Source organism: Typopeltis vanoorti, chromosome 4 (assembly GCF_054136105.1).
Source record: "Typopeltis vanoorti isolate ZY-2024b chromosome 4, IOZ_Tvanoo_1.0, whole genome shotgun sequence".
Lineage (NCBI taxonomy): Eukaryota > Metazoa > Arthropoda > Arachnida > Uropygi > Thelyphonidae > Typopeltis > Typopeltis vanoorti.
The window spans coordinates 133,460,145-133,748,502 of record NC_143552.1 but is presented as its reverse complement, the minus strand read 5'-3'; the positions used below and the strand labels follow the sequence as shown (position 1 = coordinate 133,748,502).

The window sequence follows — 288,358 nt, the reverse complement described above, 5'->3', positions numbered from 1 at the left end:
CTCAAAATATAATTCTTAATTTTAAATAAAATTACTGGAATTAATTTTAATAATGCTTTATATTTTAAATAAAATAAGTAATATTAATAATTTTAAACAACATGTTAGAAAATCATAATTTTTTTGACAAAAGAGGGAATACATCTTATGTTTAAAAAACGTAAGCTATCATAGCGCCCTCACAATGATACTCGACCGATTTTATATACAACTGCAGTATGATTAACGCACGTCTTATTACAGACAAAAGAATTTTATAAGTCATGTGAAATGTGAATACTATCTAAGCCAATATAATAGAATAAGAGTTTCTCTCGGTTCTGAATAAAATCGCCAACAGTGTATATCATGATCATAGAAAAGTCAACTGAATAAGCATTTTTGCTAAGTACATAAGAAGCGACAGGTCAAATTCACCTTTCTACTCTTCACCACCGGAAGTAGTAAAGTGATCGTCCATGCAACTTCCGGTTATAGATCAAGCGACTTCCGGAACAAAAGCGGGGAGTTAATTTCACTTCCGTCAGCCAACTGTTATGTCATTGTGTGGAAAATACACAACTGGAAGGTAGCGGTAAGGTCGAAATACGAGCTAGCATGTACGATTATTGCAGGAAAGAAGGGAAATAATTAATACTGGCATGTCTAATTCGTTGGTCATCTACCATATTAATATTTTTTCCTGATTCGATTTTATCATTTGCACTCTTTCTCTCTCTCTCTCTCTCTCTCTCTCTCTCTCTTTTATTCGATAATGACATTTTTAGACGTTACGGAGATACTATCGCAATTTTTCGCGAAACGAGTTCCCTACCTTTGATGACCTTTCACCTTTCCGCCTTTCCTTCTCCAAGATTCTTTAGCGATATCGGACTGTGTGAAGTCCTATCACAATACCAATTATCCTCTTGGACTGATCACAGCTTATCTTAACCGTATTCCTCAAACGATGTAATAATTGCCGGTTGCTTAAAGAGTTCTTCTATTTTCTCTCACTCCAAGTCGATGCTCGAACTCATGTCGGTCCTGCCGAGAGTGTTGAATATCCTCCTATAATTACTTCACTCACTAATGATTTATTTCTAATCGACGGAGTTAAATTTGACACTTAAATGAACCCTTTGGGATTCCGGGATGTTGATGAGTCGCTTTTGATTTTCTATAGCAGCTATAATATATTTACAAAGTTTTACCGCGCAGAAGGATTCTCGTGGCTTCCCCCTAGATGGCACTGCAAGAGAAAAATCAAAACTGTTAAAACAAAAATGTTTAAGTGATGAAAGTTTTCAACAGAAACTCGAGAGGGCACTTTAATCGCGAACAAAAGATAAAAATTGTTCGTTTTTATGTGGGTACTTGGTATTTTTACTTATGATGATGTTGTTCTTGGTAAACTTGTGGTAATCAACGGGATTAACATTAGTGACCTACTCAATAATGTACGCATCAAGGGGGGTTAATGGGTTAATTAGGTTTTGTGATTAGAAATAGTCTACACAGAGATAATAGCTGTTTCCATCTTACCGCAGCACCTAACTTCCTCTTAGGTGCTGCGGTAAGTGAGGGGAAGGATGATCTTCTCTTCCCCCACTTCTTAACAAAATATGTGCTCCAGCTAACGTGCTGTACTTCCAGCTTAATTCACTAATAATGACTGATTTTTTTAGCTTATTACCGAATGTGCTTTCACTTTGACTGTACAGTCAAAACACACGATATTATTGTATGTTGTATTATAGCAGCTATAATATTTTATAATATTATAGCTGCTATGTTGAAATATGGATGTTTAATTTATTAAATAAAAATAGTCATTTTATTTTATTTTTATTTAATAAAAAATATTTATTTGACGATATACTGCGCAGTTCAATTTTGTTTTCAATCGGAGCCCTTTTTATTGGCAAAAATGATTCTAACTATCATTAATAACACTGAAATTATTTTAGAATTAATTTCACTAGCATAATAAAATTTGGTATATCAGTTTCATTTTCAATCGACTATATATAACGGCAAAAATGATTAAATTATGTCGCAAGTACGCCGACCCAAAATGGGTCATAAATGTTCTATGACTTTTAATAATTTAGAAATTTACATTATTCAAACAACAATATTAGTTGAATTATTTAAATTTGTCCCAGATCTTGCGATAATTCAACTGTAAACAGCTTCAAGCATGATAATTATGAGAGGCAGATGAACCAAATGTTTGTTTGTTTGGATAAATGCTTGCGATGCAATCCATCATTCTCGATGTTAGTCGACTTTCAGATCAATGAATTCTTAATAAAATATTTGTTTTCTACTTCTAATTCTGTTAGATGAACTATTTGAAACGATAATAATAATAATTCCATCCTACTCAATGGAACTTACTAATCTGGTATTTAGGATTATTATTGTTGTTCTTTCAAATGGATCATTTTAATGGGAAACTATGCAAAAATATAATTTTCATACACAATGGTGTATGACACCATTCATCAAAGAGTACATATATAATATATACTCTTACGATGGGAGAGATGAAGTTAATACAAGTTAAGTTAAATATACACTCAAATTTTAATTGCATCCAATTTTTCCTATATTCTTAATTTATATTCTCGTCTCATAAGTTGCTCTCAAAAAATTGCGAATTCATTATTATGTTATATTATATTTTTAAGTTTCCGGATTTATTTCTGAATTTATTTTTAATTCCGTAACTGTATGCGACAGTCTTTCATCAATGTTTACAAAAATGTTTAGAATGAATAACGAAATATTCAGAGAAAAAGGCAGAAAATAGATTATATTCCCTATAGAGTATTATCTGTATAAACCAATGTTTATTAACGGAGATGAAAATTGTTTTTTGATGTGAAAAAAATATTAGTAATCACGCTAGCCAGCAATATAATGCTTACAAACGAAATACGATGAACATAGATACCAAATGAGGAAATATGCCTTAATCTTTAAATCGTGAATAAATAATAATCTCCCTTTGAGGCGTGCTGTGAAAAGACCACGATAATATACTATTATCGTGGTATTTTCAACCGAATAACAATAAAATGATACAATGAACATAATGATAAAAAAAAGATGAACATTGAGAACAACATACTTATGTCTCACCTACTAGTCATATCTAAACTTCTTGATAGAGTAATACACACTAAACTAAAACTATTTATAGAAATTCATCATCCCCCAAGAAGCGTATGGTTTCCAGTGGGGAAAAAACCCGTACTAACGCTGTTATGAAAGCCCCTGATAAAAACGCATTCTCTCGATCCTATATTGCCCGATTTCACAGTTTCACCAACTTGACCATGAAATACTGCCGAACACATGAAATCGTACTCGATTGGAATGAGAGAAACATTACATATTTAGTTAAGCAATGATCTCTCACACAGAAAATAAGTAAGAAAATAAGCACAGATCATAGCCATGATAAACGATATACTCAAATTGGACATACGAAGTCAGATGCATCAATACTCAGATCATACAACAGTATTAACAATCAACATATTTACACCGACCCCTTCAAAGCATAGTTGGACAACTCATTTGTTCATCCCGCAAAACAAGAAAATTCACCTGAAGAATACACGTAATGTACGGACATAAAGAATCAACCGTGATTCCAAACCACCATGATCAAACGATAGGGTTGATCATTCAGAACTAGAATATTCCATCACTTTCTGCTTATGGTCCTGAATCTTCGGAAGAAGATTCAGGATCATAAGCAGAATTCCGAAGATTCAGGTCTAGTCCTGAATCTTCTTCCGAAGATTCAGGACTAGACCGTGACAACAATGGGGACTACCGAACAAATTACATTATACTCTATATGAAATAAATATAAGGAAACACTATTCAAAAAATGATAGCAATAGAAAAAATGAGTGACGAGGAAGAAATATTCGTTCTGAACGTTTAGAGTTGAACTTTGAAGGGAATGCTGCACATGTTTTAACAAATTTAGAGGCAAGAGTAGGATTACCGATGCCAATTGCAACAACCACTGCCCACGGAAATATATGTAGAAAATGTCCACTCTTGTGGACCTAAACAAGAGCAACATTCTCTTTCGAAGAGAACAGATATTTTTCGTATATACTTTTATATGTTTTTGTTTGTAAAAACTGAGCTTCTTCTCCAGGTTAGTGTTTTTGTTTACGTGGAGTTTCAGATAGGAAAATTACCGCCTTCCTACAAGACTGGGTAACTCACCCTTCAATTGAAATTTCCCTATAAAAGTTCTTAGCATCCTAGACTGAATTTTTAACTTAAGTCGAAGGTTTTTCAAGCCAAATGGTATCGCCGATGCCCATTGCGTTACTGTAATTTCGATTAATTAATTGATGTTGGTAGTATTACATTGAGAGTATTGGCACGTCACAACATCTTTACAAAAAACGTGCTTATGATTACTCACATTTAGTTTTCACGTTGCTAAATGCTCACGTGTATTAACATTGTTAATGCGTTTATATGATGTACCGAGATCTGTTGTGAACAATACTGCACTCATAATATAAATACTGGTGTAGAATTAATCGCATGTTACAGTTACAAACAACCGAGCTACAGTACCACCATGTTGGTAATCTCTTGCGCATGCCCAGATCGACGCAATTCTAAATTTGCACTTTATTGGAGCATTTAAATACCAAGATACATCGCTCTAAATCCAGCAGAATATTTTGCATCTGGTATATATCAGCACGTAGATCGATTGCAGAGGCATCTCGGCAATGGATTGTATAGAAAGGCTCTACATTACAATGGGGGATACAAAGATACCTAGTTATTATTCATTCCTAAAGATTTCATGTTTAATTTTGAACAATTTTGTACAGTAATCATTCTTCTTTGAAGGTTCATTGTATTCAAAGTTAACTGAAGATGGAAAAAAATTCACTATAGGAATATACTTTTTTTATGTTTATGCCAACCTGTGCAGTGGTGTTAAAACAGAATTACGTTGGGATGAGTTCGTTGACAACCAAGGTAAGAAGATCAGTATATTATGTCAATAGGGTATATTCTTGGTCCGGTTTATTTTAATAACATGAAACCTTACAAATTCTCTGACACTGGTTAGCTCACCTTCAAATTTAAAGCCCTGACAAAAAAAAAAATTATCCAGGGAATTCTAAGTACATTACGGTAGCCACAATGTGGAAAGTCTCAATAGAAACTATTCATAGTTTACATTGAGGCCATCCTCTTCATATGTACGAGGTTCTAGATAGGCTTTTAGCTTATAAAGGTAAAATTAATCCGGGCATTTATTTTGTGCAGTCTGTTAGCAACTTTGCATTATACCTACCGGCTTAATGTACAGTTACAATAAAAACGTAATTCTCTGCCTCTAAGATAACCTAAAATAGAAAATATTATTTTTGAGTGGATACGACTGTTTAGTGAAGCCCAAAAGCAACGTAATACGTATTATTACTTACTTAAGCCCTTTGTACATGGTCCGTGAAAATTATTTCAACTTAAATATCACAATAAGAGTAATAACCAGTGATTATTTTTAAGCCAAAAAACTTTCAAATGAACACAGATACTATCATTATTTTGCATATTAAGAAAACTGCATAAGCCACCTCAGCCATTATTTAAAACAAACTAACATTTCTTATGTTTATATGCAATTATTTTGGATTTTTAAAATGATACCATGACGATTCGGTGTCCATGAATAAATGTATCTCTTATTTCGTTCTTTGAATAGCCGGAAAAGAAAAAAGAAAAAAAATAGTACTCATTTAGTAAACTGCCTCCCAAAGAAATCATAAAAGAAACATTTCTTGATGCTGGAGTATTTCTCGTGGATTAACTGACACAGTATGTTTTACAAACATTAAACAACCTACACACCATTGCTATTCACATGCTTCGTAGCTTTCTGCATTGCGTTTAAATGTCTCTTGGGTTGTTTTACGTGAATTAATAATACAACAAGTATCTCATTTAGAGTGGTGAAGCTCTTTTAATATTTCTGTTTCCCATTAAACATTCACCACACTAGTACCTGGGAACTTTGTTTCGTTTATTTCTAAATAAAATTACAGGCACATATCCGGGTGTTTATAGAGTGCTCTATCCAATAGCTTAATATGTGTTCCTCGCATTCTTTTTCTTACATATTACACGCTTTGTTTGCTGTATAACTGTGAATTTCTTTGTGAACAGGTCCTTGGAGGGATGTTTTAGTTTATACGTTGTAAAATTTTTCCACTGCATGTTTGTTTTTATCTGCAAACGTAGCGGGGTTTTGTACATATGACGGCAGAAGTTTAAAAGTGAAGAGTTTTTTGTTTTTTTTTTTGTTTTGAAATTGTTGTAGGGTAGTAGGCAAAAAAATAAACTTACACAGTGATATTTTTAAAAAACGTTGCAAAGAAATGTGTAGACGGAAGGAAACTGAAGAATAAAAATACATTATACCATTGGTTTTTACAAAGAAAGCATCTTCTGATAATTTGGAACAATGCCATTGGAGAACTCTACCTGTATCAACCGATTTCACATCGTTGGCTATTTATCAATAATGCCAGTATATTAACTTGCCACTAGATGGCGCAACAGTCACCTACTATTAGTGAAATTCCAGAAGCGTACCATTATGACCTGTACGACAGTAAATGGTGTTCCAGACGCTGCCTGCTATTATTTTATAGCAGTTCCCAACTCCACTCGTTAAATGTCACTAGCATTTATTGGAGAAAGTTTAATATGACCTATTATGACAGCAATGAATTTATTTTTACCGATTCCACCTTTCGTTTTTGTTTTTTTGGGAACAACGAATATAAAGCTAATAATCGATTACTAGTTATCATCTGTTATAATAAAGAAACATTATAAAATGAATATTATATTTTGGGAAGAATAATTATATATAAAAATTTATGAGATTTTATTGCTTTTATTAATTTTAACATTTTAAAAATGTTAAGAATTTAAAACACCATTTAGATTTTTGTTTAGATTTTTATGGCATACACCTTTCAAAATTTTTTGTTAACTTGAGGCATGTCAGGATTCGAAAAAAAAAGTCCTTTTCAGGATTTCCAAGGGTAACAAATGGCAATGCTGTAGCTAATGAAGTTTTAACTGAGGCTCAGCTATTGACGTTACCCAGCCATGACTAGAGCTTTTTAGCTCAATAACACTCCATCCACACAGATTTTCTTCATTCAGATGACGGGATAAAGAGTCAAGGACTCAGTCCATCGCCCAGTTCTTTTAAGAACTTTAAGAACTTTTGTTAACTTGGTTTTATTGGTTAAATTGTAATTTGTTTAAATTGTTTTAAAAAATATGTAGTGATATAAATTGTAATTTGTTTAAATTGTTTTAAAAAATATGTAGTGATATAAATTGTAATTTGTTTAAATTGTTTTAAAAAATATGTAGTGATATAAATTGTAATTTGTTTAAATTGTTTTAAAAAATATGTAGTGATATGATATGATATTTTAAAAAACATTGCAAAGAAATTTGTAGACGGAAAGAAACTGAAGAATAAAAATACGTTATACCATTGGTTTTTTACAAAGAAAGCATCTTCTGATAATTTGGAACAATGCCATTGGAGAACGCTACCTGTATCAACCAAATCATTCAATAATTATCGATTGATTTGTAATATAAATTCGTTTTTATTTTAAAATAACCTCCATAACTGTGAGATGGGGGGATTCACACACAAAAGTGGGTTGTCTTAAAATATACGTTTAAGACCTTGCTTGTAATTATTACTTAAATGAAAGAAAAGAAAAGATTTATGGAAATTTTACTTCTATTTTATTAGTTGCCAAAAATATATTTTTTGTGTGCGTTTGTTCTTCAACATAACACTCGATGTTCACCGAACGTACTTGCGTGAGGTGGATAGTTATAAGTGTTATGACTACACTGTCACAGATACTTCCACTCATTTAGATTACTGTGTAGGTTGTAAAGTGCTCCAATAGAGGTCGTTTAATTTGTTTAATGGCTGAAGACGAATACATGCCTACATATGCCGGCAATGTTAAGCAAATATTGGTAAAGATTACAAATGAGATGTTGCGCATTATCAACAATGCTCTTCATTATTTAATATGCATCTTTTGACATTATCATTTGATGTAATAAATCATTGTAGTACTTTTATGTTAGTGCAAATAAACTAACAACGTTCATCTGTAGAAATTTGTTCAAAGACAAAGAGATTCTTATTAATCTAATTTTTTCTGTGTACTTACTTTCCAAAGTACTTTGGAAAGTATAGTTATACTTATCAGATTTATTTATTTTTTTTCGGTACTACTCATAATTGATTTTGAATTAATATTGCATTTTATTACCGTGTATGTGAGGGATTTTAGGGGTTGGACACTACCTTCCCTATCACTATCTGCTTTCTCAAGGTAGCTCGATCGAAATTGACGTTGCTCTTCGGCTGGATAGCTCTGGGTTCGAATTCGGTCTAAAAAGCGAAGCATCTTCTCTCATACGGGGAAGGCAGAGTTTCCGCTAGGGAAATTCTTAATTTCTATCCACAGAACCGGCAACCCGTCAATAGAATACCAATTAACCAACAAGGAACTGCAGTCGTAATTACTGGTAAGGACGGCCTACTTATGCCCCTCATTCTTTCTACACACGAACAGCAATGTCTCAGTAATATTTAAGGCAAACTCCTTAAATCATTCCTTAATGGAGAATGGTCTACTCGACTTCACATTGTCAAGAACAATTCTTGCTCATTTTAAGCTAGCAATGGAAAAGTTAAAATCCCATGGAAAAGAAATTCTGCCACTTAGTTCGTCAAACAGTAACAGATTTCATTTAAGATTATTATAAAATAATCTCAAGTTGGTTTTAGATTCACTACAACACACACACAGAGCCATTAAACTCATCTAGGGCTTGAAGACTCACAAACATCCATATCACAATGAAATCTAAATCCATAGTCTATTAGCTGAAGAACGACTACGTCGCCGTTCGGTCAGCCAAGCTGGGAAAGTGTAATTTAATTTTTTATCTTCTGTACGAAATTTCATATTCAGCTTACTTTGTTTCTGTGCCTGTCAAAATTTGTCAATCACTTTTGAACATTCAAGTAATTCGCTGAAACGTTAAAATTATTAGTTGTTTATCAGAAGTCACTGAAGTAGCATATTTTGCTCAAGTAATTAATCTGAAAAGCAAGATTAATGTAATCAAATGTAGCCGCTTATAAAGCAAAATAAATAAATAATGCGAACAGTGGGAATTTCTTTTCATACAAAGAAAAGCCATAAATTATGAACACAAGGATTTTCTTATAATGTAGATTTCAACAATAGTCTTTACAGTAATGTGTTTAGTTTCGTTGTTATCAAAAAGAATTGTTGTTTGTAGTTCTAAGTGATTGTTGCATTTTAATTGTTCATCAATTAATCAGAAATATCAGTTAATTTCAACTACGACAATGTGATCATTATTAAAATAATGATTCTATGTTCAAACGTTTAGCATTCTTTAAGAAATAAACGTATCGCGTGGCTGAATGAGAAACATTCTGGACGCATATCCGGTCATTTATAAAAATCATTTATAAACATCACCGACATTTTCTCGATGCCATCGGAGTATCACTGAACAAAATATTTACTTAAAAAAGAAAACAAAAGTTCTTAAATAAGTCGCTCTTTACGGAACATACCTGTGTCACAGCTGATGTGGAAAATATTTTCGTAGTCAACTAGAAGCAATTCTCTACACAACTCCTGTTTCAACAGTGTCGGTTGAATTTCCAAATCGATTTCACTCTCATGCTATTACCATTCAGAATTCACAAATTAGTCTTGCCACTCTATATACCTCGATGGTGACATTATAATAATAAATGACCAGTTAAATGCAGTGTCATCTAACGAGACGCAGGATAAGTGCTCTAATAGAACAATCTCTCATGCGTTTATATTGAATATGAGGTGGGAAAGATTTCCACTTTTCCCACTAACATTAAGATTTATGAATTAATAGAACGAAGGTGCGATTTCTTGTGTTGCTACCAAATAGCATATTATTATTATTATTATTATTATTATTAGGTATCGCAATATAAGCTTCCTAAGGTCTTCCATTTACCAATGTGAAAGATTTTCCAGGCTCTCATTCAGAAAATCGATGTCCTTAATCTGTTTAAGTGGAGTCTGAGAGCCAAGGATGCTTCTCTTACTAAATGCTCGGCCAAGTGATCTGCAGAAGTGCAGCTCATAGGGCTGCGAACTGACACCCGCAAATAGGAAAAGGAGAAACACCTAATTACAGTCACGAATAACACACGCATATATATATATATATATATATATATATATATATATATATATATATATATATATATATATATATATATATATATATATATATATATATATATATATATATATATATATATATATATATATATATAGAGAGAGAGAGAGAGAGAGAGAGAGAGAGAGAGAGAGAGAGAGAGAGAGAGTATTTTACCTTGGGTATAATAAATGTTAAAGATACCAAGCTATTTTAAAACTGGTTTTACTCCATTTCCCAAGTAAACAAACAGACAAACAAGTTAAGTTTGCGCCTGCAAGTGTTGCACGTCTTCTAGATTTTTATTTAATAAGATTAAAACACCTTATGGTAACTTGTTCTGGTTAAATACTTATAAGCTCTGTATTACTAAAATCTTGGTATTTCTTGCCTGGTTCTCACCGATGAGACCTCAATAAAGGTCGAAACCGGTCTGGATAGTGGCCGCTTGCCTTTAATACAAAGCATCATACATCTCCTCCAGGAGATGGGCTTTGCATTAAGGGTAAATATTAAGATTAGTGATCAGAGCTTTTTCTACTTTTACCATGAGTTGCCTTGGTCTTGCACTTCGTGCAGGGTCAGCTAGACTCGCAACACTTGCAGGCGCAAACTTGACTCGTTTGTCTGTTTGCTTACCTGGGAAATGGAGTAAAACCAGGTTTAAAATAGCTTGGTATCTTTAACACACACACACACAAACACACACACATATATATATATATATATATATATATATATATATATATATATATGGAGAGAGAGAGTTTCAAAATAAATATTCTGATGAACAATTAATTTCTTTTAAAATTAACATTACGTTAATGAGAATAAACATGTAACCAACGCGTGTACTTTTTGTCATTTTTATTTATAAATTTAATAAAAAAACTGCACGTTTCGTGGAGGTTATAATAGTCTTTCATACCAAACCAGTTGGTAGAAGGCAGTATTATTAATTGCTCATACCAAGTGTAGTGCTATTTTTTTTTCTTCTCACACAAACGTATTTTAGAATGCAAGAATTTGGACTCAATATGTATTTTAACCGTGACAATCCCTGCTAGAAGATATTTAATAAACTGAAGTAACAGAGAATTAGGAACCAAAGGAGATTCATAGCTGCTGGACTGGGGAAGTGGGTAGAAGGGGTTATTGTCTGTAGGAATTTACTGATGGCCCTTTTTTTTTTACATAAATGTTTTGCAGGACTAAAATTTGAATTACCTGTAAAGTGATAATTTGGATAAGAAAATACGAATTATGTAAGTCCTCTTTCCCTTCGTTTGAATATTAATCTAGTAAACTAATTGATAAAATATTGTTTTGATTAATCTGCATTATTTAGTATCGATACTGTTGTACCACGAACCTGAGATCTTTGCGAAAACAATCGATGCACGTCCTTCTTATGCTATCACATATGCATAGAACAATAAAGAAAGTAGTTGCAATCAACTGTTTACGAAGTAGAATTAATATCAATATTGTTCCAGTAGATAAGTTCAATAAAAATATAAATAAAATGCATCTTCGTTCTTTATGGGCGATGACAGTCTGCAAAAGTTAATTGATCGGCTGCAAATATATAATTGGAAGAGTTTGTAATGGCGTAATTGTAATCATAGCTGCTTGTCAACGTTGTTAAGAGAATAAAACTTGCATTGTCATTTAACTCTCTTAATCGCTGTTTTTTTTTTTAATCTTTTCTTTATGAAGTGTCTCAAGTAATTCCACTCAATATTTATCACACTTTAAAGATCAATGCGGATGTCGTATTTAAGTGCATACTGATTTACAGCAACACTAAGATTAACATTCTAAACTTCGTCCTTTTTTTCTTATATGATGAATGCCTTCGTACATCTGAAGTTTTTAACGTCCAGATGTAGGCTGCAACAAAACCTTTGCAAATCCGACTTCCCCCCTCCCCAACAGATCTAAGAGTGTGAGGTGTGGCGAATGCACACTTTTGAACATTGAAAATAAAACCTTCTTCGCTGAAAAAAATTAAATTCTAATTTATAGATTATTATTTAGTAACATATTTATAAGATTACAAAGATTAACATAGAATTTTATTATTAATGTTGAAGTTCAACAGCATTAGTATCTTAATAAGAGAAATAAGGTAACAAAAACTTCCATCATATTCACGTGATTGAAATGGTTTGTAATTATAGTCCAAGAAACTAAGACCAGAGTATTATGTCTGCTAATTGCGTGCGTGTTCCTTGTGACTGTTTACCTGTCATTAGACTAGCTAACTCATTTCAACTGAAAAGCCCTGATAGAGGTGTGATTGAAGAGAGTCCTTGTTTGCAATAGGGACCAAGCGAGAACAAATTCAAAATAAAATTGTTTCTTTTCAGAGGATGACCGTCAAAATGTAACTCTTCTAATGTTTATTGTAAATATTCAGAATCGATTAAATAAAGTAATATTAAGTATTTATATTTTATATAATGGTATACTAATTATGATTAATTTCTAAGATTTTTAAAATATTTTTATTAGAAGTGCTACATCCATATACTCTTTGTCATCACTTTTCCCTCACTGTACTTCGTTATTTTTGCGTTACGATACTCACTTTGAGGTGTAATCTCATCCACATCTTTAAAGGCCTTCATGTTGTCTGGATCATTATCTATATCCTCTAAATTAAAGTAGGCGTGAGGCGTAACTGGTTCTTTAGTAAATATCGCTTAAGATTCTCTTATATATCAGCACTTGTTTAACCAAATATAGATAAATCTGCTAAGTGAGAAAAGTATGAGTGAGCCAGGCGATAAACTGATTCGTTTCATTGCTAGTGTTTGTATTTAGAATTCCATCTAAGATGCAGAAGGTCTCTTTCTAAGCCTATAGCGCGAGGTTTAAAGACGAATCCCTCAAGTCTCTGTCATGCTGGAGTTTGCAATTTGCATTTCTTTCGTCACGGAAAAAAGTTTTTGATTTGTCAATAGTTGACTTGTCCTTGAATACGTTCTCTATGAACATCAGGGAAAATTAAATTTTTCCCATAAATTTTTACTTTGAGCTATATATATATATATATATATATATATATATATATATATGACAGAATGATCATTAACTCGGTTAACATACATGGTTTTATGAAGAATCGAATGACTAGAACCGAGATTTAAGTAAAAAGGTTTTAATATAAAAACACTACTAGTTTCGGCCTGTAACAGCCTTCTTCAGGTGACATTATAAAAGAAAAAAAAACACTAAACATTGAAGGTTAAAAGACTATGAACAACATAGACAGTCTCTATACATAATTAGCATGAAAACGTTGTATTTGTATTTGAAGCTGTTCTTTCGTTTGTTGCATTATTGGGAGAGTGCGTGCTTGCTGCATCACGTGAACGCCAGTACATGATTACAGCTGAGTGACTATCTGGGAGGTTGTAGCTTAAGTTGTTATTTAGATGAACAGGATTGAAGATGATTTCTCTAGATTCCACGATTTTTCTCTCTAGTTCGTCACTGCAACGGAAGACTTTAGTAGATTTTTCCCAGCAGACTTTGAGACTTTGGTTTTCATCATTAGGATTAGCCGAGAAAAGGATATGACTTGATAATGCACTCGCTCGCTATCTCTTGTTTCTACACACACAAAATACTTTCTACATATATATATTATGTATGTAGAAAGTATTTTACCTTGGGTATAATAAAATAGCTTGGTATCTTTAACATATAAGGACTTCGCCCCTTTAAGGACTGGCTTAAAGGGGCGAAGCAAGAATTCTTTTTATCTTCCCCGTTATCTGTAGAGGACAGTGTAGGAAAATGGTGTTATTGCGCTATTAAAGCTCTGATCATGGCAGGAAGGTAAAGGTAACAGCAATAGCCGAGCCTAAGTTAAAACTTCCTTGGATACAGAATTGCCATATTGTCATCCATTACCCTCCCAGGGTACCCATTTAGGTCGCCTCGTACGACATGCATGAGCTACACTGGGGCTATTCTTATCCCGGCTACCACACGGGATGTCTTTTTCTTTTCTTTTCTTTTTTTTTACTTTGACATTTTCCCATACCTCATTAGTAATATAGTGATATAAAATAAATATCGGTGTCTTTAATTTTTAGACTTTAAAAAAAAGTAATTATTTTAATAATTTTAATTATATGTAGGCTGTTCAATAAGTAATAAGACTACATTTATGCAGAAAACGGAATACTTTTAATCGTCATCGTTTACATGGTTTTTTTTCGAAGTAACTACCGTGAGACGCGATGCGTTTGTCCCAACGTTGTGTCCACTTCTTAAACACATGTGAAAGTCCGTTTTTTGAGAGTTCTTTCAAAACCGCCTCCGCAGCTTTTACACATGCTTTGTTGCTTTCGAAATGGCGGCCTCTTAGTGGTTTCTTGAGCTGAGGAAACAGCCAGAAATTACACGGTGCGAGATCAGGACTGTATGGAGGGTGTGGTAGGATATCTGTATTGTTCTTCAAAACGTTCACTACACAACCAGCAATATGTGGCCTTGCATTATCGTGGTGCAATAAGAAGCCATTCTTCAGCAATGGACGCTTCCTTTTGACGTGCTTGATGATAATCGCTGCTGTGTTGATTATTGTCTCTGTGATGGAGGTGAAGGTCTTCCCTCATGTTCAAGATCTTCCACATTTTGCCTTCCTTCCTTAAAAGTTTTATGCCAGCGAAAAACACTTGCCCTCGACATTGCTTCATCGTGGAAAGCTTCGCGTATCATGTTAAAAGTGTCCGATACCGATTTTTGCAAACGCACACAAAATTTAATCGCATAACGCTGTTCCAAGGACGCTTCCATTTCGAAGACTGGTCACGCCTCCCAGGCGCGCCGAAACGAGCTTGCGTTTAGTCACGTGACACTCTGGCACATCAGCCCGTATATGCCATCTATCAACCTCTTTTGTTACTACAGACAGCAACATTTCTTTATTCCACAGAAATTAATATTGTGATGAGTGGTTTCGCCACACTAAAATTAGTCTTATTACTTATTGAACAGCCCACGTATAATAAAATATTTGTTATTATTATTTAAGTTTCTAACTAAAATAAAAAAATGATATTGATAAACACGTCAAACCTCATACGAGTACTGAAATTATTAAACAATTTTATAGAGAAGGATATCAATTGATTTAAAAATTGGGATGAAAATTAAATACGTTTGCAATTTTTGCAAATATGCATTTTAAATGAATAATCATTGTTGCCATCGCCTATTCTATGCAACAGAAATGAAGTGGGGGGGATAAATAAACAGAATCCTATATAACAACATATGTTCATAATAACTTTTCCCTTTAAATTGTATGAATTTTAAAACTTTCTAGAAAAAATAAAAATAAATAAAAATAAGCAAAAAAGGAAAGGATATTTTTTCCTCTAAAACCACCGAGGACTATCTGTTATTCTCTTTGAGGACAAAACTCGTGTCTCACTGGCAGGCTGTAACGCAATCTATTTTAGTACTTCTTTAAGATAAACAATTGCAAAAGCAGAAAAAAAAAGATGCAGCCACCTGGGAAATGCGTATAAAGTTTTGAAACTTCTCCAGTTGAGAGAGGTTCAAATAAAAAAAAAAAGAGAGAAGGAAATTAAAAGGGTGTCGCAGCTGGTATTTACTTGAATAGCATTTTTTTTTCAAAAATTAGTAAGATAAATAGTTTTCAGAATTTATATATTTATTTTGACGTATTTCTTTATAATTAATTTTTACTTTTCACCGTTAATTAATAATAACATACGAAGTTTATTTCCGAAATTGTGATATACATTAAGTTATATCTTAGTAAAAAGTTGTCATGCGTGAACTGTTATAGCGGTAATCACCATTAGGATTTTCATTACAGCAATAATACAGTGTCCATTTAAACTATATTGGCAAAATTAATAAATTCCTTCGAATTTTTTAATGCTACTCACAAATTACGTATAAATTAGATCCAACTTTATAAAATTAGAAAAAGTCATTACGAATTTGTTGATTGGAATTGTAATTTAATATTAATAATGCTAATTTTCTTTCTCGTTGTTGAGAATTATTCAGCGAATTTGTCAACAATCAATAATTTGGAGTGATCATTTTCGAATGCAATATTAATAATTATGTCTTTTAATTAGGTGTATTTCTCGAAATGCCTAAAGGAGTTGTTTGTCCATCCGTACCCAATTTTTTTTTTATTTTAATCTCGTTCATTTTTTATCAGTCATTCCAGTTTTTGTTTCAATCTTTTGCTATTTAAAGTGACACAATTGTGAATCTGCATCGAAATTATACACTGCAATAATGTGGTTCTAGCTGAATAGATTCAAAAATGATATTTTAGATTTAGGATGTCCAACATTCAATTTACGTCTCCCTCGGTAAAATTTAACTAAATTGTTTTCATTGGTAAAACGAATCGAAATAATAATAATAATAATACATAATTATCATTCGGTATTAATTAAGATAATTCTACAATTACAAGGAACTGGAGCGATATCCAGTTCATAAGCTGTATGATTTTGCATAATTTAACAATCCTATTTTATCCAGTAATTATCATAATTTCTTTATCTCTTGTTACAGTCGTATATGTGAGCTTTATTTCTGCGATATCTGTAAATTATCTCTAAAATGTTTGTTACTTTTCAGTAGTAGAGGCAAAGAAAGAAAATATGTTCTTTATGCTTTTTATGTTTATTGTACTTGGATGTATTTACGAGGGTTGTTTGAAAAGTTCGGTAAATTTCCAATAGACGGCGACACAATTCGTTCATTCAAACCAGTTTCGGCACGTATCATCTTTATCATGACCACTACACACCTGCGTCCAAGCAGCAGTCAAAACAGTGGACAATTCCTGGTGAAAGAGCACCAAAAAAAAAGCGAAGACTTTTTTTTCGGTGCTCTGTTTAGTCATCTGGGAAGATGATGGCCACTGTTATTTTGGGATTCCCAAGGAATTATCATGATAGACTATTTGGAAAAGGGTACGACAATAACAGGAGTCTATTATGAGTCATTGCTGGACCGTTTAAAAGAAGAACTGAATTAAAAACGGTGCACAAAAAAGTGCTCTTTCATCAAGACAACACCGTCCCACATATATCGGCTGTCGCAATGGCAAAATTGCACGAATTGAAGTTCGAATTGGTTCCACATTCTCTAGACTTGGCCCCGTGTGACTTCTTCTTGTTCCCAAACTTAAAAATTTGGTTCGGTGGAAAAAAGTTTTCTTTAAACGAGGATGTCATCAAGGCTGTCAATGACTATTTTGCACAATATGACAAATTTTACTTTTTAGATGGGATGAAAACATTGGAAGCACGCTGGACCAAATGTGTGACCTCGATGGAGACTACGTTTAGAAACAAAGGTGATTTTTTCCAAAAAAAAAAAAATGTGTTTAGCTTATTTTTTATCAAACGTTTCAAACAACCCTCGTATTTCTTTTGATTTATTGCTTATTATAAATATATATAATATATTGGCTCGAAAGACCCGGGTTCGAATTGAAAAGACTCGCCAGTCTTTTCAATCAAATGAGAGTTAGATGGTCAGTCAAAACAGGCAAATTGGCCCCATTCAAATTTCTAATTCATTATATGTATATTAAAACCCTGATGAAAATTAGTGGTGATGAGGGTGGGGGGAGGAGATTCGTGAAAAATTCCTATTCCTTAATAATTTCACAGGTTAGTATAGATTTCTTTTGATGCCTGTTTCTTTTGGTGCAAAATATGCTATGGGCATTTTAAACTTCTCAAAAGTGCCTGCCATTGATTCTACGAACATTCTATCAAAACAAAATTTTACATGACATTACTATTTGAATGGAAATAATTTTCGCAAATGTCTAGACCAATGAAATTATATGGATTTTTGCATAAATCTTGTTACGACGTTAGCACTTATAATGGATTTCATAAATGCAACATTTTTCACGAAGAACTCATAGTATTGATCTTTAAGAACATATAGTTTACCTTTGTCAGATGGTGCGTGAAATCTGAAGACATTTTTGGTTGAATGATGGGTGGTTCTATTGACGACAGTCAATAGCCATTTCAGATAATCTCTATTCATTAAATAAAACGCAATAACGTGGATATTTTATGTGTTTTTAATGTTTTATTACATAACAGCCATCTCAGAACTATTCAAAAGGATGTAAACAAGAATATTGATTTATTTCTTTAGTGTGTGAAATATATATCGCTGAAAAGGAGTTGTTATGATATGAATTAATAAAGTGATGACCAAATAGATGCTCGTATGAATAAAAATGAAAATAATCGCTAATTCATTTGTACCAGACTGCCAGCAAAAGAAACTAATTTATTAATTTGTCGCTTCGTGATAGTCAATAAAGGTGTCAAAAAATTAATTCATTATCTAAAAATACTTCTTTCACACCTTGCAAAACTTCATTTTTTTGGGTTTCAGTCAGTCAGCAACAATAAACTTCATTTACTGTCTGTTGGCATCCAAAGATAAATGAGGCTGTCAGTGTTATTAATAACTATTTTGCTAAACGTCTAGGAAGAAGTAAAAATTCAATTTTAACCATACAATTTACGATTTAAAAAAAATCTACAAAACCATTATTCTTAATATGCCTGACTATTTAAACCGATTAATGAACTACTTTGCAGATTGATTTTATCAATGGATTTTTCATAAAAATTCGAATCATTAGTGAGAAAATTCAATTATAATATTATTTTATTTAAACTGAAAAACATACAACAAATATATATATATATATATTTTGCTTTGGAGCCTCGAAACTCCAATGATTTTTCTTGCTAACCACAGTTGACCCTTGAAGAATGGGGGGTTTGAACTGCGCGGTTTCACTTATACCCATTTTTTTTTTAAATAAATATATTGAAAACATTTTGAAGATTTGCGACAATTAAAAAAAAAAATCGCAGACGAACCGCATAGTCTAAAAATATCGAAAAAAAATAAGACAAAGTTAGGCATGTTATGAATGCATTAAATATATGTCGATACGAGTCTATTTTATCATTTAACACCATAAAATATACACAAATCTATTTATAAAAAGTTAAAATTTATTAAAACTTACGCACACAAACACTAACAGACCATGAACGGCCATTTGCAATCAAGAGAAATGTGAACAAATATAAGGATGAAGTATTAAATCATAACTGCACAAAATTAACTGTTATTAATTAGTTAAATTAATTAATTTGCATAACATAAACTTTTTATAAGGATTCATTCATTAGTGTATAGGCTAGGCTACAATAACGCAGTCGTATCAATTGTACTACCATTAAAGCAATCATATTGCTGCTGCTTCGCTATCAATACATGAATCGTTATACTTGTAAATAAATATGAATTTCTTTTTCATATTATCTTTTCATTTTTGATGTCTAGTGTTTAGTAATAGTCTATTGTTAGCATAACCTCTACAGGGTTTCGTATCATTTAAGAAATATTGATGTAGCTACTGACAGACATGTGATTCATCTTGTAAACAGACGACGTAAACTTACTGTATCGATAAATACAGCACAATACTGTACATGTGTTTTCATTTCCTTATGATTTTCTTTAATAACATTTTCTTTTCTCTAGCTATACCATACAAAATATGTGTTAATCGATTGTTTATGTCATCGGTAAGGATTCCGGTCAACAGTAGGCTATCAGTAGTTAAGTTTTTGGGGAGTCAAAAGTTATACGCGGATTTTCGAACAACGCGGGGAGTCGGCGCCCCTAACCCCCTCGTTGTTCAAGGGTTAACTGTATTTTCATTTCGAAATAGGCTGAACCGCCAACAATTTCAGGTAATTTCTACAAAAAGAAATATTAAGTAGTTCTTTTAAGTGCTCACATCTGATCTGAAAATTTTGTATTAATAGGGGATATCCCATTAAAAGGGGATTTTTCACGTGACTGCCATCAATGTACCACTTTACCGAAACATAATTTACGCACAAGTCTTGAGTTCACTGATTTCACTCATGAAACTACGAGGAAGCCAATACTTTAAGAAAATTATCTGCAAATGCAGTGAAGCCAGTACAGCAATCATTGACTATTCAGCTGCTTTTAATAGAAAATGGAACAGCAGCAGCACCAGGAGCCTTAGGTGAATAAAATTCAGCGGAAAGCAATTAGTCAACCGCAGTGTCAGAGCCTGCTGACGTCATTAATCCACTTTTCGTTTTAAATGAGTTCAAATCAAGCTCCCATTTACCAAATACTATTTTAATCCTCGCATATTGAAGATGTTTCGTCTTCGTAGTAATCACGGCAGGTTTGTTTCCAGAGCAAATAGGACTCTTTTCGAGTGCTCATTGAATATTCATAATGGCTCTATACTGTAATGTATGTTTAGTCCGGGTTAATATCGTTAAACGTATGTACAATTAGGCACTAATGTAAGAGATTGTTCTTATTAGCCATATCATTTAGAAATGTATGTGTGTATGCACGTGTGTATGTGTGCTTTTCTTGGGATTAAGGTACACAAGTCAACAAATTCATCAGAAGGGAATTACTCGTATGATTAATAATCGCTTTTCTTCCGTCAGTGAGTCTCAATTTAGAACATCGATATATACAGTACTCGCAATAAATTTCGTAAAATGTCTAGAGGGATTCAAAGATCAGATATTATTTCCTCTAAATAATACAAATTTATTGATAAATAAAAATAAATTATATTATTATATAGAATGAAATATAATTTTATAAAAAGAAGTTTAAGTTCAATTTTTATATTCGAAATAATTTGTTATATTTGGAAAAATATAAAAACACCTATTAAGAAAATGTATCCAAAGAAATATATTATTATTTGGGTAGATCCTTCAAACAGCATTTTAACTTTTTTTAATTTGCTTTTAAAATGCTGCTAGAAGGGACTATATAGCCAAATACAGAGAGAAAGTTAAAAAAAAAAGAAAAAAAAGATATCCAGAATTTACAAGAGAAATTATCAGAATATAACCTTCGACTTTGAAAGTTTCCGCTTGTTTTGCATGACTTAATAGGTTAAAAGTAGATAACGTCACTGTTCGTGAAACACCTTTTGCCTACTATAAAGGGACTGTATAGCCAATACAGAAAGAAAGTTAAAAAAAAAAAGATATCCAAAATTTACAAGAGAAATTATGAAAATATAACCTTCGATTTTGAAGTTTCCGCTTGTTTTGCATTACTTAATAGGTTTTACAATATATAGGGAGGATGAAGAAGAGTCCTTTTTAGGACTTCCAGGGTAACGAATGGCAATGCTAAAGTGTATTCTCTTCTCAGATAGAATAACTATTTTGGTTTAATAACTTGCTATTAAGTAACTGAGGCTCGGCTATTGCCGTTACCCAGCCATGACTAGAGCTTTTAGCTCAATAACACCCCATCCACACAGATTTTCTTCATTCAGATGAAGAGTCAAGAGTAGTATTGTAGTCACTTCTGACAAGATCAAGATCAAGATACGATAAGGAATCCTGACGTGGGTGTGTCTTCTTATGAGATGTAGATAAGTGACATAATTTGTTAGTTGTCAATAAGTGACGTTATTGTTTTGAATGGAAAGGAAGATATATTAGTGGATAAGGAATCGTTTCATGATTGGTGGGACACTTCTGACCAGATCAAGATCAAGTTAAGATAAGGAATCGTGATGTGGGTGTGTGTTGTTATCAGATGAAGATACATGACATCATTTGTTAGTTGTAAATAAGTGACGTAATTGTTAGTAGTAAATAAGTGACGTAATTGTTAGTAGTAAATAAGTGACATTATTGTTTTGAATAGAAAAGAGAGATATATTAGTGGATACGCATTCGTGTCGTGATTGGTGGGACACCATGAACCAAATAGTGGTAGGGTGAAAGGGGGAAGCAACATCAGTGTCTTGGATGTGTGTTGTTATGAGTTGGTTGTAGATAAGTAAATCGTTTGCGTATGGCATTATGGGTAATGGATAGTGATAAGATAAATTTTGGAATATTTGGAATTTCACTGGGGCCCCCCCTTCTGTCAGTGACATTACGTGGTGTGTTGGGTTCGCGTATAGCATAGTGGGTGATATTTAGAGATAAGCAATCGTGACGTTATGTGTTTGGAAATTTCTGGGAAACATATGTCTCTCTGTGTTATCACATGGTGTTTTTGTTTGCCTATAGAATTGTGGGCATTGCTTTTGAGATAAAACTTGATGACACACATCCATCACAGTCGTCACATTTTGTTTTTAGTTGTCTATAGATGACTGTACTAATTTTCCAATACATTTTGGGGTATTTCTTTCCTGTTACAGAGTGGGAATTCTTAGAGTAGAGTGGTGATGATGGCAGTGTTTAGGCTTTTCTGAATAATTTAATTATATGCTGGTGTCCCTGAAACATACATTATTTTGCTCCGAAGTTATCACTATCAGTTGGAGGTGACATCACTAAAAGATTATTGGCAAATGACAACCTGTTTTCGAATTAACGTTATCTTGTTTACTAATGTTTGGATAATGGCGTTTTTTAGTTTACATGAAAAGAAAAACCAAATGGCATTTTAAAAAAATAAATTAAAAATAAACGGAGACTTAAAAGCTTACAATAACTTTTTTGTATGTAGTCTAGAAATTCTAATGATGATTTAAATTTGCTTACAGTCTTTCCAGAATGATTCTTCTTAATGCAAATAGATATTCCAAAATAGTTGAATTTTTATCCACACCACAACACACAAAAACACAATCTTGAAAGAACGGAATTTCTGTAATAACTTGAAAAGCTATTTGACTTTTGTTCCTTAGATTTTCTATTCGTTTGGCACACTGCTAATTCCTTCGCATTGGGTCATACTATGTTTTTATTCCCAAGGTGGTGAGTGTAACCTCAAATTGTCTTTTACTGATTAATATATTCACCACTGATTGGTAATTTTCCATCTCTGAATGTGGATTTTTTATATGGTTCTTTTTTTTCGATTGATTGGTTATTTTCTATTTTACTTTTCAAATTCGGTTAACTACATATTATAACCAGAATAACTGAGTAAAATAAATAAATATACTGTGTGTGAATTATTTTCCCACACTGTTCATTTTCATTAAACTTGTTTGTAGATAACTGAGTGATTCATATCCGGTCAGATCTCGGTCAGAGCTTGGGAACGTTAGTTAGACATCTAATAAATAATCGCTTTCATAGTGATTATTTCATAGACGTATCGCGGTTTCTTCAAAGGTAAACATTTCCCAGGATTGTGCATTACTCATGATTTCTGATATGACTAGATTTTTACACTGGTGTTGGATAGCAAAGATTTGCAATTTGACCTCATGTGATGATGAGAACTAAGTTATTCGAATCACTTCCTTTCATAGACGTATCCTGGTTTCTTCAAAGTTAAAAATTTTTTCCCAGGGTTGTACATTACTCATGATTTCTGATGTGACTAATTGTTTTCGAGGTGATACCGGAATTGATTACACTACTGTTGGGTAGCAAACGTTTGCATTTTGACCTCGTGTGAACGATGAGAACTAAGTTATTCGATGTCACATGTTATCGTTATTGGTTTTCCATTGGTTCTGATTTTTTATAAATAGACTAATGGGCTTAGTGCTTCCCTTTGTCTTTCTAGTGTTTGGAATATCTGTATGCATTCAGAAGTTCGTAGTTCCAAAATGAGTTTTTCTGGAGAAAACTTAAGTTAATTTTATGTCATTTTTATGACAATATCATTTGAAAATTTTAACATTAATTGAATTTGTTTAGTGACTACATTAGCGAATTTTGTCTATAAAGTTATAAGGTGGTTTTTGCGATGCAAAATTAAAAATCATGTTCATGATTTTCAAATGTGTTAAGTGAAATCCCATAAGTCATTATATATATATATATATATATATATATATATATATATATATATATATATATATATATATATATAATTTCAACACTAAGCATCGCATAGTGTTGAAATTGCAAAAACACTTTATGATGAGGAACATTTATCTGAAATCTAGAAAGTAATTTTTTTTTAATGTCTGAGTTTTTAATATAAGTTTATAAGGTGGTTTTGCAATGGAATTAACAACATGTTCATGAAAATACTTTAAACTGTTTCATGTTTAGTGAAATTTGCATAAGTCTTTTTTTTTTGCTGTTAGGGTTTTGAGGGCTGATGTTTAGTAAAATTGTGTTAGTGAAAGGATCATGTAGTGTTGCAATTGGAAAATCACATTATGATGAGTAACATTTATCTGAAATCTAGAAAGTATTTTTTAATGTCTGATTTTGAGGGCTGATGTTTAGTAAATTGTGTTAGTGAAACCATCACATAGTGTCGAAATTGCAAAAACACTTTATGATGAGGAACATTTATCTAAAATCTAGAAAGTAATTTTTTTTAATGTCTAAGTTTTTAATATAAGTTTATAAGGTGGTTTTGCAATGGAATTGTTCATTTTCATGAACAACGTCCATGAAAATGCTTCCAAGTGGTTTTGTGTTAAGTGAAATGTCCATAAGTCATTATAATTTTTATTTTATTGTTTTATTTGTTAGGGTTTTTTGGAAAGATTTTGAGGGGTGATGCTTAATAAAATTGTGTTAGTGAAAGGATTGTGTAGTGTCGCAATTGCAAAATCACTTTTTGATGATTAACATTTATTTATAAAAGAGATTTCTGAATCTAGAAAGTAATTTTTTTAAAACATTTTTATAGTGATCATCAGTCATTCGGTTTGTTAGTTAGTTAGTGCAATGTGTTTAATCATGCACCAGTTATTGTTGAAGTTGATTTAACAGATTCATCTGTAAGTGAAAATGAACAACAACACACAGGTTATGTTAATCCACGTGTTTCTCTTGTTGGTGTGGCTGGAAGCAGCCGTGACCCCCTTATTACATTCTGAATGTGAAACTAAAAGCTCTTTTACCACTACTGACCCCTCACTCGACAGGGATTTTTATACTGTTTTGGTAGGCTGATCACGTAATTCTATCAAATATCAAACTCGTCAATTGGAGTATCAAATCCGATTTCAGGATCTTGAACTCCTCTCACCAGAGTGTTTTTTTGAAATGTTTCGAGATACGCTTAATGAGATCATTCAGCGTTTATCGAGTTCAGGAACTTTTTCTCACGTTCAGTTGGGCGTTAGTGGATCCAGTTTAGAAAGCAATATTAACTTATCATTCATGTTGCTTTTCTGAATTAACTATCCAAAGGATAGTTGATGCATTTTATGCTGTCGCCCAATTGAAATGCGAGTTTCTTTTGGCAAATGATCTTGTTATCGATGTTGTACTTATCAATATAAGTAACAATGGTGGTGGAAGAACCAATGCATAAAGAAGAATGCTGCTTAGCCTGGATGAATTTATGAAAACAAAAAACCTATTGTAAAAATGACCAACAAAGACAATCTTTGCATGGCCTGAGCACTTGTTCTGGGTGTTTCTGCACACATTGATCATGCCCAAACATACAGACAAATGTGGTTAGATTGTAAAAAGTTATAAACAAAGAGGGCTTTAACTATCCACAAAATTGCAGGGGTTCCACTCATTTCTTGCGGTATTCCAGAAGTGGGCCTCTTTCAAAAGCATTTGACTCTGGAATACCAAATCGTAATTTTTTCGGCAGATGCTGATTTTTCTGTGGTGTTTCAGGGGCCAAATACAAGTAAACATATTTGTCTTTTATATCACAAACAGTATTATGATTTAGTGAATAGTGTGCCAGCTAGGTGTGGAGGGGTATCTATTATTACCCCACTTGCTTTCGAACATTCCCAGAGTCTATAGCAAAATAATATTTGTTCAAAACTCCATTGTTGCGGATAGTGTTTGGCTACTTTCTCTACAGATAAAAGCCACGTCTGTCAACCTGAAAATTTCTGCTATCACTGCAAGTTTGTTCACCCAAAACAGATGTGTTTTGTGCAAAAATCGGAGGTCTCAAATAAGCAGGTTCCTGTGATTTTTTTGACACAGAAACTATTGCTAAAAATCATCGTCATGTTCCTGTCTTATGTACAGCTGATTTCGGTAGTCACGAACGTGAGTTCTGGGGTGAAAACTGTGTGGGTCAGTTCCTAGACGAGTTGTTTTCTGTCAAAAATATCATGAAAAGGGGACAAGATGGCAGGATCCTTCAGACTGTCAAACCAAAATACAAAACTATCCGTGTGATTGCACACAATTTTTCATGGTTTTGATGGGTATTTTATTTTGGAATATCTTTTTTCAAAAACTTTCCAACCCCTTGTGGTGTTTGACAGATCGAAGATACTTACTATCTATTATGACCCTTTAAACATCATATTTCTTGATAGTTTTTCCTACATTAGTGTCCCTCTAAGAAAATTACCAGCCATGTTCTATCTCCCAGAAGTTCGTAAGGGTTTCTTTCCTCATACATTTCACACATCCGATTCTCTGGATTATCGTGGAGTCATGCGTGAAAAATCATATTTCCAGCTGGAATTTATGAACAAAGAAACTCGTACAGAGTTCGAGACTTGGTACGAAAATTGGCTAGACAGTGAATACTCTTTGAAAATGGAACGTTTGGGTTATACGAAGGATGACATGCATGTTTTGCATGATATCTGCAACACTTTCTGAAAATTTCTGAAAACACAGCCTTGATAAACTTTATTGCTGTTCATATTATTCCAGATGCTATTTTACCTCATAGTGCTCAGCATGGTGGCAGAACCGACTGCTACAAAATGTATCACAAAATTCAGTCAGAAGGGGAAGTTATTCGCTATTTGGACTTCAATAGCCTTTATCCATGGGGAATGAAATACCACGTATTTCCTACGGGGCATCCCGAAGTTATTCTCGACAATTTCGACTATTCTCCTGGGTATACTTTGGTATTTGCCATGCAAAAGTGGAAGCACCTACCGATCTCTTTCTACCGGTTTTGCCCATCACAGTGAACAAAAAAATTAATCTTCGCCCTGTGTGGAAAGTGTGCTTCCGAAATTGCCCCATTGTGCTCTCATATGGACTGATCTTTTACAGGTTTTCGGTGCACATCAGAATTAGATTTAGCACATGCCCGTGGTTATAAAGTTTTAGAATTTTATGAGGTGTGCATTTTTCTCAAAAATTTGAAGGTGAAGAAAACTTCTTTTGCTCACTACATTGATACCTTTCTGAATCTGAAACTGGAAGCATCTGGATGGCCTGAAAGCCAAAACTGACAGTCTTATCTGGATGAGTTTTTTCTATGGTAACGTGTTATGTTAAATAGTGAACACATTAGTAAAAATCTTGGTAAACGTTCACTTGCTAAGCTTTGTTTGAATTCCCTATGGAGAAAGCTTGGTATGAGAATGTTAAGAACTCAGACCCAGGTGATTTCCTCTTATGAAGACCTTGTAGAACTAATTTTAGATAACAGTAAAATTATCCAAGACGCCAGGCTAGTTTCAGAAGAGCAGATGATGGTTGCCTACTCTCCTATTGAAGACACTGAGCCTGAAATTAGGAAAGGGAATGATGCCATCTCCTCATTTGTAGCTGCCTACGGTAGGATAAAGTTATATGAGGTTATGGAACCTTTGTAAAGACGGCTTTTATACACAGATACCGATTCTGTCATTTTCAGTGAAAAACCGGGCGATTACTCACCGTCCACTGGTGAGCTAGGTGACAAACTCAACAGTGACTTTATAGTTGAGTTTGTTACCATAGGCCCCAAATCTTATTCCTACAGAATGCAGTTGCGGGGGGGGGGAAGATTGTGACCAAATGCAAAGGTATTACTTTAAATTCTCGTGCAGTCACTGATATTAATCTGGAATCTATGATAGCAGCAGTAAGGGTGAGCCACAAAACATCCAAATTCCTGTACCATTTTCTGTCCATAGAGACAAATGGAGCTGTCAACTCAAAACAACCTCCATAACAAAAAGATTTGGATACCCTTTTGCGAAGCGCATAATGTCAACAGACACATGCACTTTTCCCTATGGGTATTTTAAAGGATAATTCCTTACACTCACATACCCCATAAGCAAAAGATGCCATCTATGGGACAGAAAACAACATTCTACCTGGTAGGTAAAAATCCATGATTGTTTCCCAACACTACTATAATTTGCAGTGTCGTCCTTTTCTTGGACAGTTTTCACATCACTGTTATTGTTACTATTATTCCACAATAGCTTTTTTTTCTTAGAATTTAAAAAGAAAAAATTCGTCTTGGCATGATTACATGGCGAATGTGATAAAAAAAAAATCTTGATGGGGAGATTTTTTTGATATTAAAAACAAGGATCTATTTGTTTTTACATGATCTCTGATTACGTAAAAATAATCACAGTCTAATTATGTTATCAATTTCGATATGTTCATACATCCATTTACATGCATTATTTCGGGAGCTACTCAGTCAGGAAAAACAACATTCTTGTTGTCTCTCATAGAACATTGTAATCAAACTACCACCGGAGCGAATCGTTTACTGTTACAGTGAAAATCTGGATAAATTTAAAAAAATTACCAACATAGAATTCGTGAATGGTTTGAAGTTACCTGAATTTGATTCTAATCTGAGAAATTTACTCATAATCGATGATTTGGTTCACCAGGCTAAGGACAGCACGGAAATAGCTGATGCTTTCATAAAAGGTTCACATCACCATAACCTCAGTGTCATTCTACTGACACGAAATTTATTATGTAAAGGTACACATTTTTGGACAATTTCTCTCAATAGCCATTATGTTATTGCTTTTAAAAATCCCCGAGACTCTTTACAGTTTTCTCATTTAGCTTCTCGAGTATTTCCAGGACAAACGAACGTATTAGTTCTGATTTATAAAGATACAACACGGGAACCCCACTCATATTTAATTTTAGACTTTAGACAGGAAACACCTGATATTTTACGCTTAAGGTCACGGATTTTGCCAGGAGAAGAACCCAATACAGTGTTTATCCCTGAATGGCTGATAGACTCAAAGGCTATGAATATCTCATCAAGTACTTATCTCATTCCTCTCCCAAACAAGCAAATTATGCTTTAAAACACTGCATTTCAGGCCAAATCACCACACTCTGTGAAATCTGCAAAAATGTTTTATCTGGAAATATTAACACTAAAACATAACCAGAAGTCACGCCTACGAAGGAAAAAAAAATTATAAGAGCACTAAGTAACAAATCGCTTCCCTTCATTACGTTTGTTATTATTTGGAAGCGAATTGTAATTCCAGATTTGTTATTATTCTTATGTCTTGTTCGTCTAGCCTTATTTGTTGAAGGACTTCTATTAAGTTAGTGTGTCTGACTTTGTCGAATGCTTTTTCAAAATCTATGAAACACATAAAGACAGATTTCTGTTTTTCTATACATTTTTGTATCAATATTTGGGTACAGAAAAGGGTCTCTCTAGTACCAAAACCATTCCGAAAGCCGAATTGTGTTTCACTTAGAGTTTCTTCACTTTTTCTATAAATGCGATTCTGAATTACTTTCAAAAATATTTTTAATGTTTGGTTCATTAGACTAATAAGTCGGAAGTCACCACAGGAATTCGCTTTGGGTTTCTTTGGGACAGTGATAAATGTAGATTTGAGCCAATCTGATAGAAATTCATCACTTTCATATATTTTATTACATAGTTTTTCAAGAAGTTTGATGTTATCTGGTTCTATTAATTTTAAAAATTCTGTTTGCACACCATCTGGTCCACTGTCTTTTCCTGTTTTACTTGTTCGTATAGCATTCTCTATTTCGCATTTCATGATTGCTGGTCCTTGAATGTTATCTTTTATATTTATAGGCTTCTGTCTAGTATCATTGAAAGGTTCTGTTACATATTTTATCCAAATCTGTGCTTTATTCTCTTCTTCTAGAACTATTTTTTCATTTTCATCTCTTGGAGACACTATTTGCTTTTTCCTCAGTTTTCCAGAAATTTCGTTAATTTTCTTATACAGATTGAAATTATCATGTTTCTTCTGAAACAGTTCAATTTCAGTACATAAATTTTTCATCCAATTTTCCTTGGCTTCTTTTATTTTTTTCTTGATGATGTTATGTGTTTCTGTATACCTGGCAAGGAGGTCTTTGTTTTTGTACATTCTTCTTGTATCTATAAGAGAAAGAAGCTTATCTGTCATCCATTCCTGTTGTTTTATATTATTCACATAACCTACTTCTTCAATACTTGTTGTTACGATGGCATTCTTTAAGCTATTCCAAAGAGATTCCACACTTTTATTTTCTTCTATGTTAATCTGTTGTAATCGCAGGTTAAGCTGTGTCTTGGCACTTTTATTTATGTTCGGGTCTTGCAGTTTTTCTACATCAATTTTCTTTTTCTTCTTTTGTGATTTTTTAGCTGATTTTAATCTAAGACGTACTTCTGCAACTATGAGATTGTGGTCTGATGAGATATCTGCTCCAGGATAAGTCTTTGTACTCTTTATACTACTGTGTAATCTTTTATTTATCAGTATATAATCAATTTGATTTCTGACAATGTTATGTTGGTTATCTTGAGGCGATTTCCAAGTGTACAGTCTTCTGGGTGAAAGTTTAAACCAGGTATTTGCTATTGTTAGATCTTCTTCCTGACAGAACTGGACTAGGCGATCTCCTCTGTCGTTTCTGGTGCCTAAGCCATGTTCGCCAACAATTTCTCCATCACGCCCTCTTCCCACTTTTGCATTGAAGTCACCCATCACTATGTTTATATCATGTTTCTTTGTTAGGTTTTTAATCTCTTTTAGGTGTTCATAAAACTCTTCAACATCTTCTTCACTTTTGTCAGCTGTGGGTGCATAAGATTGGATGATATTTATGTTAATGGGGTCTCTCCCTTAAGTTGTAACAGCATTATCCTTTCAGAAAATGGAATCCAATTTATTACTGATTTATTGATTTCTTCATCTACTATTACAGCTGCACCATGTCGATGTTTGTTCTCATCATTCCCAGAGTGTTACATTGTCGTATTATCTTGTTGACACTTTCCAGATCCTGGCCATCTTGTCTCGCAAATTCCCAAAATCAGGATGCCCAGCCTCTTCATTTCTCTTGTGGTATTTCTTAATTTGCCAGCTTCATACAGAGTTCTGACATTCCAAGTTGCAATTTTAAAAGTGGACACCATTTTGAGCCCGGAGATTCTTCGCATCCCTGTCCCATTTAAGGGACGCCGGGAACTTGGGGCCAATTGTAAAGGTTTGCTCGCCATGGTGGTTGTTCTGGAGATAAGGTAGAGCAGTAGTTTCTCCGTTTGCTTTCTGCTCTGCAGTATTACAGACGTACACAATATAATCATATTGCCATCTGCAAATCTCTGATCACAAGCTTTTCCGTCATCATTTGTCTTCAACCTTGTGTCAGTACTGACAATGCTGCTTCCCAATGTCAGGGGCAGTGATCCCAGCAGGTGCTTATTTAATGGCGGCACTACTCGCTATGTCACCGAGTTGTCATTGGGCTTTGTAAGGTTTTAAGTGAAACAGAGTTGCCACTTCTGCTCCCCCCACGCCCTGATAGTTCAGTCGCTGTTGGTCCACGGCTGCTTATTCGCCAGATTGCTCTGCTTATATCGCAGCTAGCCTCCATATCTGAAGGCTGTTCCCCGATCCGCCACCTGGCGACGCACCCGGTAGTAGTCAGCTCTGCCCCGGGTTCCCATTATTAGGCAGTATAATTGTTCCTTTATTGAGTTCACTTATTAGAAAATGAATATGTTTAAAAAATTTACGCTACTCCAATCATCAGAGGAGCGTGAACAACTGTACACATTAGATGATGAAATGAGTGCCATTTTAAAAATAAGAAATAAACATGCAGATGAAAATTAAAAGCATATAGGTTTGAAAAACCAATTGGCTCACACAGAAGGAGAGCAACAGGAACATAGACTGCCACATCCAGAACCTACACTAAACAAACCGAATACCCAGAACCATTCTCCTCAACCATCAACGTAGCCAGTCCCAGTGAGGAAAATGCTTCCAGTCCACGCCCTGCCCGCAGGAGAGCTCGAAGAACCAATACCAAGTTCGTCTTTTTATCTCCCCGAAAGCTGCGTGGGAATAAGAAACTTGCATAAGAAACAATTTTTTTAATTATTTTTTATTTTCAGTAAATGATCTGTAACAGCATAAGTTACTACAATATCATTTAACCACAAATCCTTAGAATAACATTTGCTAATAATATTTTGCATAGAAAGACCACGATATCTCAATATTAAAAAATATACACAGTGCAAACCACACGCGGCAGATTCCTTAGCTTGTACAGCTACAGTATTATAATGCCATTTATTAGTGTTGATATTCAGAAAGTTAACAATATCGCTTTCGGGTGGACGACCAAAGCTATCGAAAAAATCACCGGGTTTGTCTTTAATATAGATAGCTTGCCAATGTTGTTCTGGCAACCAGGTCGGATCTGTGTTCACGACGAACATCGACTGTCGTTGTCTGATCTGATGTTGTGACACTTCATCACGAGCACAAACTCCTAAACCCACTTTTCTCGTGGTGGGTTCTAACTCTAGTATGCTTACTAATTGTTCAGTGTTCATAGTCCAGTAACACAGAACGATCCTTTGTTACGGATAACGTACACTCAAATTCTGCATAAAGAACCACTGTGATGTTTTCAGGAAGAGGTTGAGCAAATTTTACTTCGAGTCGCACACTTCCTCTTCTTAACAGGCTGACATGGGGGGCAACGGCATTTTGATCTGGCGATAAGTCAAATCCATAGAGAACGTTTCCCTTTACGCATTCTTCATAAGAAATGTCATTACCACAGTCTCTGTTCCATTTGCCTAGTGATGTGAAAAGCGACATGTAACATCTGCTGTAATGCCTTTCTTTGAAGTTCAGAGTCAAAGGTTGTGAGGGATACTGAATACCGTCAGTTGTCACCACAAAAAAATTCAGATTGAAATGATGAAAATTAAATGGATTTCTGTTGAAAGTGCCATTAAATCCATCACTACCAATAATTAATCTAGATGGTATTTCACCTTGATACAGATTGTCTGGTCTGGCATCTGACATGCCTTTGGGAATCGAAAAATCAGACACTTGCACACGATTGATGGGATATACCATGTTTGACTTCTCTAACTCAGACAGGTGAGCCAGTTGAATATTTGGGTTTATTTTAACTTTGCGGACAAAAAGTGTAGCCTCTTCAATTTGCACTTTAGCCTTAGCATCAGCATTTGCAGTCAGTAAACAAAATTCGGGAGAACTGCGAACCATACGAACACGAACAGAAACGTTGTTGATCAAGTACCGGTATTGATGCATGATGTCGGCGTGTATTCGCCCAAGCATCTCGACACTTTTCGATTGGTTAATTCGATCTTGTCGCCTACGCATCCCACATTCACTTTTGGTAAACATATCACTAACACTAGCCACAACATCTTTAACAAATAGTTCATTTGTCAGTTGACTGTTTTTAGCATCTCTGTCATAATTTAGTAGGTTTTCAATATAAGCTCTATAAGAATACGTGTCTGATGCCATATTCACTAGTTTATCTTGGAGAAAAAAGTCAATTTGACTGAAGAGGGAATGGAAAAAAAATTATTCACATCACGAACTGAAGAATCTTCGATAGGTTTACCATCATTGTCAGTGATGTGCACACGATCGCGTACGTATGATTTTCCCAAATCCAAGTATTCTTCAGATGTACCTGTTATGCAAAACTCCACAGGACCTCCACTGTCAGTACTGGATATTGGTTGGTAGGTGACATAAGAACTTCTTTCCGCGCACATGTTGACACGAGGGTGGGAAAAAAGATCTAACTCTGACATCATATCGTCAGCAAAAGATGTCATCTCGCTTGCACTTTTTAGTATTCGTTTTTTTCTTCTTGCTTCCTTGACCTCTCTGAAGTAATCAGCTCTGAGCCTTTTCAGCAATGGTTTTTCCCAGCTTCTGATGCTCTGTTTATAAAGGCTCGATGTAGATGTACCCCTTACAATACATCTCTTATCATATGCTGACCGGCTTTTAAGGCTTGACGACCGACAAATTGAGCTGCAGGTTTTAAAAGTGGACTTTGAAAGGAGAAGGCACTGCTGAAAATGCTACCTAATCCGTACCCACGCTGTATTGGGTGCCCGTAAACATTTGTGATCCACCTGCCTGCATTGTGTAAATATCTGAGATAATCAGTCATCCTTCACTTGTCGGAATTATAATTTAACCATTGTCTTGCCGCCACAAAAGTGAAATAACTCGCCACTGTCAGAACGAATTTTAATGCTAATTGACTGAAATGTTTGTTTTCGTAACGGATAATAATCAGGGTGAACAAAAACGAAGGAACACTTGGTGCTGCACTGAACAACTCGTAACAATGGTGCACATGTATCACCAACTATCTGTTCTTGGATTAAATCAGAATAAACAAAATATGCGGCTACACCCCTCTTTATATCAACTGGATATTTCCCAGTGATTGTACCTTTCAGTTAAACACCAATCTGATTAAAACCCCAGTAGAAGGCCGAAACCCGAGGCTTCTTTGGGAAACAACAGGTTGTAATATTTTGGGACTTTCAGAGAAATGGTGTTGTTTGGGTTCTTTTTTCCAGTAATCACAGAACTCACATCAAACACTGCTTTAAAAAAACACACCAATCACAACACGAATCCTTATCTCTACCATCACCCATAATTGCATACGCGAACCAAAACACAAGAACTGAACCCATTGACAAATATGCCCCAGGGAAATTCCAAACATTCCAAGCTCATGACGTCATACACAATGACGTCATCTTCTTATCAACCAATGACGTCACGATTCCTTATCTTATCTTGATCTTGATCTTGTCAGAAGTGACTACAATACTACTGTCAAGGACACAGTCCATCTCCTGGTTCTTTTAAGAACTTTAAGAATTATATATATATAGATGAGTCCTTTTTAGGACTTCCAGGGTAACGAATGGCAATGCTATAGCCAATGAAGCTTTAACGGAGGCTCGGCTATTGTCGTTATCCAGCCATGACTAGAGCTTTTAGCTCGATAACACTCCATCCACACAGATTTTCTTCATTTATATATACAGGGTGTTCGGGATAAATTTGACATATTTATAATTAATTATATTTTTCCGTAAGTTACATGTATTAACACACACTTCTCTTCATTTAAAAGTTTGGACCCTTCTTCATTCATATACAAGATGTCAGAAAGGATGGATAGCTGGAACCCACCTGAATCATGGAAGAGAATAACTTGTATCATGATGATTCGTGCCCGCCATCAAAATAAGGATATTACGACTGCTGCCCAATGCTCCCTGAATACAGTAAAAACAATCAGGCATGAACTAGAGACTTGCAATGGTGACTACGAGGATGTAGCAAGAAGAAAGATCCCTAGCAGACGATCTGATTGCGTTCGTACAGCAGAATTCCTCGCAAATCTGCAGGAGCAGGTGTTGAAGAACCCTGGCATTGGAATTCGGGCTTTGTTCGTGGAGTTGCTAACTGTAGTCAAGCTCTGGATAACAAGGGTAGCCAATGGTAGGCCGTATGTATGGCAGCAGGATTCGGCCCCTTGCCACACCTCTGGGAAAAGTCAAAAATGGTTGTCTGAAAATTTCTACGACTTCACCAGTCCAAATGTTTGGCCTCCAAACTCCCCAGACCTTAACCCCATGGATTATTTTGTATGGGGCGCAGTTGAAAAAGACACCAATCGCACTTCCAGTAATACAAAAGCCCAGTTAATGGATAAAATTAAAACAGTTTTTGCGGCCCTTCCCAGGGAGACTGTAGCATCAGCTTGTTCGAGGTTCCGAAGCAGAATTGAAGCTGTGATCGATGCTAATGGTGGTTATTTTGAGTAAATCTTGTTGATAGTATTGTAATTAACTCTGCCTGTAATGTTTTTTTGTCAATTCATTAAATTTAATAGATACAAAGAAGATTTTCTTTTTCCTTACGAAACTGTCAAATTTATCCCGAACACCCTGTATATATATATATATATATATATATATATATATAAATGAAGAAATGAAGAAATATAAATGAAGTATATATATATATATATATATATATATATATATATATATATATATATATATATATATATATATATATATATATATATATATATATATATATATATATATATATATATATATATATATATATATATATATATACTTCATTTCTGCGGAAATTTGCGCATTTCTGTTCCCAGATGGCGTTGCTTTCGGGTGTAGTTTCATTTCCTTCATCACTGTGACTTGCACGCTTGCATCAGTGATGTAGTGATGAGCGATATCGTGAATTTTCAATCACAGTACGAATTGATACCGTGAAGTTTTTTGATACCATATCAGTAATTTTAACCTGTCAGTAGCTCGTGGCACACGTAATGTGTTGTGATGTGATTTCACATTCACAGTGAAATCATGAACAAGGATTATACACAAATTGTGAAATCACATTCACACTTCTACCAAGTAACAGTTGATACTCGTGAATATTAGATATCAGTGAATAAACCACAGTTCGTGAAATATCGCTTCACTGGCTTGCAGTGTTGGTGTTCCTAGTCGCAATTCAGAAGCACGTGGTATATTGCAGAATTTCTGCTACGTAATTTAGCGTGTGATAGTTGCTTTCAAGTTACGGTGGTGGATGATCTATGTTAGTAACATGGAGAAAAAAGACAGAAAATCTATTTTGGTAGAAGAAAGGATGGCAATTCTGTGACTTGTAGATTGTCATGGCACGTGTGCAATTAGCAAAAGATCTTGGACTCTCTGTGTCCACTTTTAACACGATAGTAAAAAACAGGTCAAGCATACCGTGAATTTTCAATCACAGTACGAACTGATACCGTGAAGTTTTCATATCAGTAATTTTTGGTTTAAATGGAAAGCAGCATTTTAAAAGCAAGTTATATTAATACATTGTGCTAAGGTTAAAAGTAGATAACGTCTCAATCTGCGCTATTTCAAAAAATCGAAAATATATCCAGACATCCACATTGGATAAACTTGTGGCGGAGTGGTTTGTTTCTACGAGAGCGTCGGGTATTCCAGTCCATGGTACTATACTTATAGCGAAATATAATCGAAATATAGTCATGGTACTATAGCGAAAGTCCTTGAATTTGCTGCGAGGTTGGAGATTAATGATTTTACTGCATCAAATGGATGGATTGATCGTTTCAAGATTCATCACAATATTGTGAATAATAAAGTATGTGGAGAAAGTAATAGTGTTGCAGGGGAAACTCTAAACCAGTGGAAACAAGAACTAAAGACTATTATTCAGGACTACGAACCCAAAAATATTTTCGATGTTGAAGAAACTGAGCTCTTTTATAACATTCTGCCAAGTAAAACATCGTGTTTTAAAGGAGAGAAGTGTCACGGTGGAAAACTCAGCAAGCAGAGGGTAACTGTTTTGCTCATGGTCAATGCTGATGGATCAGAAAAATTCCTTCCAAGGGTAATTGGTAAATTAAAAAAGCCAAGGAGTTTTAAGAACGTGAAAAATCTGCCCTAAGTATGATGCCAACAGCACAGCATGGATGAACAGCAGTATCTTCGCATCCACCATGCATGCTCTGGATGCTAAAATGGGGGCAAATCACCGCAAAATACTACTACTGCTAGACAAACGTCCTGCACACCATGAAGATCTGCAGCTCAGAAACATTAGATTAGTGTTCTTTCCCCCTAATTGTACAAGTGAGCTTTAGCCATTAGATCTGGGCATCATCCATGCATTTAAATGGAAATATAGAAAAATACTTGTTGGAAAAGTTGTGTTTATGCATGATAATGTTATGGACCCAAAACAAATGACCATATCAATACTTGATGCCATGCCTTATGTGGCCAAAGCATGGTTGCATGTTCTTTTTGAACCATATCCAAACTCTTTCCGGAAGGCAGGAGTTACATTTGTGGAAGTGAAGGAACAACTACAGGAGGAAGAAGAAGATATGTCAGAGCCCCCTTTTTTTAAGACCATGTTGATGTTGATGTGATCACATCAATGGTACCAAGTGTAGAAGACAACCTTTCCAACCACCTTGGTGAAGAAGAAGAGGAAGCAGTGGTTGAAGAAGACTGCAATCAAGAACCTACCGTCCCTACTAGTGAAGAAGCAATGGAAGCTAACTCTGTTTTGAGGTAGTATATTGCAAGTGCATCAGGAGACGACGGGGCATTTAATGCCTTATACACTCTGGAAAGGCAGGTGGAACTTATAAAAGTGCAGAAAAAGCAAAAACAATCAACAATTAAATAGTTTTTTAAATAGATAAATGTAAGTAATTGTAAATTCGTTTATTTTCAGTTAATAAATTTTGTAATCTAGTATGTAGAGTCACATAGTAGAAGTAAGTAATCGTTTAGCCTTTTTTTAATGTTTTTTACATTTCCTGCTATTAAACTTTTTTCCGTCAGTCCCCTGAAAAGGGCAAAAAAAGAGGTATATACTGTATATATATATATATATATATATACAGGGTGTTCGGGATAAATTTGACATATTTATAATTAATTATATTTTTCCGTAAGTTACATGTATTAACACACACTTCTCTTCATTTAAAAGTTTGGACCCTTCTTCATTCATATACAAGATGTCAGAAAGGATGGATAGCTGGAACCCACCTGAATCATGGAAGAGAATAACTTGTATCATGATGATTCGTGCCCGCCATCAAAATAAGGATATTACGACTGCTGCCCAATGCTCCCTGAATACAGTAAAAACAATCAGGCATGAACTAGAGACTTGCAATGGTGACTACGAGGATGTAGCAAGAAGAAAGATCCCTAGCAGACGATCTGATTGCGTTCGTACAGCAGAATTCCTCGCAAATCTGCAGGAACAGGTGTTGAAGAACCCTGGCATTGGAATTCGGGCTTTGTTCGTGGAGTTGCTAACTGTAGTCAAGCTCTGGATAACAAGGGTAGCCAATGGTAGGCCGTATGTATGGCAGCAGGATTCGGCCCCTTGCCACACCTCTGGGAAAAGTCAAAAATGGTTGTCTGAAAATTTCTACGACTTCACCAGTCCAAATGTTTGGCCTCCAAACTCCCCAGACCTTAACCCCATGGATTATTTTGTATGGGGCGCAGTTGAAAAAGACACCAATCGCACTTCCAGTAATACAAAAGCCCAGTTAATGGATAAAATTAAAACAGTTTTTGCGGCCCTTCCCAGGGAGACTGTAGCATCAGCTTGTTCGAGGTTCCGAAGCAGAATTGAAGCTGTGATCGATGCTAATGGTGGTTATTTTGAGTAAATCTTGTTGATAGTATTGTAATTAACTCTGCCTGTAATGTTTTTTTGTCAATTCATTAAATTTAATAGATACAAAGAAGATTTTCTTTTTCCTTACGAAACTGTCAAATTTATCCCGAACACCCTGTATATATATACCTCTTTTTTTCTTCTATCATCTTCTTTTTTTTCTATTCACTTCTATCATCAAATATTATATATAGATATATATATATGTAGAAAGTATTTTACCTTGGGTGTAATAAATGTTAATAATACCAAGCAATTTTAAACCTGGTTTTTACTCCATTTCCCAAGTAAGCAAACAGACAAATAAGTGAAGTCTGCGCCTGCAAGTGATTTTATAATATTTATATTTCTTAATATTTACCCTTAATGTTTTGGCATTAAGGGTAAATATTGATTAGGGATCAGAGCTCATGCCACCTTTACCACGAGTTGCCCTGGTCCTGCACTACCTGTAGGATCAGCTAGACTTGCATCACTTGCAGGCGCAAACTTGACTTATTTGTCTGTTTGCTTACTTGGGAAATGGAGTAAAACCAGGTTTAAAAATTGCTTGGTATTATTAACATATATATATATATATATATATATATATATATATATATATATATATATATATATATATATATATATATATATATATATATATATATATATATATATATATATATATATATATATATATATATATATATATATATATATACCTCTTTTTTCTTCTATCATCTTCTTTTTCTTCTATTCACTTCTTTTTGATGATAGAAGTGAATGCATAGGAGAAAATAAAGATCCAAAATCCTAACATGGTATTCAGAGAGGAGAAAATAAAAAAAAAAATCAGTGAAAAAAGTAGAACTCGACAACAGAAAAACAGAAATCACACTCGACTAAAAACTTCAGTGAAAAATTATTTAAATGCAGAGGAACGGCATTGAAATAAATGAAAAAAAAACAGTCATGAAAATACTTTTATGCAAATCTGTGTTTTGAAGAATTTTTGACAACAAAGAAAACAGAAATAAATACATATAAAAAGTTGATTATCATACCAGCAGTAATTGAAAATTACTGGAAATAATAATGGAATAGTTAACCATGAAGGTTATACTGATGTTTTGTATCTTTTATGCTGTTGAAGTATAGATATCGTTTCTACAGTATATTGTATATAGCGTCACCTATGCTATATAGAAACGCACGGATCAGTATCAACATGATAAAAGGAATTTTAGCTTGAAGGAATGTCGTGACATGATTTCAGGAAATAGCACTGTATAGCACAAAGCTGTGATTTGAATTTCTCTATAGAGCATATTTTGGTAAAAAAAAAAAAAAAAAAAGGCGTCCTGTTTGCCAAGTGATTAATATACGCGCTTTCCAACCAGCTGTCTGATTCACTGTTTCGAATCTTGACATGGGTAAGAATGTTCATGAATGTTTTTAGGAGTAAATATGAATTTTATCGCCTGGAGTGAGATCACTGCCATTTTATTGGAGACTTGAAGTTGAAAAGGCAAGTTGAATGTAAGTCAACAGATCCAACTTCACTGCAGAAATTAGCTACCAGGCTCCAGCCTGATAGATAATTTCTGAAGAATAGATCAAAATATTTCTATTAAAGAGTAGAATTTCTGCTAAATGTGGGTACGTTTAGCAGAACGTTCGTGCAAAAGACCTGCGTTAATAATTCTGTAAACTCTTAACTCGTAGGATATGATAATAAGTTATTCATTCGTAATATTCTTAAACTGATTGTGGCATTATAACAAATCACTCAACTCTCCTATGCGAACTCGAGAAAATGTATTCGCCTTATAGTCCTTATAAGGACTGGCTTAAAGGGGCGAAGCAAGAATGCTTTTCATCTCTTCTCCATTATCTGTAGAGGACAGTGTATGGATAAAGTGTTATTGAGCAATTAAAACTCTGATCATGGCAGTAGGGTAACAGCAATAGCCTAGCCTCAGTTAGAACTTCATTGGCTACAGCATTGCCATCCATTACCTCCAAGCGTATTGGATTGAATGAATCAATCCGGTAATCTTAACCAAAATGTATTCAGTTCTTATAGTTCTTATAAGAACTGGGCGATGGACTGAGTCCTTGACTCTTTATCCCGTCATCTGAATGAAGTAAATCTGTGTGGACGGAGTGTTATTGAGGTAAAAAGCTCTAGTAATGGCTGGGTAACAGCAATAGCCGAGCCTCAGTTAAAACTTCATTGGCTACAGCATTGCCATTCGTTACGCTGGATTTTTAAGTAAAGGGTAAAATCTCAAAAAAAATCAGACGATCTCTAGGCCACTCATTCGTGGGCGAAAGACCGTCTAAATCTCCAAGTTGGTTCCACTCAGTGAAACTCGACCACCGAGTAGAACCACTCATTCCGAAGAAACTAATTCACCGACAAAGCCCCTCAGTGGGCCTTGCCAGAGAACACCGTCCCCGGAGATTCAAAGTGCTCCCTTAGGGCAAAAACCTTATGAGACCGAACTCAAAAACTCATCACCCAGGATAACAGCAACAGCCAAACATCACTTAAGTTCCTTAGTTCAGCATTGCTAATTGTTACCCTGATTAGTAAGTAAAGGGTAAAATCTCAAAAATCGGACGATCTCTAGGCTACTCCATAGTGGGCGAAAGACCGTCCATATCTCAGCGTTGGTCCTACTCAGTGACGGGCTCCTCGACTGAGCAGAACCGCTCACATTCCGTGGAAAATAATTCACCGACAAGAACCCCGCAGCTGGCCGTGCCGGAGAACACCTTCCCCGGAGACTCAAATTGCTCAATTAAGGCAAAAACCTTAAGAGAGCGAACTCAAAAACTCATCACACAGGATAACAGTAACAGCCTAACCTCAGTTAACTTCCTTGGTTCAGCATTGCTAATTGTTACCCTGATTAATAAGTAAAGGGTAAAATCTCAAAAAATCGGACGATCTCTAGGCTACTCCATAGTGGGCGAAAGACCGTCCATATCTCAGCGTTGGTTCCACTCAGTGACGGGCTCCCCGACCACTGAGCAGAACCGCTCAAATTCCGAGGAAAATAATTCACCCGCAAGAACCACTCAGCAGGCCGTGCGGAGAACACCTTCCCCGGAGACTCAAAGTGCTCCCTTAAGGCCAAAACCCTAAGGGAGCGAACTCAAAAACTCACACCCAGGATAACAGCAACAGCCGAACCTCAGTTTACTTCCTCGTTTCAGCATTGCTATTTGTTACCCTGGATGTCCTAAAAAGGACTTTTTTACGTTCCAAAATGTATTCAGTAATTCGCCGTTATCAATTTTAGAGCAATTCATATAAGACTAAAAATGTTGTTTGAATTAAAAGTAATTAATTTTTAATTTTTTAAATAAAACGATTTAAAAATTATAAAATTCTGTAAAGTTTTAAATTTTTAGTAATTATTATAGTGTTAGTTTAGAAAAAAAACGCAATTTTTCTAAAACTGAATATTAAATTCAATATCTCTTTCAAATACAATCAAATAACAATGAAGAAATTATGGAATGGATAGTAATGATATAGTAATATATCAATATAGTAGGCAATGATTATAGATGTGATTATGAGACAAATAAAGGAATAATGTTTTATTTTATTTTAACAAATAAATAATAATAACAAAGTGCTTAGTATCAAGTTTTATATGTTTCGAAAGAATGTTATCTGTTTTCTTTCTCTATTTAATCGTTTTAAAAATACTTAATTAAATTCTAACTTGAAAGAAAGCTAACAATCGTTTACAAGCTCTAAATTACTAATTAATTTAAAAAATGGATAATTTTATAGTAAAGGTTATCAATTTTTTTTTTTTTTGGAAAAAATGTTTAAATATTATGGAATGGTAAGATACTTATCGATTCTGTTTCAGGTTTTATTATCGTAATTGTTCAATGATCACAAGGTATGTGAAACATTCATCAATCGATACAAGTTATCAACTAAAATTTTATTCGAAATTAAAAAAAAAAAAGGAGTTAGATATCGGCGATTCTTTCTTTCATTACTCTAATAAGACCATTTAAGAAAGTTATCAAACTTTAAAGTTAATGAAGTGAGGTTTAATATATTTATTACCTAAATAACCTGGCGCCATCTATTGGTAATCGTACTGTATCTGCTGCTTGGTTACCGTGTATTCGGTAATTAATATGAGAAGTAATTTTCCAAGGGATGGTAATTTTGTATGGAAGATATTGATTTCCATTGGTATGTGCTGCCACCTATAGAAAAAGTATTTTTTGAAAAATAATATCCAGAAATATGAGTTTATTCTTAGCTTAGTCGTTGAAAAATATGTTTTAGAATGTTTGTTTAAGTGAATTATCTGTGAAATTTTTTTCTCTTTTATAAAACGATGGTGTAAAATTCTAAAAACATTGTGGACAACAAAGAAACTTACTTTTATAATACTACAGGTTATTAAAATATTTCGATGAGATTAGTTTGATCAAGAAAAATAACTAAAAAAAAATTTATTCGATTCCCATTAAAATCTTTCACGCCTTAAATAAATACATTCATGGGATATATGAATATTAATACACTAAGCCTAAGCAATTAAATTAGAAAAATTATTTTTAACAACGTTTTAACTAATGTAACTTTTTTTCTACCAATGCTTAAAAGAGTGAAGTGTAAACTAAGAATAAGAAAAAGGAATTTATTATAAAAGCTCTGTTACATTATAATTAACCTCGTTAAGGCTATGCTGGACTAATTAGCAGGGAAGAACACAAAATGAGTGAGCTTCCAGATTCTCATCTGCGGTAAATAATGCTACATAGCTTCAAGTATTTTATTTCTAAGTTTCCGAATTCCAAATTAATGGTGGCAATTTCCTATTTAATGACAAACAATTAATTTTCTTAAAACCCAAACAAATTTCTGCAACTTAAACCCATGCGTTCAAATTGCAATTAAATTCTTAATTCTCGGAGTTTTCGGGCTCTGTTAATTTTTTTTTTTTCTATTTCTTCTTTTTCATCTTCAAAGTAGAAAGCGACTTAAAGTTTATTTTCAATCTAGAAAACTAACTGGTGTAGCCTTATGGAGCGCTGCTGCTGTCGCAAAGTTGATGGTAGTACAGTTTCTTTGTTGATAAAGGATTCAGTCTGTTATCGTCCTATGTCAGTTTCATTATGTGAAAAGCGAAGCTTTTAAAATTGTATGATACCAGCACGCGAGGCCTTAACAACGAGACGGTTTGGCTGTCAGAAATATCGAGAAAGGATCTAGAAACACGTGATAACCGTGAAATACTGATTAACATCAAAGGCACACTTGGCTTCATCGCGCGTGCACGTGTGTGTGTGTGTGTGTGTGTGTGTGTGTGTGTGTGTGTGTGTGTGTGTGTGTGTGTGTGTGTGTGTGTGTGTGTGTGTGTGTGTGTGTGTGTGTGTGTGTGTGTGTGTGTGTGTGTGTGTGTGTGTGTGTGTGTCAGTTCGTAATGTTAAATACATGCTAAACGTCTGATTATAAATATGGTTGCCAACCGAGTGATGCTTATTTTTAATCCCTGCACTTGTCTAAAATGAGCTAGGAATAAGAATGTTATGGAGAGGCGTACTTATTAAATACAGTCATGCTTGTTGGTCAGAAAGGCATACATTTGTACACACACACACACACATACACACACAAGTTTCTGCTTTGTAATTACATAGATAGGAAAACATTGGGCTACGGTGAACTTTACGTTAATAGGAACTCTATTATCGAAAATATTAGAAAATACTCCTACATTTCATGTAGGACTAGGTAAAATAAATAAAGAAAATAAAAAAGAAATTTAAAAAAAAGAAAGAAATACATAAAAAAATCCTCACTCCGCCCATGGTATGAATATACTATAGCAAGATTTCCCAAACTTTTTTATCCGTGGCCCGGTTATTTTAATACTTCATCTTCGTACCCACTAAAATTGTTGTGGCCAATAGGCAAAATAAAACAGATTTGAATGTTCATAGAGTTTTCATTTATTATTATTATAACACAGCATTTACTCTTAGAAAAATATAAAGAAATTAAACTAAAGCCAAGTACTTTATTAATGAGAAGTGTGATTCTGTTGTTTGTTAACTAGAAACTTCAGTTTTGAAGGAAAAGATGATAACTTTATTCTTAAATCCAGTTCGACTTCCAATCGGTTTCTATATTTATTTTTTAGAAAAACCAGTGTGGAAAAGCCTGTTTCACACTTATAGCTTGTGACAAAAGGCATTACATACAAAAAAAAAAAAAAAACGCTCTCTCTCGATACTTAACTCAAACTGCACAAGCAGAATGAGTACGCGGCGGGCGAGTAAAACAAACGTCAGACCGCCAAACGATTCGGCTGGTGGCGCGGTTGCCACCGCGCAGCTTCGCCATTAGTTGAGCAACTTTACCGCGAACAAAGAGACTGTGAAATGGCAACGCGGACGGAGCACATTTTTCGTCTCAATTAATTAAATTATGTATTCATTAGTCCCAATTAAACGCTATTTACTTGTAGTTTAGAATTTCGTGAAAAAAAGAAAATCCAAAAAAGGTGAAATTCGAAACTGTGGCCTATTGGTTGGATTCGAATCCCCCCCTCCGTATCATGAATGAAGAACTATTTAGAATCGTGGCAGAAGCAACTAAGGATATGAGGCTAGTGTATTATATATATTTATTGCGTGTTCCACTATTCGGTTTGATGTTTTTTGGGGTGAAAAACAAAACGGAGTTTCCTTGAGTAAAAAAAGTCCTTCCAACAGCTAACTCAGCTTCAGCTGAAAAGTCCTTATAAAGTTTCTTCGCGTCCTAGACGGAATTGAAACTCAGGTATATTTCCAATCAAAGGAGCTCGCATCAATACCTACTTAGCTACAGAAGCTCCTTGGCATGGAGGATTGAAAAAGTCTTTAGGTAAGATTAGAATTTCACTGCCCTCCTATCAGAGGTTTGAAGTGACTTCAAAAAGTGCCATGTTTTGTCTCTAGAACAGGATTTGCGGATTATTCAATCCTTAGTTCACACACGGTGTAATAATAATGTGAGAAAGGTTTTCAGTCTTGAGTGGTAAGATCCGAATGAAGCAAAGCTTCGACTCTGGATATTTTCCCATCAGTTTTGGAGCAGTTTTAGAGGAGGAGGAAAATCAAATTGTCGATGAAGAGAGTAGACCGTTAAATGTCAAGCAAACAGGAATTACAAGATTCAGTTATCAAACCCTCCCAAAATTTAATAACTTAATGTGAAGTAATTCAACTAAACAGCTCGATAGAAGCCATGTTTAAGATCTTCTTGGTCAATGTCTCTCAAGACTTGAGTGTCTTTTCTGATGGAAGAAGGTCATGTAGGGTTCGAAAGTTCAATATGCGGGAGACCAAATGTCACGGAGGTTCGATCTGTAGATATACATTTGTATATCTACAGATCGAAGTATACGGAATTGTATAAGCATATCTACCTGAATTATCATGAGATAATTTGACTTTAACTGGGGGAATCTTTGTTTATATGCGTTTCAGAAACGAAATTTAATCGTTAATTATATTCATTTACTACTACCATGCCCGGCCCACCTCCACTCACGTGCTTTACAATGCTTCATAAATATCCTCTGTTCTAATCATCTCTCTACTTGCATTGTTTCTAATTCCAGCGGTTTTTTTTTGTTTGTTTGTTTTTGTTTCATGTGGAGAATTCTTCTCTCCAAGGCTCTTTGAGTCACACGCGCCCTCTCTTCCAGATTGTTGAAGCAGTTGTTCATGTCTCACTTTCATAGGTAAGCACTGGAATAACGTACATAATAAATAGGTTTATTTTTCAGCATACTTGCAAATCAGTTGATAGAATATCGCATACAGCCAAAATACTTTGTTTCCTTGATTGATTCTTCTTTTTATTTCTTTATCTTGTTTTTCCTTAAAACTAATGGACGGAAGTATAGTCTTCCATAATGTTAATAAGATTATTTATTAATTTTTAGTTCGATCTGATCTGAACTTGTGATCATTTATGTTATGTTAACCTTTAACCCTGCGGAGGTCGCGGCTGATCTGACAGATACAAACAAAATGTTTAATATAAATATTCTTACACATATCCAGTGTATAGCTTGGGGGTCATGAGTAGCTGCGCATGATATTCCACTGTTTATGCGGTCAGTTTTGGTTTAACACGTGTTATGCAGAGGTGTGTGATACTTCATAGTAAATTGTATCTGAGAGATACCCGGACCTCCGATGTCAGTATAGTATTGGTTTAGTTTTTTTTTTTTTTTTATTTACCGTTGAAAATGGCTGGAAAAATATATCAATTGGATAATACATTAGATGTTGAAGAGATTCAGCGATTTTTTTACTCGAGTTCGATGATGAGAATGGCAGAGTCCAATGCGAAAGTGAATGTGATATTTGATAGTAAATTGTATCTGAGAGATACTGCAAACTCCGATGTCAGTATAGTATTGGTTTAGTTGTTGTTTTTTCTTTGTTCAATAATTTCTCGATTGTAACTGTAAATAAATAAAGCATCATGTATTATATTTGCAGTTTTTTTTTGTTTTAAGTTTATCGCATTTTAGCACATACTAGTAATGAATGTATCTCTCAGATATCTCTCAGATACGCGCCACCTCCGCAGAGTTAAAGATTTTTCATTTTTACTAAAAGGACAATACGTGATTGCGTTTTTCTTTTCTTTTCCACGATATGCAATAAACAAAACCACAAAACAGCATTCACCGTGAAATTTCAATTTTCATATGAAAAAAAGAGAATGGTGTGGAACGATATTTTCATAAAATATACAAGTTTCTATAGGAAAGCTTACTTATTATAATTGAAAAAAAAATTTTGGATATAAAAATTGCTTGAAAACAATGTTATTTAAATCCAATTCAGTTGTACTTTTTTTATCGCTGAAATGTGAAAAGTTATCTGTCATTTCTAATTCCACTCCTGTTCAAAAGTAGCAGACATGTCATTGTACCGTGTCAATTGCTCTTACGTATATACCAACTTCTGTGCAGGACTATGAATAAGTAATGGATTTTAGTTATTATTTTTTTATGTAGAATACTTTTTCTTTCTTTTCCTGACTGCGTGACGCACGGAACTTCGAGGTCATAATGCGGAAAGCGAATAAGTCGTATCTTTAGTACTTACGGGACATTTACCTGTGGAGCGGCCCAAGGCGAATACGCTACCGATAACGTTTGAGAATGGATATCGCATTTGATTTTCGAGTAGCCTTCCACTTCCGCCAGGAGGCACGAGGCAGAAAATCATTTTGTTCATGCTCCAGAAAAGCGTCAAATGGTCGACCGTTTCAGTAAAGTCACATTATGTCAAATTGTGTCTACAGTTACACATAGCGAACGATGGCTCAGTACGGTATTTCTGCTCGTTTCTTTTTTCTTTTTTTTTCGTTCGGTTTTGTATAAAAAAGGTTATTTAATATCCTAACAACAAAATAATGCTAAAAAATTCGTTTGAGTTAGACATTACGAGATACGAAAAGACTATCAGCGCACTCTGAAATTCTTAAAAGATAATTTTGTGCAAATTAGATTACTATTTTTACATGGAAAATACTACCAGCGCCCTCTGAAATTCTTTTATGATAATTTTCTGCAAATTAGATTACTATTCATACATAAAAAATACTACGAGCGCCCTCTGAAATTCTTTTAAGATAATTCCATATAAATTAGATTACTATTTATACATAAAAATACCACTAGCGCCCTCTAACAGTCTTTTTCATGTATAAATAATATTATTTTAAAATATGTTTCATATATTCTATAGCTTAATTTTTTAAAATAATACATGAAAACACACTATCAGTTCCTGTCGATATTTAAATTTTTTTTATTATATTCCAGATTATACTGAGATATTAAAAAGTATTATTAGTGTCTGAATTGTTTTGAATGATATCGTTATAGAAACACTTACAAATTATTATTTATACATAAGTACAAAAATCAGTACGAGCGAGTGCCTTTAAAAAATATACATGCATTTTTTAAATGTTTTTTTTTTGCTTGACTTGATGGTTTTTGATTGAAAAATAAAGAATGAATAAACAAGATTCAATAAAAAAAATTTCCTATCAGCCGACTAAATGTTACTAAATTTCCCGGAGCTCACCTCATACGTTATTTCCATTAAGTTTAAGGGTTTTTAAGGCAAATTAATTGAAAGAAAAGACAGAACGAGATTGGTAATGCCACTTAAAGAACGAAAGAGTAATTTAAATTATGCCAAAGTCGCTTAAGTGAGCATTTTCATTGTGCGAACAGCCTTTGTCCTCGAGTAGCGAACACAAAAAGATAAATGATTACTTAGACTTTCCAATTACACCATTAAGTATAAACAAGCTTTAAGAACCATTTTTGTTTCCCTTCATTTCCGTAGTGGTATTCGTTTTTCTATATCTTGTCTGTTAATTATGTTAATTATGTTTTAGTTAATAAGCTAATGAACGGGTGTAATGACCTGATATTGTAACATTAATTACGTGTACTATGGCCAGCGACTGCTCGCCATATTTTATTAAGCCTTAGATAATGACTTTGGTATAAAACGAGTCTTTTCTTCGTGTTCTGGAGCACGTTGAAACTTAGAGAAAATAGCTTAAGTAGCTGAGAAACTTAGGCTGTCCTTATGGGATGCGAAATTACTACTTCCTTCTTAATGAGACTTATGCCGCTAGTGTCAAAGCATATGTGAGAGAATTCGTTGCTGGATTTACACAAACTGGCATTTTATCTTGAAGCATTAATTGAGAACATTGACAGGTCACAGTAAATGCAATTGTTTTTATGTCGTGTTAAACTAATAAAACGTCAACGCTACAACTTAAAAGTTGTTGTTGGATAATAACAATTTATGCCAATCAATACGAAACTGTCAAAAGTAGCTCACACACAAGTACTATGGATTCAAAAAAGCAGATGTTGTTGTTGTTGTCTTGTCTTTTGAAGAGTCTTAGATGTTTCCGTGTGTTCCTTGTACTGCTTTGGCTAGGTCGATGATTTTGTTTGTATAGAGCGCTGTTGTTCAGGATTAGGATCTATTTCTTGCAAGGCTGCTGTAATTGCTTGAGAGGTAAAGATGTGAGTGGGTGTCAGTTCAGTATTGGGGCAGTTGTTGCAGTTTCTGTATGTTCTCGTATCATCTGTATTGATCTTCATTCCTCTATAATGTCTCCTGTTCGTAGTCTTGCTATCGTGGGAGGTCTTTCTTTCTGATTTCGGGAATTTGATGTTGTATCACTGAATTCAGTGGAATGAGTTTAGCTTTTGCATTGGCATCAGCAAGAGTTATCATGTGAGTTGCTTGGTTGAGTTCTCTGGCCTCTTTTGCTAATTTATCAGCTGCTTCATTTTAAGCAATGCCTACATGAGCAGGAATCCATTGTAAAATGCAACTTTTTCTTAAACACTTTAGTTATTATTATTATTATTATTATTATTATTCCTGATACCTCCAAGGAGTCCGAAGACTCATCGCGGGAGGACATCTTCAACTATCTCTACACCTTACCTCTACTACGAATCAACGCCATCTTAAATCATAGTTGATTTAAGAGTTTATGGATGTCTTGTGTGAGTTTGGTATTGCCATTTTTGATTGCCTCCATAGCTGATCTTGAGTCACTGTAAATTATAATTCCTTCAGATTGTTGAGATGATGACAGTTTTAAGTAGGCTTCTAGTGCTTTATTTATTGCATAGAGTTCGCTGGTAAAATTGGTAGCGATTCTCCCAGATTCAACTTTTATTGAACATTTTTCACCTTTCGGGAGTAGAAGGAGAACACCAGCGCCTCCATTAATCATATTAGTTTCTGACGATCCATCGGTATAACAAATAACCTGTTTGGAGGATGAAAGAAGGTTGATAGTAGTATTTAGGCCCTTTTTTTGAGCATTTGTGTGTTTTTTTGTATAGAGTTTGGTAAGGTTTAGATTTATGGAGGTATTTGAAGGTAAAGGACTGGAAAATAGAGGTTCTTTGTTTATGTGGGCATTTAGCTGATCAAGACCTATTTCTTTCCTGATAGTGTCATCATATTGTAAAGTTGATGATCTGTGAAGTCTGCAATTTTAGTTCCAATGTTCATAAGTTTTTAGGGAGGTATGATCGCTTTGGTAGCTTCCGATATTATTTATGAATTTTATGGTGGCAAATTTTCGTCTGTCCTCCAGCAGGTCAAGACCAGATTCCTGTTGGGCTCTAATGCTGTTAGTGGATGTGACTGCACCAAGGATAATCTTGGATGCTCTTGCTTGTATTTTGTCTAATTTTTTCTTTACCGATGAAGTCGAAGCTGACCAGATAGGTGCTGCATATTCCATTATTGACCTTATTAGTGTAGTCTAAGTAGTTTTGAGGATTTTTGGCTTTGCGCCCCAATTTTTTCCACAAATCCTTTTCGGTATATTTAATTTTTTAGAGCTCTGTTGAAAGTGTTAGAGATGTGTTGTACAAAACGTAATTCCTGATCAAGCGTAATACCAAGGTATTTTGGATTTGTGACTTTTTCAATTAGCTTGTTGTTGATTAACAAACTTTGGGATTGTAGGAATGTCTATTTTTCCTGTCTGTACTAAAGGTGCTTAGTTTGTTTTGCCTGGAATAATTTTGAGTTTAAGTTCATCTGACCATTTTTCTAATCCACTCATGGATTTGTTAAGAATCTCCTCTGATTCTTTGATTTTAGCACTAGTGTGCCAGATGGCTATATCATCTGCATAGCAAGTTACTTTTGTGTCTTCTGTAAGGTAGGGATGAATGTTATTGACATATAGAAGGAATAGTAAGGGACTGAGTACTGAGTCCTGGGGAACATCAGCCCAGGTTCTCTGCTCTTTTGATATTGTTGCATTGATTCTGACTTTGATCTTTCTTCTTCTAATGAAATCAGTAATCCAGATTAAAGCGTTTCCTGTAATTCCAATGTCATGTGCTCTACTGTTTGTATTAATTTTTTGATTCAAACACAATCGAAAGCAGCAGTCATATCAAGGAATATGGTAGTTGTCTTTTTTGTTGGTTTTTCCTGAAATGAGTCTATTATTGTTTGGCAGAAGTGGAATAATTGATCTGTTGTCGAATGACGGATTCTATAGGCAGTTTGGTAGTAGTTGATTTTCTTATTTTTTGTCATCCAGTGCATGAGTCTGGAGTGTATGATTCTTTCAGTAATTTTACAAAGTATGCTAGTTAATGCGATAGGTCTATAACTTTGACATTCTGCAGCATTTCCGTCAGGTTTCAGGATGGGCACAATAATCGTCCATTCTTTTGGAAGAGTATTGTTTTTTATGTTTTATGATTTTTTCCATTCTTTTGGAAGTGTGCCTGTTCGCCAAGAGGTATTGGGAATGTCCAGAAGTTGTTCTTTGGCATTTTTGCCAAGGTGTTTGACCATATGACCAAAGATAAGATCATCACCAGGAGATTTATTAGGTGCAGTTTTCTAGATTGATGAATTTAGTTCATTTAGTATAAATTCTTCGGAGAAGATGTCATTAGTTTGATATGTTCTTGCTTGTTTTAATATGTTACTTGTGAGTTTATTGAGGGTCTTGTTCTCTCTGTTATACTGAAGTTTGGAGTTGTTTGGATAAGTTTTTGCTAGTGTGTTTGCAATTTCTCGATCTGTACTAGCTTGTTTCCCAGCATTTATGATGAAGTTTGTTTTCTGTTGGTTCTCTTTTTTGATATCGTTGTCCAGGATTCTAATAATGTTCCAGTGTTGGCTGTCTTTTCTTGGATCCAGGTTACTGCAAAGTTCCGCCAATTTCCCTTGTTTGCACTACCAAATGTCCTGCTCTATTTTGTGTGTTATGTGCATTAATTTCTTTCTGTATTCATCCGTTTTATTAATTCTGAATTGTTCGTTGATATTGTCTCTTTCTGTAATCATTGAATCAATATTGTGATCTTTCCAGTATGGTATCCAGGTATTTTTCCGCTTGCCTCTTGGTATTGTTGCTTTGGCAGCTTTACTGATGTGTGAAGTAAGGATTTGTAATTTTCTGTCGAGGTTTCCAGAGACAAGTTCATCTTGACTGAGGCTCTCCAAGGTTTGAGTAAACCTTGTCCAGTCGGCTCTTTTGAAGTTCCATGTCCTTTTGATTTGCTGTTCTTGATCAATCTTGAAGTTTAGTGTTGTTATTATGGGTCTGTGGTCACTGATGGCATTTCCCAAAATTTTCCATTGTGCACTTGATGCCATAATTAAGTGCACAATGCAAAGTGCACAATGCAACTGATTCTGCTATTGGCGTCACAAAGCTGTGACGCCAATAGCAGAATCAGTACCTGTAGTTTTAGAGAAATAGGTTCTCTGTCCATTGTTAAGTGTTGTGAGTTCCAAATCTGAAAAGAGGTCTTCCAACTGTTGACCTTTATGGTCTAAATCGGGAGAGCCCCACGTTGGGCTTTTTGCATTTAGGTCACCAAGCATAATGGTCGCATCAGTTGGAGATTTGCTTAGCTTTTCAATGATGCCTGTATCAATATTTGTATTATCAGGATGGTAGATGTTTGTGATTGAAATATAATGGTTTGGTAGAAGTATTTCAACAGCTTGAGCTTCCGTCGAACTGTTATTATTTAAATACTGATTTAGGGTGATTTCTTTGAATTTGATTTCTGTAGTCTTCAAAAGGATAACAAGCCCGCCACCTGCTCTTTCCTCTCTATCCATCCTAAGAACTGTGTATCCTTTGATGCTGAAGTTCAGATTTTTGTTTAGTTTTGTTTCTTGTGGACAAGCTATATGGATATTGTTTTTGTAAAGCATGTATTTTTGTAAAACATTTAAAAAAGCAATGTCTATTAAATATTAACCATAATTACTAAAAAAAAAAAAATCTGGCTTAAAGGGGCGAAGCAAGAATGCTTTTCATCTTCCCCGTTATCTGTAGAGGACAGTGTAGAGATAAGGTGTTATTGAGCTATCAAAGCTCTGATCATTGCAAGAGGGTAACATCAATCCGAGCCTCAGTTAGAACTTCATTGGCTACAGCATTGCCATCCATTACCCTCCAAGGGTATTCATTCGCATCTAACGGTCGATTCTCATCATCAACCCAGTCAATCAACCGTAATTACTAAACGAAATCATTTTTTAATATAATACTTATTTTATTTTTGAATAGGTGGATTATATTTATCGTATTATAAATTAAATGTTCTTAGTTTTTTATATACTTTATTTAATTTGTCATTTTTGTTTATTATATTATATAAATAATATTGTTTTTTTAAATAGTCTTTTGACCAAAATTTCTGCGTAGTAAATAATGAACTATATTTAAATATGAATAAGCTACTCATCTTACAAGAGATTTGAAAATTAACTTAAATATGTAGGAAACAGTAAGTTACATACGAGGTAAAAAGTTGAAACATCCAAACCACAGATGTAAGTTACATATTAACTAAATTACTTCTATTAGGGAACCAGACAATGTAGATAAAAAGTACAGAAGATATCAAGAGGTATAAGAAACCATAATATGATGTAATTTCCATGTGATAATATGCCAGTACAACTGAGCTGGCCTATTATGATATGAAAAAAAAAAAAAACTTTCTAACTCCGTTTTAAGACAAACTGCGTAAATTTTGTGTAAAAAAGACCCAAAAACTTTCTATTGCAACGGAGATTTAAATCTAATCGCTTTTCCGAAGAAAGTCACTCATGATAAACTTTACAAATGTAAGTCGTAGTGTGTGTAATTTGTCTGAAATCTGATGCAATAGAGACATCAGATTTCCCACGATTATCTAAAACATTATTCATCTCTACGACACATCTAGAAGAGACTTAACTAAGAACTTATTTCCAATTTTTTTAGTTTAGTTCCATTTGAATTACGACATAGACAAGGACATGAATTCAGTTTATTTTATTTCTTAACTGTATGTTCTTTGGCTCTTTTGTGAAGAGAAAAATCTTCTACTCCTTTATGAGACCGACTAAATCACTTTCCATTGAAACAAACCTTATAGAGACACCCCATGTATTAAAAGACTCGAACCATCTGAAGGATACATGCTGCTTCGTCCTAAATTCTGCACTACTGAACAGTACGAGCTTTGATAAACTGAAGAACTCCCCCCCCTTTTCAAATGAACTGTTATGCAAAGTTTCATCTAAACGTTGATTAAACTAATTTGCATTTAGCGATGCCTACCGGAAATGAGTGACCCAATGCGACCAGCTAAGCTACAAATGAAAATCACTTTTATTGCTTAATAACAAGCAGATCACGTGTACATTTGACACATCCTCATAAATATACACTTAATTTATAAAATTGTGCGTTGCAAGGCACAAAGAGGAGTTAGTTTAACGTGGAGAGAAATAAGCGCAAACATGCATATACAAATAGAGTAGTTAGAGAGATGAAAACAGGATGCTGTCCAATATTATGCGACCTCCCACGTCCTCATTCTTTCATATATAATTATAGGGTAGGTGTATTAGGGGATGGATAAAACATCTGTGTCACAGGTCGGTAGACTGAAGGTCAATATCATCAAGACTGAATAATTGGTTTTTAGGCTTGATGTGATGACGTATTTTAATGAGATTATATTTCATCTGTGACGCTTTCTTTCTCTCTTTGTGGTTCACTTAAATTATAACGGCTGATAAAATGCTTGTCCACACAAAAGATCAAAAGTCATGACTTTATATCTGTAATTACCCTCGTGGGTGCTTTATATAAGGTCGCTGACTAAGACAGTTGGCTGTTTACCAGAAATTAAAAAAAAAAAAGGAAAAAAAAAACTCAGGCACTGAACTACACTAGCTATACAACTGCATCTGAAGGAACAATTTCTTCCCTATCGTCTTTTAATAGCTTTAATTATCAAGAGTATGAAATGGGTTTTTTGTTTTCAAAAAGTTTGCAGTGAAAATAGACGACCTTAATTTATATTTAATTTCTTGTGCATGGCAAGAACGAAATAAAAAATAAATTAAAAGAATGTAATGTAGAAAAACAAGTAATGTAAAGATACTGTCTGTAGAGTTTGTTTCTTGACACCCAAAGCAGCTGTGCAGAATAAAATGTAAATAAAACTCATAAGGAATATTATGAATTTGGAATCATTTAATTTAATAATTTAATTTCTTATCCTTATAAGGACTGGCTTAAAGGGGCGAAGCAAGAATGCTTTTCATCTTCCCTGTTATCTGTAGAGGACAGTGTAGGGATAAAGTGTTATTGAGCTATTAAAGCTCTGATCATGGCAGGAGGGTAACAGCAATAGTCGAGCCTCAGTTAGAACTTCACTGGCTACAGCATTGCTATATTATTAAAGGTAAAGCCGTCTCTAAAAATTCGGACGAGCCCTAGGCCACTCAATCGTGGGCGAAAGACCGTCCATCTCAGCGTTGGCTCCACTCAGTGATGGCCTTCCACCCACACGCCACCACCGAGCAGAACCGCTCATATTCCGAATAAAAGCATTCACCGACAAAGACCATCAGCGGGCCGTGCCGGAGTACACTTTCCCCGGAGACTCAAATTGCTCCCTTAAGGCAAAAACCCTAAGAGAGCTTACTCATAACTCTCGAATCTCAGCTCCCAAGTGTGTAACAGCAACAGCCGAACCTCAGTTAAACTTCATTGGTACAGGAATGCCATCCATTACCCTCCAAGGGTATTAATCACCGCATCTCACGGTAGTGGATTAATACTCAGCATATATTTTCTATACTGCAGTAGTTCGTTTTATAGTGGTGTGGGACGTCTTCTTCAGGTATTTTAAGATAATATTGAATAATTCCCTTCCAACAAATCAAGCTGTGTTTTTGATATACAATATTTGAATATCTAATAATATACTGTATTGCAAATCGTTAATAAAAATTCAATTTACATATTTCATTAATATATCTACATCAGAGCTTTTCATTAATAAAAAAAAACTTTCATCAGAGTTCGTTTTCTCTGGCTACGTGTTGTATATAATTATCACTTCTACTTTTATCAGTTTTATCTATTTTTCTCATTAACTCATATTTCTCTTTCTGATGCAGTTTGAAAGAATCACAAATGACAAATGCCATTTGGTCGGAAAGACTTGAGATCCAATTCGGTATAGGTCACAGAATTGGTTTAATATAGGAAACCCGATGAGGAATAGATAAACTAATCGATGAGCATGCGCAATTGACAAACGATGCCTTTCTTGTGATCTTGGTGACTTCATATTAACTACACAGATAACCCAAACCTCACGCACTTTAATGTAATCTATACCAGAAGAGTGAAACACAAATGTTCTCTGTTATGACTAACAATCCGAAAAGGCTTTGAAGTTTGCAAAGAATGGTTCAGATCAGTAGGAGTCTACTAGGTAATGGATGCTTGAAAATATTGTCTTCTTTTTTTTTCTTTTGGGTGTGTGTGTGGTGGGGGGAATGAACCGTAACCACAGTTTTATACTGATTATAAGGACTAACTTACAAGCGAAGAACTTGATTTACAAAGATTAATAATAATTATTATTATCCGGAATATCATTTTTCATTGGAAACGCAGTAACTGTCTGCAGTAGTAATCACGTGGGATAGTTGACAACATCTTTTGACGTCATTCACCTACTGGAAAATTAATAAATTCGTTCACTGTTAAGTTGAATCTTGTGAAATTGATGTCTAGAAGGAGCAAACGTCGTTGGATTCTGTAAAAACTTAGGAAATATTACAACAGACCTTTCCAGACAAAACACTGAGTCATTCAAAATATAAAAGCTGCTTAAGTCTAGTTAAATATTAAAGTAATTCGAATCGCCTTATATGAAGTGGAAGGTCTGGTGCATTGGAAAATTTATTCCTAAGGCCAAACTATGAATCATTGTCTACAGAAATAGTTTCCAACGTCTTCAAGATGTATTTCATCGGAAATGGTCATTCTTTGAAGGACATGACTCAACGTTGCTTTACTGAAATTATCTTTAAAAATTTCTGACTGGGATATTTTTCACAACCCTCATAATGGGAGGGCATATCTGAGGTATGTTTTCATACAGGGGTTATACCCCCCCCCCTTCATTGGGATCAAGTCTTTAGTAGTTTTCTTTCTTCGTGGTTAGGTACATGCAGAACTTAGGACACATGAAAAAAATATGACAATAAATTTAGCAATCATCATTCAGAAAACATAAATCATAATCAGATTTCATTAATCAACTTCGTAATAGAGATGTTGAAGTATCGATGAATGCAAATTATTGTGTTAAGCTTGAGAAATTTTGCTAAATAGTAATACAAAAAGAGGATACGAAAGCGTAAACAGTTTGCCTTGAAGATGGCCTACGAATAGTTTGGTCTTTCATTATCTCTACACAGAGCAAGGAATGCACCGATTTTGACAAGATCATATCTGCTTTCATATTGAAAACCCTAACCGCGGAATAATAAAGTTCAAGATATAAAATTGTCGTGATTTGGTTAAAATCATCCACGAGGAAAATTTACTTGAAATTATTTGCCCAAGAACTTCCATTCTTCCGAAAAATAGTCTAAGAATAAAATGAACGATTTTTTCCAATGTCTAAGGTCGTAGAGGCAGTTACGACTGATGACGAAATCATTCCAAAGGCTAAAAGCTGTAGTAGCTAGCATCAATTCGAGATTCCTTCCTTTTAACTATGTTTAAAATTAGTCATGCATAAGGACTAATTTGCATATCCAAGAAGTCTGTGAACTTTTTGTTTTGTTTTGCATGATCCCTTAGTGGCACATGGTAGCAACAATGTCATTTGATTTGTCAGACATGGTTAGGATCCCACCGAAGAATGACTGAAACAATTATAAGCGGTTTTTGAAGTGAAAGTACGTTTTACAGTCTTATACGGAGGTGGCAGTGAATTTATTGCCAGAAACTCTGGTTTTTCATTCTACAAAGCGGACAACACATGCATAATTCAACTGCCTCATAGGCTTAATTGCTTTGGCATAATCTAAACAATCAACCAATAATCAACAACCTGTTGATTATTGGTTAGTTTCTTCCACCTGGGAGTTGGAAGAAAAACCTAAATTTCCTGAAGATCAAAGAATTCCAGTTTTTCTATATAATAACAAAGCTTGGCGTAAACGAAAAAGAAAAAAAAATGGGCTTAATTACATTTCTTCCTAGCCCAAAGACGAGATTCAATGATCTCTCTCTCTCTCTCTCTCTCTCTCTCTCTCTCTCTCTCTCTCTCTCTCTCTCTCTCGCAGGGAGAATGACGTCAGACGAAATCAACCAATCAACGTAGATACCTCTTACGTTTGGCACTTTATGCAATCTCTATTTAACGTTATATAGTTGAGTGATAATCGATTTCCAAATAGCTGTTAGTTCTCTTTGGTTATACATTTCTACATTTACTGAATTAATTACGATCGCTCTTTTATATGACAAAAAAAAAAAATATATATATATATATATATATATATATATACCAACACCCATTGTTTACAAAAAATACGGAAAAGAATAAGAAATTCTTTAAGGAGGGAAGGAAAGAGGGGGGGAGGTGGAAAGAAACCTCAAATAGCTTCGCACACGATTTGTGATTTTTCTTGTGAAATGCAACTCACTGCTTGTTCGTTTTCTTGACGGGTGACCGACATATGCAGTTACGCCTGTCGATGGAGAGACCTGAATGATTACTATACCACCTCAAACCAATGAACAGCTAGGACAACTCGCAGTTTTCGCTACTTGTCAATACTTTCTCACTTTAGAGGTTGAAGAAAGTGTTTTCATTTTGAGTCTCTTTTTTTTTTTTTTCTTTATCATTATTTATTTTTTTCGAAATGTTTGTTGGTCTGCTATAGTAGAGGGCGCTGCACATAAAATATGCTTATCAATTGTGTTCAGATATTATTACGGACGAAGATAGCGCAATAAACAGAATTTTTTTGGGGGGGGATAATCTCGTAGAGTGTAGTTGTATTATCGCATCGCCGTCAATTTCTGCACCGTCAAGATGCCTAAAGTGACGTCAAGAGAGAGAACGCAATAGAGCACATGACAATCCTTTTATAGTAATTTCGGATTTGTCACTGACTAGTGGAAAATATGGAAAATTTCAACTATTGTCAATTCTGTTTATTTGCCAGCGTTTTATATTAACAATTACTCAATTTAGTAAACAAACCAAAAAATTCAATCATTTCCTACCTTCAAGACAGTAAAAACGTCTCTTCTGCACACGTATGAACCGTAAGATTATCGCCTAATTGCAAACTGTTCCATTTGGATAGAGAGCGTGCTGTTCTCTGATGAAGCCAATCCACACTTCCAGCTCAAATTATTCCATAATTCCCTAGATGGCGCTTTGGAGAGAATGATGCTGCACAAAAGGAAAGGTTTCGAAAATCATGAGAATGAACACAAAGGGTTCATTAGGCTGGCAGTCTTTGATGAGATGCTGTGGTACCTGAGAGGTATCGTTAAGAAGTAGAAAAATATATCCAGTCACAGAACTTGAGTTTTTAAACACACACACACACACACACACACACACACACACACACACACACACACACACACACACACACACACACACACACACACACACACACACACACACACACACACACACACACACACAATAGAGAGAGAGAGAGAGTTATTAAAAATATACATATATTTTAAATGTCATCTATTTTGTTTTTAGAATGTAGGTTATTAAAAAATAAAAGCTGATCGATGTTTATAAAATTACAAATGAATAACTAGATTAAAAGTGAACAAATACTGCTTCTCATGTGAAGAACAAATGGGTTTTCTGATATATATTATATACCACTAATATATATGTTTCTGCGACAGTTTACAGTATATGCTAAAGGTATACAAACTAGTCCTTAAGGGAACCTATAACGAAGCAAGATTAGAAATTGGTCGGTTTGTTCCACAGATTAATATGCTATATATGTTTATGACAACTATATTATTTCCATTCACACACACACACACACACACACACACACACACACACACACACACACACACACACACACACACACTTGCTTCCTGTTTCTGTCTGTCTTAATAAGTGTGATACGTGACTATCATAGAGTAGGACCGATCCTAGAGACTTATTCGGACACTGTTCTAATACTGTGGAAGATTATTTCTATTTACTATTGTATGGACTTACATTTGACTGTAACAGTGAATCTTCTGTCCATGGATGACTTCATCCTATGATCATTTACGGGATAAGATAGTCATCCTCATCCCTCACAAAAGGTTTAAACTCATAGTATACGATTCGAGTTTGGTAAAGGTTAGATCGTCTGCGATTGATATTCTAAACACCAAACAGGATATTTTCGAGCCACATTAGGCCTTGCTTAATGACGACAATCATTTAGCACCATCCATGCCACGGTAGAATTCAAACCTACAGCAGCATGTTAGTTACTTAGTGGAGACGTTATCCACTCGAACATACACGAAGTCTGGCTAAAACCGTGATCACCTCACGGTTTTAGCCAGAACTGCAAGGAGATGCTCAGACGTTTGTCACCCTAAATGAGATGAGATGCTGTGGTACCTGAGAGGTATCGTTAAGAAGTAGAAAATTATCCAGTCATAGAACTTGATTTTAAATTCGTGTACTAAGGTCCATGAGTTTAATCGAGGTCATAGTATTCAAATCCATGTGCGGAATAGGGACCAATCTCAGGATTCTGAGAAGAAAGTCATTTGCATTTCAAAATTAAAATTTTAGTTCATATGGCTTACATTAATGCTAATAATACTAATTAACTTGTAAATAGCTTAATGCTTATATTATTATACAGTCATTTGGCATGTTATAAACCTAATTTTAACAGTTCGGTAAGAATATTGCAATTAATCCTGGTTCAATCTCTCTGGTTTTTGAAGGGGGAGGGGGAATCGAGATCCTGAAGGACCATCTTGTATGTCATCGGCAAATCATTTTTTAAAGTGATGTTCCTTGCATCCCAAACAGAATCCGATCTAGGTTTTCAGCTAAACATTCCCTTAATCATTTTATTTTTTATTATTTTTACGGCTATTATAGCCTGTTTTTGTTTAGGAGTGTCCCTTATTTTAAATACATTGGCTTTTTTCCTCAAGAAATTTTTAGGGCATTATAAGTGTATTAATGGAAAAATATAGCAGAATAATTTAGGAAGAAAATTTTGTACATACCTTGTTTAGATGCTAGGATGACCTCATTCTCCATACTGTTGTTAGGTTGTTAAAAAAGAGGGGGGGGAACGTGGGGGGTGTTTGACGCAAGGCGGGAAGAATAATTTTTTTTGAAAACCCGGGTAGTTTTTAAATAATATATATACAAATATGTATATATATTATTGTACTTAAGGGCGCTTTTTTGGGGAAGGGTTTTATGGGAAAACTGAGTTCGGGTAAAGCGTTAACGGGTGCGAACCGTTTCGGTCGTGTGACCATCATCGGAACATTTTCGGAATGGGTGTAGGGCTATGCCACGACCGCATGTTGTATCTGCCAAAAAAGGACATTTGTTGTCGCTTAATGGTTGGAGGCCTGACCTGATTTGTAAATTGTGGAGTTTCCAACATTCGGAAATTAAGTACGGACGGTGGACGTTGATTGAATTTTCGTCACATTTTATGGCTATTGTTTCGGATATTCTAAGCGTTCTTGTTTGTCTATTATTATGGCCTTGTTGATTTGCGAGATGTGTTTCAGTTCAAGGGCGTGAGCTGCTATTTCTGTCTTCCCTGTACTCTGTATTCTATTTTTCTTTTTGATGTTGCGTTGCTTTTTTTTTTTGTGTTTAAATGTTTCGGAATTGGGATGTTACAGTCGCGGAAGTGTTCTTGTAGTCTAGTCCATAAAGACCTAATGGTAGAGCCTGTGTAGGTGATGTCACAGTCTTTTTGGCAAGGAAATTTGTAGATTACGTTATGGTGTTCAAATATTTCTTTTTGTGTGAGCAATTTACTGGGTTTTAGGAGAGTTGCTAATTTTTGGTTCGTGGTGAATACTAGCTTATAGTCTGTGTGTTTGAAAATGTATTTGTAGGCTTTGTATGTGTTTTGAATGTATGGCAGTTTGATGACCAAACGTGCTGGGAAGTCAGTTTTGGTTGTGTTGTTGTTATGACAAGTTTTTGCCATTCTGTTTGCATAATCTATTAGTTGTATGGGATAGTTGCGATTTTTAAAAATCTGTGTTAAATTCTTTAGTTCCGTGTTTAAGATAGTTACGGTTAGTTGAGAATTTGTAAGCATTTATAATTTGTGATAGAATGACTGATTTTTTAACGGAATATCAGTTCATACCACCCATATTTCGTTAAAAAATCAGTGCGGTCGTGACATAGCCCTACATCCATTCCGAAAATGTTCCGATGATGGACACACGACCGAAACGACCCCCCAACCCAGTTTTCCCATACCCCCCCCCCAAAAAAAGCGCAGCGCCCTTAAGTACAATAATATATATATTATTTTAAAAACACCCGGGTTTTCAAAAAAGTTATTCTTCCCGCCTTGCGTCAAACACTCCCCCACGTTCCCCCCCCTTTTTTTTTAACAACCTAACAACAGAAGTATGGAGAATGAGTCATCCTAGTATCTAAACAAGGTATGTACAAAATTTTCTTCCTAAATCATTCTACTATATTTTTCCTTTAAAATACACTTATAATGCCCTAAAAATGTCTTGACGAAAAAGCCAATGTATTTAAAATAAGGGACACTCCTAAACAAAAACAGGCTATAATAGCTGTAAAAATAATATTTTTTTAAGAGGAGTAGCATGGGAATTTTTCCAGAAATAAATACCATTTTATTTTTTATTTGTGACAGAATACAGGCCCCTCATTGTAGAGAGTAGGTAATACTCTCTATCATAAGGTAGAGAGTATTACCTACTCTCTTTATTTTTATATTTTATTTTAATTATTTTTTAATTCCAGCGAAAAATGTATTCAACATTCAACAGTAAACAACATTAATGTCATTAAGTCCGGAGGGGGAAGCGCAATGTAAAAAAAACTCAATACTTTTATTCGGATAAGCTAACTATGAACGTATTGCGTTTTTTAAACTGTGATACTGGTAACCCTAAGAAAGTAAGTGGCGTCCCAACGTAACCATATTGTCACCCATGTAACCTGCACACACACACACACACACACACACACCGTACTGTCAAGAAATGACGAGAAAGCCAGTTTCAGTAAAATAATAACTGATCAACTAACAATTGATCAGATTATTATAATGATAATTTTTTGATCTGTATGTTTCTTCTACGTTTTGTTTTTATCTGTCCATTTCTACCTCATTATAGACGGATAAAGTAAATGTAAATAAATCTGTTTGTGTAGAATCCTCAACTTTATTTTAATTAAGTGAACACTACTTCGTGATTGTTTTATAGATTAGTTTAATGATTACTAAACACAAAAACGAGATTGTACATCATTGAACCATTTATGAAAGCATCGATTCTTTACAATCAACTTAATGGGAATCATATTTTAATCTCAGCCGAAATGACAAAAAAAAAAAAAAAAAAAAAAGAAAGAAAAAAGAAAAAACGATCTGTTATATCTTATCGACTGGTTGATGCATTAATCATTGTGAGACTTTTTTTTAACATTACGATCCAGAAAATAACTGATGTTTTCACAGGACAATAGAGAGAAAGAGAATATAAAAAAATCGACTCATTGCTAGACACGTTTCTTCAAGATAAAGATTAAAAAAAAAAAAAAAAACGTTAACTTTTCACCAGCTCCAGGCGACTGTCCTTATTCGCCTAAGCAGTTGTTTCTACTCATTGTTGTCTTCCCAAAGATCTAAATTAAAGATTTATTAAAGCTACCCAATCTATTGCATGATTACTTCAACTCTGTCACAATCTAATTACCAAATATATCCACTGGGAAAATGAAAATTAGCCCTCTGAAACTTTCGGGAAACAAGTGGTTTTAGGCAGGCAAGCGTTCACGACTTTTTATCGATTATAATCGCCAGGAACCTCCGCGAAATATTAAGAAAGCGTTACAGATTCTGTCACGCAGGTTACAAAACATTTCATAGATAATCATTGTATGTAGGAAGATGGAAAAACCATGCAAGTATTGATTACATACTGTGGACACTGGCTTTTCAACTAGCTGTTTCTTTTCTAGTATCCAGTGCCCTCTATCGGACATCACGCAAAGGTCGGGGACTGACATCTAGAAAACCAATATATATAGCTGTACGGTGTGTGAGAAGAGACTGAACGCAGCGCCTGTAAGCATCTTCTCTCGGCAGGGTTGTGACGATAAGGTATGGTCGCGGTCTGCCGTCTGTATGTGATCTATCTCCGGTGTTCACACGTGTTTGTATCGTAGCAGCGGACTAAGTTTTCACCATTGATTTCTTCTCCCTATCCCATTTCCCCCTTCTATCTCTCTCTGCCTCGCTTTATCCTATGTGACTGTTAGCAAATCTGGATCTTGAGTATTATTTTCTTGGTACAAGTGACAGCTGTAGAAGATTGGCAGTCATATGACTCCCAAGTTACTGATTCTGTTGTTATTCTATGGATTTCTTTGCCTTTATGTCATGCGAGCAGCTTGGGCTAAAGGTAAGGTGTTGTTTGTTGAGTTTACTATGCTTTTTTTTTCTTTGAAATACTCTTTCATAACGTCAGCTTAACAATTGTGATAGTTCTCTAAGTCGTGTTTTGTTGTGTAAGCAAACATCGAAAAAAAGTGAGTCACAAACCTCTCTGGGAACGAAGGCTATTCAAAAGTGTTCCACTTCAACTGGAAACTATTAGAAGATAATATTAGCCAAAATACAGGGAAAAAAACAAACAGAATTTGGATTTATTTCAATTAAATATTACTTGTAAATATGTGGGAGTATAATATTAGAAGATAATATTAGCCATAATACAGGAAAAAAACAAACAGAATTTGGATTTATTTCAATTAAATATTACTTGTAAATATGGGGGAGTATAATATGGAAACCGACAAAATAATTATCAGTAAAATCTACATAATAATAAAGGCGAAGTGCAAAATGTTGATCATATATACTAATTTTTATTATGCACTTAAAATTGCATTATAAAAAAAACTAAAGTTTATTTTCTAAATTTTAAAATAATAAATAAACATTAAATTATATTAGGAGTAAAATTATACTTTACATATTATTTAATATATATATCAATATTATTTAATATAGATAATGAAAAAATAGTGAGCTATTTGGTAATAGTTTCTTTCCAATGTCATCAGATTCCATTTTATTCCACCTTTCTATTCTAGCGACGTATTTAATGATTCATTACTCTGGCAAGTAAAGTTGCCATGTTCTTAGCTGTGTTACTGCATTTTTGCTTATTCAGACAATGTTATCGTTCTGCGAATCGACCTGCTTTATGTGCTTTAATTAAACCAATTGTAACCATTAATTTTTCAGAAGAATTTCTATTTTTACTGAAATCTACCTTATAAAAATGAGTTTGTTTGTTCTCTAGCTTTAGACACCATATTATTTCAAATATCAGATTTATAAATATACTAAAAATTTGCTTTTACTTGCAAGGAGTATGCAGTCCTTCTGATTTTTGTATATAATGTTTCGAAATCTCCGTTTAATAATTGTTTTAGGCTATTCCATAGATGGCTGGTTTCTGGCTTATTATATTCCATAGATAGCTGGTTTCTGGCATATTATATTATATATATATTATATTATATTATATTATTACAATAAATAAATATTATATTATATTATATTATATTATTACAATAAATAAATATTATATTATATTATATAATATTATTACAATAAATAAATATTTGTTAACAAACAAACCAAATTGATTGTTGATTTTCTATATCGATTATTGAACAACAAACAATTTCTGAGACTAATTTGTATACAAATAATCTAACATGTATAAGATTATTTCATAGAAAGTGATTTTTATTCGTAGATATTAATTGCTGAATTTGTAGTATTCACTTGAGTTCATACTATTGCATTTGTATATTTATATTTAGATTATAATTTTAGCAGACCAAACACTTCCTTTAATTTCAAGCAGAAAATAATTCCGTACAGTATTTCTATTTGATCTATTGCTTCATCTATTAGTTTCAATTTTCCATCTATCTTATTTAAGTTTTATAAAGGAATGAACTAACCTGTCACGCTCAAGTGTTGTAATGATCTGTCCTAAACGAGCCCCATGTTTTTTCCTTTACTTCTATGAAAGTTTTTTTGTGCCCTTTCGAATTATTCTTTCTAGACGTTGATGGACTATTTTCAACAAGAAGAAGAAGCATTTTCGTCCTATCTTATCCATTACTAAAGACAGGATTACGTCTATGTTTGGAACTTGAGTTGCTATAATCGCGATTACTCCCCCAGCGCTTGAACTATACAATAGCAGTTGTGTTGCGGGAGCCAACATGGGACAACCATTAGGGTGGGTTCCGTTGTGATGGGCTCATTCGTTCCTCCTGAATTCTGGGAGTACAGTTATACGTTCTTGTTAAGAGTAACAACGGAGAGAGAGAGAGAGAGAGAGAGAGAGAGAGAGAGAGAGAGAATAGACATCTCTCGCTTCCTTGCTTGCCAGGCTACGTTGTCTATCCTTCTCCTCGTATATTGGACTTGACAATAGCACAGTAGCCAAGTAATGATTTTAGTGGGAGTAGAATGTGTAGCCAGAATCTAGAAACTGTCTTCCACCCAAGTAATTTAGTAATGGAGCCCCTTTAATATCATACTCTTAAACCTTAATTCTGTTTATCTTTACTCTGAGAACACAAAACAACCTAATGGGACCAAAGAGTCAAGATTTTTACGGCCAATTTATTTTAAGAATAGTTCTCTAATACTTAGTAAATTCACAAGAAGTTGACTTCGATTATTTATTTTCGTTCTACGAATTCTGAACGTAATAATAGTTTAATGATAGTTTAGTTACATGAGTGTCGATATTTTGAAAAGAAACTGATTAATTAGATATATGCTAAAATGTTAGGATTATTTTTAAAAGTTGAAAAGATTGTAAGTTGTCTGCTTGTCAATTTCTAGTAATATAAATTAATTATTAGTCTTTTCATTCAACGATAGACTGTATGTCTATCGTTGAATGAAAATAATTGTTAGTTGCAAACAATGCTTAAAATGGAAAACAATACAATTCGAGGTAATTATTATAAATAGTGCATAGTCAATCGATAACAATACATAGGTGAAAAGCAAACGCAAAAGAAATTTAAAAAAAATCCAAAACAGAAATAAAACAATAAAAAAGAAGTAAAAACCCAAACTAGAAGAAACAAGATACAACTTAAATGATCCTAAAAAAGCAAAGCGAATTAGAATTTGAACAAATAATAATTCCTGTAGCAAAAACTCATTTATATTTAAATAAACAATCTCAAGCATCAATAATTCAAAGCTATCTAAATGATTGTAAACTAAAATGTAACAAACACGAAACTATGCAAACAAACATTTGTTCTGAGTACGAAGAAAATAATAAAAAAAAAAACTTTAAAAGCTACGTAAGTGGAATCGTAAACACCCTCTCAAGGGGATGTTTGAAAAGGAATTTTAAACAGGTTCCATTCGCTATACGTTGGTAAGCTGGATAGAAATATTGGACACTTAGATGGGGGGACTTTGTATACGCTTTAAATGCAGCTATCGATTGAGACAGCGAAAGAGAAATGACAACTTTTTGTATGTCTTATTTTGTGCATTGCTTCCGCCCCTTCTACATAAACCTATAAAGGGAGAAGCCTTTTGAATCCCTTTGTTGTTCCGACATTATTGGTGCACTAGAAAGTATAGGATGAGTGATTTCTTCCTCATTCCTAACACTCAGTACGAAAAGCAAGCTTTCTACACATGTGCTGACCCAAGATTCTAGGAATCGTAGGGGTTTTTATATAACACGAACTATGTCGGAAGGCTTCCTTCTGAAATAAGATTCCATTTTTTTAGATTTACATCTTGCACAGTTCCTGTCACATAGTGAGAGTATCTTTTATTCTTTATTTTTTCTCAGTTTTTAGTTTCTTTACTTATTTTCCCCTCACTCGGGAATGTGTCTGTTACATGATCTCGAAAGGAAAGAAGCGCCCTCTGTCATTTTTCTTTTTGACTACTTTAGTTAATTTTTATTAATGGATACCATATGGATACCCTAACGATAATTAAGCTTTGAACAACCTTATACTGACTTCTCTACGAAATGGTTCTTTGATTTCCTAAAGCTTAATGGTCTGCTGTTATTGGTATAAACTAGCTAAGTGTCATCGTCAATTTTGTCAATTTTATTAGGTCTTTTTTGTAGTTATTATTTTCTAGACTCACTAGATGGCGCCAGTAAACAATGGGATATTCGGTAATGTGAAAATAAAAATGCGTTATCAGCAGAAACGCATATTTCTCTTTCAAAGCCAAACAAAGAATATAAAAAAAGATGCTGAATAAGAATTACGGAAAAAAGGAAAAAAACAACAAGTAAAGCTCTCTTCTTAACAAATGACAGTGTGCAAATGTACAGTATTGATATTTGCTATCGTGCTGAACAACACATTTAAAATACATCAGTAGAAGAATTTCTCAATGAATTCCTCATAAACAAATAAAAATATATAAAAAAATATGAAAAGTATAAAAATAGTCAAAAGTGCACTAAAAATAAACAATATCTTTTGTTATTTTTATATATTTTGAATTAGCCACAAAGACACCTATATATTTTATAAATAATGGAGACTAAAATTTGAAAAAAAAAAGCATGCTTTGTGTCATTGTTTTTTTTTATATTTATATTTTGTTTTGTGATTTTCCTACCAGAAAAAAAAATTTTGTTTTGTGATTTTCCTACCAGAAAAAAAAAACTAATAATAAATAAATCTTCTCTTTTAGATGTTGATATCAAAGTACTAAATTAAATAAGCTATTTCAAAGCGTTTTCATTAGTATCGGTAATTTTATGCGATTTGCGCAAAATTAGTTTTGTTTGTGAATCTGAAAACTGAATGCATCCAGTCCTCACCCCCCCCCCTCTCTCTCTGCTTATTATCTGTTATCATAACGTATAAAATTATATTCATTTCTTGTCGTTCAAGTATTTTTGAACATTACATCAATTTCAACAAGGCTCATAACTAGAACTTAATAATGTCCAAGTAACCATGACAATCAATACGCAATTGCAAAACAACATAGAAATGAACTCGAATAATAGATTCAATAGCAATAGACTGTGTTGTTTCTTTTGTTCCAAGATTCGGCTACAGATTTCAACAATGTGAGATTAGTACGCAAGACTATAATTAAATAGAATTTCACTTTCTATTTCATAACGATAGACAATCATGTTTATATAAAGATGAAACATCGCATTGTTACAGTAATGTTCGACGGATTTCACTGGTTTAAATATGCTCTTATAGTAGAGTTATATAACGAAGTATAGTACATATTGAAATAGAAATATGCCTGCATTTATAATTACAGTCATAGATTTCCGTAATTGTATTTTATGCATCTTTTAGTGCAAGAACAACCAAATGTGAAAAATATTCTGTTTCACAGTATCCTATAGAATATAGAGAAAGTGCAAAACAACCGGATAAGATTTCTGAATATCTAAAGTGACAAATTTCGTTTTTAAAATATCACGTATAATCTCAGGAAATTCATAAATACGTTCTAGTCAATGTGATAAACAAGCGTGACGACGATTGTCTCCTGTGCATTGGACGCCTAAACTATCTTACAAAAGCAGCATGAACGATAGAGAAAGAAGTGTAGTAACAAACATGGAATATGCATATCATTCAAACTGAAACGCGTGTCAGTAAGAAATGTACAGTTTGAGACAATATTCCACTCTGATTGACGAACAGAATACTTTCAATACATAAACAGCTTTATATGGTTTTTATGAATCGATAGAATCGTTCAGCTTACTTAGTAATGGAAGTGTTTTAAGAAGTAAAATTCAATAGTTGAGTGTGCGGTTATGTGTATTCAGCTAGCGAACAAATGACATGTATCTTGTTTTAAAGATATGGAATGATCTGTTGTTTAAAACCTATTACAATTACAAACATACCAAATGAAAGTGTTTCTACTCTTATCTAGATTTATCTTAAATACAACAAAAATTCATATATAATTATGTGAACACTGTAATACATTATGAAAAAGATGAAATATTAATTTTATACTGAGTATTAATTCCTGAATTAATAAAGATAAACTAATACACCATTTTATATTTTATATAGATAATGATGAAGTAGTCTAGCCTTCATTTTAATTCATGCATGTTTACATATTTTTGATTTAATTGATATATTCCAGGGAGAATTAGAACGAATGAGGTTCTCACTTTTAACGAAAACCAATTTTCTTTTTTACAAGAAAAGATAACTCTCCTAATGGATAAGTTTATGTTAAATTTTATGTGTGTTTCCAATTGCTGTTTTTTTGGTACAATGTGTTATAGTGTAAACAAATGTAATAATTATGAATCATTCAGCCATACGATACAATAAAATTTATTTTAGTGCTCGTTTTAAGTTGATAATAAATTATAATCGCCATATTATATTCAAAATATATCATACACCATCGTTACCAAAACGTAATACATGGACCCGTATGGTTCTTTAAAAAAAACGTAACTATCCTCGGAATAAATAAATACATAATAAAAATTCGATTATGGCACGTGAACTCTGGATACAGCAAAACAATCTAAACATATATTTAAAAAAAATTAACTTAAAGGATAGAAATGTGAACTATTAACATGTACATACACACTTAGTCTAGACTATATCAAATACCTGTAAAAATATCAGATATTTGTGCGTTAAAATATGACAGTGTCTGTCCTTTACCACCCATTCCATAAACCGGGATTTACAATACCTTTTTAGGATCAGTTTTAGTCTCTTCAGGAAATGTCATATTAGGGTAGCACTTAATCTCTGGTTCAATATTCTGCTGCGTTTATGAGTATGGTATACTGCATTTGGTTTCCAGCTCTGTATCAAGTGTCACTGTGTTTTATTGTAACAATGATACTTATCGGGATCCCCAAAACACAATCCATTTACGAAATAAGCTTATCTTCCGTTACCCGATACTGCAGAAACTTAGATTTGTCATGAAATTTAATACGGGGTTAAATGCAGTACTATATATTGGCCACTACACCAGTAATTACTGAGGATATAAACAAGGTTGTCACCTGAAAAATGAGCTATCGGAACGCATAAATCATGACTGTAATGCTAGTTTTCATATTTTTCGCCATTAATTTTTCCACTTTTCACAAATTTCTCTACACGGAAGATAAACTAAAAAGTCTTCCTACTGTGGAGTAGAACGGTTTTTCCTCCTGTGCAAGAAAGTCGAAAATACGTCAATTTAAATTATTGATTTCATATAGCCATGATTCTCATTATAGAGTGGTAAGTGGAAAATGAAAGCTCAGACAATAAGATCTTAGAGCAAGAAAAATAGCCATTGCTATAGGAGAATTCGTCCTATGCAACAGTTAATTAACAATGACTATAAGTGAAAATAAAACTGACTTTGTATGCCCTCAGAGAAACTTTAGGATAGAGTGCGTTTTTGATTTAGTTTGCTTTTTTTCCAGATTTTTTGTTTTGCAGACTTTCGAAACCCGATCCGATCGAATAGTTAATCTTTATTCCCGTAACCTTCTATGTTTCTGTATTACAGGAAAGTTCCCCCGGTGTATTGCATGTATTCTTCTAGTCGGTATACGTGTTTTGCTTGATGAAATACCTCAGATTCCGGGAAAGAAAACCCCTTCCAGTTACATATAAGACCGGCTAACTTACCTTCAGATTAAAACAAGTCCTGATTAATGCTCTTTACGGGACGGGGTTCGAACCCAGGACAAACGACATTGATCAAATTGATTGAGACACAAAGGCTAAATTTTGCTCTTATAAATAATATTTTAAATAGCGGAAAATCTTTGGTTAAAATATTGTCTCGAAATTTGAGACAAATTTTAAGAATAATAAGAGTAAATTTGTATTTAATTTTTATTTTACTGAAACTCTCCTAAATTTGATTTTATAAAACAATAATAACGTTTCAATCTACAGTATACAGTTAAGTTGCTTGAACGCATTTATTCAGTGACGCATGCATGATCCAAAGTAGAAAAACGCTTCAATATTGCTTAACTAAACTTTTTTTTGTTTCCACTACTTATTTTATGAATTATCTAAAAAATTCAACTCACTGTTTTAAGTAAAAGCAACAACAATCGAAGATCAGGTGAAAATACGTATGGAACACTATTTCGTTGGCGTTTCCAGGGATAATATATTTTTTTTTCAGCCGGACGCTTCCCTGGAGAAGCAACCTGAATTCAAACCTCCATCTGCGATTGAATATTTAGGTCGTTCACAAACAAAACCGAGTAAATGTGTTAGTCGTAAGAGATAAATGCAAGGCCTCTGCCTCCTTTTCCCAAACAACTCCAAAAGAAATGGCTACAGTGAAATAAATAAATAAAAAGCTAACATAATCATTTTAATCAAAATTACGTTTCTGAAGATAATTACAATGGTTTCAACAGGTCTAATATAACACAAAGGATGATTATATATTTCGTTCGGAAATTACACTAAACACAATCCCTTTTTTTCCTTTGAAAAGCTGAAAAAAATAATATGGTGTACGCTCTATTAGTGGTATGACATTAGTATATTTCATACACATGTAAAATAAGAAAAGAAGTTGCAGACGACAATTATAGATACATTTCATGTACATGTAAAAAAAAACATGTTGCAGACGACAATTATAGATAGTTTTATTTGGAGGCAACAATGATTGCAGGCGATAATTGGCAACAACAATTAAAATGCACTTCATATATCTGTAGTAATCGTCTGCTATTAAATCAATTTCATTGTATAATTTAAAACGCACATAATTTCTGAGTATTCCTTTTAAAATGTTTAATTTTTTTTAATAATGAAAATAATAAAAATAAATTAATAAAATTTAATAAGTGTTGATTAAAGAGCTTCTAAGGAAGGGAATAAAACCAAACCATTGAAGAAAAACAACTCATTAAGCCGAATATCTAATAAGACAACTTATAAGTGCTTATTATTCCGTTTTCTTTATAAGATTGCTTTTCACCATTTCTGTCCTTTCGCCAGGTTTTAACGGAGTTTATCTTCAGCCACAAATTTTAATTAGCGAGTGGAGTTTTTATTTACATTACGGATCAGTCAACCTTATCGTCAGTTTAGCCTTCATTTGAGAACTCTGAAGCCACTGACAAGTTATGAAACTGGGTTTAATTTTTAATCAACTTGTTAATCACGAATCAGTGACAGTTTTATGGCCACGTTCTACTTTTTTTTATTGGCGATTAACTTCCCTCTACTCTTCAATCATTCCGGGTAGTTGGCATTGTGAAAATGATGTTTCGTTCGAGTCCATGACTGGAATTATCCGAGAAGTAGTAAAAGATTGATCGGTTCTAGCCAACTATGAGAATTGATCTTCGGGGTAATCTGAGAGATGGCGTAATCTTGATAATGTCTCTGGTAAGAAAGAGGATGCATTATAGAAAATAATCGTGTTATTCATGACCATTAGTAGAGCACTGGATAAAAATAAAAACCCCTCACTCGTAGATTAGTGTTAATGAGACTCTAAGGTTACAGGAGTGATTTTCGGGATAAAGAGAATGACCCTTTATTGCACCTCTCCCTTCTAAATAACCCCTCTGGGGAGTTGAACCCCAGGCACCCAGTGAGAGTATATGCACCGATATACATTAACACGATAATGGTTCAGATTCATTTCTAGCGCTCTTCGCTATTCCAAATGATTGTTCGCGTTTGCAAATCATTGTTTGGTTTGTCGAGTTTTAATTCAGTCTTTCTTTATTGTTGACTTAAATTTTACACACTGTCGTTTGGTTGTAGTATTGTTAATTTCCATGTACAGATATTTTTATTTTGGTTCTGTTTGTTAATTTAATCCTACCATAGCTCCCTCTAAACGTGCGCCTTTGTTAAAACAATTTTAAATGGATTTTTTTATTCTTTTTTCAATTGTGGAAAAAAATACTATTGTACAAATTGGTTTTTACTTCTTGTAAAAATCACCTGAATCGAAGCCTGCAGTTTATTTTTATTGCCCATTTCTTTAAGAAAACATTCACATTCAATAAAGTATTTTTTTCCCTACTCATTATTTGGGAAAAACTCATTTTATTCGAAAATATTATTTTTCATTACTTCCGTAGGTTCTCCGACAAAACCATTAGAAAATTAAAACACTGTTTCTTTAGTTCTGTTTTCATGTTTTAAGAAACGCATTTTGTTTGAATTGTTCCTTTCTTGAGGAAATTTCCGCCGCTCAAAGCTCTTTTACTGTTCGGTGATGTCACAATTAACAATACATTATTATTAATTTCGCTACCACAGAACAAAAAACTATTGTTGAATTTTGTAACAACCAACGACAGTTTATGAATCGAAAAATAGTTTTCGATTCAATACGAATCAAAGACTATTTTTCATTCTGTCGATTTCTGGATAAAAGTGTTCAGATTGAATAGACCATTTATTGTGTATATCCAACAGTTATTCATTTGCTCGTCATTTCATGCTGTTTTTTTTCTTTAATTACAATTAAAAGAATAAATTTTCAATTTTTGGACATTACAATTAAATCCTTTAATTGTAATGAATGTCCAAAAATTGTAATGTCCAGCGTAATGCTACGCGCGCAAGCTAGCGTCCTTCGCCCTCCCAAGTGCTACAAGATGGATTTTTATTATTTTTTATACAAAATAAGAGAATTGTATAGGATTGTTGGTGATAAAATTAAATATTACAAGCAAATATAAATAAATTAATAAATATATTTTTATGTCGAGAAAAATTGGGGGTGCTGCAGTTCCGCAGTGTCTATGTACGAGCCTCCCCTGTGTATAATTCAAGATAACTGCGTTTGTGCAATCCAAGCTTTCTACTATTGTACAATCCCAAAATCTTCATTCTATTAGTATATAATCCAAAAATTTCTTGATTCTTCTACTATTTTTTTAATCAGCCATTGGAGCTTTGGTAGCTCAGTCGGTATACATGAATCCCTTCGGTCGGAAAGACCTGGGTGCGATTCCCATCCATGACCTTTATCTTGTCTCTTTTGACGAAAAGCGAGTTAGCCAGTCTCATAAGAAGCTAGGATTTTTTTCACCAGGAAACTCGGGTTTTTCGTTCCCTAGAACAGGCAAAGCGGCCCTGTGAACAACACAAGAATTAAGTCACGAACATAAAAAAACCATCCCTCCCAGCCATAGGCCTGATTCGTCAGCTATGCCGGTCCCGAGCCCGCATAAAATAGGGGGGAATTGAGATGGTGCCGTACCTCACCGTAAAAGGGGATCACGGCGTTGTATCATCAACGCCGTGAGCCCCTTTTATACAACGTGAGCCGTTGTATAAAAATCAGCCATTCGTTTATTTGTTTTCATTAGGTTCTGATAATTATTGATACTGACAAAGCATAGCATTGCTGAACAGCTTATTTCTGGTAATATATTTAATTTTACAAGTAAATGTAAGCAGTAACGTGTCTATGTTTTTTAGTAAAACTTATCACACTTACCATCCACATGATTACTGTGGATGGTAAGTGTATTTCCTTCCGGAAATTTTTTTTTTCATTCTATAAGAGATAACACACAACTAACACATAATACGCTGGCCTCATAGCCTTAATCGATTAGGTCATAATTTTCAATCCCCCCTCTCTCTCTTTATTTTAATCTCATCAGAAGAATAAAAAAAACAGTAAAATATACTTCAGTCAAAGGATTTCAACTTACATAAACTGAATCCAGCTGCCTATATGCAGTTTAGCAAAGTTACGAACTTTACTTTTCATCAAAAGATTTTTTTTCATTTTTTGCTTTACATTTCTGTAAGTAAATTGGACAGTGTAGATAACGAGGACTTATCGTTGAAGCACCAATGGAACTATTTTTTTTTTATTGAAGTATTCTGTCCTTAATGAACCTGTGAAGGATATTCCCAATCACGCAAAACTGTCGTCACAGAATCCTCGCTGATGTTAGAGACAAATGAATCGTCAAAATCCATTTCGGTCTCTTAGAGAGCTCGCTGATGATTTCAAAAGAGAGCTTTGATTGCACACAAAGACTCGAACTGCGTATTAGTGGCGATGAGCAAACCATAATGATAGGCACACGATAATGATAAGCTAAGAGATTTTCTAGTGTTTCGTTGCGCGCGCGCACACACACATATGAGGATGCTTTTGTTTTTATTTTTCAAATATTTCTTCTTTCCTCCCCTTATTCTTTCAGGGAATTTTTTTATGTGTAAAGGTTCCCTTGCTTCATTGTATCGGAGGGAGGAACTTGACGTGTTGTTACTTTGCAGTTATAGAGAAATGACCTATCGCAGATATATTCGCCACCGACTGTACTTAAAAGGTGTGCTGAGACTTCGGGTTTGAGAAAGAATGTGTGAATAAGATTCGTCAAGCCAAGCTACGAATGCCATCTAACTTGGCACGCAGCTTTGTAGAGATGGAACGTGGGTGATGGGGGGGGGGGGTTAAAGGAAACGAACGGTTTCTTGACACGGAAGCTCAACCCTACACGCAACAATTTAACAGGAAGTGGAAGTTGAAAACATTAAGAAAGAGAGTGTGTGAGACAAACGGATGTACACTAAAAGAATAATTTCGAAAATTAGCCTGTCTCTTATTTCTGCATATATTTAATTTGCTCCCTGTCTTTTGTAAGAGCCATAATTTTCGTTGACTTTCTCTCTCTCTCCCTCTCCCTAACTCACATACATGTTGCATTTATTCTATACTCGAACAGGTACGTAATTTATCGATGAGTCACTTCTGGTATAAAGAGTTAAGCTAGTGCAACTATGAACACGCTTCTTCCTTTGCAAAACCCAATGGTTTTCAAGAGATTATAAATCAAGTTGCTCGCAAGAAATTTTTCGGCTATGCACCAATGTCTATTAAGAAAATTTAATTCCCTTATAGACCATGTAGGAGTATGCTCATAGACAAAACAATACACCATCTGCATATTTATATTAATTAACGAATCAAAAAAATGCTAATCACGTTTAATATAAAGAAGCAGCCTCCGTAGCTGAGTCAGTATAGACGAAGTCCTTTGGTCGAAAAGACCTGGGTTAGATTCCCGTCAGTGAGGTGGAACCTTTATCCGGCTAACTCACCTTTATTCTCTTTCGACTAAAGGTGAGTTAGCCGGTCTCATACGAAGGTAGGGTTTTTTTTCACCCGGAAACTCGGGTTTTTCGTTTCCCAGAACAGTCAGCATAAATGTGTGAGCATAAATTAGGATAGGATAAGAATACAGAGAACTTCTTACTGACATAATTCTCAAGAAAATTAAGAATAAATGTTATAAAACCATCCTTAGATTCGATGGGGTTTTTTTTATGCAGAAGATTAGCCCATCCCGTTATACATAGTTGAGAAACACATTACCCATGGTCTAAGCTTCCTCGACATTGCCATAAACAAATAAAAATAAAAAATAAAATTTTAAAAAAATCTCCCACGTGCGGAATCTAAACATACCGGCAAATCTCGAAATCTCGTGTGACGAATCCACTCAGCCACTGAGGCGCTATTCTTCTAATCTTCCATAAGGAAATCAACAAAATAAAAATTAAGTAGCTTCATTTAAAGAATTTAAATTTCAATATAAAATTAAATAAACGTTTCACGTTTCGTTTGCACAGTGGAAACAATAAATTTCAATATTTTTCGCCATCTTTACGATTTCTTCCGAAATGTGCAGCGTATAGAAATTTCTATGAACAAATCTTATATGAATAGTAACAGGTAATCTGTTTTACCACGCGATTCAATCTCATTCAGGTCATGGAAAATGACATTTAGATAGGAAAAACTTCTCTGTTCGAGCCACAGATTGATGTGCCTCACTAAATCTTTATTGCATTCGAAAAATCACAGAGCAGTAAAATATTACGACTGCAAGAGGCTGACAGAAGAGCAAATACAGAGACACAGTGAGAAAGACCCTACTCACGCCATGGTTGTCTTGGAAACAAGATATTCTTACGTCATCACCTATCAATAACACCTGTCATTTAATATTTCTTAGATGATTTCTCGCAAGACAACAGCTCCACTGCATGTCATGTTATGTCGTCCACTAGGTGAAAAACGAAAGATTTTAGGAAAGGTGAAACGTGGTTGGAATCAAAATTTCCCTTCGGTGAAAAATAATCTGTGCACACAACTGAGACGTTTGGTGGAATATCTTTATTGCAAGAGTTAAGGAAAGATTCTTTTAGTAACAGGAACTGAACATTTTCTATCCTTCATTAAGTCCAAACCACGGTATTCTATACTTTTGGAATGGTGCTATACGATCATAGAATTGTTGTTAATTATAACTCCATTGTTGATTGTTTTAGTTGCTATGGCAACCTTGGAATACGAGAAAAAAATATTCATTGTTACATGTTCACTGAAATCCCAAAGGGAAATTGCACAGCATCTAAAAATAAAAAAAAAAAAAAAAAAAAAAAACCAGCAATTCTTCTAAACATTAAATAAAACCTCACTAAATAATCTTTAACTTCGCTTTGATACACTTGAGAAATTCTTTTCTTTTGATAACGGAACAAGAAAGGCGTAGATGACGTGTTTTACAGCCATTAACTTTTATTTAATTTTAGTTTGGATGTGCTCATTTTATAAAGGCATAAGAGCTGGTGAACGCTCCATGATGAAAAATAGAGCTTTCAAATGTAACGTGCTAAAGGTCCACTAACGATATCGAATTTTTGTTCGCTTTCGCTTTATCGGTGAATAAAAGATTCACAAGATGCACTTTGAACGTCTGTAATATTCTCAACTACAATAGAAAACTGCTGGCATGTTCTCTATAGAAAACGATATAAATATTTTAGATTTTATGATCTATGTGTGTAGCTTTTCAATTTTTCACATTTTATAATAGATAATAGAATGTATCTCTGTCGAAATAATATATTGTGGAGGGAATTTCAATTGTTGTAATATTCATTAGGAAATGAACATTCTAGCAATTGTTATAATATTCGTTTTGAATGTAACATTATTTTAACTGAAGTATTTACATTGTTAGAACTTTTCATTGTTGCCATTTCATTCAGAAAAGTTTAATTGTTAAAAGAAGATTGTAATTATAGAAGAAATTGTATTTTATATTTATTGTTAGCAGTTAGTGGATTATTGTAATGCAGTAAAGTATTTATTGTATCGAAGACGAAATGAAAATTACGAAAAAAAAAATGAAACTGTCTAGAATATTTAGATTTGTTTATTTTTACGGATATATTGTACAGAACGTTTTTTTTTTTTTTAGGAAATACTCGGTTTCTTTTCCCTTCAACACCACAATCTTAGAAACACTCATTACAATACGGTATTACGGTATAGAAAATACCAAGACAAAAAGTTTAGAATTCTTTCTTATATTTGGCATTTTGAATGCATGACCACAATGTGTAACTGCGTATGGAAGATCCAATGGATGTCATATACAATAACAAATAGGAGGCAATGTCGTGACATGTTTCTTTCTATATAAAAGAAAGCTTGTTTTGGAACAGGAATAGTCAGTTATGATTCGTATTGCATTGGTTATTAGAAACGGCAAACACGTCTTACTCATAATAATGTGATATCAAAATGGTGACAGTAAGCTTTTGTTGAATATGTAGAGAATTATTGAAGCCTTATGACTTTATATATAGACACAGAAATGACATTTGTATGCAGAGTTTTGTATTGAAACCTATTTAAAAGACGAACGCATGAAAAAGTTCAGCAATTTTGTCATTCGACACTTAATTGCTATCTTAGGGATAGGGGTAGCCAAGGTTACGTGATATTTGTAATCTTGTATTCGTTATTTATGTTCTTCCACATTGACATGCAACACAAAATATTTCGATGGACAATTCCGTGCAAAGAAATGCCAATATAAACACCAGAGCAATTCAGAGTATATAAAAAAAATAAAAAAATAAAAAAGAATAAAAAAAAAAAAAAAAAAAAAAAGAAAAGAAAAACGTATTAATGGATAAAATGTACACAGAAGTAAAAGTCTTTTTAGCTTCTTATTGGAGCGTAGATTCCACTCGTAGGTCGTTTGAATTTTTAAAAAGATATCCAAGATTACTTTATTTTTTTCAGCACGATATAGTAAATAGTAATGATTGTATCATAATATATTAAATAATAATAAATAATAATAATAATAATTTAGAGAACTTTCTATTTGACTTTACTGTTCAGTTCTTTACATGATCTTTCATTTTACAACATAAAGTATACAAGTTCGACATTCGATTTTTAATATTCCATGACTTTCTCCTTGCTTACACTTACACAGCTGTGCTTAATGAAATCTTAACCTTTGTGTTTACATATGGGTGCGTTTTACCACAGTGGGTAAATAACCCTTAAGGGCATTTTGTCCGTTCGTCTGTCCTTGGATATTTAATAGGGTCAATCTAAATTGACTGATTTTGATGTAATTTGGTATTGGGATATTTTCTAAACTTTGGCGAGTTTAAATTGGATAATTTTAGTAAATAAAAGTATAAAAATATATTTTATCTAAATTTCGTTTGGATAATGTATATTTTACGTACATAAATCATATAGGGCACCAAAAAACCTTCACAATGATGAATAGCAGACGTCATTATTGATTAGGAAATGCTTTAAGATTGTATTATGATTGGGTTTTTTCCATGGTTTAGTCAAAATGAGAAAGACGCAGGTTCGAAACTCGTCTAGGACGCAAGCATGTTTATAAGATTTTAACTTATAATTAACTTATAATCCTGGCCCTCCCAATGAAATTGTTAACTGAATTTTAATTGATTTTCAATTAAAATTCAGTTAACAATTTCATTGGGAGGGCCAGGATTTTTCATCCTGCATGGAAATAAGAATTATGGAATAATTAGATTCGAAATATTCTCATTAGCTTCAGACATTAAGAGCCTGCTTCGTGTAGACGAATGATTTGATTTGGGAAATGTTTTGGTAAATTCAAACACTATGAATAGATGGAAGGTTGGTAAGAAAAAAAATACTTATTAAAATAAATTTTCAGTATATGGTGGTGGTAATTATAATTATTATATACTGAAATTACGATTTTTAAGATTTGGCAGTAAAACGACCAAATACTCATGGAAATATTATAGAAAATACGGGCAACAAAATGCTGAGCCAATGAGGATAAAGATTCGACGATTAGTCTACATTGATAAGAGTCTCATAGCAAACTCAGTTGCCAACACCCGATAATAAACCATGCAACAAAGATATATAAGTCATCGTATTAGAAGCAATGACTTCAGTTTTCTCCAAACTTTTCCATGGCATTTGTCCAAAAGTCCATGATGTAATCAAAAATCTCCCTTGTGGATCGAAAGTACTGAAATCCATATCGGTCAACATTCATTAGATGGGACATTTCGAGATAGAGATCAAGTTGACAACTGATGGATTTTTCCCATTATTTTAGAAAGGATTGGAGTAAGTGCCGAACGAGGATAATTGGACGGTGTCCCTTTTAGGAATGGGCAATTTTCCAAGCTTTATAATAAATGCCGATGGCATACGAAATAATAATATGCACGGCTACGTAACAAATTCACAATTAACTGTGGAGAAGCATGTGTGAAGAGTAATTGGAGAGATTTTTTGTCAGATGATTTCGTGGATTTTAGAGTATTTTAATCTCGTTCTGGCAAACAGCTTAAAATAACTTAAAACTGAGAGATTATTTTAGCATATTCGAGCAGTTTAAGCACATTATTTTTGTTTTGTCTTTGGGCAATACTACTGATGATTAGTTTGGCATGAAAAAGAGCCAGGAGCATTAGAAAGAGTCAATGGAGTCAGCAATGACCAAATTTTCAATGCTGGTTAAGATACTAGTTTTAGGCTTAGTTTATAATTTTTGTCTTATCAAAATCTGTTTTCAATTTTGAGTGTGGAAAGAATGGGAGTGGATTAAACCTACTTTTTTCTATATTGATAAAAAAACTAAATCGGCTGTCAAGTACAAAGAGGGGGGGGGTTGCGTTCAGAATAGTATTCTTAGTGAGAGCACAGTACTTAGAGTACGAAGCTGCTTTGTTTGTTTGGGTTCCTTCATCCTTACATCCTCGCGTACATAACTGACGAGGCTTTTACAAGTTTGTCAAAGCGTATAAAGAAGCGCACAGTAATCGAATTTTATATGCACAAAATGGCATCAGAATGAAAAATACAGTGCGTGGAATATCGCCACCCGATCTAGTTGTCAGTCAAAGAGTTAAAAATTATATCTTTCACGGGCCGGTTTTCTACTTTTGGATGCTTGTCTTAGCATTGGTTTCAAGTGGACTTGAAACGAAGGCTAAGGCAAATGATTTCAATTAATTCTTTCTTTAAGGACCCCCCCCCTCTAGAATAGATTGGAGGGGAAGGGAGTACAAAAACTGTGGGGTGATGCAATCCTTTTACATGACTCCTTACTGATGCAGTTACTAATTATAGCTGTAAAACAAATCACACTTTGGACCTGCGTATCGTCAGGTTTGATGTTTTATGTCAGATTGAAATAAATAACTGTTGTTATTCTTAATTACTGAAGTATATATTCTGTTCAATTTTTTAGAAATATTCTAATGAAAAAAAGCAACACTTTTTCTATACTATTTTAACTGCAAATGCCATTTTTACTACAGTAAGCGACAGTGAAATGTGCCAAAATTATTGTTAAGTTTCTGATTGAAATATATTCGAATCTTGAATAATAAATACACGTAATCGTGCTTTTTAAGATAATCAGTACAAATAACTCTAAATAAACACAAATAAAGTTCGTGTATAGCTTCTGAAAAGCAACACGTCCTACTTTTTAGTTGGGATATCTGGAAGCCATAAATAGATTATTGCCGAAAGTTATTGTTCCGGTTAAGTCGTTCATTGTTAAAAATTTTTGTTGAAATGAGGTCAAAAAAAAAAAGTTGTTTCTTTATTTCTACAGATAACCTAAATATATATCTCAAAGAAACAATTGTAACACCTGATGGCACCATGGATAAATTAGTACTATAGACCCTCTTTTTATATTGAGATGTAGAGTTATTATTAAATGAAATTATTCTTCCACTCACCCTTATGTTTCTCTAATATACCATGAAAAGAATATAACATAGCATGAAAAGAATAACAACCAGTGGTGAGCTATGGAAATTTTAACAAAGGGCTCGCATCGTCGAACAAAAAAAAAAAAAAAAAAAAAAAAAAAAAAAAAGGGTATTTCACACAAACTTAATACAGCTTGTGTACAAATGCCAATCAAAACGTATGAGGGGACAATCAACCTGTAAAGGCTATCATTTTTAAACAAATATTTCATGATCCAAACATGAAATAATTGCACACAATCGGTGTTAATTTATCTCACATAAGAAAAACATTTTTAACTATCAAAATATAATAAAAATAAAATCTTTTATAATCGCACATATGCAAAAGTCCGAATTTTCTATAAACAAAATAAATTTGTTTTGTTTGTGATAGAAGTTTTTATGACAAACAATCTATAAAAATTAATAAATCTTATCTAAATAATAATATTGAAGTACGTTATACTTCTCTTTTGTTTTTATACTTCAAATGATAATCAACAGTACAAATCAGGGAGTATTATTTTATAGTCCTATTTATTTATATGCGATTACCAAAGTGAGTGAGTTCTTATTTGTAAAATGGTAGTAACCGTAACTATAATCTTTTATTAATAAAATCACTTTGTTACTTAATATATTTCAAATAATTATGGAGGTTTTTTTGAAAAAATAGAAAGGTAAAGAAAAAAACAAATTAGGGTCATAACAAATTCGAATAAATAGATTGAGATCGCTCTTTCGTAGAAAACAAACAAAACAAAATAAGGTGTACTATGATTATTTCAATCAGTGCTTTATAAAAATTAAAACAATCATTTATTTTAGCAAATTAACATTTCATATTATTCTCTATAATAAATTATATTATTATAGTTTTAATTTTATTTAATTCTTTATAATCAAAAATTAAACGGGAATAAAGATGATACAAATACAACAATTTTTAAAAAATATGGCTATCGTAAACATCAGTACATTTTATTCCCGCTGTTAGTTAACATTACATAAAATGAGGTATTTATCGATCATCGATAATGTTTTGCTACTCATCTGTATTTTGGTAGATTTATTAGAAATGCAGTATCATTTGCAAATATTATCATCTGTGTAATTATCAGCAGTATAATAATTAAATGTTATGATGCAAATATTAAATTCCATAATATATGGCGATAAATTCCTGCTCTCTGATTACTTCGGCCAGCATTCATGTCTCAAGAAATTAAACCTCAAAAGCAATAAGTTTAATACTGAAAAATAAGACATATAATATACTATGATAATGTTGGATTTTTCATAGGCATTTGATAGAACACCACACCAAAAGGCTGTTGAATAAACTGGAGAATATGGGATTGGAATATAAACTCTTGACTATGATCAGGGGGGAGGGTTGACAGACAGATAGCAAAAGTGGTATACGGCTGGTGTGAATCTGCCAGATTTAAGATGACCAGTGGTGTACCTCACGGTTCGGTCCTTGGGCCATTATTGTCCAATCAGTACATTAATAACATTAGAAAGGGTTCAACAGGAGACGTGCAGTTGCTTGCCGATGATGCGAAGATAGGTAGGGCAATCAGGGATGCTACTGATATTCAGTAATTACAAAATGATTTGAATAGACTGGAAATTTGGGAAACGAAAACTGTCAGTTTAGTGTTAGTAAGTGTAAAGTTGTGCATTTTGGCGCAATGAGATTTCATAGGCATATTATATTAGCGGGGTTATGCTACAAGAAACTGAGGTGGCAAAGGATCTTGGCGTATTGGTGGATAAGAATTTAAAGTTCAAAGGTCACATAGCAAAAGTTGCAAATACAACTCAGAGGATAATTGCGATGTTGGAGCAAACCTTGACATGTAAGGAAGTCATTTGACCTCTTTATAAGGCTTTGATAAGAATAAACCTGGATTATCGTGCGCAGATTTGGTCTCCAGAATTCCAAGGAGATAAAGAAGCTGTGGAAAGGGTGCAAAGTAGAGTTACAAAGATTATATCCGGATTATGGGATTTAAATGATGAGAACAGTTTGTGAGTAGGTGGATTGCAGACTCTGGTTAACAGGAGAAAGAGGGGTGATGTGATAGAGGTCTATAAAGTTTTGAATGGGTGTTATAGGATATCGTGCGATGAAATGTTTTCTTATATGGAAGGTGGGAAGAGAACACGGGGATATCCATGGAAGTTAAGTTTGTTCGCAGTCAAGAAAGAGGTAAGAATTAGGTTTTTCTGCCAGAGAGCAGTGAGTGAGTGAGTGGAATAATTTGCCCTTAGGGGTAGCGCATCTAGTGTGAATGAATTTAAAGGAAGGTATGACAGATGGTTTGGGTGATTTATAGCCCCCATCGCTGAGTCCTTGACTCCCTTGTGTCTCAGATTATAATAATAAAAGATATAAAAAAAAGTGACATCACCAACGTTTGACGCCTAACAGCATAATGAATATAGAAATAACATATTTGTGTTTATATTGTCTTGATTACCACAAAACATAATGTGGGTGGGATGAAAAATTTATGTTTTATTAATATCAATATCATTTAATTTTATTTTTATTTTATATAATTTTTTTTTTAATTTTCTCTTTCACGGTAATATTCATTCCTTTAGAAATACAAAGGAAGCCGACCTTAGGCAGATATGATATCCTTTATTGTTCTTATAACCAGCTAAATCTGTGTTACAATGCATATACTAGATACTCAATTTGTGATGTTATGACACTAATTTGTTTACATAGACATCGTTTTTGGGCTTAATCACCTGGAGATTAATCTACGTAACTATAATTGTTACAAATGTAATATTTTATCACGGTTGAATTTTCCAAGTTCGGTGTATTTGGAAAAAGTAAAATGTTACTTTTAATGGTGCTAATTTCCATGCAGTTTTTATATCTAACATCTCGTGTACTTTTTTTGTCCTAAATTTATTACATGCATAATAAAAGCAAAAAAAAAATCTCTTGATCACTTAACCACTTCTGAAGTGTTGTTCGATGTTTGGGGGTTGAAAAAAAAACTGATTAGCTTAACGTTCCCCCCCCCCCAAAAAAAGAAAAAAGTCTGTATACTTTCTGATTGGCGTTTGCATTTAATTTCCAGCCGTTAAGAGTTAACATAGAATGCAATGAAAATGAAAATTGCATGTTCAGTTACTTGAATAGCATTTTGCTAAGTTTAAAAAAAATGTTACAAAAAAGCTCTTTTTCTCTGCTTGTTCTTGAAAATTGTAATGCTGCATCCTTTTGTAAACGGGATGTTCAATTAGCTTCGTGTGGTAAAGTATTTTGAGTATAATTTTAACCTCTCTGACTGTGAATAGACAAAAAAAGTAGACAACTTTAACTGCTTCCAACCATTTACTCTTAGGACACATTCGATCGACTTTGCTTAAACAGCACCACACCCCTTAAAAGTATCACGTGTCGTCTGCCAAGGGTAAATGTAATCAGTTTTTTTGTCTCCTCAAGAAACTAGCAAGATTAACTTGAGAAAGAGATAACTTGAAGTTCTGTACAATGAGATTTGCTAATTAATTTTTAAGCCGAACATGTTCGATGCACCAGGGCGTTCTTTGGAAATGTTCCAGATTTGAAATCTTACCGAGATATTAATTATCATGTGAACAAAACACACACCAAGCACGCGCATACACACACACACACTGCTTGGAGCCAGCACGGATTCTACAAATGAAAATTTGCTGCGTCTTCAATAATTGGAAATTTAGATATCAGAAACTAGTTTGGATTTAAAAAAAAAAAAAAAAAAAATTCTGATGACGTAATTCTTTGCTTTAAATTTTGCTAATGTATGTGACGGTTTAGTTCATTTGAAGTTTGGTTTAATGAAGTTTTTAGTTTTGTTTTGGTGTGGCCTGTTTAAACCACAGATGTGGATGATTTTGTATGAATCGTAATTCGCGTCGTTGAGGTCATCTTGTCAACAGCCGAAAATGATACGAAATGCTGAAAACAGATTCAATAAATTTGCCTTTTGTTTTAAGGAATTCTTGGAGAATTTTATCATCTTCCTGTAATAATACTTGTATACGATGTAGGATTTGTACAATCATTTTTACTATTATTGAATTATGAACCTTTTTTCGTTAATATTAAACAGCTTGCTTATCACACATGCTCAACACAAAAATGGAGAAGGGGGGGGATTCCATTTGACGGCACATGTGAGCCTCCGTAGCTCGATTGCTATTGACGAACATTTTGATCGGAAAGCAGGGGTTCGAATCCTGTCTATGACGTGAGGAACTTGCATCAGGCTATTTTCAATCAAATGGTGAGTTAGCCCGTCTCATATGGAGGTGGAAAACTAGTGGTTTTCGTCCCTCAAAACATGAAAATCGTCCCCGTGTATCTCCAGCCAAAATTATTGATCTTAAAGGATGCGCCAGTGAAGTGACATGCCGGCTATATTAATTCACTGTGGTCCCTAATCAGGATCTCTACCCGATCTAAGGGATGGATGGGTCGAAGAAGATATGGATACATTTCCAGTTCTATCATATTATCTATGACACTTAATATTTGTTTGATATAAATGCTATAATTTCCTGATTAGTGTAGGCTCCCTGCATTCCAAAAGGTTTTTCTCCTTTGGTAGTCTCATTTATCTAACTTTTCCTTGAATACAAAATCCTAAATAAATAAATAAAAATGTGCTTAGTATTATATGAAAAAATATTAAGCACTTTTTTTGTACGTAGTATAAGATTTTATTACTTTCTGGTCTTTCGCTATGTGTCAGGTTGTCACCATTTTTAAAAGAAAAATAGGGTATAACTTTCTAATTCCTAGAGAAGGAAAAATATAACACTTAAGGTAATGGAAGGGGGTGGTATGAACAATGACAACGCTTCTCTATTTCACTCTGATTCTAGTCGCCAGAAAGCTTTGATGTGAATTAATTGTTATAGCATGTTTCCGGCCAAACAGACAGCACAGCTGGTCAGCAACAGGCCCGTGGAGGTAACATACCGGTATGAGGATTGTTCGCATGGACATTACTGGGTTCTCTCATGCCCCATTGATTATTATACCGTACCGGGTATTATGAATCATAATATGATTCATACCGAGTATTGCCTTATCTGGTGACTCGATGGATCTGGACTCTTGAAGCAACAGAAACACGAGACTCGCTGTGAAAGTAAGGTTCGAAGAGCATATCCATGTGCTCCCCCCTAGCTGCCTAATTCTCTTGATACGAATCACATGGAACATTTGTGGGATCATGTAGAACTCAGCGTCCACTAGTTGAAGTCAATGTCTCGCTGGGTCGCTTACCTCCAGGACATTATTCTGTCTAGTTGTCTAAAATACCTCAGGACACCTTCCATGGTCTAGTGGAGTCTGCGAAGACGGGTGCAAGCGGTTATCTCGGCCGAAGGAGACCCAACATACATGCTATTAGATAGGTGGTTATAATGGTTCGGCTCATGAGTGTTCATCATGCATTGTGCTGTAAAATAATTTTAAAAAAGCTGATAAATTAAAATGAAATATTAAAACATATTCTACAGTGAGTTACGTTACCAAACACCTATTCAATAGTTCTGACTACTCGTAACCGGATCAAATCCCATATATAAGATAAATTCCTGCAGACGTATCGAAATTGTTGGCAGCTTGTCCCTGCTGTAGACATCTCCTTTTATCATCCCTGTCATGTTCATTGAGATTGAGTTCCGGTGACTAAACCCGATTCTTAGTAAAGTCCTTATGATCCTGTAGCTCTTCCTGGATGATGAGTGACATATGGCGTTATACTGTTAGAAATATCCAAAGTTAAATGATCAACATGGATGGATGGATGTATTTCGTAGGCAGCGCTGTTCAAGCAGGAAGCCTCAGACGCTTATAATATCGACAGATACAACGAGTGCTGAGGAGATAATACCTTTTACTCTCTACAGCCAAAATCTTATATTGTGCGTGTCCCTACAATGCATGAAATAACTAGAACTAAGATGGATCTGTTCAGCATGAACCTTTCCGTGATTTTTCTGGTGTTCAGTGCTGATATCGCTTCGTCGTTTTGTCCAAGATAGGTTGTTGTACAGACATGGAAACCTTAATACTTGCCTGTTATATCTCATTTTTGACTATGTCAGACGCATAGTCAAAATCAAATATCAATTTTCCTAATTGCAGTCAAGTAGGAAAATTGATATTTTCCTAATTGACTGCAATTCTAAACCAAGCAGCAGTCAATTAGGAAAATACCCAGCGCAGAAAGAGTCTGAAGACACCACAGTTCCATTTTTTCCCTAATCTGTAATTTCACTACAAACTGTACACAGACTTAATACATCCTGAGTCGTCGACAAAATGTTCCAACGTCCCTCAAGTTGTTTGTTTTCTTGTCTTTCTTTTCGCGACATGTAAATCTTTTCTGCCTTAATATCATTTATAAAAATTTCCAGTAAACTGTCTTTTCCCATTATTTTGCAGTAATTCTAAAATTTAATAAACATGTTTACATTTCCACAGAACTCAACGTGTACAATTACGACACCGTCAGACTGCATACGAAAAGGTAAAAAAACAAACATAGGATGATATCAAATGACCACGTAATATTTTCTTAAGTATATCCAAATAGCTAAATCGAAAGAAAGTCCTCTAACTTGTTCGTAGACTTTGATCTACCAAGAAAACCAGAAGCACAAAAGCTGAAGTTCGATGGGATAACAAATCGCTTCTTTTCTATTAGACGATGCTACACGACACCGGCTCTCAACTTAAAAACTTTAACTACGTTATTGTTGATGTTACGTAAAGTATCCGTAGCTAAACAGTGCATGACCTTTGATCTTTAACTTTCAAAGCGCTTAACAAGCAGGTTCGGAGTTCTTTATGCAATATACCTTACAGAGAGAGAGAGAGAGAGAGGATCGGCAGAGAGCACGTGTTTTAAAGGAATTCCTTGCGTGGAAGCAACTGCCAGAGATAGCAGGGAGGAATGTTTTCCAAACCTGTAGGGAAGAAAATCTAGCGCGAAACAGATATGAAAAGAACTCTTTGATTAAAGTGTCCTGACGATAATCTTGTAGAATATCTCAGAGTCTTGTTGCATCTCCGAGTTCTGTTGTTCTTGAACTGTCGTCTTGTAGATTCTGTTTCATGTTTGTTTCCTACTTTACTCTTTCTATTTATTTAGGTTTCTCTTTCAAGTCTTTTGGGAGATCACAGTAAGAAGTAACAAACAACACGGTACTCGGTATGTTTTATGAAGATGCCATCGGGATAGTGAAGTTCGAGTTTTCCCATTACCTCTTGATTTCTTTTTCAGTTTGTCACGTTTCGTCAAAGTTGTGAATCGTATGTGTGTCACAGTCCAGGTTCTCAACCGTTTCGAATATAATTAGGTTGTCTCTTGAAGAGATGCGTTATCTGTGTTTTTTAAGTTTTTAACGATTGTGATTACTGAAATAAATGGGCGAAACAGTGGAGAAATATAATGTCGAGTGACACCACTTGTTTGATAGCGAATTTGTGTTTTCATCGTACACATCTGAAGCACTTGAGATAAGAAAAGATGAAAAAGAAAATCCTCAAGTTTTCCGGAAACAGTGAAACTTTTATATTTTACGTTGTAAGAGTTTAATTAATAAAAATTCAAACAATTCCTTTAAGGATAGTGACTGCTAAATGAACAGCAAACAAATCATTAATACGTAAATACAAATACCATAAGTAACAAAAATAAAAACTTTCATCATCATTCAATTACTGGCCTATTCGTAAACCAGTTTCTCGTCATTTTCGTATTAACTAGACACCGATGTAACGTTTAGGTAACATTCTGAAGTTAAAAATATAATATAATGCCAATAAAAGGCATCTTGCCCTTTTACTGGCTGAATTCGGTCAGAAGAGTGATTGATCTGTTATTATAATTATAATAATAATAACTATTATTATTAAAGGGACAAGTTAAATACTCATCCACTTCACTGCGCACTCCACTTAAGTATTTTTCGCAAAATGAAAAAAAAAAAAAAAAAAATCACACCACAGACATTTGACATAAACAAGTTCACCGCTCCTGCTTGGAAACTTTAGCCATTAAAAGTCAATTAACGTTCATCTTCTGTGCATTTTTGAATATCCTGGCAGAAGAATAAAATACAAGACGATTTTTCATGTCTCTCTCTCGCTCTCTTTTTCTCTAGACCTTACATTCATTCGCCACACCCATATGAATCTACTCTTTGCAGTGAATTTGTAAATTGATTGCTGATAAAAGTAAGAAATATTAAAAAAAGGTACAAAAAGGTACCTCTAAAGAACAAAGGGAAGGTAGAATCAATAGAACATCCTTAACATTTTAATTCTTAGGTAGTAAGAAAAATTTATTGCATTCTACTTTCATCCCTTTTTACTTTTATAAACACCTCCCCAAACATATTCCAATTGTATTCTAATATTTAACATTTAGAAAAAAATAAAGAAATAAAAATTCGTGTCACGTAAATAATTCGCGTGTTGTAAGAATAAACAGCTGCTCATCTAACACAGTTCATTTATTGAAAATTGTTGAAATACTTGCCATTCAGGTCAGTATTTCAAACCAATACTGTGTCGGGATAATTCACTTTTAGTTTTCCTCATTACCTCTCCCCCCCCCCCCCCCATCAGTCTAAACTTTTACACGAAAGCCATGTATTTTAGAGCGGTTTTATTAATAAAATAGTAACGTTTATAGTTGAATGTATAGAAAACCAGTACCAAAAATATTTCATTAATAGATTTCTATTCTGTGTGTTCCAGGGCAACAATGAACGTTGTCATGGTTACCGACTCGCGGTCATTCATCAGTGGTTTATTTCCGATTTATGTCCGTTTCGTTCTCTATTCTTCGTCAGAAACAGCACGAACAAATATCGGTGGTTATTTAAATAGGGGTTACGTTTTATTTTAAAGGAAATCACTTTAGTCCGCCTCCTCGAATAGCTCACTTCATTTTGGTTGCCATTCTCCTGTCTGTCCCCCCCCCCCCGTCTTTTCGTTGATCTGAGTATTAGCGGGTGTACAGAAATTGGTTGACGTGGTGAAGGACCGTTGCCAAGCACGTGCCATTAGGTATATTTCCAAACGGGAAATGTAATTCAGCGTGTCCGACAAGCGACATTCTTTGCCACCTCTCCCTGGCGTATTGATCGTTTCACAAGCAAAAACCTCCACAGGTTTTTAAAAAGCTTGTGTGTGTGTGTGTAAGGGGGGGGGGGGGGAGGATCACAACATTTGCTCGTTACGGAAACTTCACCCCGGTGTCGATTCCGAGCATCGCGTGCGTCTCATGAATAGCAACTACCTCTCTGCGGCCTACCCTATTAACACAACAAGGAAGCTACTTCGTTATCATAGCCTCGGCCAGGTAATCTCTACGTCTACCTGTGGACATGCTACAATACACGGACAGCAATGGGGCTATCACTGCAACGTTATGCAAAATAAAATTTTCGCGTGTAGAAAGTATTTTAATAGAATAATCCGCTCTGTTTTTATCAGCTCATGAGTAGGATAAACTTACCCAATTTGGTCTTAAGTAAGGGAGATTTGTGACTCTTATCGTAGTTAAAAATGATAAAGAATTGTGTAGATAAAAAGTGATGAGTTTGGCACGTTTGGAAGTCACTGAGGGAACTTGAAAGTTACTGAGGATAAACGAAGTAGAAGAAAAATGACTGATTATTTTGAAAGTACTGGAAAGAGAATAAAGAATATGAATGCGACAAAAATGATCTCCATAGATGTAATTGGTTTAATTGAAATTACGCAACTACGGTATCAGACTATTGAATTATGTTTCAATTCTCGGTTTTTGTAGTTTTTTTTTTTTTTTTTATGAAAAATCAGAGCCAAGTTTCTGGAGAGCAAGAACCCATCCATTTCCTATTGCAGTCGGATGACTCACCTTTAGTTTTCAAAAAAAAAATAATAATAATAAAAAAATAAAATAAAGCATCTGGATCTTTTCATCCGACTGGTAACTATTGTGATTATGCTTCCAAGGAGGTATTTTATTTGTTTATTTATTTATTTTAAGATAATCCTGGCATAGAGATATCTAATAGACAAGTTTGTGGTCTCACAGCAGGCGAGGAAAATATTACACATTACGTAAATACCTTCATGAAGTGAGATTCAAATCCACACTCTGTTAGCTTGCCAAGCGGAGATGCTGTCCATTCGGCCAATAAACAGAATAAATGTGGAAGAAAAAAATAAATCTCTAGAATTATGCTACATGTTGATTAGCATAAGTGTAAATATAGCAAGAATAGTAGCTGTAAAATAGTTTTAAGATGATTTTTATTTCCCCATGTGAGACTACCATCACTTTCTTTATTGTGGGGAAACTGAAGTCTGAAACTAGTTCTAAGGCCGATTCCCAACTTCAGTTTTTTTTTTCATCCATTTCCTTTATTCTCTCTCTCTCTCTCTCTCTCTTGCTTCTTATTCTAGAATGATGAGTGAATGATAACCTTCTAGGATGTGATGAAATACCGCAGAAATTCAACGCCTTTCCTATTCTGCAGATCCACCGCCTCTCGAATATTATAATAATATAAACCGTAAAACATTAGGAAAGGCTTCTGAATCAGCAAGTGAATACTATTTGACTAGCTAGCTACTTTTGTCTGTTTTGATTAGTCAAGTAGAGACTGTGAGATTACAGAATCCTATCTGAGATGATCGAATCCTCCTAACATCCTCTAACCATTCATCTTCAAGTATTTCTTCTAGGCTCTTCCTAAAAGGTATTGAAGCACGAATTATTATTAATCACCGCGAATCCGGGATGTGATTCTAAACTAATAGGCGCTGAGTGTTAACTCGTTCATATCTGCTATTATTACGGTATCGAAAAGATACGCCATCAACATTTACGGAAAAATTATAGTCTGTAATTATTTTTAAGCAAATATCAACATTTTCTCTTACACAGTTCACTCAATTAGTGCAGATTTTGAACCTTTAGTGATCTGAACTTTTAGTTCACAGATATCTAGCATTTCTTTCTTTCTTCTCTGGAGCAAATGCTGGTTGTTTCATGGTGATAATACTGCTTCCGTTTGGGTTGATTTTATGAATCAAATTAAAGACAGTAAGATCTTTGAAATACATAATACAAGTTACAACTCTTAGTGTTCTTGAAATAGTAAGTTTGAGAATTTTCATTTTTTCACTTTACTAGTTTCCGTTTAATAATAACACTCGCTTAATAATAATAATATTTAATATAATAATAATAATATCCATTGCAGCTTTATGTGCAGTAGCAATGACATCTTGACCAGTATTTAGCTCAGTAAATGCTTTATTATCAATAGACTCACACTCACAAAAAGTTAATTTCATCAGATATAGCACTAAAGCATTGAAATACTATAATTTTCATCATAGTCAAAGCCCAAGAGAGATCTGTAAAATCATTCCTCGTATATTCCTCTTACATCGGCAGTTCCTACTGATTGTTAATAATTATTTTACCATAAACGATATGCACTGAATCAAGCATAACTAACAGTGAAACACATTTTCCTATTTGATTATTGATAGATAAGTTAACCCTAAAAATTAAGTTATCCAGTCAAAACACTCAGTATTTCTAGAATTTCCTAAAACGCTTTTTATTGTTTGGTTCGTTTTTATCTGTGGGTGAGGAAGTGTAGCACAGAAGTTCTTTGGGATAGCCAAAGAACTTCTGCACTGAACAGAAAACATTCAGCGCTAAAATCAGAATTGTAAAACTGACGCTGTTGTGCCAGCAAAGCAGCGATCAATCTCGACCGAAAATTGAGAAAATGTTATTAGTGAAGTTAAAAAAATAGAATTTCAAGTCACTGAAATATAGATTTCTTTGTATTATTTATTTAAGCATTACGTATACATACATTAAATTGTGCGATGCTTTGCCAAATACTCCAATGTCCTCTTGATTAATAAAAGTACTTGTTCTGAAATGGCATCTCATTAATGTTATACATTATATATGCATTAAATATTATGGGGTGTCTTTCATCAATATAAATGTATTGTTTTTATGAAGAAAAATAATATTCTTATATAAAAGTACACTTATTTCTTAAATGGAAATTATACTTGATAAGAAATTATATTCTTATTTTAATCGTTTATTCAAGGACAAATAAAGGGTTAAGCAGATGCTTTTAAATCAAATTGCCGTAGAGACCCATGATGCATATAAAGCTTCATTATATGAACAATTGAGTTCCTGTTGGAACTAATGATAAACGAATTCCCGATATAAAAGCATGTGTCGTTGAACTTTGCCCGTGAGGAGAAGTAACTAATAATCATCAATTATGCTTCCCTCCTTAAATGAAACTTTTGAAATAGAATTTTTTTTTTTTTTGCAATTTTGAAAATAACAGTCTGATTTTAGCATGCTACTTTGTGTAAATTTTATTATACTACTAATTGAACAAACGGATATCCTGATTAGTATTAATTTGTGAAAATTAATACAAAGTGTGAAAGAATAAAAAAATTGTCAATTTGAAAATACGTTTAATAGAAAACAAGAGGCTCGAAAATAAATACTGAAGCATGGAACCACATATTTTTACTTGGCTTTATGATATACGTTATCAGTAACAGAGTAGAGCCGCATGAAGCCCTATTAGTTAGCCATGCTCTATAGGGGGCGCTTATAAAAGTTCTACTGAAAGGATAAAACTTCCATTTAGCTTCAATTTCTTTATTGCATATGAAGAATAGAGTCAAAAATTTTTAAGTTGCCGCATAAACATCCCAATTCGGTAGAAATAGAAATATATATATATATATATATATATATATATATATATATATATATATATATATATATATATATATATATATATATATATATATATATATATATATTTCAATTTTTTTTTTTTTTTTTTTTTTTTTTTTGGCTAGATGAGTGAAGCACGAATGCTTTTCATATTCCCCGTCATGTGCAGAAGAAAATGTACGGATGGGGTAATATAGTGCTATAAGCTATGATCATGGAAGGAGAGTAACAGCAATAGCCGAGCCTCAGTTAAAACTTCATTGGCTACAGCATTGTCATCCATTATCCTCCCTGGGTACCCATTTTAGTCGCCTCGTACGACATGCATGGACTACAGTGGGGTTGGTATGTAAGTAAAGCCCTTTATAAAAATTAAAATGATCCCCCGGAGCACTCCCTATGAGCCGCCGAAAGATCTACAAACTCAGTGTTGGTTCTACTCAGTGAAGCGCTCATATTCCAAAGAAAAGCATCCACAGACAACGCCCATCACGGGCCACACTGGTGAACACCCTCTCCAGAGACTCAAAATGCTCTCCCAGGGCAAACCCCCCGAAATCTAAGTCCCCCCTCACCGGGAGCATAATTCCGGAAGAAAGCTGAGAGAGCGAAACTCTGCGTCTCATTTTAGTAGCCTGTTACGACATACATGGGCTGGTATTTAAGTAAATCCCTCACTAAAAATTAGAACGATCCCTAGACCACTCCATAGTGGTCGAAAGATCGTTGAACTCAGCGTTGGCTCCACTCAGTGACGACCCCCCTCCCACCACTGAGCACAACCGCTCATATTCCAGGGAAAAGCATCCACTGACAAGGCTCTTCACGGGCCACGCCAGAGAACGCCCCCCCCCCCCCCCAGAGACTCAAAATGCTCTCTCTCTCAGGACAAATCGCCCGAAATCTAAGCCCCCTCACAGGGAGCAAAATTTCGAAAGAAAACCTAAGAGAGCGAAAGTCTGCGTCCCATTTTAGTCCCCTCTTAAGTAAAGCCCTGTTTAAAAATTAGAACGATCCCTAGACCACTCCATAGTGGCCGAAAGATCGTCCAACTCAGCGTTGGCCCACTCAGTGACGGGCTCACCCTACCACCGAACACAGCCTCTCCTATTCCAGGGAAAGGCATCCACCCGACAGGACCTCGCCGGAAAACATCCTCCCCGGAGACTCAAAATGCTCTCTCAGATCACACCCTTCGAAATGTAAGCCCCCACCCCCTCACCGGAAGTAAAATTCCAGAAGAAACCTAAGAGAGAGAGAGAGAGAGAGAAACTCTGCGTCCATTTTAGTCGCCTCTTACGAATGCATGGGTTACAGTGGGATTTTTAAGCAGTGCCACCTCTAAAAATTAAGACGATCCCCCGGACCACTACCTACGAGTAGCCGAAAGACCGTCCAACTCAGCGTTTTCCCACTCAATGACAAGCTCACCCTACCACCGAGCAGAACCGCTCATATTGCGAAAAGCATCCACTGACAAGGCCCTTCACGAGTCATGCCGTAGAACACCCTCCCAAGAGACTCAAAATGGTCTCCCAGGGTAAACCCCCCCCTAAATCTACCCTCCCTTCACCGGGAGCAAAATTCCGGAAGAAACCTAAGAGAGCGAAACTCTGCGTCCCATTTTACTCGCTTCTTACAACATGCATGGGATTAATAAGTAAAGCCACCTCTAAAAATTAAGACGATCCCCCGGACCATCCCCCTACGAGTAGCCGAAAGACCGTCCAACTCAGCATCGGTTCCACTCAGTGACGGGCACCCCCAACACTGAGCAGAACCGCTCACATTCCTGGGAAAAGTATCCACCGACAAGTCCTCTCACGGGCCAGGCCGGAGAATACCCTCAGAGACTCAAAATGCTCTCTCAATACAAACTTCCCGAAATCTAACCCCCCCCCCCATCACCGGAAGCGAAATTCTCATTTTAGTCGCATCTTACGATATGCATGGGCTGCAATGAGGCTATTCTTGACCTGGTCATTACACGGGGTAAATATAAGCAGGTACGAAGCTTAATCATTTCATATTGATTATTTTAAATGGTGTCTGTATGTAAATGACAGAAATACAGTAAAACATTTCATAGAAATATTTACAAAATTAAATGATAGCGTTATTGGATTAATATGTCTTTTAAAGTTTTATAGTGTTCTTTTAATTTTTTTATCATTTTTATATTATGTCATTAATTTCTAAATATAATACATCCTATTGGTCTAGACAACAGTATTTCATTTTATAACTTTTTTATATTATGATTATTCTTTTCGAGTAGTTTCATTTATTTTATTTAAAAAATATTTCTGTCTTGCTATTCTTAAATCCATTCAATTTTTACTGATTAATAAATAAAGTTAAAAAGAAAGAAAGAAAAACGAACAGAGAATTTAATAGCTAATTAAGGTATAGTGAGTCCAGGATAAATGCTATGTAATGTATTTGTAATGTGATGTACTTCAGCATACTATGCTCTAGATATGCGTACGCAAATTATTAGGATCAGAACTCATATAAATCAATTATCTCATGATCATGAATCACCTGCAGTATCAATTATCTGACGAATGTGTAAAGATAAAGATTCTCTGATTCAATATTCTATCAAGATCAGAGTGTATAATAAAGTTATCACATGAAAAAAAAAATCATTCTATGAACTTTGTCACGTGATGACTACAGAATCCTACAAATATAATTTAACATCAGCCAGTCTCTTTAATTTCTTTTGTCAGTGACCTTAACTAAAGGTAGCGTAAAATCCCCTAAACGTGATAGCTTATGGTTTACTGAAAATTTCAGAATACGTAATTAACTTAAATTATTGAGTGTTAAGCACAGGTCTGATTTCTCATTCTGCGCCATATGAAACCCCTATGATCGACCCAATACGTACATCTGCCTTTAGAAAGGAAAACTTGGAAATCCGTCCGGAGGAAATAACCGATCAATCAATCTCGAACGATGAAGAGAGTGTTCGCAATGACATATACTTTTATTTTAGTAATTTCCAGCAGACCACAGCCAATCTTGGAACTGTTAATGGCCTCACTGCTGCAATCCATCAAAGTCTACCTGCATCGAGGAGATCTAAAGCATCGCGATGAAGTTTATGATAATTTTAAGCTTCAGAGAACGTAAAAAATGACCACAGCTTTCCAATATAGTTCGGAGATTTACTAAAAACTGTCAATTGCTTAGAATGGGATATTTGGAGATGCTGATTTTCCTTCATGTGATCAATACTGCACAGATTTGGTCATCGTATTCATTGGTGACTGGTTAATTTGTGTGTCCTTGTGCAATGCTCTTTTAGGTTAAATTCATTAAAGGCAAATCAAAAAGTTCGCAGACTACTATCAGCTTAATTTTAGTTTGATAATTAATGTATATTATTTCTGGAAAACTCCCATGTTACTCCTCTTTATAAACTATTATGATTACAGCTATTTTTCCTGTTTCAGTTTAGGAGTACCCCTTGCTTCAGTTTAGGGGTACTCCTAAACTGAAGCAGGCAAAATAGCTGTAATCATAATAATTGATAATTAATGTTTTTTAAATATTCCCCAAGAGGATTATTTTGAGCCAAAGGCGGTCTTTAGCATTAACTTATTTCAAATGAATTATAATGTGTCTATCAATAGGCTTTAAGAGTAAACCTACTGTTGTCATGACAACCAAGTCAGTGTAAGCTAAAAAGGAACCCTTCATTTACTAATACAAGTTTAGTTAAGTGGGCGTATAATGGGGGCTCTTATAATCTTGCTTGGGTGGTTTCGTGGTGTCACCGAACAATGGATCCCAACAATCAGACTTGGATGTACCCTCCCGGTCTGCACGCGCTCGTACACACAAACTGAGTTACTTTTGACACATGGCTACGAAACAGTGCCGTTAGGAGGAGGAGGAATAAGCAAACATGTGTACAGATATCTGCTGCTGTTGATGGGGGGGGGGGGAGAGAACAATGTAAACAAGTCCATCCGTCAGCAAAGTTAGGCGATTTTCACGTCTACTTGATCTATTGTATTAGTGCACAGTCCTGTTGACTGGAGTGGTGAATGACCTCCGGAAGGATGTTGTTTGCCGTATGTTCGGTTGAATAAATGTGAAAACACCACGCAAACAATACATCGATATGCAGGTCATGCTTATTAAGCTATTCATTGCTTAGGATGCCATCCTAGTCATTTAAGTCACCGCAACAAATAGAGATATAGATTTTTTTTTCTTTTAGTAATTTTTAGTAAAATGTACGCATGATTTACTCCAGCAGTAAACTATTTACAGCTTATGAAATCTATATTAAAGGTTATAAAATATAAAACAGGAAGGAGACACTACAGTTCTGGATAGTATGAGAAAGTGTATGCTGGCTTCTGTAGACCAAAAACACCGTTTGAGTTCAAGTTTGCATTCAATTGAACAGAGAACAGAGTACTGTACTCTGTCTATTCAATTTGATACGTAAGGTTCGCATTTTATCTTATGTCCTATGATAAAAGTTGTAGACGATATCTGGACAATGAAGAGGAAGTTATATATTATATCTCTCTCATCTGATGGAATAGATCCCAGTAATCTTCGCAGTTGTGTGTGCTTGTGATTCAGATGCTAGAGACAATGTCCATGGCCAATATTCCCTTTAACATGTACACGTGTGCGCGCTCACACGCCTAGTAACTGTGGGCACTTCTAGTTTTTGAACGTACTATAAAATTAAATCGCACTTGTCACTTATTTTATTTAGGAATTTCTCCAGTGTGTCCACTCCAATATTACTCGAACTCATTCCAAGTTAATGCATTCTGATTAGTTACTTTTAGCCTGTACAGTGTGGTCAAACTGAGTTGACGTCAGTATGTTGTAGAGGCCTATTTGTTTAGAGTGTCTACTGTCTAGACAGTACAGTTACTTGAACTCATGCAAGTTGTTATGGGGTTTTTTAGATATGCAGAGTTAAGAGAATTAATTTAGTGCTCGCCATTTTACGGGTTATAGCTAGACGAAGCAACTCTAATATGAAAATATAACCTTAACGCACACATTGAGCGCCAGAGTGAAAACTCGCGCAGAAATGGTTTTTCACACACACACACACACACACACACACACACACACACACACACACACACACACACACACACACACACACACACACACACACATACAAATGAATGAGCAAAGAGAAGACAGTCATGTCATTCTTTCAGTCGGAATTGTGAAGCTTTGTTGGAGTGAGTAATGTGTTGCATCATACCATCTACAGTATGTCCCGATGCCTTCCTCTTGTCAGTACAAGAGGGAGGAAGGCATAAATGGTAGAGAAGATTCACGTTTGTTTGAGTTTCCAGTAATATTTCCAACTGTTTTAAGTGTAGTGATGTCTGAAAATGGTTTTATAATCGGCAATTATATGTACTGGTATTGACTTGGGGGCTTTCATCAGTGGAGTTTTACTTCGGATTCTGAATGGAATGATCCAGTAGGTGTGATATGGATACGCTATTTTAAATATATACATTAGTGTATGAAACAGAGATAAACTACTTAATCCTCTTCTTCTACCTTTTACGTTGTGGAGTTTTTAAAGTCCTTTAATCATTTTCAATTCGAACTTGCAGGTGATTGGCCTACAGAGTCCTCTAAGTATTCTTGTGCGTCAATTGCGTGTGTTCTACTGGCCGATTTGCCTATTCTGAGGGCGAAAAATCCGCGTTTCCGGGTGGAAAAGCCCTGTACCACCGTACGAGACCGGCTAACTCACCTTTAGTCGAAAGAGACCAGATAAAGGTTCCTCACGTCACTGATGGGAATCGAACCCAGGTCTTTCCGATCAACGGGCTTCGTCTATACCGACTGAGCTACGGAGGCTCACCTATATATATAAGCATTAAGAGATAAAGGTATACATCCATAAAAATGGAAGAGGGAAAAAGAGAAAGAGAGAGTACTGTGTATGTGTGTGCGTGCGTGAAGAATAGAAAAAAGGTTGTTTATTTTTTGTCTGGGGGAAAACTGTTATAATATTCCTTGAGTCCTAGACTGTATTAAAACTCAGTCATAAAGGTCTAGTCACTACTACCGTCATTAAAAAAAAGAGCTAAGAAAGAATATGAAGAATTAGAAAGCGTCACACACACATTGAGGTTCTGTCTTTCTGCTTCTTCAGATTCTGAAAAAGAATTCTGGTAAACAAACTGCATCGTAGATTCATAGAGAGAGAGAGAGAGAGAGAGAGACGAGGATCGACAAAAGTCGAATTGTCGGGAAAAAGGCAATATCGAGATAATCAGAAAGAGAAAAAGATTCAATGACATACATTATTCAAAGAAAAAAATAGAGCAGAGAAGCCATAATAGAACGATGGTTCTATCCTGTAATATTTTATGAGGAGAAGAGGGGGATCTATAAATCGTTCTCACATTTACTTTCTTTATATTTCTACAAAGGTAATAATTCGTCACACACATACACACTTCTAGAACAATCCCATTAACTGTGAAAGAGATGAACTAGAAATAGTCTGAATCGAGCTGTGACAAGTTGCCTCACAACCTGACGGAACACTCTGCCCTTCTACAGCCGCATTTCCGGTGACTCATGGCTTGATATGATGGGACATTCCTTGAGGTGCTACACTTACTGCTCGACACGCCTAATAAAGCGCTCAACTGACCGAGACTCTAAATACAGTAGGGGGTTCTTGGCATCAGAGATCGCTAGTAAGCGGTGTAGAAGAACGCGTCAACTATATTTCCCCTCACTTTACATCGGCTGAGGATAGAAAATAAAAAAATCTTAATGAAATTGCTAAGAAAAGTCATAAACCATCCGTTTTCGTAAAATAAGTGAGAATAGTGATACCAATAAACTTCCCTCCCTTTTGGGTGGTAATAAGCATCTCCTTTAGCTGTAGTATATGAACGGACTATGTAATAACTGACCGTGCCTGAGAGCTAATATCATATTAATAACGCCAACACTACGCTCTCTATGCACTCTTGTGTTTACTTCTTTCCTGGGGGTGGAGCGTTTGCTCTAGTTTTGTTAAATTCATCAACACATGACCTGTGTACACTGTGCTGTACACATACTTCGAAATTCAACAGATTTACTTTCCAAAATGGCCCACTTTCTCTTCTATTTTAGTCTGAATAACGTTTTTAATCATCATAACTAAATCCATTAATTTTTGTTCATATTATCTTAATGTATGCAAGCCAATACATCTCTACTCGTGAAAAATAACATATAAAAGAAAAGCAACAGCCATTTGATCCACTATAATCTTAGTTATTAGCGAAAAATGCGTGTTAAATTATTGGGATCATCTTAGTTTAGACACTTTTAACACCGTAATTTATCGCGTTCATCAGTTCTACTTATGTGATGCAATTTAATAACGCACGAGTATCGTTGAATGCAACGTATTGAACGTTGTGTGATGCTAGCACCGTTAAACTGATTCAACTTTTGTTTTTCTTACATTAATTATACCACTTACAAATCATATTGTACTATATAATGTTATTTTGTTAATAAGTCTCAAAAAAATGAAATATTTATATTTATAAATATAAGTTTGCAACAACAACAACAACGTTACTGACTTGCTGGGTGAAGCATAAAATGCTTTTTGTTTTCTCCTTTGTCTGTGTCGAGAAGTTTGATGGGGGGGGGGGGGGGTTGTGAGCCTTATGCTCGCACTTCGTGAACTATGGAGTTAGCTGTGTTCTGCTGAGAACAGGATTGCCTTGAGTCTTTTATGTTTGTGATAGTCATGTTTATTATAACTGGAAGCTTGTCTGATTAGTGGGTTGGGATGAGAGTGTGCCTTGCTGAAGGACTTTTCCGCATGGTCATGAAGGAGAGAATGGATGTCTGGGGTTTCGGTTTCTCTGTGGATCTGCGTGGTTCTGACGAACCATGGGGCGTCCAAGATCATCCGCAGGCATTTCTTTTGTGTCCTCTGTAGTTTCAGGATGTTAGATTTAGTTGTGTGACTCCATGCTGGGAATGCATATGTGATTACTGGTCGTATTACCATCTGATATAGTAACAGCTTGTTGCGTGTATTCAATTTGCTGTTGCGGTTGATCAGGGGATAGAATTGGGCTATGGTTCTGGATGTCTTTGTGCCTATGAGCTTGATGTGGCTGTTGAAATTTAGCTTTTTGTCTAGCTGTACGCCAAGATATTTGGTTTCTGTCTGCCATGGTATCTTTTTTTTCGGAGGAGTTGAATGTCTGCCAGGATTTGGCGCCTAGTTGAGATGGTGCCATTTATTTTTATCTGCATGGATCTGTCAGTGAGGTATGATTTTATTAGAAGGGTAAGGTTTGTTGGAATGTTGGCCTGAATGAGTTTGTAGAGTAATCGTTGATGCCATACCTTGTCAAAGGCCTTGGCATTATCCAGAAAGACTGCAGCTGTGTGAAGGTTCCAGTTGTATCCTTGAGTGATATGCTTCACTAGTCGGTGATTTGTTACACTGTGCTGTGTACACGGCGGAATCCAAATTGTTCGTTTGGATTTATTCCTAATTGATCTGATTTTTCTTGTAGTCTTGAGAGGATGATTTTTTCAACAATCTTTCCTAGGTTGGAAAGCAGGCTTATTGGACGGTAGCTTTGCGGGAGTTGTGGATTGTTTCCTGGCTTTTTTATTGGTATGATGTCGGCTGTTTGCCATGCAGTGGGGAAGTGTTGTATCCTCAGTATTGCATTGGTTATGTTAACCAGGTGCACAATAGCCTTTCGAGGAAGTAGTTTGATGATTCTATTTATAATGCCATCTGGACCTGGAGCTTTTTTGTTGTTTAGATGTTTTATGATGTTGGTTATTTCCATTGGAGTAGTGGGGGTGATACTGTCTGGTTTGTCTGAGGTCTGTCTTAAGGTACGCTTGACCTGCTGGTGGACTTTATATATGTGGGTGATGTTTATGTCATATAATGGGCTGAATTGTTTTTCTAGGTTTTCTGCTGTTGCTTCTGCTTTTTCTTTATCAGTGTGCGCCGTTCCATGAGCAGTTTGCATGGAGGGTAGAGGGTTGTGTTTAGTGCGCAGGGTCTTCAGAAATTTCCATATTGTGTGATCTTCTGGGTTGAGTGATGACAGTTAATTGTCCCAATCCTGATTCCTGTGGTTTTGAAGTGCTTTTCTGACTTGGTTGTTCAATGTTTTCTTGTCCTGTGGGGCTCTTGTGTTGTGGTATCTTTCCTGGCTTTGTTTTTTGTTCTGATGAGGTCCATGATGTTTTCTGGGAGGTTGGTTGTGGTTTTGGTGACTGCTTCTAGTGCTTTTTTTGATTTGGTTTGTTAGATTGCCTACTGCTTAATATATTTCTTCTTTTTTCTGGATGATGGTACAGGGCCAATGTATTCTGGTAGAATTTTGGCTAGCCTATCCCATGATATGAAGGTGTGCTGGGGGCCCAGTTGGTCTTGCGTGCCAAGTTTGATCAGGATTGGGTTGTGGTCAGATGATAGTTCATTGATCGTCTCTAGCTGGTATTGATAACTGAGGTTTCTAAGGATAGCTATGTCAAGTACACCTGATCATGACCAAGTAGAGGGTTACTTGGTGAGTTGTAGGCGGCATATATCTTGAGACTTCCAGCATTGTTTGTGTGGACTTGTATTCCTGTAGTGTAGTCTCTAGGTTGGTAGTCTGTGGGTGGATATAGCATTGTGGTGGAGGTACGGTTTGATGTAGATGGCAGTGCCTCCCCCTCTGATGCTGAGTCTATCCGTTCGGTACGTTGTATATCCTCTCACTTTTGGGTTGTTGGCAGGTCTTAGGTGGGTCTCGTTGATCAGCATTATGTCCTGGTTATGTCTTTGTGCGAATTCCTGTAGTTCTAGTGTCTTGTTGGTGAGGCCGTTGGCATTCCAGGCTGCAATTAGAAGCGAGTTGGGTTTTACTTTTGTTTTATTCATTGTTGAGTGCTGTCAGTATGGAATGGGTTCCTTGCAGGAATCTCTTTGTGGAGGATGGAGTTGGGTTTGTTCTGCTGAATTCCTGCATCATAGTGGCTAACGAGGTAGTCAGTATTGCTGTGATGTTGGAGCCTATTTGATTGCTCTGAATTGTGTCCTTTGAGCGGACTGCTTCTGCATAGGTCTTGCAGAAGCAGCCCGCAGCCCGCTTCTGCATATTACTTAAAAAATTCCATATCGAATTTTTTAAGTAATAATTTAAATAGTTTTAGTGCTTGATCTTTGTTTAGATGCTCTAAAAATCATTAAAGTTATCCATGTGGGAGGTTGAGCCCCTTCCTGACTTTTGTGGACAGGGTTTTGTTGGTTTGATGACATGACTGTGCAGCTGAGATGCTTTGAGTGGTCCAGATTGGGGGAGGTTGGACGGGTCTTGTAGTTCCGTGATTTCTGGGGTGGTGGTTGCATCCTTTGTAGTTTGCTGGGTGTGGACCTCCACAGTTGGCACATTTAGTTCTTAGTTTTGTGCATGTAATGGTTTGATGTTTCTCACCACACTTCAGGCATCTGAACTGCTACACAGTCTTTGGGCATGGCCAAACTTTTGGCAACAATGGCATTGCCCTGCCGATGCCCTTTTCCTAAGTGGTTCTGTTGTTATCTTAAGTCCACAGACCGCGGTTATGTCGTAAATTCGTCTTTGCATGTTCTGGATCTCAACTAATACTAATGGCATCGGTCGTTTATCTGAGCTGAGCATCCGGCTGACTTTGACTGGTGTTAGGCCCTGCTGGGTGAGGTCTTCCGCGATCTTCTCGGAGGTTATGCCTTCAGTGACACCTCGCAGTACAACCTTGAGATTTCTTTCGCTGCTTAGTGCGAAGGTGTGGTACTGTAATTTGTTGTTATCCATCATTTGTTTATCCCTCTGTAGTCTGTGACTGTTCTTGGTTGAATTTTTACTCCTTCGTCGGTGTTTCTGGCCCGGGAGTAGTCAATGTTATGCTCTCTCAGGTTTCGTGCAACTGTGGTCCATTTTTCTTTTTCACGGAGAATTACCGGGGGGACCTTTTCCTTTTTTTCCAGCACTGTTTGTGAGGGTGTTTCGTTTTCCATATGATCATCCTCGGTTCTGCGTCTTTTATTCGTGTGTTCTTCTGTTGTTATCTTAAGTCCACAGACCGCGGTTATGTCGTAAATTCGTCTTTGCATGTTCTGGATCTCAACTAATACTAATGGCATCGGTCGTTTATCTGAGCTGAGCATCCGGCTGACTTTGACTGGTGTTAGGCCCTGCTGGGTGAGGTCTTCCGCGATCTTCTCGGAGGTTATGCCTTCAGTGACACCTCGCAGTACAACCTTGAGATTTCTTTCGCTGCTTAGTGCGAAGGTGTGGTACTGTAATTTGTTGCTATCCATCATTTGTTTATCCCTCTGTAGTCTGTGACTGTTCTTGGTTGAATTTTTACTCCTTCGTCGGTGTTTCTGGCCCGGGAGTAGTCAATGTTATGCTCTCTCAGGTTTCGTGCAACTGTGGTCCATTTTTCTTTTTCACGGAGAATTACCGGGGGGACCTTTTCCTTTTTTTCCAGCACTGTTTGTGAGGGTGTTTCGTTTTCCATATGATCATCCTCGGTTCTGCGTCTTTTATTCGTGTGTTCTTCTGTTGTTATCTTAAGTCCACAGACCGCGGTTATGTCGTAAATTCGTCTTTGCATGTTCTGGATCTCAACTAATACTAATGGCATCGGTCGTTTATCTGAGCTGAGCATCCGGCTGACTTTGACTGGTGTTAGGCCCTGCTGGGTGAGGTCTTCCGCGATCTTCTCGGAGGTTATGCCTTTAGTGACACCTCGCAGTACAACCTTGAGATTTCTTTCGCTGCTTAGTGCGAAGGTGTGGTACTGTAATTTGTTGCTATCCATCATTTGTTTATCCCTCTGTAGTCTGTGACTGTTCTTGGTTGAATTTTTACTCCTTCGTCGGTGTTTCTGGCCCGGGAGTAGTCAATGTTATGCTCTCTCAGGTTTCGTGCAACTGTGGTCCATTTTTCTTTTTCACGGAGAATTACCGGGGGGACCTTTTCCTTTTTTTCCAGCACTGTTTGTGAGGGTGTTTCGTTTTCCATATGATCATCCTCGGTTCTGCGTCTTTTATTCGTGTGTTCTTCTGTGAAGTCTGTCTGACTGTGGTTATCAGGTAGGGAGATGGTCGTGTTGTTGATCTCTTCAACTTCGTCCTCGATATCTTCATCTGGTTGAGTGTACAGGTTTAGGAAACCTGGCCATTCCATATCGAATTTTTTAAGTAATAATTTAAATAGTTTTAGTGCTTGATCTTTGTTTAGATGCTCTATAACATCATTAAAGTTATTCATGTCTGTTCTGTTCGTTGTTAAATCTAGTAGGTGGTGATTGGGGAATTATGTATGAGCGCAAGTAGAAATCCCGCAGGTCTTGAGACCTGCCAGCAGAAATTCTGTAGAGGATATGGCAGATGCAAAGGACTGCCAGCAATATCGAGAGATTAGCTAAATGGGCGAAGCAATAGCAAATTAAATTTCACAAAACGAAGACCGCTTACCTATATATATCATATATCATATCATATCATTCGAAAATATCACACTAATCAGAACGCGAAACTAATACGCGAGCCGCCACCTTGTTCCTCACTCCCAACCAATATACATTTTTATCATCACTAGGTCTATTCACTAACGAATACGAATTATGCGTTGTAAAAAGCATATGAACTGTAAGTTTGCAAGGTGAATAATTTTCTTTCATTTATAAACATGCAAATTTCAAAAAGGTGTGTTAGAAAACTTTATAATGAAATTTTAATTTTTTAAATAAATTCTTTAAAATAATTTAATATTTTTATTAATTTTCAATTTATTAATAAAGTTAAAGACTTTCTCTAAAAACCTTATGTGTATCGAACTAGTTTAAACTCAATCAAAAATGAAGAATGCTCTGTGATTGCAATGTCATTCATGAATACGTTAAAACAGACACACAAATGGTGAACATTTCGTTTCGAGATCGACAAACATGATTTGTAATGATTTACTGAACAGTCTTTGTTGTTGATACAAGATAAACACAAGCAATTAGCACAAGAACTACAATCACTGGAGTGTGTATGAATGCGTCTGAAGTATACAAGTTCAACGTAGACGTGAACATTTATATCTACTTCTGGTAACAGTTACTATGGGAACAAAAATATATTATTATTATTATTATTATTATTATTATTATTATTATTATTCCTGATACCTCCAAGGAGTCCGAAGACTCATCGCGGGAGGACATCTTCAACTCTCTCTACACCTTACCTCTACTACGAATCAACGCCATCTACCGCCCACCTCCAACACCACCACAACTAGTAATTTTTGTCTGTAAATTGCGTGTGTTCTGAAGGGCCGATTTGTATGTATGCGGGATGAAAAACCCGAGTTTCCGGGAGAAAAAACCCTGCTACCTCCGTATGAGATCGGCTAACTCACCATCGATTGAAATCGACCAGATAAAGATTCCTCCCGTCGCGACGAGAATCGAACTTAGGCCTATTCCAATCGAAGGGCGCAATGTACCGTCGTTCTTCCAATTGCGCTACGGAGGCGCTTAAATATACTTCAGGATCATAGGCACAGAACTTTATAAATCATTTCCGTTCTATTCACTAACAAGAACCTCCCCACCATACTAGTCTCATAAACGGAATTGACATTCCCTTCTGTCGGGAAGACCTAGTTTTGAATCCCTCTAGGACACAACAATAATCTATAATCCCCCCCCCGCGTCAATTGAAGGAAAGGTCAGAATACAGAGGTTTCGTCATTTGTTCGTATTAATTTGTTTGCTACTGAGTTTATTTCAAAAGCATTGATAAATTTCGAAATGTTTTAAGATTTGCCTATAAAATACGAAAGGATCCATAATATCCTCCATTTTATTAATTCATAGTAAATGTGAAATTGGGATATAGGTGCCCTGAAATAGCGTTTACCTTTTTGTTAACTATCTGAAGTAACTAAGATGTTCGTATTAATTTGTTTGCTACTGAGTTTATTTCAAAAGCACTGATAAATTTCGAAACGTTTTAAGATTTGCCTATAAAATACGAAAGGATCCATAATATCCTCCATTTTATTAATTCATAGTAAATGTGAAATTGGGATATAGGTGCCCTGAAATAGCGTTTACTTTTTTGTTAACTATCTGAAGTAACTAAGAGGAAAATCCTGCGACCGCTGTATTCTGACCACTTTCCCTTGTTTTGGTTTGGTTTTTGTTTCAGTTCACAATAGTTTTGATTTTGGTTTACTATTTTCAGTTTTGGTTTTAGTTCGCTATTTTGATTGGGTGCTGCGTGTTTTAGCTGACTGTACGATGTTTATTAAATAAGTTGACATTCATAGTGTTTTAATCATTTTGTGTAGCTATAAAATCGATACACCTCCAAGAAAGCGTCCCAAAATATCTACTCTTTCTCAGCACACAACTATGACCCAAAAACAAATTGCCAATGAGTCTGGTGTCGATTTGGGTACTGTGAATATGCGATTTTAAAGAGATTAAGGGAGACAGATTTTCTCCTGGCAGAAAAGGAAAATGTGGGCGCAAAAGGAAAACTACGCTTACTCAAGATCGTTTACTAGTTAGAAAAAGCAAAATGAATCCAAGATTGTCTACTGAAGACTTATCAGCTAGTGGGATTAATATTTCTGACATGACAGTCCGTCAAAGATTGTTGGAAGCAGGGAGGACTGTCCATAGACAAAAAAAAAAAAAAAAAAACTGCTGACGAAGGCTATGCAGAAAAAGAGGATCCAGTGGGCAAATCTGTACAAAGATTGGACTGTTAAGAAGTGAAAGAAAGTCATATTCTCAGGTGGGAGCCATTTCTTTGTCTAAGGAGAGCGAGTACCCTATATTTGCAAATCAGTGGCTGAGAAGGCGAAGCCTTCTCTGGCCCACCTTCAACAAGCTCCTAAACACCCAGCTAAAAAGATTGTTCTCGGGCTGTTTTACAAATGACGGTCCAGGATCACTTGTGCCTATTGACAGTATGATGAAAAGTGACCAGTACGTAACAATATTGGAGAAAAGAGTGGTCCCGCAGACCCAGAAAGACAAAGACCTAATCTTTCAACAAGATTTCACTCTATGCTTCACTTCAAGAAAATGAAAGCGTTCTTCAAAAATCACCACATTCAACAAAATTTGTGGGCCATAGTGAAAAAGAAACATGGAAAATTAAATTGTGATACAAAGGATACCTGAATTCAATCCACTGTAAAAGTATGGTTTCGCGATGCAGAAATAAGAAAAATGTGTTCTACGTTGGTCGAGTCGTTAGCTAAGAGAATTAATGAACTTATTAGGAACAGAGGAGCACATATAAATTATTAGGATCGTTTACGATATAGCAGCAAATTTGGTTTGGATTAATTTGTTCGCTACTGTATTCTACATATAACCTCCTGCATCAACGTTGCCTTGGTATACACCATTCACTTAAAGGAACTCAATCCAAGAGTCCTAAACAGCATGCATTTCCAAACCTGCTCATCAAAAACCTGAAAAACCTTCATCGTTTTTTTTTTTTTTTTTTGGCTAGATGGGCGAAGCAAGAATGCTTTTCACCTTCCCCGTTATCTGTAAAGGACAATGTAAGGATAGGGTGTTATTGAGCTATATAAAGCTCTGATCATGGCAGGACGGTAACAGCAATAGACTAGCCTCAGTTAGAACTTCATTGGCTACAGCATTGCCATCCATTACCCTCCCTGGGTACCCATTTTAGTCGCCTCGTACGACACGCATGGGCTGATATGTAAGTAAAGCCCTCCCTAAAAATTAAGACGATCGCCCGGACCACTCCCTACGAGTGGCCGAAAGACCGTCCAACTCAGCTTTGGCCCACTCAGTGACAGGCTCACCCTACCAAAGAGCAGAGCAGCTCATATTCCAGGGAAAGGCATCAACCGACAAGGTCCCACACGGGCCACGCCGGAGAACACCCATCCCAGAAACTGAAAATGCTCTCTCAGGGCAAATCTCCCGAAATCTACCCCAGCCTCCCCCTTCACAGGGAGAAAAATTCCGGAATAAACCTAAGAGAGCAAAACTCTGCGTCCATTTTAGTTGCCTCTTACGACATGCATGGATTGCAGCAGAGCTATTCTTACCCCGGCCACCACATGGGGAAAGCTTCAACCGTAATCTGAAAGAAGAAATTTAGATTAATTATAAGTGAACTTTTAATAAGAAGATAATAAAATACTAATATATAGAGCTAAAGAAATATCTGTTTTAAAAAGTATTCGATTATCTTATAGATCCATTTATATTTTAACAAATATTTAGAATTTTTCACATAGCTCGTTTCTACATTTGGGATTTTAGTTTAAAAGTTTAGTGGAATATATATAATGTATCATCTAATTTAAAAACCACTCTAAGGCAGAAATATAAAACACAGCATATAAGGCAGTTACAACAATCAAATGAATTGCATGCTATTACCTACAGACTCGGAAAGCAATCCCTTTTCTCTGAAACAAGTTATGTCCGGTATTCTCAATGATGTCCGCTAATTCAGCAAAGAAAAAAATAACCAGAATTTGATCGGAAGTTTAACCACACAAATGAAAAATCTCTCGCTGGCGCCATTTGTTCAATTAAACAAAAATATACGATCGGGTAAGCGATTGCATTAGCGTAAATGCAAATGAGAAATTTTCTATTCGGACGTACAGTATTTTGAAAGGGTTGATTTATCGGAAAAATTTTCAAGAACTGTGTTTAGGCGAATCGAAATTTACCATCTGTCTGCTTGGTGCATCATCTTAAGATTAATCTATCCTCTAATTAATTCATTAAATGGGGGCTTTATTACTTGGTGAATTAATTTCTTTGCACTAATTACAAAAGATATTTATTCGTCCCAGAAGCAATTTACATCCACCGATTAAAATTCATAACCTAAAACTTATGGAACCAAATTTATTCTCCGCTGATAATTTTCCATCCGAAATAATTGTCGGAACCGTGGCCAGAGATTCCAAAGACGACTGCTACACGATAATGAAGTTATTAGAACGAAATATCCTCGGGACGGAGAACTTTCTTGAAGAAGGTACATTAGATGAATTCCACTTAAATATTAGGTTTCGATTTCCTCTGATTCCATCCGTTCTAAAAGTCATCAAATGGCAATTAAGTGTTAAAATCTGGTACTTTTTAAACCTCTAAAGCCGTTTAATTATAGCTTAGTCGTTCGCTTCTTCTGTCTTAATGCTTACTTTCCTAGTCTCCACAGTTCGTTAATGGTCAATCGATTTCTCTTTCTTTCTTACTTTATTTTTTTCTTTTTTCTTCTGAGTTTTGCACTTGGTAACCCGAGTACCTGAATTACACAGATACTTGGCTTTTAGTACTTAGGATTTTAAATGTCTCGAGTCACGAGAATATGTAAACCTCTTCCTCTGAACTTCGCCTTTCTTACCGCTGATGTTAGCCAAAATTTTAATAGTTTCAAATTCCTGCGTGCAAAAATCATTTCCCTTAAGGTAATTAAACTATCACAAAAACGATAATGTATTAGGAGGAAATTGTTGGAAGAATATTTTCTCTTGGTGCTCTCGGTGTGTAATAAACAAGGTACAAATTGTAGCTATGCAAACAAAAGATCGATGGAATGTGTACATTGAATTGCCAAAAGTTATGGGGAATCTGATAAAATTGAAAGATGTTAATATCTTTAATATAATAACGATGTTGAAAATCAGGGAAAATAATAAAATCACTCCAATAATTATTTGTGAAACTAAATTAAGGAACGAGAGTTTGTTTGATGGGTTTTACAGCACCTATAAGGATTAATGTTCGCCTCCTAAGCATAACATGTACATTAAATGTATTGGGAAGAATTTGTGACAGGCCACATACATCTACTTCCTGATGATGCAAAGATAGGTAGGGTAATCAGGAATGCATACGTGCAGAATGATTTGAATAGGTAAATATGATTTTAAAATGTAATGTAAGCACTTTGGCGTGATTAGATATCCAATGGTCGTATTATATTGGTGGGATTGTGCAGAAGAAAGTGATGAGGCTAGGGATCTTGGAGTGCTAGTACATAGCAAGTTGAAGTTCAGGGGCCATGTAGCAAAGGTTGTAAATACAATTCAAAAGATAATTGCAATGCTGAAAAACTTTCGCATGTAAAGATAAGGATGTCATTTTGCCTCTTTACAAGGCCTTGGTAAGACCTTACTTGGACTATTGTGCGCATGTCTGGTCTCCTGGGTTCCGTTGTGATTCTGATATATTGGAAAGAGTACAAAGGAGACTGTTAAAAATTACATCAAGATTGTGGAATGCTGATTATGAAGACAGATTGAGAATCCGTAGACTGCAGACACTAGAAAACAGAAGAAAGGGGGGGGGGGTATGATTGAGACGTACACATTTCTGAAAGGGTCATACAAGATTTCAATTTTGATGGACTTTTTCAATTTATGGATAGTGTGGAAAGAACGAGAGGGCATCCTTGGAAGCTGAGGATGAATGCCGCTAAGAAGGGGGTTAGGGCTAGATTTTTCTCTCATAAGGTAGTGCGTTATTGGAATGGATTGCCATTGGATGTTGTGAGTGCATGCAGTGTGAATGAATACGAGAATAAGTAATGATAGCTGGTGCGTGTAGTATGTGGCCTCCCTTGATGAGTTCCTGACTCCCTGAAGGTTTCTCCTAATAATAATAATAAAAGAATATTCCTCATCTGGAGTTTTGTATTCGAACCATTTACTAAAAGCATATCATTTCATCTTGATTGAAGACAGGACGTTTAAATGCCTGTAATGGCGATTCGAAATTATATTATATACTATATAAGAAATACCTTACAAATGAAACGTGAAATTAACTGGGATAACGTGAAGGTGTTTCCTCTCCATGAACTGTCTACAAATCACCAAATCACCAAACTTCACTGAGTGACCCAACAATCAATTGCTAAACGTCCAAATGCTATGAACAGAAAATATCGCCATGAACATCGTCACGAACAATAGCAAAGTTCCACAGTTTCAAATTCGCTCGAAGTTCATTAAGAATTTTATTATTTAAACTAAAAAAAGGTGTATTATATTTCTTGAAGTAATGAAAATATTTAGAAAAGTATAAGTATATTTTAGTATAAAATAAAGTGTTTTTTATTTTTTCCATATAAATTATAAAAAATACTCAAATGATTTTTGAAATACGTCGGTGACAATGCTAGAAATTTGAGGATGGAATCTTTCAGATAAATAGCTCAGTCAATATTTCATTAAAACAGTGACTTCCTGTTTAGATGAAATACCACGGGTTCGAGATCTGTTACAAGAGACCTCGAATATCAGCATACTTACAAGATAATAGGAATTTTACTATTGATAGTAACTACAGAAAGCCAGATTTTTTTTAATGCTTCAAGATTCAAAACAGACATGAACTATCACAAATGGTTTTAGATACCCAAAGCGTAAGTTATCTTTAAGTAAATGTAGCTTTCAGATGTTTTTCCACGCCATAAAACTACCGTATATTTCTTTGTTTTCCCTGAAGTTTGCAAGTTCTTTAAGTTAAGAGAACCCCGTATTTAGTGCAATTACTTTATTGAACCAAATGGGGTGCAATTATCTTATTTTTGTTTTCAGCAAAATTAGGATAGAAACGCTTTTAAACTCGTGATAGCAATAATGGTCTAAAAATACCACGTATAAATGTGCGTATAAACACACATCATTATCCGAAACGTTATTATGAAAGTTAATATCTTACTGGCGCATTGTCTTTTTAGTGCCTTTCTGCGAGCTGTACCAGCTACTATCTTCCAACATTGCTTCGCTTAACTACATTATTCTGAAAACTCCCTTTAGATAGAACATAACCCAAGTTTAGTCAGAATCGGGAATTATCAAGCAAAATTATAAATGTTGTATAGATCGACTGTGCTTATATAATTAAAGCAAAAAAATGATAAGAATAATATTATTATTTGAAGAAAAAAATTATGAACATTCATCTAATGTTAACCTGTGGAAGTTTACAATAAATTTAGGCATTCATATTAGTTGTACTGTTTTTTGAGATGTTACGAACCAGAAAGAATATCTTGAGATAAAATAAAATGTGACCCTGACCTACCGCACGTTGTGTTGATCCAAACCTAAAGCAAAGGAGTGTAATTGTTTTCACGCTAGGAAAGTAGACTTGGCTTTTTTCTACGTGTCCCAAATGACTGGAATTTTTTTTTTTTTTTTGCTAGATGGGCGAAGCAAGAATGCTTTTCATATTCCTCGTTATCTGAAGAGGACAGTGAAGGATAGGGTGTTATTGAGCTATATAAAGCTCTGACCATGGCAGGAGGGTAACAGCCTCAGTTAGAACTTCATTGGCTACTATATATATATATATAGTAGTATATTATTTGGTATTGTTTATCTAATATATAGTAGTATTACTTAGCAGATTCATTAAATAATTAATTATTATTACTAGAATTATTATAATTATAATTATTTACACATTATATTATACTAGATTATTATTATATGGATAGCTAAAGAAAACCTGTGGACTCATCGAGTAAGGCGCACTCTACCAGACACATCATTTGAACCATAAAATCATTCAGAAACGACACGCTCATTTACCAAGAATAAAGCCAACAACTTCCAAGGTTAATCACATGTTCTTAGTCTCAATATCACCTTGGTTATTTCTACTTTAATCTTTCGTCTGTTGTATATTTAATATTTTTATATTCGATATCAGTTTTTCAAAATTTAAAATAAAAAAAATATATAATTATGAATTTGTGTATATCATTAGTTGTAATGCTTTTTTTAGTATTTAAATTAATACTAGAGGCACTTCGAAAATTTACAAAAAAAAAAAAAAAAAAATATATATATATATATATATATATATATATATATATATATATATATCACCAAAAAGAATTGTTAGAGGCATTTCTGCCATTATTTGTTCATATTTTCTTTATATATTGATTTATTTTATATTTTTCTGAATTTTCGGATCAAGCGCAGTTTATTGCTGTTTGTTTAATCCGATGAAAACATTAAATTGCAGAATGACTAGAAGGATATGCGTGCGTCATAAATCAATTAGATTCTGCAGACCAAAGTGATGCATTTTTGTTCAAAATATTCTAAATCATCACTGACAGCTTCAGACTTTAATGCGATACCAAAGTCGTTTTATGTGGAACTTGATGGCCCCTTCGGCACTTTACCACGAATCACCAGTGACTGTAGTGGATGTCTGCCGACAAGTATATCTGCCAAAGGGGATTCCCAGTTGAACCATTATCTTACGACATTCATCCGTCTATTCATCTAGTCTGTCAGTCACAAGAATGGCGCCTAGCTGTCTTTCTGGTGAAGAGTGAGGACAACGGACCCAAACAGTAACATTATCTGATGTCTGGGGATTAATAAAGTATCCGGAAGGTCACGAATATCTTGTCGCTGATCACCTGTGGTAGTTGTTTCAAGAAAAAATGCGACTACTCGATGTATCGCTAAGGGAATGCAATGCCATTCCTTGCTTGGAGAAAAGCAGATTGAAGAATGGGATCATAAATATCGCAGATGCGCTGAAGGAGTTGTATTAAGAAAAAGAGGGCAAAATATGGAGTCCAAGGGAGTTAGACGGGAGTTGAAATCGAGATTTAGAGAGGCAACATTTCATCTTTGAATAAAACTGTTAGGGTCCGCTTAATGGGATCCAGGCTATCGTTGGGTCGTTCTAGCTATGTACCCAGAAATCTTTATTAGGGTAAGGGGACGTAACTGCCATATATTTCTGACTACTCTTACACGGTAGAGGGTGAAAGAAATTGATAACAAAGTGAAAGCCAGAGAGAGAGAGAGAGAGAGAAAGAAAGAGAGAGAGCGACCGCCCTAATTAAATTTTCTCGATGCAAAACTATTCAAAAGAAATTGGCTCGCCTACTTTTCTTTTACGCATTTTAAAAATAAATACATTACTTTTTTTTTTGCATTTGATCTTTATATAACATTTTTTTCATAGCAAACAAACTTTATGGGTTCACTGACCCATAATCGCTCGTAAAAAATGCCTTGTTCTATTGTGTAGAGAACAAAGCGGATCAATCCTGCTGGTAGGATTTTTATAATATTTGATCAATGAAATAACATTTCAAATGTATATAGCGTTTCATTTTTTGTTTGAATCGTAGAACGTTTACTGACTTAAACGTACAAAATAAATGTAATTATATGCCTTAAAACTGCATTATACTTTCAATCGTTCAGTTTTCATTTGGATAAATATTTATTATTATTATTTATTCTCATGGCGAAAAATATACAATGCAGCTATAGGTCAGTGTGGCTTCCTACTACGGAACGCCAATCCAGGGCCTCATCCGTCACCTCGTGGATGTCTTGGAGACTACAATGAAATTGGAGCCTTGGGCAGTAGTTCTGTTGTAGGAAGCCACATCTGTCCTAGTTAGTTCTGATCCTGTTGACAGATGACCAAATCTTCCTAGGAAGAGCAAAACCAGACTGAGGAGCACAGGGATCTTCAATCAGGAAGCCATTTGTTGGCAGATTGTTGGACCAGAAAGAGTTTCTTGATTTTAGGTGAAGACTTGTGGATTTTTGAGAGTCTAGTGCAGGGGCAGGAGTGGGTTGCTTCTGGATAAAAATGAATGGTGTCATTTAGTTTCATAAAAATTGCATAAAGGAAGAAATGAGGAGTACGCTCCCGCGTGCACACTCGTGTGTGTCTGTGTCTGTCTGTGCGTGTGAACAATTATAACTTGCTGTTATCATAAATTTCTATACTTTGCAATGTTAATACTAACACTAATACTAATAGTTAGCGCTGTGATTTAGAACTAAGATTAATTTGATGTACAATCAAAATTAGAAAAATTTACTTATAACATTACTTTTTTCATTATATGGTTCACTATTGGTTACGAGAAAAAACTGCATAACTAGCCTTCGTAAGAACTTTTGCAGACTGAAGTTACAGGAGGTTTTCGCAGAGTTGATTGTTCAGTTCTGTCACAGGAACTATTCTGGATCAGGCCCTAGGTACTGAGTCCCTATGGAAATAGATTTTAAGGCATGTTGAAAAAATGCCTCAAACTCCATTTCCAATATGCCATGGCTAATATATTAGAAAAAATGTGGTGAATGCATTATATATGTTTCGGTTTAGCTGTCAGGTTATAAACTGGATTGGGAATTGGCTGTCTGATAGATATCGAGTTGTGTAAAAAAAAAAAAAAAAAAAAGATCCATGGGAAAACTAGATGGATTGATGAAGTTAGGAGTACTTTAGAAGTATGAGATGATCAAATAAGAAACCGGACAATTAATGCACCAGTTTGGAAGAAAGTTGTTGATAAACAACTTTATGATCTCAAAGCACGAGGGTAACCAGTGGCCTGGCCGAGAGTACTGTTCTTGGGATTCCTGCTGTTTAACTTGTTTATAAATGATATTTCATGTGGACTGACTGGGGATCTTCAGTTCTTTCCTGATGATGCAAATTTGGGGAGAATTTGTCATCAGGAAATAACAGTAGCACTGCTAATGTTAATTCCTTTCAATAAGATTTGAATAGACTTTCGAATTGGACAAAGGAGTGGGGTTTTACTTTTAATATTAATAAGTGCAAGGTGGTGCATTTTGGAGTGCAGAAATATAAGGCTCTGTACTTTGGAATATAATTAGGTTGTCTCTTGAAGAGACTCGTTGCCTGTTTTTTTTAAGTTTGATGATTACGATTACTGATATAAATGAGCGAAACAACAGTGGAGAAATGAAATGTCGAGTGACACCACTTGTTTGATCGCAAATTTGTGTTTTCATCCTACACATCTGAAGTACTTCAGATAAGCAAAGGCGAAAAAGAAAATCTTAAAGTGATTTTATTTTCGGAAATAATGAAACTTTGATATTTTACGTTGTAAGAGTTTAATTAATAAGATTCAGACCACATCTTTAAGGATAGTGACTACTAAATGAATAGCAAACAAATCCTTAATACATAAATAGTATATATATTGATGGTGCCGTGCTCCAGAAAGTGGATGAGATTCGAGATTTGTGCTCAGGTTTAGTCGCTGGTTTTCGGTGTGATGTGGAAACATTGGAGAGGGTCCAGAGACGAGTCACCAAGACAATGTCGGGACTTTGGGGTGGTGGCTGTGGAGAGAGAAAAAAATGTGGATTGCATAGTTTGGTGGACAGGAGGAAAAGAGTTGATATGATAGAGACATTTAAGTTAGTGAGAGGATTTTATCAGATTAAAAAGAGTAGCAGGCGAGAGGGAAAAATCATAGGCCAACCCTGGAAGTTATGTAAGAGTGTGGTGAAGAGGGGAGAGGAGAAGATTTTTTTTTACATGAAGAATTGTCAGTGAATGGAACGCATTACCAGAATGTGTTGTTAATGCAAGGAATGTTAAGGATTTTAAGATTATATACGATAAATATGTTATCAGTTGAATGAACCTCCCATGATGAGTCTTCCGACTCCATGGAGGGTGCAATAATAATAATAATAATAATAATAATAATAATGACCAGATCCGTGGAGATTTGTGTTATAAAATTATGCACAAAAGAGCTTCATATTCTCTGTTTGGTACAAGCCAAACATGAGACTAAATAATGCTCTGTTCGACCACTTCAGTGAATGTCTTGCTATGACTGGACAGTAGACTACCAAACAATTGTGTCACGGAATGACAAATTACGATGCACGTGCTACAAATCAGATGACAGCACTTTGGTATTGTTCTCCTAGGGAGAATGATATTTATCGCCGTAGGGACGATAGTGTTGGAGTACATACTTCAAGAATTACGTATCGTAGTGCCTGAAAAAACGAACACCGAACGTTACAGTCACATTCTTTGTTGACTATTTTGTGATATTATTGCCATCCACTATGTCATAATACTGGATTTTAGCCATGTTTAAATAAATAAGAGTGTAAAGGTTGGTGGATTGAGCAACTACTAGTGTGGTAGAACTATATGCATAAATGCTAACTGAATTATTTACTCAAAAACTTCCATATAAGCAAGATTTCATAAGTATTTCAGATAATTTATATTCTATTTAGGAGAATGCCACTGAGAGAGGTCAAAGTTTGGTCAAATGATGGGTTTTGTCGTTGTAAACATCAGGGGTTCGTGAACCATACAGGTATTCGCATAAGTTTTACGGCGCAGTATGTATTTTGTAGGGATCAGAGGTCCATCAGACTGGATGCGTGTTGGTCGCATTATACGTATCTGATTGTTCCACTTAAATTTAGAAAACGCAATGATTATGAGATACGATATAGTAAGGCGCATCTCATAATCATTACAGAATACCTTCGTTCTAAGAGCGCAGTATTTTCTTTCTTTGTTTCTTGTATGAGCACTTTGGTGACAACAAGCACGATCCACCATCTTTAACACAAGTAAAACAAAAGTATGAACGAGCACCATTCGGAATCCAATCGAGTGAGTTGTGCGCGCAGTCAGTCTTTGCATTCACTTCGCTCGAGTATACTCAACATCGTGCCAACGTAGCATTAGATCAGTGTATTCCAAAGCGTGGCGCATTCCTCTGCCTCCCTAGGGGTTGAGCGAGTCTTTCAAGTAGAATACGGAAGTTAATGTTCAAATAGTAACTTCAGTCGCATAATTTGTAGCTCAGTGCTGAGTGTATTATTGTTTAGCGATAACAATAAACACTACTTATTGCGTCAATCTAACATTCATTGATGAATACCACGTATTTAAATTAAAATTTCCATTTGTTAGAGAATATACAAGCGAGAATTTGCATCGGTAATTTCGAAATCAAAAGCTCATAAATTGCATGTTGTAAATATTTAATATCAGCCTTTTTTTTTTCACAACATAATTAGTTCATATCATAGATCTACAAAACTAAATGTATAGTAAAAATAAAATATATAATTTTGAGAAAAATAAAAATAAATTAATTGTATTAAAATGATCAGTCTGGTTAATAACATTATCTCTAACGGTGTGCTTTTAAAGTTAAAAATAAATGTGAGAAAATCTAAACTGAGAAAGAAAAGAAAGAAGAAACCAACTATTTAACATATTTTAAATTATTATTAGAAATACGAAATGCAGTAAATTTCTTCTTCCATATTCTAGATAATTACTCTTAAAATGCATTAAAATGCACTTTCTTGTTCCCAAGAGAGGGCAGAAAGAGTTCAAAGTTTTGGAAATTGCTAGGTAACTTGTCTCTACCTTAACCACCATCGCCAATAATTGGGCTTACCGCTATTTGACGATTTTACGGCATCGAAGAGGCAGAGGACAGCAGACAGATTCCGCCATCTTCTAATTGTAAACTCTAGCGATATGTTCTCTGAAATAATTTGAATCTACGGTCGGTTTTTCTGAGATACTAGGTTAAATACTCTAATTTCCTGTAAAAAATAAACCAGTGACATTCGCAGTGAAATAATAAAGCTAATAAAGTTCCTGGAATTGATGACTAATAATGTTTTTTCTTCTGAAGAGCTATTTTATGGTGAATAAAAAACTAAAAACGTTTATACCAACACAGCTTAATATAATTTAGATAAATAAAATATTTATTACATAATTATTGATTGGAATTGTAAAGAATTAAATCAAAAATTAATTGAAATTAAATTAAAGGCGTATAGAATGATCATACAGGCTAACCTCTACTTGTGAACACTCCATGAAGTAGGAAATTGTGACCTCAATTTATTAAACAAACATACATCTTTGGGTTCACGAACATTTTACGATGCTCAAGGTTCACCGATACATTAAGCTTAACAATATTATATTATGGAAAAAAAATTCCACTTCACGAACACATTTTAAGAAACACATCTCCTTCTTCTTCTTCTTTCGCTATGTCTTATCCCGTGTTAAACGGGGTCGGCGTTCCCATCCTTAATCTTCTTCTTCCAGATTCCAGAGCATCTTCCCGACTCCATCCTTTCTCCCTACTCTGCCACCTTATCCCTCCACCTGAGCTTGGGCTTGCCTCGTTTCCTTCTTCCCTCCACCTCCATACGCTCCACTCGTTTACCAACATACTCCTCATTCCTTCTCGCTACTACATGACCGAATCACCTCAGCCTGCTTTCTTGTACCTTCTTACCGATCGGTCCCACCTTGATCGTCCCTCTGATGTAGTCATTCCTTATCCTGTCCTTCTTTGTCACACCACTCATCCATCTCAACATCCGCATCTCCGCTACCTCCATCTTCCTCTCCTGTGCCTTGGTTATAGGCCACGTCTCCGCGCCATGGAGCATCGCCGGCCTCACCACCATCTTATATAGCTTTCCTTTCATCTTACAACTCACTCTCTTGTCGCACAGGGCCCCGCTCATCTTCCTCCAGTTCATCCAGCCGCATGTTATTCGGTGCTGTATTTCCTCATCCAGGTCACCATTCCTCTCGACTGACCCAAAGTGCTTGAATTTCTCCCCTGAAGTTAACCTTTCACCCTGGAGTCGTATGATCATATCCTCGTCACTCCCCGTTGACATATATTCAGTCTTCTCCCGGTTAATTTTCATACTTCTCCTCCAATACCTTTCTCCACTCTTCCAGGGTCTTTTCAAGTTTTTCTCGGGATGATTCGCAGAGAACAATATCATCGGCAAACATCATGCTCCCTGGCGCCCTTCTTGACGTCCTCCATTAGTACATCCATGACCAGATCAAAGAGGTAGGAACTCAGAGTTGATTCCTGATGGAACCCTACGACAATGGGGAACCCCTCTGTCATGCCGACACTAGACCTGACCTGAGTTTCTGTTCCCTCATACATCTCCTTCACCAACCTCACCTACTTCTCCGACACCCCCTTCTTCCTCATACACCTCCATACCTCCTGCCTGGCCACTCTGTCGTATGCCTTTTCCAGGTCTATAAACACCATGTGCAGATCCACTTGCATCTCTCTCTATATTTCTCCATCAATCACCTTAGCGCAAATATCGCATCCGTTGTCCCTCTTCCTGGCATAAATCCAAACTCAATTTTTGTTTCCTGCCGTATCCTTCCTTCAATTACTCTTTCCCATATCTTCAACGTGTATGACATCAGCTTGATCCCTCTATAGTTGCCACAATCTTGAACATCTCCTTTTCCCTTGTACATTCGGACGAGAATGCTTTTCCTCCATTCCTCTGGTATCTTTTCCTTGGGCTATTTTCCTCATCAGATCCCATAACATGTCTACGCCCTCGCTGCCCAAGCTTCTACACACTTCTCCAGGTATCTGGTCCGCCCCCACAGCCTTTACATTCTTCGTTTTTCTCAGTGCCCAGTACACCTCCTCTCTGCTTGTGTCCTGCACCGATCCTTAGTTTGCCTCTCCATCCTCACACCTCTCTCTTGGATTCTCCTCATTTAGTAGATTACAAAAATATTCTTCCCATCTTCCTCTGATTTTGTCCTCCTCTTATAGTACTACTCCTATGGGGTCCTTTATCTGCTTAACTGATGTTATGTCTTTTGAGGCCTTATCTCTAGCTTTCACTATTATCAACAGCTTAGCTTCACCACCGTTTCTCTCCAGTATACTTCATAAACCTCTTCAACTGCCCTCGCCTTCGCCACAGCTCTCTTTGCACTTTTCTTCGCTAATCTAGAGGGTGTTCGGGATAAATTTGACAGTTTCGTAAGGAAAAAGAAAATCTTCTTTGTATCTATTAAATTTAATGAATTGACAAAAAAACATTACAGGCAGAGTTAATTACAATACTATCAACAAGATTTACTCAAAATAACCACCATTAGCATCGATCACAGCTTCAATTCTGCTTCGGAACCTCGAACAAGCTGATGCTACAGTCTCCCTGGGAAGGGCCGCAAAAACTGTTTTAATTTTATCCATTAACTGGGCTTTTGTATTACTGGAAGTGCGATTGGTGTCTTTTTCAACTGCGCCCCATACAAAATAATCCATGGGGTTAAGGTCTGGGGAGTTTGGAGGCCAAACATTTGGACTGGTGAAGTCGTAGAAATTTTCAGACAACCATTTTTGACTTTTCCCAGAGGTGTGGCAAGGGGCCGAATCCTGCTGCCATACATACGGCCTACCATTGGCTACCCTTGTTATCCAGGGCTTGACTACAGTTAGCAACTCCACGAACAAAGCCCGAATTCCAATGCCAGGGTTCTTCAACACCTGTTCCTGCAGATTTGCGAGGAATTCTGCTGTACGAACGCAATCAGATCGTCTGCTAGGGATCTTTCTTCTTGCTACATCCTCGTAGTCACCATTGCAAGTCTCTAGTTCATGCCTGATTGTTTTTACTGTATTCAGGGAGCATTGGGTAGCAGTCGTAATATCCTTATTTTGATGGCGGGCACGAATCATCATGATACAAGTTATTCTCTTCCATGATTCAGGTGGGTTCCAGCTATCCATCCTTTCTGACATCTTGTATATGAATGAAGAAGGGTCCAAACTTTTAAATGAAGAGAAGTGTGTGTTAATACATGTAACTTACGGGAAAATATAATTAATTATAAATATGTCAAATTTATCCCGAACACCCTGTATATGCCTCCTTGTCGGCTCTGGTTCCAATCATGTCCCATTTTTTCTTTGCCTCTTTCTTTCCCTGATCTCCAACTGCACCTCCTCATTCCACCACCATGCCTCCTTATCCTCGGGCGGCCCCTTTCCTGTTGTTATACTGAGCACCTCTTCTCCAATTTTTCTAATATTCCGACTGTTTACGTCCCACCATTTTAAGAAACGCATAATGTTCCTAAATTAGAGTTCGTCTGTATTTCTGAGATCGGTTGCAATGCTATTTTATGTGCAAACGGCAACTGTAGACTATATTAGTGTGAAAATAAATACTGGCTACAATTCTTTGAAAGGGATTGAAGAATTATGTATTAATAGATCCTAAATGTATACTTGTAGGATGGAGGTTCGAAAGAACGTGGAATCTTTGCTCGTGGAGAGATGGGAATGTTAAGAAGGATATTATATCACAAAGAAGTTAAATTCCCGTTTCTCTTTATCACATGATTATCGAATATGCAGTTAAATAAATTGCATATTCAATGTAAACGCTTGTGTGTTTTATTTGCATACAACTTTATTTATAAAATTGCGACATGGGGATGTTCATATCTCGTTTGTTGACAAGATCAAATAACCAAAACGCGATCAAAAGAGTACATTAAATAAAGTACGATTTACAAATGCAGGTCTTTTTATTTGGAAAATGAAACTTATATGCATCGTTCGATAGAGTTTCTAAAATCTTAATTAGGATTATGTCTAGCTTTTTCCTTCTCAGTTAATCGATGTCTGCAAGTATGTTAATCTTAAGTCATGGTTAGCATCGTACGTATTCAATTCGAGCACATGCGATCCAATTCAATTTGCACGTATCTTTTGTAGAGATGATTATTTGCATGAAGCAAACTCTTCACATTACAGTATCAGGCAAAAGGAATGTTAATGATAAATAAATATTCGTTAACGTAATTTAATGCTGTCATTTGAATGTCAAGTGATATGTCCAGAATTAGATTTTTCAAAACGCGAGAAACTTATCATTAATACAACGTTTGCGGTTATGAATGATTCTGAGATATCTAAATAATTAAATTATCACTTGTTCTATTTTTATCTTCTGCAACTATTGTTGGAACTTAATAAGATCATTGCATTTTAGAAATGCCATTCATTTTTATTGTCGTTTGGTAAATCTTTAGACTATATTGTTGGCTTATTTTATTTATTTCCTAAGCTCATTTTTGAAGGCCATTTTCATTATTTCGTCATGTGATCTATTTACCTGCATGCAACATTATAATAACAACGACAGCTTTTGCTACGTGGATACCTTCATAAAACAAGCTATATCTCCGTGCTATTTCAATCTCTTCTGTTCATTTATAACCTAATTATGACCGTATGTTTTATATTTTTATGTTAGCTTTTGTACAGCTTAGACTATATATATTGGATGCTCTTATTTTATATCTTACTCAATAATTTTTCTCTATACATTTGATCAACACCCTTGTTCATCTATAAACACTAAATACTACCCCAAATTAAATTTTCCTCTTTTTTTAAATCCTTTTGTAACCTCCACCGGTTATTTTGCGAGTAGATCGTAATATTTTTTTATTCAGAATTTTAATCTATATTTGTAATCTGTATTTAATTTTCACAATCCTTTCTATCTCCTTTCTGAAATACAAATGTAATCATAGTCTTTAAACCTTAACCTTTTAACCTTAGAAAATTGGATATAAATATTCTCTACCATTTATGGCTTCTTTTAAGTATACCAAAAATTATTTAATTTTTAGATTGATATATTTTAAAACCTAAAAGCCTAAATGTACTCACCAACATGTACTAATGTATAAATTCTGTTAAGAGTTAGACAGTGCATCGTGTGTGTTCACCTACAGGATCCAGCGAGAAAATGCCGGAATTATAATATCCATTGAAAACTACAGCTCTCAATAGGACATAGAATGTTCTATTGCGTAGTTGGCAGTGAAATTCGCAGACAAAAGAACACTTCCAGTTTAGCACACTACATGCTGGATGGATGAATGAGCCATCACTTAACAGTCTCAATCTATACTGTTAATGGAATACGTTACACAACAATTGACGTTCCGGTAATAATAGGCGCTCATTGTTGGATGCGGAGATATACTTACGTGAAAACTGTATTGTCTGGTGAGCTAACAGAAGCAATTTAACCATTGTACAAATTCTGATGAAATTCTGGATGTGACATTTATTGAAATTCATTACGAACACGAAGTTTAAGCTACGTAGCTTAGTTAGCTAATTATTTAATTAGAGTATAATTGGTATCGTCCATTTAGAAGGTCGAAACATCGGATACCTGAGTCTTGATTTAAATGGAATTTTTTTGTTCGAACATGCACTGAACGAATAAAACGTTTTCGTTCTTAATATCATGTAGTTACTAAAGAGACCAATAGTGTATAAATAAAAAAAAACCTCCTAGTTTGAAGGTCAAAGACTTCTCGTTTATATTTTATCGTATTTATCTTCTATACGTTTATAAATATACATTTCCCTTTATAATAATAATAATATAATAACAACAATAACACCTAAATATATTGAGTAACAAGTCTATACTGAAATAAATACTGTGATGCCCTTACTTTCAGGCGAAATGCGCTGATATCTGTTCTCCTGTTAAACTTATATGTATATTCGTCACAGAGGGTTATAATGCTGAATAAGGCAAATAGATATACGGATTTGGAAAAAGGATTTATCGTAAGTATTCATTGGTGACGTTGATAAAAGACAGCATCCAAAATCAACGGTAGGCAACAATAGTAGAGGGAAATATGAGGGTGACAGCTCCGCCGAAACGCACAGGAAGCTCGCACCAAGGGATTAAAGGATGCTAGAGAAATATTCTTGACAGTGGAATGTGGAAACAATCAACCAGGAGTTCCAAAGATTGTTCATGGGATTCAGTCTAGTAGGATTCTAGTAAGAACTGCACAGTCTTGGTTTGTATCGAAGGAGCAGCTGTATCCTGTTTTGACGTTTCATTCATTCACATGAATGAAACGTCAAAATCGGCGCTGTATCCTGTTAACCTTTTGTGTATTGGGCGAGCAAGTATATCAGGTGGATGCCTCGGGAACATCTTATATCCAAGTGAGTGATATCGGCTATGAATTGTGGTGTAGGAGGTGTGACGATCTGGCACTGTTTACCCAATGGAATCGAAACTTTGTTGCAGTGCTGGAAGGATGAATTCCATGCATTGCATACACAATATCTCTGCTTGCTGCAGATGATGATACAAATGCGTGCCACTTCAACATCGCAATGTATCATATCATAATCAGACGCTATTATGGTATGGTTTGTTTGAGAAAAATGATTTGGAAAAAAAAAAAAAATTCCTTGACCAGAACAAAGATCCAATCTCATCCCAATAGAAAATCTTTTGGAATGAAAATAAACGTCGGTGTTGGGTAGACCAGTGGGTTCCACAACGACAGATGATCAGACTCATGTTATTACAAATTGATATCTTACGAGCATATTGATACAATTATGTATCTGGAATATACGTTATTAAAAGTTAAATAGTGTATTTATTTATTATACTTTTACAAAAAAAAATTATGCAGAATTTGTACGGCTTTTTATTCAAACAAAATCTTACAATTTTGTTTCGATTTTTAAATTTCTTATTTCATCGCATATCGTTGGTCCCAATTTGGATCAATCAGCTTAAGGCCAGTAAATTACAGTGCATAAAATACTGTACAGTAAAATGGTCATAACACTGAACAATCGAGAGAAACAAGATAGGGAGAGCCTAAACCGAGTAACACAATCTTAGAATCAGCTTAAATGTTGGCTTTCCCTGCCTACGTTTATTCACCAACGTTTCCTACTCCGAACAATTATAATACAATGATGATTCAACGTTTGAGAATGATCATGTCCTTATAAGGACTAGCTTTAAAGGGCGAAGCAAGAAGGATTTTCATCTTCCCCGTTATCTGTAGAGGACAGTGTAGGGATAAGGTGTTATTGAGCTATTAAAGCTCTGATCATGGCAGGAGGGTAACAGCAATAGCCGAGCTTCAGTTAGAACTTCATTGGCTACAGCATTGGCATCCATTACCCTCCCAGGGTACCCATTTCAGTCGCCTCGTACGACATGCATGAGCTACATTGGAGCTGATACGTAAGTATATATAAAGCCCTGTATAAAAATTAGAACGATCCCTAGACCATTCAATAATGGCCGAAAGATCGTCCTACTCAGCGTTGGCTCCACTCATTGACGACTCCCCCCCACCACCACCACCACTGAGCAGAACCGCTCATATTCCAGGGGGAAGCATCCACCGACAAAGTCCCTCACGGGTCACGCTGGAGAACACTCTCCCCCAGAGACTCAAAATGTTCTCTCAGGGAAAACCCCCGGAAATCTACGCCCCTCACCGGGAGCAAAATTCCGGAAGAAACCTGAGAGAGCGAAACTCTGCGTCCATTTGGTCATCTCTTACGACACGCATGGATTTGCGATGTTTAAGTAAAGCCAACTCTAAAAATTAGGACGATCCCTAGACCACTTCATAATGGCCTAAATACCGTCCAACTCAGCGTTGGTTCTACTCAGTGACAGGCTCACCCCACCACTGAGCACAACCGCTCATATTCCAGGGAAAAGCATTCACCGATAAAGCCCCTCACCGGGCCTTGCCGGAGAACACCCTCCCCGAAGACTCAGAATATGCACTCACAGGCAAACCTCCCGAAATCTAAGTCCTCCCCTCACCGGAACGAAATTCCGGAAGAAACCTGAGAGAGAGAGCAAAACTCTCAAACCTCTGCGTCCATTTAGTCGCCTCTTACGACACCACGCATGGATTTGTGGTAGAGCTATTCTTATTCCTGCTACCACATGAGAAGAGAATGATCGTCCTTAAAAGGACTGGCTGGATGGGAGCAAGAATGCTTTTCATATTCCCCGTTATCTGAAGAGGACAGTGAAGGATAGGGTGTTATTGAGCTATTAAAGCTCTGATCATGGCAGGAGGGTAATAGCAATAGCCGAACTTCAGTTAGAACTTCATTGGCTACGGCATTGCCATTCATTACCCAGCCCAGGATAACCATTTTAGTCGCCTCGTACGACATGCATGCGCTACATTGGGGCTTTTTTTAAGTAAAGCTGACTCTAAAAATTAGGATGATCCCTAGACCACTCCATAGTGGCCGAAAGATCGTCCAACTCAGCGTTGGCTGCACTTGGTGACGGGGCACCCTCCACCACCGAGCAGAGCCATTCACATTCTAGAGAAAAGCATCCACCGAGAAAGCCCCTCAGCGGGCCGTGCCGGAGGACACCCTCCCCAGAGACTCAAAAAAATATGCATTCCTAGGCAAACCTCCCGAAATTTAAGCCCCCCCCCCACCGGAAGAAACCTGAGAGAGCAAAACTCTCGAATCTCTGCGTCCATTTAGTCGCCTCGTACGACATGCATGAGCTACATTGGGGCTATTCTTATCCCGGTCACTACATGGAAAGATAATGATCGTGGATAACCAAACATTTTCTTATATACTTCTTATTGTATTTAACAAAAGGTGTCGATGTGTTATGATAAATAAATAAGTTTATTTCCCAATATTTTTAAAGAAAAATATATTGACGTAATAATTTTCGTATTATGGGTAACGGCCAGCAATATATTATTGAAGAAAGCATCGCTAACTGTAAGAAGATCTGAACACACAAGAAACAAAAAATAAACATTGAGAAAGGTAAGCTGAGTGGAAGACAATTGCGAAATATTTGGAATAAAGAACTAAAATATGGAGGAGAGAGAGTGATCCAAAGAAAAGAAAGGATAGGTAATCACATGAGAGAGAGAAAGATTGCACTAAGAAGTGATAACACTAATGTATGAGATAAAGCATAGAAAATCGTCAGGAATGTTGATGATGTATTAATCGGAGCCATCATAATAGCATCCACATGACAAAACGCCAACTAGATTGATGAAAACGAGCAGCTAGAGTCACGTGATCAAGTACTATCCAACGTATAATTAATGAGTCCCAGTGCTCTGGGTAATTACCTTCCACTTGTACGCAGCGAACAAAATTCTACTGGGAAATGGACAAAACCAACCAAGAACAGAAGCAACACAACAATCTCATGGAAATTCCAAATAAGAATAACCACAGTTAATCCGAGGCTGAACACACAAAGAACGGTTTCATTGTTTCCTTTGCGACTTCTGCAAGCGGTGAAAGAACGTAAAAGCTCATTTGCAATTCGAATATTTCAACGCATGCCATTCCGAGGCTGATTTCCCACCTCCAGCGGAGCCGTAAGTGTTTAACGCGAGCCTCTAATTAGAGAGTGTGTGAAATGAGAAGTCCTTTATTAAGCCACAACCTAATTACCCAATATATTCAGGATTAGTACGATGGCAGGTCGCGTGTTTACAAAATATTACCCATGTGTGGAAATTTATAGGACGCAGCGTCCAGAGGACGAAACACCCTCCGAACAGAACACGCAAATCAGGAATAAAGCAGTATTGTACGAAATATGCGGCGATTATGTCTGCGCTACGTTATTAGAAGCAAACTGAACACCCCCCTCTGGTTGATGGCCTGCTGAGTTTGTGTACATCATTAGTCAGTTGGAATGGCATTTAAAACGGAAAACGCTACCATACAAAAGACCTGGCGGGTGACCTTTATATGGCGTTGATAACCAGGAAATGGAGGATGGTTTTGGTACGAGACCTGAATGGAAACGGATTCGTTGTGGAGTATTTTTACTATAGCGTGCATGCGTGCTCACGGGTGCTTTTAACATGTGAATGCCCCTCGAATTCGTCATCTACTTTTTGCTCTATTCGTTTAATTCATTTTTGTTGTCTGACTACTTCTACATATGTATGGTTCACACTTTTAACTGCGCTTGCTATTTACATAGCAAATACCTTTACAAAAATAAATGACAGTACTTTCTATCGGAGTCATAAATAATTATATAAATCATAATATGGTGTATACGATAAATTTCTAATATACAGAAAATTTTACAGTATATTTGAAATATTTCCTATTATTTCAAGTTTAACATATTTATTATTTATTATTATAAATAATTTTACTGAAAAGTCTGCACGATTTTTATACAGAACAAGACTCCGTGAAGGGTTCTCTCACTCATTCTATAATTGTTGCCAAAGTAACAATAATAGAATGAGGGAGAGAAACCTTATAACTCAAAAGTTATAACGAAATACCAGTTAGATAGCATGTAGTTATCCCCAAAGTCCTTATCCATTGCGATTTATGAAAGACGTTATCGCACTAAAAAGTATAACAATGGAACGAAATGTTCACAGTTCAGAATACAATCCTGTTGAAGTGTTTGCTGAACCAGCCAGATCCAGATTCTTTTGGCGGTTACATTATAGAGTGATGATGGAATTCATTGCTACAGCGAACCGTATTGCATTATTCCATAGTCCAGCACCACTGAAGGGAAACTGAGAAGTAAGTTCTTTGTCTCTGTTCTTCGTTTCTATCTGCATACAAATAAATGTGGTACACGTAGACAGTGTAGTTTGGTTTATTAATGGAGTTCTGTATACAGTATATCATTATTTGTGTCTATATGCATATATGACAGCCTCCGTATTTGGTTTAGACGAGTCCTTTAGTTGAAAAGACCAGAGTTTAAATCCAGATTGTGATGTCAGAAACCTTTTATGACGTATTGCCAATCAAATGGTGAGTTTTGGGCTCCTATATGAAGGTAGAGGATTTTTTTTTTCTTTCGGAAAGTTGGGTTTTTGTCCATCAGACAGGCATACCATCCCGGCGAACACACTGATCTACTGGTATTAATACTTGTCCTTAGGGGATGCAACAGAGGAATGACGTGCCATCTGCATTAATTCGTCCAGACCCATAATCAGGACATTCTATTCATCCTAACGGACAGATGAGTTGAAGGAGAAGATATTTGGATGTTGTGTCACGATGCTCCTGATTTTCAATACTTTTAATAAGCTGGTAGACGGAGTTTCAGGTACTAAGCGCTCATTCTATATTTTGAGACACCTAGATATTTAAAAAAAAAAAAGGTTGAGAGAGAAAATAAAATAGTCAATGGATGAACAATTTTAAAGGAGAAATACAGAAAATAATAGAAAGATTAATACAGTGGGATAAAGTAAAACCAATAGAAAAAGATTTTAAAAAAATAGATGGATAGACCGTTGGCATTTACAGAAACTGAAATTTTAAAAAATAAAATAGATGAGAGAGAGAGAGAGAGAGAGAGAGAGAATAAGGGGAGTTTACTATTATTGCTATACGTTTCGTTTCATTGTTATTAATGTCTTCATCGAAATTTTCCTGATTGTGTTGTCTTTAATCCGTTTAATATTAATAATGTTCAATGTCTCGCTTCTATTAGGGATGATGGTCATTGATAACAAATAAAAAAAAGTAATTATTTTTTTTCAAATGATTTAACTGACGTATGACATGAACAATTCTTCGCGATATTAAATACCCGTCTGTGTCCATACGAATATACGAGTTTCGCTGTATATTGGTCTTCGGTTTTATGTCCAATCTCACAATAATTCTTTTCGAATGGACATTCGATATTAAACCGCATTTTCCAAATTCTATCAGAATAACTACCATTTTTCAACGTCACCGATGATTGACATCCTACTACGAGCATCTCCGCACGAAAGAACGCTATTCACACGTCACTACTCTCGACCACATCACTATATGGTTCTGAATCAGCGAAAGTGGAAAAAAAAAAAAAGAAAAAAAGATGCACCGCAAACCCAACAGTGACTGACTCCAATAAACGAAAAAAAAAAAAAAAACTTGGAATATTTCTTTTCGTGTGTCCAACAGATCTCAACATTCTCTCTCATAAATGAAAAGATTTGGACTACAGAATTTTCTGTGATTCATCTGGTTTTAGCAGCATTGAACTTATAACATAAAACATAATAAAAAATGAACAAATTAAGCTAAAAACTAACTTTAGCTTCTTCTCAAACCATTATTTTTTTTTCCTCTATGCCTGAAATAGGTAATACTACTCTCCTGTTTTAATTTAAGGACCCTATTCTACATTACTATTGTGCCAATAGCGAAATATACCAAATGAGGAACACGTGCCAAATGTTTAGTTCGGGGCTATTGGTGAACTTTTTCGTGTGCTCAAAACTGCATACAGTGTTTTTGTTTATGAATGAGAGGTTTCAACGTTGACCTTTGGAATTTAAAGGGTTTCTATAAGGGCTTGTAAAACTGGATTGTCCCTCTAATGAAAGAAGTTTTTTTGTATCATAATCACTCAATAAAATTAAGGCTATCTTGAGGTTATATTATTTGTATAAATTAGATTTTCATAGTACTACCATACGTGTTTTGAATGCTATGATATGCGCCTGTAATCAGAATACTTATTTGTAATTAGAATATTTTTGCTTTTTCTTATTGACATATTTCCTACTATGTTACATATGAAAATATTCCAGTTTATTATTGATTCAGTTAGAATTTTAGCGTTTTTTTTGTGAAGGAAATAAATCGTCGATGACACGTATTTGGGGCTTCTGATGCGTTATTTTGAGCTTAAGTGATAAATGCGACTTCTTTCTTATCGGTGTCAAAATACTTGACACTGCATCGACACTCGATGCTTGATGGCCTACGTATAGTATGTCTGTGAGGCTCGAAAGCTAATTTGCAAATACGGGTTTAAATACGACAATATATTAAGTAAATTAAGTAAAAATGAGTAAGTAATTTTACAAGGATTAATTTGATTTAGTATTCCACAACAAGTTAGGTGTAGGTTTAACTGTGTGTGTGTGTGTGTGTGAGAGAGAGAGAGAGAGAGAGAGAGAGAGAGAGAGAGCTTTTTCGGTAGTAATTGTCATATTTTATGTGCTATGTTATTTGTTGATTGTAGTCTTGTTATCTGATATGTTGTTATGGTTATTCTGTAGTTTGAATTGAATTATTGGCTTAACATGATTGGATAGTGACATAAGTGTTTTCTTTTTCTTCTGCTTTTGTGTTCTATTGTTGTAGCCCTTATGAATGCGACATCTCTTTGTTTCCACAAAATCATGTTTACCATTGTATAATAATAATAAAGAGAATCGAATATGTCTACTTCATAGTAAACGTTTTTTTATTACTTGCTGTTTTTCTAATGTTTATTTGAACTATAATGTATGCTTGCATAAAATTCTTATATATTTATTATGCACTTGTAATTCACGCAGAACGATTTTTTTAACTTTTTGAGTTCATGTTTTTATACATTGTTCGGTTTTCAAACAGTCATTTGAATTTACCTGAGATCAGTATTCAATAGTATATTGTTGAAAAGAGCAACAATGGACATCTTTCGGAACTGTTGAGAACAGAATCACAAATGACATCTGCATGAATTTATGAATGTACACAAATGAAATATACATGCATATCATAAATGGAACAAATGGAATTTACGTGAATTTATAAATGTAACCAGTTAAATCTACATGAATTTATAAATATAACAATGAAATTTATGAGCATAGTATAACTTTAACAAATGAAATCTGCATGCGTACTATAAATGTAACAAATGAAATTAACTTGCATATTATGAATGTAACAATGAAATCTATGTGCATAGTATAAATGTAACAAATGAAATCTGCGTGAATTTATACATGGAACAATAAAATCTAAGTGCATATCATAACCGAACAGAAATGAAAAGTATATTTGCTATATTTTTGAGAAAAAATGAACTCGTATATTGAATAGGTAACGGAAAATTTAAAAACGAAGCTGTGGATCTACAAAATGCGAATGTGATATTGATAACCAAAATCCACATAAATTGAATAGCATGTGTTCATTGCATTCTATAGACTAAAAGTCTATTCAAACTGCAATATAATACATTTTCCAATATTTCTCAGATTAATGACAATAAAGTCATGTTACAATATTTTAATGAATCCTTTAATTAACTTCCCTTTAATACGTGTCACAGGAATAATTTAGAGCTTAATGATGACAAAGTGATGCTACAGTAATTAAAGTCATATTACTCATTAATTTCTGATGACATCGAACTTAAGAAAGGAACTAAGGAACCTGCTGTGCACAGTTGGGAGCCAAATAGCATATTTAGAAGCAGCTCATTGTCACCATTGACCGGATTATACGAGAGGAATTTCAGGATTGGGAAACATGACAAACCTGGAGTAAACAGGACGTGGATATAGATATACTGAATAACCCCCCCCCCCTTGAGACAGTTAATAAAGTCTAATGATTCTGAAAGTAGTGGTAGATTTATGACTTTCTAAAGTTTATTATTTTGCATTTTAGCATCACAAGATAGTAACTGGCGAACAGTTTGTTGAGTCGGTCATGGCTAGTGATTGTCATTTTTATAATTACCATGAAGTAGTTAGAAAAATATAGTGTTAGGCGCAGATGTTAATCCACCCACTTAAATTATAACGATAATAACAGACAGCCCATAAACTCAAGGAGCTATACAAGATCATCCATAGCAAGCTTTCACACTCCCAGTCTTAAACGGATACGAACGCGCCTTTAAGGTTAACATGCAGGTTTTTTTTACCATCTGAACATTCTTGACACATTTCACAAATGTTCAGATATCCCAAACATTGTACTGAATCAGAATATTTTATTTTATTAGTTAGGAAGATTAAATGTGTCTGTCATTAACCAATGATATTCCGTAGTTACATGTCGGACTTCAATTTCCGCTCACTTGCTTTGAAGATAAGAGTAGAAAACAAAGATGAGATCAACTAGCTCACATACAATTGAAAACTCCTCATAAACCAACGAAAAGTCACCTTTTTTTTTCTATGGAGGGTTAATGTCTCAACTATACTACAGAAATGTTTCAGCAATAGGAAGCATTGTGATATCTTCGTGACTATACTGGGGTGGTTAGGATATATAAAAGATTATAAACGTAATACCCTTACACCATAAGTCGTGTCATGCCTGTCACTTGTATTTACTCTAAGACCAACTTGTCTGCTTTAGGAAAAACTTATGTGCAGGTAACTTAATCTTGCCCGAACAGACCTGGGAAGCTCTGTGTTGCAAGTAGGACTAAGCAAAAACAAGGGCAATCATTCTTATACGTGGTAGTTTGAAGATATTGGTTCATTGTGACTTACACAAATACAAAATAATGATTAGAGAAATAATTTATTACTGTATATAATAGAATTTAGTAGAGAACAGAATTATATACTCTATATATTACCAATGATGCATATTATAATTGAAATCTATTTTGAAGAAGCTCAAACAACTTTGATACGTAAAGCATTCCCATATGTGAAGGAAAACAATTCTGTCTTAATCTCATTTTGTGAACAGGATTACGATGGTTTGGTTTTCTTCTTGTCAGAAATGTAATATAATATTTTAGAAAGGTTTATATTCCCCAGAGATAATGCGATGAATTATTTCTAGGACAGTTACTCGAGATTCCAGAACAAATGGATGAATAGATAGATTTGTTTTATTTTATAAATGCCTTTAACACTAAACATCCATAGTTGTAATAAGAAATGCAATAAAATCTTGACCTACAACACACGTCGTATAGAAAGGAAAGGCTCACTCAAAAATTAATATAATCAGCAATCAAAAAAAGTAATAATAATAATAACAGTAAACTGAAGAAATATTTTGCCTACAGACTTAGTCCTTATGTTATTAATACTTAATGATAAACAAAGACTACAATTTTTGTTTGGTTGGTTGTTTTATTAAAACCTGGTAAGATTTAAGAAAAACATCGCGTCCTTATCAAACTGCATTTTTTGATGTTATTGCATTTTGTCAAATCCATTTAGCCCTACTTTCCAAATATGAGATGTAAATTTCAATTATATTTTAACGCACACGTTTCATTTCAACAATTCAAGTTAATTTCATTTTTTGGTGTATTCCATTGTGTGTACATTTCATTGTTTCCTTTTCTAAATGTTATTGTTAATTTCACATTCGTATCCGTTCTGAACAATGAATTTTAATTTCTTGCATTTAATCGTCCTCGACAATGCATTTAAATGTTGTATATTTTGATCGTGCTAAACAATGAATCTCAATTTTCTATTTTATTGTGCTCAACAATTGACGCAGAATTCAGTTCTTGTCCCTACAGATAACATAAAAAGCACCAAAATAGACGAATCTGGTCTACGTAGACGACGCTGTTAGTGGTGTGTTTGCTATTTCTGCTATCGACATCAATACTCATCAGACAACAGAACGATAAAAAAAAAAAAACTGATATAACCATGTCGAATTAATAGCTTATATGATACGACACAAAAGTATCTGAGCAAAATTTACGTTCTAGCAACATTTTGAGTCTGGTAGCATATACAATTCAGGTCGACGTCAATTCAACTTATAAGAAAAATCAGTCAAAGTTTCCGAGAAAAGATCAAATATTCCATTGTCGGTTCAAGCAAATATGAGTAGTCCGTTACAAATGCTACAGAAAATCACATAAACGCACTTTAAATTACAGAATACAAAGGTTTATACCCGCACTAAATATTGTACTTTCTGTTAAAACAGATTTGTATCTACGAGAAGACTGTTTTCTCGAGAGAGTGACTTAGAAGGAAATGTATGAAATTTTAAATATCCATGACGGTTCAATTTGTCAAGAGAACCCACCATCTCATACTCTGTCCCTCATGGCTACGTTACAAGATTTTGCTTTTGGCCTTTGCTGCTTCTCCAATGAAATATTCCGAAACAAACAGGACTTCGTTTTTGATTTGTCTCCCGCTATTCTCGACTCGGAGGTCGCTTTCTCTTAAAAATACCCGCTTACAAGAGTTAGAAAGACAAAACAAAAGTGTTTTTATGTGTTGAAGAACATCCCTGTAATAGAGTTTGTGATAAAAGGTTCCAGGAAGGCAGAATATTCCTGTACTTTCCATTTAGATCGGTGATAGCTAAGCCTACACGGCTTCCTTATGTATTCGCCATTTCCAGTACTGTACTATAAAAGAGAATTTCGGGAGTCATTATTGGTAGATACATAAAAACCGACCGAACGCGTCAAAATTCTAGACGACGTACGATAACTTTCCCAGGAGATGCCTTTCATGTTTAGAGAATGGGCTATATCTTACGTAGATTGCATCTAATCAAATTATCGTGCAATGTAATTGGCTCACGTTTCGCTCGCACAACTTCTTTTTTTTCCAGTCTCGTAATAGCAAGTGTCAACTTTCTTTTGCCAGCCAGCCTGTTTACTTGGGATAATCTCAGAAAATTAACGAAATGCAATTACATTGTATATAAGTATAAAGAACAGAGAGAGCAGTATGACATCCCCAAGGCTATTTTTATTTATAGCAAGTCTACAAAATGAGGAAAAAATACTTAAACGAAAAATAGTTTATATTTAACACGTGAGCGAAGAAATGACATCACGTAATTAAATGCGCTGTTAAAAATGAACAACTAATGTTGAAATACAACAAAGTAGATAATGGAAAGGTATATAATGTTTTATATTGAGACTGAAAAAAGCCAAAACTACTTGACTTATTGAGATATTTTGAGCAACTTCTGAAAAGAATTAATTTCAAATCACTTGTTCAGAAAGTGAAACAAAATGAAATTGACAGCAGTAGGATAAACTAATTTACACGAGTCGTTTTCAGCAGATGAAAAATGTCGTTTCAAATGTATTGTTAAGAACCATGAAAGAAAGGGAAATTGGCATAATTACGTCAACAATTGAAATCTACATGACTTATTGAGAGAAGGAAACTGTAAATCCAAATTCATCAGTAACACGATGAAATAAAATGAAATTGACTTCAGCAAGTAAATAACAGAAATTAAGAGACAGACCAACAAAGAAAAAGATTAAATCTATTGTTTAGAAGGAATAATGAAACAAAATTTACAATAGGATGTTAAACAATTGAAATATACATGGACTGTTCGAGCAGACGAATACAAATGTGGTTCAAATTGTGATTGTTGAGAAAATGAGCAAAAAAAAAAGAAAAAAGAAAGAAATTGATTGATCCTAATCACGCAAAATAATTGAAATTTATAACTTATATTGAGAAAGTAAGACTAAATCAAATTTATTTCCGAATGGGTTTTGTTAAACTGAAGAAAGAATTAAGTATTTTGGGCAACCTAACTGCATGATACAATTTATCCTTATTTCGTTTTTTCCCCGCAGTGGCTCGATTCTCTCATTTCAATTTCTGTCTAGGAGCAATGAATCATACCAAGGAAAGTTATAAAAAAAAAGTCTAATAGTCAAAATGTTTTAAGGTAATGAGTATTGGATCTAATAAAAAAAAAAACTGTGCAAAAATTTCTCTCTCTCTCTCTCTCTCTCTCTCTCTCTTTCTCTCTAGAGAAATAAGCCCACACATAGAATAACGCTGGATTTATGTTGGCAGGGTCAGGCGATTAGTGATATTAGAGGGACGAGGAATCCCATTTATGTGTACAGTTTTCATGCACTCATCAAATGAATGATGGGAGCAGTTCACGAACGCACAGACTGAAACTACAACTAGGAGGTAGTTGGGAGTCATTAAACTGGGGTCTCGGCCATGTAGTTAGGCTTTATGTTATTAGCATTGTCGGTGAAGCAGCAGTAGTAGTAGCAATAAGCACTTGGCGAGTGAGTGAGGTGATGAGCGGCTGATTCCTGAACTCATTAAGGTTGGATAATACACTTAGCGATTCGGGAAGATAAATGAACGAGGCTTAAATAATTAAAGAAATATCGCTACGGTTCCGCCGATGACAAACACAACAGGCGGAAGAAGGGGACCGAAAGAGGCCTGAAAAATTGGGTGATCAAAATATAAACGTGAGAGCTAAAAGAAAAGAAGAAAAAGACATCTCGTTAGCGTCACCAGTTGGCAGAGATGGTTATGTCCTTTCAAGTGGCTTGATGTAAACAGCACAATATTTCGGGACCCGGATGCTGGAAGCAGGTATACAATAATATGTGATAGGAACATTAACGTAATTGTCATGCGATATCCACGTATAATAAGAGCATGACACACACACACACACACACACACACACACACACACACACACACACACACACACACACACACACGCGTAAGTCACGATGGCTTTTATTATTATTTTTTCTGTTTGGTTTTGCTCCATTCACAAATATTTGGTAATTTTAAGGGCTCCTACCCATGAAAGGTGTTTTAATAAACCTATAATGCATTCGGATTTTAGGTAGGTTAAAGGATATTTTTATATTAATTTTATAAATATTTGTATACTTTTTATATATTTTTGTATAATCTGAAGACCCTCTCTAGAAACTAAATTTAAAACGTTTTTAAACAATTTAAGTCTTCAATAATTGGTGTGGTAATCGCACACCAGTAAACGAAATTCATCTCGATCTAATTAATTCAAGTTAATCATGTATTTTAGCAGGGGACATGAAGGGGACAACCGCGTGCGGTTGCTGGGCTAAGAATAGCGACGATGTAACCCATGCATGTCGTAAGAGGCGAATAAAATGGGACAAAGAGTTTCGCTCTCTCAGGTTTCTTACGGAATTTTGCTCCCGGTGAGGGGGGGGGCTTAGATTTTGGGGGTTTACCCTGAGAGAGTATTTTGAGTCTCTGGGGGAAGGTGTTATCCGTGAGGGACCTTATCGGTGGATGCTTTTCCCTGGAATACGAGCAGTTCTTCTCAGTGGTGGGGGGGGGGGGGGATCGTCACTGAGTTGGACGATCTTTCGGCCACTATGCAGTAATATAGGGATCGTTCTAATTTTTAAACAGGGCTTTACTTAGGAATCGAGTCACCGTAGCCCATGCATGTTGTACGAGGCGACTAAAATGGGTACCCAGGGAGGCTAATTGATGGCAATGCTGTAGCCAATGAAGTTTTAACCGAGGCTCGGCTATTGCTGTTACACTCCTGCCATGATCGGTGCTTATAGCCCTGTATTATCCCATCCACACATTTTCTTCTAGAGATAACTGGGAATATGAAAAGCATTCTTGCTTCACCCATCAACCAAAAAAAAAAAAAAAAAAAAGCATTTTAGCTTGAATTTAATAACAAATGGTATGTTTATTAGATTCTTTCTCGCTGCGTATGTTTCTTGTATTTCTTAACTGGACAGATTTCTACGATATTAGGTATAAAAAAAAATGAGTTCTCGTTCCTAAATTCATTGACTGGTACTTTGCATAACGTTTATATATATATATATATATATATATATATATATATATATATATATATATATATATATATATATATATATATATATATATATATATTTATATATAAAACAGCTTGCTTATTAAAATACTTCCATTAATCTGTTTTTGTATTTCTTTTAAAATGCATAAATGTTATTATTTCACACACTCTTCCTTGTCCTTCAATTTAAATTTAAAAAAAAATAATTAACAGGAGGGAGTAAGCAACTGTAATTTTGGCATTGCGCTTTTGCTCGACCTCTCTATAACTAAACATTATTACGAAGATGAATATAGTTAATATACACTGCATAGCAAAAAATCAGTTTATGTATCTGCAGCATCAGTTACAGCGACTATTACTGACATCATGTAATGATGTCAGTAATAGTCGCTGAATGAGGAGGCATAGAAAGAAATCAACCTTTACAGCTGGCGTTTCTATTAAATACTCACAACCCAGTTGATTATCAGTCGGGTCATATCCACAGATCCCAGTATAAGCTGGTTCGTCTAGCATGAACAAACTACTATGGAAATTAACCTTAACTGGTCAGTTGCTATTGTAACCCCCAGTAAAGTACTTTTAGGAAGAATTGCAATATCTGCTGGGGGGGGGGGAAGATCAACACGCGTTTTTGATAGCAGGAACAGGCTGTCCTTTTGGTGGAGAACGGATGGGGTCAAACTGACTGTCCATTTATCATAGAAAATATCTCTAAGGATAGGAGTATCTTTTATTTTGATTGCGTAGAAGACTGTAGTGATGAGCATGCTTATTTTAAATTCTAACAGCAGATTTTATTTTTTTCTGCATAATTTTACTTTTCTTATTATGTGAGAGACTTTACGAATCCAGGAAGAAGAAGAAGAAGGCATTGTTTATTTCGTAGTCAGAATACTCACCGCAACAACGTTGATTCTTGTAGTTAGTATTAAGTCTGCAGACCTTTCACTTAAGCCTATTGACAGAAAGATTACTGCACGTCTCATGAGGTTAGTGCGGCAAGACCGTGTTTAATGATGTCCTAACCCTACGTGGTTGTCAACCCTCGAACGTCATCGTGTGGGGGAGGAGAAACATCCATCCAGCGACACGCACGACAAAAAAAAAAGAAAAAAAAAAGTGCTATCGAAGAGTAAAAGTCCATAATGAAAGTGAGGCATCTTAAAGGAAATAAGATGATTAGGAAAGAGTAGCTGAGAAGAGGCTGCTGTTGATGACATACGAACGCCAAGGCTCGATGCTCTATGATTAGGGAAATTTCATGTTGGGAGTGTTGCTTACTATCGAAGACTCGTGTAATAACATGTCACTGGGCTGCAATAGGGCCGCGCGGTTGTGAGAAAGACAAAACTAGGCGGTGATGAAGAGGAGTGGGGGAGTTCGGCTGTCGCGGAACCTCTGTTGAAGGAAGGGATGTAAACATTCGGAATGACAGGAGGGCTTCGTCCAACAAGTCTTAATCTTCGCAAAGGGAAACGATCATATTCTTGCTTCAGTTCGCTTTCTTATTCCTTCCCTCCCTCTTTGTGGCTCTCTTTTTCTTTCTCTCTATCTTGTCACTCATTCTTTCGTTCTTTGCGCTTTCCAATTTTTAGTTTCGCTAGTGAGAATGTTTTTGTTTCTTTCTTTCTTTCTCATACTATCTTTCATTCTTTCTGACTGACTCTCTCTCTCTCCTTTTTCTTTGTCAGTATTTCTTTCTCTCCTTCCATTTCCCCCTTATTTTAATCCTTCTTTCTATTGTTCATGTTTTTTCTCACAGTTTCCTTTCTTCTCATATTTTTCTATTTTATTCTCCCAATTAGATTGTTTTCCCATCTCTCTCTCTCTATCTATCTTTGCGACTTTTGCTTTCGTTCATTCTGTCTTCTCCTTGGATTAGGCTCTCTCTTTCTCTCTGTCTCTTTCTCGTATTTGCTCTTTGATGCTTTTCCACTGTGGTTGTTTTCCTTTATTATCATTGTCTTTGTGACTCATTCTTTCTCTTCTTCTGTCTTTTACTTTGACCGAGTGTCTCCCTACTATTCTCTCTCTCTCTCTCTCTCTTTCTCTCTCTCTCTATTTTGTTACTTTTTTCTCGTATTTACTCCTTGATTCTTCTCTACTGCGGCTGTTTTTCTATTTTTATCTGTCTATCTTTGTGACCCATTTTTCTTTCTCCCCTTCCGCCTTCTCATTGTGTTAGACTGTCTTCTTCTCGTATTTTCTCTTTGATTATTCTTCACTGCGGTTACTCCTCTCTCTTTCTCTCTCTCTCTCTCTCTCTCTCTCTGTAGATTTCTCATGCTGTTATGAGATCTACAATCTTCACTCGTTCATTTCCCCTTTGTTTCCTTCTCTATATTAACCCTCTCAGCCATAAATTGGCATCAGATTCCTAGGGAAATCAAATTCTATTGCAAACACCACCAGGAAAAGCAATTATCATTCTGGATATTTCATTTTCATATATTTTAAGCCATTTTTGGAGATTCGCATATAGTTGAATAAAATTAAATATATAATTCATTTGGAAGATGAGAAAATGCTTCAAAACACTATTTTTTAAGAAAGTGGCATTTTTCTGTTGAAATAGCAATTTTTTTTTAGGAATTCATTTTTCTTTAGAAAATAAAAAACAATTGGACACTTTTATAAAGATCGATAAGCTAATAGTGTCTATGTTGAGAATTATATCCGTAACATAATGTAATCCCAAAAAAGACTGATGTTGAAAGATGATGAGGAATATTTCTCCTGTCATCGATGGAACGATGACAAATACATCTTTTAAAATCATTGCATGCGCAAGTGAATTGACGTGCAGTGATTGGAGAAGGCTTGGCCAACGTCCGATATTCCATCGTATTCGTGGAACAATCAATTTAAAATATTGCTAAGATGAATCGTAGAATATAGTTATCATATTGGGAGCAACCAGTGTTCAACAGAAGGAATGACGTCACCCTGAAAGAATGACGTCATTCACTCATTCGTGAATCAGCAAATTTCCAGTTTTTTTTTTTTTCCCTTTCATAAAGAAATTAAAATGGGCATGCTTTTACAAACATAAACATATGGCGTCAGTAAATATCCTAAATGCTGTATTTCGCTAAAATTCGTCTGGCTACAGAGAGAAGGAATATCCTAATTGAAACACGAATTTGAATGGTTTCATGATAAAGTTTTTAATGGCATGTTTCGATAGCTACACGGACATCGCATCAATTTTTATGAACCGTCCAGTAAGCAGTTACTGTTATTATTAATTTTTTTTGGAAATACAAAAGAAGCAATTGAAGGTATGAGACCAATCTGTTATTTTGTGTGTAAACTGCGTGTGTTGTTGTTATTATCGAAGTCTATATCGAAATCGAAGTGTATCGATAATCAAACACTATCAAAAACTTCGGTTCCTTAGACAAACGTCTGTTACAATTGCTACCTGAAAAAACAGGGGTCTACACGTTTAGACCAACAGGTTTATTGCGTTGTCATAGCAACACTAACAGAACTTAGTTTACTACAATTTAATATTTAACAAAGGTACCATATTATTATTATTACTATTGTTATTATTATTATTATTATTATTATTATTATTATTATTATTATTACAACGGGAGTCTCCATGGAATCAGAAGACTCATCGCGGGTGACCCTACATTGAGATATTAGCCATTATTCACGCAATATTTATCATACCTCCTTAAACTCATTTATAGACGAAGCACTCACAACCATCCAAAAAATCTAATCCTAACACTTTTGTTAACTACACTTTTACACAATTGCAAGGATCACCCCTTGGTTCTCTCCGAAACAAGGCATTGGCATCAATCCTATAGAACCCCTTTAATAACTTATACGCCTCTATCATATCTCCTCTCATACGTCTATCAACTAGTTTTTTTTGGAGTCCACAGATCTCTAACGATCTTTGTAACTCGCCTCTGGATCCTCTCCACCACCACCAACCGATCTGTGCGCAGTAATCAAAATATGGCCGTATGAATGCCTTATAAAGTGGAACAATAAGTATCCTTGCTTGTCAGGGTGTTTTTCAATAATCATATAATTTGATGTGCTGTTTTGGCCACCTTCGCAATATGCCCTCTAAACTTCAATTCCCTGTCCACAACCCCCCCCAAGTCCTTTTCCTCGTCAACTTCTTTCAGTTCAATTCCATCGATATGTAAAGTACACAGCATGTGATCACAGCGAGTGCATTAATTTATACTTAACCATGTTAAACTGCTACCCATTTAACTTTGTCCATACCATCAGCATATGTAAGTGATCCTGCAAGATCACTACATCAGTTTCATTAACTATGACTCTTCCTAGTTTTCCCTCATCAGCAAATAAGTGCATATTTCTGTGCAATTTTTACAATATCATTAATGCGTATAAATTAAACACCAAGGAACCAAGTACTGAGCCTTGAAGTACACCACAAGTCACACGTCTTCTCCTGGATTCAACTCCTCCATAAACCACTTTTTAATATCTTTCATCAGCCACCCTCTAATCCAAATCATCAGTTTCAGATTTATTTCTATTTGCTTCAATTTATAAAACAGAGTTCCATGTAAAATATCGTCAGATGCCTTTGCAAAGTCCTGCAGTATCACGGAGTAAGGATTTCCTTTATCCAATTCCACTACTACTTTATTATAGAAAGTAAGTAAATTACTAATGCAAGACCCCCCCTTTCACAAAACCAAATAATAGATTTCATCAAAATCCGTTCACTAGGCTACTTTTATCATATGTGTTATACACTCAGCAGTGTCAGTAGTAGTCGTTTTCTTCTTCTTGAAAAAACAAACCTCGTCTTCAAAACTATTTAATAGTGCATTCTCATCTAATTAAGTCACTGAAAAAATGGCGTCATTGTTGATTATCAATTGGGATTTCTAATATACAAAGTAACAACAATTAGATTATGAATTCTCAAATCGCCCCTCAGATTGAAAAGTCTAACAAATTATTGTTTGCTGAAATAGAGAAAAGATATGTAAGATATACACCAAGACATGTTAGGATAATTTTTACAGTTCGTTTATTCAATGACTGTTTCTTTTATTGGGATCTCAAACGTGGAAGTTTCTTAATCTATAGTAGTAGTATTATGAGGAATAGAGCGAAAGATGAAACCACTCAATATAACTCTGAATACTTTATGTTATAGGTGTTACAAAATATGAATATTCAATATCAGTAGAAAGGTTAAAAAATCGTTTTTAAAAATATTAAATAAAACGTAACTTTAGTTCTGTAACTTAGGACTGAGATGCGAATGAATTGATGAGACAATTCTCATCTGTAATTTTCATAATCAAAATTATATCCTCACCTAAAACCGTTTGTGTAGAAATGATTTTATTAAAAACTAATCTGATGACGGGGTTTTCTACATTCGCAATAATATATCTGCGTTCTCTTTCTCTCTCGCAGTAACGGCTTTATATATACATCGCTGCATACCTGTGTATATACTGATTTTTTTCCCTTTCCTATTGTAGACTGCTACATGAGGAATTTCTCCATACGAGCAATAGCGACAAGTTTAAACATTCATGTGACTCCGAATGAGTGTATGAATGTTTAAATACGAACGTTTAAATCCAAATGATCGTGTGTGGGTGTGGAGAAAGTAATTTATCCAAGTACGTTTTCCATGTGGAGGTTAGAGGGCGACAACGTTATGGACTGACTGCTTTTCTTGGCAAGGACGTACGTGGTCCAAAAACCAATAAGAAAAAGAATCATATAAATCAAGTATTGTTTCTGAAACGTTTTGGGACAACGAAATGCACTGTCCGAGATATGTTGTCCTGAACAGAGCACTGAATACTGATCTAACCTAAAATACATCTTTTGGATGAGGGCTAGGCGAAACTATCTCTCTTCATAGGTCAATATTCCTCTTGTAGTGAAGAAATGCATTCGTTTTCAGAGTAACAATCAAAATCTGGTTGCCTGGGAGACTCAAGACTAAAGTTTATTCAATCTATTCCTCAGTTTATAAAATAAAGACATTTGCTGCTAATGGAGTTGTGTCCAGTAACATTTGGCGATATATCGAATGCAAGCTCACAAATAGAGATCTTAATCTCGCTCAGAAACTAATGAAATTACGCATAGAAAATACTGTCAATGTTAAGCACTTGTAGAATGCGAAGTAAATCGTCAACAATGTCTCTACGTTACTTTGTTCTTTATACGTGAGTAATTTAGTACATGTTATTTCTATGTTTATGAAAATGCATACAATAATGATAATTAGATTTGTAAACCCGTTTTATTCTTTAATAATATGTTATTCATTCTCTGTATATTAAATTACTATAATTTTTGAGATCTTCCAACAATTATAAAAATATAAAAGTGGCTCTGGTATTCGGTATTAACCAAAGTACTTCTATTGTTCAAATACTTCTGGACTTCTGACAATGTTCAAACAATTGTCATGAAGACAAACGCCTCTTTTATTTTCTCATAAAAAATTGTGCATATATCAGAATTGACAGATTCCGTAGAGACGTTTCCAAATCATTCAGTGAAAAGTTCAGCAACCCAATATCTTGAAGGCGGGGGGGGGGCTTATTAAATTAAAGGGGGGAAAAGTTCAAGTAATTTGACAAATCGCTTTAGATTCCATTTGATGAGGGGGAAAAACATCTTCAGTAAGAATCTTCATTTCCATCGAACAAAAGAAACGAAAGACGATTGTAACGCCACCTATAACTGGTAACCTAATTGAAAATTTCCTGCGATGACAATTCTCTTTTCTGGTGAAACAGACTGGAATTCTCTTCCTTTCCGCACACTCGCCGTCAATGACCTTCGAAGGTCACCAATATTTATTTGTTCTGAAGAAACTCTGGATGACAGCAAATTACGCTTTTAATCACTTCCTCTAAAAGCGCCACCTACTAACTAGCTAACTCTTAATCCCTTTACGAAGCTGATCGCAGATAAAACTCCCTTTTCGGGGGAACGAAAAGATAGCGATCTAATAGAACCGAATTCAATCGCGCGTATTTGACTACTCATTTGCTAAATTACAGCAATGTCTCCAGCGAAATGACGTTAGTACAGCGCCAGCCCAGACAGATGAACTATTTACGGTACACTAGATGACTGATGACGCATAGCACACTTGCAATTTTCACATTAGCTCCGTCCCATGTCGCCTTCCTTCCGTAACTCCGCCGATATGTCATCTCTGCACTCCTTTTGCTCTTCATGACAGGAATTGTATTCTTAAGGAATCAATTAGCTGAGCTGTGTCACTTGAAAAATGCGTCGGTACAATACCGCACCCAATACTTAAGCTATCTTTTAAAGTGACGCCAGAGTAACTGGTGCAAAGTACTAACTTCAAAATGAAATTCCTACAAGACAAAAAACAGCAGCTTGGTTTTCACACAGACGAGATTGCCGTTTGCCAATCTTAAAATATTTATATGTGGGAAATAATAGATTTGTTGATTACTTAGTTTTAAGAAGCATATTTCATCCTATCGTCAGAATATAACTTGAATTTTTAATAAACATGTTATAGAACTATATTTCCTCATAATATTATGTATGACATAATATTATGTCATACATAATACAGTATCGTTATTAATGATGTGTAATACCCATTTCACAACATATCATCATCATCATCATCATCATCATGCATATCAAGGATTTGGGTTTAGCGTGGCCTGTTCCGGCGTTAGAAGTCATCGTTGAATCGTGTAAGAGTACGTCCTGGTTATTTTTCCCCCTAATGGTTTGTACTTTAAGGCCTGTTTTGGTAATCTTTCTATTTTCATTCTTTGAACGTGTTCCATCCATTAATGTTTATATTTTTTCTATTACTGATTCTTGGTTTAATTCTTTCATAATTTCTTCGTTTCTTTTGTGACCAAATAGAGTATACTTTGCAATTTTTCTCATAAACTTTATTTCAGCTGTTATTAATCTTCGTTTGTCTTTTTGTTTTATTGTCCAGATTTCGCTTTCATACATTAAGACTGATAGGGCTAATGTATTGTATACTTTTCTTCTGGTTTGTTTTTGAACTAGGGTTGGTTTAAATATAGAGTTAATTACACCTCATATTTTTAAATATTTTGCAATTTTTAAGTTTATATCTTCTTCATTTTCATATGTGATCATACATCCTAGGTAGTTAAATGAATTCACCTGTTCTAAGATCTTGTTATCTATTGCTATTTCAGTTCTTACTGAATCTTGTCGTTTAAAGGCCTATTGTTCTAGATTCTAGATATATATATCCTTATCCTTATAAGGACTGGCTTAAAGGGGCGAAGCAAGAATCCTTTTCATCTTCCCCGTTATCTGTAGAGGACAGTGTAGGGATAAGGTGTTATTGAGCTATTAAAGCTCTGATCATGGCAGGAGGGTACCAGCAATAGCCGAGCCTCGGTTAGAACTTCATTGGCTATAGCATTGCCATTCATTACCCTCCAAGGAGTATTGGATTGAATGAATCAATCACCACATATCACGGTCGATTGATCTGTTCTTCTACACCTGTGTCGATAGATTAATTGTAATATTATGATACAAAATAAGAAAAGGTGTATAATATATTCTTAAATTTCTGAAAATAAATAAAAAAATGTAACAGTAATGAAACATCTTTAAACAAAATATAAGTTACACTATTATTTCTAAGGTAAATAAAATATAAATTGAGTTCTTATTTCTGAGAAGAATAAAATAAAATAAAATACACTGTGAACTCTGCGATTCGGCAATATCGTGTGCAAAATAATACACTTCCATATCGAACTATTAAACAACATTTTTTTTTATAAATATAAAGAAAATTATATTGTTAATAAATCGACAAACACATGTAACGTAAATATATATTAGTGCAATATTATAAAACTATTTAAAATAGCCTTTAATACGACGTCAAGAATAACTCCCAAACAGTTGAGTTAGAACTGATATTTTCAGATGAAAAAAAAATAATTTTAGACACGAGAGGTCGCGATATAGCAATGTATTTACAATTTACTCTTTTTTCTGACGAAAAAAAAAAAAAAATAGCAAATTAATTTTTGACAGGAGAGGTCGCTATATTATATATTATATATAGCAATGCCTAAAACGAAGATATACTTTGGCTATCACAAATGACTATTTCTTGGCTATTTAATAAAATAGTAAACTAACAATATTTAATAATTATTTATTAAAGATTGTTAGTTAACGGTAGTTAGTTATTTGTTAGATTAAAGAATTATTTTGTATATTAATCTAAAAAGGTTTCTAGATATTTATTTTCTGTCTTTTTAGCACCACCTGTAGATCATCAAGATCCTACATTTGCCGAACCTATTCCAAATATCACAGTGGCTGCCGGGAGAGATGTTACGCTACCCTGCGTTGTGGATTATCTAGGAAACTATCGGGTATAGTTAAATATTTTTTACGCAACCCATTTGTGTTTAAATAACAATTTCTTTCCATAAAAAAAAGCTGCCTCAAACTTTCATTAAACAGTATAAATAAACGTTATGTATTCTCCAATGAACAACGTCTTCCTGAAGCGTATGTAATTACGTCACACACAGTAACAGGAAGACATATGTGACGTAGTTAGAAACCACATGAATTCTAATAGCAGTTAAAGAAACTCCAACTTACAGTCGTATATCAATTAGAGTGAACAAAATAAGACAGAAAAACATGCATTATTTATTTTTATTTTTATAGAATTTTCAAATGCGTTTAGGGAGGACAAATGTATTTCGAATGCATTGAAATAAGAAAGGAGAAAATAAAAAAAAAAAAACTTTTTATCTGAGGTAATTTATCATGTCGGAAATGTATTGGTAAAAGACGTACAAGTGAGCCATTTGAATCAAAGAGTTGCAGTAACAATCAATTACCTAACTCGGTGCAGTTAGGATATATACACACAGCTCTAAGACTCCATTAATGATCTCTATCCTACATCTGTTTCCTTCAAAATGAAACAGGGGGAAAAAATGTACTCTTATTCCGTTAAAAAAATAAGCTGAGATTATAAATTTTAAACGGCCATCGACATTCCAATGAGATACGTTCCTCGGTTATTTATTGTTACGAGTCGGGCTCAGCTCACAGAGCAATATTGGATGCGCAAGTACTTCTGAAAGTAATCTAAATATTTACCTTGATAATAACCCTTTTGGAATGAAGTGTCCTAACATGGAAATTTAAGAACGGGTTTGATTTACAGAAGAACTTTCTATTTTCGCTAATCTTCACAAAGAAATTTCCGGTTGGAATAAAATCATCCTGTTTTGTATAAAATTGAAGTTTTATTTATTAAGGAGGTTACTAAAAATGTATTACAGTGGAAACGACTACAAAGATATCTAAAATGGAGACAGTGGGGAATTTTTTAAATTCATATTTTGTTTATTGAACATCGTTATGTGTGTTAAATAATATCTTGATTATTATTATTTTCGTATATAATACTTTAACATTATTTAACAAGACAATACAAATTTAAATAGTTCTCGTACTTTGTAATAATATATTAATGTACTCTCTCTTTTGATCATTTAAAAATACATTTTATGGTAATCAATGGATATCCATGATTTCATTTTTTTTAATGTCCTCGCTTTTCGAAGACATCGTGCTCAAACTACAATGCATGCTTTACCAGTTCGAAATGTACAATTGTGTCTTTAGATAGCCGTTCAGTCAGTAGGGACGATTCTGTCTAAGGAAACGTCTAAATTCGAATCCGAACGCGAATATTGAGCACTTCTAATGAATTTTTGCAGTGAAAGTGAGCAAGCCGATCGTATAGAGAGAGATGGTAAGGATTTAGTTTCAGCAAAATAGAAAATAGAGCACACACACACACACGCACACACACAACGAAACTTACAGACTCAATACCTGCAACATGTACGCGCTTGGAAAGAAGTCAATGGACTGCGGGAAGGGAACTGACGGAGTTTGAAAGGCGTTGTGATAGGATGCCATACAGATGAAGGCCTATCTCTTCGGCAAATTGTTGACAAATTGGGCCATCCCAGATCAACAATCAGATACCATACTAAGATCGAAGCGCTGGGAGTCAACTGCAATTTCTATCCGCAGTGGACGACCAACCATACTTAAAAATTGCTGAAACATTGAATACGGAGTTCTGGGCATCGACTGGAACACGAATCTGCACGAAAACATTCAGAATCCACGCTCACAACACGAGTTTCTTTGATAGCATCGCAATATGCACACCCACATTACCCGAACCAACATGTTAACAAAGCGTGGTCAACGGTGCAAATAGCGTGTAAAGTGGGATGTAAAAGTAGGGAAAGCTGTATTATGGAGCAATGAATCACGATACACCCTCTACCTAGCAGAGTTTTTGGTGTGGCGGATGCCCGATGAATGTCTCTTACGAGAGCGCGTAACCCCAACTATGAAATTCGAAGGCGGCGGTGTGATAGTATGGTCCCGTTTTTCCTAGTTTGACTTCTGACCTCTGTTTGTGGTGCCACGCATATCGAATTCGGAGAGGTATCTGAATATTCTAGACAACAAAATGTTTCCTAATTTGTGACATTTCTACGGAATTGTGGCCATGATCTCTTTCAACAAGAAATGCACCGTGTCATAAGACAGCTGCTGTAATTGCGTGGTTTGTGGACATGAACGTCACCACAATTGGCTGGCCTCCCTAGAGCCCTGATCTCAACCTATTGAACATGTGTGGGATGAACTGGAACGTCGTATGAGGTCAATGGATTTACCTCTTCAAAACAGCCCAGGACCTTATTAAATTCCTAGTAGGAGAATGGCCCAAAATTCTCATTGATCGCTATTGCCACCCGTAGGATTGCTGCAGTCATCCCAGTGAAAGAATGTTATGCATCTTATTAAGGTGGGCGCCGTGGCTTTTGTTCCTCACACTATGGTGTCCGTTGACATCTTTCCAAGCAGTGTAGTTGATACTTGTATTGTAATCCTATGTAATCAATTTTGAAGTGTGCAGTATTGTTTTTTTTTATTGTACAGATTATACACGCATCAATAGTTATTGCATATGATGTGCTGATGTAATTTTCTAACCGCTCTAGCTTTGCGTTAAAAGGTTATAACTGATGCCAAAAAATAATTTCTAATTTTTGACCAAACAGTGTATATTGATAAATGAGAAGGAATGAAGAAAATATTGGTCATATAGTCTAGTAAAAATATGTAGTGGCAAGTATAAAAAAGTGTAACAGAGGTAACAGATACGCTACCCGAGTGGATTAGCTTGTCTGCTTTCCAACCAACAGGCTGCTCATTGGAATCCCGTCGTGGGCAAAGTTTGTCAGGTGAGCGACGATGGTCTGGACTACGTTACAGATAAATAAAAATACAATATACTGTATATAATAAAGATAATAAACTTCCTTAGCTCGCCCACGGTACAAACAATGTACTTTACACAAATCTTTCGTGGGTGGAAGCCACATAAAATAATAATAAAAAAAAAATACAGATCGCATGTATTTGACTCTTTCTATTGCAACAGTAATCCAAATAGTTTCAAAAATTTTATTTTATCCTTTTATAAAATTGTAATTAACAAAGATTATTTAATGAAAAAAATTAAGCCATTTTTTTTTTGGCTTTCATTCACCTCTTTCTCTCTCTCTGCAAGCAGTTACTGCCTCATCCTCATAGTCGAAAAAATTTCAATGACGATGATATGGACCATCTTAATTTCCAAAGAAAAACATCTCCTTGTTCTTGTATTAACCTCTTATACGAAACAGGAAGTTGCTGCTTCACTAAGTTGATTTATTGATTTTGTATGCTCAAAATCAGTGAACTGAATTAATGAAGTGAATACTTTTTTTCCCATTTCCGATTATATTTCATTCGGAAATTATAATTCTTGGTAGTTGGAAAGAGGTGGGTTTGAATGCAAAATACGACGTGAAGAACCTTCATAAGTGGTTATCAACTAAAGGTGAGTTAAGTCTCATAAAGAGGTTACTCGCTTTTCATCTCTGCAAACAGACAAGCCAGCCAAAAGAACACACGGATAATTTACAACAAACTATTCCAACGGCCATTAGACTTGAGATCGGAAACATGCGGAAAATCTTCAAACACCGCCATAAAAGATCACTGAGGAGTCTAGGTATCCGGTCTACATTCCGACTATAATACTCACAAATGAAAGAAAAGAAAACACTTTTCCAAAACTTTATTGAAACGTCATACTTCTGTACTACCTAAAAGCAAAGCGAAAGAACAAAGAAGCATAATAAACACTAGTCATTTCTTATAGTCATAAGGACTGGCTTAAAGGGGCGAAGCAAGCATGCTTTCATCTTCCCCGTTATCTGTAGAGGACAGTGTAGGGATAATGTGTTATTGAGCTATTAAAACTCTGATCATGGCAGGAGGGTACAGCAATAGCCGAGGCTCAGTTAGGACTTCATTGGCGATGTGTAAGTAAAGCCAACTCTAAAAATTCGGACGATCCCTAGGCCACTCAATCGTGGGCGAAAGACCGTCCATCTCAGCGGTGGCTCCACTCAGTGATGGCCTTCCACCCACACACCACCACCGAGCAGAACCGCTCAAATTCCGAAGAAAATCATTCACCGACAAAGCCCCTCAGCGGGCCGTGCCGGAGAACACTTTCTCCGGAGACTCAAATTGCTCCCTTAAGGCAAAAACTTTAAGAGAGCGAACTCAAAACTCTCGAATCTCTGCGTCCCAGGGGGTAACAACAACAGCCGAATCTCAGTTAAACTTCATTGGCTATAGCATTGCCATTCATTACCCTCCAAGAGTATACTCGTCATTTTCTTATCCTTATAAGGACTGGCTTAAAGGGGCGAAGCAAGAATGCTTTTCATATTCCCCGTTATCTGTAGAGGACAGTGTAGGGATAAGGTGTTATTGAGCAATTAAAGCTCTGATCATGGCAGGAGGGTAACAGCAATAACCGAGCCTCAGTTAGACCTTCATTGGCTACATCAACACAAGGGGGATTCGCCCTGCCAATCCTCAAATACTTCCACCTAACCAACACTGCTCAGCCATACGGAAAGCACTGGCATCAAATCACCCTTCCGGCAATCTGATTAAATACTTCTTAGGATTTTTCCTACCCTACTTCGGGACCACTGTCAACGCCGGACCATATGCGGAGATGGTGCCAGAGTGGTACTACACAATATGCAAACTTTTCAAAAAAATGGCAACGGAAGGAGTTCGAGTGCTTCAGCTGAGCCCAAACAAGCTGTACTGGAAATGTTTTGACCACTTTGACTGGGAAAAGCCCGATCTGGGCACAAACGAAGAGGTGCTGTTCACCAACATAAAAAACAGCTGGGGGCAACCATTTCACCAGGACTTAGCCTGGAGAATCGCCAGATTCTCCAGGCTAAGTCCAGAATCGGCAGATTCCCGGTGAAACTGGTAAAATCAGCCTACAGCTCGCGACCGTGCAACCCCTTCTGCGACGTCTGCGGCGCGGTAGAAACCGTAGGGTACTTTTTCTTTCACTGCCCGCCAGTACAGCGTGTTTGGCACAGACTAGCTGAGGTACTTGCGATTCCAGCGCTCACATTCGCCGAAGTAGTTTTGCTACAGTTTCCTCCCCCAGTAACCAAAAACAAGAAACACCTGATTTTCCTAATAAATGTGATCAAACACCACATTTGGAAAATCAGGAAAAAACACCTTCTTAACGAGGAGGATCGCATCTATCTCCGTGTTAGGAACTGTCTCTCAGCCTACCTCCGCCGATTCCTGGAGCAGGAAAGGTGCTTACGTGGTGAGGAGCGGTTCCTGAGGAGATGGTGCGACCCACCAACCATCTGCCAGATCATACAGGGGGGAATCCGGTTGTGTCTGCTCCTATAACACCTTCAAGTTGTAGGTGTTGACGCTATCTCGATCTTCCTTCCCTATCAGCGTTTAACCCACAGGTATGTCTAGTCCTTTCGCAGTTGAAAGTTTTTCTATCCCCCAGGTTGGGGTTGACCTGAACAAACCCGGACTGCGAAGGCCAACATCGAAGTCGTCCCAAGCCCTTTTCAGGGGGGGGTCTTCCGGGCCAGGTCATCTCCCTTCTTTTCCTGGTTATACTGTTCTGGGTTTGCTCGGCAAACTCATTTCTCTATAGAATTGTCTTCCACATAGTCTTTAGATTTATTTGCACTTGTTAAATTGCCATCCATTACCCTCCAAGGGTATTGGATATTGAATTGAATATGCTCGTCATTTTTGTTTATCTCAAATCCTCTTCTAAAAATATAATCAATTAAAAAAAAAGTGTAGTTAAATAAATTAATATATTAAAATAAAAATTGAAAATTTTTACCTTTTTTGTATTTATTTCCAAATTAAATTAAAAATACAAATTAATTTTATAAAAATAATTTATTTTTGATGAGAATTGTTTTTATTTTTATTGTAATTATATAATATGCAACTAGACCATTCCAAGAATTCTTATTTCTACCGAGAACAGAGTTGCAATTAATAGCTCTATATGGGAATGGGAACATAATTTTTCACAATTCAAGTCTTGCTTCAGAATAACAGATTATTTTTTCTACAGGCATATACAGGAAGTTGGGATTGAACTCTGGCCTAAGTGTATTCACAAACATTGGAAACTATGTTAAAAAATGGTGCGCACGTATATTATTGACGTCATAATAAGTGCATTATAAATAATTCAGAATAGATAAATCAGAATACTAAAGTTGTGGAAATATTATACTGAGGTTAAAGAAATTCTATGAATAATATGATTAATGGATTCAGTAAAAAGGGGTGGATATCAGAAATAAGAAATTGCGAAATTAAGTCGACTCATATTGGAAGAAATTAAAAGGGGTGGAGTGAAAATATTTAGTGACGGTGCAATGAATGAGAAAAATAATTAAAGTTTGAAGATAAACGTAAACAACAAGTAATATTAAATGAAGCAGGATATTACTTGGATTCCGATGAGGGAAAACAAAATGAAGAAGCATCTGTCTGTCAAATAGGTGTGCCATATCTGTGTCTATTTTTGAAAGAGAGTAAAAAAGGAAACATTTTTCTGCGAACGACTAGCGTTACCTTGATTAAAACTTAACCTAGCCTCCGACACTCCTAACCACAATTTTTTAGTTTGACATATATTTAACCTCTTCTGGTAAAGCATAAAATTGTCAGAACCTCTGAGCAAACAGCTGCGCGATATCTTTTTTACATTAAATTCTTTAGATCAGAGCAAATGGAGTTAGGACCACAATGTAAGAGTATTGATTTAGCTAATTTGTTTACTAAAAATCCGCGTTTGTCTTTAAAAAAAACTATTTCTGGTGACTGACTCCTCATAACAAACGGTAAAGGTTTTCAAAAATTTGCTTTCTTCATCAATATTTGATCAAGTCATGAAGAAAACAGTAAGGACTAAAGCCAGAGAAGTTTTACCTATATAACAGTATAGTTAAAAGTGTAAACGAAATTAGCCTCCCACTGTGAGATCGTCGATCTCAACCCAGGCGATTAAAATAATTTTACAATAGGGTCCTAGAAGTATTCTGTGGGTTTCAGATGAGAACTCAAGTACAATAGGTGTTTCAGAATAATAATGAGATGTTCGATATATCATCGTATGAGACCGTATGAAGTTTTCTGTAATATAATCAATAGTTCCATCCTAAGTTTGAAAAGAAAACAAAAACAGTTACGGACTCTACATGCCTTGGTCAATTTGATATTGACAAGTTATGCATTATATCGTCCTTCTATAAATGAGGGTTTTTAATAGTACTTCCGGTGCTCACCTCATTGGATGCGATTTTTAGATATGGAATTCGTCACTTCCGCTCTCTCTCTAAATACCCGTGTTAGGCATCTGACTGCATAGGGTTTTGTAGACAAGATTGCGTGCAAATTTGAAAAGTTATATATCTTTCTTCCATCTTTCTTCCTGTTCAAAACAGTATTTTAACTAAAAGGTACACGTGATTTTTCTTGTAGAAGTAGAGTTCACTGAATTAGCATATTTCTACAGGAATAAGTGGTTTTATTTCATTTTGTGTTACATTTTGGTTATCAATAAAGAATAACTTAAATTTAACAAGAACGGAACTTTAATTTTCTATTAGGGAAAAAACTTCATAACTACGTGGTATATCGAATGGTTGTTTCGTATTCTAATGCCCAATCGTTTTAAATTTTGAAATGAAAATCTCGGTACTGAGGTTGTTATAATGCTTTTCTTTTAATTCTACAGCATGTTTTTTGCTTTAATATTCTGCCATTTTATTATTTCTGATGGTAATGTTCTGTGCTTATTAGCACTGAAATTTTGTAGTGGACTGGCTGAACTGTGAAAATTCAGAGTAAAGAATACTTTAAAATGGAATGTATCAATTATCTATTCAAAGAGTTCACTTATTCATATGTATTTTCATCTAATACAAATGAAAATGCACACATTGGTTGTAATATCTTTAAAAATTGATGTAATTTTCTTTCATTATTGATTGCTAGAATCACAAAAGAATTGTATTTCAGAGCTGCGATAGCTCATAGAATTTGAAGAAATTAATTTAGTATTGACAGTATTAGATCGGCACAAATATTCACGTGAACAGCTTATTTATAACAAATAAGTGACTTAAAAAAATTAGGGATTTACAAGGTATTTATGATGACTTTAAGCTCTTTATGAAGGTGGCCATTGTTCTAATTAATAACAGATAACGTGGACAGCATTTTAAATCTAGAAACCAAAAACGATAAACCTTCAAGTAGCATATATCCGTTTTATTCGTAGTTAGTTCTAAAATAATGCTAATGCTCTAACTGGCTGAATGTTATACAAATTTAGTGTTTGGGAAATTTATCGAGTCTTCGCAATTTTGGTTTAAAGCGGACCAATTTATTTGGTACAATTATGCAAAACATTTCGAAATTATAGAAACTAATTACTTCGTTATGGCTAAGTAGAACTGCAGCTAAATTTTGATATTTACAATTTCGTGTCAACCGTTGTTGAGTTGACCCAATTTTGATTTCGTTTTGCCAATTTTATTGTATTGGCAAAAATTAAGAAAAACCGTTAAAAATCATGTTTAAAGAGAACAACGATTATAAATAACAATAAGTACTACGAAGTACTTTCTGTCGATTGTGACTAAAAGCGAAAAGGACAAAAAAAAAAAAAACATGAAATAGTACCCAATCATTTTCATTTTTTTTACTTTGGATTTATTTTATTTTATTTAATTAATTTTTTTTACACCGCAAACTCCCATTCAGCTAAAGTCAATGATTTTGATAATAAACAGAGTCTCGGAAATAGGTTTTGTTTTTCTTGTTGAATACACTGAAAGGGATTGCAAGGACATTTTAGATTACTAGGAGGGGGGGCAGAGTTAAGACAATTAATCATGAATGTTTTCAGATTTACTTACCTATTTTTCGATGAAAACCATTATCAGCTACTTTTGTAAGTAGCCAACAAGATGGCTTGATATCCTAGAATACTCAATGATGTCTGCAAAAGGACAATTCCATTCACAGATAATCGACAATCTGGTTGTCAATTAACCGGAGACATTGTTTCCACCTTTATGCTTAAATAAAAGAAAATGAAAGAAAAAAAACGATTTATTAATTAAAAAAAAAAAACCTTCCTCACAATCTGATCGTCTCAAAATTAAGTGATATAGTAAAATAGCCAATAATAAAATAGCTTCTCATTCCTTAAATCCATGGTCTCATAACGTTAGTTATTTTAACTGTAATCGCAATGACATGAAGCTAGATCAAATTCTTAAACGTTCTGCTGTCATAGGGATGATAGCTGGAAAGTAATTATAAAGGACGAAGTTTAGGAATGATTTCTTTCACCACGAAGAGAATTTGCTACAGAGTTATAGATTTTTGTTTCCATTACTACCAAGAAGTTCATCATCAAATACGAGACGATAGTTAAAAAAACAAAGGACACGTGGTCATATTAATAATAGATAATGAGTACTTACTTATAGCGCCTGTCACAGCAAATTATAACATTACCTGCATTGACATTGCAGCATGACTTCTTATGTCGGATTTTCTCACAATCGATCATCTTTACGGAAATAGAATTTCAACACTTTGGATACTACGAAGAAACTAGAAGGCATCGTATAGTTATCTTCTCCCAAGTAACTTCAGCTTGCCGATACCGTAAAATAAAGAAATTCTTTACCTGTCGCTAGGATTTTTATTTCATGGTAAGATGAAATAAAAATCTTTCGAAGACTTTCGAAGATTTTATATAAAGCTTATAAACACTAATATTATTTCGTTCTTCCAAAGAAGTTTATTCCTCTATTTAAAATCATTACGCAAATAATAATTTTAAGTTAATTATTTTAATAGAAATACTTTCATTACATTTTACGGACTGCTATTGTAAACGGCTTAAAACTAATAAAAATTAAGTTAATATTATCTTTTAACCAATACTTAATCTATGTGTAAATAGATCTTGATCATGAATATTTATTTAAAATGATATTAGCAAATTTTTGCCAACTATGAAATAAATACTGTAATGAATAACTTGTAACTATTACTTTAAATTTATCTGAATAGTTGAACTCATGAAAACGCCTTCACTGCTTTAATTTCATGAATATTTATGTTAACTACCCTTTCGCAAAGGTTATAAAAGAACTATTAAATTGCAAAAAAATTAATATATTAAATTAAATATAAAAAATAAATATATATTAAATTATATATTAAATTAAATATTAAATATATATTAAATAAAATATAAAAAAAAATAAATTAAATACATCAAATTCTCTGTGTACGATAAATAGATAAAATTTAACTTCACGACGTATGACACATCGTGAAGGTTAAATCTGTTACTGCTAATAATAGAATATTTCAGTTATTTATTCATATCTGATTTATTTCGATTCAGTTCGTACAATTTCTTCTTATTTTTTTTCTCGCTGTTTTGTTTTTATATGAATACTTTATATCCATTTTTGCATTTTATCAGTCGACATCTCTTTTATCTAACTACAAACGTAGAATTCAAATTTGTACGCATGTTAACTACAGCTACTGATTAATCCCCTTGTAACATTTCGTGCCGCATCAGCTCAAGGTTACGAGGGAGTTAACATTTTGTCATGGAAGGCGGGTAAACTGCGACAACACCGAGTCATAAATAATAGAGATTTTCACACTTGGCGGGCGAACTAACTTCGGTTCTCGTGCGGCATGTCAGCTCCTGACAGGCAACTGCAATATTCTTTCGCTTGAGACACAGCTGACCGACAACTTGTCTGCCTGTTGACGGAACAACAGGAAATAAATGTTCTATGCTTTCCCGTGGAGCCGCCTTCCGATATATATTATTTAATAATACCCCACTGAACCATCCTAGAATTCCCAAGCAGGAAGTAGCCGTGTCTATTTAACAAAACATAGTCAAAAGACAACGCAAAGAGTATTTATTATGGCATAATTAAAGATAGTAGCTAATAATTAAATGAATTCAACCACGTCATTCTAAAGCTAATTTAGATTAAAGTCCATTCCCTAGATTAAAAGGGGAAACATCTCGATATATATATATCGAGTATCGTATCAGATGAAAATCACATGACTCATACTGGTTTTTATATGCATATCTGTTAATGCTATCGTCAGGTTAATGATGACGTGCAATTGACTTAAAATAGTTCATATACCTCCCAAAAAAGCATTAAAGTTGATATTTATATAATAGTGATCATATCGCTATTATTTATGCATTTTTATTCATCAGCAAACTCAAGCACTTAACAGACATAAACTGGCTATTATCGCCTTCATTCCAACCCAGTTCAGATCTTTCATGTTTAATTACTGTGGAATAGATTTCCATAAGAAGGATGTACTATCCATACAAATCTACGTAGACATCACACTTACTCCATAATTTATTCGAGGCATTAATAACGAGATACTTTATATTAATTAATACTATTTTTTAGAAGATAAGGTTCTAAAATCTTCCTCTTTTACATATAACCAAGGTAAGGATGTTAAAGATTTCAAAGTATCTTGTTTATGGGAAAGAGCAATGAAGACATGATATTGCTTTATGACAAGTTCTATATTTTAAATAATAAACCTTTCCATTTAGCATGACGTTATTTTGGTGATGTTTATTATTTAAAGAATAATCAAACTATATTTTTACTTTTTTATCTGTGACATTATTGATTCTAATATTGGAACTCGTGCTTCTTTACAGAAATAGGTCCTTTTCTCTTGATGAAACTAAAAATAAAATCCATTTGTGGATTTAATCACAACCCTTCTCTATAGGTTAACAAACAGAGAAATCTGAATGAACACGAAAGTGAAGATTAAATATCGAAATCGATTATCGTGAATCACAGACGGGGAAAATGGGAAAGAGAGAGAGAGGAAGCGAAGGAGCATTAAAAAAATGATGGAAGGAAAATGAGGAAATGGGAACGGTTTTAATGGGGGGGGGGGGGGGAATAAAAAAACCTTTACGATTCGGGCAACAATTAAATTCAGTTTTGCCTTGAAGCGACAAGTAAGTGAATCTAACTCCAGCGTTCTGAATTTGAATCTGAGATTAGGATATTCGAAACCAAGTTTAATGTTAAGTGTTAAGAAGCTTTCGATGATCTAAATTGTGTTTTCTTCACTGCCAGTAAACTTTGTCATGCTGACCGTTTTTGACTTCATAACGGCTGAGTTTAGCTCTCCTATCGCGAGGATAATTTGTTTCGTAGTTAATATCAGCAATATTTTGTGAGGCTTATACTGAGTGCCCAAAGTGCTATCGCTTTAAGATCACGCAAATGTCGCTACCTGTATTCATCATAGTTAACGTATTTAAAAAGCAAAAACATGTTCATAGGATTCCTTCATGTGACTAGCATATGATACTGAACTAGACGAAGATTTATTTACCATGTAATCGGAACCATGCTTTCCCAGGCGTTTTCATTAGCATAATTACAAAACACAAGGTTAACAATCATGCATATATAAATACATTTTGCTGACACGTTTAAAAGAGGTGATGGTCTTGTCGTTTATCAAGGACGTTGCAATCTTGTAGACTCTTATTAGATTTCAGTGCCTAAAGTTTTAGTGTGCTTCATGTCTCTCGCAAGGATGTCTTTAACTTGCAGGTCCATCAATAGAGCGCTCTTTTCATTCAGTCCAATCTCAATGGGAAAACATGCTATCGTGATCTATTGTTCTGATAATTGATGGCAAGATGTCGTATTTTATTCGCGTTTCGTCTTTGCATAAAAGCCGGAGATGTTTGAATCGAGGTAGCAATTATCTTTGTCGTTTCTATGCTACTGGAAACCAAATCAATGCTCACCTAGGCGATTGTGTACCCTAGGTAAATACCCTAGGTACCCTACGAAGCAAATTATCCTCTTGATCAAAGGATAATTTGCTTCGTAGTTAATATCACTTCATCCAGCAAGCAAAATGAGTGCTCCTCACTCATTTTGCTTGCTGGATCCAATGGTATTTTCCCATTAGATCCTGTGGCCTGTGTTTACAATCCCACGCTACGCCAGGCCAGATTCGTACTTACGTGACTGTGCTTATGAATTGCATTTTAGTGACCACAAATTCTAAGTTACAATACCCTAAAACCGGAAGTAGCACTCAGAGTGATGGTAGCCATCACTCTGACTGCTCTTGCTCTTCATGGTATTGCAACCACAAAAACTTTACTCGCTGAACTATAATAAGTTAAATTAAAAATATAAGAATTTGCAAATTCATTCAGAACAGCTGAGTATGACAACTTACTTTACTCATTTTTGGAAAGCAGTCATTACAAGTGAGGTTAGGACGATGAAGTGCTTCATCGTCCTAAGGGCTTCAGCACTTTCTTTGTATGAACGTCCATGCTTATATATGAATCTATGTAGCAGCTTGATATTTTCCCATTGGATGCTGTGGCCTGTGTTTTCAATCCCATGCTACGCCAGGCCAGATTTGTGCGGTTTGATAAGTTGGATGTGGTCTTGATGTTCAGAGATACGTTTACTGGCAGATCTTCCTGTTTGTCCATAGCAAGACAAGTTACACGAACATGGTACTTGGTATACTTGATATCATCAGTGGTGAAAGTTTGTCTTTTGGAGAAGGTGGCAGGTTATGAATTTAGTTGATGGATTTATAGGTAGCGATGAGTTTATATTTTTTCATAATTTTTGCCACCCATTCAGAGATGCTTTTAATATATGTTATAAGTAGTCCTGTGGACTTAGTCTTCTCTGGGTTGCTGTCTAGGAGAGTCGTTAATTGTTTTTTTCAGTTATTCCTGAATAATAAAATATACACCACACTTTTTTATTTAATGGCTACAGTTTCCACAGTATCAAAACGTAATCCTTTTTCCCAATCCACGACCGTTTCTTCAGAAATATTTTAGTAATGCTATCACCATTCCTTTTTTCTAAGTCATATCAGAAAACGTAGCCAGAATCTTAAAGAAATGCAATCTTTGCACCACTTTCAAGTCTCGTTTAAAACTAGCTACCGTTATCCATTCCATTAAAGACAGATTCCCTGCCCTCTCAATTCCAGGTGTATATAGAATTCCTTGTTCCTGCAAGTTGGATAGACAGGAAGATCAGCTACCGCCTACATGAAAGATCATAAAAAATACATCTACATTCTATGACTAGGTCATGACTTCATAACCCTCCTTCGCATTTCTTTTATGAGTGTTATTTCTTAACATGATAAGCCAATATCCACTAGATGGAGACACATGCAATAGTTTGAAAAACCAATATAAATTAAAATCTGTAATCATAACCACTTTAAATAGATTGATTAATGACATCGCGCTTTTTTTGTTCCAAATCAAATTGAAAAGCTCAGTTAATTAGAATACATGTATAGTGCAAAGAACCCCCCCCCCCATTTTCGTGCTGCAAGAAAATTCAGCAACTAAGATTCACCAAACTTTGTGTGAGACTTTAGGGGAACTGTGTCCCAGTATATCCAACAGCTACCAGATAGGTGCCAAGTTTAAACTTGAGACAACAGCTGCTCCCAGGTTAAGAAGATCTTCCACAGCGGTCACACCTGAAGACATCGATGCAGTGCATCCCATGAGCCTTGACGATAGACGAATACTAGACAAAAACCTTGCAAAGACTCCGGAGATATTTAGTGATCGCTTTGGGGTCATTATCCACCAACATCTGGACATGCAAAAGCTCTCAATGAAGTGGGTCCCCAAATATTCGAATGCCGACCAAAAGAGAGAACGATGCTGTCATCTCAAGGGATTTTGGGTTATTTTGAGAAATCAGGTGCAAATTAGTTGGCTCGTATTGTGATTGTTGATGAAGCATGGCTTCATCACTATGACTCGGAGACCAAACAACAGTCAATGGAGTGGAGACACAAAATGTTGGAATTTTGTGCCTCCACTCGTCTAACCAAGTGGAAGTTTTTTCCACTTGGTTAGACTATAATAAATTTAGTTTAATCCTTTATCCAAGTGTAAACAAACTAAGTTTGCGCCCCAAGTATCTTCAGGACAGAGGCAACTCGTGGTAAAGATGGACTAAGCTCTCATCACTTGTCTTAGAATCTCCCATAATGCAAAGCACATCTCCTTGCGGGCATGTATAATGCTATGCATCGAAACCGGTCTTGGTTGTGGCCCTTCCCTTAATGCATAGTATTATACATGTCCGCAAGGAGATGTGCTTAGAGTTATGGTACATTCTAAGACAAGTGATGCAAACTTAGTCCACCTTTTCTACGAGTTCCCTCAGTTCTGAAGATGCTTCAGGAGCAAACATTGTTTGCTTGCACTTGGATAAAGGATTAAACTAAATTTATTATAGTCTAACCAAGTGCAAAATAAACTTCCAACATGTTTCTCTAATCCAGAGTTATTTAATAAAAAAGGTGAGACAATTCGTATAGGTAAATATGACTTCTCCATTACTTCCACCTTAGTATCACCACCTCTGTGTCTGGCTCCCACTGACGAGACTCCAATAAAGTTCGAAACCGGTTGGAAGCTTGGGTGATGAATGGCAATGCTGTATCCCATGAAGTTTTAACTGAGACTCGGCTGTTGCTGTCACCCAGGTCCGGGGGCGGGGGTAATGAATGGCAATGCGGTAGTCCATGAAGTTAACTGTTGATGTTATCCCCGAGATAAAATATGAGCGGCTCTGCTCGGTGGTGGGGGTCAGCCTGCCACGGGGTAGAGCCAATGCTGAGAGTTCTTCTCAGTGACAGGGTAAGCCTGTTACGGAGAGGAACAACGCTGAGATTTTGGTCCTTCGGGTTGCTCATTGTTGAGTGACCTGGGGGACCGCACGAGTTTTTAGGAATGACCTGTACTAATACACTTAATAAAGGTCGAAACCGGTGTGGGTAGTGGCCCTTCCCTTAATGCATAACATTATACATATCAGCAAGGAGATGTGCTTTGCATTATGGGAGATTCTAAGACAAGTGATGAGATCTTAGTCCACCTTTATCACGAGTTGCCTCAGTCCTGAAGATATTTCAGGCGCAAACGTCGTTTGCTTACACTTGGATAAAGGATTAAACTAAATTTATTATTATTCTAATAGAGACTCGAAAATAAAAGTTCTCCACAGTCAAAGAAGTTCCGAACCCAAACGCCAGTAGGGAAGGTTCTTGCTATTGTCTTTTGGGATATGGATGTTGTAATCCTTACCAATACCTCAAAAAGGTGACATTGTTACAGCAGCAGTTTATTCAACAGCTCTGAAGGAATTGAAGGAGGCACTGAAGGAAAAACTCACTGGAAACTGAGCATAGGCGTATTGTTTTTGCAGGACAACACACGTGCTCACATTTCTCATGAAACCCAACAGACAATACACAACTTGGGCTTTCAATATCTGCCTCGTCCACCCTATTCGCCAGACCTAGCCACATCTGACTATTTCATATTTCTAAATTTAAAGAAACAGTTGAAAGGAACAAAATTTTCCACGAATGATGAAGTCATATCTGCAACTGAGGACTGGGAAAGGCTTTTTTTTTCCTGAGAGGATTGCAAATGATGCAGCAGCTTTGTAACAAGTGTATAACACTTTGTGAGGAATATGTAGAATAATGTGTAAATTACATGGTTCTGCGTCAGTTCTTTCATGGTGATTATCACAACTTTTCCACACACACACACACACACACACACACACACACACACACACACACACACACACACACACACACACACACACACACACACACACACACACACACACACACACACACACACACACACACACACACACACACACACTCTCGTATGTAAAAAAGAAAATAAATTTTGATGATTCTTTTTTTAGTCTGAACTTAATGAGAAGATGTAGGGTGTTGATTTTTTGTAGAAATGAGTGGAGTTCTGGTTCTGCGTGACTCCTAACTGCAAAGACGTCATCATCGTACCTCAGCCAAATTGTTGGTTTGGGGTCAAGAGAGAAGATTCTTTCTTCTAAGTGTTCAAGGTAAACGTTGGCTAGGTTACGTGATAAGGGCGAGCCCACTGCAGTTCCTTCCTCTTGTGTATATATTTTATCTTTCCAAGTAAAGTAATCAGATATAACTGGAAAATTTAAAAAGTCCATCCACTATATCCAATGAAAATTGTTTGGTTAGAAATTCTATTGTATATTTATAAAGAGAGAGAGAGAGAGAGAGAATGTAAAAGCTTACCAACATATCTGTATCTACCAGTTTTGGCTTTTATTATTCTTGCAAGAAACTGTGTGAATTTTTTTCGAAGCTGAGTAACCAATGAGTGGGGCGAAGGTTAGAAAGAAATCTTGATATTTTGAACTGCCTATAGAATCCACAATAGGTTTACGTGGACAGTTACTTTTATTCCAAAAGTATGAGAAATTATCATCTTCAACTGTATTAATTAAATTTGTAATCTCTAGTTTTTTTTAATCATCTGTTTTAATTTTATTTTCCACTCAATAGCTTTTTAACATGAATACTCGACTGCAAGCATAGATGGATTCCAATTTAACGCATGCGTTCTACTGTTTCTTTATTCAAATTCCTTATTAAGTAACTTTGCCAAAATTATATCGCTTTTATTTCACACAGTGAATCTTTCAGAACACATGACGATAATACAAATCTGGGAATAAGCATATTTGACCATAACCTACTTCAAATATAGTCCTTATAAGGACTGGCTTAAAGGGGCGAAGCAAGAATGCTTTTCATCTTCCCCGTTATCTGTAGAGGACAGTGTGGGGATAAGGTGTTATTGAGCTATTAAAGCTCTGATCATGGCAGGAGGGTAACAGCAATAGCCGAGCCTCAGTTAGAACTTCATTGCAACAGTATTGCCGTCCATTAATCACCGCATCTCAAGGTCGATTGCTCCTACTTCAAATACAGTTCTTATAAGAACTGGGCGATGGATTGAGTCCTTGACTCTTTATCCCGTCATCTGAATGAAGAAAATCTGTGTGGATGGGGTGTTATTGAGCTAAAAAGCTCCAGTCATGACTGGGTAACGGGCAATAGCTGAGCCTCAGTTAAAGCTTCATTGACTACAGCATTGCCATTTGTTACCCTGATTAGTAAGTAAAGGGTAAAATCTCAAAAAATCGGACGATCTCTAGGCCACTCCATAGTGGGCGAAAGACCGTCCATATCTCAGCGTTGGTTCCACTCAGTGACGGGCTCCCCGACCACTGAACAGAACCGTTCAAATTCCGAGGAAAATAATTCACCGGCAAGAACCCCTCAGCGGGCTGGGCCGGAGAACACCTTCTCCGGAGACTCAAAGTGCTCCCTTAAGGCAAAAACCTTAAGGGAGCGAACTCAAAAACTCATCACCCAGGATAACAGCAACAGCCGAACCTCAGTTAACTTCCTTGGTTCAGCATTGCCATTTGTTACCCTGGAAATCCTAAAAAAGGACTTTAAAAAGCCCTTCAAATATAGTTCTTTTAAGATAAGAACTGGGCGATGGACTGAGTCCTTGACTCTTTATCCCGTCATCTGAATGAAGTAAATCTGTGTGGATGAAGTGTTGTTGAGCTAAAAAGCTCTAGTCATGGCTGGGTAACGGCAATAGCCGAGCCTCAGTTAAAACTTCATTGGCTACAACATTGCCATTTGTTACCCTGGAAGTCCTAAAAAAGATCTTCAAATACAGTCCGTATAAGGACTGGCTTAAAGGGGCGAAGCAAGAATGCTTTTCATCTTCCCCGTTATCTGTAGAGGACAGTGTAGGAATAAGGTGTTATTGAGCAATTAAAGCTCTGATCATGGCAGGAGGGTAACAGCAATAGCCGAGCCTCAGTTAGAACTTCACTGGCTACAGCATTGCCATCCATTACCCTCCAAGGGTATTGGATTGAATGAATCAATCACCGCCTCTCACGGTCCGATAATGAAATCTGATGTTAGAAAAATATTGGTGTAAAAAAAAATCAAAACTTTTCTGATAATATGTTAAAATGTTTTTTGAAAATTTTGAAAATTTCACTAAATATTATAAATTACCATGTTAATTGAGGTAATTACATAATTACTAGTTTCTAATTCACATAATTAGAAACTCTTAAACACACTCTGTGCGACTTAGTTAAATATAGTTGCTGTGCATACACATGCATGACATTTTCTGCGCTAGATATTGTTGGATCTCCAAATAATTACCTCGTAATGTTAATTTTTTCTTGCCAGCTCTTTATAAAGATATTGAAACTTAGCAGGTTTTTGATTTCTGTTTGTTAACTGGATTTTTAATTAATAAAGAAGAAAGTAAAATAACAATATATGAATTCTTCAATGCCTTTTTCATTCCCAAAAGGGAATAGACGGAATTATTTTAGCCTTAATTCTTTTAAAACGGTGAACAGCCGACTACTCTTAGCCGGCTGTTCACCAAATGAGGCACTCGTCTATCTCACCATCGCTTGAAACATACGAAGTTCCTATCAGGAAGGAACGTCACTTCTAACCATAACAGCATTCGTTTGGATGCGCTTGTGTGCGTTAAATGATCTCTTTGACCGACTTGTGAGATTATAAACCCTGGTTTATTTGGTGGTAAGAACACTGATTGCCTGGGGCCAAAATCACTTAACACTAGATTTGGCTGGGTTAAAAAAAATAATAAAATAAAAATAATAAAAAAATACCCTGGAAAAAGTTTCTTTGGTCGTTGACTTGAGTCGACCCCTTTACGATCTCTATTCGGCGAACCTAGCTAGCATCATGACCGTACTACGATGCCAAACAGACTACTTAAAGAAAATACTATAACTATAGTAAAACAAAGTAAAAAAAAAATGAACATTATTTAGTTAAAATGTTAGTTTCATTAGTAATTCGTACCTAAGAAACTTTAAAATAAAGAACCCACTAGTCCAAAAATATCGTATGATTTTTCCTTACAAGAGAAAGCTTAGCTTTCTCTTTTACCTCAAAGCTAAATTTTTCCATTTCGAAGTTTATAAAACAAAATCCCCCATAAACATTTAAACAACTCTCTTATATAAAGTTAAAAAGTCGCTTAGAGAAAGTTAAAGTAAATAATTAGTGTCAATCAAATATCCACATTTATAATGATTTGAATAAAAAAAAAAATTAAAATATTTCAATATGTACGCATACTATGGATGAGGAGAAGAAAGACAGTTACAGGTTCGATTTTTAGTAGATGATTAGGAGAATATTTTTGAGCTGGTTCTGGAGATAGTCAATCTATGTGTTAGGTAGGTAGTCTCATCTTCAAGAAGCATGAGTGGGATGTTAACCACTCTGTAAAATTCTTTCAGTTTCAGAAGCTAATAGAGGTTAGTGTTCAAACATGAAATGGCAGCAGATAGCTTCCGTATTCTCATTATCATAAGTCTACAAGTGATCAATAGAAACAACTTATTAGATATGTAACGTAAGGTGGAGACTAACTGCTTACTGATTTCTATAAGTTCAGATAAAAGAAATAAACCAAAGTTATCACTGGATCTAATTTTTGAAAATATTTATTTGAATGTTTAAACAGCTGAAGGCATCGACGATGTATTTTGGTTGGACAGATCTGTATCTCAGTCCGATCTAGGACTTTAAGAAACTTTATACAAGCTTTTTTCAACGGAAAGTGAGTAAATTGGTTTCATATATAGAAAGAAAATGCAAAATGCAGGTTTTTCATTTTACAAAGAACACTTACCGCCCATACGCAATTAGCATATAAATAAAATAGACTACTTGCATAGCTTTAGTTACTTCATCCATAATTTTATGCAACGGCATAAAATTGAATATTGACAATTTTGAATATTAAAGTTATCAGATGATATGTTTATGATAAATATCATGATAAGCTGTGGTTATGTCCAGGTAACGGCAATAGCCGAGCATCACTTAAAACGTCATTGGCTACAGCATTGCCATTCGTTACCCTGGATGTTCTCTATCACCTACTAAACACATATATTATGATACTATGGTTCTTAAAAGAACTGGTAGATGGACTGAGTCCTTGACTCTTTATCCCGTCATCTGAATGAAGAAAATCTGTGTGGATGGGGTGTTATTGAGCTAAAAGCTCTAGTCATGGGTGGGTAATGGCAATAGCCGAGCCTCAGTTAAAACTTCACTGGCTAAGCATTGCCATCCGTTACCTTGGAAGTCCTAAAAAGGACTCTAGTTGTCTCCCTGATACTATGGTAGTCCTTATAAGGACTGGCTTAAAGGGGCGAAGCAAGAATGCTTTTCATCTTCCCCGTTATCTGTAGGGATAAGGTGTTATTGAGCAATTAAAGCTCTGATCATGGCAGGAGGGTAACAGCAATAGCCGAGCCTCAGTTAGAACTTCATTGTCTACAGCATTGCCATCCATTACCCTCCAAGGGAATGAATCAATCACCGACTATGTAAGTAAAGGTGAAATCTCAAAAAATCGGACGATCTCCAGGCACATAGTGGGCGAAAGACCGTCCATATCTCAGCGTTGGTTCCACTCAGTGACGGGCTCCTCCACCACCGAGCATAACCGCTAAAATTTCGAAGAAAATCATTCACCGACAAAGCCCCTCAGCGGGCCGTGCCGGAGAACACTTTCACCGGAGACTCAAATTGCTCCCTTAAGGCAAAAACCTCAAGAGAGCAAACTCTCGAAACTCATTATCCAAGGGGGTAACAGCAACAGCCGAACCTCAAACTTCATTGGTTCAGCATTGCCATTCATTACCTCCAAGGGTATAAAATTAATCACCGCATCTTACGGTCGATTGATTCTCTTCGGTCCCATTCCGATACTATGGTTCTTAAAGTTCTTAAAAGAACTGGGCGATGGACTGAGTCCTTGACTCTTTATCCCGTCATCTGAATGAAGATAATCTGTGTGGATGGAGTGTTATTGAGCTAAAAAGCTCTAGTCATGGCTGGGTAACGGCAATAGCCGAGCCTCAGTTAAAACTTCATTGGCTACAGCATTGCCATTTGTTACCCTGGAAGTCCAAAAAGGACTTTTAGTGTCATCATCCCGATACTATGGTATTTTAGCGTTAATTTTATAAAAAAGAGCAAATAGTTTAGTGAAAATTTCATAAATCCTATCAATATAAATTCTATAAAAATCATTAATATATGATTATTACGATAGAACATTGCGTTATATTATTTAATCCAACAATGTATTTATAACAAACCCTTATTCATTTATATTAATATTTTCAATTCTATTATATTTCCAAAAGAAAAAAAAATTCATTGTTTTGTTCAAAATAATATTGCGAATTGTCGTTGTCATGGATGGTTAATTACTGTACATTTTTATCAACTTTAATTTGTTCTCTGATCATTAGAGGTAGAACTTAAAAATATCTCGTTGCAATTATGATATTAGGAAATGTCTGTTCTAAATTCAACGTTTTTTATTTGTTTCGATAGTAAATGTGAAGCTTCGATAAAAGTTCTGAAATAAAATGTTGGAATATTCTTAGTAAAAAAATGCAATTCTCTGTAATTCTGCAAGGAAGGTAGTTATAATTAAAAACAATCAAAATACGAAAGTTCGTAATGTCTTAGATAAGTTAAATACCAATATATTCATTAAGCTGATGTATGACAGCATCGATTTCACTTACAGAAAAATAAAAGAATGGAATTTTCTTTAGGATTTGTTAATGTCTTCTCAATTTTAATCAAGCTGTTCCTTATTTTTTTCTTTAATATCAGTAATCTTTGTATATAATTTTAATTAACATGCACAAGTTTTTTTTACACAAGCTGAAAAATTTATTAGATGCGTAAAATTGAAAAGTCTTCGTACTGAATATATATTAAAATGTCACACAGCATTCGGGTTTATCCATTTTGTATCTAAGAAATGGCAAACTAGCATTGCATTAAGCATTAATGTAACGTTAGATTATGTGTGTGTGTGGGTGGGTGGGTGGGTGGGTTCACGGAATCAGTTTGCCTGTATTAAGGAACGAAAAACCCGACTTTTGAGGACCCCCCTCATCTTTAATTGCCTTTTCTACCAATGGACCCCGTCAAATCAACTGAGCTTTGGAGGCTCTGTAATTGCAGTATAAATCATCAAAATATCTAAAAATATTTTGAAAATAAATGCAAGTAGAAAACTTGTTCCGTGAACTATTAGAAGCTACATGGCTAAATTCTACGATTTCGACAAATTCTCCTATTATGGACAACAAAATGCTGTTAACATCACTCTCAAATCTTGTTTTCCAGAATTAATTTTACTTTATTTATTTATTTGTGATTTACTTTTTGTACTTCTTTTGCTCTACTGATCTTGCTAAAGTAAGCTAGAAACACATCTCATGTTTCTATGACAACCGAAACTCAAGCTTCTCGTGTTTAGAGAATTTCATGTTTCCGTTGCATTTGAAGTTTTTGAACGTAGAGCCATGAATTCAACGTGAACTCGATGCATTCCTATCAAAGTCTTACTGTGTGGTTTGAAAATTGGAATTACTTTGGTGTACTTCCGGGGGAGGAACAACTAAGCCATTCTCAAAGTCCTTTTGGGAATCACTCAGTTAGAAATGTCATCGGTACCTCCATCCTCAGCCACTACCACATGATTTAAAATATCAAAGAGTTCTCTCCCTTTCGTATTTACGTCAAGTCGCTTGCTAAAAGCTTATTTGATTTTCGCTACTGCTTTAGAAACTTCTCCTAATCATTTTCTGATACGATCTGAGTTACCGGGTTGTAAAGCTTAGTTATGTATTTTATATAAGATATTTTCCTTTTATCTTTCCTACCCCCCCCCTTCTTATCCATCTGAAGCATCTATTTTAGTTATCTTTATCGGTAAACTCTGAGGATGTCGGAGTATCAATTATCAGAAAGAAGAACCAATTTATTAACATCCTTCAGAAATGGGAATATTATTGAATTACATAGGATCACGAAACATGCTTCGTAAACAAATATATTTCTCAACAAACCTCGATGAAGATGTAAGTCAGAGACTAGAAAAAACTCTTCTTATTAAATTTAACGTTCTTTAGTATATCCTTTTAAAGGATATGTTCATTTTGACAAATATCTATAGACACTTGAGAGGATTAGAAACTGCTACCATGGCAACCCGTTTACAGACAGCAAACCAGAATTATTTCTTCGTTATTTTATTTTTAGAAACCCTCCTGTTTTCGGAAATGTAACCTTAAAAATAATTATCATGCCAATCAAATATGAAAAGGTATCACTTTGATCAAAGAATGCTATTTTCTGTTCTTTTTCTCTTCATTTATTGAACAAACTAACTGAAGACGCCTTTTCATGATATTATTGCAAAATAGCTGAACATGCTCAAAACTTCTCAGCTTAGCACACGTATCCTGCATAATTTAGCTATAAAGACCACTTGCGTGAAGTGCGTAAGTCGCCTATATTTATTCCGATTTTTTTTCGAAGCATATCGGAGAAAAATCCCACAGTGAAATAAATAGTCAGCCAGTAGGCATTGCCTATATCAGAGAAAGAGAGCTTATAAAGAATTGATGCTATGTATTGGTATCCCATAATGCCATTAACCTGACTAATAAATAATATAATATAATAAATTCAATTAATAGTTTTTCACGAAAAAGCTCTCCGGTAATATACAGCAATCCCTCGATTAATGTGTCTCCGATTAGTGCATCATTTTTTCTATACCCAAATTCGATTAATTCGCATATATATATATATATATATATATATATATATATACATCTTAAAAATAAATGTTACATGTTTTACAATTTTTCTATCTATGCATTTTTATGGGTAACTATTTTAAAAAATCACTCACCACGAAATAATTTAATTATTCATTAAAACATTTTAAAAAGTTATTTGAATTAAGGGAATATTAAATCCCACATTGTTTTAAAACCGAATAAGAAACTCAAAGATTGGAAACAGAGAGTTTCATGCCGAATATAGTAAACTATAAAAATATCGGCGACACTAGCGTTAGTCAATGCAAGTGACCCTAGTACGTAGTACAATACCAGACAACTCGTATCAAAGGGGTGAAGTTCTGATCGCTATTCTTAGGTATTTTCCATAATGTAAAAACACATTTCCTAGGAAATGTATGCTGTTATTACATTATGGTGGGAAGTCACTACCCAGACCGGTTTCAGCCTTTTTTGAGGCTTTTAAAAAGTTATTTTTAATGGCATACTACACTATTTCCATATACGCTATGTTTCAAATTTACCGCCAAAATTTATGTCGTCTGCTAATCAAAAGCTTGGTCTCTTTTTTGCATTAAGTCTCTTTACAACATTGAAAGAAAGGGCTATCAAAGATGTAAAACAATAAGAATTCCACGCTAGCGCTGGATGGTTTGAGTGTTTCAAAAAGGGAAATAGCCTACATAATGTTCTAATCACAGGCGAAGCTGCAAGTGCAGATAAGGAGGTGGCCACAAATTATCCAAAGATTTTGAAGAAAATTATGGAAGAAGGGGGCTATTGGGACCAACAAATATTTAATGTGATGAAGTCGGCCTTTTTTGGAAGCGAATGCCTTCGAAGACTTTTCTGGCCAAATCAGAGCAATCTCAGCCTGGTTATAAATCGTAAAGTCGAATGAAATTACTGCTAGCAATCTGCGAGCGTTTGTAAGCACATTCTTCCACATAGGGCAAATGATTTTAGAGGCTTTTCAAATGAATCTAAGTTAATTAAATCTCATTCTGAGAAATGAAATTGAGTGATTCCGACCTGCTAAATTTAGATGCACAGCGGGAAGATCCTGAAGAATATGAAGAAAATTTAATCACTAACAACTCCAAAGAGATTTCACAGAAACAATTTGAAAAATATTTTTGTTTTTTAAAATGTTTTTTATTTAAAACATTTGTTTGAAAAATATATTTCGTACAATAGAATAGAAGTTTTTAAGTAGCAATGCTTAAAAGCTGACCATAATGAAGAGAGAAACAGTAAAATTTGCATAAGTAGTAGAAGAGCCAATAGAAACACACCACCAGTTGTATGAAATAAAAGGAAACAGAATGTCCGCCAAATTATTTTGTTGAGAAGTAGAATAATAATAAAAAGACAATAAAACATATCCCGAATATGTTTTATTGTTAATAGATAGGGGGATGGTAAATCCCTTTATGTTTTTATAGCCGGGTACGAAACTCGGATCGAAATCCATCGGCATGAAACTCGATGGATTCGGCGAACCCAAGTGTAAATGATCACTTGGGTAGCAAAACACCATGGGTTTTACATTATGAGAGAATATTAAAGTTAGTGACGGATCTTGCTCCACCTTTGCATGGAGTTGCCCTGGTGTTGTACTACCCAAGTGATCATTTACACTTGGGCTCGCCGATAGTTTTTTCGGCATGAAACTCTATGGATTTCAATCCAGGTTTCGTACCCGGCTATAAAAACATAAAGGGACTTACCATCCCCTTTCTATTAACAATTTCGCCGGTAAAATAGCCTTTCGGCTTATTAAATTATGTTTTATTGTCTTTCAGCTTCATGGTTTTCCTTTAACTAGGCCCTGAGTCAAACCCGAATTCTTTTATGAAAAAAATTTGAGGAACGAAATAATACTTTTTAATATCATATAATAATAATATACTTTTTTCATAAGTTATTATATTCGATTAATGCGCCTGTTTTAAAGAACACATTAAGCGTATTAATCGATGGATTGTCTGTAAATTCAGATGAAAAAATTTACAAAATCTCTGTCACTATAAAGATTGGCAAGTCCTTATAGTCCTTATAAGGACTCGCTTAAAGGGGCGAAGCAAGAATACTTTTCATATTCCCCGTTATCTGTAGCGGACAGTGTAGGGATAAGGTTATTGAGCTATTATTAAAGCTCTGATCATGGCAGGAGGGTAACAGCAATAGCCGAGCCTCAGTTAGAGCTTCATTAGCTACAGCATTGCTATCCATTACCCTCCAAGGGTATTGGATTGAATGAATCAATCACCGACTATGTAAGTAAAGGTGAAATCTCAAAAATACGGACGATCTCTAGGCCACTCCATAGTGGGCGAAAGACCGTCCTAATCTCAGCGTTGGTTCCACTCAGTGACGGGCTCCCCGACCACTGAGCAGAACTGCTCATATTCCGAGGAAAATAATTCACCGGCAAGAACCCCTCAGCGGGCGGTGCCGGAAAACACTTTCCCCGGAGACTCAAAGTGCTCCCTTAGGGCAAAACCTAAGAGAGCGAACTCATTAACCCAGGATAACAGCAACAGCCGACCTCAGTTAAACTTCATTGGTTCAGCATTGCCATCCGTTACCCTATATGGGCATCTCATATAAAACCAATCACCGTATGTGTAAGTAAAGGTGATAGCTCAAAAATATCGGACGATCCCTAGGCCACTCAATCGTGGGCGAAAGACCGTCCAAATCTCAGCGTTGGTTCTACTCAGTGAAACTCGAGTACCGAGTAGAACCGCTCATTCCGAAGAAAATAATTCACCGGCAAGTACCCCTCAGCGGGCCGTGCCGGAGAACACTTTCCCCGGTAACTCAATTGCTCCCTTAGGGCAAAACCTAAGAGAGCGAACTCATTAACCCAGGATAACAGCAACAGCCGAACCTCAGTTACACTTCATTGGTTCAGCATTGCCATCCGTTACCCTATATGGGCATCTCATATAAAACCAATCACCGACTATGTAAGTAAAGGTGAAATCTCAAAAATATCGGACGATCTCTAGGCCACTCATTCGTGGGCGAAAGACCGTCCAAATCTCAGCGTTGATTCTACTCAGTGAAACTCGAGTACCGAGCAGAACCGCTCATTCCGAAGAAAATAATTCACCGGCAAGTATCCCTCAGCGGGCCGTGCCGGAGAACACTTTCCCCGGTAACTCAATTGCTCCCTTAGGGCAAAACCTAAGAGAGCGAACTCATTTACCCAGGATAACAGCAACAGCCGAACCTCAGTTAAACTTCATTGGTTCAGCATTGCCATCCGTTACCCTATATGGGCATCTCATATAAAACCAATCACCGACTATGTAAGTAAAGGTGAAATCTCAAAAATACGGACGATCTCTAGGCCACTCCATAGTGGGCAAAAGACCGTCCTAAACTCAGCGTTGGTTCCACTCAGTGACGGGCTCCCCGACCACTGAGCAGAACCGCTCATATTCCGAGGAAAATAATTCACCGGCAAGTACCCCTCAGCGGGCCGTGCCGGAGAACACTTACCCCGGAGACTCAAAGTGCTCCCTTAGGGCAAAACCTAAGAGAGCGAACTCATTAACCCAGGATAACAGCAACAGCCGAACCTCAGTTAAAAATTCATTGGTTCAGCATTGCCATCCGTTACCCTATATATATATATATATATATATATATATATATATATATATATATATATATATATATATATATGTATATATATATGTATATATATGTATATGGGCATCTCATATAAAATAAAACCAATCATCACGGCATCTCACGGTCGATTGATTCCATCGTCCAAGATTGGCAATTTAAAGTTTTTTCCACTTTCAGGCAATTAAATTTTTAAAATAAAATGGTGTACTAGTGTATTGTTATTATACTCTAAATTTATTAAAGTGTTTAAGATAATGCAAATTATTTTAATATAATATATAGGTTACAAAAATATACTATTATTCAAAAATGTTTTTTGAATGAAATTTACTATAAACGAAGGTAACGCTTGCAGTTGAACACTTTCGTGTGCTTTTCAGTCAACGTGTATTCACATATGCACACGTTGTTCAAGGCGTCAATTTAGTTAAACAGAACATACGATATATGAAGTATTTTTATCTAAAAAAACATTGTTTCGATGGCAAAGAAACAACTCAGAACACTAATCAGTTGAATAATAGAGATCTTCCTATAGAGTCATTGGCTTTCAAAGGGTTCCTTTGTTAAAATCATTTTATATGAATCCTGCCTATAATGCATTAATAATAGTGCTCTGGAAGAGCTAAGGATTAGACATTTGGGAAATCCTGTTATAGAGAACAAACATGGAACATTTTTGAGTCATTTTAGGCATCCAAAAGCAACTTAGCTTTGGTCCCACCAATGAAGTTCATCTCCATAAAGATCATCAAAACCATTCATGCTCATGGAATATGAGAACTCACAGATGATGATTAGTTGGATGGATTAGAATGACACATATTTTTTTAGCTATTTCCTAACATGCTGTTATTGTAGTCCTTTGCATATTTAACCACCTAATTTTATATTCGAATATGATTGAATATCTGTCATTGTGAACTATACTCAATAGCTGTATATGGAAAGGTGTAATAAAAGCAGGGAAATGGCATCGGTACTAATTCAAAATGCTTCTGTGAGCTACAAATCATAATACTACTCCTGAGTTATATTTAAATGAAGGTAATCTATAGAAAAAGTATACATTCGATATTGTTATGAAGGAGTATCGATTATTATAATGGATTCATTAGTGTACTAATATAACTGCAGTAAGATACTGAGTTACTAATACAAAATACATCTGGATGTATATAACAAGTTTCATTTATTACTTCCCGCGTGTGGAGATTGAAAGGATAAATTTGAAATACTTCACTCACAGGAATTTATTTCTTTTATTAATTCCACCGTTATATCTTCAGAATAAAATTGCTTCCATTGATCAAACTCAGTTATTAATATTTGCTGCATTGATAAAGTCATCTGTTTAACGATGACAAAAGTCATTTTAAGTTCCTGTCGTAAAATTCAATTTAGGGAAAGCCATGCCGGTGACAAACGTGCTAGCAATTCGCTTAAGAATTTCAATCCGAGAGAACTAGGAGGTCACTAAGGTCATTGGTCTGAAACATCTCTTTCTAGTTACATCTTTTGTTGGCCAGTTTCAATGAGAACATCTTTTTGCCTGATTGTGAAAGTTGTTACAATATTTTTCCATTAGGATTTTACGTAGTAATCAACCACCGTATTCGCATCTCCATCCGAAGATATTTGAAACATTTTAATAACACAAAGTTTTTAAATTGTTCGCACTATTATAGGTGCATTATGATGTTCTCTCACAAAACTAAAAACTAGTCATTCTTGTTACTAAATGTACTCTTGCGACTGCATCTGACACACACAGATGGATCAGGCAATGTTGAGAATTTCTTCCAGTGATGATGGCCAAAAGAATGCGTTTATATATCGAAAGCTAAAAACTAATCTTCGCTACATATGTCTCTATTATTTCCAAGTGATAGGTTGGCGTATCTACACTCTGTTCTAGGCTATTATATGGTGATGGCTTCCGCTTCACTGTTCAAACAGAAAGGCAGTCGAATGTGCCTTTTTCGTCGTTATTTCACAGAACATAGAGTTACAAGGAATTGTCAGAATAGAAAACTGTCGCCAGGTCTGATAATATTTGTATACCCGACTACGGGATAAGCGGAGAAGGGGAAGAGAAAACAAAATGAATCTGCAGTAGTCTTTCTAGTGCAATCTTGCTTCAAAAATAACAGCTTTGTTATTTCTCGATAGGAAAGCTTCATATTATGGATCTTCGAGGGCAACAACTTTTCATCTGTTATTTAATTAGGGTTTTAATTAAGCGTTAATGGCATCAGTAAAACTTTCGCCCAAATTCTATACCTTTACTTTTAAAAGCCATAAAACTATTTACTAAAACATGAAGTTGTTCGGGAAATCGCCAGAAAAGATGAATTTCTGAAGAAAACAAAGCATCCATAAACTATCACCATTTGGGAATTTTTCGCGTATAAACTGTTTTAGCATTTACCCTGTCTATATGTGTTGCAGACCGGAATAGCTAACCATTGAATAGGAAAACGTGGAAACTGTGGAAATGACTAAGAACAACTACGTGCTTACTAGACTATACTATCTCTCTCAATCTCTTAAAAATCTCACTTGGAGGACGTAAGGGTTTTCATTAGCGCTAGGATCAAGGCAGATACTATGAAGCCAACAGCTACAAGAACATGGCTTCCTACATTGTTCAAGTTTCATTAAAATGCAAGAAAATCAAATTCAGAATACAAGTATGAAGATTAATATTATTCGCAAAATATTATAATGATAGAGAAAGGCTTATCTTCTTATCTTTAATTTCTGTAAGATCTGTAGATGCGTTTTTTTTTTGCTTTAATTATATTTATGGTAACAATAACATTAACAAAAAAAAGACAACAATATAACGTAATTTTGTGTAATATTTTATAAAGAGGTTTTTTCATAATTTTTTAAGAGTTGCCAAATTTAAACCCAACTTTCATTATAATTATAAAAGTATATCAAACATCATAAACATCAGCGTTTAATAGCTTCATATCAGAGTGAGTATCCACAAAATAATAATAATAATATTATAATGCTAATTTTTCAAAATAATAGATTATTTAACGACCAAATATTTTGCAAAATGAAAGTAAGAAACAGCAAAAAAGTGAGCGATATTAAAAATAAAAAAACAGCGAAATGAATTAAAAGTAGAAGAGAAACAAACTGGATGAAAGAATGCAAAAAAGAACAAAAAAGATAGAGGAGAAAGACAGAGGGAAAGAAAGAAAAGATAATCCGTAGACAGACTTTTCTTACTGTGTGGGTTCCTAAGATAGAAGAAGTTGTGTAAACTTATCTGTCTTACTTCGTAGACTGTACTATTCCTGTTGCACTCAATAGCACCTGCTGCAAGAAAATAACACGTGAGCCCTCTTGCGCTCCTTCCAATTTCACACACCCGCGCACACAGACGAGCACCGCTGGAAGACGCGTTTCTTTGTAAATTGCCTTCCTTAACTTTCTTTGCTTTCTTGTTTACATCATATTAATAAACCCACACTGAGATAAGAAACGGAGACCCACGTCTTCGGTGGATCAAGTATGCTTGCAAAGACAGAAAAGAAAAGAAAAGAGAGAGAGAGAGAGAGAGAGAGGATAAAAGTATGAAATATAAATAATAGAAAAAAAGATAGATAGCTTGGTCATTATAATTTTTCTTTAACAATAGCCATTAAATCGAGCTATTTATATGTATATTACTAATGTAGGATTGTCGGTGTTTGTATAGCGATATAGTTTATTCATATAGGAATAGACGAACATAATTTATTCATATGGGATAGAGAGATATAGTTTATTCTCATAAATTGGTTTCCATCTAAAACATTATGAAATATCTCACTGTTATCACAAGCATTATCAACTTCACTATTTAAAATGGTTAGCCTAGATTAGTTTCAAATATTTTTGATATTTTCTCTAACTAAGTAAAAAAAATTAAAAATATCAATAATATTTTACTAAAATGATAAAAAATCTCTTCTGTACAGATTTCAATTAAATGTTTATTTAAAATATAATAATACGTCTTTTATTAAAGGATATGAGAATAAAATACATCGAGTGTTTAAATTTAATTGTAGCGAGCTCCCCGTGTGGTGATCGGGATAAGAATAACGCTGCTGTAGCCCATGCATGTTGTAAGAGGCGACTAAAATGGGAAGCAGAGTTTCAAGAGTTTCGCTCTATCAGGTTTCTTCTGAAATTTTGCTCCCGATGGGGGGGGGGCTTAGATTTCGGGATATTTTCCCTGAGAGAGAATTTTGAGTCTCTGGGTGAGGGTGTTCTTAGGCGTAGCCCTTGAGGGGCTTTTCCATGGAATATGAGCGGTTCTGCTCAGTGGTGGGGGAGTCCGTCACTGAATGGAACCAACGCTGAGTTGGACGGTCTTTCGGCTACTCGTAGGGAGTGGTCCGGGGGGATCGTCTTAATTTTTAGAGAGGGCTTTACTTACATATTAGCCCCACTGTAGCCCATGCATGTCGTACGAGGCGACTAAAATGGACGCAGAGTTTCGCTCCCTTAGGTTTCTTCCGGAATTTTGATTTCGGGGGTTTGTCCTGAGAGAGCATTTTGAGTCTCCGGGGAGGGTGTTTTCCCGCGTGGCCCATGTCGGTGGATGCTTTTCCCTGGAATATGAGCGACTTTGCTCGAGGTAGGGTGAGCCTGTCACTGAGTGGGCCAACGCTGATTTGGACGATTTTTCAGCCATTATGGAGTGGTCTAGGGATCGTTCTATTTTTTAAACAGGGCTTTACTTAAAAATCACCCATGCATATCGTACGAGGTGACTAAAATGGGTACCCGGGGAGGGTAATGGATGGCAATGCTGTAGCCAATGAAGTTCTAACTGACGCTGGGCCATTGCTGTTACCCTCCTGCTATGATCAGAGATCATAGCTCAATAACACCCTATCCTTACATTGTCCTGTACAGATGACGGGGAATATGAAAAGCATTCTTGCTTCGTCAATCTAGCCAAAAAACAACACTTTTTTATTGTAGCGAGAGTTGAAAAACACCTATGGTAACGGATGGCAATGCTGTAGCCAATGAAGTTTTAACTGAGGCTCGGCTATTGCCGTTACTCAGCCATGACTAGAGCTTTTAGCTCAATAACACTCCATCCACACAGATTTTCTTCATTCAGATGACGGGATAAAGAGTCAAGGACTCAGTCCATCTTCCCAAAGAAAAAAGAAATTGCGAAATATTATAATAGAAATAATATTATATTACGATATATATTCTATTTTAAAATAAAGCGCGTGTGTTATTGTTGATGAATGACGATATTAGTTAAAAATAGTTATTTTCAATGTTTTAACAAAATCACTACATAAAATCAAAATTATTACATCTAATTTTCCCGAAGATTTGGATTTCCTGTATAATCATAGAGTAAAATATCAGATGACAGACAAGGAACTGAAACCAGTAGAGTAGATTTCACTATCCAGTTTTCCAACTTTTTTTTTTGCATTGATAGTGGAAACTCAATGAATTGACAGAATCAATAAAAAGACAGATGTAAACACCATCGGGAAAAGAAAGAGAAATAAAGATGCAGGAACAAATGATAGGAAAGTAAAAAAAAAATGAAAAGCTTCTTTTATGGGTATGTCATTCGGTCTTTCTTTTAATCTACGAAAGACAGAAAAACTGAGAGAAAGAAAACATTCCTACATTCTATCTTTCCTTATGTCAGATAAAGAAGAAAAAAAACGGATGCGATAAATGTGCACTTACAGAATGAGATAAATGAAACGTGTGCGAAAAGAAAACTAAAGCGGCGAATATCTTAATAAAACATTTCATCTTCAGCTAATTGAAAATATTGCATTAGTCGCTTTCCTAATGTGATCTTCAATGCAGAACAATCTCCTAGCTTAGACTTAAGCGTAGGAATTTCTAGTAAATCAATACTAACTGTTAAAAGAGTGTGCAATTCGTTTAGGAATCTTCCAGTTGCAAAACCGGACTACAATAGGGTTTTGTGAGACACACAATGCTTCTCAGTATCCTGATGCCTTAAGAGCCGCGGGCGTGGATGCAGTAAATCACCCGGGATGAAAGAAACCGCAGCAGCAGCAAATGATATGGTTTATGCGTTCGTAATTGCGTCTTTACTTGGGTGCCAATGGGTAGTAATGTTGCATTTTGCGACACCCTTGATAAACCTATTGAAATACTTGAATTGTAGAATATATCGCTTAAGTAGTGAGCTATTCGAGACTATTAAAAAGAAACATTAATTGTTCTTACAAATAATTGACAGATCTACATTGGATAATGCTTTTCTCTTATGCTAACCCCATAGATGGTGGGCGTATTCTGTTCGCTGAGTGTTGAAGTCAATATCATTTTTCTGCTCGCGTGCAGCTAGTTGACCTACTTACAAGTAGTAGGGTGTGTACTTGGACTTCTGAAAACGGCTTGGAGCATTTGACAAATTTACATACATATTTCGTAATGTTGGATATGAAATACATAATAGGATGACGAGTTCTAAATATTCATGTGAAGCTAAACGAAACACATAAAAACATGAAATGTGTCAGGAGATATTCGGAGCGTTGGGAGGTAATGAATACAACACGTCTGGAAACAGACAACATTCCGCTAGAAGTAATGCAGTTGAAAAACGGCTAACCTATAACGTTATGCACACTAGTTTTGCATATTAATATATACCGTATATAAATAGACTATTTAGATAAATAATTTATATACTGTATACAATGTCTAAGTAAAATTAAAGCCCTAAGTTAAAAGGCATAAATAACAAATAGTACTGGAATACCTCAGCAGAATAAACAATCGTTACTGGATAGTACGCTGTAAGGAAAACGTGTACAGTATGAGCAAAAGTACTGTACTACCCCACAAAGTACAATACAACCTGTACGCAAGTGTAATAAGTACAAATATATAATATATTGTCGTATAGGTTTTATGAGTTATTAAAATATATATGATAAGCAATAAATATATAATGGTATTGATCATTATAATAATTGTAATAAATGTACTTTGTAATTAATTTTTATTCTTATTAATATTCCTTTTACGCTACTTTTCATGTACAAGTGATAACTCTATTTCCAAAAATTCCCACATGTCAGTTAGGTGAACATTTTGTTTCGTTATCAAAACTTACTTCACCTAAAAGTTGACATTAATGTCACGAAAAAAAGGTGAATTTAAAGGTGGTTGATATAATATTAGAAAGTTTAATCCATTATACAAATATTTGAAGGCTTTATTAGTCTGTCTCCGATGACAAATGCAAAGAGTACTGCGAGCCAAAAACGAACTTCTCGGCATTGTCGTGGTGCTATACAGTGAAGTCCAAATGCAATTAGGGCGTGTCTTTAGTAACTCGTTAGAAAGCTATCGTTCTGAATACTCCCATTTACAGATTGAATAGGCACCTACAATGGAAAAACTTTAATGATAATCTATTTTCTGAGTTTATTTCTTTTCTCGTTCACTTCAAAATTTGAAAATGCATTTAACACTTTATGTTATGCGTATTTCATCATGTATAGAGATATAGTGATGAGAAACAGATGTTGAAGCAAAGAAAAAAACAACAACAGAATATACTATTGATTTCTTCATTCCAATAACAAAGCCTCTTCGACAAAGAAGAAATGTCGATGTTTCTGCAAGTTCCGCTGACATTAGTGAAATTGTATAGGCAGATACAAGAGGGGGGAAAACGAGACAATGAATAGTGAACGCTAGACAATTCCTTATCATCCGTTTCTGTCTCAATCATGATCCAGCGATAGATTATTGCCAATCTTCAAGATCAGGAGAGAAAAGATTGTAGCTATTCTCGTGTGGTTTGCACCCTTGTGGATTTCAAATTCTCAGACACTGACGTCATGGTTGCCTTAGAGACACGCCTTATTTATGTGTTTTTGGTATTCTACAGATATTAGTTTCGTAGTAGCGTTCCATCTTTCGAATAGATAGATCGCTGTGGTCTCGTAACTCCAGTAGTACTGCAATATAAGAAGAGATTATTATTGCAATAAACTTGAAAAATATATATATAGTAATGTTAAATTACTTCTTACCAACTTCACATTTCTATTAGTATTACAGTTCCATCTAATATTTGATTTGTCCGGGTTTCGTGTTTCTTTTAGAAAATTGATTTCACTAGTAACTTTCTGTATAAATGTAGAAAAGCACTCTTTCGGTTTCAGAGAAAGATCAGACAATGGAGAAAAACGTTGATCTTTCTCCAACTATGAAAAAAAGAAAGTTAGCAGTAGTGCAGTAATTATATTATAATGGATTGTTTTGTATATATTTAAGAACACCTGACTTGATTATGGTTCACGGACATACAGAAGTACCGTGTTTGTTTCAATTTTTTTTAGATTTCTGTATCTTCATTTTTTATTTTTATGAGATCCCCTAAAGGTTGCAAAACCTATACCACAACATTGCCCTGTAGGTGAGCAAGAGGGTAAGAAAAAAGAAGGAATCTTTTGATGTGTTTCTTGAACAGATGTTTATTGTAGTGATTGATAAAGTGAGGAAGATGGTCCAAAGAAGAGAGGCAGATGGAATGAAAGAGAAAGAAAAGAAGACGGTTCGTTAAGTTTGAAGCTTGACAGTAAATAGACGTTGACCAACAGCTGGTCATCTTCTTACAGTCTTCGAAGAAAGTGAGTGGAGAAATGATGACCAGTTTTAAGTAGAATATTGTCGACAAAAATACTTTAGAGAATGCTGTTTATCAGATAAAGTTTCAATCACTAGACATAAAAAAATTGGATTCCTAGCTAATCTTATATTTTAATCGTATGAATATGAATCATATTCATATTTTTGTAGGAAAACAATTGTTTAATTTTCGCGAAATTTTAATGACATTTTGTGATTTTTATAAAATTTTTAGAATCTTTTAAACACTTTTTGTACTCCTTATGAAATTTTTGTGAACATTTCTATTCATTTTTTGTCAGGTCTTATGAAAAAGATGAACGTTTTTGTTATTTCAGGTCGCATGGATCCACACTGACAGACATACTCTGTTGACATTACATGACCGCGTGATTACACGCAACCCACGGTATAGCATCTCGCACAACGGATACCGTACCTGGTGGCTCCACATCAAAGATGTAGAGCAGAGGGATAGCGGACATTACATGTGCCAAATCAACACCTCGCCTATGAGGAGTCAAATCGGATACTTGGTTATAGTTGGTGAGTGAAGAGAAATTATATCAAATGATATTAAGTTTCGTTAAATTTGTCGAAGGTTTTAGTATTTCTATATAATTAAATTGTCTTCGTTTTAATTCTCTTAAATAAAAATAAAATTAACCATTCTGATCTTTGCTGTCACATCAAAAGATGACATGTTTTTCTACCCCGAAACTCGGGCTTTTTAATCTCCAAAAAGAGACAAACTGGCTAGAAGAATTCCCCCAATTAACAGATATAATACACTGGCGTCTTGGTCTTAGCTACTGTTGTAGTACTCATAAACCACGTGACCTTTTATCATCCCATAGTGTGTTTGCATTCTCCGTATAGTATTTGTTATTTCGTCAAATTTGTTATTTTATGAGTATGATCTGTCCACTCGACATGTTTTGGTTTTATTATCTAGAATTTACTAATTAATTTTTTTTTCTGACCCATGTTTTGTCCACTTTTGGAAGAATCGGAATACTGTGTTCCTTTGGAGTCGCTTGTCAATGGGATTCATACTTCCACCTATAGAAGCTATGACTAAACTATATCGGAATTTAAATTTGTTGAACCGAATCTATGCTCTTTCCTACACACATGTAAGAATATTATTTTCATAGATTCATATTCGTATAACAAAACATTCTTTCACGTTTATTTTACAATAATGTCGTAAACGTTTACCAGCATTATGCACACATGCTATCAGTTCATGGAATTTTGCTCATCCATGTGGAGGCTTTTTTGTTTTCATTAAAAAAAAAAAACACTTTGACAAATTTTCGTTACATTCATTCAAAAGAAATTTCCGTAATTGGAAGTAAAAGTCAATATTTGAATACTATGTATTTACTACGGTGTGCTAACAAACTTAACGGAAATGTTAAATAAACAGAATACTTTCCCTGTGGTTATTTTAAGAACTCCAAGAAGTTTTCAATGAGAGAAAACGTCGTCATTCCAGCATCGTTTACACCAAGAATTAGCGGCATGCCATAATATTTTCTGTTTTTGCTTCTTTTGAGTACAATCCCTCACATTAAACACACATGGCCGAACATAATGTTACCATTGTACATCTTTGTTCTCCTTTTCCACTAGACCTGACACAAAAATAGCTGCATGGCGGGAACAGACAGTAGTAATTTCCGACAAATGCAGCTGACAGCTGGGCTTTTAGCCTTGTCACATTCAAATGACAGCTGGGATTGACGGCACTTTTTCTTTCGTTCTGCTACGCAAGAAACATCTCTGTTAGGTGAAGTTCCATGAGGACATGTTGGCTTTAATGATAATCCTAATGTCAAGAGCCCTCCCACAGCTAGTATCATCCCTCCCCCCATCACAGGTTGTCGCCCCCACACTGACGCATTAACTAGAGATATATCACATGGTATATCATCTTTCCTAATACGTGGCTGAGTCACACGCAGATAATTAGCTGACCGTCGCCACATACTTCATATGTCCACATATTCCGTAGATGAACTGCTGTCTAAGTGATGGAGAAGTTCATATAATGAGTCATAGGGGAAGGAAGAGGGAGATGAAGATGAAATCTATTAATTAGAACAATATAGACCTGTGCTTCAAACGCATCATAACTGCGACTATCATATTTTACTTCAACTATCAAATTATTGCTTTTTCCGGTCTATCTTAGTAATGAGCAAGTTCATTTCGAACCATTTAATAATTGTCCAGCTTAGACAAGCATCAAGAAAAAATGTGAGGCAATACACAAATATAGGACAAAAGAGAGAAAGGTATGGTGTTTTTACGTATACAGATGAGATAGTTTGAAGTGTGTTCGTGTATAATGTATTTATATATACATGGTTGAGCATCAGTCATCGACTTACCATTTATATATTAACACGTTTCACCGAATGTTACCTCGCTTCTGCAACCTACGGATCAGGATGTTACTCTCGCCTTCAAGACATATTATTCAAGAAATATATTTGCTTAGGCTATTGATACTTTTGACGATGAGACAATCCTTTGGGACTTGTGGAAAGAATATAATATCTTACAGATGCGGCATGAAGTGCGGGGACAACAGAGCTGTCCCCATGTCTAGCGTTCGGAAGAAATTGCTAAATATATATGTTCATACATTCACAGGATTCAACAGAGACAAATCATTACAAACGATTGGTGACGCTATGCTGCTTGCCAAAGTTTGAGTTGGAGGTTGATAATGATGTCATTTGCTGAAAGCCGAGCTCTCAAACGAATACCATACAGAGCAGACAAAACTTGCAAAAGAAGAAGAGGAAGTGAATCTCCAAAAAAATTTGCCGATGTATAAACTCAAAACTTTTTTTGAATATTTTTGACAATTGACAATTGACATTTATGTCTTTAGGGGTGAAGCAAGATGCTTTTCATATTCCCCGCTATCTGTTGTGGTTGCAGTGAAGGTAAAATTTATGAGCAGAATGCTCGCCCTGATTGGGCATGGAGATTATGCATCACTAAAGGAGGCCAATATAGCTTTTGGTCTTCTGTATTTGAATATGTCCGTTGGATCGTATGCTGTAGCTCGTTGAACCAAATCGTTGGGATGTGTGGACGTCTTTAGGAAAAACTTGGTGGCTAAGGATCGTAGAAAAGAGAAGATATAGGGAATATTTGTGTCTCTGTGGAGTTGAGTGTTTCTAACATACCACGGGGCATTCAAAATCATTCTCAAGCACTTGTTCTGCACTCGCTGTATTTTGATGATGTTAGCATTAGAGGTGTGGCTCCAGGCCGGAGAGGCATAGGTGATTATAGGACGAATCGTCAACTGGTATAGCTGCAATTTGATTCTGTTGCTGAGCTTGCTATTTCTATTAATTAGCGGATAGATCTGTGCTATGGCTTTAGATGCCTTTGTGCATGCAGACTTGGTGTGTTGATTGAAAGATAGCTTTTTGTCGAGAATTACACCCAGGTAATTTGTTTCTGACTGCCAGGGAATTTTAATATTGAATAGTAACAAATCTCCTACAGGAGACATTGGCCTTTTTGAGAAAAGAACGGCTGAGCTTTTCTGGGGGTTGACTTCCAATCTCCATTTAGAGAACCAACCCTCCAGCTTTAGAATGTTTTCTTGAAGCTTTCTGGTAATGAAAAGGGGTCTGAGAGATCTGGTTAGTATTGCCGTGTCGTCTGCATATAGGGCCAAAATGGAAGTCATCGGATTGTGTGGGATGTCTGACATGTATACAGAGAACAGCAATGGAGCCAGTAGAGATCCCTGCGGCACTCCAGCAAAGATGTGGCGCTGGGAGGATGTAGAACCGTTGATTTTTACTTGCATTGATCTATTTTGAAGATATGAGTGGATTAAATGAACCATTTTAGGTGAGATGCCGGCTGAGATAAGCTTGTGCAGGAGTCCAAAATGCCAGATTTTGTCAAATGCTTTGGATAAGTCTAGGAAAACAGCGCCTGTGCACTGGCGCCAGTTGTAGCTGGTTGTGATGTATTCAACAATTCTGTGGATTTGATGGGTAGTACTATGGTGTTGCCTAAAACCAAACTGTTCTTTTGGAAGGATGTTTAGGTCATTTATTGAGGTTTGAAGTCGTGAGAGGATGACCTTCTCTGCAACCTTACCCAGATTTGAGATGAGACTGATTGGACGATAATTTTGGGGTAGGTGTGAGTCTTTGCCTGGCTTATGTATGGGAATTACGTCAGCCAGTTTCCAGGTGGAAGGAAAATAGTGAAATCTTAAAATTGCATTTATTATACTGGTCAGGTACACTACTGCCCTCCGGGGCAGAAGTTTAATCACACGATTAGTAATGCCGTCTGGTCCAGGAGCTTTTTTGTTCTTTAAATTTTTAATAATGTCATATATCTCAGCAGGTGATGTTGATGCAATATGGTCAGTGCTGGTGATAGGAAGTTTGAGTGAGTGTCTGACCTTGCTGTGAATCTTATGTATGTGGTCAAAGTCAAGGTTTCCATACGAAGGCCTGCATTGCTCTTCCAAGCTGTGCGCTATAACCTCTGCTTTGTCCACATCTGTGTGAGCAAGGCCCTGATCAGTTAATATTGGGGGAAGGGATCTGCCTTTGTTTTTGGTATTTTTCAGTAGTCCCCAGATGGAGTGATCACTAGGTGAAATGGAGGATAACTTTTCATCCCATACATAGTCTCTGTGAGCTTTCAGTGCATCTCCTACTGCCCCATTTAGTCTGTTTAGATTTCTTTTGTCTTGTGGTGCACACGTGTTACGGAATCTCTTTCGAGCTCTGTTTTTATCTCTGATTAAGTTCATGATGTCTTCAGGCAAACGATCTGGCTTGCGGGCAGATTTGTAGGAGGAAGCTACCTTTATAGCAGAATTAATTTGTTGTGTGAGGTTTGTAACTGCAGTTTCTACTTCTTCTTTTGTGCGTATGTGAGGAACAGGTCCAATATAATCCTTGAGTGCTGCTGACAGTCTTTCCCATACAATGTAGGAGTGAGAAGGAGGACACAGGAATTCCTGATTTCCCAGCTGCAGCAGTATTGGATTGTGATCGGATGATAGTTCATCCATAGATATGATACTGTACTGAAGTTTAATATAATATCCTGCAGGATAGCTATATCCAGGATATCAGCAGTGCCGAACGTACTGAGATGAGTTGGTTCGGTGGGGCCTGCCACAACAGCGTTGCTTGATCCTAAGTAATTGAAAAGACTCACGCCTTTATATATTTTATAATAACTATATAAAATATTATAAAAGGTGTATAAATTTATTTAAGATAAAAGTCTAAAATGTATAAAATCGTTATGAAATTTTCAATTTATTTTAAGTTATTTGAAATTTATTTATCGACTGCGTAGTTTGTTTTGATTTTATTGAAATTTGAATATTCCTAAGAACTGAAACTATTTAATTGAAATCATTAACAGCAGAAGATAGTAATAAATCCTGCATGTCTGCCTGTTCTTTTTACTGGAGTTTTGAAACTGGTTTTGTACTCTGCACTTTATCGTACTGAATGATACCATTCAGTGTACTGCTTTGATTTCTATATTAAAAAAATTAATACTACATTATTCCAATACCAATATTATTCACTTACACCAAATGTATTCAATTATGATTACTGAGATGTAATTAAGCACATCCAGTGTTTCTCCATTTACGCTTTAAATAGCTAAAAATAATTATAGGTATTGTGCGTTAAATAAATATTATGTTCTAATGGATTCAAAATTTTGTGTGTGTGTGTGTGTGTGTGTGTGTGTGTGTGTGTGTGTGTGTGTGTGTGTGTGTGTGTGTGTGTGTGTGTGTGTGTGTGTGTGTGTGTGTGTGTGTGTGTGTGTGTGTGTGTAGTTCTGTACAGCGATCCTTTTAAACAGTCATAACTGAAGGAAGATTTAGACAAATCGTAAAACTCTTTGCAATCACTTTCGTGATAAGAATTGTCAAACTTTCTCTCTCGAGATACTTCAATAAGAATCTCCTTCAATATATACATAACTGAAGTGAAAACTTTGTTCACGGTAAACTCTAGCGCTTGCTAAGGAATAATTGAGTGTTACCTTCCTTACTTGTTCACTAATGACTTTCAAATATTTTATTTTGTTACGGAATAAATTTCAATTTATTCCCGGATCTGCTTGTGAACTGGATAATGACACATGTTACCAAATAATCTACACGACGAAGAATAGTTTCACAATACAAATATAAAACTGTTACATTAAGTATGGTGTATTATTTCAGACGTCTGGATTTAATTCACGATCATCTCAAGATACGAATTGGAGAAGATGATTTTATACTTATAAATCTTGTACTTTTAGAGGTCTTATACTATTTCAAATATCGTTAGTTTTTCAATGAGACCATTAGTCAGACCAATACTGTTGCGTATTAATTGTTGCTCTTCTCTCTCTCTCTCTCTCTATCTATCTATCTGTCTGACTTCTCTCAAAGATGGAGGACAAAAGTTGGTCTCCATTGACAACAGGATAACAACGTTCCGCGCTCGATTTCTCATAAATGCCCTACAACAGGAAATATCACACAAATGCACGACTGAGTATATTTTCACTTCTGCCACTAGAGGTCTCTCTCTCTCCACCACCTTAAGAATGACAACAGCTCAAGTGCCTGTAAATTTAACAAACTTCTACAAAGATGTCCTTCGACGATGGAAGAAGCTAAACCTCCAGCACACAGTGAAGACAGCATCCCTACCTGAAATCCTCATGGAACCCATCTTTCACAACACGATGGTAAGAAGTCCGATCACTCAGAAAGAATTTTTCTTTCCTCCATGAAGCTGGCGAAACGTGAGGATCTTGGGTGACATTCTTTCTCCAAGCCTCACCTGGCGCTTTCCAAAATCGCTCGAAAACCTAGAATATGGGAATGAGTCTGAGCAGATAGACACCGTAAAGGCAGCGTTTCAAGCCGCTATGCCTGATAGCATAACAGAAGTGGGGCTTAGCCCTCCAAACTCAGAAGTTTTGGCGCCTATCTTTCTGATAAAAACCAATAACTCATGGGAGAAACTTACACCCAGCAACACCAACAAGATCTACAGCACACTAACACAACAGTCGAACCAAAGCACTTTGTTGGAAAATCCTGCATCATCTGATCAAACACTATTTCAATGGGATCTACCATATCGCACAAGAGCCATCAAACCTGAGGCAGATATTCAGTGGAGAATGTGGCATAATATATTACCCACTCCTACTATATTACGAAAATTTAACTCAAACGTCTCAGATAACTGCCTCTTCTGCTACCAATTAGGAACGGTCCGGCATATCTACTTGGAATGCCCAGTCAACACTAAATTAATCAGCTTGACTCGGGAAACGGCAGCTCTTACCTGTGGTAATCTTCATACAGAAGAGGAATATTTCAATCTCGTCCATGTGGAGTCAAATAACCATTCATTCTGCAATTACCTTTTCATCACCGCAAAAGCGGTAATATACAACTTCTACCTCAGACATACAAGACCAGACAGCACAGCAACTTCACAGAGAGAGGCAACTGACCAACTCACTGCAGCCTTCCAACAAAAGGTGAGATGTCGGATCCTACACGAACATCACCACCATAGGCAAAACAACACCTTAGATCTTTTCCACCAAGAATGGAATCCACGGAATCAACTCCTGGCTGAGCAGGGCGACTGCATTATAATCCACTTTCCAGCATAGAAGTGACACCTTTACCCCCCCCCCAAAAAAAAGAGAAAGGGGGAAGAACGAAGGATTGTTGTGCTTAACAGTGCGAAAGTTAATCAGCTGGCACTCTCATGTTAATAGATAATATTGTGCAATAGTAACGTCTATGTTCTTCCACATTTGTGTTCTTATGTTAAAATAAGATCTTATGTTATCATGTTAAAATAACTCTTAACGGCTTTAATTTATTTTAAAAAAAAATGTAATTAGCCTTATAAGTGACTTCGATGTAACATACCTCAACAAGAGTATGAGCATGTAACCTCTCTGTCTGACTGCAGAGAACCAAAAACCGGTTAATCCTGTATATAAGATTGTTATGTTTACAAACAAAAAAAAAATATCTGTCTGTCTGTCTATCTATCTATCTCTGTCTTTCGCCATTCACACCATTAACGAAATACTGAAAGACAAAAAAAATCTCTGAAACAGATCAGAACCACTTAGAAAACCCAATCACTCTAGATGAACTGAAACTTGCATGCACATCCTTGCCAAAGAACAAATTTCCCAGCCTTGATGGTCTCATAACAGAGTTTTTCCAAGTCTTCTGGAATCAACTCGGACCATTTCTCCTTAAGACACTGCAAGAAGCCTACCTCGATGGGCTTCCACAATCCTTCACGACTTCAGTAGCACGAATGATACCAAAGAAAGGAGACCACACAGATCCAAAACTGGCGTCCAATCTCATTAATCAATACAGATTGCAAAATTTTCTAAAGACACTTCAGTACAATCATACTTATGTAACTACCTTCGATTACATCATGAAATCATCCACCAAAGGACTTACACTGTCAACAATCCTCCGATTACACTGTCAACAATCCAGTTCTGCTCCATTACATCCTAAACTACCTCATTTTTATAGAGATGTTCTACAGCGGTGGAAAAATACAGAACTTCAACACACACTTATGAGGTTCTTCATCACACACACAGGATCAACAGAGTCAGCTATGCATACAGAACTACTGTTTTGTTTTCAAATAGAAACATGACAAATCTGACAACTAGTCAGCAATTTCTCTTCCCTACATAGAACTGGCAGGAATAAGGGGATCTCCTGACCAGACCCTGAAGTAGAAAATATTCACATACTTATCTCTGAAAAGCAACAGATGCAAGCTGCTATTATAAAAGCCTTTCCAGATATCGCTACACCTCAGGGAATCCGTATTCCTTCTAGAAACTGCGGGAAACCACCGTTCATTGTGTATCATCTGAAGTCTCATTTCTAGTTCTTCCTTCCAACTACAAGAAAACATACCGCTTCCTCATATCAGTGCCACCAACTTTGCCCCTCGTATATTCATCCTTAACCCTTTCATCTACAAGATTACACATGCCACTCAGTTTTCAGTGGGAATCTTCCGTATAAATCGAAGTGTGCCAAACCAGATTCCGACATAGAGGGGAAGCTATGGCACACCATCTTGCCAACTCCTGCTAAGCTCTACAAATTTCAACTTAGAGAAACGGATCTATGTCTCTTCTGCGAAGTTTCAGGTACCCTGAAACACGCACATATCTAACCTGTCCTGCAAGCAAAGCGATGATCACCTACGCCCTGAATACAGCTCCTAGCACCTGTAACTAAGCACACAGCCAAGAAGACCACTATAATTTAATCCATACAGAAGAGAACAGACAGTATATGCAATTTCGCCCTCATCTGCCCTAACGTCGTCATCTACAGCTTCTACCTTAAGCACACAAGAAACAGCCAGCACCGAATCGGCACAAATCCTGATGTATAGGCTACGTCGGAAACTACAAAACAGAACTTGATTATTACAAAGAAACAAGAGCTGTCGCGAAGAGTTGAATATAGAGGAGTTGAATCCAACTGGCATCCTGTTCTGGATTGCCGACGACGATACACTTCAACTGAAAGATAACTAAGACTGAAACTGAACTGTAATGTTGACTCTTTTTACTAAAAAGACAAATCCTCCCTACCACTCATGCATCGTTTGCCTCCTTTCTGTTGTATATCCGAAAGAAAAATCCTTTTTTTTTCTTTTTTTTTCTCTGTAATATATATTCTTATAATGTGTAAATAGTCTTTTTGTTGCCTATCTTCCATTATCAAGTTAGATAAAAAAAATAAATAAATATATATATATATATATATATATCTTTCTGTCTGTCTGTTAACCGCTCGATTAGAATGTTATGTGGGAGGTTTTTTCCTCCCATTCCTCCCAGAAAATTTACGTTCTCTTAAACAGCCCTTGTAGATGTGTCTCACATTATAGGCCAGGTTTAACCGTACCTTTCCAAGTGATAGCAAAATGTCGCTTCGTTTCTCGTGATTACGATCTAAATATGGATATAAATATTGAGTAAATATTTATATCATACTTGATAAGAAATTCTCTTCTTCTGTTAATGCTATACTCAAGTATAAGCAAACAAAGTTTGCGCTTGAAATAACTTCATCACTAGTCTACTTGTATATAGAGAATTTTGTGCCTCCACATCATTTGCCTCAGTAATTCATAATCCAAAAAATGTTATAAGAGAGCCTCTACCCAGACAAAGTGTAACCTTGAGACCTCATAAACACTTCACACGCAAATGTTGTTTACTTATATGTGAATGAATATTAAAAAAAATATAATTTACTGAAACAAGGATGATATGCTAGTTATTTTAAGATAAAGCTTTTTTAAAATTTTAAATTATTTGAAATTTTTAAACATTTATTAATACACCATTTAAAAATTTGTATAAAAAATAATATATGAATTTTGCATTCAGAAGATACATTGAGGTTGAGAATCCAATATCCTTGGAGGGTAATGGATGGCAATGCTGTAGCTAATGAAGTTCTAACTGAGGCTCGGCTAGTGCTGTTACCCTCCTGCCATGATCAGAGCTTTAATAGCTCAATAACACCTTATCCTTACACTGTCCTATACAGACAACGGGGAATATGAAAAGCATTCTTGCTTCGCCCCTTCAAGCCAGTCCTTATAAAGATACATTGAACAAGTCCTTTTTAGGACTTCCAGGGTAACAAATGGCAATGCTGTAGCCAATGAAGTTTTAACTGAGGCTTGGCTATTGCCGTTACCCAGCCATGACTAGAGCTTTTTAGCTCAATAACACTCCATCCACTCAGACAGATTATCTTCATTCAGATGACGGGATAAAGAGTCAAGGACTCAGTCCATCGCCCAGTTCTTTTAAGAACTTAAGATACATTGAGAAGAGTATTAATTACTAATGTCTCATGAATACCTCAGAATTTCCATTTTTCCTTTACTTTATATATATATATATATATTGCCTACCCTCAGGTAAAGAATCAAAGTAAGAATAGACTTTCTTGGCAAGGGAAATCCAGTGTTATCCAATTGGGAAAGACTTTCTAAATGAATATATGTTAGTGTAGTAAATTTGTGTACTTTTGAATATATTACTCTATCTGTGGGAGGGGGGGGGATGCGTGCACTTTGAAAACATGTCACTGAAACGTGTGCTATATATACTATTGTATATCTAATAAATCTTGTTAAAATGATCCTACAAAAACCCAAATACATCGCATAAATGGATTTGTGTAAATCCATTTATACGAAGCACGATATTCAATAGGATAAATACGCATATCAAAGTTCAATATTGATTCAAACCTTTCATCCATTCACGTCTAATGTTAACCAAGTTTCATCATATAATCTGATTAGTTTAAAAGCGTTAGAGAACGTTATGAAATGTGAACAATCTCTAGTGTCACAAAGGTATACATGACTCGGCGGGGGTGTCTAATTCAGAATGACAATACCCGTAAATAAATATCCCTCTAGAGAACTTTCGCGTTGACAGCCTGTTAATTGGACTGCGGCGGTTGGGTAAATCTATTCAAAGCGGGGATCACATCTGGATTTCTTCTGTGATTAAATCGCAATATCGTCTTCTATGGTTTTAACTTGTCTTTCTACATTACATTGTTCCACTCCATTCCTCTTATATTTTCTGCTAAGATGTACTATTTATGTTGCTTCTTAAGTTTGCATGTTCATCTCAATTTTGCAAGGAAAAGAGGATTATTAGATCACTTCCTGCAATGTCCATGTATGACTAATCCCCCCCCCCGAGGGTGTTGACGCCTATAGTTCAATGTTTACATCAAGTTAAACCATCCTAGTGAACTTGTGAGGTCGGATACCAATGAAAGCAGTCTTAATAAGAATGCAACACATCTGCTTGTTAAAATAAAATTGGATACATCTATTTTTATAAATGAATCAAAAGACGCACTTCGTGTTTTTTTTATTATTATTAAGTTATATCTAAATGCATATGATGAGCATGGATTTCGTTTCCTTTTGTGTAGAAATAAAGGAGGAGAGGATGTAGGGAAAATAACAGGTAGTACTATTATCATTTTCCATTATACGGAAACCTATCAGTTTTGCTCATAATAGAGGAGTGAAAGAAAGAATGAATGTCCTCTGGACTCTACAAGATACCGTGTTTGATATGATAAGGTGGATATACGATACGTTTAGTAGCTGGACATTCTCTTAGATAGAATATAAATTAGACAACCGTCTTTAAAATGCAACATACTATAAAGATCTTTCTGAAGAATCTCATTAGACAATTTACACAATCGTGAGTGCAGTAACTAAAAATAGCACTGTGTTGAGTTGTAAACATTGTTAATGTCTATCGCATGATTCGTATCAAGGTAGATCGCTGTGGTAATTATATGAAAATGTTTTGTATGGGTACTAGTTCCATAAACGGTTGTAGAAAATGTAAAGCGTTTTCTTACTTTAGGAGGTATAAGGACTTTTCCTTGTACATCCAAGATAGCGACCATACCATTGTGAAAACGTGAAAGGATGCAATTTTAAGTGGACTTCAAAAACAAATATAGAAAGAGACCACCTACTTTTATATAACTCAGATGATTCTCAGAACACATAATTCGAAATTTCATCATATTTTTCCATTATTTTTTTCTTTATGTCATAAATGAGTTTCGGCAGCTCAGTTGGTTAAAGTGAGCCACTTTGGATGGAAAGATCCGGGTTCGAATACCATCTGTGACGAAAAGAACCTTAATAAGATGTTTTCAATCAAACATTCAAGCTTTTCGGTCTTATACGGATGTGGGTTCTTTCTCCTCCAGAAACTCAGGTTTTTTTTCATTTGTTTAATGCCTTTTCATTCCAAAGAGGGGTATACATGCTTTATTCAGTCCTAACTTTGAAAATAGTATGGATTGCCGATCTCCACTCTTATTCATCACCGAAAGCTGAGCTCATGATGAATCAATCATTTTAGAGATGAGAGCAATATGGCAAACCATTGTCAACTATTCGACGGTTGCTACCGTACTAGTATTCTATCGTACCAGCATTTCTTTTGCCTACAGTCCTGAGTTAGCAGGATTACCGAAATCCTGCTAAATCAATGGCACCGGTTTGCATTTTTATCGTGGCAGATGGGAAGTAATCAGAAAGATAGCGAGGAATCTCTGATCATGAGCCAGTACTGTCTACACGGTTCGCCTAGCTATTGTGTATGTTTTGGGGGAGAAAACACTCTTCTTCCAACTTATAAATTTGACTCTGTCTCTACTAGATAAAGGTGAGTAAGGCAGATTGTAAAAATAGTAAAGCTGACGTCATTAAATATCTTTTATAGTTATGGAACACTTAACAGTGTTTCGACGTATAAATAAAAAACAACATTTAAACAATAAAAGTATATATACGTACGCTGTCGACTGAGTTGCATTCCCATTGGAAGTGGGGACAGCTATATCAGTGTGTATTAGTCTTAGGAGTTGATTGTGTAAATCGCTGTGTAACCCTATCTTAGGAGATAACAAAACAAAACTTTTTTTGTCAGATTCGATAAAAAAATGCGGTTGTATATTTTTCAGAATTATTTAAAATAAATGTATATTTAAAAGAAAAAAGATAAACTTATTGAATGTTCCTGGAATAGAATTAAAGGAAAATTCAATTCATGATTTAAGAAGAAATTAAAATTATTTAAAAGAAAAGTAAAATTATTCCATGGTTCATTATTTTTATTGTATTCGTTTATTGAAGGAAAACAGATGATCACATTTTCGATTGGGGAAAGAAAGCAATTATTTCTCACATAAAATTATCTATTGCATTTTTCGTAATCATATTTCACGCGATGATTTGGGAGGTAGTTGATATGCTTACGTTGATAAGAAGAATCAATGTAATTTGTTGTCCTAAAAAGGACTAGGAGATGGACTGAGTCCTTGACTCTTTATCCCTTCATCTGAATGAAGAACATCTGTGTTATTGAGCTAAAAGCTCTAGTCTTGGCAGAGTAACGGCATTAGCCGAACTTCAGTTAAAACTTCATTGGCTACTGAATACGTAAAGCCATCTTTAAAAATTAGGACGATCCCTAGACCACTCCGTAGCGGTCGAAAGCCCGTCCAACTCAGCGACGGACTGCCCCACCACCGAGAAGAACCGCTCATATTCCAGGGAAAAGCATCTACCGACATAGCCCCTCACCGGAAAACACCCTCCCGGAGACTCAAGATGCTCTCTCAGGACAAACTCCCCGAGATGTAAGCCTCCCCTCACCGGAGCAAAATTTCGGAAGAAACCTAAGAGAGCGAAACTCAGCGATCCAGGGTAACGGCAATGCCGAGCCTCAGTTAAAACTTCATTGGCTACAGCATTGCCATCCGTCATCCTGGAAGTCCTAAAAAGGACTGTAACTAGTTGTCCTAAATTTTTTTTTGCCTTTTTCTTTCCTGTAATTAGTTGTCCTTATAAGAACTGGCCATCCATTACCCTCCCAGGGTACCCATTTTAGTCACATCGTACGATATGCATGAGCTACATTGGGGCTATTATTATTAGTTATTTGTTTTTGATAAAAAATCGCCTTTCACGATTGATGTAACGAAAGGTAATTAAGAAAAAATACTAACTACGAAACAAAATAATTAAATTGGATTTAAAAATCAGTTGTCCTTATAAGGACTGGCTTAAAGGGGCGAAGCAAGAATGCTTTTCATCTTCCCCATTATCTGTAGAGGACAGTGTAGGGATAAAGTGTTTTTGAGCTATTAAAGCTCTGATCATGGTAGGAGGGTAACAGCAATAGCCGAGCCTCAGTTAGAACTTCATTGGCTACAGCATTGCCATCCATTACCCTCCAAGGGTATTAATCACTGCATCTCACGGTCGATTAACTTAACTCGTCGTAATTAGTTGTTCTTAAAGTTCTTAAAAGAACTAGGCGATGGACTGAGTCCTTGACTCTTTATCCCGTTAAAAATTATTAAAATAATTAAAAATTAGAATTATTCAAAATTTTGCAAACTTTAAATATTTATTAATTATAAATAAATAATTTAAGTTCTTAAAAGAACTGGGCGGTGGACTGAGTCCTTGACTCTTTATCCCGTCATCTCAATGAAGATTATCTGTGTGGATGGGGTGTTATTGAGCTAAAAAGCTCTAGTCATGGCTGGGTAACGGCAATAGCCGAGCCTCAGTTAAAACTTCATTGGCTACAGCATTGCCATTTGTTACCCTGGAAGTCCTAAAAAGGACTTTTTCAGTCAGCAACCATTGCCCATAAATAAATAATTTAATTTTTCTGTAAAATTTGAAATACTTTTACTATTCAAAATATAAATTATTGTTTTAATAATTGGTAAAATTTAATTAATTTTTACACATAATTTAAACTATTTATTTATAATTAATAAATGTTTAAAGTTTGTAAAATTTTGAATAATTCTAATTTTTAATTATTTTAATAATTTTGCGGTTACTGCATTATTAATATCCATAAATCCCCATTCATCAAAAAAGTGTGAACCAGGAATCATATACATTAACTCAATATATATAGCAGGCATCGTATCAGATATATTACATTGAAACAATCCTGTGATTTTTAAAGCCAATTTAATTATTTTGTTTCATAGTTAGTATTTTATCTTAATTACCTTTCGTTACATCAATCGTGAAAGGCGATTTTTTATCAAAAACAAATAAAAGCCAATTATATAAGAATTAATACTAAATTAATGTGCACTCAATAAAATAAAAACGGTGTTTCAATCCCATTAAGTAATGAAACTAATTCTTTATATTAACGTAAATCCAAATTTCTTTATAAGAAAAATATAGTAATAAATATACTATAAGCCAATATTTCTGCACTTGAGAATATTGGATAGATTCCAGTTAATTCAATAGAAAACATTATTTGCAATAGTTTCATATATTTTCATCTAACTTCAACTGTAGTTGTTTGTTTATATACTGTAAGCATCACCATCTTCACAGCACTGGAATCTCAATGCACTAAAAAACATTAAATTTCTATGAGTGATATGTGCTGAATTCAAAGTCATAAAAATGGCTGGCGTGTGTAGAATTTGCAATAAGTAGGTTGGGTTTCTAGTTTCTTGATTTCCATAAAATTAATATATATAATAATGTTGTATCTATAATTAAAAGTTATAAATAAAATATATTTTAATTATTTATTGAAAATTTTTTAATTATTTTGTATCTTACAATAGACACCCATTTAAAATAAATTAAATTTAATTAAATAGTCTTCATTCTTGGAGATTTCTTTACAAGGCGGGAAGTGTTTTCTGTAAATCTCGTGATTGCTTTAACAATCAAATTATCTTGTATTGATACCGTGAATACGCGAATTCCGTAAGTAATACGGAAGCCCTTATTTATTCAGGAGAACCGACTTAAAACTTTTAGCATTTTGTCTCCAGTAAATAAATGAGGTTATGATATGAAGTGAATGATTTATACCAGGTTCTATTTTATATTAAGTGAATGATACGAATGATTTATAATTTATTTTAAATGAAATGAAATATATTTTTTCTATCATAATAATTAGAAAATGAATTCATTGGTTACGTACATTACTTTTTAGAATACTACGTATGCTTGCTATTTGAGGGCGAGCGACATCTATCGACGTTTTTCATAAACTATAAAAAAACAAAAATTAATCTGATAATTGTTGAAGTTATTATGACTTTACAAAGTTCGTGTTGTTTCTAGAATGGAAAATTTCTGTGTCGTCTTTAAACAGGAATCAGCAGATGGGAAAATAACAACATAGAGAAAGTGAGAGAGGGGGTGCAAAGGAGCGTGCTGGAAGAGCGTAATGAATCTGATCCTCATGCATGAGATAAGCGCTAGAAACATAGTGATTTTCTATCAACGCACGGGTGGTTAATTTACAGTGTACAGTGTCTGATGTAGATCTGTGAGGTGATAGTTTCCTGGGCCAACTGCTTAATGATCCGTGCCTGTGATGAGGAGGTTGGAATTTGGTCATCGCGCGTTTGAAATTTACTTTCAGTAATTTCAGCTTTCTTGGATATCTCTAGTCTATAATGGTTCTGCCCGTTCTCGGGAACTGAGGAGTAGTAGACGAAAAAAACGAGGAAAGAATGCAAAGTACCATCAAATAGGTCAAAGGCGAAGAGGGTAAAAAAGTCACCAGCGAAAAGTTTTAAAAAGAATAAAGAATTCCGTGAAAATTTAGAATAGGATGCCCGATAGAAAAGTGAGAAAAGCCATAACGTACAAAAAAGGAAGAAAGAAGTCTGTGTGTGTGTGAGAGAGAGAGAGAGAGAGAGAGAGAGAGAGAGAATAAGATGGAAGTTCCCCATTACACAAAGAAGTATTAAGAATCTTAATAGAAGTATTAAGAATCTTTGGATCAGATATAACTTATGCTGAATGATCTATATATATATATATATATATATATATGAAGGAGGAGGAAAAGAAACTTGTTCTGTGGGTTTCAAGATGCTTTGTGAAGGGATGTTGAGCAGAGTTGCACGTGTTCCAACGAGCTTAGTACTAAGTTCGTTTTTCTAAGTTCGTTCTAAAAATAATAACAGTGTACATGTTATTATTCTTCATTCAACGGAGAGGTCAATCTCACCCAATAGATGGGCGCATTATCCATCAAAAAATAATATTAGTTAGAGTAGATGCTACCTGATCTAAAATATTGTTGATTATATATATATATATATATATATATATATATATATATATATATATATATATATATATATATATATATATATATATATCAAATCTTATCGTTATTAGTCAGATATAAGTTGTGAATATTTTTCAAATGAACTTCCAGATTTATTTTTGCAGTGTTTGGTAAAGTCTTTGTAACTTAACCGAGAAGACATGTAGTTCGGATCGCTTCTAGAATGTAACTTTTTTCATTCCATAGAACATGTAAAGTAACCAGAAAAAACACGCACTCCTCAGACTAGCAGGAGTCTAAATCGGAATTCTCATCATATGCTACTCCCTGATTGACCCCAGATGCACCTATTTATTCTTCTTCACCATATAAATACGACAACGAAAACACACTGTTTATAGTGTGCATGAAATCAACATGCCCGTGAAAACGAGCTTCCTGCAATGGTACAAGTCGTAGTGAATAAGACAAACTATACAAGACGTCTTCGTATGTAACGTAAATCAGGAGTGGAGTTATCGGCATGTCCATTGTTTGAGAATATGTGAACACAATTTTGTACAAAATTCAAACCCAGAAAATCATTGATGACGTCAGTAAAGCTAGCGCAACTTGTTCGGTATCTTTAGGACATTTTTAGTAGAAGCTAGGCCAGTGGATACTAAAACGCCTGTCAAGTACATAATGATGATTACGCACTCTATGACATATTTAGGCTTTCAATAATTCGATTTCCACCAACTAATATATTTATTAAAATACTATTTATGACAATAAGTTTCTAATAAGCGTAATCCAAACAAAGAAACGAACAAAAAAATCCTAATATAAAAGTGGAAATTCTAGATTGCTAAAAGGTCACTTCTGTTTCAGTTCCTCCGAAGATCGACGAAGAAAATACTAGTTCCGACACCGACGTCCGTGAAGGAGCCGAAGTTAGTTTACGATGCCGAGCCTCAGGGTCTCCGACCCCTGAAATAAAATGGAGAAGAGAAGATGACAAAGATATTACATTAGGGATGAAAAGGGGTACGTAGGTAGGCTATCCCACTTTATCTTACTTTAAACCAATGCCTTAAAAAACTGAAAAGATTGTTGCTTTACTTTGGAGTTTTTAACGTGAATCTTAAGTCTCCAATTAATCTCTTAATCTCTCCTGACTAAAGAGGTCTTTCTTTCTCAATAATTTATTACAACAATTAATCATTTATTGTAGATGTAAAAATTGTTTCGAAATATAAATGATTCATTTTTTTTAAATTTACCCACAGTTCCCAGTATCCAGGGAGAATATTTGAATATCAGCAAGGCAAGCCGCCTTCATATGGGAGCGTATTTATGTATTGCTGCCAATGGAGTTTTGCCGTCTGTGAGCAAAAGGATCATGCTCAATGTGAACTGTGAGTCTTACTGTGTGTTTAACTATAATTTATAATCGATAATTATATTAGCATTAAACAGATTGAGTACAGATAGTGTCATTACTTTTTTATTACCATACAAAGGATTGTTTTTATTAACGATAATTTATAAAATAAAAACAATAATTTTATTTCCAAATAAAGATTATTTATTAATATTGTTATTAACTAGTTTTGTTATTTTTAAAATCAGGGATGAAAAAAATTATGTTAGAGTAAATATAATATATTATGAATGCAAAATAAAAGAATATTCTATTTGCACTTTTTAATTATTTTCATTTTTAATTTTAAAAATAATAAAAAAAATTAGTTAAAAATTATAAATAAAATTATCTTTTACATTATTTTTGAAAATTTTATATAAATTCTAAATAATATAGCTACACTTATTTTAAGATTTTTTTACTTTACTTAAAATAAGTGTGGTGGCCGGGATAAGAATAGCCCCAATGTAGCTCATGCATGTCATACGAGGCGATAAAATCGGTATCGGAGGGTAATGGATGGCATTTTCGTAGCCAATGAAGTTCTAACTGAGGCTTGGCTATTGCTGTTACCCTCCTGCCATGATCAGAGCTTTATATAGTTCAATAACACCCTATCCTTCACTGTCCTCTTCAGATAACGGGGAATATGAAAAGCATTCTTGCTTCGACTCTTTAAGCCAGTCCTTATAAGGACTATAAGTATTAACTGATCGTTTACTATTCACATGCGTTAATTCAAATGCAAATTGAATTAATAATTTATTATTATTCTCTGGAAGTGAAACTTTCGATAGTATTGGTGTCGACCAAAGTATGTTCTTTTATATTTAATTTATATTTAATAATAAAGTTATCAACCACACTCTTATGGTGAAGGTGTATTTCTTGGTAACGGTTTCACCATAAGAGGGTGTGGTTGATAACTTTATTATTAAATAAAGTTATGCCTCTGCACGAATAATATGATGGTTTGTTCCTTTTTAACTGAATTAATTTTACGTACCTATTTTTGTAAATTCAATTAAAGACCAGTTTATAGTTTATTAAAATAAGGTAATAATTCAATTTCTGAAAGAAACCATCCACACGTAATCGATAATCAGCATCAGATTAAATATATAATAAGATATAATAATTTGGGAAACAAATATAGGATGTAGAGTACACAATCAATGGAAATATCTTGGAAGAGGTAGAAGAGATGAGAGATCTGGGAGTGATTGTGGACAAAGACTTAAATTTGGGGGGAAATATTGCTAAAATTGTGAGGATAGCAAAGCAGATAATGAGAATGATGCGGAGGACACTGACTTGTAGAAATAAGGATGTTATGACTTTGATCAGGCTACATATCGATTATTATACACAGATTTGGTCTCCTGGTTTTCAAAAAGATGAACATGTATTGGAAACGGTCCGCAGAGGATTGACTAAGATGGTTTATGGTCTCGGAAATGTTGAGTATGAAGACAGATTGAGAAAATGCAATTTGCAGACATTGATGAATAGGAGAGGGGATGTGATCGAGACATATAAGCTGTTACGAGGTTATTACCAGATTAATGTCGGAGAGGTTTTGCATAGAATGGCTGAAGATAGGGAAAGAACAAGAGGTCATCCCTGGAAGCTGTATAAGGAGCGTGCGAGCAAGGGAGGGTGAGGTGAGGAGCAAGTCTTTTTGCATGCAGAATGATGAGGGATTGGAATGCATTGCCAGAGAGTGTGGTGAGTGCGGATACAGTGAACATAGTGAACACACACACACACGCGCGCGCGTGCGTGTGTGTGTGTAACAGTCAGACCTCCCACGAAAAGTCTTTTGACTCCATGGAGGTTTAATAATAATAATAATAACTGAAAGTACGCCTGATTTTTATTATCTGAAAAATTCCACGTAATATCATATGGAATTATATTATATTACATACACATCGTCCACTAACTTAGAAACCATTATGCAGACGAATACAAACGTCACTTACGCAGCGTATATGCAAAATACTTTACGTGTTCTAGGCGACTATTTGAGAATGCTGCTGGTCGGTAACCGTCAATAGTGTTGATTACAATGGGAAAAACAAAAAATCTTTCAGAGTTCGACAAAGGGCTTATTGTGAGTGACTATCTGGCTGAAGCGACGATTTCGAAAACAGCAGAGCAGACTGGTTTCTCAAAAGGTGAGACATCTCGGGTGTTTAACCAGTGGAAAAATAAAAATAACCCACATTGCTAAGAGACATAACTGTGGGCCTAAGACCAGGAACGAGACCGCCGTCGTCTGAGAAGGCTTGCACAGACAAACAGAACTTCCTGTGTGCAGCAATTGACGGAAGCATTTAACGAAGGCTGTTCTCGACCCATATCTCACCGAACTATGCATAGGGAATTCCATATAATATTTTTATGAAGAGGATCGGTATTGGCAGTCCCATGCCTATAAGGAAACCACTGATTTCTGCCAAGTTTCTAATTAAGTGGCCCGTATGTTTATATCTGGAAATCTGCTATATCCACTTTCGCTTCTCGTATATGTGGCATTGATGTAAACAAATTTAATCAGATTACTGAAAGAAGACATATCCCTTAATAAATCTCTGATGCCCTCTGTACAGATTCTTGGTTTCATCAATCTAGCTTCTGTTCTAACCCAAACCAACCGCAATACTATCACTGAAGTATAAACTGTTCGATTTGAATTGTCCCCCCCCCCATCTTTGCTCACCTGTTACAAAGACTCTCGTGAAACAACCAAGTGAAGGAAACTATTACATTATTGTAGCTTTAACACCTTATTAACATCAAGCACTTATTAACATCAAGCACATTTTAAAATATCTGAAACATAACACATTTATCGATACCGGTTTCCTATCTTCCCCCAGTCTTGTATTCAATACCATTTTCCCTTCCTCTAATATGCGCAGTCATTTTTCGAAATATTTAGTCGCTTCTACCAGTTTCTTTTTTATCCCAGGTGTTTAATCAGTGTAAAAATAACCCACTTGCTTGTGTAAGAGGCGTAACTGTGGTCTAAAGATAATGTGTCAGGAACGAGATCACCGTCGTCTAAAAAGGCTTGTACAGACAAACAGAATTTCTTGTGTGTGCAGCAATTGAGCGAAGCATTTAACGAAGGATGTTTCCGAACCAGGGGCGAATTCTCCATGCATGATATGTTTGCTGCGCAAGCTCATTAATTGAGAAAGAAGTACTATTTATTTGTTAATAAATGCATGCATTTATAAGCATTCCATTTAGGCATTTATTTTTGTAGACAGAAGATGTCTTAAGCTTGCGCGGCAATAATCGAGGTTTGCGTTGTGTATCGAAGGCCGATGCTTGCTCGGTTGTAGGAGCTTCCAGGTCTTCGCAGCAGCACTGTGATTTCATGCGTGTGCATAGCCATTTCACGTCGTCTCACTCTGTTGCTTAAACACATGCTATATTCAGTCAACGTAGTTCTAGCTAGTGAGCTTCAGCCAGCCTTTACAAGTGTGCATGTTTCTTGGGGAAATTAAGTTACAACCAACTTTTTATGACGATGTTATTGACCAGCTCATAAAGAAGAACCGTAGAGTAGAATTTGTATTCAAATAGCTAAATTGAAAAAGGTAGAATATCATTTATAATATAAATGTTGTATTTGTATGATTAAATGTAAATAAATTTCTAAATATATAGTTTTAAATGGTCAGTAATTCATTATTCCGCTAATCAGACTTCAATCACACCTCTCACTCCCTGAATGATAACAAGAGCAAGCGTGAATTTCAAGACCAGCATTCCCCCTGTTCCGAACCATACCTCACAGAACTATGCGCAGGAAATTGAACAGAATCGGTACTGTTGGAAGTAGCATGCCCTGATTTCTGCGAAGAACCGGGAAGTTCGAGTACAGTAGTGTCAGAAATATCGTCACTCGACACTGGAAGACTATAAAGAGATCATCTGGATCGACAAGTCATGGTATACCTTGTTCTGTAACGAAGGTAGGCAGGGCTTTTGGAGGGAGCCGCATGAAGCAATAAATCCAGCCTGCCTTGTAAACCACAGCTCTGTGGGTGGTGTCATAGTGTAGCGCCTGTTCTGTTGGTATGGAACGGGTTCCCTGTTTCTAGAAAGTCGGTTGTCTTACAAGGAATATCTGAACATTGTTGCCGATCAAGTCCATCCTGCAATGTTGACCTTTTTTTTTATCCAGCAGGTGACAGTTGTTTCATGGACGACAATGCTACCGTCCATCGCGCAGGAATTGTTAAGCAGTGGTTCAGCAAGCATGGAAGCGACTTCCACCATCTTTCCTGCCTTCACAAAGCCCAGATAAGCTCATGGAGAATGAATGGGGGAAGTTAGAAAAACAGATTCGGGAACAAAGTGTTCTTCCGTCAAATATGAGCCAGCTAAAGGAATGTCTGGTGAACGCCTGGTATGTTTTAGACCTAGATGCAATCCAACACCTTGTGAAATTTATGCCAAACCGCATATGTGCCGTAATTCCGACTAAAGGTGGTCCAACACGATATTAAATAAAAGTTTTTAATTCAGTGACTGGTATGCGTATATGGTATATTGATGGTCATGTAAACTTGCTTATGATAACCGCCTTCCAACAAGAAATGCTCATATCATAAGCAGTGATTGTAAGCAGTTTGAAGAGAATAATCTTGCAGTGACCGTCTGAGAGCGTTTAGACGAATTCGATAGAGAAGTTGTGGGAACAAACGCGAATTAGCATATTTCTAAAATGATCTTATTCATTAGTGAGGTTTACTAATGCTTTAACCACCGAATCGACCTTGAATGGTTGACACATGGATACGAAGCGTCCATTAAAGTTAATATAATATTTGATTCTAATGAATCAAATGAGTCTTATTGAATCACCACTATAACAGAGTTCAATTCATATGCTGTCTTTAAGAAACCTCCATCCCGAATTTCTTTATTCTGTTTTCTTCCTCAAAAGAATGACTTTTCCATATACCATTGCAGTTAGGTTTTCCTCATCTTTCATCTCTCACTTACACCTACAATCCTGGGTCGAGTTGAGGTTATATTATTCAATGCTAGAGCTCATCGGCTTTATTCCTAATATTCTTGACATTCGTAAGTAAATATCAGAATTAATTACTTGTGACTTTTATACTAAAAACCGGAAACTAGTCCATTATGACTTGAATCATCTAATTTGAGCCATATAATTCACATCACATCCTCTCTCTTTGTCTGTCTCTCACTTCCTCACTCACTCACTTTTCCCTTTCGCTCACTCTTCAAATTTGTAAATCTGTCAGAGACATCCACTGACCTCAGTCGGTTCATTCCTATATATACAAAATTAAAGTACTTCTGTTTAAGGCGCTATCCAGTGATCCAACTGGAAACTTTGCAGGAAGATATTGTGCATCATGCGGAATCAATAAAAAATAAGTAAAAATGTCTTTCCAAAATACACCACCAGGGGTATTGTAAACACAAAATGCACGGAATTCTGCTAGAAGGGTTTAAAAAGATGGTCAATTTTTTCCCTTTATTCTGGTTGTTAATACTATCCTCAGTGATGGTACTAATCTTGCCCCCACATGCTTTGCTCGTGAAGCTGCACTACGTACACAATTGCAATGTTGTTGCTGCACTCCGCGAATTTCGTTGCCTGAACAAATATCGACGAGATCCCTTATCTCCATGTGCTTTGCTAAGAATGATTAGTCGTTTTGAATAAACGGGATCGTTGGGAGTTAGACCGGGCAAAGGTCGCAAACTAATCAGTTTACATCAAGTGAATAAAGTTTCTACTGTCGTTGTGGAGCAGGCCATGAATAACAGCTTTGGTTCCTGCAGTGCACGTACTGTACTACCAAGCGTTCACATACTCATGGATGTACCTTAGACGACTATCTGGAAAATTCTACGAAAGATTCTGCATTTCTACCCATTCTAGATAACCCTGAGTTGCGCCCATATGACTTTGAAAGTCGACTGACAATCACTTCAACATTCCTTGTTCGAGTGCAGTTGGACGCCGCTGTGTGGTGGTGGTGGATGATTTTAGGCGGAGGAGGAGATGAGGCTCACTTTCACTGAATGTAACTGTGAATACCCCCGATTGCCGGGGATGGGATAGGCAAAACCCGAATGCAGTCCAACAAATTTCTTTGCATTCACCCAAAGTGACTTTGGGTGAATTACAGCTTCGTTTATCATTGGACTATTCTTCTTTGAGAACATTCGCCAGTCTGGTCCTGTGACTTGCGCAGTTACTGCCGAGAGGTATCGCGATATGATAAATAATTTTGTTGTACTACAGACACAGCAGCCCCTGTGCATGGATTCAGTCATTGATGCAGGATGAGCCCTCTACGCATCAATTGATCTGTACAGGAGGGTTTTTCGAGAGCATTTCACGGAAGCCAGAGCGTTCAGCTTTGCGTTTCCCACTACATGGCCACCTGTTTCACCTGATCCGAACCCCTGTGACTTCTGGCTTTGGGGATTTCTCAAAGACAGGGTTTATCGGGATCATTCTGATAACTTGCCAGCGCTGAAAGACAGATAACGAAGCATGCGCATAACACCGTCCCGACAAGATTCATTCCGCCGTTGAACCCAGTGTGCAAAAGAAGCAGTTTGTGGCATACCTGGAGGGGAAGGCATACCTTCCCCTCCAGGTATGCCACATTGAACAGTACAACCCGCGAATGCATAATGGAAGTGAATAAAAATGTGTTATTTATGCGAGTATGTCACTTTTCTCATTCTTACATAATTCTCACATAAAAACCACTACATCTATATTCAGTACACCATACAACGCTCCCTAGTGAAATGTTTTGGAACTACTTTTTTTTTTTTCTCTTGTGGAGCCCCATTCAGTATTATCACTGGATGGGGCTTCACAAGCCCTTAAACAGGGATACTTTAATTTCTATCACCCTATATTTACAGCACTCACAAAACTCTCACATCTCTCAAAGAATAGTATGAGTGAAGTAGAGAAGGACTTTTCACATGAAGGTGAGTTAGCTGGTCTCCTACGACAGGGGAAAATTTTTACTAAGAAAACTTAGATATTTCAGTAATTAAAATATTAAAATTCACAGACTGGCCAGTAAACACACACACACACACACACACACACACACACACACACACACACACACACACACACACACACACACACACACACACACACACACACACACACACACACACACACACACACACACACACAATCATAAGCTTTGTTTCGTTATTCACATTTACAACCACCCCAATCTCCCTATAGAGTTAATATATAGTACAGAGCATAGTATCGCGCTTCTTCAGCATACGACTTTTCAATCCTCCAATTATATCTTATTTTATTCGGCATTCTTTCTAACAATCCCATCACTTTTTCTTCAAAGTCTATTCTAGCTTCCAATACCGCTTCTCACGTTCTTCAAATTATTATTCTTCAGTGTAATTAACCTAATTAATTCAGGTTTCTCTGTAACAAAGAGCTGTTTTTATATTTATTTCAACATTGACGCATATACACACTGTAACGTCTCGTGAAAGTGTAGAAACCGCTGACGCTGTCAGTATTAATGATACCATTGTGTTGGAAAACGGGATTTGAATCCAGTATAAAACACAAAGAAACTTTAGAATGGTTCGGAGGAGGAAAGTTTTTTCTCCCGAAATCTGGACGATTTTTTTCTGTCAAAACAGGCAAGCCGTCCAAAAGAAAGCAATTATTTAACAGGCGAAATACTTTGGCTTCTTAGCCATGCTTGTGCAGCCACAATTTCAAACAAAAACAACTTATGAGAAGACTCTTGCACAGAATAGCATTCTTGGGAGTTTATTTTGATATATACAGTTAGCTGGTGAGTAGCGGTATTCTGGTTTGACATGTGGCCCAACGAATTTGGACTCTTCCAGCAAGACAACGTCCAATATCCCCAGGTTCGCTTTGTGCAAGCATAATTGTTCTAAGAGCATTTCTCTAGTGCTTCCCTGGCCCTCCCTAATTCTCCTGCTTTCGAATCCCATCTTGCGATTGTGTTGACCGCAGCATCATCACCAATGCCTCGCTAACCTTCAGGATGTTATTCTGTCTAGATGGTCCACAATACCTCAGTGGTATAGTAGAATCAATGCTAAAGAGGGATGCAAGTGATTATCTTGGCCACTGGCTAGGGAGGCATCATGTTTTGGCTCATGAGTGTATTTCGTCAACTTTCTGTTTTCAATGAATATAAGTTATCATATAACTTCAAAGTGTTTTAATTTTTTTTTTTCAAGATGAAGCTTTTTTCCATTTAGAATAAGTAGATGGCAAAAAATAACAACGTATGGTCTACCATAGTTCTAAGTGAATAAAATGAATTATTTTTGTATACGTGATTTTTATGTTTGCAAGTGATGACTGTCGGAATTGTAAATGTGGTTGTTAGTCTGTGTTCTTACCTACTTTGATCTATACACAAATAAAACATCACGTAACATATCATCACAGAATATTACATAGCTGCATCCTCACTAACCAAGTAGATAGTACATCAAAAGCTGAAACCTTCCAACAATCTATTTATGGATGCTGATGACGTCATATCTACTTCACAACGTTTTTTTAATGTGGAATTAAAATAAAAACGCATTTAAGAAAATGTATCACCAGCTTCTATTCTACACATTCTCGACAGTGCCTTTAACTAATTTTTTGATGTGTTCCTAGACGCATTTTACCTCCACCTGTTTCTGCCTATCAGGCATTAAATTTTTATGAAGACATGATTTTCTATTGCGATAATAATTTACTTTTATTGAAGACAATTGACTTACCGTAGGCACATTAAACCTGCACTACGCAAAGTAATGATGAAAGAACTTTTTTATACATTCGTTAACGACTTTAGCGCAGACAGTAAAAAAACACCTAAGAGCCAGACATGCATCACTGCGCCTTCCTGAATCTGAAAAGTGCTTTTACTCAGATCCAACATTTAAAAAAAAAATCACTTTTTTTTCTTTTACTGGTGTTTGCTTATTTTTCTCATATTCTTTCGGTGTTGTAATAAATATATTTTTCTCTAGTGCCGAACCAAAATGGAATATTTTGAGTACGCTAATATGTAATAATTTATGTCTTCTAAAGGTTCTTCATTGGAGATCTTAAGATGCTTTTCAGACAACTACAAAAAGGGGAAAAAAGTGTTTTGGTAAAAAAGCAATTTGCATTTTCGAAGAAAATTTTTGCCCTGCTTTTTACCGTTTCTCAGTAATTTTATATCCCAAGTTGTGGTTATCAAGCATAGTTTTAATGTTTTAAAGTGTGCCTGTACAGTGTTCCTTAAAGAAAGGACGCCTCAAAGAACTATTTTTTCTTCCAAGAAATATAATTTTCCCAGAAAACTACGAACGAAAAACGATGTAAACTAATTAAACTTTCCTTTTTATTGCGATACGATGATAGATTTGTAATGGTTCATAAAGCTTATTCTTATAGTCCTTATAATATAATAAGGACTGGCTTAAAGGGGCGAAGCAAGAATGCTTTTCATCTTCCCCGTTATCTGTCGAGGACAGTGTAGGATAAGGTGTTATTGAGCTACTAAAGTTCTGATCATGGCAGGAGGGTAACGGCAATAGCGGAACCTCAACTAGGACTTCATTGGCTACAGCATTACCCTATAAGGGTATTATTAATCATCGCATCTCACGGTCGACTATAACAACCGTTCACCATTATCGGTTCATAAAGCTTAGTTCTTAAAAGAACTGGGCGATGGACTGAGTCCTTGACTCTTTATCCCGTCATCTGAATGAAGAAAATCTGTGTGGATGGAGTGTTATTGAGGTAAAAAGCTCTAGTCATGGCTGGGTAACGGCAATAGCCGAGCCTCAGTTAAAACTTCATTGGCTACAGCATTGCCATTCGTTATCCTGGAAGTCCTAAAAATGACTTTTGCATAATCTTTTTATCTCATCTCAGAATCCGGTTCATAAAGCTTCCTTATAAGGACTGGCTTAAAGGGGCGAAGCAAGAATGCTTTTCATCTTCCCCGTTATCTGTAGAGGACAGTGTAGGGATAAGGTGTTATTAAGCTATTAAATTAAAGCTCTGATCATGGCAGGAGGATAACAGCAATAGCGGAGCCTCAGTTAGAACTTCATTGGCTACAGCATTGCCATCCGTTACCCTCCAAGGGTATTGGATTGAATGAATCAATCACCGTCACCGCATCTCACGGTCGATTGATTCACATTCCACCACCTCTCTCCATAAAGCTTCATTAATACGCTTTTAATATTAATAATTATTATATACTCTTCTTTTTGGTGTATTCCATCAAATCCCCCCAAAAAACTTGTTTAATTCTATCAAAGGCCTAGTTATTTATGGCTTAATAAATTTTAATAAGATGCGCATTCAAAACCTATATGAAAATATCATGAACCTTCTGAGTTTACATGGAGTGTGCATAGGAGTAAAACCAACAAATTATATATTACAATAAGTCATCTCACACGTGATGAAAGTCAATGTATATTGTGATAGTCTACGATTAGTAGACAACCAGAATATTAATAATTTTTTGTTTCAGGTATTATTATTACATTACACATCAAGGTAGGAGTGCCCTCCCTACTACTCTCCGTCTCCACCACTCCACCAAACGCAACTACCTTCATCTTCTACACCAACGCCATCTACCGCCGACCATCACCACTAGTATTTCCACAGACAATCCCAACATCTATTCCCACGGCGGGATTCGAGCCCGCAGCCTTTTGGCTGGAGAGCGGATACGCTAACCACTCGGCCAGCCAGGTTGGCAATAATATAATACAATGTATTATATTATACTATAATATAATACAATGTATAACATTTTTATTTTTATTTATTTATATTAAGATATATTTATTTAAATATGAATTTATTATTGTTCATTAATTGCGACGCCAATAAATTAATAATTTATGTGGAATTAAAATATTAAGAGATTCAATACGTACGTATTGAATCTCTTAATATCTTAAAGTGTGGTGGCCGGGATAAGAATAGCTCACTGCAGCCCATAAATATCGTACGAAGCAACTAAAATGTATCCAGGGAAGATAATGGATGGCAATGCTGTAGCCAATGAAGTTCTAACTGAGGCTCGGCTATTGCTATTACCCTCCTGCCATGATCAGAGCTCATAGCGCAAGAATTTCCTGTATGTGAAATAGAAAAACAAAAAAAAAAACATTAAATTAATACTGATATTTAAGAAAGCATGTAATATTTATATTAATAAAAATCTCAATACAATGAATTATTTAACACAAAAATGAAATTGACTTTTTCCTTCAAGATTTAGCTATTGACACAATGATTAATATAGTAAACTAAATATAATCGTAATTACATTATTATTATTATTATTATTATTATTATTATTATTATTATTATTATTATTATTATTATTATTCCCTCTTTATCAGTCAGGTGAGATACGATATCAAAAAATAGTAAAATAACTTTATTCTTTGAAGTTAGAATAATTTAGCATTTTGAAAATTTGGGAAGGACTATTTTAAAATATTTCTCTTGCAGAGCCATCCAGATATTCTGCATCCCAGTGGGGATTATAAAACATTATTCTTTAACACTTTCATTCATCATATTCGAAAAATATTCTAGAAGTTGTAGGCGTGTCAGATAACTGCCAGGCGATGAAGGATGAGAGCCAATTAGAGCATCGGATTGGGGAGGAATTGATATTGGAATGTTGACATATGAGTTACTGCTTTTCGCTACGAGATTATACGATGCATTCGGGATTAATAGAGAGAGAGAGAGAGAGAGAGAGAGGGAAAGAGGAGTTTGAATACTAGTGTTCGTGTGTAATACGTGTCTGCGAGAGAGAGAGAGAGAGAGAGAGAGAGAGAGAAGGAGCAAAAATGGGAAAGAAAGAAAGAAAAAAGACAATTTCTTTCTTCATTTCCTTATCTACACTGTAGTTACACAGCATAAAAATAGCAAAATGGGAGAGATATGGAAGAAAAACAGAGAACGCATGCCTAATCCTTCTAAGACATAGCTGTGCCAGGTAACATGATGCGGGAAGCGTACCAGGCTATCTACAAAATAATCACACTGATTTTATTAAGCTCTGTTACTTTGTGAGTATTACGTGTTGAGACTCGTGTTCGCATGTTTTGTTATATATATATATATATACTACATGAAAAATTTACACCGTTACTAACTTCCTATCTACAATTTTCCTCCAAATCAGTCTGTTACCTGCAAAGACTCCAATATTATCAAGTCTTATATTTCTGTCTTCTAAGGCACTTTTTACTGTATCAATCCACCTATATCTTGGTCTTCCTCTGGGTCTTTTTCCTGCCAACCTGGAAGAAAACACTTGTTTTGCTAATCTTTCTTCTCCCATTCTGCTTAAGTGACCATACCACCTGAGATTGCTAACACATTCCTGGATGCTGACAATGTCAAGTTCTTTCCTAATATCCTCGTTTCTAATATGATATTGCCATTGATTCTATCTGTTCATGCCCCTAATCTTTCTCAGGACTCTCATATCTGTGGTTTCTAATCTTCGATCAAGTGTTTTACTTCTAACCAAACTCTCAGATCCGACTAATTTCTCTCTTATTCCATATGAATTTATTCAATTAACTTCCTACCATACCAGCTTTGTTGATTCCGTTGTATATTTCCATATTTAATTTACCATCTTCTCTAAAAATCGTGCCTAAGTAGCTGAAATGTTTTACTTGTTCCACAGGTTCTCCGTGCACAACACACTTGACATTTTCAACGATTCTACCTATTTTCATTGTCTTTGTCTTTCGATTGCTGACCTTCGTACTATATCTATTACAAGAGTTATTCACTTTAGTCAGGGAATCTTGCAAACTTGTAGCGGATTTATTTAGAAGTATAACATCGTCTGCATAAAGCAAACGGCTGAGATTAACACCTCCAATTTTGATATCAGGTTTCGTACCACTTTCCTCTTCATAATGTGATCCATATATATATATATATATATATATATATATATATATATATATATATATATATATATATATATATATATATATATATATATATATATATATATATATATATATATATATATATATATATATATATATATATATATATATATATGCCATACCTCTACCATTAAGCAATTACTTAAATCTTTCCTATACATGTCTATTAATTATGGGTTTTATCATTTCTCTTTTTTTTTCTCTAGTCGCTCCAATGATCTGGATTCCCAACCAGCTTGTTGGTGCAGCCGTTGGGACAGATGTCACTCTGGACTGTAACTTGGAATCTCATCCCCGCTCCGTCACCTATTGGACTAGGGATGGTGGATTGATGATCCTCTCCAATACTAAATACGACAGTATTCTCTTGGATGCTGGGATATACAAAGTACAAATGCGTCTCAGGATCCGTAACCTCCGTCCTGAAGATTTCGGATCTTACACATGTGTAGCAAAAAATTCTCTCGGAGAGACAGAAGGAACAATTAGGCTCTACGGTAAGTTTCAACTCTCGTAGAAGATAGACTACTTCGGAATAACTAAATGATTTATAGTTTTGGAAAATGGCCATATTCCATGGATAAGCAAATGAATTATTGGGCCTATGGAAGAATTATTGCGGAAATTGGACTGCGAACTGTTCGTAGTTCAGTTTTGCTCATTTATGTGGACCCTTCACTGTTTTATTATTTTATTAATATACAGAAAGAATGACAAATTACTAATGAGAATTTACTTCTATTCTTAAGATTCTTGAGTGTTTCTACTGATGAAAATGTTATTTGCTATTATAGGGCTTTATTACAAAAAACGGAATTAAAATCATGCACCAATGAAAATGGGATTTTTTTTTTCCAATAAAGCACCTTACAGATTCTCATTTTCTCAATGAAAATCTTTAAAGTGTGTTCTGGGTAACTTCATTGCTAAAAGGTTACCTGGACCATGGATAATGTGAAATTCCCGAATCACAGTGTTGCTAATGTAACTCTTTGATTTTTTATTTTTTGAAGGACGTTTCAGCTTTGATCAGTGAGATTCTTCCAACATTTCATTTACTCTACCATGACATCTATTGACTGATTAATTTCAGAACAGATAAAGGCAGATTTGAAATGTGTGCGATGACCGAATGAGTTTAGTAACCTAGAATGCATTTTGGTCAAGTTGCATGGGAATGTTTAAATTAGATATTTATGGATGAAAAAAAAAAAATCTTGTTTCATTAGTGTGTGTGATTTATTGTTACATTATTTACTGCATTCAGTCAATTCAAAACTCAACAAGAATAAATATTTTATTGAAAACTTAGTTTTATTTTCAACTATCATAAATGAACCATAGATCAGTATTACTTGGAGTTAATTTGTATTACGTATTTCATCATAGCATAATTAATTTTTTTTTACTTTTTAATAAAATTTCTGTTCGGTTTTTGAAAAAGATGCGACCACCCCACTCTGCATTTTTTTTTCATTTAATTTTGGGCGGATCAGTGATCACAGTACGATTCTGAATATTTAATAAGTTTTATTTGCACAACACTTTTGATAGCTTCGTAGTCTGTTTATTCTTTGTTATTACACGGGATTTGTTTTAAAAAAACGAAAAATATTAAACAAATAGAAAGGTAGAGTGAAAGAAAAATAAAGGAAGCAAGAGAGAGAGAGAGAGAGAGAGAGAGAGAGGGTAATTTATAAAGTACAGGGGTAAATAGAAAATACGATATAATTAAAATAGAATGAAAGAGGGAAAACAATTCGCGATAAAAACGTGAAATTGAAATACTAAAAACGTGAATGTAGCACACATAAAGACACCGATATAGAAAGACAAATGGTGACTTCAGGAACAGAAAAAAAAAACATAAAAAAAACGAAGGAAGTATGCGAATAGAAGGTAGAAAATTAAGAATTTCTAACAGCGCAAGTGTTTCTTTTGCTATCTTATTTGATGTTTAAAATTCGTGTCCTCGTGCTCTTCCTCCGTAACATAAAAGCAAAACATCGTGCATGTAATGGCGTCTGATGTCACTTCAGATAAGATTCTGTTTACTGTAAAAGAACAGGGGTGGTCGCTATTTTTAAACTTATTGTGTAATCGCTGATTCTCGTGTGTGCTGGTCAAGTCTCATGTTTTCCACTTTTTCTTTCTCTCTTTCTCTCTCTTCTAGAAATTCCAAAACCGACTTCCTCTATTCAGCCCACTGGCAGTGTATTAACCAGCATTAGGGGACAAGGTAAGTTACTTAAATTTCAAAGGACGCGGTTGTTCTTTGTGTAGACAAAGGACATGTAATGCCGTGTTCTTCTCTTTTCTTGCCTTGTAAGTAAAATTCGATAGTTTGATGGCACAAATTTTCTACTTAGTTAATGCCTTTTTCAGTTCTAAAAATCTCATTCTTAGCTTTTCTACTACGTCCAACTTTTCTTGTCGTAATGTGTGTGTGTGTTGAGCCTTTTGGAATGGATCTCAGAATTTCAATCAACAAGTACGCTCTTTTTTTTTTCTTTGTAAGAGAAGCAGCACTTTGGTGATTACTAGCTAAGCGTCGTATTGCTTTGTGCAATCGAGGTTTTAAGACCTTTATAAAGGAAACGAAAAGATCGAGTAATTCTTTTTGAAAAATTTATGACTTTCACAATTTTTGAAACTTTATGACAATTGAAAATGTCAATTTTTGAGAATCAAGTTATTCGAGATAGTAAACTAAAATGTTGCACGTAAACTTGTTAAGCAAACTCACTCTTAAAGGCTGAAGATGAAAAAAAAAAATTTTTTTTTTTTTTTTTTTAGCAATCTTAAAGGATTTATACAGCGGAAGAGTTTGTCGATATTGTGTATCACCCAGCTCTTTCAAAGCTAAACTAGTAGTCGAGACGATAGTGGCGCCCTCTTGTGTTTTGAAAAGAGATTGGTTAGAATTCTACATTTAAAAAATGAAAATAGGTCACCCACTTTTCACTTCAAAAGCTAATTGCTGTCGGCTGCTTAATATTTGCATTGTCTTCAGATTGTAGGCTACCATTACTATTACAGGCTAGCCGAATAAGTCTTCTGCTAACTAATAAGAGGCTGTATCAGAACAGAATGAGCAGCTTTGTAAACACTGTTCCCATTATATGACTCACAGTTGGCGGTAGTCAGACTGAGAATGCAAATACCATTTCTGTAGTCAAATAGTGATAGCGTACAGTAGAAGCTTATGATGTTTCGCTTGTCAGAATGTGTCTGAAATTGGTCTCTGCGAATATAATAAGAATGAGATGTAGATGGCGCTGCACATCGACCTGTCACTGAATATATACTGTGTACATAATATCGTTACATTACATTGAACGTAATGCTGGATTGTTCAATGATCCATGATACGTGAGGTAAGTTTTTTTTTTAATAAAAAAAGAGTAGACCTTTCTAGTAATCACCATTATCTGCAATTGAGTAGATTTTGTGAAATATTATGATTGAGTCCGCACATTGTCAGTAAAGTATTGTATTCATCAATGGAAAAGTTGGACGCCATTGATATAATGTTTATTTAGTAATATTCAATAAAAAAGTTCAATATTCAATAAATATTGGCTTGTGATATTGTAATAGAAAGAGCGAAATAGTTGTTATGAATATTAACTTCATTTTCACTGCGAGTGTCTATCTGATCGTTGCAATGTACAACTGTGTACTTATGAAGCCATCCCTTCACAGGATTATGCATACGGAATCGACCAGACTTTAAACTGAATCCAAAAATGTGAGAGCATTCGCTATACTTTATTATTATATGTTGTTATTGTTTGGAACTACCGCCGAAGTAACCAATCCTATAAGGTCATTGCATTATATGTGTAAATTGTGTGTGTTCTTCTGTCTGCTTTGTCTTTTATGGGACGAAAAACCCAAGGGAAAAAATCATCCATCTCCTTGTATGAGATGGGCTAACTCACTTTCAGATGAAAAAAAAAAAAAAAAAACTTTATAAAGTTTTTTTCTGCGTGCGTGTGTGTCCTAGACGGGATTTTAACCCGAGTTAAAAAAGGCATGCCGGCCTGGTTGGCCGAGTGGTTAGCGTATCCGCTCTCCAGCCAAGAGGCTGCGGGTTCGAATCCCGCGTAGGCATCAATGTTTGCGATTGCCTTTCACCTTCACACATTCATTCACCCAAGTAAAGATACACTCTCCCAATATGGACTGGGTTCCCATGGGAGTAGTAGACCCAAAACCTCAAGCATTGGGAGAGGCCTTCACCCTGCAGTGGATAGAAGAATAGGCTGTTCATCGTCATCATCAAAAAAAGCATATCAGGTAGTCTTCCTTTATCTTTATTAATGTACTGGTGAATTCGCTTTCTCTCTTAATCCTCCTCTTCTACCTTTTACGGTGTCGAGGTATCTTATTCTTGCAACCGCAACGACATCGAGGATAAGGTAGTTAGCCCTATGCCTCCCGGTATATTGTCCTATGTCTCTGTAGATGTGTGTGTGTTTTTTTTTTCTTTTTGCTCTCTTGACGTTTGTACTTTGAACTTTTTTTACTGTCTTGACTTCATATTTCTTTCACTCATAATCTTTGACCTTTTGTTTCTTTGACTTGTTCACCTTTTCTGTTTCTTTGACCGTTTAACTTTTGACACGTTTTTGTCACCTCTCACCTTTGACCTTTTTGTTTCTTTGACAGCTTAACTTTTGACCCCTTTTGGATCTTTATTTCTTAACCTTTGACCTTTGTCTTTCTTTCATTTCTTAACTTTTAATATTGGTCTCATGATGAAGTGGAAGAATTTTCTTCAGAAACTATTGATCTTGCAAAACAGACAAATAAGCCACAGATCACATTCTATTCTGTCCTATCAGTGGTCCTAACAGGCACTTAAGCGCCCACGAACTTTCCAAGTATTCTTGGACTTCGCAACCGCAACCATAGCTCGAGGATAAGTTGTTTAGCCCTGATGCTTCCCAGTGTGTCATATGTCTGTAGATGCGTAAGTTCACGGGCTGGTTTGCCTGTTCTAGGGGCGAAAAACCCGAGTTTCCGGCTGAAAAAAATACTCTACCATCGTATGAGACCGGCTAACTCACCTTTCGTCGAAAGAGACCTCACGTCACCGACAGGAATCGAACCCAGATCTTTCCGAACAAAGGGCTTCGGCGATACTGACTGAGCTACGAAGGCTCCAGGCATATCGGGTATAATATTAAAAAGTAATTTTTTTTTTCTAGTAAAAGTTAAGACATTTCCAATTTTCTTTCTTTAGTTAGCTGACTTTTAGTAACTCTTAGTAAGGGAATACCGTGAGTAGACATATAAATACAAAATTAATGATGGAAAATCTCACGTAAAAAGATTTTTTTAAGAGTATAATTTTCGCCTGTGTTTCACAGGCATATTCAGTACATTTTAAGCTGAAATTAAACACTAACTGACAATTACAAAAAGCGCCACCTAAGTAGCTAGTGTAAAATAACTAAAAAGGTCAATAAAATTTCCTAACAAAAAAAAGAAGAAAAATATATATATATACAATAAAAAGTTAGGAAATATTAGCTGATTTGTAAAGTACCATCTCCCATAAAGGGGATCGACGTAAACCATCAGATCTGTTTAAGTTAGGAGAGTGGAGTAAAGTTTCACATGTTTCTTTATAAAGCCGTTCTATGAGGAACCGACTTTTGTGAAGGATTCTTGCCTTTTTCCAATGGACTCTATGTCTGGTTAATATGCCATGTTCTGAAAGTCCAGACTGTTCAGGTTTAAGGTACTGAATATAAGACTGGTGTTCTTCTAGTCGAATAGAGGCAGACCTTCCTGTTTGTTCGAAATAAAATAATCCACATAAGCAAGGAATCTGGTAGACACCTGAATAATTAAAATGTGGAAGCTTGTCGTTAGGAGAAGTAAGAAAGGTGGAGATTTTTCTGACCGGTCGAAAGGCAACAAAAATATTCAGGGTTTTTTAAACTTTTGCTATACGTTCACTAATGCCGTGCACATAAGGGATAGGTATAATATTAAAAAGTCATTTTTGTTTGTTCTAGTAAAAGCTAAGACATTCCCAATTTTCTTTCTTTGGTTAGCTGACTTTTAGTAATGTTAAATGCAGTGTAGTCCCAAAGCACGAATGCACACTCTCTCTCTCTCTCTCTCTCTCTCTCTCTCTCTCTCTCTCTCTCTCTCTCTCTCTCTTTCTCTTTCTCTTTCCTAGGGAGAAAGCTTTCTAGAATCAGAGACTGTAATTAATATATATTTCGCCTGCTTCTGTAAGGTAATGAGTTAATCTCAGATCGGAATTCTGCTAAGGACTGGCTTAATCTCTGTTGAAATATAGATTAGGAATGGATTAAAATCGATGCTGCAGCGGAATTACGATTAGGAGAAACGGTACAACAAATTAATAATCTGAAGGAGAATTTAATACCTCACATTGCGATTACAAAGGCAATCAGGTAATCTTCAATCATGACATGAAACAACAGTTAGAGCCTAAAGCTTAATCGTGGTACACAAATTATTTCGAAGTGTTTTAAATACAGCTACCATAATGGAGTGTACAACTATCTTAAAATTTGTTATCTGTTATTATTAAATGCCATTATAACATATGAACAGTTACAAAAATTTAAGGAAAGTATGAATTATATTCAAAGAGATTTTAACAACGTACTAACAATTTAGATATATACAAAGAAAGAAAAAATAAAATTGTAATAACCAAAAGCAAATTCAACCGAAATTTTGAAATTAATGAAGTGAATAAAAAAAACCCAAAATTTAAATATTTAGTTCCGGATTTATGTGAGTAGTAAGTGCAGTTAATGGTCTTTTCCAAACTTTTCTGAAATCTTCCTCTAGAGCTAAATGCATGATTCATGTTTGAATCAATTTGAAATGCTCCCTAAATAGGTTTTCCATGGTACAAATACAATTAAGACCAAGTTCACACTTAAAAAATTGAAATTCTTATTATACTTGCGATAACTGTACATTGGCTCTGTTAACTTTCCATTTCAATTTTATATCGCATTGGATATCGCATTGGATACAAAATTAATTTTACTGTCGAATTCTTAACTTAATTTAATTTTAATGGCTAATTGCCAGAAAAAATCAAAATGCTCACCAAAAATATTTTCTACTATTCAAGATATACAAATAATAAAAAGGTGTGTAAAAATTCTAATAAAATTAAGTTATTTTTCGAAGAACTTAAAAATAATGCAATTAATAAAAAACTATATTATAGTTTTCTATTAATATATATAAAAGAAATTCTATTTAAAGTTGGAACTATTTATGAAAAACTTTCAAATCATAACTAGCTAAAATTGCGAATTAATGATGCTTAAAGGTTCAGATAACAATGATGTATTCACATCCTTTGTAGCCACCTATTACAACACATAATGTTTTTACCCGACGCTTATCTTTTGTCGCCAGTTGGTTAAATTAGTCTCAAACGGTGCCATAAATTCCAACTCATTTATTCTTTGATTGATTTCTTTATTAGCATTGTGTAAATATGAGTAGCAGTGCTGATAACTATCATTTGTAATTTTGAAAAGCATTAATAGTGACTGTTTGTTTTTTTACTTTTTTTTAATGGTCTTCTAGGTAAGAAACATGACGGATCTAATGATGTCCAGAGTGAAGATACTGTTGTCAATTATATTTTACCGTCATCGGGTCAAAACATTCCAGAACAAGGTTCGATTCATTCTTAAGTTGAATAAAGTTATAAGTCTTGTGTTAACTACGATGAATTTTTTTAACCTCCAGTTTAATTCGTAATTAAGAAAAGCCCGTAAAATAGCAGCCAGTTCTCTCATCAGTTCAATCCGTTAATGAAATAAACGTTAATTAATTTGGAAGAATTCAGTGCCTACTTGTTACATTGGAGCTTTTTGAATATGTATAGAAAATTCAATCAATTTAGAAAAATACAAAAATGTGTGTTGTGGACTATCAGCTTCGTCGGGAATAACACCCTAGGTAATATGAAAAAAAAAAAAAAAAAAAAACTGAGAACTTCTATAACAGCCGTTTTTTTTTTTTTTTTACTCATGACAGTAACGCATATTCAACCAACTCGTGTAAAAGGTGACTCAAACACCTCATAATAATAATAATAATAACCTGCGATTAGTTCAACTTTTTTTAAAATTTTGTCGCCAGTCACTCATTGACAGTTAGCTGTTTTTTTCACAATTTCATTCTTACTTCATATTTTAAACCAAGAAAAATAATTTAAAACGCCTGCAGTGGGAGATTAAGGGATCTTTGCAACGCATTGTCTAAGCATTTATACTTTAGTTTATGCGGAAACAGCTCTTGGCAAAGGTGGATGAAGCTCCAGTGTATTTGGGGGGGGGGAGAAGGGGGATATTTCCTCTAATAAAAGAAAACTTCGAAAAAAAATAACTTTCATTTTTCGCTGCATTGCAGTCCTTTAAATTTATGCACAATAACTGAAAAAGTGCCCTGCGAAATGTGATATTTTATGATCGCACCGAATGACTCAGCTTGAGTATACTATAGAAGAGTAACAAAGAAAAACGTTAGTAGTACAGATCACCTGCTGACTGAATACAGAAGCTGTCTCCCCATTCTTCTCATCACCATCACTGGACTCATTCTGACTTTCATTATCCGACACATTTTTCAAATTTGTCCAACATGAAATCCCTGGGAAATCAGTGCTCCTGATCAAGATATTTCCCTTAAGTAGGGAGAATGCATCAGATTTCGGAAAACTCTCAGCCATTCTGGGGAACGTAGACCCCTCACTTACCCCAACTCCCTTGGTCCAGTCAAACGCATAATAGTGATTTGATTCAACCCACCTGATGTTTCCAAAATTATCTTTATATATAAAAAAACTATCGTTTCTTCGATTGAAGTGAGGCAGATGTCATGTTATGGAATTGGTTTACATGACAACAGTGCGTTCTACTTGTGTAGACCAGGTGGCACAAGTAGTTAATCCATGTTACCGCTTTAACTGCACATTATATTATCAGTAACGGACATTATCCACATAAACCCCTAGAAAATATTTCAGCATGTTACTTGAGCATGTAAAATCTGGTTGTATAACGATTATGTTTTTTAAAACAGCAATACACAAAAATAATAAAATTAGAATGAGATAAAAACATATACATTTTATTCTATTTTATTTTTCTATTTTTATTTATTTTCTTTTCTTTTATTTTATATTTATATAATAATAATAATAATAATAATAATAATAATAATAATAATAATAATAATAATAATAATAATAATAATAATATATTGGTAAATAATTGGATAATAATCTTAAGAATGATTCCACTATATCAAAATATAGAGTAACTGAAATATTTCTATTTGGCTCAATTATTTAAGGCTAATAAATTGAAAATTATTATAGATCCAGCTATGTTTTATAGCCTTTTTATATTTGAATAAATATTTTAATTATTTTATAAAAAAACATTCGCCATTGAAGTTGCCTCGTAACTCCAATACCAAATGTTATATTCTTATAAGCTCTCTGATGAATTTTAGAAACTATCTTAAGTTTATTTTTATATTCCGCTATAAAATACCACTAGATCTATAATATACTCTATTATAATTTATTCTATTTTAATTGTTTTTAATTAATATGAATCTCATTTATGAAAGGCAATAGACACACATGAGAGGTCTATAAGGCAAGGGAAAATTGTTGTGTAACCAAACTTGAATTTTTTTAACATCCATTTCAGACCTCCAATTAGCATAATTACCATTATGCTAATTGAAGATCTGAATGTTTAAAATTATCTACCACCGAAAGATACATTCACAAACATTCATGCTGCTTTTAAAATTTCTAAAAAATTTATCAGTACATCGATCTATTTGCATATGCGATTAAATATTAAGCCGTAGTTTGTGACTTGATTTCCCGGATATTTTCAATCCTTATTATTCCAGATAATCGGGATTCGATTCAGATTTTAGTGCGTTTAATGCAACTAGTACCAAAGGGAAAAAAAATTCCATCAAGAAATATAAGTTTTAGAAAACGTAGACATTTTTCTTAAGTTTTAATTCTTTTACTTTTCACGTAGGGTTTGAAGCGAAGAAATGTTGAAGTCGCCGAATAACGCTGCGTTCGTTTCCTTATGTGCCTTTGGAAATGCAATAGTTATTGAATGCCGACACAGCACTTTCACTAGTAATTGATCGCCAGACGTTCGGTAATAGGGTAGGGACCATGACGATTCCCTTAATTCAGTTAAAACTGACTTTTAGTCACTAGCAATCGCTAAAACGTGATGCTTAGGAAATAAAATATTTCTTGAATCTATCAGATATCAGCAATTGAATTAATGCGAAATCACTTCAGTTTTCCAATAAAAAAAAAAAAAACGTCAAATTTCAAAATTGACGTTTTTTGTTTCTTTCATGTTTCTTGTCTTTCTTTTTTTTTTTTTTAAGAAAATGAAAATGATCATATATGCATGTTTTTAAGAAAATGCTCAATGTTTGGAATTCTTTTATATATGCGTTTTTTAAGTAATATTTTGCAGTCTTTTCTAAAATTAGAGGAGAAAACGAGCATTTTACACGAAAGGCTTTTCCCCTAATTGGAAAAATTTATTTAAAAAATTATAATATAAATAAAATAAAATAAAATAAAACATTCTAAATAAGTTTTCACATTTAAAAAAAAATCTTAATATTTAAAAATGATACTTTAAAATGCTTTAAATTTTATACGTAAATAACTTTTAAAATGTTAACACAATATCACGTCATCCAATTGACTGACGTCATAAATCTCATCGGAATAACGACAAATCATTGGTTGGTAATATTTTGCCCACTTTCTTGTGGATCATCCTTCCAGATAATTTTAATCATGGTTAAGATTTTTGGTCTCAAATGTAAAGGCATTATGAAATGTAATATTTCTACTGATTCGAAAATATATATAGAAAACAAAACGAACACTTGTATATTTTATTCCTCTTACACTAATTTAATCACTGCAATTCTCCGACGTATTATTAGGGTACACGACAACTGGGCGACTGAATAAAAGATCAATTATGCATTTCTATTCTGTTGATCTATTACCAGGTAAATTTAAATAATATTTTTTTGAGAAATGAGTTAAAAGAACGGTATAAACATAAAATTTGAAAAATCTCGCTTATAATTAAGTTTATTTTTATTGTGTAGAATTACGAAATTGTATAGAAGTTATATTGAAATTTCCCACATAAAAAATGAGACAGCTAGTTAATAAATATTTATATTATATATTTTCGTTTACATCATATATCAAAATTCGTAGGATCATTTAAGAAAGAGACGGTTAAAAAGAATGGTCCGAAATTGATTTAAAAATGAAAAGGTATAATTGCACAATATTAAAATAAAGAAAAAATACAGTTTTTGAATTCACTTAGGTTATTTTGTAATTAATAAACATAATTTGTAGTTTATTTTGTAGTAACCTAACCTAACCTAACTACACAATAAAAATAAACTTAAATAAACTTAATTATTAGCGAGATTTTTCAAATTTTATGTTTATACTGTTCTTTTAACTCAGTTTTACCTGGTAATAGATCAACAGAATAATATTGCATATTTGATCTTTTATTCCGTCGCCAAGTTGACCTTGTCCCTATTATTAAGTAGTGTCTCTTCTTGGTATAGAAAACATCTATAAAACAGCTTATTTGATAAAGATTTTTCTCGTAAATTGTGTATATAACTGTTTTTAACAAATAATTTAAAATAAAATACATCACTCTCTAAATATTATTTGGGAAATATTTTAAATAATATTTAAAATTTCTTATAAAGTAGTTAAAAGTTTCTATAACAATGATTGGAATAGTTTTAGAATTCCAAATCAATTTTTTTTTTATCACAGAAAAATATGCGTAACAAATCTAACAAATAATTTTTTTCTCACAAAAAAATATGCTTAACAAATCTAACAAATAATATAATATAATATAATATAATATAATATAATATAATATAATATAATATAATATAATATAATATAATATAACCACGGTGGCCAAACTGCGGATCGCGAGCCGCATGTGGCTCTTCTTAAGTTTTATTGCGGCTCAACTAACAAATAAAACATATTTATAATTTTTTTAATTTTCTATTGTTTTTAATTTAATTTTTCAATTAACTACATTGCTGTTCGGCAATGCAGTTATATTTATATTATCTTGTTATAAAATTTAAAAAGATACAAAAGAATCAACTGACATTACAGACCAACCACAATTAGCAATTTTTATTCGTTTCGTTCTTGCGGATGGAGTGACGCGAGAAGAATTATTAGATTTATTTTTTTAAATAACGAAACCTGTGGTGCGTTCATAATTAGAAGAAACACACGTATAAACCACAGTGAAAATTATTTAATTGTAAATATTTCATCCTAAGTACTTAGGACATCATCAGTACAGTATTTAAACAAAATTAGGAATAACTTACAGTTATGGCCCATGATTACAATAGAATCTCATGAAAACGTGCATAAAGTGCTAAAGTAGTACAAAAAAAAACAAAAAAAAAACGTTAATTATTTAACACAGTTTTGTATGATAATTTCCCATACTTTAGGAATAGTAAGAACGTCGTTGCGGTTTAGGTTTGGTCTGTGTAGTAGGGCTTCAGAACTTTCTTTGTATAAACGTTCATGTTTAAATAAAGATCTATGTAAAAGTTTAGCCTTTTCCCAATGGATCCTATGGTTTGGATTTTCAATTCCGTGTGGAGAGAGGCCAGATTTCTGCGGTTTAAGAAGACGAATGTGGTCTTGATGTTCCGAGATGCGTTTCTGAACAGACCTACCTGTCTGTCCAAAGTAAGATCATTTGCATGAGCATGGAATCTCATGAACACCAGGTAACATCAATTCGTCTTCTTAAACCGCAGAAATCTGGCCTCTCTCAACACGGAATTGAAAATCCAAACCATAGGATCCATTGGGAAAAGGCTAAACTTTTACATAGATCTTTATTTAAACATGAACGTTTATACAAAGAAAGTTCTGAAGCCCTACTACACAGACCAAACCTAAACCGCAACGACGTTCTTACTATTCCTAAAGTTTGTATTCCTAAAAATTTGTATGATAATTGGGAAATTATCATACAAAATTGTGTTAAATAATTAATGTTTTTTTTTGTACTACTTTAGCACGTTATGCACGTTTTCATGAGATTCTATTGTAATCATGCGCCCTAACTGTATGTTATTCCTATTATTGTTTTAAACTACTGTACTGATGATGTCCTAAGATACTTAAGATGAAATATTTACAATTAAATAATTTTCACTGTGGTTTATACGTGTGTTTCTTCTAATTATTAGATTTAATAGCATTAAAAGATAGTACACGTGGCGTTGATATTAAGGAAGCTTTTGATGTTGCCCTTAAAAAGGTTCCAAAAAGTAAATTTGTGGCTATTAACAATTTCTGGTAGGTAACTATGGCTCTTGCTGCCAAAACTCTGGCCATCCCTGTAATATAATATAATATAATATAATATAATATAATATAATATATAAGTGTAACAAATATAATATAACATAATAAATAAATATAATGGAAAGATGGTTATAATAAAATAAATTAGAATCACAAATATCTTTTTGAGTTAAATGTTTACGAACCTTTCATAATTCACATTATGCTTGGAAAATAGTAGCTCAATAAATAATATATTTATATATATATATATATGTATATATATATGTGTGTGTGTGTGTGTGTGTGTGTGTGTGTGTGTGTGTGTGTGTGTGTGTGTGTGTGTGTAGAGTTCTTATATATAAATATGTCAGGATATTAATATTTACGATAAAAGTTTTGGGACATCAAGAAAATATTTGTGTTTAAGTAAATGTACTGTCACATGACTAGAACAGATATATTTGATCGATTCGATAGTATTCGATGTTTTCATTGTTTTACTGTAAACATATTCACTACATTTTTTCCCTTTCCAGTCTTGGATTGTAGATTAACGCAGCTCCTTTCTTTCAGACACAAGGGAAGGAGAAGAAGAAAGATCTTCAAACAGAAGTGAGCCATCAAGCGAGTGTGTAGCGCTCCTTTTGCTGTGTATATCATGTGTCCTACTCACCGGCCGAAATGTACCATGAAGCAATAAGCTGGACTGCTCCTCGTAACCCTTAGAATGTTTATTTGGACGTAGAGCGAGCGGTATATTCCTCGCGCTTCTTCATCTTACATTCTAACGTTTGACGATACGGCCTTCTCTCTTTACTCATATGAAACTTCGGAAGAGACTCGGCTTGAGTCACGCGAACTCTCTCTCTCGGTCGCCCATGAACTTTTTAACTTATTCTAACTGTATAATGTAAACGTAACCTCTGACACCAGGATCGTCTGCAAAAAAAAAAAAAAAAAAAAAAAAAAGTTAGAGTTGGTTCTAGGCATGAAAACCGTTCCAAGAAATATTCTAAAAATTCGTTCAAGTGCCAAAAGTATAATTGTTATTATTCTTATTGTGCTTGTCAATTCAGAGTTAATATACGTGCTCAATAAAACAATTTACTTCCTGTAGAGGGCGCCCTGTGTGTCTGTGTGTGTTCATTTTGTCTCCTTTTCTCAATTGGATGTTACAGATGTTTGTCGCCTGCATTTCAATTAATTTACTTTAAAATTTGTCTTGCAAATCCTGTAAGACTGTAATTAGTCGCTTTATAATTCTTTACGAGTGTCGTATAAGGAATCCTTTGTAACATTTCTCTTGCTTCATTAGTTCTGACAAACTACTTAATTTCTGTAGTTAGCGTCATATGTCTTAATGCAGTAAATTTTAAGTTAGCCTTACAAGCATTTTTTAACTCATTACCAAGCGTATATTGATTGCTTTGTAACGTACAAGCCACTCTTGCCAGTTGATAGTTCGTTTTTTTTATAGGAAGGAAATCGAGTTTAGATTATGCACGGAGATAAATATTTAGATACTCGAGAACAGGACTTTTTTAAAAAAAACAAACAAATTGCATTTGTAATTAGACATGAAAGGGACACATTGCAAGCGGAAGGTAAAAATAATTGCTGTGTTTATCAATAATTAAGTGGGTGGATAAGGTCTTAAAAGAGTTCACGGGAATTAAGAGCTTGTCAAATGTGTTCACAGTTTTCTTTTCAACTCTTCCTACCATTTCGTTATCGAATGAAGAATTCAACAACTTTATCTTTGATGCAGTTAACCCCTTGCTGTGAAATACTCAAATCTGTCATCGTTAAAACGAATCCACTTGAATATTTTACTTTTGCTCAACTAGTACACACACACACACACACACACACACACACACACACACACACACACACACACACACACACACACACACACACACACACACACACACACCAAAGACAGATTATTCTGTGAACAAGATCTATTGAAACAATGACCATTTAATTAAGATAAATGCACTCTTTCCAAAAAAGAAAAAATAGGTATGAAGGTATTTGAACGCAAGGCATGATAAGCAAATACAGACTGTAATGATGATCTAGGAAATTCTAACGCAACACCAGTGCAAATATTAATGATTTTTTTTTGTAACAAAAGACTTGTTAAAAATCTGATTTTCGTAATAAGTCGAATTCATTAGTTTTAAGTAAGAAAACTTTGTCATAATACATATCGAATTATTAATATCATAAGCTGAACGTGAACTGGTGTGATTTTCATCAATTACTTTTTAACCATTGAATAGAATATCAAACAGAAACACAAAGAAAACCATATTAATTCTTGGTTGGCGGAATATTCATCTTATGACTACCGTACGGTATTTTCCATTTCCAATTAGAAAAATCCCAAGTTACTACTTTAACTCTTAATTCCAGTTTTCTGATTATTTCTTTTCCACTTAATTTCAACCGAGTTCCACACCATATCCCTTAGTTCCTTGCTCCTCGGATAACCCATAATTAACCTCCTGCATTTACTTTTCCGGACTCCTCTGGTAATTATGATTATTTCCTACTGCATGACGAATTCTTAGGTTGTTTGCCTGCTTCAAAGCCAGAATTTTTGGGAGAAAAAGGACATCGCGTTGTAACTTTGATAATCCAACGGCAAAAAGGGTACTGAATAAGATAATTTCACCCATTTCCAAATTGAATGGTGAAATTGTGACGAGGGATGAGACCCGGAATGAAGTAATAGCGTAGCAATGATCTAAGTGCCTTGCTAATCTTAACTCAACTGAATATTGGAAGAACGAGTTAGAGAAGCAAGTGCAAAATCTATGGAAACTTTCTTTAGCGGCTGCATTAAAAGAGAGAAGCGAAAACTCTCATGCAGAATATGTCACAAAACTGTTCAAAATATGCCAGGTGCGCCACATATGCCATTTTAAAAATATGTATGCATGCAGTTATTCATATGAATTATTCTTCAAGAGGGTATTTCCGTACTGTTTATATTGACATCACCCCTATTTGCATAAAGCGATTATAATATTTCCTTCATTATCGCCGTCCGGACGGCGCTAATGAAATTACAGATAATGAACTAAACATGATTTATGTAAACTGCAAAACTTCTTAAGAAGTTCTGTTAAAAAAATATTATGATATATAGATAAAGAAAAAAATTGTGTATTAGTTCTATATTAATTTTTGAGCTGCAGATGATTTTCATTGTTCGAGGTGAACCCACCATCCTGTTTATTAGAGAACGAACTACGTTGAAATAAATATTGTGTATGGTCTCCAGCGCAAGATTCCTGGTTTATTTATCCTATCCGAGTATTAATATGCTATAAGACTGCAACATTTGCGAGTGAAATTCACCTGAAAAAAAAAAACGTATCAGCTCTTTGACTGTAAATATGGCCATTGGAAATACAATCCCTTCCGAGAGCATATTGCGCTAAAACCTTCCCATCTTGTAATTTAAAGCAAACAGAATTTGATTTACAGAGCTATATTTATCCTCTGAAATTCTGGTAAGTTTTCCTAAACATTTTCAAGTGTCTTTGAGACTCTTTTTTCAGTACGCCATAAAGCTTTTCTGCGAGCTACATGACAGAGAGAGAGAGAGAGAGAGAGAGAGAGAGAGAGAGAGAGAGAGAGAGAGAGATGCTCAGATCTCGCTGTCATATCGATCGTAAAGAAGCTACTGAGTCACTGTGCAATTTGACCATCACGAATCTTTTATTTTAGATTTTGAATGCTTCGGATTAACCAACGAAATATGGTATCGCACATGTTCAGTTATAGAAACAAAATCATTAAACATCACATAAGTTACACTAAATAAATTCAAGGTAGTTATGATATATACAAGCGCATTTTTATTCAAAAAAAAAAAATAATAAAATATAAAACATGTGTTGTGTTTTAATGATTTAGTTATGAAAACCTTTAATTTTTATAATCCATGCATTTTTTCCCCATTTTTTTCACATATTCCCTATATTTTCCTTATACACTTTTCTGAAGCATTGTTAAAGCATTACGTTTTTCGGTTTTTTTTTTTTTTTTTTTTTTTTTTTTTTTTTGCTAGATGTGCGTCAAATTTCCTAACTGTATAAAGGCACGATCGTACTTAATTTTAATTTAAACTATTACTATAAGTGCAAATTGCTCTAAGATATATTAATTATTGTACTAATATTATTTTTATTGATCTGATATCATTAATATAGTATTTTAATGTTTGATGTTTTAAGGATACTTTTGACACAAAGACTGAATAATATAAGCACGTAAACACAAGAAAGATATTTAATTAGCCAAATATTTCGGTCTGAAAATTGCAGACCATCTTTAGTGGCACTACAAGAACAGTTTTAAAAAAATACAAGGTGGAATACTAACAATAGATCATTTAAAAATAGAACAAGCCGCGTGATGTTATATCACTAAGTATTAAAGGGAATATGTTTAAGCAGAGACATGATTGGAATAAAGATATTAATTAATAATATTAAATAACATAAAATTAATATGAATTAATGAGTTATCCTGATTAGACATTCCCAGATTTTTTTTGATATAGATATACAGTCATTCCGATTCAGGTTAGGACGATGGAGTAATGTCTCTACACTTTCTTTGAATAAACGTTCAAATTTATAACGGGATTTATGTAAGAGGAGAGTTTTTGACCAAAGGATGTTGTGGTTAGTTTCAATCCCGTGCTGAGCCAATCCAGATTTTTCAGGTTTGTTGTGATGAATGGAGGATTGATGTTCTTGGATTCTTTTTTCAAGAGAACGTCCAGTTTGTCCAAAATAGGAGAGATCACAGTTGCAGGGAATTTGATAAACTCCGGGAAGAGACATTGTTGAGCGTTTCTCTTTAGGAGAAGGAAAATGGGAAGATAATTTGTTAATAGGTGAATTATTTTCCCATTTTCCTTCTTAATTAAGTGACCGGATGAGGTGAACGTCTAAAAATGATAACTGGTTGTTTGGTTCCATTTCCATAGTAAACTTTATACGATCATACGATGATGCGAGGAATTGATACTGTTTAAAAAAGAAGGCAAGGAGTCTTTGTTGTGCTGCCATACAGTAAAGATGTCATCTATATATCTTACCCAAAAGGATGGTTGAGGGAAACTAGATGAGAAGAGGACTTTTTATTGATGTTCTAAATAAAAGGTGGCTAAAGCAGGAGAGAGAGGACTTCCCATGGCCGTTCCTTCTACTTGGCTGTAAAATTTGTTTTGACATAAGAAATATCCAGAGTATATTACGAAATCGAATAGTTTTATAATGTCTTCTGGAAAGATGTCAGCCAGTAATTTTAAAGTCTCCTTGAGAGGTACATTTGTATATAAAGGTTCTATATATCAACGCTCACCATAAGATCTGTAGGTTGCAATGAGACATTTTTCTTTTCTAAGAAATCTGAGGAGTTTTTTTAGAAAGAAACTAGAGTTGCCTAGAGTTTCTCTTTTACTTAGAGATCGCTCCACATATCAAGAACTTGATTATAATCCAACCAATAGACAACTAAAGAAGTTAAATTCTCTCTTAGATGAAGTCGTCAGTTTAGATAGAGACACAATTGAAAGATTTCAACTCATTTTGCAAGACCTCCTAGATTTTATGGTCTTCCTAAAATACATAAGATTGACTTTCCTCTTCGTCCAATAGTAGATTGTATTGATTCTCCAACTTACTGTATAGCCAAATATATAGCTAAATTATTGAAATCTCACATAGGCAACTCTAGTTCCTTTCTTAAAAACTCCTCAGATTTCTTAGAAAAATGTCTCATTGCAACCTACAGATCTTATGGTGAGCTTTGATATAGAATCTTTATATACAAATGTACCTCTCAAGGAGACTTTAAAATTACTGGCTGACATCTTTCCAGAAGACATTATAAAACTGTTCGATTTCGTAATATACTCTGGATATTTCTTATGTCAAAACAAATTTTACAGCCAAGTAGAAGGAACGGCCATGGGAAGTCCTCTCTCTCCTGCTTTAGCCACCTTTTATTTAGAACATCAATAAAAAGTCCTCTTCTCATCTAGTTTCCCTCAACCATCCTTTTGGGTAAGATATATAGATGACATCTTTACTGTATGGCAGCACAACAAAGACTCCTTGCCTTCTTTTTTAAACAGTATCAATTCCTCGCATCATCGTATGATCGTATGAAGTTTACTATGGAAATGGAACTAAACAACCAGTTATCATTTTTAGACGTTCTCCTCATCCGGTCACCCTCAAATACTCTTACAACTGCAGTTTAAAGAAAACTAACGTTCACAGGTCGGTATATTCTTAAGGAATCAACCCATCATCCTTGTCAAAAAACAGGAATCATAAAATGTCTAATCAGAAGAGCCAAAACTAATTGTTCTACTTCTAATTTTCTACAGAAAGAACTTTCTACTGTCCAACAACACATGAAACTAAATGGCTTTTCTAAAAAAAAGTACTCAACATCTTCTCGATTCTTATAATCCAGCACAAAACAACGAAGATTCAATACGTCGAGTTCCAATTCGATACAACTCCGGGATTTCAGAACCTATCTCAAGAATTCTGAAGAAATATGAGTTAACAGCTACGTATTCACCTATTAACAAAGTATCTTCCCATTTTCCTTCTCCTAAAGACAAACGCTCAACTATGTCTATTCCCGGAGTTTATCAAATTCCCTGCAACTGTGAGCTCTCCTATTTTGGACAAACTGGACGTTCTCTTGAAAAAAGAATCCAAGAACATCAATCCTCCATTCATCACAACAAACCTGAAAAATCTGGATTGGCTCAGCACGGGATTGAAACTAACCACAACATCCTTTGGTCAAAAACTCGCCTCTTACATAGATCCCGTTATAAATTTGAACGTTTATTCAAAGAAAGCGTAGAGACATTACTCCATCGTCCTAACCTGAATCGGAATGACTGTATATTTGTATCAAAAATCTGGGAAAGTCTAATCAGGATAACTCATTAATTCATATTAATTTTATGTTATTTAATATTATTAATTAATATCTTTATTTCAATCATGTCTCTGCTTAAAAATATTCCCTTTAATACTTAGTGATATAACATCACGTGGCTTGTTCTATTTTTAAATGATCTATTGTTAGTATTCCAACTTGTATTTTTTTAAAACTCTTGTAGTGCCACTGAAGATGGTCTGCTATTTCCAGACCGAAATATTTGGTTAATTAAATATCTTGTGTTTACGTGCTTATATTATATAGTATTTTAATATATTGTTGTATTTACAATGGAAAGTTAAATTTTCGATTTATTGACATTCCTATATAAAAAAATTATATGTTTCCTATGTTATTTGTTAGAGCTATTTTCTCTTTAATTATTTGCTGATAAATAACTAATTAAATAATTACGAAAATTTAAATTCTCGTAACGAATCATAAATTTTGCTATATTGTACTAAACCCCAATTTAGCTTTAATGATGTAAATCGGAAATGATGACGTCATTAGAAACGTACTACCATCTAGCGGAATTTTTGCGTTGCCTGTTAATTTGTTTCTATTTTATTTTACCAAAATCAAAATAGTAAGAAAACTATAATAGTCTTATTAGCAAATTATTTTTACATATAAAAAATCATTGCATTAGTCGCGTATTGTAACCGACAATCAATTATGATCTCAATATGCTGTCCAATATTACAAAATCCATCATTCACTCTCTTATTTTCCTTTGCTACTGCAGGTAGATGGTTATCCTTTGGAGAGTAGCATATAAGTATGATACTGTTAATTGCAGTAACTTAGGCTAGCGGGCGGTGTTATTCTTTCGCTCTCTATGGACACTCTATTACCTGGGCGTGCACAAAATGATGATGACAGATCTCTAGGAGAGCAACTACGTGTAACAATTTCATTTGCTTCCTTTCTGCTACCAAATGATAGCACATACACCAGTTCAGAAGACCGAAACGTTACTTGATTAATCTAAAAAAAAGTCTCGGGTTTATGAGGCGAATAATATAGATAAGTGTTTCTTAAATGTATACGTTGTGTTTATAATAGCATTTCTGTTGGACTTTTCCATTTCTATTTGATGAAGAGACTAAAGTAAAAACTTCTAAATGAAAACAGTGAGCTTTATAAAGTTCTGGTTTTATTCATCCTCAATGTTTTCCATTACAATAAAACACTATTGAAAGTCAAATCCATTTAGAAATATTTGTTGGGCACATAAGTTCCTATTGTAGATATAAGCTATGTACATCCAGGGAAATATGATAGGATATAATGTAGAAAAACACACAAACTCACACACGCACAGTGCTTCTATCGATCTATTCTTCAATGGCAGTATTCTCTCCGGGTGGAGCAAGCAAACACATTCAGTCATGGCCCACTAACTTCGCCCGACACCGTGTTTCTTGCAATGTCCAGAGAGACACACTATTCTATTATTTCGTTTACCTATCGAGAAAAAAAAAAGCTACCACTTGGAGAAGCTGTATATTTTCCTTCTCTAGTAAAGAAATGTCACCAGGGATGGATAAAAATCGAACAATGGTCCGAGAGTCAACTCTAAAATCTCCCCAATGCTTTCGACGAAGGGAGGAAGAAACATTCCTTCGGACAATATCCGCTACCGAAGAAATATGAGTAACTGAATGAAATAGCAAGACGTTTCATTCTGTGAGTAATTATTCGACTAAAGATCCATAAAGTTTTACAAGTTTGGCTATCTGACAAAATATTTCTCCATAAGTTCAAAAAATGTTGTTGACCTGCTTTATATCTAACAAAGAAAGAAAGAACGTTGAAAAAAAAATTCTATTATTGGAATTGGCATCCAATACATTCTGCCTCTAAGGATCAATACGCGGTCTAAGTTCTTGTTTTTTTTTATTTGAGATATTTTTTTTAATTTATTTCATAGAGAATTGAGAACATTTGTTGGGAAAAAATTCTTTAATGTAACTGTGAAACATATATGTATATATTAACGCTTAGAAATTAGATCGATATTCCAATGTTTCAATTACCATACCATATATTGAAAAATAAATGATACTGTCGTAGAATTTCCATTATAAATTTTATAATTATAGAAATAGAGACATACACTTTAATCAGTTTCTCATACTTTCATCATAATAGAACATAAAATTCACACAAAAAAAATCTAGAGAGGAAAGAACATGATTTTCAAATTCGATTGGAGAATTCTCTAAGGCAAACAATCCTTAATTCTCTTAACAGAATTTGTTATCTTTAAGCCTGTCGTATAATTAAGTACACCGTATTTACATGACATTTTAATACCGTATTATAAAGCAACGTCAAGCACGCAAACTTGTTAAAAATCCAAATCACACATTTTGTTGTCTTTTTGCATCCAATACATTCTCCCTCTGAGGATCAATTCTGCTTCCACTTTTTATTTTAAAGAACTTTAGGCGACTTGGCATCTGTTCTCACTAAATAGTTTTGTTTAGAAGCATTTTCTAGAAAGAAAGAAAAAAAAAAAAAACGACGAATCTCTTAGCTAAACTATGCTTGCTAACTTAGCGAAAGCGACTTGATTACGTATGTTATAATTGTTAACATGAAATCAATAATGAAAGATGTTTTTATCGGATTTGTGTGCGCAAAATACTCATTATCGTTGCTTGTAAGGTTAATTACTAACCTGACATTTAGTTGTTGCTATTAAGAGCGTTGCAGATTTATCTAAATGAATAACAGCTAAGCCTACAGACCACGACCAAAGACATCAAGTCGAAGCATGCGTATTAGTCTTCTATAAAATGCTTTCCAATAAACCTGCTTCTGTTTATTTAGTTTGATTTTTTTTCGACAGTCTTGTTTTCCCTTCCATTGAATATTGCAGTGATTTTTAAGATGATGAAATTTCTACGATGGAAATGTTCTCAAGAAGTAGACAGCCTCGAAAGACAGTCCGTATAAAAGATTGATTTTCTTGAAAAGATATATAAAAAAAAAATTCGTCTAAAACATGAGTCTGAGAGAGTTTTATGCAAACATCTTCCATCCAAAAACAATATATTGAAATAGAGCTTTTGATCTTATCTTTAAAATAGCAGTTTCCCCGCATCTCAACAGTATTATTATAAGTTGCTGAAATAAAATAAAATAAAGTAGAAAAAACTTAAGAGTTGAAAATTCCCGTGAAAGCAAGATGATAAATTTCCAGAATTAATTTAAAAACGTTTGTGTTTTTATTGTAATTTCATTCTTCTATTAATGGATTAGTCATCTGAAACAATCGGGTTATTTTACACCGGGTACTTCGTAACCCACCATAGTTTAAAGTTTAAATGTGTGCATTAGAAAGGGGAAATCTTTTAAAAAAAAAACGCATATTAGGAATAGAAATCCAGAAAAAAAAGCAGAAATAAACGCAGTGTTATTGAAAAGCACTTTAGAATTATAAAAAGAGTAAAAACTACAGTAAAAAAAATTCTGTGCATAACTTCATAAACAACTCTTTCAAGTAAAATTTCTTAATTAATAATTTAGAATTAAAAGGCATATAAGAATTCAGAAATTGAATCTAACAGAACAATGTATATAGGGCTATTGGATCTACGTTCTATTGTGCTAAGCAAAATACTATTAAATATTATTAAATCTATAAAATCTGACAAAAAGATCTAGCAGATGGAGTAATTGGTGTTGAGATTCATTCACCCTGGTGTATCTTTTAAAAGATTTCAGGAAGCCATCTCGAATATGTATGCACAACAAAAACTGTAGTTAATAAAGCTAAGAATTATTAAATAGTAAAAATATTTATTATTAAAATTTATAACCATTTAGAAAATGCTTTTGAATTCAAGTTTTATTTAAGGTAATTAGAAATTACACCATACATTTTATGAGATAAGTTCTGTACATTAATTCTAAATTGGTAGGGTTTCTAAAAAAGTGACAATCGACCGTGAGATGCGGTGATTAATTAATACCCTTGGAGGGTAATGGATGGCAGTGCTGTAGCCAGTGAAGTTCTAACTGAGGCTCGGCTATTGCTGTTACCCTCTTGCCTTGATCAGAGCTTTAATAGCTCAATAACACCTAATCCTACGCTGTTCTAACTGAGGTTCGGCTATTGCTGTTACCCTCTTGCCTTGATCAGAGCTTTAATAGCTCAATAACACCTAATCCTACGCTGTTCTAACTGAGGTTCGGCTATTGCTGTTACACTCTTGCCATGATCAGAGCTTTAATAGCTCAATAACACCTAATCCTACGCTGTTCTAACTGAGGTTCGGCTATTGCTGTTACCCTCTTGCCTTGATCAGAGCTTTAATAGCTCAATAACACCTAATCCTACGCTGTTCTAACTGAGGTTCGGCTATTGCTGTTACCCTCTTGCCATGTTCAGAGCTTTAATAGCTCAATAACACCTAATCCTACACTGTCCTCTACAGATAGCGGGGAAGATGAAAAGCATTCTTGCTTCGCCCCTTTAAGCCAGTCCTTATAAGGTTTCTAAAAATACAACAGAATGAATAAATAAATAAATTTTTATTTATAAATTATAAATAAATAAAAATAGTATTCATTAGTCCATCGTATTTTTGAATAATAAATAATGAATGCATTCGGCATTCAATGCAAATGCAAATAATATAAATAATGAATGCATTCGGAAATTTAGCAATATCAGTTCAATCGGAAAAGGCATAACACAATTAAGTACAGCTTTTAACCAATTCAACTAGAGCTCCCGAGAGCGCTTCCCTCCTCCCTAGACATAGACTACGATTACTGGATTCAGTCAGACCAGCTTATTATTCTAATCGTAGATAACTTTCATCAAATTCGTAGAATGGACTGAATAAGCTGTTGTCATGTTAATAATTGGTTTGTATAATCAGGAGGATTATGCACAGTTGCTAGGTCCTATCTGTCCAGGCGTATAAGGAGTGACTTGTAAGTTATTCCTGGTACGCTTGCATCTCTGTATGCTATGAATAGTTCATTCTCTCACAAAAGATGTCAAAAAAATGCGAATGATATCAAAATTTAGCAGGACAAAGGTTTATTTTTTATTTCCGATAGTTTGTTGTTTACTGCTGTTACTGCGAGAAGTGTTGTTTCCGTGTTTATTTTGTTTGTTTTTACTTCTTCGAGAAGTGGACATTGTTAGATTGTTTCCATGGAGTCACGCGTCTTCTCAGGCACTCCCACATGGTCATAAATTATGCCTTAAATGTAACGAAGCAGACAAAACGGCCACTATTAAAGCAACCTCCAGTCACCAGAATAAATGCTAAAAGGCCACTGCATCTTAAGAACGCCCTGTATTTTAAGAAGAAGAATAATTTCTTAAAGACGTTGGTGAATGAGAAATAAATGAGCTCAACATTTAATTTCGAAGTAAACATAATAGTTTGTTTACTTTAGAAGATATTTTTTGTTGCTTCGTCTCCTCAAGACAAAGCGAAAAGCTTTTACAACTCCTGCTCAGGATTAGAATATTTTTGATTTTTTTTTTTTTTTTTTTTGAGGTTACGTAGTGAAGACGTCTTCACTATAATGCTCAGATACGTTCCATATTTTCACTATAAATACTGATTTCGATTAATAATATGTACATAGTTTCCACCGCAACTCAATTAAGTATGTAGTTCCAATGAAGATCGTGCCTATTCATTTGTTTACTACGTGTAAATGCGCCCTATTGCGTTGATTAAAATCGAAGTTTCAAACAAACTTTGGCATAAAATTTGATGCACTGAAGCATTATAACAGTTAAATTTTGTGACTTGTATTGCGATGATTTCCTTTATTCTCAGCTCCCCCTATCGACTAATAGCTAGAACTAATTTTCATTCCTGGATCGTCTTGGAAATAGCAAAACACACATTCATGACTCTTCGTTGACTGCCTTTTACTTACAGCCTACACGTAATTTAATAATTAAACGTTCTGGAAATTGCTTAAGTGGTATGTGCATATTCTTAGAAGGAGATCATTTCTCTCGTTTAATTTGAGAATGTGCAATTCGTTGGATTTTCGTAGCGGTGATATTAAGAATCGCGTAGTAATCAGGGAGATACTCGAAGCTATGAAGCAAGATGGGGAAATCGAAGTTGGATGAGTCGCGGGGAACTTTCATTAGGAAACACACTGTAATTCAATTACAGTCGGATAATTCTCGAGGAAATAATGTTTTATCTTTTTTTTTTTTTAATGTTGAAGAACGCTTGAATTCTTGTTCTTTATGCTTTTCTTAAATTAGCATTTAAACAAAAGATTTGTACTGTCATTAAAATGAATATACAATACAAATGAAAACGTGTTAAATCGAATAAAAAAAGAAACGAAAATATATTAATTCGATTTGTTAATTTTAATTTTAGTATGTTATTTATTACTAATATCGATATAGAATAGTTACATAAAATGTTTTGTTAAATTAAACATAATTTCAATAATAGGAAGAAAGATAACGAAAATAATAACCACTAACTGCCAGGTACTTCAAAATATTGAAAGAATATACTATATAATATACTGTATATATAATATAATAAATTTAATTATTATTATTCATTTTTATTTATTTATTTTTTTTTTTTGGCAAGATGGGTGAAGCAAGAATGCTTTTCATATTCCCCGTTATCTGTAGAGGACAAAATAAGAGTAGGGTGTTATTGAGCTATGAGCTATGATCATGGCAGGAAGGTAACAGCAATAGCCAAGCCTCAGTTAAAATTTCGTTGGCTACAGCTCTGCCATCCATTACCCACCCTGGGTACCCACTTCAATCTCCTCGTACGACATGAATGAGCTGCAATGCGGCTATGCTATTCTTATTTCGGCCACCACACGGAGATAATATATATATATATAATAAATAATAGTCAAAGCCAATTAATTCCTAAGCATATAAAAAATAATATAGTGAGTAGATGTTACTACGCCTAACATTAAGTGAATTTTATTATTATTGTTATATTTTATTATTATTATTATTTTATTCACATAATTGATACATAGTCAAAACAAGATATCATATAAACAAATATTTGACTGGTGATACAGAACAATTCAGATTCTACCCAAGAATCTAAGAATAGTCCGTCAGGTAGCGTCGTAAAATATGGACTGTTCCAAGTAATGCTGCTTTTTGTAGGTCGTATGGGGTCACTTCATTGATTTTTAATTGCTGTAAATAGTTGAACAGCTTCTTTGAAGTAGCACCAAGTGCACCGATAACTATTGGGATGACTTTGGTGTGTTTAAGCCACAGTCGGCCAATTTCGATTGCCAGATCTCGATATTTAGTAATTTTTTACAGTTCTTTGTTGTTAATTTTGTTATCACTGGGGGTACTGTACTGCGATATCAATATTCCAAACCTGTCGATGTTCGATAATTGTGATGTCAGGTCTATTGTGTTCCAAATGCCGATCAGTTTCTATTCTAAAGTCCAAGAGAATTTTAGCTGTTTCGTTTTCCAATACTGTCTCTATTTTATGCTGCCACCAATTATCAGAAGTAGGAAAGCCATATTTTTTGCATACATGCCGATGAACTATTTTGGTCACTTGATCATGGCGCTATTTATAGTCAGTTTGAGCTACTTTGCTGCAGGTACTGATTAGATCTTCTACAGTCTCATCTTTTTGATCGCATAATCTGCATTTGCTGTTATTATTCATGATCAAACTTTTTGTTTTGATTAGGTTGCAATGCCTGTTGTTAAGCTACTAGAATAAATCCTGTTTCTTTTTTTAATATATTCATATTTTAGCCATTGGCACGTCTTCTTCGCGTCATTTTTTCATCGGTATCCGGAAGAAGTTAGCCATGCAAGTGTTTATTTTGCCAGCTCACATATCGGTTATTTTGCTGTTCCATTTTGTAATCGGATTTATTTCCTGTTGCTTTTAGAAGGCTCTCTTGTGTAATTGCTTGAAGCATTTGCTCAGAGCTATTGTCGATAACTTCTTAAATTAATTTCTTCTTCTTCCACAAACCGTGTCACTTGCAGCAGACCCCCGTCCACCGGTCAACATCATCCAAGTGATGTTAACCGGTAGATACAACCGGTCAACATCACTTCGTGGATGTAATGCATGACCCATAGTCATTAGTTTTCTAGTTTTGCGGTCCAATTTGTCGAGGTCTTCTTTTGTTCAATCTGTTATGCCAGCTGTGTATCGGATCACTGGTATAGCCCAATAATTCATTGCTCTAATTGTGTTTAATCCATTTAGTTTTGTTTTCAGAATATTTCTAACTCTTTCGATGTATTCTGATGCTGCCTGTTGTTTAACTTTCCAGGGAAGAATATCATTGGCTTCTAATATTCCTGAGTATTTATAGTGTTCGTCAGCTGAATTTGCTTTTATATATTTCTCTTGATCAAAATTAAAACTGCTAGTGTCATTAATTTTTCCTCATTTAATAGATAAAATTGCGCATTTATCTAAACCAAATTCCATTTTGATGTCCTGACTGAAAATACGAACTGTGTTCAATAAAGAGTCTATTTGCTGGGCCGATTTTCCATAAAATATTATTATTATTATTATTATTATTATTATTATTATTATTATTATTATTATTATTATTATTATTATTATGTGACACGTCTAAGGAGTACAAGGACTTATCGGGAGGGCAATTCCCTCTACAACTCTCTACTTCTACAATTTAATCCACCAACAACACGAAACCGCTACTACCATGATCATCTACACACAACGCCATCTGTTGCCTAGCACTACCACCACCACCACCACTAAAATTTTTTGTCTGTAAATTGCGTGTGTCTCAAGGCTAATTCCTGTACCCGGAATTAACAACGTAAATTTCAGGGAGAGAAAACCCTGCGACATCCGTATGAGATTGGCTAACTCACCTTCAATTGAATATATATATATATATATATATTAAATGTCAATAATTTTCTCTCGGTATTCTTACTAGTAATCAAAATAACATAATAATAGTAAATTATCATGAATTTTATGAATAGTATTCATAAAAATCTAAGCGTTTTGTGTAAAAAGCTATGCAAGTGCCATATACCAATTGTTCTTCTTCTTGAATATTCTGCAATTGAGCAGGTTCTTATTTTAGTAGCAAAAACTTTCCTTCCACTCTCTTCTTTTCTGAGCCTTCTCTTTCAAGGTTGTGTACCTGTCTTCATTCAGCATGTCATCTAGCATTGTTTTCCTTACTCTTCCTCTGGGTCTTTTTCCGTCTATTTTTCCTTCGATAGCATCTCTGATTATTCCATTTCATCTCAGAATATGTCCGATTACAGTTTCCCTTGCTTCTTTTTATCCGTCTTAACAGACTTCTTTATTCTTCTTTTTTTTTAAGACCTCTTCATTAGTTATTTTATTTGTCCATTTGATTTTTCCCATCCTTCTCCAAATCCTCATCTCAAAGCTTTCCAAAATCTTAATTTCTTCTTTCTTCAATGTCCAAGTTTCAGATACATAGAGGGCAACACTCCACACATCGCATTTTATTAGTCTTTTCTTTAGGTTTCTATCCATTTTACTTCTGAATAAATTCCATTTTCTATTAAAGGCATCTCTTCCCATCGCTATTCTTGCTTTTATGTCACTTTTACATCTTCCATCCCTGCTAATAACACTTCCTGGATATTTAAACGTCTTTACTTGATTCAATTTTTCCCCATTTATTCTGATATCCATATTTGCCCCTTTCCGTGCTATTTTCATCACCTTTGTTTTTCTCATGTTAATTTTCATTCCATAATTGATACAGGATTCCAGTAATCTGTTCAACAGATGTTGTAGTCCTTCCTGTTTCAGCATCTGGGTATCTTATTGCAAATATCTGTCTACTTCCAATCTTTATTCCTTCTTCCGAATTCTCCAGTGCTTATTTTAACATTGCTTAGGAATACATGTTGAACAAAATTAGTGACAGAGAACAACCTTGTCTTACTCCTCGTCCAATGATACCTGGTTCTGTTGTACCGTATATGTCTCTCACCCTGGCAGTTTTTCCCATATATAGTGAAATAATTAGCCTTCTGTCTTTCCAATCTATACCAATCTCTTCCATTACTTCCACAATCTTATCCCATTTTACAAAGTCAAAAGCTTTTTCGAAATCTATATAACAGATATTAACTTCTTTATTCACTTCCAAACTTCTTTCACTTAATATTCTTAACTGTCCAATATCATCTCTTGTTCCCCTACCCTTCCTGAAACCAAACTGATCTTCTCCAAGAAATTTTTCCACTTTAGATGCAATTCTTCGTGTTAAGATTCTCATAAGTATTTTTGATGTATGGGAAATGAGGCTTATTGTTCTAAAATCCTTGCAGTTCACTGCATTACTTTTCTTTGGTAGAGGTAATATTCATATTATGTAATATTCTTACATAGTATGAATATTAAGGTCATAAAATCTTTTGGTAATTCTCCTTTGTTATAAATTAAATTTATTATTTGGATTATTTCTTCAGTTCCTTTCTTCTGAAGTTGTTTCAGGAATTCTGCAAGTATTTCATCTATTCCTTCTGCCTTTCCACATTTAGTTCTTTAATGGCCATTTCTATTTGTGTCTTCAAAATCTCTGGGTCTAGATCATCTTCATTTACCTTCTTTATATCTTCTGATGGCAACTTATTTAGTCTATTTTCCTTGTCATATAGATCTTCAATGTATTCTTTCCATCCCATTAGGATTTTATCTTCTTCAGTTATGATTTCTCCATTCTTGTTTTCTATGTCTCTAGCTCGAATTCCATCTCTCCTGTGATTCATGCTTCTTGTTTTTTTCATTTAAAAGATCATATCCTCCCACTCTCTCATAATTTTCCATTTCTTCACATTGTTTTTAAGCCAATCTTAATACCCATTGTTATGGGCGTGAAATTCATTGGCTGTTGAATAAGTCACGCCATTCGACTGGTACGATACACTAAGGTATCAGTTTCCAGACACGTGCGTGTCATTTTTAGATGCAATAATTCAGAATTGTTGTGCTGTAGAATAACATATTATATGCAATGTCGATTTAAATATCTGTTATTATAAACATGTAACCAGTCCACTAGCTAATGTAAGTAGTAATATATTATTTATTAACGTAAATTGTTCAAACATCTATATACATATATTGTACTGTATCTGTAATTATAAATTCTTTAAATAAAGGTATTTGTTTTGTTTTATAGCGCATTTTATTATCATTAAATACTTGTTGTTTAACCATACATAAAAATAAAGTGTTAAATTTATTTTTAAATGCTACGTAAATATTTAACTGAGTGTTACAAACCTCATCCCTTTAATTACTATACAAATATTAGTCTTGATATCCTGATTTTCATTTATAAGTGCTTTTGCAGACCAATTTAACATATAAATAGAAGATCACGTGTAATTCCTAAAAGTTTGAAAATTAACACTGGGGGCACTAACAGTTACATCAGACCTTACCTAATACAATTATAATTGGATTTTTATCTTAACTAATTCTTCTTTTTCCTTAAAAAAAATTAAAAAAAAAAGCTGCATTCGCCTTGATATAGTCTGAGCTCCATATCTATATAGTATTATCATAAAAAAAAACAATTCAAAAATAAACAACAACAACAAGAAAAAAACGTACGGTACGCTAATGTTCAGCCAATCTTTAGAATATGTATTTAGTGACCCTTAATATTTCTAATTACATAGTTTGTGTAAATAAACAGGTTTCACACAAGAAAGTTTCAGTCCCAGTTTACGATGAGTAACTAAAGCAGTAATACGACAATGCTTTTGAACCACGAAAATTAATGGTCACAAATACTTTGCAGTTGCTACCGACAAATAAAAGATATCTTAGAGTCTTAGAGAAAGTTGCAACGTCTTAAACTGCAGAACTGGCGCCCTGCTGGCGAGAAGCACTCGCCTCTCTTGTTGAAGATTTTGCGATGATGCTGTTTGTCAATTGAAAGTTATCAACAACTGTGAATCACTCTAGTACAGCGAACTGCTGGCACTATCTATTCCATACATCGTCTCCATTTCTGAGAATCTCTCTTAGATCGGAAGTGCTGTGTCATTCTCTCTTTATGATGATATTCCATGATATATCTTGGAGAATGAACTACATATGAGTAATTTTCGTGAATGTTTAGATTTTAGAGATAATAGTTACTTTTAAATTACTTTTAACTGATGTTTTATTTTTGAGATTTAATCATATAAAATAATAAATGGTGTATAATAAATGGTATATTATTTTTTTTTCAATTTTTTTTAAAAAAGAAGAAATTTGAATGGAGATACTGCATTTTATTTTATCCTATATATAATAAAAAAACATTTTGTTTATTATTGAATTAGAGAAGTGTGACATCATATTTCCTCGTTACCATAGCAACCGCAAGTTCTATTGTTGCCACACTAGAACATTCTTTGCCTAGAAAGTTGTAAACAAAAATTAACTCATGACTGCAAAGCATTTGTGTTACTTTTAACATTATAAGAATCTCGGATAAAGTATTGTAGAAAAAAGAGTAATTAAAATTTACAGATAAAAGCTCGATATTTGAAAAACGAACATTACCGTGAAATAATCATCTATATTAATAGATATGTTCAATGCAAAGCGAAAACTTCTGCAAGAAGATATCTGAAAGGAAAAAAAAAAACTTTTCATAAAATTTGTTACTGATCAAAAAATATTCAATGGTCTTTTGGTATAGCACAGAACATGATGTTTTAGAAGTACAGTGGCATCTTATCAGTCATATCGCTTACATCAAGAAAAGTATTCTTGGCAAAATGAGCATTGCGAACGTTATTGTCATAAAAATACATTCGCGATTCATTATACTTATGGTTCTTATTTTCTATCTGGTTCATAGAAGGAAATAGAACATCATATAGGTTGCTCATAAGAATATAAATGAACGTATAACAGATTCCATTGCAACATAAAGTTTGATAACTGCTGGTCTGGTCATAGAGGGAGGCATAGAAGCAGCTGTTCAATCATACACGATATAATTTACATACTCCGTAATCTATAACCACAAAATATGTCTTTGAAGAAGCAACATTCGAGTTTTGTTTTTTCTGTAAATATCTAGAAGATTTCTACAGTAATAAAAGAGGAAACGGAAACTGTTTTGAATATAAAATTCAAATTAAATTTAAAATCATGCAATGATGAATCTCTCTCTCTCTCTCTCTCTCTCTCTCTCTCTCTCTCTCTCTCCCTCTCTCTCTCTCTCTCTCTCTCTCTCGACAAAACTGGTTAACTTATAAAAACACCTCATTTGATGCAGGCAAGTATTATTTCATTAAGAAATTACCCCGGTTTCAAATAATTTTTAGCAATTATATGAGCTTTCAGGGATATGGTTGTCACTCACTTATCCATTAATCTAAAAATAGACTCCACTCCCCTTTGCTCCACCCACCTGGGTTTCAAAGGAACTGTCATCTGCACACAGGAATATAAATTCGCATAGGAATCAACGGACCAAATAAATATCGCTACCTTATTACCTTAAAGCATTTATCCTGTTGAAAAACGTGCAATGTTTCTTTGTGTTTGTACATGGTTAGGGTATAATTACTGAATGCATCCTAATAAAAAGGGCACGTATTTTTTTAATGATGCATGTGTGTGTGTGTGTGTGTGTGTGTGTGTGTGTGTGTGTGTGTGTGTGTGTGTGTGTGTGTGTGTGTGTGTGTGTGTGTGTGTGTGTGTGTGTGTGTGACTTTAGTTTATTGATCAATGAGACCGGTCAAAATAAAACCCACCGAATGAAGGCCAATTATTCAACGCCTCTACAAAAATATTTTGACGGGAATATACTTTATCCAATGCATATTATTTGCTCAAAAGAGGGGTATTTTTACAGGTTTCTACTAAACATCATTCATGGAAATATTACCGATTGCGGGAGACCTCTTTGATTCGATTACGAATCAAATACTCTATTAAAAAAGTTGGAAATGTTGGAAATAATTCATAATATGAATTAGTTTCGAAATAAAAAAGCTATTAAAGGTGACCAATGGCTATCCTCAGGTTAGCATATTGTAACCATTTTAATTTCATTATTAACTGAAATGTAAACTGCCTAGCAAAATATTTATATCTCGAATTTCAGGGTTCGTCTTAACTGTGTTACAGAGTGGTTATAAAATTGGTTACTATGGCCGTTCAACATACTGTAACATTCACTGATTATGTGATTAAAAATGCACTATCTTCACCTCTTGCTCAAGATTGCACTGGTCAAAACCCATTGCACAATTAAGGAATCTTGATAGTTCCTTGATTGCTTCGTATCCGATAGATACCGATCACTGAATACTTTGTAATCAGAAAAATATTTGCTATATAAGAAATTTCAGAGATTTTGTATACGATTTCAAGATGTTCTTCCCGTTGATACTGTTGAAATGAAATTATGGTAGAACGGAGGCACCTCGACTATCCTCCGTTTTATTCAGGAGGGACGTCTCAGTGAGACTTGAAGGTAGAATGTAACCTTAACATGTGGTCTATTCTTTAAGCGTAGCTTTAACTGTTATTTAAGCTTGTAAGATTCTCTCATTAATAAATAACATCAACGAAAGTAATTTAAAATACAATTTGATTTATAATAACTATGCTCTGATACTGCAGAGCTGTTTTGTTCATACTCCTTGAGTTCCAATAAATTTCCTCACTGCCAGTGTAAATTTTTAAAAGCTTCATCGGATGTTATTCTTGTTTTTGAAGAGAACAATATCCTTTCATAGACTATAGGTGTTCTCTTTGCTTATATCAGCGAATTTAAGTATACGAAGATTGGAAAATAGATGGCAGAAGAAACATTTTACCTCAGAATTGCACCATGACTAAAATCCAGTTTATTTGCTTTGAATATGTAATGGTTGCTGGGAACCAGTTATCTGATGCGTCTGTCCCTTCTTTGATATCTCTCCTACACCAATTACTTTGTTTTGAATCACTATGGCAAAGCGGCCACTCAATATATTTGTTCAGTTATGGTGAATATCAGTTCTTCTTCAGTCGAGAAAAAATAGATGCAACAGCTGAAGTCAGGACAGGCTCACCAGTTACCAGTACATTCGTATATTCTCAGGCATCAATCACAAGCAGTCGTGAATCATCCTCAAAACTCGGTGGTAGAAAATGTTTCTTGAAACCAGAGTGTGAAGAATAGGTAATAATGTTGAAGTTCTGTCACAAGAGAGGTTACGTGTGTTTGTGTACTAGCGTCATTTCAACATCATTAAAGAAGTTTAAGACAAAAAATAATCTGAACTTGTTACACCAAGAGTAAGCATGTATCATCACATCAAAAAGAGATCCAGTGAGAGAGAGAGAGAGAGAGAGAGATCCATTGTGTTAAACATGAACACATGGGCATGAAAAGGAGGTGAACATAAGGAGGTGTAATAAGAAAGCAATGAAACTCGCATTAAAACAATAAACTAGGTCATATTAAGTCAAATGATTATTCGATGTAAGTTGTTAAAGCTATATTAAAGTTTGTTAATATAACTGAGTAGGGTTGGATTTAACGTAGCTATAACTTTCATGAACCCTTTCTACCGGAGAAAATTTAGGTTATCGGTACTGAGGCTGAAGTCCATTGAAAAAACAAAACTTGTTGTGAGGTCCTTGTTTTGTTTTCTTTACACTCTGTAGTTCTCATGCAAGTGCAGTAATGGTTATACAGATCGTTGGTAAGCGTTTAGCTGGAGCATGAGTGACAAAAAACTGCCACATTATTCGGTGTATCAAATAATGTGGAAGATTGGTGTATGCCACGATCGGCATACACCGATCATGGAAAGACAACATTATTGAAGAGAAACAGTGGGAGAAAATCAAAAATAACAGAAAGTGATTGTCGGATATTGACAAGGATTGTTTTGAAAAATTTCAGAACTACTGCATAACTGAATATTCTGTTACCAGAACTGAATATTCATTTTGCAGAACCCGTTTCCACAAAACTGTTCGATGTGAGCTTCATAAATCCAATATTCACGATAGAGCTGCAATTGCTAATCCTGTGATTACTGAAAAGAATGCTCAGATGCATAAACGATGGTGTCATGACCGTGTAACTTGGATATTAGAAAACTGGAAGAATGTGATATGGTCATATAAGTTGACCTTCACGCTGTTCCTTCATCAGGAACAGTTTACGTTCGGAGAACACCCAAGGAAGCATACATTAGTCCTTGGAAGTACACATTGGTCCCATTCTTACACTTCATGATAGAATTACTGCAAGTGATTATTTGGACATTTTTGGGTAATCAAGTGCATCCCATGATCCAAACAGTACTGCACTAGTCCAAGACGACAATTCCCCCCATTCACACAGCTTGGACTGTACATTCGTGGTTGGAAGAGCATGAAGGTGATCTTCAACATCTTACCTTGCCACAAAATCACCGGATTTGGACATTAGAATACGAAACAGATTCCCACGTCCAACCTTTCTTCTTGTAGAACAACTCCAAGTTGTTCTACAAGAAGAAAGGTGCAAAATTCCACCATAAACTATTCAGAACTTATTTGAGTCCATTCCAAGAAGAACTCAAGCTGTATCGAAGGCAAAAGGTGGTCCAACACCATATTAATAAAGAAATGTGTGTATGCATTACAAGGCAAGGGTTTCCATTATTTTGTCCAACTCCTGTATATGGTGTCGCATGGTTCAGTTATTTAACATTCTCTTATGAAACTAATCGAATTTCATTGTGAGATTAATTTATGGACAAGAGAGACGTTAAAAAGTGTATGATTCAGTAAAATAAAAAGGATAATTCCTAGATAAAGCACTTTATGTTATTGTTCATTTATGCGGCACACATCTGATAACGAAGTGTACCTTAAAATTCAACTTCAATAAAAACCTTTCTAGAAATTTCCATGCATAAAAAGTGATAAATCAATACCACGAAAGTGATCTATGATTTAAATGGTAGTTTCATAAAGAGGGATATTAGTTTCAAGCAGATTTTCTCAAACGTAATCCTTTTCTGAGATACAACACACACGAAGACAAATCGATAAACATGAATTTTCCATTACGGGAAGTTTATGTAAACTCGGCATACAACAGATAACAACAATAAAATCTACATATTGTGTCTAGTGAAACAAGACACAAAAGAATAGAGCATTTAGATAACTAAGGAATTTGTTGATAAATGGCTTACCTGAACAGAAAGCAGAAATTAATAGACCGAATGAAAATCTTTGTAATTTAAGAAGAAAACTAGAAATATGTAGTTAAATTATAGTGTCAATTTTCAGATATTCATTGTAATAATGGCTTCGAACTATTACAAGAATCATCCAATTAAAATGAAAGTCATTAATGGTGCTAATTATCAACTGTGTATTTATAATCCAAAAACTAATCAGTCGATTCGTTTTCAGTCAGCTTTATATGAGTTTAAACTCACTGAAGGTATTAAAAACTAAAGAAAGAATAAATTTTTGTCATTAAATAAAGAAAAACTTTGAAGACTTTAAATAAAAAATTGTTTTCTTGTTTATTATTTCGAACACCATTCAGTTTTGTGCATATAGAAACATAATCTTATTATCATATTAACTTTGTGATACATATGTTACGTTATGTAAAATTTGATAACCTCTTCCTGTACAAAATTAACCAAATATGGACGAATTTTTAATTTTAATATTTTTGATCTACGAGTAAACCCCCCCCCCTTCGCTAGGCTTATCGTTCCGTTGTTCTTGGTAATTTTTGTAGACATCGCAAAGCATATTATCTGATATATGTTGCTAATGTCGCGAAAAGCTACAAATACATGGTATTTCCTCATCAGTTCGCATTTAATTACGACATTTATTCATGACTTCTCTTGACACTTGGAAACATTTTTCACAGAAAAATAAATCTCTAAAATAAAAAAATTCTTTACCTGAATACCTCGTGTTAACAGTACACATAATAATGGGTAAATGGCATTTTATCACGACTGCCTCTGTGTGTGTGTGTGTGTGTGTGTGTGTGTGTGTGTGTGTGTGTGTGTGTGTGTGTGTTCCATTGTATCCCAGACAAGTCATTGGTCCGCAGTCGATCGTACGATGAACATTGTTGTCATACACACCTCAGAAATATCGTTGTCTGATGGATTGCGTGAGAAGTGAATATTCTACTATTAGTAGCAATCGCAGTATTTCATGGTTGGGAAACTTTTTTATTACGACAATCCACCCACAAGTGCACAGTACAACAGTAGGGTGTGTGTGCTCCAAGGATTAGATAAACCGGAAACTCTGTTCTATGGATTAAACATGCGACCATTTCAAGCTATGTCTGGCTACCAATAATGATCATTCGCTAGATGATGAAAGTGATCTGCTCCAGAGACCAAATAAAGTAATTTCTTTGAATACATTAGTTCATATTTCAGTCCTGCAATAAGCAGGGTGTGGTCTCACACCCTGCTTATTGCAGGGTGACTTCAGAATCAGCTTCATCAGCCAAGTTATATCAAAATTCTAAAACTCATAGATATAATTTATCACTGGTGCTATTGTTTCTAAATTCTTCGAGGTTTATCAAATGTAAAGTTGGAAATACTATTTCTTTAACCCTGCGGAGATTGCGCTGATTTGACAGATACAAACAAATTGTTTAATATAAATATTATTACACATATCCAGTGTGTAGCCTGGAGGTCATGAGTAGCTGTGCATTCTTATGTTACGAGTGATATTCCACACTGTTTATGTCAGTTTTGGTTTAACACGTGTTATGTAAAGGTGTGTGATAGCGCATAGTAAATTGTATCTGAGAGATACCGCGACCTCCGATGTCAGTATAGTATTGGTTTAGTTTTTTTTTTCTTTGTTCAATAATTTCTAGATTGTAACTGAAAATAAATAAACCATCATGTATTATATTTGCAGCAGTTTTTTTTTACGTTTTATCGCATTTTAGCACATTCTAGTAATGAATGTATCTCTCAGATACACGCGAGCGACAACGCTGCAATTTTTTCGACCGCGGCCTCCGCAGAGTTACGAATTCCAATAGGAATTTATCTACTCACAACTACAAACTGCAGAAGACTGACTTAATTTGAACTTTGGCTGAGGTCCGAACTATTTCATCAGACGACGAAAGTTAACCAGCGATGGAAATATTACTTTTCTTTAGAAACTACCGATGATTATTTATTTAAGACGAACGAAGACCAAACCAAACACACAAAGCTACTTCTTCCATATTTACAATACACAGCAGATAAAAAGCGATAGTCTTAAAGAAAGCAACATACACAGTGCTCTATATTTACAGATCGAAAAACACAACAGCCATAAAACTTCGATCTCTAAGGATACTCTCGTGACTGGATATACGAGATAGGGCAGTGGCGAAGAAGTTTTTCGTTTGATAAATTAGAAAAAGACAAGAAACAAGATTAAAAGAACACCGTCAAAGACCATCTGTTAACTTTGGGAATTTTCAGTCAAAACCTCCAAGCTTTTACTATTCGAGCAATACTTACAGGAAATTCCACAAGTAAAACGGTATCTCAGAAAGATTTTTAAAAATAAACACAAAATTGCAGCTGAATATTATGAAACATAAATAACTAGTAAATCTGAAAGTAAGAAAAATTCTAATAATTGTTGGATATTGAAATTAAAAATAAATGAATAGACGTCCAGAAGATTACATCGCATATTCCCCTAAAATTAAACATGGATTCGAACCTTGTCTGAAAATCGAGGAATCGCTTTTTGTGCATTTCAAGTAGAATTGGATTAGCTGATCTCATGCAGAAGTTGATCAGATTTTATCTGAAAACAGGCAAATCTTCCATAGAATATACGTAGTTAACAGACACAAATACACTGACCAAAACCATACCCATAAGTTTATCAAAGTAATGTGTACGTATATCATTTCGATGTATTCATACACCCGCATACTTTATAACAGCCTTGCTTTATCCGCATTTGTCAAAAAATACACCTAAAGAAATGTTAATTTCCTTAATTAATGATATTTTCCTATTCTCTTGATTTAGCCTAATATTAATAGTACTGACACTAGCACATAAATCAAATTCATGCACCATTCCCATTTTTCCTGATGTGTTCAGCTCAGAGGTTTGTTCACGCGAGAGTAACTTGCTTATCTGAAACTTAATCAATGATTTGATATAGGATGGTTAATGGTATTTGCATATGTAACATACCTACCATATCGTGTGCTCTTTTGGCAGGTTTGCCTACTTGCGGAATAAAAAAACCTTGCACCGCGGTATCGCACCAGCTAACTCACGTTCAAAAGCCCTGATTCGCGTCCTAGACGGGAGTCCAACTCACAAGTTTCCAACCAAAGAGCATTATCGAAATTAACTAAGCTATGATGGCTCCAATGTACTATTAAATATCGAAATTCGTTTTGTTGCATCGTTGAGAACCATATTGCATCACACATTATAATTTTCATTTATGTAACCTTCGTTCGTGAATAATTATAAGAGACATAAAATATCTACTACTATTAAATTAAGAAACACTATTTAAAAAAATTAAATAATTTTAATATTTTTAAATTTTTTCCAGATGAACATGAACTTCTGTTAGCAACGTTTTTTACTTACCTGATCGGTCCACCTATCATTAGTAAGTCAAATTGTGATATTCGCTATCTAAAAGTGTTCTCATTGGTCAAATTTCGCAAAGACTTTAAACTGACAGGAATGTACATGTCCCACATAAACGCATATCTATTACTCCAATGTCCTTCGAAAATTGGCAGTTTAATATCGAAAAATAAAAATGTTACTTTATTGTAGAAATTATAAAATAAAATTTCATTACTATTTTAAATCATATAAACCCCTGGAGCTGTGCATGTTCATTCCACAACTGGCTTTTGTAAACATCCATAGTTTACATTAGATTCGACCTGCAACCTTTACAGTAAAAAAGGGAAAAAAGTTATGTCTCCAATACGAAAAGAAAGATTGATTAAAGTGAATCAATACTTTATTATTACTATCTTCTTTATAGTTAAAAAAAGAGTTCAATAAACAGTCGTAAGATAACGCCTATATTTCTCGCATTTCTCCACTACACTGCTCAGATATTTTGTAGTCATTTTCATACTATTAAACGATCCATAAATATTTACAGGACAGTTCATACTCGCATAGGTTTGCGATATAAAACCGATGTCCTCCCTACAAACGTAACTGCAGGCAAACCAACGAAACTTCCAATGAATGAAGACGAAGAACAAGCAGATTGATAGATAGATAAACAGAGAGCTCAAAATGTTCAAAGCATTTTATATATGAGTAGATGGTACAGAGAGAGAGCGAGAGATTTATTGAGATAGAGAAAGATAGAGATTTATATATGGGGAGACTTAGAAGATAAACTCAATAACCAGGTGCTGTCAATCCTACCCAGTAGAAATACAATAGCCGAAAATCAATAAATTTCTCCCACTTTTCTTGCTTTTAGCTCTCAGCGTTCTTTCCTTCGCTACCCACAAGTTCCATTACCGGTTATGGCTTCCTCGCACAGTCATCTCTGTTGACTTTTCTCGCGAGCACTGATTGACTGTCTTTCTCTCTCTCTCTCTCTCTCTCTCTCTCTCTCTCTCTCTCTCTCTCTCTCTCTCTCTCTCTCTTTGGAGCATCGAAAGAAAGAAAGATGAAAATCAGGAAAAACACAGAGGTGCACGTCTGGTTCGAGAGTTAGTGCAAGTAACTTTGGACTTTCCAAAAATACCCCCTTAATAGCGCGGTAGTTATCTGTGTACACAAGATTACCCATTTCATTGAGGTTCCTATCTCGCTAACAGCAAAGTAAAAATGGAGAAGTGAAGGAGAAAAAAAAAAGTGCAGTCTGTTGAAAGAAGTATGATAAATGCCTCAAAGGTGAGGTTCAGCTGTTCCTGTAATGAGTCTAAGTACTTTTGGGTCATCCTCCCTATTGTCTGGTATCTTAGCAAAAACGCATTTTATTACTAGCACGTGTCTCGTATTGTAGCTGAAAGCTTTTTTTCATTATCCGTAAAGTCAGCAGTGATCGGAGTCCGCTAATCGAAGTGTAGAAGGCGAGTGACGTTAAGAAATGGAAGATAATTGACAAGATGGTAAGCCGTGTGTCGCTTAGATTATCTTGTAAAGCTCAATACTACGAGTCTTCAAGAACATCTATTTCTTCTCTCTTGTTTTGTTAACCATATAGTTAGTTCAACGCTTCTGAAGGCAAATCAGTTGCCTATAACTCGAGGTTAATCATAATTTACAAGATGGCCCAATGAGGGGACAGTGTTTCTACTCTCCAACTAACAGGCCGTGAATTTGAATCCTATTCAAATAATATCCTATTGACAAAATCCTATTGAATTCACGCAGTGGGTATATTCACATATACCCACCGCGTGGGTATATGTGAATGTCTTTAGATAGTGAATAATTTTCATCTAGTGTGACGCCACACGTTGCGTACTGGAAGAGTGAAATGGCTTGTCTTCCAGTCAAACAGATAATCGGGTCCTGTATTCTAGAGACCCTGTTTAGGCTCTGAGGAAGACGAAACTAGTTATGTATCCCATAAACCATCCACAGTACACTTGTACGAAAAGCTTACTACCTCTTTTACGATTGACTGCATATAAAAATGCAATATACATAGCGTTGTAATGTACAAACCACCGCAGACATTAGGTATGATTACTCAGAATTTCTTATGTCAAAGCAGTGACTTAAGAAGTTCAGAACTTCTTAAATCATCAGAAGTTCTGAGCGAACTTAAATCACAAGAGGTTCTGAGTGAGCGTCTTATATCATTACTGTAAAGGTCACTGGTTACACTCTTATCACAAATATTATTGCAGTCAGAATTTCACAGTCAAAACTTCTTAAGGTATAAGAGGTTCTGAGTAAACTTATTAGTCAATACTGTGATTTACAGTACTTGAGAGCAGTTCTCATATGAATCACTGTAGCGACTCAAGTGACAAGTATTGTAGAGTCAAGCAGTCTCTTTTGTTCTTCCCCATATCTTCTTCTTACTTCTCTGCAAATACCAGCCTTATCATTCAACCGAGTTCGATAAAATTTAGAGCATCGTTGTTTCTTATTATGATTGCCCATTCTCTGAAAATTCCATTCGATTGCAGAAGTGGGAGTTTTTTTTCCCTCAACAAATATAGAGCAGATCTTTCAGCCAATTTCAACCTAATTCCGAATATCGTCATTTCTTATATTTTCCACGCCTGTGTTATTTGCGAATATTCGACAAATGGACCAAAATGAAGGGTAGGCCTCATGTAGGGGGAAGAGAGAAAAACATGAAGGCAGGCATTTGTCGACATGACATCATTCGATCGAAATTGATCAGAGACTTGCTTCATCTAAAATAAGCTAATAAAAGAAAAGAAAAATAAGTGAGAAATCCTAAACATAATAATGCAAAACTGAGTCAAGTACTATTAATACGATAAATCAAAAAGATTGGCTGCAATTTAGAATGCGACACTTTAATGTGTATTTTTATTATTGGCATTGTTGTTGCTGCTGCTTTGATTTATTGGAATTTCTGAAGGGGAAACATAGTAGTTAATAATTATGAACTACTACGTCCTTATAAGGACTGGCTTAAAGGGGCGAAGCAAGAATGCTTTTCATCTTCCCCGTTATCTATAGAGGACAGTGTAGGGATAAGGTGGTGTTTAGCTATTAAAGCTCTGATCATGGCAGGAGGGTAACAGCAATAGCAGAGCCTCAGTTAGAACTTCATTGGCTACAGCATTGCCATCCATTACCATATGTTAAGGTAAAGCCGTCTCTAAACATTCGGACGATCCCTAGGCCACTCAATCGTGGGCGAAAGACCGTCCATCTCAGCGTTGGCTCCACTCAGTGATGGCCTTCCACCCACCACCAAGCAGAACGCTCATATTCCGAAGAAAAGCATTCACCGACAAAGCCACTCACCGGAGAACACTTTCCCCGGCCACTCAAATTGCTCCCTTAAGACAAAACCCTTAAGAGAGCGAACTCAAACTCTCGAATCTCTGCGCCCCAGGGGATAACAGCAACAGCCGAGCCTCAGTTGAACTTCATTGGTACAGCATTGCCTTCCATTAGCCACCAAGGGTATTAATCACCGCATCTCACGGTCGATTCTTACAAGTATTATAGTCCTTATAAGGACTGGCTTAAAGGGGCGAAGCAAGAATGCTTTTGATCTTCCCCGTTATCTGTAGAGGACAGTGTAGGGATAAGGTGTTATTGAGCTATTAAAGCTCTGATCATGGCAGGAGGGTAACAGCAATAGCCGAGCCTCAGTTAGAACTTCATTGGCATCCATTACCCTCCAAGAGTATGGTGTCAAAATGGCGGTCGATTCTTACAACTTTGAACTTCTTTGGGAGATGGACTGAGTCCTTGACTCTTTATCCCTTCATCTGATTTTGGCTTGTGTGTGAGAGGATTATTGTGGGTAATTTACCCGCTCATTGTGAGCATTGTAAGCTGCATTAGCTGTCTCTTGCAATGGCGGATTTTGGTTTTTTTGTGTTTGAATCGATCTGAGGGTTCGTAGTCCGCTGCCTGTCGAATTAGCTGATTTGAGTGATTGTCGGTGAGTGCAAAAAATTTTTCTGTTATGCCTATCATGTAGGTCTTGATATCCGGAAGGTTAGCTTCTTGGTGTAACTGGAGGTTTCTCATGAACCAAGGGGCATTAAATGCCATTCTCAGGCATTTGTTCTGGATCGTCTGTAATCTTTTGATGTCTTTGAGTTGTGTGTGCCCAGGTTGGTGAGACGTAAGTTAGCTGGGGTCTTATGACTGATTTATAGAGGAGAATTTTGTTGTGTTTATTTAGGAAGCTGTTCCTATTCAAAAGTGGATATAGCTGAGCTATAGTCTGACTTGCTTTAGTGGAGATAGTATTTATGTGTGTCTTGAAGTTTAGGCGTTTATCAAGATGAACTCCTAGATATTTGGTAGAGTTGTGCCATGGGATGATTTTTTCCAAACATTTGTATGCTTGTGTTCGGTTTTGCTTTACATCTGGTAAAAAAGTACTGCTGAGCTTTTCCCTGGATTGATGGCAATGTGCCATTTCGTGTACCAGTCCTCTAATTTGACTGCTTTCTGTAGCTTGTTTGTGGCCAAATGTGGACGGAGGGATCTGGCTATGATAATTGTGTCGTCGGCATAGAGAGCGGTGATGGATGGGAGACAACTTGGGGAGATCCGCCATGTATATGGAGAAGGGTAGTGGAGATATCGATCCTTACAATTATTATTAACTACTATTTTATATAGTTTACATCTAATTATTATTTTGGTATGTCAATTTCACTGCAAAAATATATTTTATAACTAGTAATTATGCTAATCTATCGAGTTAAGATATTTTAAAATAATTATATCTTTAAAGAACCTATGTAGCTCAGTGGATGTGGCGTTTGCACACCAAGGTGCTTGGCCGCACGAAGGAAGACTTGGTTTCGAGTCTAGTCGGCGACTAGAGGAAATTTTTCTAAGCCTTTTTTCGACCGGGTCCCGAGTTAGTCGATCTCTGGCACGGGCAAGCGGGTTTTTCCTCCCGGAAACTCGGGTTTTTCGTCCAGTAAACTCAATAAAATCGACCGTAGAACCCACATTATTTTTCAGACATTAAAAAATATATTGTGTTAGGGTTAGGGACCACGAGATGGCGGCACATTTGAGCCGTCTCTCTTCACTGTGTACCGCTTAATTAGTGATAGCCTTGGGCCATCTATCTCTGATTGGGATCAGTGGAGATTGAATTGCCCACTCAGTCTCCAAAAGTTAGATAGGGGTAAATGGCCTCGCCTACTCCCCGTATACGGGAATAAAAAGGCGTTAGCTGATTTTTTTTATATCTTTAATATTATATATATATAATAAAGATTTATTCAACTAAAATACTTTAACTATAAAAAAATAACAAACGCACCCTTTAATATTACTGATTCGTTATTATAAATTGATTATCGGATATGTGTAATGTTTTATCGAATTAAATAAATGAATATATACTTAAAAAATGCTTAAAATAAAATACTTAAATAAATTTTTCCATATAACGTAAAAAAACTCCTATATCTTGGTATTTGCGATCGCTACTCATGTAATCTACGCAAACACATCAAGCAGCCATTTAGCGAAAATAGAAACATTACATAGGAAAATGATTTCAACAATGATTTGGAGGACTCACATACAACAGCCGATAACCGAACTACATGGCGATGCACAAAATCCTGAGCATAAAAAATTTGGAACACTACACAACGTTACTGTGGATATTACTTCAACAACACCTTGAAGATCCTTCAACAACTCATACGGTTCTGCAATGAGATCACATCTCATACCCACGTTACTCAACAACTTACCACAAAATTTAGAACACATTGACAATCACAGAACATTAAAATAAGAATTATGGAAGCTATCCCAACACAATTAATATAGCACTCACACCTATTTACACTTCACAAATCGCCTGCATCCAACGCATACATTCCATCCATAAAAAATACCAAAAATAAATAGTGCATGCTAATCCCACTCTCTTCATAAAAGCTAACCGTAGCTTCGAAGTAGGTGGGATTAGCACAGCTTAATCAAATAATCCTCATTAGTCAATCACTACAATTAACTTCCAAGTCACAATCCCTTAACCGATAATAGATAATATAGTGATGATAATAATTATTATTGTTATTGTTATCATTATTGTTATTATTATTATATAATATTCTGTACTAAATCGAAAGTATAATATGTGAATAGTCTAAATGTAAATAGCAAGTATGATAACGATAACACTTTGTCAAATTTTTAAAAAATAGGGAAAAAATATAATAAAATGTAAAATGCAGCATGTAATCATATTAACTACTTTGTGGAACTGTTAACTATATTTACGAACGATTACAGTGATCGTTATTATTTTGTTATATGAATTCCACATTATGCAAATTATAAACATGTTAAGAGTGAAAAGTGTAACGTAAGAAATTAGAGCACTGCTGCCTAAATATTATAAAATATATATCATTTATCTGAGAGGTAATAAAAAGTGAAAGTAAAGTGATACAAAATTATTGTACCGAATTGGACACATGGTTAGCACAGAATTGCGAAGTTGTAAAGTTTCATTGTTCATAACATCACAATGTAGATGCGTATAATTCATGTGAAAACACTTGTATGCCGAAATGTAGGCATGTATATAATGTAAATAAGTAGACATGTAAAGGTAATAAAGTTAATTAATTAACTATTAGTATTATTTGATATACTATATTGACTTTTCTTTCTTGGTTATGAAATCATACAGGGATAAGAGCGAGGAATAATTGTTCGTTTTCTTGGCAATGAGCACGCCAGATGTAAGGAGACAGATACAGTATGTGAGAAACTGAATCTCGTTTACTTGTCTCTGTGGGAATTTTCGTCCTCCAGAGGCACAAGGATGCTGAGTGACCATTGGATCATTCGATTTGAACCGGCTAACGTAACCAGGTTATAGAGTGGGTCCTGGTGACTTCGTTTACCCATCTAGTGAGCGAGAGATGCGTGGTAGTAGTTTAATATTCAGGGAATTGGAAGAACACTTAGCCTGCAGGCCCGCATGTCCACTCGTAATATTCTTTTTTTATTTTGAAGGTTCGTGTGACGGAAGAAACCGAGATAATAGCCTGAGGACAGGAAAAGAGAGAAAGAGAGAGAGAGAGAGGTTCGGTAGGCTGCCTAAATGCACTCGCTCGCACACACACGCACACACAGAAGGGGTTTGTTACTATCGTCCTAAAGACGACTTAGGTACCATTTTCAAGTTGTTACTATCTCCGTTAACACGCGAGTATAAAGGAAAATAGCGGAAGAGCATCTTCCGCTATATAAAAGAAGAAAAACGAAAGCCCTTTCTGTATCCACAACGAAGTCAAAAGACCTCTGAAACTATTTCTATGTACGCCTTCTTCTCTCCCATACATACCCAAGAAATATTTTCTTCTTTCAACACTCTCTTTCTGTTACCTTCAGATTTTGTTTGCAGTCCATTACAGCGGAACTACTGTAAGGCCCCTCGTGCAGTCGACGGCTTTCTTCGAATGTGCTGGAACATCTCAAGCCATTAGGCAGATCTCTACTAAAGAAACATTTAATGGGTTTATTTATTAATATTTCTACGCTGCAGGTCATTTTACTTCAAAGAAACTAAGCTGTGCCATGCAGTGAAATGTATATTTGTTGTCGATACCTACCTTTGATTATTATCCAAGTATTTAATGGTAATATTCAGCTTAAATATTAATTCAAAAGTTTATGTTTTAATTATTTCATTGTTTTATATATAATTTTAAATAATTTAATATTATATCTTAAGATTTTACTATCCCTCTTTTATTTTTTTAAATATAGTGAATCGTTTTTTTTAAATTTAATATTGCATACTTTTCTATAACTTTTAAATAAATTTTACTCATCATAGTGAAATAAAACAGGAATCGACCGCGAGATGCGGTGATTAATACCCTTAGAGGGTAATGGATGGCAATGCTGTAGCCAATGAAGTTCTAACTGAGGCTCCGCTATTGCTGTTACCCTCCTGCCATGATTAGAGCTTTAATAGCTCAATAACACCTTATCCCTACACTGTCATCTACAGATAACGGGGAAGATGAAAAGCATTCTTGCTCTTCGCCCCTTTAAGCGAGTCCTTATAAGGATACGGATAAGAAATAAAACAAGGAGGAGGAAATGGTTGTGAATTTAATTTTGCAGTAGTCCTTTTTAGGACTCCCAGGGTAACGAATAGCAATGCTGTTGCCAATGAAGTTTTAACTGAGGCTCGGCTATTGCCCGTTACCCAGTCATGATTGGAGCCTATAGCCCGATAACACTCCATCCACACAGATTTTCTTCATTCAGATGAATGGATAATGAGTCAAGGACTCAGTCCATCTCCCAGTTCTTTTAAGAACTTTAAGAAATAAAACAGTGTAGAACATGATTGTACATTATTGTGTTTAATTGTCAAAACCACTTGATGCACGTGATTGACATCCAGGAGAACTTTACAAAATGCTTTTTATAGAAACAACAGCACAAACTACTCGAAATATCACCAGAGTTTTCCATTCCCAAACAGGCAAACCAGCCCCGTGAGCACACATGGATACAGTCAGGAGTACTTAAGACAATCCCTCCAGCCATAGGTCTGAATTGTCAGCTATGCCGGTCCCAAGCCCGGATAAAAATAGGGAGGATTGAGATGGTGTCGTACCTCCCCATAAAAGGGACTCACGGCTGTTGAATCACCATACGAAATGAAACGAATGAATGAACTAAAAATATGGCTCCTTAAGCAAATTAACTAAGACAACACAAAGATAATCAACTCAGAATAAATAAACTAAAAAATCAATCGAAATAACTAACAATTAATATTACTAACTATATTACTACATCAAATTAGTATATAATAAGTAACGCAACGAGAAAATAATTACAAACTAAACAGCATTAATGAAAACACATTTAAAATCATTTTCATTACATTACAATACATCTGTCATTCTACATAAATAACTCCTATTATACGCTGATGCGCCCATCCACGTGGTACCATGCAAGAATACGAAACCAAATCCGACAGGATATGGCGATTAATTCTTATCCCAGCTATATTTTCATTCTGTATACTGCGTGTATTCTTCTGGACAGTTTGCCTGTTTTTGCAGGATGAAAAATCCAAGTGTCTGGGAAAAGGAAACCGAATATATATAATAAAGAAGAGCATATTGTGACCCGATTTCAAATCACATATAAACACTAGAAACAAGAAAGGCAACCGAAGTAAATTGTGCCATATAAAACGTAAATGGCAAATAAAATACAAAAGATACGGATAAAGATAGCATCGACTAATAAAAGAGATACAGAGATTTATGGGACATAAATACAGATAACATGGTGGAGAAATGCACTCAGACAATGCACAGAAATAAAACGAAATGCATTACTTTCATACCCAGCCCCAACAACAACAGGAAATGTGTAATCTTGAAAATAAACTGATAAAGACGCTCACCCAAAGGAAAAGGTGAATCTATGGAAATATTTCCATATGAATGTATGAAGAAAGGTGAATTTATGAAAACATATCGAAACATTTACCTTTTTCTTTCAGTGATTCGTCTATATCTTTCAATCGTGCCAAGTATATATTACATACTTGGCAACTAAATCTATAAGATTTATTGCACGATGAAAAATTATTTCCTAGGGGCGGAACGACCGCCACTTTTGCAGGAGACTAGCTAACTCAAGTTTAGTTGAAAAAATCGTATTAATTTTGTTCGTTATAGATGGGATTCAAGCGCCTGCATTTCCAGCCAAAAGGTATTTTTAAGATGGACTGAACGCTGGAAACTGTTTTGCTATGTGAATCCCACGTATGAAAGGTATAATCCACATAATATTTAATACCGTAAGCCAACTAAGGATTAGATCATTGTGTAACATTTCTCCAGAGACCAAATATTTTAAAGTTGCTTCTGGTTTCCTGGAAGCAATGGGGATCGCTTATTGGAGGACTAAAATCATCTACTACCTTAAAATAACATGATTTGTTATCGGTCTGTTGGGTTTGAGATTTGTCGATTCTGTACACAATGAGATGACACATATGACAGCGGCTTTTCATTAGATTCCTTACTGTCAACTTTTATGCCTTGTTCCAGAGACTAAATATCATATTTCAAACTACTTCAGTCCTCTCATAAGCAAGATAGTTGTCTCACACATGGCGATGTTCAATCATCTGCTATATTCTAAAGACGTATCCAAAGAGCCATATCACAACTGGATACGGATTCGCAGCCTTTTGGCTAAAGAGCGGAGATGCAACCAGATTGACAAATAAAGCTTATCTTTATATAAAATTCAGCTGTAACAAAGTTCTCCGTACTTTCACAAATGTCTTCTAACGAATTCGAAACGTTAATGACAAATCAATTTGATATTAACAGTAAACATTTAATCCCATCCATTCTAGCTGCTTCTCACCTTTCGCTTAAGGTGTTAGGGTCAGTAGTTTCTCGCATCAATGGACTTGGCTTTATAAAAACATGAATAATGTGGATATAAAGCAGTTAACCCTGTCTGCTATATCTTTCAATCGTGTACATTCTCTAGCTAGTTTGTCCGTCTGTTTGTAGGGATGAAAACCCTGCTGCTCCCTTAATAATTCAGCTGAAAAGTTCTCACAATGGTTCTTCACATTCTGGACGAGATTATAAGGTATTTTCCAGCCGAAAGATATTGCTTCTAGCGGAGCTATTGGGATTCTTCTTGAAAAACTGATAATGCAGTTTTTGTTTGTTATTTGCAAAGTAAATTTTGCAAAAAAAAAAAAAAGCTTTCACAGAAATGCTAGTATAAGCAGATAACTGTAGACGTTCTCAATCTGTGAGTGCTACTTTGCCGCGAGAACTAATGCATCAAAAATAAATATTTTATTTCATTTTTTTTCATATTGGCAGTAACAGTAAGGAAAAGTCTGTAGTTAATTTACAATATAATTGTAAATCTATATCAAGCTATCTATTTCGATATAGATATGATATTAGAGTTAACTGATACCCTCTATAAAATGGCATTTGCCTTCATAGCGCTAGGCAGTCCGAAGAAAGAACGTTATAGGTTCTATTCTAGCTGCTGACAAGAACTTTCTCTACAAATTTCTTTGATCCCTTCTAGGTGAGTTCGGAAAACTCAGGATTTTAATTCCACACCTCAAAAATAAATATAACTAACATTATTTCAAATAATAATATATAAGGCGGCAGCAGATATCTGATATACTGTTCTAACCAGCTTTCATTCATTGCTAGTTTGGGCTCATCAGTGGAAATTTGAAAGCTGGAGATTGGCTTCCCACCTGTCTTCACAAACTTAGTTAGGGTTAAAAGAACTCCGCCTACTCTCTTTGAGTAATAAAAGGCGTAAAAAGATTTATTTTATTTTATTTTTCATTACATTATTTTTTGAATACCGAATTGATTCAATAATGTTGAGAATTTATATTTCTTATTCACGTGGAACTATTCTAGGAGAGAAAAACCTTACCAGTGCTGTATGAGAGTAACTAAATCACCTTCAGTTGAAAAGAGCTTATAACAATTCCTTGCGTTCTACACCGGATTTGAATCCGGATCTTCTCAACCATAGGAGAAAAGGCAAAAGGGTCTTTCCACTAACTGGGGCTAATAAAATAGAAATAAACATTATGGTAAGAGAGAGCACTTTAAACATTCTCTTAAGTAATTGAAGCATTTTATGTGAGAAACATGGGGAAGATTTTTGCCAATATCTGCAATGGTAACGATTTGTAATTATTATTGTTTTAATTGTAGAAAGAATACAAATAAATACTGAACGTGCTAACACATAAAAATTGGAGGCACTTCTACCTTTTCCGAGCAATGCAACAGCTATCAGACCGAACAAACAATCGTAATTTTATATTTAACTATAGGTATTAGAAAAAGGTGTGTAAGCAAGAGGTTGAGAAAGAGAAATAATATTAAAAAAATGCAAAATAAAATATTGAAATTATACTATAAAATTATTTTTCTTTCAGTGAGTAGCACGTATCCAAATTTCAAATTCTCTTCTAGTACTATTCTATTAATTAAGCACAACACACGATCCCCCGTCTATTTTGGCATCAGTCACAAAAGTAGCTTTTGAATGGATTGATTGCACCACGTGATGCGCAGTGATGCCTATCCAGTTGGCCTAGTGTTCTATCACGTGCAGCCTATCTCTAACTCCCCATTATCTCATTACTCTGCTAAATGGAATGCTGACGTTGTCGCCTTTATTTATTATTTAGGGTACTCCGAAGATAACCCCAGACGCTCGAGGGTTCGTTTGGTCATTTGTCATTCAAATTGCCTTTGCTCATTGAGTAAACAGACATGGCACACATTGCATGTACAGTACCCCTAAAAGAATGGTTGTCTCATTCTAACAGAGAAAGTTGAACTTTGAGCATTCTACAGATGTATTGTATTTTGTAGAAAGTATATGCATGGCAAGGGCTTTCGGTTTAGGCTAGGAAATACTAATTTTACTATATTAACGATTATAATAATAATATAATTACTGTTTAATGTTACAATCTTACATTATTATAATTCTACTGTTAAACTATAATAGCATTATAAAATGTAATATTATATAAAAAAAAATTCTAATACACAATGTTTAAATAAAACAATATATATATATATATATATATATATGTTTAAAAATATATGTTAAAATTTTATACATATATATATATAAAATAGCTTGGTATCTTTAACAATTATATACCCAAGGTAAAATACTTTCTACACACACACACACATATATATATATGTGTGTGTGTGTGTGTGTGTGTAGAAATTTATTTTGATATATCCGTTTGGATATATCATATCAAAATAAATAAAATAAAACCGATATATCGTTTTCAAAATAAATTAAACGGATATATACGTTTTATATATATATATCAAAAAATTTAGATATATCAAAATAATTTCTTATATATTAATATATGTATAATTTTAAAAGGTGTTTTAAGATTTCAGTATCAAAATAATGAAAATTCCAATATTAAGAATTATAATTTAATATAGTTGCAAACATATTTTAACTTCTTCATAGTTTTTTGAAACGGATTTTTAAAAATTTAGAATACTTTAAGAAAAGTTTCCATACTTCTGCAAAAGAGCTATCATCTACACACCCCGAAACGGTATTTTTATTTTGTTATTTGAGCTTCATTATCTCGAACCTAGAGGACGTTTCATTCCATAATTTACAATGGCTTTTCTTGGTCTAGTATTGTGCCCGTTTCGTTATCTTCTGCAAGCATTACCATCTATCATTTTATGGGCTCTTTAGTGAGTTGTGGTTTTTACGGCCCCGTCTTTATTGCTTTGTGTTTATAATAAGCAACTGAGAGGCGGTGTTCCTTGTTGGACCCGGGAAAAACTTATCTCTTCGATAAATGCAGCATAAAATTTCTCCAAAACACATCAAACAGGAAATTTGAGCCTTAATTTCTCGTAGGTGGAGAGTAATATTTTGTCTTCTACTCCCTTGAAGCTTTTTTGGTTATTATATTTCCTAAGAAGAAGAAGCATCCAAGAATTATTTCTCTTATACAAAACATCTTGCATTTTTCTTAGAATAGTTTCTTCTTAGAAACTCGTATGTTGCCTGTGTAACAGTAAACTGAATATCAGTTAATGTTTACATTTAGCCTACTTTATAACTATGACTAAAAACAAGAGAAATAATTGAGTTTGTAAACGACATAAAGAAGCACGTGCATTCTTCTATTCCCGGTTAATAAGGGCATAAATGCTGCAACAATTGATTATGGGGCTAGATGGTTCTTTTTCATGCCTAATTTCAGTGGATGGGTTTCGTGTAATAGGTCCAGTGTTGTGAGTCATATTTTATATGCAAAACATCTTCCAGGAATTAATAAAACCTTTGGTTTACTTTAGATTATTAAATGTACTTTCATGATCTCAAAATTGTAATCCTTTAAATACTTTAAACGTATTCCGAACAAATTCGCAAGAGGTTCATCTTTTTCTCCAAATGTGACATATTAAAATGCCTTTGTTTCTAGTAAAACATTACCACATTAGACAGCATTGAATTCTGTATTTTTGTTCATTTAAATTTAGTGGCTTTTTTTAACATTTTGGATACCCAACTGAAAATTCATCTTTATAATTACGAATTATAATTTTCTAATCTAACTGAAACTTTTTAAAATGGTTTTCATACATTTTTGCATGAAGATATAGTGAAGGGTCGGGAGCAACCAAAAAATCTATAACAACGCAAAATATTCACCCGACAGCCATAAGCTAATTTCTATAGCATAAAAACTTGAACTATTTTATTACCTCTATCTAGCGGTAAGTAGAAGTAATGCATATATATATATATATATGCATTACATCCCCACCCCTGGAGCCTATGACACCCATTGCCCCCGAGTTCCTGACTGGTAGGCCGGTTCTCCTTGAATCCTGATGACTGGAATTTTGAAGACTCGAAAGGGGGTTATGTCCCCCCGTGCGCCTACGGTGCCCCCTTCCCCGAGTTCCGGACTGGTAGACCGGTTCTCTTTGAATTCTGATTACTCGAATTTTGAAGACTTGACACTCAGGGTAGCCCCTGTATATATTTATTTATTTATTTATTTATTTTATTTTTGGCTAGATGGGCGAAGCAAGATTGCTTTTCATATTTCCCGTTATCTGTAGATGACAATGTAAGGATTGGTGTTATTGAGCTATGAGCTCTGATCATGGCAGGAGGCTAACAGCAATAGCCGAGCCTCAGTTAGTACTTCATTGCCATCCCTTACCCTCCCTGGGTACCCATTTTAGTCGCCTCGTACGACATGCATGGGATGCAGTGAAGCTATTCTTATCCCGGCCACCACACGGGGATATAATGCATATACAAATAACGTTTCTGGTGAGTTGGGTGAAGCAAAAACGCTTTTCATATTCCCCGTTGTCTGTAAAGGAAGAACTTTGAATGGAGTGTTTATGGGCTATAAGCTTGCCCACTGAGGGTAGTGAAATTAGCTGTGTTCAGCTGGACGTAAGATTGATTTGGGACTTTTATATTTGTAGCTTTCCGCTTCATTATATTCCGGAACTTCCTTGATCAGCGGGTTTGGGTGGTTGCTTTGTCTTGGTAAAAAACTTCTCAGCTAGATCTAGGAGAAGGGATGAGATGTAAGGAATGTTGACTTCTCTATGGATCTGGGAGTTTCTAATGAACCAAGGGGCATCTAGAATCATCCTCAGGCACTTGGTCTGTAATCTATCTCTGTAGTTGTTGAATATTTGTATTTGCTTTGTGGCTCCATGCAGGGGATGAGTAAGTGATGACCGGTCTTATTACCATCTTGTAAATGATTAACATTGTTTGTGTATCCAGTTTGCTTTTTCTGTTGATCACCAGGTAGAGCTGTGCTATTACTTAGAATGTCTTCGAGGCTATGTGTCTTATATGATTGCCTAACTGGAGTTTTTTTTTATCAAGTATCACTCGAAGATATTTGACTTCTATCTGCCACGGAAAATGATGATGCATAATTATGATGCCTAAAGTTCTCATTAATATTTCTGTAAACAACTTAAGGAGTGTATGTACAATTTTGGTAGATTAAAATGTGTATTTAAAAATTAACGATTTTTAGTAGATTTAATAATTAAAATCATAAAATAATAAACTTTTATTAAGATGATAATAATTATTATAGGAAAAGTTGGTAATTATTGATAAAATATTTACAATTCGAATTTACAATGAAACACTCATTATACGATATGGAGAATGCTTGAAATTTTCTACTGAATGCACAATATGATGACATTTTATGACGAATAGCTTTTTCCTTACTCCAACCAATCAGTGACGACTGACAATGAATTGAGTCGGTCCATACAAAATTTAAAATTTTATGGCCATACTTCGCAGGAAATTTATTTAATCCTCAATGAGAAAGCTTGATTTACGACATAGGGTACATTTAATCTCGCAGATACCCGTAAAACTTTCTCAGGATGTTGGCAGAATAATGACACCTTATCTGGCATAAAAGGCTGCATCCCTATGGCTACGTTTACGATTTGAGCCAAGTGTAAGTAACAGTATAGTAAAGCAACAAGAAATTGCCGTTATGCTAGTGAAAATGGTGTGCTTCTCTGGCAACATAAACGTTCAAAGGTGTGAAGTCGTGATGTTTACGGACCTCAATTCCGTAGCAAGTGTCTGTAGATGGAGTCTTAGAAGTAAAGAAAGCTCCCCTAAAAAAAACTACATTAAAGCAGCGTTCGAGAATTTCTGTCATGTAAATATGTACCTTTGGGTATTCTTCCAGGAAGAAAAGGTCCCAAGTCGTTTAAGGTTGCTTTTGCTTCAAATTGAGTATAAAAAGGAGCTGGGTAAAGATGATGTCTTTTTTTTTTATAATTGCAGCAATGAAAGTTAGCGAATGTCAACAATGAAATACAAATAAAACCCAACTGAACATAATCCCTTCTAATTAAGGCGTTTGCAATTACATCCAATCTTTTTATAATTTATTTTTTATTCTTGTTTGAAAAAAAAGTGTGTTGTTTGAGGAGTGAGTGCATTGCAAGAATGATCAAACTCTCTTTATGCAATATACCAACAGTGGTTTACCTGATGGGCTACCAGTATATGACTAGGCTGTATATTAAAGAGGAAAAATATATTTCATTATTGATCATATCTATTCCTTACATATAAATAGACTTTCAATAGTATAGTTTTTCAATTAAAAAAATTATAAATTTCATTTTGGAGATATCATTCACTTTAAAATCACTGCAAAGCTAGTGATTTTAAATAGTCTACTTATATTCAGAGCATGCTGACCACCCACACACAGACACACACACACACACACACACACACACACAAAAAAAAAAACTTTGATCTAATTTAATCTTACAAAATTATTCTGTAAAAATAAGAGCTTATAGGTTCAAATCTATGAACGTAGATTTGAACCTATATATATATATATATATTCATTCTGGTGATACCACCGATGAAGTGTTAGTATTGAGAAATTGTCCGTCTCAAATCAAACATATGATGATAATGCTATCAAATCAAACATATGATGATAATGCTATCAAATCAAACATATGATGATAATGCTATCAAATCAAACATATGATGATAATGATAATGTTACAGATCGCTGAAATTTCAGGCGGTGTTTAATAAACAGGAAGCACATTCTTCTCCTTCTTTATCCTCTTTCCATCTCCACCCTTGGATACAGGCTTTCCCTTAACTCTTCAGTCCTGTCTGTCTTTAGCCAATTGTCGAATCTTTGTAGATAATCCCTCCATCTTGTTCTTTGATGACCTTTTCATCTCTCGCTTTGCTATCCACTCAGTGCTTTTGTCCACCTTTCGCGTGGCAGTTTACTAATATGACCAGTCCATCTCCATTTACATGCTTTACAACACTTCACAATATCATCAATTCCAATCGTATCTCCAATTCTAGTATTTCTTATTCTATCCCTTTTTTTTATGTGGAGCATTCTTCTCTCCAAAGCTCTTTGGTCCATGCGTAACCTGTCTTCCTGTTTTAATTGTCACCCAACACTGGAATAATTCATATATTAAAGAGCATTTTTTAGAGGCATATAGGTAAATTTCATATCAAGTATCTTTATACAAGCAAAATACTTCGTTTTATTGTGTAATTCTTCTACTTATTTTCTTATCTTGTTTTTCCTAAAAATGAACTAAGGTAAATTTTAGTCCCCCCCCCACAATGTCAATATGATTATATGTTAATTTTAGTTCGGTATGGTATAATCTGAATTTGTCATCCGTTTGGTTTTAGTTATATTAATCTTTAAACCTTTCCCACCCTGCATTCTCTGTCAAGGTCATTTAGCATTTCCTGAGAACAATGCCATTTCCTGATGACATTGTTCTTTGCTAAAAGAACAATGACATTTGCTAAACGTAGGTGATTTTTTCCATTGACGTTAATTCCATAGTTTTCCCATGAAATGTTCTTCAAGTCTTCTTCTAATGTAGCAGATAACAGTTTGTATGATACAGTAGCTTTGTACTGGCTGTTGAGTTTTATATAATATAATAAGGACTGGCTTAAAGGGGCGAAGCAAGAATGCTTTTCATCTTCCCCGTTATCTGTCGAGGACAGCGTAAGATAAGGTTTTATTGTTGGCTATTAAAGCTCTGATCATGGCAGGAGGGTAACAGCAATAGCCGAGCCTCAGTTAGGACTTCATTGACCACAGCATTGCCATCCATTACCCTCCAAGGGTATTATTAATCACCGCATCTCACGGTCGACTATAACAACCGTTCACCATTATCGGTTCATCAAGCTTATTAGTCCTTATAAGGACTGGCTTAAAGGGGCGAAGCAAGAATGCTTTTCATCTTCCCCGTTATCTGTAGAGGACAGTGTAGGAATGTGGTGTTATTGTGCTATTAAAGCTTTGATCATGGCAGGAGGGTAAGAGCAATAGCCAAGCCTCAGTTAGAACTTCATTGGCTACAGCATTGCCATCCATTACCCTCCAAGAATATTAATCACCGACTATGTAAGTAAAGGTGAAATCTCAAAAATACGGACGATCTCTAGGCCACTCCATAGTGGGCGAAAGACCGTCCTAATCTCAACGTTGGTTCCACTCAGTGACGGGCTCCCGACTACTGAGCAGAACCGCTCATATTCCGAGGAAAATAATTCACCGGCAAGTACCCCTCAGCGGGCCGTGCCGGAGAACACTCTCCCCGGAGACTCAAAGTGCTCCCTTAGGGCAAAACCTAAGAGAGCGAACTCGTTAACCCAGGATAACAGCAACAGCCGAACCTCAGTTAAACTTCATTGGTTCAGCATTGCCATCCGTTACCCTATATGGGCATCTCATATAGAATCAATCTCACCGCATCTCACGGTCGATTGTTCATTTCAAATATTAATCACCGTATGTGTAAGTAAAGGTGATATCTCAAAAATATCGGACGATCTCTAGGCCACTCCATAGTGGGCGAAAGACCGTCCAAATCTCAGCGTTGGTTCTACTCAGTTAACCTCGAGTACCGAGCAGAACCGCTCATTCCGAAGAAAATAATTCACCGGCACGTACCCCTCAGCGGGCCGTGCCGGAGAACACTTTTCCCGGTAACTCAAAGTGCTCCCTTAGGTCAAAACCTAAGAGAGCGAACTCATTTACCCAGGATAACAGCAACTGCCGAACCTCAGTTAAACTTCATTGGTTCAGCATTGCCATCCGTTACCCTATATGGGCATCTCATATAAAATCAATCACCGTATGTGTAAGTAAAGGTGATATCTCAAAAATATCGGACGGTCTCTAGGCCACTCATTCGTGGGCGAAAGACCGTCCAAATCTCAGCGTTGGTTCTACTCAGTGAAACTCGAGTACCGAGCAGAACCGCTCATATTCCGAGGAAAATAATTCACCGACAAAGCCCCTCAGCGGGCTGTGCCGGAGAACACCTTCCCCGGAGACTCAAACTGCTCCCTTAAGGCAAAAACCTTAAGAGAGCGAACTCAAAAACTCATCGCCCAAGGGGGTAAGAGCAACAGCCGAACCTCAGTTAAACTTCATTGGCACAGCTTTGCGTTGCTATCCATCACCCCCAAGGGCATTAATGGACCAATCGACCGCATCTCACGGTCGATTAACTGATCTTCGTGGCCTTCATCAAGCTTCATTAATACGCTTTTAATATTAATAATTATTATATACTCTTCTTTTTGGTATATTCCATCAAATCCCAAAGAACTTGTTTAATTCTATCAAAGCTCTAGTTATTTATGACTTAATAAATTTTAATAAGATGTGCATTCAAAACCTATATGAAAATATCATGAACCTTCTGAGTTTACATGGAGTGTGCATAGGAGTAAAACCAACAAATTATATATTACAATAAGTCATCTCACACGTGATGAAAGTCAATGCATATTGTGATAGTCTACGATCAGTAGACAACTAGAATATTAATAATTTTTTGTTTCAGATATTATTATTACATTACACCTCGAGGGAGTCCAAAGACTCATCCAGGGAGGGGTGTCCTCCCTACTACGTTCCCTCTCCACCACTCCACCTATGATGATGTTCATAATAATAATAATACTCATTTATTATCATTTCCTTATTCTATTCTCAATGATTTATTGTCTGCAAATTTGTTTTTTTTTAAATAACTTATTCCTGCAATCAAATCATCCGAATCTTTATTTCAGAATTTTCTGAAATAATTTCCTTCTTATATTTATTTTATTTTATATCCCTTCTTTTTTTTATGTTTGCAAATATATAATATATAGTCTACAAATATCATGATGGTGTTCAAATTGCAACAATAATAATGTTTATGTAAAGTAATGCATTATTATTATTATTATTATTATTTTATTCACATAATTGATACAGTCAGAACAAGATATCATATAAACAACAATTTGGCTGGTGATAGAGAACAATTCAGATTCTACCCAAGAATCTAAGAATAGTTTGGCAGGTAGCGTCGATTAAATATGGACTACTCCAAGTAATGCTGTTTTGTTGAAGATCATATAGGGTCACTTCGTTGATGTTTAATTGATGTGTAAACAGTTGGGTAAATTCTTTGAAATTGCCCCAAGTGCACCGACCAACTTTGACAGACAGTTGATATTTAGTAATTTTTTTCCAATTCTTTGTTGTTGATGTTGTTCTCACTGGGTACTGCGATATCAATAATCCAAACCTGTCGATGTTCGATAATTGTGATGTCAGGTCTATTGTGTTCCAAACGCCGATCAGTTTCTATTCTAAAGTCCCAGAGAATTTTTGCTGTTTCATTTTCCAATACAGTCTCTATTTTATGCTGCCACCAGTCATCAGAAGTAGGAAAGCCATATTTGTTTGCATACGTGCCAATGAACTATTTTGGCCACTTGATCATGGCGCTATTTATATAATCAGTTTGGGCTATCTTGCTGCAGGCACTGATTAGATGTTCTCATCTTTCTGATCGCATAATCTGCATTTGCTGTTATTATTGATGTTCAAAATTTTTGTTTTGATTGCATTACGTTGCAATGCCTGTTCTTGAGCTGCTAGAATAAACCCTGTCTTCGTTTTCCACAATCTGTCTCACTTGCAGCAGACTCCGTCCACCTATTCTCCTTGGTAAGTACAACCGATTAACATCACTTCGTGGATGTAATGCATGATGAATAGCAATCAATTTTTTTAGTTTTGCAGTCCGATTTGTTGAGGTCTTCTTCTTTTGTCCAGTCTATTATGCTAGCTATGTATCAGATCGCTGGTATAGCCCAAGAATTCATTACTCTAATTGTGTTTATTGTGTTTAATCCTAGTTTGGTTTCAGAACATTTCTAACTGTTTTGATGTATTGTGCTGCCGCCTGTTGTTTAACTGTCGGTGGAGAATAGTACTGGCTTCTAATATTCCTAAGTATTTATAGTGTTCGTCAGCTGAAATTGATTTTATAATTTCTTTTGATCAGAATTAAAATTGCTAGTGTCAAAAATGTTTCCTCGTTGATTAGATAAAATTGCGAATTTATCTAACCCAAATTCCATTTTGATGTCCTGACTGAAAACTGTGTTCAGTAAAGAGTCGATTTTCTGTGCAGATTTTCCATATAACATCACGTCATCGATATACAAAAGATGCGAAATTTTAATATTACATTTAGGAATTTCATATCCAAGTTTTGTTTTGTTCAGAATTATAGACAAAGGTATCAAAGAAATGTTGAAGAGCAATGGCGACAAGGAATCGCCTTGCAAAATTCCACGTTTAACACTTTCATTGCCAAGCTGAAAATTGGAATTTCGTGTGGTGGCCAAATTTTTTTTATTTTTTTATTTAGTTAGCGACGTCCACGCGATAACGCATGATCGACCGTTTTGTGAGAACTCGCATCGCGCGATATCGCGTGGTTGGCAATGAACGTGTTAATGCTGATATCTCTAAATCGTTCATTATTCACTAATAAAGTTGTTTTCCATGATTTCATAGCAGCATCCAGAAACGAACGTACATCTTTGCTAATTCCAAATGTTTGTAGTGATTTTAGGATCCAGGACTGTGGGAGGGAATCGAATACTTTCTTATAGTCTATCCATGCCATGTTTAAGTTAGTTTTTTGTCTTTTTGAATTTCTGAGAATCATTTTATTAATAAGGATCTGGTCTTTTGTTCCTCTATATTTTTGAAAATTGTCTTTTGGTTCAATCGGATAAATCTGATTATCTGATAAGTAGATGGTATATGGAATTTGCTATGATTTCAGTGAACAGCTTAAGCATAATTGGTAGGCATTTTGTTGGACGATGGGTACTTGGGTAGGCACCCTTATCCTTATCTTTCATGAAGAGAAAAGTGCGCCCAGATATCATCTTCCACTGAGCCTGACTGCAACAAATAATTAAATTGTTCTGCCATTCGATCATGTTAGATGCTTTTCAATTCGATCATGTTAGACTGGTTAGATGCTTTCGCCAAAATCCATGTAGCTCGTCTTTGCCAGCTGCACTCCAGTTTTTTTAATTTTCTAGCTTGCGCACTGACCATTTCTTTAGTGATAATGATACTCAGATTATATTTCCTTAATCCATGAGGCATCTTTATTATGTTCAATAGGATTATCCCAGAATGACTTCCAAAATTTGAGTGTTTCTTCTTTTTCTAGTGAATGATTGTTTGCATTTAAATTTCTCTGAAGAGACTGGAAGAATATGTGCTGGTTCTGTCGGAATTGCATGTTTTGTACGTATTGGTTTATTCTTGCTTCATATTTTTGAATTTTCTGTGCAGTCGCTATAATTCTTTGTTTTAGCTCTTCGGTAACTTCAGCAATTGTTTTGTTGGCTAAATTATATGTGTTAATCAGTTTGTTTTTGATGTTATTAATTTTCAGCCGTCCTTCTTTCAAACTCTTTAAGTTGCTCAGATCAGCTCGAAGTTCGTTGACTTTTCCTTCCAACCGTATTTTCTACTGTGCAGATTATTTCATCCTCGGCTTTTGCACTTGCGGTTTGCAACCAAGCTTCACTGAAATGATATAGGCTGTGCTGTATAGGAGCTAATTTGTTTCCTTTATACTGTTGGTTGTGATGTTTTTATCACAGCATTTGCGTCTAAGAGGAGCTGTTTTAGCTTAGATTTATGTAAAGCATTTAATGGTGGTAGTCTTATACGGTCATTTATGGAGTCGATATGTTCTGATATCCCTGACTTCATTTTACACTGCACTTCTGTCAAAACATTCATCAAAACGTCAGCTTCATGATCAATGAGTTGAATTCCAAAGTTAGATATGCTACCTCCTGATGATTTACTGTTACTGGAGTTGTTGGTTTATTACGTAACTCTTAGTTCAGTAAATATTTTTGTTGCTTTGTTGCACT

At 35.0% G+C, this 288,358-nt stretch overlaps 1 protein-coding gene across 1 annotated transcript; it reads left to right on the top strand.

Annotated features, from left to right (window-relative positions):
• The first annotated feature begins 65,997 nt into the window (after nucleotides 1-65,997).
• LOC150107687 (protein CEPU-1-like) lies at nucleotides 65,998-238,331 on the top strand. Its single transcript, XM_090391466.1, has 9 exons — nucleotides 65,998-66,320; nucleotides 154,164-154,279; nucleotides 191,791-191,998; nucleotides 210,119-210,274; nucleotides 210,517-210,645; nucleotides 223,925-224,215; nucleotides 225,892-225,957; nucleotides 231,324-231,416; nucleotides 237,775-238,331. The coding sequence occupies exons 1-9, from the start codon at nucleotides 66,242-66,244 to the stop codon at nucleotides 237,891-237,893; spliced, it is 1,257 nt and encodes a 418-aa protein (XP_090247592.1). The 5' UTR covers nucleotides 65,998-66,241; the 3' UTR covers nucleotides 237,894-238,331.
• Nucleotides 238,332-288,358: the final 50,027 nt, after the last annotated feature.

What these genes read in the sequence shown, in the direction of transcription:
- LOC150107687 (XM_090391466.1), top strand. Translation starts at nt 66,242, where the DNA reads ATGACTCCCAAGTTACTGATTCTGTTGTTATTCTATGGATTTCTTTGC. An exon ending in GCGAGCAGCTTGGGCTAAAG is followed by an intron (nt 66,321 to 154,163) that starts GTAAGGTGTTGT and finishes CTGTCTTTTTAG; the next exon opens with CACCACCTGTAGATCATCAA. An exon ending in TCAAAACATTCCAGAACAAG is followed by an intron (nt 231,417 to 237,774) that starts GTTCGATTCATT and finishes CCTTTCTTTCAG; the next exon opens with ACACAAGGGAAGGAGAAGAA.